This window comes from Pelodiscus sinensis, chromosome 30 (assembly GCF_049634645.1).
Source record: "Pelodiscus sinensis isolate JC-2024 chromosome 30, ASM4963464v1, whole genome shotgun sequence".
NCBI lineage: Eukaryota > Metazoa > Chordata > Testudines > Trionychidae > Pelodiscus > Pelodiscus sinensis.
The window spans coordinates 12,684,523-12,959,375 of record NC_134740.1 but is presented as its reverse complement, the minus strand read 5'-3'; the positions used below and the strand labels follow the sequence as shown (position 1 = coordinate 12,959,375).

General features: G+C 46.6%; 25 protein-coding genes across 25 annotated transcripts; 14 read left to right on the top strand and 11 right to left on the bottom strand.

Moving 5' to 3' along the window:
• Positions 1-10,584: 10,584 nt before the first annotated feature.
• On the bottom strand, positions 10,585-11,511 carry LOC102449802 (olfactory receptor 6F1-like). The gene has a single exon (XM_006135727.3). The coding sequence runs from the start codon at positions 11,509-11,511 to the stop codon at positions 10,585-10,587; it is 927 nt and encodes a 308-aa protein (XP_006135789.2).
• Positions 11,512-23,117: 11,606 nt separating this feature from the next.
• Positions 23,118-24,059, bottom strand: LOC102449562 (olfactory receptor 5J3-like). Its single transcript, XM_006135726.4, has one exon. It carries the CDS (start codon positions 24,057-24,059, stop codon positions 23,118-23,120), a length of 942 nt encoding a protein of 313 aa, XP_006135788.3.
• A 10,060-nt stretch (positions 24,060-34,119) lies between these two features.
• On the bottom strand, positions 34,120-35,046 carry LOC102462636 (olfactory receptor 5V1-like). Its single transcript, XM_006135696.2, has one exon. The coding sequence runs from the start codon at positions 35,044-35,046 to the stop codon at positions 34,120-34,122; it is 927 nt and encodes a 308-aa protein (XP_006135758.2).
• Positions 35,047-43,536: 8,490 nt separating this feature from the next.
• LOC102449334 (olfactory receptor 14C36-like) lies at positions 43,537-44,472 on the top strand. The gene has a single exon (XM_006135725.2). It carries the CDS (start codon positions 43,537-43,539, stop codon positions 44,470-44,472), a length of 936 nt encoding a protein of 311 aa, XP_006135787.2.
• A 7,105-nt stretch (positions 44,473-51,577) lies between these two features.
• On the bottom strand, positions 51,578-52,558 carry LOC102449090 (olfactory receptor 14I1-like). Its single transcript, XM_006135724.2, has one exon. The coding sequence runs from the start codon at positions 52,532-52,534 to the stop codon at positions 51,578-51,580; it is 957 nt and encodes a 318-aa protein (XP_006135786.2). The 5' UTR covers positions 52,535-52,558.
• A 9,339-nt stretch (positions 52,559-61,897) lies between these two features.
• Positions 61,898-62,845, bottom strand: LOC102448856 (olfactory receptor OR9H1-like). The gene has a single exon (XM_014579834.2). The coding sequence runs from the start codon at positions 62,843-62,845 to the stop codon at positions 61,898-61,900; it is 948 nt and encodes a 315-aa protein (XP_014435320.2).
• A 10,347-nt stretch (positions 62,846-73,192) lies between these two features.
• Positions 73,193-75,368, bottom strand: LOC102448613 (olfactory receptor 6N1-like). Its single transcript, XM_006135723.2, has 2 exons — positions 74,451-75,368; positions 73,193-73,222 (listed from the first exon to the last, which is right to left on the bottom strand). The coding sequence occupies exons 1-2, from the start codon at positions 75,366-75,368 to the stop codon at positions 73,193-73,195; spliced, it is 948 nt and encodes a 315-aa protein (XP_006135785.2).
• Positions 75,369-86,754: 11,386 nt separating this feature from the next.
• LOC102448380 (olfactory receptor 14A16-like) lies at positions 86,755-198,430 on the bottom strand. Its single transcript, XM_025177777.2, has 5 exons — positions 198,272-198,430; positions 107,637-107,674; positions 106,922-107,009; positions 96,545-96,642; positions 86,755-87,734 (listed from the first exon to the last, which is right to left on the bottom strand). The coding sequence occupies exon 5, from the start codon at positions 87,706-87,708 to the stop codon at positions 86,755-86,757; it is 954 nt and encodes a 317-aa protein (XP_025033562.2). The 5' UTR covers positions 87,709-87,734; positions 96,545-96,642; positions 106,922-107,009; positions 107,637-107,674; positions 198,272-198,430.
• LOC102448140 (olfactory receptor 13A1-like) lies at positions 104,711-105,643 on the bottom strand. Its single transcript, XM_006135721.2, has one exon. It carries the CDS (start codon positions 105,641-105,643, stop codon positions 104,711-104,713), a length of 933 nt encoding a protein of 310 aa, XP_006135783.2.
• LOC102447886 (olfactory receptor 6F1-like) lies at positions 117,437-118,189 on the top strand. Its single transcript, XM_006135720.2, has one exon. It carries the CDS (start codon positions 117,437-117,439, stop codon positions 118,187-118,189), a length of 753 nt encoding a protein of 250 aa, XP_006135782.2.
• LOC102447632 (olfactory receptor 6F1-like) lies at positions 129,590-130,342 on the top strand. Its single transcript, XM_006135719.2, has one exon. The coding sequence runs from the start codon at positions 129,590-129,592 to the stop codon at positions 130,340-130,342; it is 753 nt and encodes a 250-aa protein (XP_006135781.2).
• LOC102455641 (olfactory receptor 6F1-like) lies at positions 139,791-140,711 on the top strand. The gene has a single exon (XM_006126453.2). It carries the CDS (start codon positions 139,932-139,934, stop codon positions 140,709-140,711), a length of 780 nt encoding a protein of 259 aa, XP_006126515.2. The 5' UTR covers positions 139,791-139,931.
• LOC102447387 (olfactory receptor 6F1-like) lies at positions 148,356-149,183 on the top strand. The gene has a single exon (XM_006135718.2). The coding sequence runs from the start codon at positions 148,356-148,358 to the stop codon at positions 149,181-149,183; it is 828 nt and encodes a 275-aa protein (XP_006135780.2).
• Positions 161,445-162,365, top strand: LOC102447136 (olfactory receptor 6F1-like). Its single transcript, XM_014579832.2, has one exon. The coding sequence runs from the start codon at positions 161,586-161,588 to the stop codon at positions 162,363-162,365; it is 780 nt and encodes a 259-aa protein (XP_014435318.2). The 5' UTR covers positions 161,445-161,585.
• Positions 173,586-174,512, top strand: LOC102446887 (olfactory receptor 6F1-like). Its single transcript, XM_006135716.2, has one exon. The coding sequence runs from the start codon at positions 173,727-173,729 to the stop codon at positions 174,510-174,512; it is 786 nt and encodes a 261-aa protein (XP_006135778.2). The 5' UTR covers positions 173,586-173,726.
• On the top strand, positions 182,448-183,359 carry LOC102446648 (olfactory receptor 6F1-like). Its single transcript, XM_006135715.2, has one exon. The coding sequence runs from the start codon at positions 182,550-182,552 to the stop codon at positions 183,357-183,359; it is 810 nt and encodes a 269-aa protein (XP_006135777.2). The 5' UTR covers positions 182,448-182,549.
• LOC102446410 (olfactory receptor 6F1-like) lies at positions 190,257-191,186 on the top strand. The gene has a single exon (XM_006135714.2). The coding sequence runs from the start codon at positions 190,332-190,334 to the stop codon at positions 191,184-191,186; it is 855 nt and encodes a 284-aa protein (XP_006135776.2). The 5' UTR covers positions 190,257-190,331.
• Positions 198,431-200,432: 2,002 nt separating the features above from the next.
• LOC102446168 (olfactory receptor 11A1-like) lies at positions 200,433-204,140 on the top strand. The gene is made up of 2 exons (XM_006135713.2): positions 200,433-200,469; positions 203,173-204,140. The coding sequence occupies exons 1-2, from the start codon at positions 200,433-200,435 to the stop codon at positions 204,138-204,140; spliced, it is 1,005 nt and encodes a 334-aa protein (XP_006135775.2).
• A 3,532-nt stretch (positions 204,141-207,672) lies between these two features.
• Positions 207,673-214,469, bottom strand: LOC102445934 (olfactory receptor 6F1-like). Its single transcript, XM_075912202.1, has 3 exons — positions 214,343-214,469; positions 213,339-213,567; positions 207,673-209,790 (listed from the first exon to the last, which is right to left on the bottom strand). The coding sequence occupies exon 3, from the start codon at positions 209,788-209,790 to the stop codon at positions 208,840-208,842; it is 951 nt and encodes a 316-aa protein (XP_075768317.1). The 5' UTR covers positions 213,339-213,567; positions 214,343-214,469; the 3' UTR covers positions 207,673-208,839.
• Positions 214,470-222,528: 8,059 nt separating this feature from the next.
• On the top strand, positions 222,529-223,482 carry LOC102445698 (olfactory receptor 13G1-like). Its single transcript, XM_006135711.2, has one exon. The coding sequence runs from the start codon at positions 222,529-222,531 to the stop codon at positions 223,480-223,482; it is 954 nt and encodes a 317-aa protein (XP_006135773.2).
• An 8,291-nt stretch (positions 223,483-231,773) lies between these two features.
• LOC102445461 (olfactory receptor 13A1-like) lies at positions 231,774-232,706 on the top strand. The gene has a single exon (XM_075912307.1). The coding sequence runs from the start codon at positions 231,774-231,776 to the stop codon at positions 232,704-232,706; it is 933 nt and encodes a 310-aa protein (XP_075768422.1).
• An 8,428-nt stretch (positions 232,707-241,134) lies between these two features.
• Positions 241,135-242,076, top strand: LOC102445200 (olfactory receptor 5BS1-like). Its single transcript, XM_006135710.3, has one exon. The coding sequence runs from the start codon at positions 241,135-241,137 to the stop codon at positions 242,074-242,076; it is 942 nt and encodes a 313-aa protein (XP_006135772.3).
• An 8,564-nt stretch (positions 242,077-250,640) lies between these two features.
• On the bottom strand, positions 250,641-251,567 carry LOC102444957 (olfactory receptor 5AP2-like). Its single transcript, XM_006135709.1, has one exon. It carries the CDS (start codon positions 251,565-251,567, stop codon positions 250,641-250,643), a length of 927 nt encoding a protein of 308 aa, XP_006135771.1.
• Positions 251,568-260,880: 9,313 nt separating this feature from the next.
• Positions 260,881-261,837, top strand: OR11L1 (olfactory receptor family 11 subfamily L member 1). The gene has a single exon (XM_006135708.2). It carries the CDS (start codon positions 260,881-260,883, stop codon positions 261,835-261,837), a length of 957 nt encoding a protein of 318 aa, XP_006135770.2.
• Positions 261,838-268,203: 6,366 nt separating this feature from the next.
• Positions 268,204-269,175, bottom strand: LOC102444503 (olfactory receptor 11H4-like). The gene has a single exon (XM_006135707.2). The coding sequence runs from the start codon at positions 269,173-269,175 to the stop codon at positions 268,204-268,206; it is 972 nt and encodes a 323-aa protein (XP_006135769.2).
• Positions 269,176-274,853: the final 5,678 nt, after the last annotated feature.

Below are 274,853 nucleotides of genomic sequence, written 5' to 3'. Positions count from 1 at the left end.
AGTGGGCAAATTGCTCTTTGCTCGATATCCCGGTGGTGACATTTCCAAGGAAGAAAGTTTGTGCTTCATCCCAATAGGATCCTGCTCCACAAGAGGTCATTTTGGAAAAGAGAAAAGGCTTAGCTCTGTAGAAAGATTCGTTGACAGGGAAACATAAGACTTGAACTTCATATTTGGCATTGATACGCCCATCCTTAAATACACTTCACTGAATAGTTCATCAGAGAACCTTATGTGGTAAATGGTAAGAGGGCATAAAGGCAGGAGCTGTGAGGGAAGACGGAAAGAACTGGGCTTGTTTAGTTTAGAAACGAGAGGACGGAGAGGGGACATGAGAGCGGTTTTTCAGGTATCTGAAAGGAGGGAGAAAAATTGTTCTCCTTGGCCTCTGAGGACAGGACAAGAAGCAAGGGGCTTAGACTGCAGCAAGGGAGGTTGAGGTTGGACATTAGGAAAACTTCCTGCCTGTCCTGGTGGAGAAACACTGGAATAAATTGCCCAGGGAGGTTGTGGAATCTCCATCTCTGGGGATATCAAAGAGCAGGTTGGACAGACAGCTGTCAGGGATGGTCTAGATGGTGCTGGGTGCTGCCTGGTGGATGGCGATTGGACAGGACTGCAAGAGGAAGTGGCATTTACTTGCACACCTCTTTCCTCCCAGATGCCCGCTGCAAACACGTGCCCACCACCAGGCCGACCCCGCGCCTGGCCCCTGGGACATGGAGACGTGGGAGTGACGTGCTGGAACCTCCGGGCGTGAAGCTGGTCCAGGCTCCGGGGCTGCGCATCCCGCCCCGTTCGCAGCACAAGGTGCTGACTCAGCTGGGGCCTTGTGGAGTCGGGCAGCAGAGAACTCAGCTTTCCCCTTCACGCTGGGTGTGCCCCACAGCCACTGCGCCTGGGATGGGCTCCTGGGGGGCGGAGGGCCTGCACCCCACACCGCAGAGAGCAGGGCCTCGCAGCCAGGCTGAGTCACAGCTGGGTCATTAGTCGGCAGGGCTACAGCATAACACAAAGCTCGTTAGCACCTGCAGCCTTTATTCCACTCCATCTCAGGGGCAAGAGGAGAGCCCAGAGACCGGGCCTCCCTCTGCTCCCCCAGTCAGACTGACCCACGTCCAGCTTCCACGCCCTGCCACGCCCCTAGCGTCTCCCATCCCCTCCTGGTCCTGGGTTACTGAGATGCAGCCGTGCAGGCAGCTGGAGCAACCCCCACCTACTCCCACACCCTCATTCCCACCACCTAAGCTCGGGTGTGGTACAGAGGGAAACTGAGGCACGCCCAGTGTTCATGCAGAGCCAGGAGATTCTCACTGGTTCCATTCCAGAGAAGAAGGGAAAATCCGCACTTTGTCGCCGTCTGCAACCCACACCGGCCTGTGCCCGAGCCCCACCACTCTCTGGACCACGCACACTGGCCGGCTCCCTAGACGAGGGTCATCTGGGTCAAGCTGGAGAGCTGAGGGAGGGGGATTAAACATAGCGTAGGCTGAGGGGTTTTCATGCCTGGCTGGTCTGAGGGGGATGGGAGCCAGCTGGCCCCAAGGGACTGGGTCAGGCCAGGACGACAGGCACCCCACCGGATCCACCATCCAGTCTGACCCTTTGCGTTCTCTGTCTCTGCTCCCGACGCTCCCAGAATCCTGCAGGGCCGGCCGTGCTCACAGTCACTTCGATGCTGCTTCGCTTCATGACAAGATGTGACACAATTGACATTCCGTGGAAGGCGTAAAACCCTTCAAACGTCACTCTCACAACAGCCGCGACTGCACAGGAAAAAGCACCAGCTGCCTCGTCAGATAATGCCGGGGTGGAGCTCCACAGAAAAACCCTTTTCTGTGTCCTCCAGTGGGGAAATGTGGGGACAGGTTTCTGCTACAGATTAAAGCCCAGATAACAACGTCAATGGTGAGAAGCAAGTCCCCTGTCTCGTTCCACGGCAGTGCAAAGACGAGAGGGAATTCCTGAGGATGGTTTCCTCATTGCAAAAACCTGCCAAACGCACGGCTCTTACAGTGGGCAAATCGCTCTTTGCTCGATTTCCCGGTGGTGACATTTCCAAGGAAGAATTTTTGTGCTTCATCCCAATAGGATCCTGCTCCACAAGAGGTCATTTTGGAAAAGAGAAAAGGCTTTTTTGGGGAAAAAACAGTTTAGCTCTGTAGAAAGAACTGATGACAGGGAAACATAAGACTTGAACTTCATATTTGGCATTGATACGCCCGTCCTTAATACACTTCACTGAATAATTCAACAGAGAACCTTATGTGGTAAATGGTAAGAGGGCATAAAGGCAGGAGCTGTGAGGGAAGACGGAAAGAACCGGGCTTGTTTAGTTTAGAAACAAGAAGACGGAGAGGGGATATGAGAGCGGTTTTTCAGGTATCTGAAAGAAGGAGGGAGAAAACTTGCTCCCCTTGGCCTCTGAGGACAGGACAAGAAGCAATGGGCTTAGACTGCAGCAAGAGAGGTTGAGGTTGGACATTAGGAAAACTTCCTGGCTGTCAGGGTGGTTAAACACTGGAATAAATTGCCCAGGGAGGTTGTGGAATCTCCATCCCTGGAGATATTGAAGAGCAGGTTGGACAGACACCGGTCAGGGATGGTCTAGACGGTGCTGGGTCCTGCCTGGTGGATGGCCATGGGACAGGACTGCAAGAGCAAGTGGCATTTACTTGCACACCTCTTTGCTCCCAGATGCCCGCGCCTGGCCCCTGGGACATGGAGACGTGGGGGTGACGTGCTGGAACCTCCGGGCGTGAGGCTGGTCCAGGCTCCGGGGCTGCGCGTCCCACCCCGTTCGCAGCACAAGGTGCTGACTCAGCTGAGGCCCTTCAGAGCCGGGCAGCACAGAACTCAGCTTTCTCCTTCACACCGAGTGTGCCCCACAGCCACTGCACCTGGGCAGGGCTCCTGGGGGCAGAGGGCCTGCACCCCACACCGCAGAGAGCAGGGCCTCGCAGCCAGGCTGACACAGGAGGGTCATTAGTCCAGCGTAGGACAAAGCTCGTTAGCACCAGCAGCCTTCAGTGCAGGCCATCTCGGGGGTAAAGGGGAGCCCAGAGCCCGGGTCTCCCCCTGCACTCCTAGTCAGACTGGCCCACGTCCAGCTGCCACGTCCCTGGCTTCTCCCATCCCCTCCTGGTCCCGGGTTACCGAGATGCCACCAGAGCAGCCATGCAGGCAGCCAGAGCAACCCCCACCTAGTGCTACACCCTCATTCCCACCGCCTAAGCACAGGTGTGGAACAGAGGGAAACTGAGGCACGCCCAGTGTTCCTGCAGAGCTGTGAGAATCCTGTTTGCTCCCTGCCAGATCCGAAGGGGGAAATACCCACAGTCTGCAACCAGGCCTGCCTGTGTCCGAGCCCCACCAGCCTCTGGACCACACACACTGGCCAGCTCCCCAGCCGAGGGGGGATCTCGGCCATGCTGGACAGCTGGGGAAGGGGGATTAAAGGGATCCCGGGCTGAGGGGTTTCCAGGCCTGTCCAGTCTGAGGGGATGGGAGCCAGCTGGCCCCACGGGGATTGGGTCAGCCCAGGATGGCCAGGGACCATAGGGATCCACCGTCTAGTCTGACCCCCTGCATTCTCTGTCTCTGTCCCCCAAGCCCCAGCTAATGACAGGCAGGGCTGGATCCAGCCCCTCTGCCCCAGTCTAACTGGGTCTGGAGGCTGCCGGGCCGGCTCCTGTCCCATTCGCCCTGCAGGGCTCGCCATGCTCACAGGCTCCGGGTCTCACACTCTGTGGGCCTGGGGCAGGCCCGGATCAGGCGCTAACCGAGCTGCCCACAGCCTGGGCCCGTCCTGTCGCACCCCAGGCAGGGAGCGAGGCCTGGGGGGGAGGGGGCTTCCTGCCTGTGGGCTGGGGCCGGCTGCTCTTCCCAGAGCAGAAGGGGACCTTGTGCAAGGAGGGGAAGTGTCGCAAGCCGCGCTGGGGCCAGGCGCGATCAGTTGCTGACGCCGCGGACTGGAGATACGTGCCAGTGGTCACAGAGCCCTGCTCCTCCATGGGCGTCAGAGTGTGGGGGAGGGCAGGGCAGGGTCTGGCCTCAGGGGACCCACGTGATGCAGGGGCTGAGGAAGCCGGGAGCAGCCTGGGGTGGGGTAATTAGAACGTCACATCCAGGACACGGGAGGGAGTCGTCCTGCTCCAACGGGCACTGGGGAGGCCCCGCGTGGGTCCCTGGGCCCTGTGCTGGGTGCCGCGCTCTGGGGAGAGGTGGGTAACTGCGGAGGTGAGAGGAGCGACGCAAATGAACCAAGGTTGAGCAACGCTGAGCTGTGCGCACCGGCCCAACAACCCGAGCCCGGATATTCCAGATCCCGGATATTCCAGAGCTGCGGTGTCCCCCACGCTAGCGACCTGCCCCGGGGGGTGATGAGGCTGGCTGGGTGGGGCTACTTGGCTTGAACAAGGAAAAGTCAATAGAAAAACAATCCTTACATTAAAAAAATATATCCAGACGATCTTGCCGCGTTCTAAAGCTGCTGTCCGTCCATTGGACCCGTCTGCGGGAGGGCGACTCCCCTCGTTCGTGGAATAGCTTCGATATGCTGCCTCAGCTGGAAATCATCAGGCACCGTCATACGCCACGGCTGGTATGTCCAGGGACTAGATTCCCACGGGTATTCCTCGTTGGAGCCCTTTCAGAAAGCAGGTCTGAGCTCTCTGTGGGAAATGATTTGTTTGTGTCCCAAGGGGCCCGGTCTTCAAGTTGGCCACTGTCTTAGCATCCATTTCACCCTTCAGTTGACATGCAGCTTCCCTGCAGGTTCCAACGTTGGCTGTTCAGCATCCCAACGTTTTGTTCAATAACGGTGCATGAAAACTTTTCTTCTCAAACGCTTCCACTTCTTTCTCTGTGGCAGGGTTACGGCCTTTCTATACAACAACATCCAGCACACCCGTGCAGAAACCGGTGTGAATCGTAAAATCCTAGAACCATAGAGCTGGAAGAGACCTCAGAAGGTCATCAAGTCCAGCCCCCTGCTCTAGGCAGGACCAATCCCAACTAAATCAACCCGGCCAGGGCTTTGTCAAACCGAGACTTAAACACCTCTAGGGATGGAGACTCCACTACTTCCCTAGGGAACCCATCCCAGTGCTTCCCCACCCTCCTAGTGAAATAGTTTTTCCTAATATCCAACCTGGACCTCTCCCACCACAACTTGAGACCATTGCTCCTTGTTCTGCCATCTGTCACTACTGAGAACAGCCTCTCTCCATCCTCTTTGGAACCTCCCTTCAGGAAGTTGAAGGCTGCTCTCAAATCCCCCCTCACTCTTCGCTTCTGCAGACTAAACAGCCCCTAATCCCTCAGCCTCTCCTCATAGGTCATGTGCTCCAGCCCCCGAATCATTGTGATGAATGTTATTGCTGATTTTGAATCGGGAACTTGGGAGGACACCAACTGCAAATTTCAAGGGAAGCAGGAATTGGAACGCACTGAGGTGGCTGAAAAGCCGACGTGTTTGCTGTGTCGTACAACGGCTCCGGGCACTAAGACTGGCAGCGTGCGGCGGCATTTCCAAGGGCAGCACAGTGATTTCCATCCAGTGTCTCTTACTGCAAGCGAAAACCAACTGCGTCGCTCCTCTCCACCCTCCTCCCCTAGTTACCCAGCTTCCCCGGAGCATGGCACCCAGCACGGGGCCCCACTCGAGGCCTCCCCAGTGCCCGTTGGAGCAGGACAATTCCCTCCTGTGTCCTGGATGTGACGCTCTAATTACCCCACCCCAGGCTGCTCCCGGCTTCCTCAGCCCCTGCATCACGTGGGTCTCCTGAGGCCAGACCTTGCCCTGCCCCCTCCTCCCATGCTCCAACACCCACGGAGGCACAGGGCTCTGGAGGGGGCCATGGGTGACCCCTGGCACATGGCTGCAGCCTGCGGCATCAACAGCTCCTAGCGCCTGGCCCCAGCGCAGCTTGCAACACTTCCCCTCCTCTTGCAAGGTCCCCTTTCGCTCTGGGAAGAGCAGCCGGCCCCACGCACAGGAAGGAAGCCGCCCCTAGGCCTCACTCCCTGCCTGGGGTGCGACAGGATGGGCCCAGGCTGTGGGCAGCTCAGTTAGCGCCTGATCTGAGCCTGTCCCCAGCCCATAGAGTGTGAGACCCGGAGCCTGTGAGCACAGCGGGCCCCATAAGGTAAATGGGACAGGAGCCTGCCCAGAGGGGCCCGGGTGGACTCCAGACCCAGTTAGACTGGGGAGAAGGGGCTGGATCCATCCCTGCCTGCCATTACCTGGGGCTCGGGGCACGTCGGGGGGCAGAGACAGAGAACGGGGAGGGTCAGACTGGATGGTGGATCCGGTGGGGTGCCCGCCGTATTGGCCTGACCCAATCCCCTTGGGGCCAGCTGGCTCCCATCCCCCTCAGACCGGCCACGCCTGGAACCCCCTCAGCCTGGGCTGCCTCTAATCCCCCTCCCCCAGCTGCCCAGTTTGGTCCAGATCCCCCTTTGGCTGGGGAGCCGGCCAGTGTGTGTGGTGCAGAGGCTGGTGGGGCTCGGGCGCAGGCAGGCCTGGGTTGCAGACTGTGACAAATTGAGGATTTCCCCTTGTTATCTGGTATGGAGCCAATGGGAATCTTACTGTTCTGCATGAACACTGGGCATGCCTCAGTTTCCCTATGTACTGTGGCAATTCCAAAACATCACCCCCATGTCTCCAAGACATAGAGCCTCATGGCTGCCTATGAATCTCTTTCCTGGAGAGGATGGCAGCATGGAAGCAGAGCTGGCATCCCCTACCTCTACCCTTCTGCTCCCAATCTGGTAGAATACCAGAATGGGAAGCAACCTCAAGAGGTCATTGAGTCCAGTCCCCTGCCCTCCTGGCAGGACCAAGCACCGTTGAGATCATCCCTGACCGGTGTCTGTCCAACCTGCTCTTCGATCTCTCCAGAGATGGAGATTCCACAACCCCCCCAGGCAATTTATTCCAGTGTTTCACCACCCTGACAAGTAGGAAGTTTTTCCTAATGTCCAACCTCAACCTCCCTTGCTGCAGTTCAAGCCCATTGCTTCTTGTCCTGTCCTCAGAGGCCAAGGAAAACAGTTTTTCCCCTCCTCCTTGGGACACCCTGTTAGGGGTTTGCCCCCTTTTTGGGGTTGACCCCCTTCGCAGTCATTGCAACCCCCTCTTCACTCCAATGTCCTTTAGTCTGGTGATAACACTCCTTACTGCCCGAGGAGCCCTCGTGTCCGACGGGAGGGACGGGGGACCTGGACCCTCCCTCTCTCCGGGTCCCAGCCCAGGACCCTAAGAACAGATGTGACTTACGTCCTGTTTGGCCGGGGGGGGAGCAATGCCGCAACTCACCCCCCAACTCACCGTCCTGGGCTCCTTCCTTCCCTCTTGGCCACGCCGGTCCCCTGGTGCCTCTCTGGCCTTGACTTCTTGGGGTCTCGCTGCTCCTTGGGACTTCCCCACTGCTTGCCCGCCTTGCGGGCTCTTGCAGCCTCCACAACTCCTGTCCTCCATCCCCACCAAGGGTGGGCGCTCTCCTTTTTAAAGCCGGCTCCCTCTTCCCGGGGCACCGGTGCATGCACTCCTCGGCCCTCTGGTGCGTTTGCCGGGGGAATTCCAGCGCCTGTGCAAGCGGCTGCAGCTGAACAGAATCTGCAGAGCCGCTTGGTGCTGCGACGCCGGGGCCAAGCGCCACTCTGGGGTGGGGAACGGGGCTTACTCCTTCAGCCCGTCACCCCCTCAACACACCCTTTTAGATACTTGAGAGCCCCTCTAAGTCGTCTCCTTTCCAAGCTAAACAAGCCCAGTTCTTTCAGTCTGCCCTCCTAGCTCATGTTCTCTAGACCTCTCATCATGTTTGTTGCTCTTCTCTGGACCTTCACCAATTTCTGCACCTCTTTCCTGAAATGTCCCTTATCACGTAAGTCTGGCTTGTGGTTGGTCCCACACAGACTGGAATCTATCGTCAGTATTGTTCTTTTCCACTCGGGTGGGGGGATTGAACAAATTTTCCCCAGGCTGAGGAAATTCTTTACAAGGAATGGGAAGCAAACTGGCAACAGCAGCCAATAGTAGTGGAGAGACGTCGCTCAGACTCTGCAAGGAAACAAATAGCCTGGCACGTCGGCGGTTTGCCCTGCTGGGCCGGGAATTGAAGTTTGACGACCTCTTCCCCCAGTGGGAAAAAACGTGAAGCGCCGTGACCCAATCCTAACCGACCCCCGCTCTTCACAGCTTGATTTTTTTACCCACAAAATTCAACTTCTGCTCAAGTATATACAGCACTGAGGGGTTTTTTTTTTTTGCTGTTGCTTGTGACCACCTGAATCCTATTCTTTATACATCATAAAATCACTTTTTTTATTACAAAATCTCTTGTAAATAATTGCCATGGGGGAAGAAGAGCTGGGCATCTCTCTCTTTCATCGAGAAAAGGGGTGAACTGCTTAGGCGGTTGCTCTGTAAAAAAACGTTATGCCGAGGAAGACACATTTATCTGGGGTTTTGGTCCCATTGAAGCAGGGTGCTTGGGTGCAAGGAGGAGTCCTTGTGACTGAGCCTTCTCACAGCTGAGCTGCTCTCAGTGTCTGTGTTGCTTTGTTGGGGGCTGTGACCCCAGCTCTGCTTTTTCTAGGGAAGAGCAGAGGTCCTGGCTCAGCAGAACAGGGCGGTGGGATGGCCCCAATAGCAGATGAGTGGGCTTATTGGTACCATCAGGTGACAGTCTCAAGGGGATTTCTGTGGCCCAACCCATCCCAAGGCAGAGTAAATAGCAAGTGGAATTTCAACAATTCCTAGGCCTTTGAATGAGGAAATGTAGGATTCCTTGGTTTCTGGGTGTAGGGGAGAGGGCTTCAAGCGGCTGACCAGACCAGTCAGGATAAGCATTGGAGGACTCCTCCTAGGAGCCATTTACAGAAACAAAACCAACTGTAGCGTCAGCGCCGGCCGCTTGTTGATATGACGTAGCTATAAAAAAAGCTCTCTGCCTTTTGTCGAGGGGGCTGTATTTTGTCGGCAAAATCAGAGCTTTTTCTTAGCAAAGTTTGTGCTGTTGTGTGCACACCTTCGCTGTTTTGTAGACAAAGGCTCCACCGTTTTGTCGACAAAGGCTGACTTTCATTGACAAAACTCTGAAGTCTAGGAAAGGCCTAGCTGATAAAAAATCTATTCTTTCCAACTTTGTGTACACGTAACAGTAAACGTTACTCCCCCTCAGTTCTTCTGGTGTAGTTTAACCAACTCCTGGATCTGTATTTATACTTTGGTATTCTTTAGGTTTTAATATTTTAAGGAGTCTAAAAATGTCAAAATTGAGTCATCACATTTTAATGAAAGTTTGGTGTCTCATTCCCTTAGGCTCCTTTGAAACCACCACCTTGATGTTAAGGCCTTAATACCTTTGAGGGTTTAGGCCAGAAAACTCTGCTAAAAGGGCACAAGGCAGTGGTGTAATCATGTAAGAAAAGTTTATTAAAACATGACACCGAGCGCTGACAGATGTGATATAGTCACTGTTTTATGGTGGCACCGAAGTCGTTGCCAGCGCATCTTAAGAACCTGTTCTGGAACACAAACGACGTTCTGTCAGTGCACGTGGAGGTTAGTCAAAAGCGTCAAGTGTCACTAGCAACTGCCTGGGTGAAATGGAGAAATACCTCACAACGGACATGACCACACACACAGACAACGTGGGTCTGGTCCACCTTTAAAACAAAGCCCCTTTTCCATCTTTTCAGCAGGACAGTGGTTTGCAGAGCCAGTGTCTCCTCAGACATAAGGGGAGAAGTCACTCCTATCCTCGGCATCTCATCGGGGAGGGTCAGGGGTTCCAACCCCAATGTCTCCGCTGGGAGAGGGAGCTGGGCCCTGGGTCCCAGAATCTCCTCAGGTGAGGGCCAGGCAGCAGTTCCTGGCCCCAGAATCTCTTGAGGACAGTGGGGCTGAATTGTACTGACTGGTCCTGGTGGTGGTCCCATTGAAGCTGTGGCTCCCCCTTACTCCTTCCGGCATCGTTTGGGATAGGAAGGACTCTTGTCTGGTGACAGGCAGTGTGGAAAGCCCCATCCCCAGATGGCCACTCTTCCTCGTGTGGTACCCCCAACTATGGTCACTCTGCAGTAGAACTATCCCATCCTATCAGTTCCTGCCCTTTCCATATTCTGGAAAACAATCCCATTCCTGGCACATCCCATTTTCTTGAAACGAGCAAACCCAGACCTTGTTTCAAGTTACAAGAAGAGGAGTCGGCACACCAAATTGGATGGCCCTAGCTCTTACCATTTCTTGAGTTCGTCAAAAAATGGACGCACAGACGGACGGATGGACCTCCCCATGGACAAACACATAAACTCTCTAAAAGAAAGAAAGAAAGAAAGAAAGAAAGAAAGAAAGAAAGAAAGAAAAAAAGAAAGAAAGAAAGAAAGAAAGAAAGAAAGAAAGAAAGAAAGAAAGAAAGAAAGAAAGAAAGAAAGAAAGAAAGAAAGAAAGAAAGAAAGAAGCATAGTGCTACCAGAGAAATATGGTTAACATTGCTTTGTTTTAGTGGATCACTTGATTTACCCACTCTGCCCATTTATATCAACAATATCCGGGCCAAGAGACAAGAACGGTCATGTCGAACTGAAAGCCTTTTTCAAGATATCCTTGATCTCTTTGTTCCTGAGTGTGTAAATGAAAGGGTTGAGTAATGGCGTCATGACCGTGTTCAAGAGGGTGACAACTTTGTTCATATTCAGTGAGTTCTGCTTCGAAGGCTGGACGTAGAGGAAGATGGAGCAGCTGTACCATATCACCACAACGGTGAGATGGGCAGAGCATGTGGAAAAGGCCTTTTGCCAGCGTTGGGGAGATGGAATTCGAAGGACAGTTGAGATGATGTAAATGTAGGAGACCAGGGTGACCACAAAGGAACCCAGAACGACAATAAATGAGAGAGTAATATAGACCCTCTCAATGAGGTGTGTGTCTGTGCAAGAGAGAGCTATCCAAGAGTCTATGTCACAGAAGAAATGGTTGATTATTGTAGGGCCGCAGAAGGCCAACCTGCTGATCAGAAACGTTGGCCCAGAAACCGTCAAGAAGCCACCTACCCATGAGCCAAAGGCCAGCTGAGCCGAGAAGGTGCTGTTCATGGTGGAGCTATAGTGCAATGGATGACAGATGGCCAAAAAGCGGTCATAGGCCATGACGGCCAGGAGGAGATATTCAATGCAGCCCAGGGAGAAGACAAAGTACATCTGGAGGAGGCAGCTGAGGAAGGAGATGGTTTTGCTTGGTGACACCAGGTTGACAAGCGTCTGGGGAATGTACGCCGTGGTGAACAAGAGGTCCAGGAAGGAGAGGTTGCAGAGGAAGTAGTACATCGGAGTGTGGAAGAGACGGTGGGTCCCCACCACGCAGATGATGGTGATGTTTCCTGTGAGTGTCAGGAGATACATGAACAAGAACAGCATGAAGAGCGAGATCTGCAGATACCAAGAGCCAGGGAACCCAAGCAGAACAAATTCCTTCGCATAGGTTTGGTTTCCCGTCACCATTGGGTGCGCTGCATGCCACAATGGAAAGAAAAACAGAAGCAATCTTGTTAGACATGAGGGACAAGTGACTACTCTCTGAGTAACTACCTACTGGCACAAAAGTAAAGCCCGTTGCACACCAGAAGGAATTCTGTCATCTGATCTCCTGCATGACGCAGACTTGACAATTTCACCCAAAAAGCCCAATAACTAAGGCTATGTCTAGACTACATGCTTCTTTCGAAAAAAGCTTTTTCAAAAGATCTTTTTTTGAAAAAGGTGTTATTCCTCGTAAAATGAGGCTTACCGCTGATGAAAAAAGCCTCTGCGTTCTTTCGATTTAATTTCGAAATAATGTGGCGGCAGTCTAGACACAGGTGACTTTTTTTAAAAAAACCTATGTAGTCTAGACACACCCTAATGGTTCAGCTAGTGGTAGAACCTATCGCTAAGGCAAAACACACATTGACCAGATGTCCCTTGTCACACTAGACTGTTGTACCCTGCCGGGCACACAACACAACATGAATGGAGGGGTACATATTTGAGCTCCTATTGGGAGCTATGAGTATGTTGTCTCTCAGAGTTAGATTCTTTATGGCAGGCTGGCAACTAACTCACTTAGGTTCCTTTCCAAATCCCAGACTTTGTTTCCTCTCCCTGCCCCTGGGCGCGTCCACACAGCAGCGTTATTTCAGAATCACGGCCATGATTCCAAAACAATGCGAGCATCTACACAGCAATTCCGTTATTTCGAAATATATTAAAAATAACAGATGGCTCATTCCAACTTCTGTAAACCTCATTCCACAAGGAATAACACCTCTTCCGAAATAGCTCTTTCAGAATAGCGGTAGTGTGGATGCTCCACTACTGCTCTTTCAAAATAGCTCCTCCCCTAGGGCCATTCAAAGTAATTACTCCCCAGTGCCTCCCAGGACTCTAAATTGAGGTAGCATATCCACATTAAGGGATCCTGCCTCAGACTAATTTTGAGGATTCCCTGGAGTATAGATGTGCTATTTCGAAATAAGCTATTTTGGAATATGTCTTTCGGAATAGCTTATTCCAAAATAAGCATGCAGCAGTGTAGACATACCGTCAGAGAACTGGGAAAGCTGTCCGGCCTCACCTCCCAAAACTACAAGAAGAGCCCGGACTGACTCGTCTCCATACCACCAAGCTAACTGAAATCCACTTCCCTCCTAGAGCTGGAAAGGGAACCAAGGAGTCCCGACTCCTAGCCCGACAACTTTAACCCTTCATTCCACTCTGAATCCAAGCCCCATCTGGGTCCATGGAACAGACTCCTCATCCGGTGCCTGAAACAACCCCTTGACTTAAATGTTCCAAAGAGACAGCTGATTTGGGATGTCTCTGTACTTTGATGTCGACCTCAAGATATTTTACAGACATTGACCTGGTCTCCTTGGTCTAGCATTAAATGAAAGTCTCCTCTTGTTGCTGTTGTTGAAGATGACTGTTGATGTTGATGACCAAGTTACAGTGGGGGAGTCTAGGTTGGATATTAGGAGAAACTATTTCCTGAGGAGGGTGGGGAAACACTGGGATGGGTTCCCTAGGAAGGGGGTGAAATCTCCATCCCTAGAGGTGTTTAAGTCCCAGCTTGACCAAGCTCTGGCTGGGATGATTGAGTTGGGATTGGTCCTGCTTTGGGCAGGGGGTTGGACTCGATGACTCCTGAGGTCTCTGCCATCCCTGGGATTCTGTGATATTTCCATATTTGACGTATCCCTCCTCTGAACCACTGGTAACTGTGATGGCCCTACAAATTTCCAGACAACATTCACCTCTCCTTCAAGGCATTCTTTCTCTTACGATGCCATTAATAAACAATTCAATAAGCCAAGCCTTAATAAATGCTTCACCGATCTGAATCAAGTCCAACCATGGCAGACATGTTGTTTGTGAATCTAACTTAGGTTCTCACACATCAACAGCAAGTTTAAAAATGATTTTATGTTGCTTATGTCTTCAACATGCTTGTAACATACTAAATAGGCCAGGCAGAATTTGATTATTTGTGATCATTTAATTGACAGCATCAATGTTTACATTTCAGCCTTGCTTTTTAGTTTAAATTTATTTTAAAAATTCATAGTTGCGACTTGATGCGTGTGTTTCTATTTTCACAGATTATTTTTTTTTCATGCTTCTCCTTAATTAAAGGAAGAGGGCAGGCAATAATTCACCACAATAGATGCTGAAATTCCAAGTAAACCACCACCTCTCATTAACACACATCAGAATGTACAAACAAAATGGCCTTCAGTGAAACTCATGTCCTTACGCACAACAAGAATGATGAAAGGTCTAGAGAACATGACCTATGAAGGAAGACTGAAAGAATTAGGTTTGTTTAGTTTGGAAAAGAGAAGATAGAGAGGGAACAGGATAGCAGTTTTCAGATATCGAAAAGGGTGTCACAAGGAGGAGGGAGAAAACTTGTTCATCTTGGTCCCTGAGGATAGAACAAGAAGCAATGGGCTTAAACTGGAGCAAGGGAGGTTTAGGTTGGACATTAGGAAAAAGTTCCTAACTATCAAGGGTGGTCAAACACTGGAATAAATTGCTTAGGGGAGCTGTAGAGTCTCCATCTCTGGAGATATCTAAGAGTAGGTTAGATAAATGTCTATCAGGGATGGTCTAGACAGTATTTGGTCCTGCCATGAGGGCAGGGGACTGGACTCGATGACCTCTCAAGGTCCCTTCCAGTCCTAGTATTCTCTGATTCTATGATTTTCCTTTCTGTGACTTCCTATGAATTTGGGGTATCAATGTACAAATGTTTATGTTAGTTGATTTGTGGATGACGAAATCATTATTTAAGTAATTTGCCGTTCCTTCAGAGCCTCTTTATCAAGGGTTTATAAAGTAAATATAAAGAGGAGGGGGCATTGTCTTCAGTGTAATGAACCACTTGGAAAACTACACGGTCTTCAGGATATTTCAAAAGCATAGCTTTTGAACTTAGGGTATATCTACAGTGCTTGGCTATTTTGGGATACCGGAGGTATCCCAAAATAGCTATCCCATGTCTACATAAGCTGCCCGTTATTTTGAAATATTTTTCAAAATAACAGGTGCGCTATTTTTCCACACAGTATCCTTAATTGCACGAGGGATAAGGGATGTCTCAAAATAGCATATTATTTTGAAATTTAGCACTGTGTAGACACACCAAATTTCAAAATAAGATATTTTGAAATAGATTCAATATAAGTTGGAATTTGCATAGCGCAACTTGCGTATCTTGTTTTGAATTTAGGGTGCTGTGTCAATACACCCTTGGCCTACATCTAGACTGGCATGATTTTCCGCAAATGCTTTTAACTGAAAAGCTTTTCCGTTAAAAGCATTTGCGGAAAAGAGCGTCTAGTTTGGCATGGACGCTTTGCGCAAAAGCACTTTTTGCAGAAAAGCATCCGTGCCAATCTAGATGCGGTTTTGAGCAAGAAAGCCCCGATTGTCATTTTCGTCATCAGGGCTTTTTTGCGCAAAACACTTTTTAGCTGTCTACACTGGCCCTTTTGCACAAAATCATTTTCAGAAAAGGGCTTTTGCCCGAACGGGAACGTCAAAGCATTTGTGCAAGAAGCACTGATTTCAGACAGTAGAACGTCAGTGCTTTTGCGCAAAATCAAGTGGCCAGTGTAGATAGCTGGCAATTTTATCCACAAAAGCAGCTGCACAATTTCACAATTCCGTGGTGAAATACACAAGTTGGAATGAAATCCATGATCCTTAGTGAGCTTAGATAATTGCAGGACTATGTCTTCCCCTTCCCTCCGACGTTACCGTCTGTGACCCAGAATAAAAATAGGGGACAGTTATTTTATTTTGGAAAGTATCTGGCTGCAGTGTTTGCAAAATGACAATTTTTGCAAGACAAGAAGAAGGAGGCCAGAAACCAGAAATGCAAGGGGAATTGTTCAAGATATTTTTATACTGCAGAGTGAGCACAGAGCAGTATCTCCTGGGAATTACATACTCAAATCTATCGAATTTCAGTGGGATTTCTGAAGCAAAGTCCTTTAGAACCTGATGAAAATCTAAGCATAAAAAATAAATAAAACAACAGAAACAATAAAAGAAAATCAGACTGCAAAAATTGTTCCATTTCGGGAATCCACACTGACGTTCATATGAGTGCTAGGAATTACCATAGTAAAAAGATAAAAGATTAGGTTCTGATTTTAGCTGCGCTGATGTGAAATCCTAAATATGGTGGGAAGACAGACAAAAAACTTTCAAAAAACACTCACTGCGGGGAATGGGGAATCCGTGGTCACTTCGTGAATGGGAATTGATGTTGGATGTCACGTCAAACGTAGGAGAAAGTGATTTGTCAGCATGGAGAGAAAACCAGTTCAGGTATCATTTTTTTTTTTAAAAAAAGGACAATAATTTGCTTCTCAAACACAGAGACTTTGAAATTTGTCCAAAAGTTCTAACACTCAGCCTGCCCTAATGGAGACACAAATCAGTTCTCATTAACAGGATATGCATTTCTAATTGAAAATGACCAATGTATATCTTATATGCTTGTGTTTTCCTAACCCTAACTTACTAACGTTCTTTCTTGCTTTCTTGCTTTCTATCCCCTAACCCACATCTATCTACCTATCTATCCTCAGACACACTTCCTTCCTTCCTTGGTGTGTCTGTCCCTCTCTGTCTCACCTCATACGCGCCTGTCTTTTTATGTGCTCTCTTCAGGCAAAATAAAAGTGTTCAGCTCACAGCGACTTATTTCATCAGCTCAGGTGTCACCTTGGGACACGGGCTTCGGAGAAATCCCCGCTTTCTCGGGAGGACGGGGTAATTTGCTTGGGGAGACATGAAATAAATAACTCAAGTCAGTTCTCGGAGGAGCTGGCTGAAAATCCCACACGTGTTGTGAGTTTTGTGAACTCATACTTTATTTACATAGAATTTCCTGCACTAAACTAATATTTTACAGGTTCTTGTATCATGACAAACCTTCATCCATGGGTATTGTTCCCAAAAGTGTGGGCAGACTAACAAAACATAGGGAGAAGATGCTTTTGCCAGCCAGGGAATCAGAATGGGTAAGTCTACACTATGGTATAAGGTTGAATTACCATATGCAACATCAGCTACATTAATTGCTGAAATCGAAGTTCCTTAACTCAACTTTTGGCACTGTTCACACTGCAGGAAGTTGGAGGGAGAACACTTCCTTCGACTTCCCTTACTCCTTGTGGAAGCAGGACGACCGGCATCAACTGGAGTGTCCCCTCTCAGTTTGAAATAGCGTGTCTTCACTAGACCTGCTCATTCGAACCCTGGAAGATCAACAGCATCAGCTTCAATCTTCTCTGTAGTGTAGATATACCAAATAATACTTAACTCTTCTCATGTGCTTCTCAAAGCACTTTATGAAGGAGATCAGGATTAATACGCCCATTTTACAGATGTGGAAGCTGAGGCACGGAATGCTGATGATTTACACTGGAATGAGAGAGGGGGAAAGAGCCCCAATGAGTTAATTCTGATTTACACTGGAGTGAAAGAAAGGCAGAATCAGACCCATTCACTCCATGGGCCAAAAACCGCCAGAGTCACTCAGTGTAGTCATCCACACACTTATCCTGGGTTTACACAGGTAAAACTACATTGCCGTCTGGGGGCTACTCCAGATTCGCACTGACATGGGGAAAGAAGCTCACCCCATGTTTACACCCACGTACTGGCTCCCCAGGGACCTGAGGGAATCACAGCCCTATTCAAACCATGTGGATCAGGCACTCAGTGTAATTTTGACTGAGCAATGCTAGTTACACCAGCTCAGAATCTGGCCTGGTTTGACCCCGGGAATCATGGATATTTCATCAGTTTGTTGTGTTGGGCTGAAGATGGCGGGGGTCTAAAATTCTTCGGTGGGGTTTAAAATGCTTAAGGTCACATGATTAAAGGTGGTTAGATCTCTACCTGGATTTTCTAAGGCACCTAGAAATCAAATTCCCATTGATTGCACTGGATGTTTGGAAACTAGGTGGCTGTGTCTACATTGGCACCCCTTTCCGGAAAAGGGATGCTAATGTAGACTTGAAAGTAGGAATAAGAAATCCTCCGGAAAAGGCTTTATTTTCCGGAGAATAACGTCTAGACTGGCACTTTTCTCCGGCTTTTCCCCAAGCCGGAAAAAAGCGGCAGCCATGTTAATGCAAATGCCGCGGGGGATATTTAAATCCCCAGCGGATTTGCCTATTCCAAAGTCTACATTAGCATCCCTTTTCCGGAAAGGGGTGCCAATGTAGACACAGCCGGTGTGTTTCCAAATCCTATTGTTGTCATCTATAAGGGTACATCTAGACTACAGGCTTTTGTCGACAGAACTTTTGTTGACAGATACTGTCAACAAAGCTTCTGTTGACAAAGAGCGTCTAGACGACAGACAGTTCTGTTGACAAAGCAAGCCGCTTTGTCGACATGACAGTGTAGATGCAAAGGACAGTGTAGATGCAATAACACCTTAAGTTGACAGAACTCTGTCGACAAAAGGCGTTATTCCTCGTAGAATGAGGTTTACTGATGTCGACAAAACTGCTGAGTTCTGTCGACGTTATGTCGACAGAACTCAGCAGCAGTGTAGACGCAGGTATAGTTTTGTCGACAAAAATCCCTGTCTAGACACTCCCTAAGGGTGTATCTCAACTACATGGCTCCATCGATGGAACCATGTAGATTAGGCTGATCGGCAAAGGGAAACGAAGCCGTGATATAAATAATCATGGCTTCATTTAAATTTAAATGGCTGCCGCGCTGAGCCGACAAACAGCTGATCAGCTGTTTGTTGGCTCAGTGCGCTAGTCTGGACGCTCCCACGCCGACCTGAAAGCCCTTTATCGACCTCCCCGTTATGCCTCATAGGATGAGGTTTACTGGAGAGGTCGATAAAGGGCTTTCATGTCGGCAGAGGAGCATCCAGACTAGTGTGCTGAGCTGACAAACAGCTGATCAGCTGTTTGTCAGCTCAGCGCGGAAGCCATTTAAATTTAAATGAAGCCGTGATTATTTAAATCACGGCTTCGTTTCCCTTTGCCGAACAAACACTACATGGCTCCATCGACGGAGCCATGTAGTTTATACCTTGAAAAACCCATCCCTTCTACTCTCAACTCCTCTATTGACTTTGAATGAGATTTGGGCATCCAGCTGTCTTAGGTTCATCTGAAAAATCCCGCCAACCATGCTGATCGACTTGTTAAGCCGGACCAACCCCCAACTAAATCACTCCATCCCGCTAGACTCTCTCTGGTGTGGACACATCCTTTCTTTAACGGGGACCCCAGAATTAGATTCAATACTCTAGATGTGGCTTCGAGTGTCTGGATTTTGGCTAATAGACATAATCAGATTTGGGAGTTTTTTAAAGAACATTGCCTGGTGGGAGAGAGAAAGCTTGTATCCTCCCAGATCTGTCATAGACTCATAGAACTGGAAGGATCTCTAGAGGTCATTGAGTCCAGTCCCCCGCCCTCATGGCAGGACCAAGCACCATCTAGATCATCCCTGACAGGTGTCTGTCCAACCTGCTCTTCCATATCTCCATGGATGGAGATTCCACAACCTCCCTGGGCAATTTATTCCAGTGTTTAACCACCCGGACAGTTAGGAACTTTTTCCTAATGTTCAAGCTAAACCTCCCTTGCTGCAGTTTAAGCCCATTGCTTCTTGTCCTGTCCTCAGATGCCAAGGAGAACAAGTTTTCTCCCTCCTGCTTATGACACCCTTTTAGAGTATGTCTACACTACAGCATTATTTCGAAATATCTAATTTCAAAACAGTTCATTCGAAATAGCTTATTTCAAAATAACGCATCTACACACAAAATGCATTTCAAAATAGCGTTTTTCTATTTCGAAATAGCGTATCAACACTGAGAGGACGTTGAATCGCATTTAAGGCTCATTGGAATCAGTTCCTGCAGGGTATCAGGTCAGAAGTTACCTTGTGGCCAGAGCGGCCAGCAGGGCACCCTGGGAAGGACTGGAGGCCCCCTATTTTGAAATAAGCGTCTACACAGCGCTTATTTCGAAATAGCAGTTTCGAAATCGGCATTATTCCTTGTAGAATGAGGTTTACCAATTTCAAAATAAATCCTCCGCTATTTTGAATTAGTTTCCAAATAATGGAATGGCTGTGTAGACGCTAGGAAAGTTATTTCGAAATAACTTTGTTGTGTAGACATACCCTTAGATTGAAAACCGCTCTCATGTCCCCTCTCAGTCTTCTCTTTTCCAAACTAAAGAAGCCCAATTCTATCAGTCTTGCCTCATAGCTCATGTTCTCTAGACCTTTCATCACTTTTGTTGCTCTTCTCTGGACCTTCTTCTCTCCAAATTCTCCACATCTTTCCTGAAATGTGGTGTCCGGAACTGGACACAAGACTCCAACTGCAGCCTAATCAGTGCAGAGTAGAGCGGAAGAACGACTTCTCGTGTCTTGCTCACAACACTCCTTCTAATGCAGCCCAGAATCACATTTGCTTTTTTTGCAACAGAGTCACACTGCTGACTCATTTAGCTTGTGGTCCATTCTGACCCTTAGATCCCTTTCTGCAGGACTCCCTCCTAAACAGTCACTTCCCATTCTGTGTGTGTGACACAGATTTTTCCTTCCTCAGTGGAGCACTTTGCATTTGTCCTTATTAAACTTCATCCTATTTCCCTCCGACCATTTCTCCAGTTTGTCCAGATTCATTTGAGTTATGACCCATCCTCCAAAGCACTTGCAACCTCTTCCAGCGTGGTATCATCTGCAGACTTCATACGCATCCTCTCTACGCCAATCGATCTATTCCTCTCTTTATCTAGTTATCCATCCATCTCACTAATTGTCTGTCCATCCATTCAATTGTCTTGTCCATTGCGATTTCCATCCATTTTTAACTTCATCTGTTCTTCGTTCCACCAGTTACCTCCCCATTTGGTTCGCTCACTGCCCATGTACACTTGTGTGAATCTGACTTGCAAGAGCTCTCCATCTATCCCACCATAGAATCCTAGAGCTGGAAGAGACCTCAGGAGTCATCAAGTCCAGCCCCCTGGCCAAGGCAGGACCAACCCCAACTAAATCAACCCAGCTATGGCTTTGTCAAGCTGAGACTTAAAAACATCTAGGGATAGAGATTCCACCCCCTCCATAGGGAACCCATCCCAGCGCTTCCCCACCCTCCTAGGGAAATAGCTTTTCCTAGTGTCCAACCTAGACCTCTTCCCCTGCAACTTGAGACCATCGCTCCTCATTCTGTCACCTGCCCCCACTGAGAACAGCCTCTCTCCATCCTTTTCGGAACCCCTCTGCAGGAAGTTGCAGGCTGCTCTCAAATCCCCCCTCGCTCTTCTCTTCTGCAGACTAAACAAGCCCAAATCCCTCAGCCTCTACTCATAGGTCATGCGCTCCAGCCCCCTGATCCTGGTGTGGTCTAGCTGGTTAAATGTGTCGACACTGCCATTTTCTGTTGGCCTTGGTGGACCCATCTCTAAGGGAGGGGGACTTCCGTGGGCAGGGGCTGCTGAGAGGAACTATGTCATGCTTACAGGGACTCCGTTCAATTTAAAGTTATATCTTGATTGATTGATTTTATTTTTTTTTTGGTTACCAAGGAATATTCCTTCTTGCTCAGTGTGCAACTAGTTTTGCAGGCAGAGCAGATGGGAATTGGACCTGACACGAAGCTGTAACACGTTAATAAGGGCAGCAACAGCAAGGGAATAGAGTGAAGTGAATGTTATTCAAGTCCCTGGTGACTGATCCAATTAGTGGCCATGAACAGTCTGTCCATGGTGCTTGACCATAAAGATGCGGCTGTTTCTATCAGTCTGATCACGGCACCTGGAGCAACCAGTCCCCAGAATGAAGGAACGCTGAGACGATTAATTGGGAACATGTTCCTTTCATTAGTGTTTTGCGTTGGAGCGCATCATTCACAACACGGAATGAAAACCCGGCTTCATTATGTGCTTGTGAAAACCATCTCATTAGCAACCCACAAAGAAAAAGCTCCAATTAACCCAGTGGCCCCCTAGAGACTTACAATAGCGCATACAGGTCGTTAGAACATCGCATGCCTTAACGGGACTGTGCGAATTGTCAAAGCCAGCCGAGGCCTGGAAGATGGGTCAGACGTCTCAAGGAATGACATGACCAATGTTACTTGCTATTTTAACAGGTCCCAGAAGGACCACGAGAAGAGAAATATCTGGAAATGTCCGTCTCCGTGGCAGCTTCTGTGATTAGAAAGGAAAGTCGGAGGCGTGGATTAAAAATGGATGTAGGAAGAAATGGGTTTGTCCCTGACAAAGGCCAGTCCTTCCTCTGTAAAATCCACCCTAGTGAGGCAAGGCCGGGGGAGAAGAGGTGGCTGTGAAACTGACATTTAAACAAACCGGGGCATCCCACGAGGTTACCATGACCTTGGGCAAGAGGCAACACTGGGTGTCCGAGACCAGCCCATGTACCTGGGCTGTGATACACTTTGCTGTCCTGCCCATGATGCCCCTTTGTGTTTTCATGATTATCAACAGGGCCCTACCAAATTCATAGCCCTTGGACCATGAGATGTGGTGGCCTTCCGTGAAATCTGGCCTTTGACTCTACACTATACAGATGTCACGGGGGAGACCAACGTTTCTCAACTTGGGTGTCCTGACCCTAAAGAGAATGGCAGGAGGGTCATGAGGTTATTTTAGGAGGGTCACCGTATGGCCACCCCGATGTCTGTGCTGCCTTCAGACCTGGGCGATGGCAGAGGGGTGTTTGCAATGCTGTACTTCCTTCAAAACCCAAATAAACCATTTTCTCTTGGCAAGATTAAACCTAGACTTTTTTTTTCTATTTTTTCCATTAAAATACCACTTTCTGTGAAGAAAATTTAGAACACTAATACAGGCTGAACCTCTCCAGTCCAGAACTCTCTGATCCAGAAACATCCATGGTCCAGCATGATTTGAGTTAGCAGGATGTCCACTTTTCATGGGTGTGGCAAAGTTTCCCACGGCCCCATAAAGTTTGTTTATAGCTCTCAGTGTCCTGGCTCTCAGTGTTTCATGCTGTTCTTTAGCTCTGATTTACCCCTGAATGTCCTCTAACAGCCCAATAAGCAGTGAAAATGTGAGTTTGCTGCTAGACAGTATTGACTTTCCATTGTCCAGAAAACTCTCTCATTCAGAATCGGTCGGGTTCCGAGGGTGCCGGACTAGAGAGGTTCTATCTGTATGTGATAAAAATGCTTGTTAAAAACTTTTGGCCAACTGTAGGAGTTGCTTCTAGTTTATACTGGGGTGAGAGAGAGGACAATCAGTCTCACGGACTTGACAAAAGTTACTCCACAGGTATCGCAGGATGAGAGAAGGGAGAGTAAAGTACAAACTGTGTGATTTTTTTGGAAAGCTAAGTTGCTCAAATTCACCTGTAGAGGAAGTGGATCCCAAATCCCATTGGTATCTGTGAGGTTTCAACCTAAAGAATTTCTGGACACAAATGCATAGGTACAGATACTTTGTCCTTTACACGAGCTTGGGTTTTTTGATCTTTTACCACCCATTCAATGTAGCTTTCTTCTAGACTTAACCACATTAAGATTCCTTGGGAAACTTGAATTTTGCAAATAGCTTCCAGAGAGCCATTTTCACATCCTTGTTCTTCAGGCTATAGATGATGGGGTTGACCATGGGGGTTAAGATGCTGTACTGGATGGAAATTATTCTATCAAAGCCAGACACTTCAGAAGTAGGCTTCATGTACCGGAAACAACCTGTGCCATAGAATAACACAACCACAATGAGGTGGGAACTACAGGTAGAGAAGGCTTTCCGCCTGCCTTTTGCAGTGTGTATCCTCAGGATGGCAGAGATGATGTAAGTGTAGGACACGAAGGTGAGAAGGAAAGAGCTTGATCCAAAAATTATAATAGATGTAAGAAGCACCAATTTAGGCATCAGTGTCTCTGAACAGGACAAGATCAAGAGCAGAGGGGGCTCGCAGCTGAAATGGTTGATTTCGTTAGGACCACAGAAATGCAAGCTTAATATGGACAAAGTGTTGGCCAACGCGTACAAGAACCCAGATAGACAAGAGCCACCAAGCAAGTGACCACAGACTTGTTTATTCATGGTCCCTACATAATGCAAGGGGTTACAGATGGCAGCGTATCGATCATAGGCCATCGCCGAGAGGATGAAAACCTCAGTGCCTCCTGAGAAAAGAAAGAAGAAGTTCTGTACAATGCAGCCGTTGACTGATATTGTCTTTCTCTCAGCTAGGAAGTTCTGCAGCATCTTCGGGACTGTGACGGAGGAGTAGCAGATGTCAACCAAGGATAAATGGAACAGGAAAAAGTACATGGGGGTATGGAGTTGAGGATTGAGCCTTATCAGCAGGATAATCATCATGTTCCCGAGAAGGGTTATAACGTAAATAACCAGAAACACCAGAAAGAGGAAAATCTGCAGCTGTGGGTTACTGGAAAGTCCTAGGAGAACAAATTCTGTCACCACAGTTTGGTTTTCCATGTTCATAATTGTGAGCTGTAAAACATAAAATGAAAGATGCGTGTAATGAATAGGTCCCTGCCAATTCTTAGCCCTTCCCCATGAACTCATAGAGTCGTAGCATCCTAGGGTTGAAAGAGACCTCAAGAGGCATCAAGTCCAGCCCCCCTGCCCGAAGCAGGAACAACCCCAACTTGATCATCCCAGCCAGGGCTTTGTCAAGCCGAGACTTAAACACCTCTAGGGATGGAGATTCCACCCCCTTCTGAGGGAACCCATCCCAGTGCTCCCCCATCCTCCTATGGAAAACTTTTTTCCTAATATCCAACCTAGACCTCCCCCACTGCAACTTGAGACTGTTGCTCCTTGTTCTGCCATCTGCCCCCACTGAGAACAGCCATCAACCCTGGTTCCTGGGAGCATCCCTCAAAGAGGATGTCTAGCTCTGGCAGGAGACCTCTGAAGGCAGCACAGACGTGAGGGTGACAATCCCATGATCCCCTATAACAGGTTTATGACCTGCCTTTTGGATCAGGAACCCCACGACCACAGCACCAAACAACAGAGCAAAGGAATTTCACAAGCCAACTACAAAGAGCCAGACAGATGTAAAATTGACACTGTTTCCCTGGGCCTGAACAAAGACATGACCAGTCTCCCCCACATTTAACATCTCATTGACAGAAAAAGCTAAGCATAAGACACTTCTAGCCCATTCAATTTCCCTCATTAGCACCGGGACTACAACTGACAGATACTTAATTCTCCTCTTCCTACTTTTTCTGTTATAAATTCTGGGAATCCCCCTTTTTTCTCCACTTAAGATCATCTAATGAAGTGGGTTTTGCCCACAAAAACTCATGATACTATCCATGTATTTTTGTTCGTCTCTAAGATGCCACAGGGCTACTCATTGTTTTAAGGAAAAACAAGTTATGAAATTGACTAGGGAGGTTGTGGAATTTCCATCACTGGAGATATTTAAGAGCAGGTTAGACAAGCACCTGTCAGGGACAGTGCTTGGTCCTGCCATGAGGGCAGGGGACTGGACTTGATGACCTCTTGAGTTCCTTTCCAGTTCTAGTGTTCTATGATTCTATGAAAACCATTTACAGGTTGCTAACTTGATCACTAAGCCACTAAGCGTACATCTACACAGCAACATTATTTTGAAATAACTTAGTCCGCGCCTAAGCAGCCGGCAGTTATTTCGAAATTATGTCAAAATACTGGCAAGCGGGAGGACTTCTTACTCCGACTCCTGTAACCCTCATTTTACGAGGAGTAAGGGAAGTCAGAGGAAGAGCGCACTATTTTGAAATAAGTGCATTATAGATGCTCCCAATTTCAAAATTAGCCACTTTGAAATAAGCGAGGCAATTGAAATAGTTCAATTTGTGTAGCTTATTTTGAGTTAAGTCCTGCTGTGTAGATGCACCCTAAGTCTAATAAAAGCCATTAGTGAGACAATCTGCACTTTTAAAACAAATTTCCACTTAATATTTCGAACTTCACATACAAGAAAAATACATGCACAAACATAGGCTATGCGGAATCAGGGGATTCCAACTTTAAAAAATGATGTTACTTTGGACACTTTGCTTGAAGTATCTAATATTCATAAATCAGTTTTCATAAAGCAACACTTCAACTGCTTAGTGGGTTGTTAGAGAAAATTTAGGGGTCAATTAGAGCGAAAGAATGGCACAAAACACTAAGAGCCAGGACAGGGAGTTGTAAACAAACTTTATGGAACTGCGAGAAACTTGGCCACACCCATGAAATGTGGACATTCAGCTCACTAAAATCATGCTGGATTATGGATGTTTCTGGACTAGAGAGGCTCATCCTATAGTAAGAATTAAGTTCTGGTTACCTCCCTCCCCCCATTTCCCTTCTGTTCTGAAATTTGATGTGTCCTTTTCATATGTGTTCATTTTTTTAATTGTATCCTTTGGTGTATATGGTTGTGACAATTTTCTTCCACTATTTGATCTGAGGAAGTGGGTCTGGCCCACGAAAGCTATTAAACCAACTTGTTAGTCTTTAAAGGGCTACTTTAAAGTGGTTTTTGTTTCAAAATCTGGTGGATTAGCTTCATGCTGCCTCAGTCCCACATTCGTAATAATGAGGAATAATCGCATTTTCCTACTTCATAGGTGTGTATGAGGATTAGACTATTAACAACTGTGAGATACTATAGAAATAGAAATCCTATCAGTGAGGAAAAATTTGTATCTGTAGGCCTCAAAGCATTTTACCCTGGGGTAGGTGTCCTTATCACCATTTTAGAAATGGGCAAAACGAAGAAGAAAGACTTTCCCATGTTCCATGGCAGGACTGGGAATAAAGCTAAGGACTCATAGATGCATTGTCGCTATTTCATTTATTTTAGAAGATGAAACGGGACTTCACCAACATTAAATGGAAGGAAACTCACCGAGAATCCAAACGCCGCTCATAGAGAGTATGGGATGTTGGTGCTGTCCAGAAATATGGAGCCATGTTCAAGCACACATCTAAGTCCTCTGTGGAACGTCCCTCAAAAACTGCCCCTTTGGTGGAATATGATTTCACGGGGAGAGGACCTGTAGAACCTTGAACAATCACTGAAAAGTTAAGACATCTGGGAGAGAGATTAACATTTTATACCTGTAGAACCTATGAAAAAAATAGTTTTTCCCCAAAGACCTAATCCCTGATGTTTCTCCCGGTCAACAATCTTCCCTTATTATGGGCCAGTAATTAATTACCCTTTACCTCCAATCACGTTGATAGCACTAATTGGAAATGATACCAGTTGACTCAAGCATGTTGTGGATCATGCAAGCAACAAATCTTTTTGGTTAGACTTTAGAAGCCAAAATGTGCTCTTTCCCTCCATTTAGGTTCTGCTATAGAATTTATTAATTCACCATTTCTTTAGTGGAGAGACTAGACCAGTGGGGCTCAAACTATTTGGCCCATGTCCCACCCTGCTCAATGCAGACCTTTCTGTGGACCACCAGCCAACCACCGATGATGATGATATGGGTGTAGGAGAGGGTGGAAGGGTGTGTCTGGGTGCAGGAGCAGGGTGGGAATGTGTGAAGGGGGTTGGGATGTAGGAGCTGGGCATGAGGAGGATGGGGGATGCTTACCTGGCTCCATGACTCCCACCACTAGCAACCACTGCCCCCCATTGGCTGTCATTCCAGGTGAGCAGTTTCCTGGGGTGTTGTTCCTCTGGCCAGGATGGGGGTGAAGTGGCAGTATGCAGAGCCACGTCCTTCCCCCACTAGCTGATCTGGCCCATGAGGCTCCCTGCTCATCACAGTGGGATGAGCACAAACTCACGGGGGTGGGGATGGCACGGGGCTGGAGTGCCAGTGCAGGCTCCCCCTGCAGCGTGGGAGCGTGAGCCTGGAGCCCATAGTTCACCGGCAAGATGGTCATGGACCACGAGTGGTCTGCAGACCACACCACCGGTTGAGACTTGTGGGCCATACGCACAGGGTCAAATGTCTTGCCACCAAATTCACTGTATAAAAAAAGCATTTCCACGCCATTTAAACCATGTGGTTGCCTTTTAAAAAAAATAACACTCTCTCGGGATGGCTAGGTAGGAGCTCTGTGCTTCTTCCCGATGACTCATCCAAATTTACCACGGCCACGTGGCCACAGGCACATGACAGCATAGTTACGGCAGGAAGGAATTATGAGCCAATGCCCTAGAACCACAGTACAGCTAGAACAGAGGGTGAAAGGAAGGAAATTTAGAATAATAGAATCCTAGGGCTGGAAGAGACCTCAGGAGGTCACTGAGTCCAACCCCCAACACAAAATGATGAGGGGGCTGAAGCGCATGACCTATGAGGAGAGGCTGAGGGATTTGGGTCTGCAGAAGAGCAGAGTGAGGGGGGATTTGAGAGCAGCCTTCAACTTCCTGAAGGGGGGTTCCAAAGAGGATGGAGAGAGGCTGTTCTCAGTGGTGACAGATGACAGGGAGCAATGGTCTCAAGTTACAGTGGGAGAGGTCTAGGTTGGATATTAGTAAAAACTATTTCCCTAGGAGGGTGGGGAAGCACTGGGATGGGGTACCTAGGACGGGGTGGAATCTCCATCCTTAGAGGTTTTAAAATCTCGGCTTGGCAAAGACCTGGTTGGGTTGGTTTAGTTGGGATTGGTCCTGGACTTGATGACCTCCTGAAGTCTCTTCCAGCTCCATGATTCTATGATTCTAACAAGACCAAATTCAAGTAGTAAGAGCAGGGCATTCAAGCTGTCTGATTTGTTTTCCAGAATACATAAGGGAAGTGACTGTGAGTTATATGAATGAAGAACACCAGATCATAGAGGGAGCATTGTCTACTGATAAGAGCTAGAAACAGCAAAAGAAGAATCCTACGTTCCAATTTAAGTGCTCAGAGGAAGTGATGCATAGGTGTTACAACTCTTGTTCCTGGCTCTCTGCAAACTCCAGCAAGTGCCACCATGTCAGTTACGTTTGGCTCATGCTTTCAAGGTTTTTTTTTCAACTCAACCATAGAACTTACTTTTGGAAAGGAAAGCTCAGATTCTGGTACCCACCCAATTCCAGACACCCGGCATCTGAGTGAAGCCCGGCACGTGATGAAGTCCACAGGTGTGGCAGAGTGAGGGATTCTGGCATCTACTGCTCCTCTCGGTGCCTAACACCACCATGGCTTGCCTTTCGGCTTCAACAATGTTCCGGCCAATGGGAGGCTGGCAGTCCAGATGCAGCTCATGCTAAAACCCCAGACCTTGTTGAATGCTTACAATACATGCTGGGAGTCATGGAATCATAGAACACTAGCACTGGAAGGGACCTCGAGAGGTCATTGAGTCTAGTCCCCTGCCCTCACAGCAGGACCAACCAGCATCTAGATTACCCCTGACTGGTGTCTGTCTAGCCTACTCCAATGACGGAGATTCCACAACCTCCCAAGGAAATTTATTCAGACCAGTTGAACTGTTCATGAGTATGGATCAAAGTCATGAAGAGTGCATTTGGTGCTTAAAAGTCTTGAAAATAATTGGCATGTTGTATGCATTGTTTCCCCATATCTGTATCCATATCTGTTTCCCCTTATCTAAATCCTGTTATAATGTAGTAGCAGACACTTGATTTGGGTGTAGCCCTGTCACTTGATAACCCATCGCCTGAGAAAGAAGTGTTGTGGAATACAAATAATAGAATCACAGAACACTAGAATGGGAAGGGACCTCGAGAGGTCATTGAGTTCAGTCCCCTGCCCTCGCAGCAGGACCAAGCACCATCGAGACCATCCCTGACAGGTGTCTGTCCCACCTGCTCTTAAAGATCTCCAGAGATGGAGATTCCACAACCTCCCTGGGCAATTTATTCCCGTGTTTAACCACCCTGACAGGTAGGAAGTTTTTCCTAATGTCCAACCTAAACCTCCCTTGCTGCAGTTTAAGCCCATTGTTTCTTGGCCCAACGACTGAAGAATCTTAAGTGAAAAGTGCTAATTTCAAAGCATAGAATCATAGATTCATAGAACACTAGAACTGGAAGGGACCTTGAGAGGTCATCGAGTCCAGTCCCCTGCCCTCACGGCAGGACCAAGCACCATATAGATTATCCCTGATAGATGTCTATGTAACCTGCTCTTAAGTATCTCCAGAGATGGAGATTCCACAACCTCCCTGGGCAATTTATTCCAGTGCTTCAGCACTCTGACAGGTAGGAAGTTTTGTGTGTGACGATTGGAGGTAAAAAACTTAAAACACATTGCTCACTCTCCATGCTCAATGCCAGAGCCCATGTGGCATGTGACACTCTCATCTTGTTTTCTGCGAAGAAGCAACAAGTAGGGAGTCAAGGAAAGGTCCCTCGTTTCTGGACTCTTTGGGTTTTCACAGGGTGAAATGACTGAATGAAGAGATGGAGATCCCCAGAGATATTTTGGGTAGCCCTGAGAGACTTTTGAGGAACTAGCAGGTTACTACATCTCTGCTACCATTTGGAATGATAGACTGTGACTCACCAGTACATATATTTTACCTGCTTTAACTTTTCAATAAGTCTCATTCCTTTTCCTTAGCTAATAAACCCTCAGTTAGTTGACTGCAAAATTGGCTAATACCGTGAACTTTGGTGTCGTATCTAGGGCATCAGTTGAACGACGGCAATTTGATTGGTTTCTGGGGACTGTGAGCAACCTGGAATATTTGTGATTTTGGAGTGAGTGACTGTTTTGTTACAAAGTCCAATTTGGCTGGGTGGCGCAATAAACTGGAGAGTCTAAAGGGACTGTCTGTAATTCTATCATGAGAACAGCAGAATGTCATGACAGTTAATCGCTCGGTGAAATCTAATTATGATCCACACCAGGAATTCGTTGTGCCTTCCCATTTTCTGACAGTTTGCCCTGGGATGGTCACTCCTAGTTATGAGCACACCAGAGTATATGACACCCATGATTTTAATCAATCATCATCACCTATATTCTTATTGATAAACTAGGCAAATATAACTTAGATGGGGCCACGATAAGGTGGGTGCATAATTGGCTGGATAACCGTAGTGAGAGAGTTGTTGTTAACGGTTCTAAATCCTGCTGGAAAGGGATAGCAAGTGGAGTTCCACAAGGGTCTGTTTTGGGACCCGTACTGTTCAATATCTTCATCAATGATGTAGATATTGGGATAGAGAGTACGCTTATTAAGTTTGCAGATGATACCAAACTGGGTGGGGTTGCAACTTCTTTGGAGGGTAGGGACATAATTCAAAATGACCTTAGCAAGTTAGAGAAATGGTCAGAGGTAAACAGGATGAGGTTTAATAAAGAGAAATGCAAAGTGCTCCACTTAGGAAGGAACAATCAGTTCCATACATACAAGATGGGAAGCGACTGTCTAGGAAGGAGCATGGCGGAAAGGGATCTAGGGGTCAGAGTGGACCACAAGTTGAATATGAGTCAACAGTGTGATGCTGTTGCAAAAAAAGCAAATATGATTCTAGGTTGTATCAACAGGTGTGTTGTAAGCAAAACTCGTGAAGTCATTCTGCCGCTCTACTCTGCACTAGTTAGGCCTCAGCTGGAGTACTGTGTCCAGTTCTGGGCGCCACATTTCAAGAAAGATGTGGAGAAATTGGAAAGGGTACAGAGAAGAGCGACAAGAATGATTAAAGGTTTAGAGAACATGACCTATGAAGCCAGGCTTCATGAACTGGGCTTGTTTAGTTTGGAAAAAAGAAGATTAAGGGGGGACATGATAGCGGTTTTCAAATATCTAAAAGGGTGTCACAAGGAGGAAGGAGAAAATTTGTTCCTCTTGGTTACTGAGGACAGGCCAAGGAGTAATGGGCTTAAAGTGCAGCAGGGGAGGTTTAGATTGGACATTAGGAAAAAATTCCTAACTGTCAGGGTGGTCAAATATTGGAATAAATTGCCAAGGGAGGTGGTAGAATCTCCCTCTCTGGAGATATTTAAGAACAGGTTAGATAGACATCTGTCAGGGATGGTGCAGACGGAGCTTGGTCCTGCCTTGAGGGTGGGGGGCTGGACTCGATGACCTCTCGAGGTCCCTTCCAGTCCTATTATTCTATGATTCTATGATTCTATATACATATTTTAAAGCAGTTTTTCTTAAACTTTTTAAGACTGAAGAACACCAATTTTTTTTTATGAAGAACACCAAGGATTTTTTGTTGAGAGAAAAAAATGGGGGGGGGGGGGAAGGAGGGGCCAGGGAAAAGTTATTGACCCAAAAAAAAAAAAAAAGGTCAGGGGGAAAGTTATTGAGGGGGGAAAAAAGGTCGCCTTCCCCATTTTGAACTTTGTTGTTCTCCGCAGCACACCTCCGACTGCCTCGCGGCTCACTGTTGTGCCACGGAACACAGTTTAAGAAACATTGTTTTAGAGTGTGTCTCTCTGTGAGTCTGTATGTTCAGGACCTTCTCCTAAACAGTAAGCACTAGGGCCACTACATTTGTCACGCTTCTTCCTCTTACCCCTAAAGCAAGGCCGGGGTTTGATTGTGCCTGGAAAATGGAAAGTGCCAGGAACGGGACTGGTTTCCAGAACATGGAAAGGGAGGGGACAGAGGGAGGAGGGATGCAATACTCACCGTCACCACTGGGGGAGCAAGTACAAGGCCAGTGATACTGCAGAGTGACCACTGGGGGCAGCAATACCAGTAATACACTGGCCCATAAGAGATCGTGATCAGCAATGGAGTAAGTAAGAGGATCCTCCTGCTTCAAAATAGTGTGGGGGGCAAATCGTCTGCTCCTCCCACCCACACACGCCAACCCCAGCTCCCCCAGTCCCAATCCCCTTGGGCACAGACCCCCTCTCTGGAATGGGTGGAGGACAGCCCCCTCAGACCAGCTGCAGACCCTGGTCCCCTGGGTGGAACCACCACTGGAGAAGTGACACATTTGTTGCCATGGGTGGCACTCGTAAACTTTCCCCCCCACGCCCAACCCCCTGCCCTAAATCCTGCACCCCTCCCCTTGTCCTAAGTTCCCCACATACCCAACCTCCTTCTCTGAGCCCCCCCCCCCCACACTGCTCAGCCCTCTGCCCCTCCAGCCCTTGCCCTGGCCCCCCACCCACACACCCTGCCCCCAATCGCCTGCCCTGAGCTCCATCACTGAAATAAAGCATGCCCAATTTTCTTTTAATTAAAAAACCCCCATTACTACAGTTAAGAACCCAAGCAATGCTGGGTACATCTGCCAATCTAGCTAGAGTTGTAAACAATTTGGAATCATGGGTATCAATTTAAAGTTTTACAGTGGCAGGAAACTGACTTGAGTTGGACCACAGAGCAATCACAATTAGTTACTGGCCGTGGAAATTGATTCCAAAAACGTATCACAGTTAAAACACAAATTTTCAGCTGCACTTATCAAAACAAAGTAAAGCTCGTTAACCAAGCTCTAAGAAGTTCTCAGGCAAAAACAAAATAATTGTTTTTGCATTGGCTCTCTGTAAATTCAATTATGGAAGAAAGCGTGTGTATATTCAGGGCAACTGGCATTTATCAACATTTACCAATAAAAATCAAAGTCTTAAACTATGTTGTCTTTGTGATCTCTGTGCAACACACACTACATGCCATGGGATTTGCATGCTTCTGTGCAGAAAAGAGCTATTAAAGAAAGTAAGAAGAAATTATACAAAAGCAGGTATAGTATCACATTCTAAAATGAATGAGAATTTATGCACTGCAATGTATTGGTTAATACCAGAAGCTGTTTTCAAATATTTGGAGGAGGAGGAGGAGGCGAAGAAGAAGGTTGGATTCAATGACACCCTGAGGTCTCTTCCAGTCTTCTAAGGCTACATCCACACTTCACTGTTCTTCTGGAAATGGTTATGCAAATTGTGAACCACAATTTGCGTAGCTTTTTCCACTTCTTTTTTCGGAAGAGGCTTTTTCGGAACATCTGTTCTTCCTCGTAAAATGAGGTTTACAGGGATGCCGAAAAAGCACATCTGCTCTTGCGGAAAAAAATTTGGAAGAGCAGATGCGTTCCGATGAGACGCAGAAGAGTTTTTCCAGGATATATCCCGGAAAAACTCTGTAGTGTAGATGTAGCCTAAGTCAAGAAGAAGAAGAAGAAGAAGAGTGGTAGGAAGAGAAGAAAATGACGATGGAAAAAGAAGATAATGAAAAATGTTTGTGGAGAATAAGTCCATTTGTGGCTATTAGCCAACGTGGACAGGGACAACTCCATGTTCTGGGTGCCCCTATTCATTGTCTCTCATTTGTTGTGATATGACAATGGAGGATGTATCACTAGACAACTACTGGTTCTGTTCATTCCCTTTGAAGCATCTGGCATTGGCCACTATTGGAAGATTGGATACTGGGCATGATGGTCCATTGATCTGACCCATCAGGGCCAGTTTTATGGGAATTTTTAGGTTCTAATAGCTAAGAAGAGGATTATGATATTGACAAAAAAAACCACATCAGTAGAAGAAAAACTGAGAAAGCAGACAAAGGGATGACAACAAAATTAAGATAAAAGAAGAGAGAGAAAAAAAGAAGAAAGGGAAACATCAGCCGAGCGGAAGAGGATGAGGAAGTTGAAGATAATATCCAGTCATGTCCTAAGCAGAACATTTTTCAAAGCCTCTTTCACGTCCTTGTTCCGCAGGGTATAAATGACTGGGTTTAGCATCGGCGTTAAGATGCTGTACATCAATGAGATCAGTCTGGTGCTATCTGGTGAGTAACTGGAACTGGGTCTCAGGTAAGTGAAGATACAACTGCCATAGTAGAGAATCACCACCGTCAGGTGGGATGAGCAGGTGGAATATGCCTTCTTCTTTCCCTTGGAAGAAGGCATCTTCAGTATGGTTGAGAGGATGTAAGTGTAGGAGAGAAGGATGCAGGCGAAGGGGGCCCAAGCTATGAAGAGGCCGATGAAGATGATGAGGAGTTTGTTGAGGGAGGTGTCCCCGCATGACAGCTCAAGAAGCGGCGGGATATCACAGAAGAAGTAGTCGATACGGTTGTCCCCACAGAAGGGCAACTGGAAGGCGAAGATCGTATGGACTGTCGAGTTGAGGAAGCCGCTTACCCAGGAAGCAGTGGACAGCCAGAGGCAGATGGTTTTGTTGACGATCAGCGTGTAACGCAGTGGGTTGCAAATGGCCACGTAGCGGTCAAAGGCCATCACTGCCAGCAGGAGGCACTCGGTGCCCACAAAGGAGAAGAAGAAGAAAAGTTGCAGCCCGCAGCCCATGTAGGAGATGGTGCTCCTCTCGGAGAGGAGATGAACCAACATCTGGGGGACAGTGGTGGTGGTATAACAGATGTCCAGAAAGGATAGGTTGGCCAGAAAGAAATACATGGGCGTGTGGAGTCGCTGGTCCAGCCAGGCGAGGACAATGATGAAGGTGTTCCCGAGCAGGGTGAAGACGTAAGTGGTCAAAAAGCCCGTGAAGAGTAAAAGCCGCACCTCCCGGAGGCTGGAAAACCCCAGAATGATGAACTCCTTCAGTGCTGTTTGATTTCTCCTCTCCATGCTTCCGGCTTGATTTGGGTCCCTGCCACTGGAAAAAGAGAGCGTCACGAGACTGCAGTATGGACACACTGAGAGCAATTCTGCAATCGAGAAAAAAAACGATGTGTGAATGTTCTATTTGGAAATATGCATTGACTATAGAGGAATGCGAGAAGCCCCTGGAGATGAAAGTTGTATATTAATAGCAAGACCCTGTAAAGGTCTTTCCATCCACCCTGGCAAAGTAAATTACAAACAAGGTAAAGAAGGGTACCCCCCGTTACATCAAGGGGGAACACAGGCACACGGAGGGGCCGTGACATAGACAAGGGTCCATGGGCCCTTCCATTACAGCACACGACTCATTGTACAATTCGGTAGGAATCTTTGCATAGGCTCCTGGGGGCTTCATACAAGGCTACTAGAAACTATGTAGAAACAGAAAGGGAAAAGAGCAATATACTAGATAGATAGATAGATAGATAGATAGATAGATAGATAGATAGATAGATAGATAGATAGATAGATAGATAGATAGATAGATAGATAGATAGATAGATAGATAGATAGATAGATGGGGTGGGTGGGGATAGATAGATAGATAGATAGATAGATAGATAGATAGATAGATAGATAGATAGATAGATAGATAGATAGATAGATAGATAGATAGATAGATAGATAGATAGGGTGTGTGGAGATAGATAGAGGAGGTGAATGGGGGTAGATAGATAGATGGTGTGTGTGGAGATAGATAGATAGAGGAGGTGAATGGGGGTAGATAGATAGATACAGGGGTTTTGGGAGATAGACAGACAGTCAAGACAGACTGATTACTGAGTGAAAAGTTTTCAGCCCATCCAACCAGCTCTGCCTATAACGTGCCGAGGTGTCTGTCTATCTATCTATCTATCCCCATACACCCCTCTATCTATCTATCTATCCTTCCTACCTACCTTACGATACTGTAAAATTTGGTTTTACAAAATAATGAAAATGTTCACCGGAAGTCTCTCTTTTCCTCTCTTTTTTTGACTTGTCATTGAAGGTGGTGGGGGTGGGGGAGGAGATAAAAATTTCCATCATCTCACTTAGGAAAGAAAAAGTTCTTCATCGGTTTTGAGCTGGAAATAGATCATTTTGGCAGCTTTCAACATCAGTATAGTTATTTTGGGGGGAAGGAGGCAGGTGGATATTCTCCCCTTCCAACTAGCAGGCCTCAGAAAAGCCTGGATTTCCCCCTCTTCCTAAGCATTGGGCTGTCCCCCCAAATAGAGCTGTCAAACTACATCTAGCTTTTCAGTGGGGTGCCCGTGTTAGTCTGTAACATAAAAACCAAAAACAAGTGGTCCTGTGGCCACGTAGAGAGTGACAAAGCTGTTACTACTCGTTGTTTTGCACCCCGGGGTTTCACTCGAAAAGTATCAGAGGGGGAGCTGAGTTAGTCTGTGAAAGGATAAACTGAAAAAACTACAAATGCTCTGGTAGCACTTTAAAGACTCACAACACGTGTAGATGGGATCATGAGCTTTTGAGGGCGCAGCCCATTTCTTCAGATGACCGCAGTGTTCTGCACATCCAACACTCCCTCTGTCTAAGCTGAGAAGTTATAGACACTTCTCCGCTGATTTTTTTAAGGATTTAGCTACAAATGTCACACTTCAAGGTTTCATTTTTCAATCAAATGCTGAAAGTAGCTACAGAAAACCAAAATGCCACCTTTCCCCACTTACCATCGAGTGAAGACTGCAGTGGTCTGAGCTCAGCAAGACTCGTAAAGGGCTGGTGGCTTATTAGTGCCTTAAATATTTGTCTTGTGCGATATGCTCAAGTCCCCCGGGAAATTTGCTACTAGAGAGAGATTTTCTTCCTGGCTGCTGAACACACGGGCGGGGGAGTTGAAAGCACCCGAGTAACAAGTCCAACATCCAGGGTATGTCTAGACTTTGGAGCTTTTCTGGGATAACGGAACATCTCTGCTTTTCTGAAAAAAAATTCGGACAAGCAGACGTGTTTTTCGGCATCCCTGTAAATCTCATTTTACGAGGAAGAAGGGATGTTCTAAAAGAGGGGTTTTCCCCCAACATGTGGCCCCATGTAGATAGGCTAAATGTCTGAAAACCCTCTTTCAGAAGTAAAGTGGAAAAAAGATTCACAAGTTCGCAATTTGCGTATCTTTGTCCAACTTTTCTTTGTAGTGCAGGCATCGTTGCACTGCAAGTGGCAAGGTTTAACAAAGATGACCATCAGTTGCAGTTTAAAACCTTAGACCTTACACACTGGCTACGTCTAGACTGGCATGATTTTCCAGAAATGCTTTTAACGGAAAAGTTTTCCGTTAAAAGCATTTTCGGAACAGAGTGTCTAGATTGGCACGGACGCTTTTCCGCAAAAACACTTTTCGCGGAAAAGCATCTGTAGTCAATCTAGACGCACTTTTCCGCAAAAAAGCCCCGATCGCCATTTTCGTGATCGGGGCTTTTTTGCGGAAAACAAATCTCAGCTGTCTACACTGGCCCTTTTGCTCAAAAGGGACTTTTGCCTGAACAGGAGCAGCACAGTATTTCTGAAAAAAGCACTGATTTCTTACAGTAGGAAGTCAGTGCTTTTGCGGAAATTCAAGCGGCCGCTGTAGACAGCTGGCAAGTTTTTCCGGAAAAGCGGCTGATTTTCTGGAAAAACTGGCCAGTCTAGACACAGCCTCTGTGTATTTTCAGAAAATGCATGTGTAAAACCAAGTAAGCTCACGCGGAGGCTTTTTATTATGCAACAGGCATAGTCTCTGTTGATTTAATTTACTAGAAAATGGTGGGGCGTTTGGGGGGCCTCTTGGTCAAACGTGGAATATCGTTTTGGACAATGAAGGAGCCAATTTCTTTTTTGGAGAGGGAGTCATTAGACTAGTCATTGTGATCTTCAACTCGCTGAAGGGTGGTTCGAAAGAGGCTGGAGAGAGGCTGTTCTCAGTGGGGGCAGATGGAAGAATGAGGAGCAAAGGTCTCACGTTGCAGTGGGGGAGGTCTAGGTTGGAACGAGGAGCCATGGTCTCACGTTGCAGTGGGGGAGGTCTAGGTTGGAACGAGGAGCAAAGGTCTCACGTTGCAGTGGGGGAGGTCTAGGTTGGAACGAGGAGCCGTGGTCTCACGTTGCAGTGGGGGAGGTCTAGGTTGGAACGAGGAGCCGTGGTCTCACGTTGCAGTGGGGGAGGTCTAGGTTGGAATGAGGAGCAAAGGTCTCATGTTGCACTGGGGGAGGTCTAGGTTGGAACGAGGAGCAAAGGTCTCACGTTGCAGTGGGGGAGGTCTAGGTTGGAACGAGGAGCCGTGGTCTCACGTTGCAATGGGGGAGGTCTAGGTTGGAACGAGGAGCCGTGGTCTCACGTTGCAGTGGGGGAGGTCTAGGTTGGAACGAGGAGCCGTGGTCTCACGTTGCAGTGGGGGAGGTCTAGGTTGGAACGAGGAGCCGTGGTCTCACGTTGCAGTGGGGGAGGTCTAGGTTGGAACGAGGAGCCGTGGTCTCACGTTGCAGTGGGGGAGGTCTAGGTTGGAACGAGGAGCAAAGGTCTCACGTTGCACTGGGGGAGGTCTAGGTTGGAACGAGAAGCAAAGGTCTCACGTTGCACTGGGGGAGGTCTAGGTTGGAACGAGGAGCCGTGGTCTCACGTTGCAGTGGGGGAGGTCTAGGTTGGAACGAGGAGCCGTGGTCTCACGTTGCAATGGGGGAGGTCTAGGTTGGAACGAGGAGCCGTGGTCTCCAGGAGAATGGTGATGGACCACAAACTGGATTCAATTCAGCATCGTGTCGCAGATGCGAAAAAGGCTACTCTCCTTTTCTGTGGTATGACCGGGGAGGGTCATGTGTGTGATGTGGAAGAATGCTGCCAAATTCTCCTTGGCCGTGGTGAAACCTCAGCCGGGTCCCTCTGTCCCTGTGACTTCCTGCCCCATCACAGGCCTGGGCCGGCTCCTCTTTGGAAACGGCGTACTCAGAGCACGGCCTCGGCGTGCCAGAGAAAAATGGGCCCACGGCCAGGAGGAAACTTGCATATCTTTTTTTGATTGAATTTCGAAAGAGGCTATTTCGGAATTTGGCGCATCCGCAAAGTGCCAAATTTTGGAAGCAAGTGCTCTTTCCAGCCATCCCGTCCTCCTCGCAGCACAAGGCTCACAGGGATGGCGAAAGAGCACGTCCGTTATTTCGATTTTGTTTTTCGAAATAGCGGACGTGTGCCTTGGATGCAGCGTTGCTGTTTCGCGATCCTTCCGGTACCCCGAAATAGCAATGCCGTCTAGACGTACCCAAAGCGAACAGAGTGAGTACAACCCCTCACTTCCTCACAGAGGTATAGAGCTGAAGGCCTGAAAGCACCTGTGTGTTGATCAAGACTAGGCCAGAAAACTGCCCCCCTCCATATAATTCCTACCCCCTTTGCCCAGGAAACAGGAGAAAGGACGCAGGCGGCGCTTGGCTGAGGGGCTGGGAGTGGGTCAGACTCGGATGGCTGAGGGCCACATGTGACTGAGGATGGGGGTGCAGGACCCGGTGACTCCCCCATGCCCCGCCGTGACAGCACCGTCTTCATAACACCCTGAAAGACCATTCTCTGGTCTCTCTCCTGTCTGCTTTCCTCAAGACGATACGTGCTCCATTTCTCTTACCTTCCTCGCATGCCAGCAGCCTGCCGATTATGGGGGATTATGGAGGCAGGGATGAGGTAGTGCAGGGCTTGGGGGATGGGTACAGTGGGGGGAGGAGCAGGACCTGAAATGGGGAGTTGCCCCAGGCCCTGTGTGGGTCGCTCCAGGCCCTGCAACCCCCTCAGGTGAGCTCTGGTTGACTCCCCCATCTGCCTCAGTGGCCTATCTCACTCTTTGCCCCTGAGCAGGGGTTCCCGACAACCCACCTCCCTGCACCCCCAGGTCCATGGGTTGACTAGCTCCCAAAACTCCGCATGGGCAGCCCCGTCTGAGGAACCCTGGACCCCAGTCTCCTAGGATCTCCTGCTGTTCTCACAGGGCTCCCCTTTCCACCCTCCTTGGCTGGCTGGAACCCAGTGCTTCCCGCTCTCTGCCCGGCCTTTCTGGGTTCCTGGGTTGCTTAGCTCCTAGAAACACCCATCCCTCAGCTAGCTTGTCCCCTTGCTGGGTGGTCCAACTCTTATCTTCCCAGCTGGCCCACTCCCTGGTGCCATGGGCACCCATCTCAGCTCCCCTACCCAGGTCTCTCGCGGCCGGGGAGTCCGGCATGCTGGAAAATTCCAGCAGGGTGTGACTGGATTTGCCCTGCAAGCCGAATTCTCTTCTCTGTACTGCGGCGTGATCCACCAAGGAACCAGAACCATCCGGCATGTGGGTTTTTTATCGGTCAGGCCTGAGTGGTGAATTTGCTGCCTCGTGTTTGCCCGAGTCTCTTCCCTTCGACAAGCTCCAAGAGACACGAGATTTTCACCTCAACAAAGGAAATTCCCCAAAGACCACAGAGACTATATCTGACTCAGTCTGCTTTGGAAAGCACCAATGCTGACGCTGAACCCTGAGCTGACATCTCTCGCTTATTGGGCAAGGCTTTCCTGCCGGCTGAGGTAGGTTTGGAGTATCTTTGTTTTGTGTCAGTCCATGGGTTGTAGTCTTGTCCCATCAGCCAAGTGTAAATCAAGAGTAACTCCACCGGCATGAGATCAGAACAACTTTACACTTTATGGGACTGGTTTCCCAATAGGTGCAATGGCTGTATAGACATTGATCGTGGCAGGGGATGTGTTTATGGCAAATTGCCCCAGCTGGATTATTGCTGCTGCTTCATGTAAGGTCTTCTGTTGCATTTTTTGAAGCAGCTTAGATGAAGAGCTACCTACAAGAACTAGGGGGCTCAGTAAACGAAATTAATAGGTGAATGTTTTAAAACAAAGAAAGAAAGTTTTTCTTCATGCAACACACAGTTAACCTGTGGAACTCCTTGCCAAAGGATGTTGTGCAGACCAGGACTTTAACAGGGTTCAAAAAATTCTAGATAGTTTCATGGAGGATAGGTTCATCGGTACTTATGAGCCAGGATGGGTAGGGCAGATGTCTCTAGATTCTGTGTGTCAGAGGCAGTTAATGGGTGGCAGTAGAGAGATCACTTGATGATTCCCTGTTTTGTTCATTCCTGCTGGGGGACCTGGTATTGGCCACCATCAGAGGACAAGTACTGGGCTAGATGGACCTTAAGAATGACCATTCTGAGTCAGACCTATGTTCTTAAGCTTAAAACTGAGAATAAATGTGAGAAATTGTTATGCAGGGAGACCAATTCTGGGCAGGGATCACATTTTCAAAAGCACCCAGATGGCTTGATTGCTTATGACCCATTTTCAAAATTGACAGGGGAGCTCAAAAGCAGGCTCAAAGGCAGACCAGAATATTGACCCTAATGTGATCCCTTTGATATTGAGTGAGTTTAGATCCAAATGGAAGATTTCAGTTGGAAAAAAAATCTCTTCTGAAGCATAGGGAATACTTATTGAAAAATCTTTTTTATAGACTCTGATGGAGGTTCAGTTCTTTGATGATACACTTTCCCCAAAAGAAAGGAATTTTCAACAACTCTGCTATACATTTGAGAGAGTTTTTTTCCATGTGTCTGTCCATGTGTCTGTCTTGTTCAAGATCTCTTCCTAAATGGTAAGAGCCGGGACAACCAAATTCAGTAGGCAGCTTCCTCTTATCCAACTTTAAAGTGAGGTCAGGGTGTCTTCGTGTCAGAAAAATGGGATGTGCCCATAATGGAATTGCTTCCCATAAAATCAAACAGAAAAGAGACAGAATGACTTGCTAGATCATTGAAAAACATCATTAGTTTTACAGGATCTAATTTCCATTAATCCATTTTGATTTATTTATATTACATTATCCTCCTCAAGTTCTTTATCAATTGGTACCTTACCATCTCCTGGAAAGAAGTTCATAATTAGCAGTTACTATTTTTTAAAATTGACACATTAGATTTCTTCTAATCTGATGGTATTTTCCCAGTGCTCCAAGATTCAGTAAAATCAACATTAACGGTCAGGCAGTCTCCTTAGCCAGCTCCTTTAAAACGCTTGGCTGCAAGATATTTGGTGCTGCTTATTTTAATATGTCTGTCATTAATACACATCTATTTTTCCATGGATGTTAGTGGAATAGTGTGTCAACACCAGACTATAAGACCATGTTATATTGTCTCCAGATCGTGAACAGAAATAATCATTGAACACTTCTGTCATTTCAGAATTAAGATGGAGAATTCTACCATTTTCATTTAGTAATGGACCAAAGCCATTATCAAATTATTTGTTTCTAATATATTTTTAAAAACAACCTCCCATCTTATTGTCCAAAACTGTGCAGGCTATAAACTTTTCCTTGTGTCCTTTGGCTTCTCTTATCCATTTTCTACAAATCGTAATTTCTCATTGATATTCACTACTGCCAACTTTCCTATCTCCATACGTTCCTCTTATCTATATATCTATCTGGATAGCTGCCTTAATTTCCTCTATAAAACAGATTTATGTTATCCTGAATATCTTTCCTCCTTGACTGTGAGACTGTGGTATTGGGGACATCTGATAAGGTGCTGGTAAAATGACTCCTATTTGGCATCCACACTTTTGTAGTTAAAGTCTTTCTGCCAGCTGATCTGGCTCAGAATTTTTTTTCAGTTTTGTGAAACTAGCCCTCTTAAGACCAAATATGCATATGAATGGTCTGGAGTTCATTGTGCTTGCATATTATACATAATAAGGTGAAGTCATTATTTTTGTGTCTAAGATGACACTAGGTTTTGTGATACATTTCTCTTTATGGTTATGTCTACACGGCGTGGCTATTTCAGGGTACTGGAAGTATCCTGAAATAACTACCCCATGTCGTAACAAGCTGCTCGTTATTTCAAATATTTTTCGAAATAACGGACACACTATTTTGGTATCCTTGAAACCCAAGGGTTAACGGATGTCTCAAAATAGTGCATTATTTCAAAATTGGGTGCTGTATAGACACGCCAAATTCTGAAATAACCTATTTCAAAAATAGAATCAAAATAGGATACGCAATTTGAGTAGCACAAATTGCATATTTTATTTCGAGTTTTGGTTGCTGTGTAGATGCACCCTATCTGAGGTCTAATCTAGAGTTAACATGTGTGGGATGCAACACTTTTTTGTTATGTTAGCACTCTCCACAGAAGACCTCCAGCAAATGTCAATCAGGTAGACTTTCCTCATAAGTGTGTGAAATATCACGTTAGGAACTGATGTTAACCCCTAGATCCTTTTCATGGTCACTGCTTTCCAGCACCAACGTCTTCTAGGTAACTTCTAATCTTTCCATCATGAGTAGTAAAACCTCCACCAACATTTTCATGAAAAAACAATGCAAAACTGTAACTCGATTTTAACTGAAACTGGCCATTTTGTGCCTTAATTTTTAGAATCTTTCATTTCTTTCTTTTATTCCTTTGCAGGCAGCACAAAGTACATGGAAGGAGATGGCCAACAAAACTACCGTGAGTGAGTTCATTCTTCTGGGCTTCGCTGACCTCCAAGAGCGGCAGATGTTCTACTCCACGGTCTTCCTGCTTATTTATCTAGCCACGGTCATAGGGAATCTTCTGATTGTTGCAGCCGTAGTCCTCGATTTCCGCCTCCATACCCCCATGTACTTCTTCCTGTTCAACCTCTCCTCCTTAGATCTCTGCTACATCTCCATTACCATCCCCAAGATGCTAGCCAACTCCCTAACCAACACCAGGTCCATTTCCTTCATTGGCTGTGCCACCCAAGTCTTCCTGGTTATTTCACTCGCGGCCACCGAGTGTGCCCTTCTCTCCGTGATGGCATATGACCGTCGTACTGCCATCTGTTTTCCTTTGCATTACAAGATGATCATGAGTCGTGGCACCTGTGCCCGGATGGCAGTTGGTTCCTGGGTCAGTGGAGTCCTCTATTCGCTGCTTCACACGGGCAACACCTTCCGGTTGCCCTTCTGTCACGCCAACGTTATCAGCCAGTTCTTCTGTGACATCCCTCAGCTGCTCAAGCTGGCCTGCTCTGACACATACCCCAACAAAGTGGTGGTGGTCCTCTTTGGGGTGTGCCTCGCTCTGGGCTGTTTTGTGTTCATCATCACGTCCTACATTCAGATCTTTTCCACCGTGCTGAGGATCCCATCCATGTCGGGAAAGCATAAAGCCTTCTCCACCTGCCTACCCCACCTCGTGGTCATCGGGTTGTTCTTTGGCATGGGCAGCTTTGTGTATATGAGGCAAACCTCCGTGACATCTTCCTCTTGGGACCTGCTGGCATCTGTGCTCTACGCCGTGCTGCCACCGTTATCGAATCCAATCGTTTATAGCTTGAGAAACAAGGAGATAAGGGAGGCTCTGGGGAGGGTGATAGCAAGGATGTCTTTCCAAAGAGTTTAACATCCATTTTTCAATTGACTTGACCTGAGCGACAGAAAGCCCTTTTTGGTGTGAGTAATGCCATTGACTTGAGAGGAGTTGATTGTACTCCACTCAGGTGTGGGCAGAAGGAATGTCTGCCCTATGGAGGGCCTAGGAAGAGATTTTCACAATCACCTAATGGTGTTAGCTATTTATTGACATTCCAATGTTGAACCTAACTTCTTAGATGTAGACTTAGGTCTACAATAAAAGGGAATGCTCACTCAAGATACGCAACTCCAGTGAGTCTGAACTAGACGTGCTAAACCAAACTCCGCATGATCCATCATCAGTCTTCCGTTTAATGAAGACGTGGACTTAGACTCCAACTTTTGCTAAACTTGGGTGGTGCATGGTTGTAGGGGAGAGCGGTGGGTGCTTGGGACCAATCTATCAATGGTTAGGAATTAGGATAATTTTAAAGGACTGGTGAACCGTGGGGAGTTTTTTCTAGGAGCCTTTGCTTTACAGCTTGAAGTGAGCCTTCCAACCCACCCGGACAGACTTAGGGTGGCTGTACATAAGCGTGCATGCTAAAGCAGTGTGGTGGACATTGCAGGAGAAGCAGCAGCTATGGCTCCCAAGCATTGTAATCCTCAGGTTGCAAGTTTGAGTCTTCTCAATGCAAGTTTGAGTCTTCCCATCATTACCATGTTAGCTCCAGTGAAGCTAATGTGAGTCTGTCTACACAGGTTGGGTGGGCTCCTTTCAGATAAAATGTAGACATACTCAAGACACTTCAGCTACAGGTTGAACCTCTCTAGACCAGCACCCTTGGGACCTGACCAGCGCCAAACCAGAGAATTTGGTCCATATTGTCTAGCAGCATTATTGACACTTCCACTGCTTCCTGGGCTAGAATGTAGAGATAAATAACAGCACAGAACACTGAGGGTACGTCTCGACTGTAGGGCAAAAGTCAAATTAAGCTACACAACTTCAGTTACTTCAACTGCATAGCTGAAGTTGAAATAGCTTAACTCAGCTGTTGGCGCTGGCTACATAGCAGGAAGTAAAAAGAAGAACACTCTTCCTTTGACTTCCCTTACTCCTCATGAAACGAGGGTTACAGAAGTGGGAGTAAGAAGTCCACGATCTCGAAATTATTTCGAAATAACAGCTTGTTGTGTAGACATACCCTTAGGGTACGTCTAGACTACAGGCTTTTGTCGACCGAAGTTTTGTTGACAGATACTGTCGACAAAGCTTCTGTCAACAAAGAGCATCTAGACTACATTCAGTTCTGTTGACAAAGCAAGTTGCTTTGTCGACATGGCAGTGTAGACACAAAGGACAGTTTAGATGCAATAACGCCTTCTGTCGACAGAACTCTGTTGACAAAAGGCGTTATTCCTCGTAAAATGAGGTTTACCAGCGTTGACAAAACTGCTGAGTTCTGTCGACGTTATGTCAACAGAACTCAGCAGTAGTGTAGACGCAGGTTTAGTTTTGTTGACAAAAGTCCACTTTTGTCGACAAAACCCTGTAGTCTAGACACACCCTTAGAGTCAGGACTGGTGGATCTAAGCAAACTTCATCGGACTGTGGGAAACTTGGCCACACCCATAATAAGTGGACATCCAGCTAAGTAAAATCATGCCAGACCACGGATGTTACCAGACCAGAGAATGCCAGACTAGAGAGGTTCAAAACTAGGAGTTTGCCCTGATAGGTGATGATTGGTCATTGGTGTTTCTATTTTTAAGATAGAAATATTGTGTACAGAACATTTATTTAAGTCTCAAAGAATCCCAAATGGGTGCCTACCTCATTTGAAGAACTGAAAGAATACAGAAAAAACAAAAACAAAACAGATTTCTGTTAATGTTCATTTTAGTTTTGTATTACATTTCAATCAGCTGAATGCACGTCCCATTTGTGTTTACACTCCCTGAAGAGTCCATCAAAGCCATCCTTCATGGTTCTGGAAATAGTAAATTAGAAACAACTGGGAGGGGTCCAAGGGAGTTGCTGAAAACCTCTGAAAATTCATAGCCGTTGGATGACTAATTATCACAGGCCTAGATGAAAATCTAATTCATGCACCCTAATCCTTGCAAACAGAACCCCACTCATTTCCGGATGTTTTACTTCAGCCTTCCAAGGAACAACTCAGCAGGCCCTTGGCTCTGGGCCCCGTCTCCTGAAGATGGATGGTACTGGCTGTGTCTGGTCCCTGTGCTGACAAGTCCGGGCCATGCTGTGTCCCCATGAACCAATCACCCTTCTGTTCTCTCTGCCACTGTGGGCAGCCAGGACACAGGGCTAGATGGATCTTTGGTCTGACCCAGTCTGGCCGTTCTGATGTCCTTACATTCACGGGCCCTGTCAGCCCCTGTTCTTCGAGTTTCCCCCTCCCGTGGCCAGGAGCCAAGTAATCACCTGGAGTTCAGAAATCCCCAGTCAACCTCTTTGCTCAGCCATCCCCTCCCCTGGCATATCCTCATACCCACATAACATCCTCGCTCCCCTGCTCTCTTCTCCCACCCTGTCCGTTCGATCTTCCTTCTCCCCACGAGCATTGCAGAATCCCAGGGCTGGCAGAGACCTCCGAAGTCATCGAGTCCAGCCCGCTGCCCAAAGCAGGACCAACCCCAACTCAACCATCCCAGCCAGGACTTGGTCAAGCTGGGACTTCAGCACCACTAGGGATAGAGATTCCAACCCCTCCCTAGGGAACCCATCCCGCCTAGAGAAACAGTTTTTCCTACTATCCAACCCAGTCCTTCCGCAGAGGGAATGAAGAGCAATCAAGCGATCCAGTGCAACTCTCCCAGTTTATATTTTTATTCCGGAATGAAATGTCTTTTTCCAGTTTCAGGTATGTTTAAACGAACCCCAAAGAGCCACTTTTTCCCCCATACGAATGTTCACAAGGCCCCGGTCTACATTAGGACTTTATTTTGAAATAACCCCCCACCGCAAGGTCGAATTTATAAGCCGAGCGTCCACACTACCAAGACCATTATTTTGAAATCACGGGCCGTGGAATTGGAACTCTGCACTCCTGCCTTTCCTTGGGAGTAACGCTCCTTCTGAAACTTTTATCTCGAAATAACAACAGTGTGGTGGTGCCGGTGCCGCTATTTCGAAATAACGCCTCCCCAGAGTCATTCGAACCCATCACTTCCCATGGCTTCCTGGGGCGCTATGTCCGAGGTAGCGTGCCCGCATGAGCGGAGCTTGCCTCAGACTCCTTTTGAGGCTTCCCCATAATATGGACACATTAGTTTGATTTTATTAAATTCACCATCAGGTTCCCACACCCACCCCTCTTGTAGGACATACCGCATGATGCTCCTCCTCTAACACCTGTCCAAGGCAACACCTTCTGGTTCATCAACCCAGCAGACCGGACCTGCTTTGGGTCCTGTGATCTGCAGTCTAGGGAGCAACCAGACTGCCTTCTGCAAACCAGCTCGCGTCCATTAACCACCCCAGAAACAGAGCAGAACCTCAGAGAGAAGGTGGGACGTAGCGGGGGCTGTGTTGGCTCCTGTAGTCTCTGTATTAATTCTGATTTGTATTGTGAGTGATTCTACTGTCCTGGGCTGTTCTGTCGTAACTCGGTATGTGTGTGTGCCTCAGTTTCCCCGGGCACTGCAGCACTAGCTGCATGAGGAGGGAGAGGCCTGGCATGACTCGCTGGGGAAGTATGTTCAGTCCTGAGGACCAGGTGATGGCAGATAACTCCTTGGGACAGGAAGCAGGAAAAAGCAGGAGGCGGGGCTGCCTGCAGGGCTGTGAGCAGTCAGGGTGTGTCTAGACTACCTAGTTTTGTCGAGAAAAGTGGACTTTTGTCGACAAAACTATACCAGCGTCTACACTACCGCTGAGTTCTGTCGACATAACATCGACAGAACTCAGCAGTTTTGTTGACGCTGGTATACCTCATTTTACGAGGCATAACGCCTTCTGTCGAAAGAACTCTGTCGACAGAAGGTGTTATTGCCTGTAACGTTGCGTCCAGACTACGGAGTTCTGTCGACAAAGCAGGTTGCTTTGTCGACAGAACTCAATGTGTCTGGACGCTCTTTGTCTACAGAAGTTTTGTCGACAGTATCTGTCGACAAAACTTCCGTCGACAAAACGCGGTAGTCTAGACGTACCCTCAGTGTGAGTTAGTTTTCTCCTGGATGGGGGAGAAGGGAGCCCAGCTGGCTTGGGGGCCAAGGCAGCAGCCCAGAGCTGGGGCTGTGGTCTCCCCATCCCCAAGAAGGATTGTGCTGAATTCCTGTAACTACAAGTCTGTGCTACACTGTGTCCCTGAGAACCAATATATCTTCCATTCTACCTGCTGGCTGACAGTCACGTCTGGCGGCGCAGGGCCTGATGACTCCCCCATGCTCTGTGATAGAAGGTTACATAGAGCCTCCACCAAACATCCCGATGGGATACGACATTGTCCTGGTCATGCTAATGTCTTTATCAAACATGGCAAGCGCTGTCTGTTCCAATAAGTGTTTCACTCCTATCAAAAATGTTCTTCCTTCCCATAAAAACAGTAAAACGACGTTTATCCATGGTTGAAAAGAAACTCATAAAAGAGTAAAATCTTGCAAACATTAAAATAATCATTTCAACAGGAACTCAGCCATCCACATGCTTCCAGAATTTCTTTTCCATCCCCCTTAATTGCTGATAAAAAAAATCACCCTTGACAGAGAACCCGTTAAAGAGGTGTCGTAAAAGATGCCACCAAAGGATCAAGGATACCCCTTTCTCTATAATACCCCCCAAAATCAACAACAAAGAAAGAAATCAAACAGCCAATTTTTAAAAAATATACAAATTAAAACACAGAGTCAGAAAGAGAATCAAAGAAAAAAAAATACTCTCACACCTCAAAGTATATGTTCTATCCCCAAATCAGAGAAACGACAACAGGGACTCCATAAAGTCCAATATCAACTTACTTACGGCTACTGATTTTATGGGTAATGTACTTAGATAATATGTCAGTGATGGCCATATGAGTCAACAGTCACTGCTGCAAAAAAAAAGCAAACATGATTCTGGGCGGCATGAACAGGAGTGTGGTGAGCAAGACACGGGAAGTCATTGTTCCGCTCTACTCTGCGCTGATTAGGCCTCAGTTGGACTACTGGGTCTAATTTTGGGTGCCCCAGTTCAGGAAAGATGTGGAGAAATTGGAGAAGGTCTGGAGAAGAGAAACAAAAATAATTAAAAATCTAGAGAACATTGGGGAACATGGGGGAAGACTGAAGGAATTGGGTTTGTTTAGTTATAAAAGGAGAAGACAGAGGGGGCTGGACTCAATGACCTTCTGAGGTCTCTTCAAGCCCTATGTCTCTATGAAATAGGACATGAGAGCGGTTTCCAAGTACCTAAAAGGGTGTCACAAGGAAGAAGGAGAAAAATTATTCTCCTTGGACTCTGAGAATAGAACAAGAAACAATGGGCTTAAACTTCAGCAAATGAGGTTTAGCTTGGATTTTAGGTTTAGGTTGGACTTCCTACCTTTCAGGGTGGTTAAGCACTAGAATAAATTGCTGAGGGAGGTTTTGGAATCTCTGTCATCTACTATATATTGGAGATGTTGGAGATCTTTAAGAGATCTTTGAGATACTGGAGATATTGGAAGTGTTTAAGAGCAGGTTAGAGAGAGAGAATCAGGGATGTCTATCTAACCTTGGTCCTGTCGTCCTTGTGTACCCTTGGGTGGGCTAGACTTCACTGCCCTTCTCCAGTGTCTAAAAAACACCCACGACCATAGAAAGTAACTGGAGACCCAGAGTTAGTCTGAAAGGCATTTCAGAGGAGATGGCCCCGTGGTCTCCTCCCTGCATTCAAGTTCCAAAGACACTAAAGAAATGAATGTAATGAAATAACTTTAGAATATCGTATGCAGAATCAAACAATAATCTAGTTCTCACAACACAACACAGCTGTTGGATAACCCACGGAGATATTGTCCACGGTTACAGTAAACGTAAGTAAAATTGGAACAGTTCTGTCCACACAAACACAAGAAGAAGAGACGGAGAGATCCCAACCACTTAGCTTTAGTCTACCAAAGTCTCAGTCTGTGCTTCTGATCATCAAATCTGCCCCACATGCTGAGTTGCTCCTTCCACCCCCATAGGGGTCTCTTGAAGAGATAGCTCCCTCTTAGGGGTAATGGTTACACTTGGTCCTGTCGTGAGGGCAGGGGACAGGACTTGACCTCTCAAGGTCCCTTCCAGCCCTGGTGTTCTATGACTCTATAATGTAGACCAGGGCTACTCAACTTTGGAAGCCCTGGGGGCCAGAATCATACTCAGAGCACATGCCGAGGGCTGCAGCTTAAGTGTGGTTGTATTTACATGCAAATATATGCAAATAGCTTCTTTCACACCAAGAATACAAAGCACTTCCAACATGCCCCAGCACTCCCAGCTCCTCCTCCCTGGGGCCTAGAAACGCCGACATCCTGTATCCCTCAGTTCCAGCCAGCCCGTCCGCCTGCGTCTTTCAATGCTCTCCCCACCTGGGAGATGCCTCGCTGTTGTGGAGAGTGTTCCCAGTGGAGGCCATGTTCAAAGGATCCCACCCACAGGCCGCGTGTTGAACCCCGCGTAAACCCAAACCACACTGCAGGCCACAAAAAAATGGTCCATGCGCTGAATGCGGCCCACGGGCCACGTGTCGAGTAGCCCTGTTGTAGAGCTGTAAGTTGGAAAGATAGATTGTGAACTTACTTCTGCAGGGGTAAACCCTTGAAACAAAGACATAAAGCAACCAACCAGTCAATAAAACAAAGCAAGAAAGACCGATGACGCAACAACCAAAAACTCTCAGATTCCAAGCAGAATTTTTATCCCGAAACGGGAGAGTCACAAACTCCCATGAAGTCCACCAGGAGCATCCCCATGGCTTCCATTTTATATGCAAAATGCAATCTAAATCCCTCAGATAGATACATTCCAATCTTTTTTAGGCTTGTATAATTCAGCAGGACCGCCAGTGACCACAGTGGAGTAGGGATCGCTTTGAACCCCTGCATCAAGCAACTGACCGCAATGGGGACATGGGTGCAATCCATGGATTATATTTACAAAGAAATACAGAATAAGAAATGCAGTCAAGGGAGACAGACGGTCCTTTTCTTCTTGGTGAAGAGCCTCCATCCCGTCAGCTTCCTCAAAGCGTCTTTAATCTCTTTATTCCTCATGCTGTAGATGACCGGGTTCATGACTGGCGGCACCACAGAATAGAGAACAGCGGACACAAGATCCAGAATGGAGGTTGACTTGGAGGACGGTTTCAGGTAGGCAAAGGACGCAGTGCAAAGGAACAAGGAGACCACGGCGAGGTGGGGGAGGCAGGTGGAGAAGGCTTTGTGCCGGCCCTGCTCCGAGGGCATTCTCAGCACCGCTTTGAAGATCTGAACGTACGACACGATGATGAAAACAAAGCAACCGAAGGCTACACAGGCACCAAATGCAATAACCCCCACTTCATTGACGTAGGAGCCGGAGCAGATGAGCTTCAGGAGCTGGGGGATTTCACAGAAGAACTGATCCACCACATTGTTGTCACAAAAGGTTAATGTGAACGTGTTCCCAGTATGCAGGGCTGAGTAGACAACACAGCTCATCCAGGCGCCAGCAGCCATGTGGACGCAGGCTCTCCGGTTCATCACGCGCTCGTAGTGTAGAGGGTGGCAGATGGCCACATACCGGTCATAGGCCATGACGGTGAGTAAGGCAAGATCGGCTGGGAGTAGGAACATGAAGAGGAAGACTTGGACGATGCATCCAGAGTAGGAAATCGACCTGGTGCCCAGGAGGGAGTTGGCCATGGATTTGGGGACGGTGACAGAGATGGAGCCGAGGTCGAGGATGGACAGATTTGCCAGGAAGAAGTACATGGGGGTGTGAAGACGGTGGTCAAGTGCCACCGTGGTGATGATGAGAAGGTTCCCCACCAGAGCTGCCAGGTAAACCACCAGAAACACCACAAAGTGCAGAATCTGCAACTCCCGAACATAAGAGAATTCAAGCAGAAGGAACTCTGTCACAGTGGTTCGGTTGGACATTTTCTTCCTCAGTTCATGGTGTGAAGGCTGGGGAAGGAAAGAGAAGAGCAATGGTCAGGATTAGAGACAGAAGAATGACCCCGACTTCCCTCTTCATAATATCTCATGCCATGAATGTCCAAGGAGCAAAGGATTTGACTGCATCATTTTACAGCATTAGAAGATCTGGCCCAGTATGTAACTTGAGAGCACCAAAGAATGGAACAGCTTACAACCCAAGCACAAGAGACCTACCAAAGACGGTCTCTCCGTTGTGTCAAACAGTAGACAAAAAACTTGAGGGTGACAATCAAATCCTGACACCTCATCATAGCCTGTTTACTATTTCCTGGGAAATACAAAAATAACTCACCAAGGAGTACATCTAGACTACTGGCTTTTGTAGACAGAAGTTTCGTCGACAGATACTGTCAACAAAGCTTCTGTCAACAAAGAACATCTAAACTACAGCTAGTTCTGTTGACAAAGCAAGCTTGTTTGTCGACATGAGACTGTAGACGCAAAGGACAGTATAGATGCAATAACGCCTTCTATCAACAGAACTCTGTCGCCAAAAGGCGTTATTCCTCATAGAATGAGGTTTACAGCCGTCGACAAAACGTTATGTCGACAGAACTCAGTGGCAGTATAGACACAGGTATAGTTTGGTCGACAAAAGTCCACTTTTGTTGACAAAACCCTATGGTCTAGATACACCCCCAGGCTGTGTCTACATTGGCACCCTTTTCCGGAAAAGGGATGCTAATGAGACACATCCGAATTGCAAATGCCCCGGGGTTTTAAATTTTCCCCACGGCATTTGCATGAACATGGCTGCTGCTTTTTTCCGGCTCGGGGCTTTGCTGGAGAAAAGCGCCAGTCTAGACGGGGATCTTTCAGAAAATAAAGCCTTTTCCGGAAGATCCCTTATTCCTGATTTTAAGTAGGCCACTGACCCACAGAAAAATCGGTTGGAGGGGTGTACAAAAGTGAGAAGCAAAACAAACAAAGAAATAAAAAACCTTGCAAAAACAAAACCCAAGCGCTCACTGCCATGGCCCCCGACTAAGAAGGAGAAACACCCTTCCCACCTCCCAAGTCTTAGGAGGCCCAGGCTAGTAGATTTTGTGAGCTCCAGCCACACAGGAGGATGGCGAGGAGGATGAAGTGCCAGCACAGCCTCCTCAATGCTAGTGCTCCCAGATTCAGCTCCCGGGCCACAGGTTCCCCACCCCGGTCTAAAGCAAGTGTTTATCTGTAACAATTTCTCCCCAGACTCTCTATATAAATTGCATCTGCATCACATCTCTACGCAGTGATGGGCCTGTAGCATTAAGAACATAACAGCCAGACTGGGTCAGACCAAAGGTCCATCTAGCGCAGTGTCCTGTCTGCCAACAGTGTCCAATCCCCAGTGCCCCAGAGGGAGTGAACAGAAAAGGCAATCATCCAGTGATCCCTCCCCTGTCATCCATTTCCAGCCTCTGACAAAGAGAGGCTGGAGACACCATCCCTGCCTACAATGAACCTGTCCTCCATTAATTCATCTAGCTCATTTTTGAACCCTGTTAAAGTCCTGGTCTTCACAACATCCTCTGGAAAGGAGTTCCACAGGTTAACTGTGTGCTGTGTGAAGAAACAACTTCCTTTGGTTTGTTTTAAATCTGCTACCTATTGATTTCATTTGGTAATCCCCTCAGTTTTTGTGATACGGGAGCATGTAAACAATTTTTCGTTCTCTACATTCTCCATACCGGTCATGATTTTATAGACCTCTCTCATATCCCCCCTTAGTCTCCTCTTTTCTAAGCTAAAAACTCCCACTCTTATTAATCTGTCCTCATATGGCATCCCTTCTAAACCCCTAATAATTCTTGTTGCCCTTTTCTGAACTTTTTCCAATGTTCGGTTAATATCCAATTTACTTCCCTGATTTTGTCTCACTCTTCTTTTCTGTAGACTAAATAAGCTGTAATTCCCTCAGCTTCCAATTTTAAATTAAACAGATTTTTTTCCCCTCATCATCATCGCATTTATGTACGGAGGAAAACAGAGATCCTATTCGCGGGAATAGAACGAGGCTGAATATTTTCTGTCGTCGTCCAATTTTACCTGAATAGGGTTATTTCACAGTAGCCAAAACACACCAAAAAATACAGGATTTGGTCTTTTTTTCTTTTCACGATAAAAATGTTGGTAAAAGGCGCTAGAGATGTAACGTAACAGACAGCCAAAGTCTTAAACAAGTCCATACCTCGTTCATTGTATGGTCTTCACGTTGGACTGTCTTTTAATATGCAAATATATGCAGTTGAAAGAGCAAGCTTACTGTGTTGGGATCTGTGGAATTTTGCCCCACTCGCGATGCGTTTGATCCTCTTGCAGTAGCGATCGCTGGCTGGTCCCGATCAATCCGTCATGGCCTCATCTCTGCATTATCCACCGGCTGCTTCCCTGGACTTGTTGGGTCTTTGCAGTTCCCAGCAGAGAGAGTTCCACTCCACGAATGCACCTTCCCTAATTCCCTCCTTGGGTGGGGGGCTGGACTTGATGACCTCCTGAGGGCCCTTCCAGCTCTAGGATTCTATGAGTACTGAAGGACAAAACGGGAGCAGGGAAGGATGCTCCTCCAACCTGTAACGAACATCCCGGCTCGTGCAGGCTTCCAATGTCCTAGCTCCAGGGTTAAATAAGAAACTCTGGTCTCCGAGACTCGGACTCCAGCTCAGATCCCACCTCTGGAGCAAACCGTCCCATCACCCTGCCCTCCCCGACATGACGTGCCCTGGGTCTCACGCTGCATCCTCGCAAGGACCATCGGCTGAATAGGGGAGGCTGGTGCAGAAGTGGTTTCCCAGGGTGTTCAGAGGATAAAATATATAGTTAGAGCATGAACATGTGATCCGCGATGGGGAAAATCTGAGTGGCGCCAAACCCTCAGCTGGCCTGGACGAGCCTGGTCCTTCATTAACTCCACGTGATTACCTCTGGGGGAGTAGAGATCTTTTTTTTTCTCTTGTGTTGTATCCACAGCTCTTGGGATGCCGCCACCAGAGAAACTCACAGATCAGGATGCTCCGGGTGTGAAGTTGATTGCTAAGAAATATAGAAGCATACAACACTAGAATGGGAAGGGACCATGAGAGATCATCTAGTCCAGCCCCCTCCCCTCATGGCAGGACCAAGCATCAAGTATCTTCAACAATATAGATGATGGCACAGAGAGAGGACGCTTATTAAGTGTGCAGATGATACCGAGCTGGGAGGAGTTGACACTGCTTTGGAGGACAGGGTCATAAGTGCTTTGGAGGGTAAAGTCATAATTCAAAATGATCTGGACAAATTGGAGAAATGGTCAAAGGTAAATAGGATGAAGTTGAATCAGGACAAATGCAAAGTGCAAATTAGGGAGGAACAATCTGTTTCACACACACAGAATGGGAAGTGACTGTCTAGGAAGGAGTCCTGCAGAAAGAGATCTAGGGGTCAGAGTTGACCACAAGCTAAATATGAGTCAACAGTGTGACGCTGTTGCAAAAAAAAGCAAATATGATTCTGGGCTGCTTGAAGAGGAGTGTTGTGAGCAAGACACGAGAACTCATTCTTCCGCTCTACTCTGCACTGATTAGGTCTCAGTTGGAGTATTGTGTCCAGATCTGGGCACCGCATTTCAAGAAAGATGTGGAGAAATAGGAGACAGTCCAGAGAAGAGCAACAAGAATGATGAAAGGTCTAGAGAACATGAGCTGTGAGGGAAGACTGAAAAAAATTGAGCTTGCTTAGTTTAGAAAAGAGAAGACTGAGAGGGGACATGAGAGCCGTTTTCAGTTCTCTAAAAGGGTGTCATAAGAAGAAGGGAGAAAAATTGTTCTCCTTGTCCAATGAGGATAGAATAAGAAGCAATGGGCTTAAACTGCAGCAAGGGAGGTTTAGGTTGGATATTAGGAAATTTCCCTGGCAGGGTGGTTAAACACGGGAATAAATTTCCCAGGGAGGTTGTGGAATCTCCATCACTGAAGATATTTAAGAGCAGGTTGGACAGACACCTGTCAGGGATGATCTAGATGGTGCTTGGTCCTGCCATGAGGGCAAGAGACTGGACTCCATGATCCCTTGAGGTCCCTTCCAGTTCTAGCGTTCTGTGATTCTATGAACTTGATCCCAGAAAATGGGCAATAGGAAGTCACTGCTGGCTTGGCGTACATGGCGTTTATGGATAAAGACACGAGGCCCCAGTTACAAAGGTATTTAGAAACCTAGTGAGATTTTCAGCGGCAGTCGGGACCCTAAGATACATTGCTTTCAAGGGGTGGTGGATACCTTTGTAAATCTCGCCAGGCTCCCAAATACCTTTAAATAGCTCCTCTCCAGAGGAGCATCAAGTCCTAGTAGCCAAGGCAAAGAAAGAGAGGAAGGGAAAACCGAGGCAGGGGAAGGCCTGATTTAAAGTCGCATAGTAGGTCAGTGGCAGAGAAGAGTAGAGTCCGTGTATTCCGATTGCCACAGCGCAGAGCGAACATTACAAGACACCGCAGTAACAGAGGAAGGGAACTAGCTCATCGTTACACACAGCCAGGCTACCGTCAACTTGCTTTCCAATAACATTGACTTCTAGTTTTCAAACCTTAAGCATCGATTTAGTGGTGCCAGAACAGAGCACTGCTCCAAATTGCCCCATTTTGTTTCTTTCCTGGAAGGTATGCTGAGACGCAATCCAATTCCAGGCTTATCCTAGTTTTCTGGCTCATCTTGGTTCCGCCTCTTTCGGCATTCCCTCAGCTATGTCCATTTTGAGGGCTGTGCTTGATTTGGTGAGTGTGTCTCCTTTCTGTTTGGTTTTAGGGGGTGCCATCCCCTGCCAGGCTCATCCAGTTTTCTTGACAGACCCCAACCCTTGTGTTGCTTTCAGTTATGATAATAGGAAACTTCCTGCTGAATTTGGTTGTCCCAGCTCTTAGCATTTAGGAAATGTTCTTGATCAAACCGAGAAACAGAAAAACTCTCTAAAATGTAGAGTCGATTATCTCATATAAAATGGAACAACTTCAATGGGAGAGGCAGTCATAGAATCATAGAATCATAGAGCTGGAAGAGACCTCAGGAGATCATCAAGTTCAGCCTCCCCTGCCCAAGGAAGGACCAATCCCAACTAAGTCAATCCAGCCAGGGCTTTGCCAAGCCGAGGCTTAAACACCTCTAGGGATGGAGATTCCACCACCTCCCTAGGTAACCCATCCCAGTGCTTCACTACCCTCCTAGTGAAATAGTTTTTCCTAATATCCAACCTAGATCTCTTCCACTGCAACTTGAGACCATTGCTCCTTGTTCTGCCATCTGCCTCCACTGTGAACAGCCTCTCTCCATCCTCTTTGGATCCTCCCTTCAGGAAGTTGAAGGCTGCTCTCAAATCTCCCCTCACTCTTCTCTTCTGCAGACTAAACAAACCCAAATCCTTCAGTCTCTCCTCATAGGTCATGCGCTCCAGCCCCTAATCATTTTGGTTGCCCTCTGCTGGACCCTCTCTAATGCGTCCACATCCTTTCTGTAGTGGGGGGCCCAGAACTGGACACAATACTCCAGATGTGGCCTCACCAGAGCCAAATAAAGGGGAATAATGACATCTCTGGATCTGCTGGCAATGCTCCTCCTAATGCACCCTAATATGCCATTAACCTACAATATCTCATAGTCCTATGGTTAGGATACCCACCTATGCGGTTGGAAACCCAACCCACCTAATATTCCCTCCACCCACCCTCATCATGCAGGGAGGGGTATTGAACTCAAGTTTTGACATCACACCTCAGTGCTCTAACCATAGGGATTAAAAACGAGGCCTCCCCTGGTCTGCACCCTGAAGTGTCATTATAGGGTGATGTCTATACTGCAGTGTTATTTCAGGATACCGGAGGCTATCCCGTGTCTTCACAGCAAGCCCGTTATTTCGGGCTCGCAGTTCTGACTTCCCTGTAAGCCTTATTCAATGAGGAGCAAGGGATGCTTCGGAAGAGTGAGTTATTTCAAAGTTTGGCACTGTGTAGGCAGCACCACATTACAAAATAAACTCTTTTGAAACTGACCCGAAATAAACAACTTAATTTGCATATTTCAAGCTATGAGTGCAGTGTAGATGCACCCTAGGGCTATGTATACACTGGCGTTCTTGCGCAAGAACCCGCAGAGCGTCCACACTGCCCGCCTGCTCTTGCTTAAGATTTCCAGTACGGCATCGGAAGACAGGGCTCCTTGCGCAAGAGCTACGCTCTTTTCTAACAAGTGTAAACCCTCTTGTGCAAGAGGGCAGTGTGGACGTGCGGCAGGGGTTTCTTGCGCAAGAAAGCCCTATGACTAAAATGGCCATCAGAGCTTTCTTGAGCAATAAGCGCTCACACTGCCATGGATACTTTTGTGCAAAAAGACGTGTTCTTGCACAAGAGTTCTTGCACAAGGGTACTTGTGCAAGATGTTCTTAGGCAAGAACCCTCCAGTGTAGACATAGCCTAGAGGTGCTCTTAGCCCTACTACTAGATCAAGCCCCACAGGCCAATCTTAGGACCTCACCATGCCGTGCCTGAAAGAAACACCTAGACCAAGGTGGTTGTGCACTTCCAGATGGACAGAAACTAAATGCCATAGGGACTTGGATGCTGTGAAGTCCAGAGTCTAGGGATTTTCAAGACTCTTCTGGGTTGAGCTGCATCTGTTGGGGTCTCAGAAAGTTGGGTTTGTTTGGGTCTACCCACAGCTAAAGGCCCCTTCCCTCGCCTTAGGGGAGAAGTTATTCAGCCTACAGTCAAGAGGACAACTAAGGAGAAAACAGGGGCAGGAGTGAGGGTTACAGGTTCCAAATCAGTGGTCAAGAGTGGAACACTGAGCCAAGACAGCGCCCACTGCTCCTTGAAGGTGCCGAAGGAGCCAATGGATTCAGCCCAGAGGAACTTTGCCCCTGTCCATTATCTCAGAGAGCAACTAAAACAAGACTCTCAGCCACAGGGCACATTCCTGTCCAAGATCCTCCTACCCCTGTGGTAGATAGCCCACCTTTGCCAGTGTTAGGAGGAGGTGGACAAGAAGGTTTTGTGACTTCACCAGGCCCCGGATGACATGTGCATACATCAAGAGGTATGGGGAATCGGGGAAAGAGAAGGTTCCAGAAGAGAAGGTTTGGGAGGAGACAGAAAAAGGGTTTCAAAGTGAGGTCCTCAATGCAGATATGCACCAGAGACTCCCTTGTGCAGCAGTAATAGGCAAGTGTGGAGGGTGTGTGCAGGGGAAGGAGCTATACCTCTATGCCCACGGCTCTGCAAAAGAGTCACCAACTAATATCCTTGATAGACCAAGAGTGGCCTTTGAGAATTGCTTGCCCTCCACAGGTTGACAAGATCCCACCACAATGTGTTGGAACAGGACACGAGAATAAGGAAGTGAAAATTGTGGCATGTGAGCCCTTTATAACATATTTCCCAGGTGTAGTCTGCAAGCCAGGCAGCCTGCTTGGGTTATGGAGCAATCGGTGACTCATGGGGCAGGAGCCAGATAACAAGGCCCTGGGACAGCACTCTACCACTCAAGGAACATCCAGGAGGTAGGCAGTAAGACTTCCCAGGCCTCCTGGAGGGCATGCTGGGTAGGGATCTCGATTTTGTTGGGGTTGGCCCTGTTTTGAGCAGGGGGGTGGACTTTGTGACTTCCTGAGGACTCTTCCAACCCTGTGATCTATGATTCTATGAACTCTGCTCATCAGCAGAACACCCGGGAAGCTGCCCTGTTCCTTCAGTTGTAGTCCAGGAGGTCATTGATAGCAGTTCAGCTGTAGCTGAGAATGACATTTAGGCTACGTCTATACTGGCAGTATCCCAAAATAGCTATTCTGTGTCTTTTGAGCATGCCCGTTATTTCAAAATATAACGGACTCATTATTCCAACATCCCTGTAAACCTCAGGGGAGGGATTATATGAGGATTCCCTGTTGTGTTCCCTCCCTCTGGGGCATCTGGCATTGGCCACTGTCAGCAGACATGACACTGGGCTAGATGGACCTTTGGTCTGACCCAGTACGGCCATTCTTATGTTCTCATTCCACGAGGAGTAAGGGACGTTTCGGAAGAGCGATTTATTTTGAAACAATTGCTGTGTAGCCAGAGCCAAATTTCGAAATAAGCTATTCTGAAAATGACTCGAAATAAGCTACGCAACTTGCGTAGCTTGAATTGCATAGCTTATTTCAAGCTGAGGGTGCTGTGTCGACGCACCCTTATGGACCACAGGGGCACTAAACTGTTGGACATGGCCATGGAACAGTCTGATAGATTCCTAGTGCCATGTCTCCATTTGCCATGCCAGAGATCGATCTTCTGGTGTTTGATTTAGCAGGTCTAGTGAAGACCCACTAACTTGAACACTGAGGGCAGCTCAGGCTGGCACTAGGACTTCTGGCAGTTGTGAGGAGTAATAAAAGCGAGCAAGAGGGTTTGCTCCCATCAGCCTCCCACTGAGAAGACAGCGCCAAACTCGATGTAAGGTAAACCAACTCCAGCTATGTATTTTATGTAGCTGGAGTTGTGTATCTTAACCCGACCTTCTGGGTCTCGTGTAGACCTGGGCTAAGTTGTTTGGTTGTGAGGGCTAATTTCGGATCCATGACAATTTGGATATGGCTCAGACCTACATTATGGAGAGAGGAACATAAAAGTGTGCACAAGGTCTGAAGTCCATTGAATTTCCTCCTTGCATCATTACCTGTCATAGAAATATATACAGAGTCAGCCCTACCTCATGGTGGCAAGTAACAGCTGCTTCAGAGAAAGCACAATTAGAGGGTAATTTGTGAGGAATATTGTGTTTTACCCCAGGTGGTCAGTGCTTCTCTTGTGGCTACAAGCTGTTCTACTACATATCCTCCCGCATATCTCAAAAACTTGTCTCAATGGCCTGATAGGGATCTATAAAATCATGGGTGGCGTAGAAAAAAAAAGAGGAAAAGTTATTTATTTGCTACCAAAACACAAGAACTAGGGGTGATCAAACAAAATGAATAGGTAGCAGATTTTAAACAAACAGAAGTATTTCTTCATGCAGCGCACAGTCGATGTTGCCAGAGGTTAGGAATGGGCGATAGGGGGTGGATCACTTGATGATTCCCTGTAGTGGTCATTCCTTCCAGGGTACCTGGCATTGGCCACTGTGGGCAGACAGGACACTGGGGTGGATGGTCCTTTGGTCTGACCCAGTCTGGCCGTGCTGCTGTTCTTATGGACAGAAAATAAGGAAGAAAAAACAAACAATTTGTCATAATATGATTTTATTTCTGGTCACACCAGATGTTTTGGTGGGAAGGTAAAAGACCCCTGCCATGCTGTGTTTGTCCATGGTCAATGGGAAGACTCATTGTGTTAAGAATTTGTTACCCATGGCCCGTTGCAAAACATCTTTCACGTCCTTGTTCCTTAGGCTGTAGATGAAAGGGTTCAGCATGGGGATGACAAAGGTGTAGAACACCGACACAGCTTTCCTGGGGTAGAGAGAAGATATCCAAGTGGGCTGGATGTACATGAATGCTGTAGTCCCATAAAATAAAGTCACAACTATCAGGTGGGAGGAGCAGGTGGAGAAGACTTTGCGGCGGCCGTCCGCGGAGCGAATTCTGAGGACGGCAGAGATGATATACACATAGGAGATGAGCACCGTCAAGGCAGTGCTGGCTATGACGAGGCCACACAAGGCAAACATCACAAGGTTATTGATGTAGGTGTCGCTGCAGGAGAGACTAATCACTGGAGGGCCATCGCAGAAGAAATGATCAATCTCTTTCGACCCGCAGAAGTCCAGCGTGAAGGTGAAGCCGGTTTGCACCATGGCATTCACACAGCCGCAGGCGTACGACCCCGCCACCAGCTGGATGCAAACCCACTTGGACATGGTGATGGGATACAGCAGCGGGTTGCAGATGGCGGTGAACCGATCGTACGCCATCGCCGCCAAGAGGAACGCTTCGGTTGTGATGAAGAGGCCAAAGAAGAAGAACTGGGTGGCACATCCATTATAGGAAATAGCTTTGCTTCCAGCCAGAAAGCTCACCATGGCTCTGGGGGCAATAACGGTGGAATAGCAGAGGTCTACGAGCGACAGGTTCATGAGGAAGAAGTACATGGGAGAGTGGAGGGAAGAGTTGGCACCGATAAGGAGGACCAGGAAGCTGTTTCCCAGCATGGTTACCATGTAAATCATCAGGAGTATCAGGAAGGGGACCAGCTGGAGCTCGAGTCCCTTTTCCAACCCCAGCAGGATGAACTCTGGGACGGCTGTTCTGTTCCCCTCTCTCACCGGCGCCATGGTGGCACAATCCTTGGGGAAAGGAATGAGAGAAGGATTAAGGAAGGAGAAATGAAGAAAATACAATGAATGGCTCAGTGAAAAGAGAGAAGATGGTGATGAGGGCAAGAGCCGAACCAACCTTACTTCCTTGTTTGGCCAGGCTGCTGGCCCAGTGGATAGAGGGAAAGCTGTAGATGTGATATAATTAGATTTTAGTAAGACTTTTGATACAATTGACATGGCACCTCCATAACAAAACTAGGAGAAGGTGGTATAGATTAGATCGATCTCAGAGGGGATAACACTTTGTTCGAAACACTGACAGTTATATTTACCAGAAGATCGATGCTCCAAAGGTTGACCTTCTGGCCTTTGATTTAGCGGGTCTAGTATAGACCCGCTAAATTGAATGCAGAAGGCTGCTCCCACCAGCATCTGGTGCTCCTCCTTTCACAAGGAGTAAAGGAAGCTGATAGGAAACACTCCCATTGGCCTCCCACAGTGTTGATGCCTCCAAGACTCAGATGACTGAGTTGGGGCTGGTTCTGTTTTGGGCGAGGAGGTTGGACTTGTTGACCCCTGAGGTCTCTTCCCACCGTGTGCTTCTATGATTCTCTGAATTGAGGACTAAGCCGGGGAGAATACCTGATAACTGTTTAGAAACGTGAGAAGAAATGTTGTAAGGAAGCCAGAAATCAATGCTTCTCCATGTCTACTGGAGACAGGAGAAGGAGGAGATGGGCTAATGTGTGGAAGAAAGGATAGGTAAGGAATGGTTAATCAATTTGAAGGGAAGATGTGGAATATTGGTCACTGGAGGGCTTTTTAAGAACAAGCTATTAAAACGTATGCCTGCAATTGTCAAGAGGTACTTGGTCCTCTCCCTCTGTTCACAGGAGTGAACAAGTTGACCTCTGAAACACATTCACAATCATGCAACCTCTGTCCCAGGATTTTGCTGTTAAAAAAGTCTATTTCATGTGAGTGTGCATCCTCGCAGGTAAAACTGGAATACAGCTTGAGCCTCTCTTGGGACCTGACCAGTGCTGAACAGTGGATGAGAAGCTGGATATGATTCAACAGTGTGCCATTGTAGCCAAGAAGGCTAATGGCATATTAGGGTGCATTAGGAGGAGATTGCCAGCAGATCCAGAGATGTCATTATTCCCCTTTATTCGGCTTTGGTGAGGCCACATCTGGAGTGTTGTCTCCAGTTCTGGGCCCCCCACTACAAAAAGGATGTGGACGCATTGGAAAGGGTCCAGCGGAAGGCAGCCAAAATGATTAGGGGGCTGGAGCATATGACTTATGAGGAGAGGCTGAGGGACTTGGGTCTGTTTAGTCTGCAGAAGCGAAGAGTGAGGGGGGATTTGATAGCAGCCTTCAACTTCCTGAAGGGAGGTTCCAAAGAGGCTGGAGAGAGGCTGTTCTCAGTAGTGACGGATGGCAGAACAAGGAGCAATGGTCTCAAGTTGTGGTGGGAGAGGTCTACGTTGGAGATTAGGAAAAACTATTTCACTAGGAGGGTGGTGAAGCACTGGAATGGGTTACCTAGGGAAGTAGTGGAGTCTCCATCCCTAGAGGTGTTTAAGTCTCGGCTTGACAAAGCCCTGGCCGGGTTGATTTAGTTGGGATTGGTCCTGCCTAGAGCCAGGGGCTGGACTTGATGACCTTCTGAGGTCTCTTCCAGTTCTATGGTTCTATGATTCTATGAACCAGAGAATGGCCAGACCATGGGAGGTCAATATTGGCTAGAAGCATCACTGCTCACTGGGCTCTAAGAGTATGTCTACACTGCAACACTATTTCAAAATAACAAGCACTATTCCAAAATAACTTAGTCCGCATCGACACAGCAGGCGGTTATTTCAAAATAGTGTTGAAATACTGTCAAGCTGGAGGACTTCTTCCTCCGACTCCTGTAACCCTAAGAGGAGTAAGGGATGTCAGAGGAAGAGTGCTTTTTTTCAAAATAAGTTCTGTGCAGACGCTCCCAATTTCGAAATAAGCTATTTCAAAATAAGTGAGGCAGTTGACATAGCTCAATTTGCATAGCTTATTTCGAGTTAAGCCCTGCAGTGTAGACTCATCCTAAGAAGACATTGAGAGGTCATATAGAGCTAAATAACAGCACAGAACATGAAGAGCCAAGAATGGTGGCAGTAAACAAACGTTATGGGACCTCGGTAAAATTGACCACAACCATGAAAAGTGACATCCAGCTAACTCACATCATGCCGGACCATGGAGGTTGCCAGACCAGAGAGTGCCAGACTAGAGAGATTCAACATGTACTCACAGGATAAATGTTACATGTTGAAGAAAGCCTCCGAACTCCGTGAATCTGAAGCCATTTCTTGAATATTGTTTGTTGTTGATGCCGATTGGCTCTGCTCTGCTGCTCCTGGGCCCGCCTGTGAAAATGCTCTGAAGCTATTGAAATTGTCCATTGGTGGACAGCCACGAGGGATGCAGAGATGCCTTTTCTCCTGGTCCTGTGGCTTCTGGAGGGAAACACACAAAAACAGACGTGAATGACTCATCTCAGACATGGATCCTTAATATTTCATGGTTTTATTTTCCACTCCCCTGTGAATCCCTGGAGAAGCGCCAAGGCAAATCAGAACAAATCACTTCCCCTAGAATTTCTGGAGCATTCAAGCAATAGGGAGAGATTCAGGGATTGTTACCCAAAGCAGGATGGTAGGGAGAGGTCCCTCATTGTGGAGAACACATCTGAAGACACGTCAGCCTCCGCACCCACAAGCAGATGTTGAGGGCCTATATTTTCAAACATGGGGATCTATGTTTGAAATAGCTTTTATTTTCCATGAGCAATTACGCTTTTCATCTGTGTCTCTCCAGACCAATTCTCCGAACAGGCTTGAAATTTGACGTTCAGTTGACAAAACGTGTTCAGGCTTCTGGGGCAAAGGGTGTTTTCTCTCCACTCACTGGAACATTAAATTTCTCTCTAATAATCAGGTTCTGGGTCTCACTATCTGCATTTCCAGCTTTAGCAGTTCCCTGTGGGTACGTCTACTTTGCAGAAGAAGATCAAAGCTGCCATTCTCGATCTTCCAGAGTTTGAACGAGCGGGTCTAGTGAAGACAAACTAATTTGAAGTCAGAGGGGTGTTCCAGTAGATGCTGGTAGTCCTGCTTCCACAAGGAGTAAAGGAAATTGAAGGAAGAGTGTTCCCCCTTCAACTTCCTGTAGTGTGGCCAGTGCCAAAAGTCAAGTTAAGCTACTTTGACTTCAGCTACGCAGTTAACGGGGCTGAAGTTCCGTATCTTGATTTGATTTTGTCCTGTAGTGTATGAAGATATCCCATAGTCCTGTCTTTTGTTTCGTGAAATGTTCAATGAATAACAAAGAAGTGTTCCTGCTCTTGCTCATCCAAAGTATCAATAACAAAAATAACTCTTTGCCGAGGGTATTCCAGACATCGGAATGTGTAAGTGTGACTGGAAAGGAGTTTCATACGGATTGATGTGCCCGACAAACCTGACTTGTTCATTAATTATAATGCCTGGCTTTTCCCCAATGCTTTTCAGTGGTAGCTCTCCACGCTTTTTTAAAAAGAGAATCAGAACTGTCAGGGTGGTAAAACCCTGCAATAAATCGCCCAGGGAGCTTGTGGAATCTCCATCTCTGCAGATATACAAGAGCAGGTTGGACAGACATCTGTTAGGGATGGCCGAGATGGTGCTTGGTCCTGCCGTGAAGGCAGGGGACAGTCCAAGATGCCCTCTCGAGGTCCATTCCAGTTCTAGGGATTCTTTCATCATCCCTGCTTTACGAGCCAAGGAATGATAAACCAGAGCTAATGCCCCTGGTTTTGCAGTGGTGGGTGATGCCCTCTCTCAGCGCAGATGGGGAAATAAGATTTTACCCGGACAGAGAAATGTTTCATTGTCCCTTTGGAGTGGGATTTTCAATGGAGGCTGGAGCCGATAAAAACTCAGCTGCCGGTGTCATTCTTTGTTTGGTTGATGCTTGATTCTCATCGACTCGTTTGAAAATCCCACCCGGACATTTCTCCTCCTTATTCCAACTGAGACTAGTCTGGCAAAGCTCATAAGGCCTTTCACTTGGTCACTTCTTTCCATCTCCCAGTTGCTGTCCACTCCTGGGCTATTTCATTCTCCGATGGGTTGGAAAGTTCTCCCTGGTAGCCAGGACTTCAGTGCCGCTTGGAAGGGCCCAGCACCCTGCTGCAGTAAATAATTAGCCATTATCAGTCATCTGCTAAATGAGGAGAAATTAGGGGGAAAGGATCTGGCCAGGGGATGCATCAGAAGTCCAGTGCAGAGACGAGACGCTCCTGCCTTCTAATGCCCTAAAATCCGTGTTAACAGAGGGCCTGACCAAAAGACGGGAAGTCCACGATGGTCTCTTCGTTCCTTCTGGCAGGCTTGGGAGAACCAAACAGAGCTCTCTCACCTGCAGATCCCCAGCAACGTGCCCAAGGCGGGTGAGCAGCGTTAGCTCATGTATTGACAGACAGGGAAACTGAGGCACAGAGGGGTTGTGTGACTTTCACACAGCAAGTCAGTGACAGAGGTAGGACAATCACCAACTCCTTATTTCCCATCTACCAGAGCAGGCCACAGCTGAAAAAGCCAACGCTATCAGATGAGCAGGATCCTTATAAGCATTCAGGTGCTCAGAGAGATGTTTCACAGCAGCTACGAGGATTGGGAGTGATGATTTGTAGGCACCTACATGCTTCTAAACCTCTCAGTGGAGACGCAATTCATTGGACACTCTAATTCTGAGACAAACTAATTCCCAGGAAATTGAGCGAGGGGTGGACATAGCCAGAGAGAGGGAAGAAATGGAAATATGTGACCCATACACCAGTGACTCACTGTAGGAAACGCTTTCCAACCACCGGTTGGGATCACAGCCGAACGTGGAGACCATGTTTTTTAACACACAGATCTACCCGGTCTCCCTTGAGTCCTTCACTCTGTTAATTTTTAATTGTTTGGAAACTTGAATGAAAATGTCCATGGGATGTTTTGGGCCATGAAAACAGCCCATGTCTGAGTGAAGTGAGTCATCCACTTTTCCTTTTCTATCTCATTGACTCAACAGCCTGCAGCTTCAGCGAGCACCACATCCCTGTGCCATTGGTGGTTGTGGCCTCTTACGCACACAGGAGTTAAAAAAGACGAGATAAAGACAGAATACGCAGATGCTGCGTCTAGATTGGCATGATTTTCCGGAAATGCTTTTAACGGAAAAGTTTTCCGTTAAAAGCATTTTCAGAACAGAACGTATAGATTGGCATGGACGCTTTTCCGCAAAAGCACTTTTTGCAGAAAAGCATCCGTGCCAATCTAGACACGCTTTTCCGCAAAAAAGCCCCGACCACCATTTTTGTGATCGGGGCTTTCTTGCGGAAAACAAATCTGAGCTGTCTACACTGGCCCTTTTGCGCAAAAGCTTTGTGCAAAAGGGACTTTTGCCTGAACAGGAGCAGCATAGTATTTCCACAAAAAGCACTGATTTCTTACAGTAGGAAGTCAGTGCTTTTGCGGAAATTCAAGCAGCCAGTGTAGACAGCTGGCAAGTTTTTCCGGAAAAGTGGCTGATTTTCCGGAAAAACTGGCCAGTCTAGACACAGCCAGAGAGAGGGAAGACATGGAAATATGTGACCCATACACCAGTGACTCACTGTAGGAAACGCTTTCCGACCACCGGCTGGGATCACAGCAGAACATGGAGACCATGTTTTTTAACACACAGATTTACCCGGTCTCCCTTGAGTCCTTCACTCTGTTAATTTTTAATTGTTTGGAAACTTGAATGAAAATGTCCATGGTTCTTTGAATCCTTGCCCTGGGGCAGGGCTAGGGAGAAGGGTGCAATATGCAGACAACCCCAGCTCTCTCTCACTGCAACAGCTTAGGGCCAGGTGAGAAGGATCTCACAGCTGGGGGAGTGGTGCATGTCCCCTGGCTGGGGCAGGTCCAGGTTTATCTGCCCCCTGCACTCCCCAGTCAGAGAGGAATGCAGCAAACTGGACACTCCCCTCGCTCCCTGTCAAAGGGGAACAGCCAGTAACATTTCCGTACAAATTGGAGGGGGGGAGCTTCAGTCCCCCAGAGCACCCTATAGGGCACCTGGCAGGGGGGAGACAGCTTGGGGCCAGCGCAGCCCCAGACAGGAGTGGGGAAGGCTCACAACCAGCTCCATCCAGCTGCCTGGGGATTCTCTCTCTGTTCTGTTTGGTTTTCTGAGACGCAATCCCATTCTGAGCACAACCCGTTTTCCTGGCACAACCCAACTCTTACGGCACTCTACATTATGATCACAGGGAGATGCGTACTGAATGTGGCGATCCTAGCTCTTCCCATGTAGGAGGAGTTCTTGAACGAACGCACAGACAGGCAGACACACGCACTGTTGTGCAGCCACACAATCTCAAATATATAGGGCAGATGCAGGAGGTTTAAATTATATTTCGGCGGCAGTCTCTCTGTCTCTATCTGTCTCTCACTACACACTTTGGAGGACCAAGCTTTTTAGCTTCTGTTGAGAGAACTAGCCACATCCCTCCTTCCTACCGTGTGTTCTCTCGTTAGAATGTAGCACCTCTAGATTCTGAGAAAAAAACGGTTCTGGAAAGAACGGTGCCTTTACTTATTAATCGAACAGATAAAGGTTTCATAAACAGCCTCTTACTAATTGCCCAGAGATTATACTGATTCGAATCTCCTCCACATCTCATTTCATCCTTACCCATTTCGCCTTACCTGCTTTGTTTACATGCGGCAACTCAGCAGGTCTTACAAATAAGCCTAGTTTATACTCCGCAGAACCGCTCTTGGGATGTGGTCTCCAGTGAATTTCACCATCTTCTCTACAATGGGCCAGCCCCTTGGCTTGGTAAGGGTCATCTCTGAGGTTAAAGACCAGCCGTGGGAATTAGAAAGCTTCATTCTGTGTTTTCACAGGCATGGCTGATCTCTGTGTGGTTGTTTCAGGTCTTTGTGTCTCAAATGGAAAAAGCTAACAGGCCAGATTCAGAAAGGTGGTTAAATGCTATTGGAATTTTAGGGACTTGGGATGCACCTATCAGGGGAGGGGGTTGGGCATGGGGGGGTTGAGGGCAGGAGATGAGAGGAGCATGCATCAGGGTAGGGGGTGGGAGGTGCAGGACTCGGGGCAGGGGACTGGGAGACGGGGGAACTTACCAGAGCTGCCTGAGGCATTGATAGAGGTGCTGCCCCAGTGACAGCTTCTCCCAGGGGGTCGGAACTGTGCTCCCCAGCTGGTGACTCACCCCATGGGGCTGGGGCTGTGTAGGCCTGCCCTGCCTGGCAGCTTGTTCAGAAAAGAGAAGATTGAGGGGGGACATGATAGCAGTTTTCAGGTATCTAAAAGGGTGTCGTAAGGAGGAGGGAGAAAACTTGTTCATCTTGGCCTCTGAGGATAGAGCAAGAAGCAATGGGCTTGAACTGCAGCAAGGGAAGTTAAAGTTGGACATTAGGAGAAACTTCCTACCTGTCCGGGTGGTGAAACACTGGAATAAATTGCCCAGAGAGGATGTGGAATCCCCATCACTGGAGACATTGAAGAGCAGGTTGGACAAACACCTGTCAGGGATGATCTAGATGGTGCTTAGTCCTGCCTGGAGGACAGGGGACTGGACTTGATGACCTCTCGAGGTCGTAAGTTCTAAGATTCTGTGACAAAGGCTGGACAAAGGCACCATTACACACTCAGGGTATGTCTACACTATCCCCCTTGTTCGAACTAGGGGGGGTAATGTAGTCATACGGAGTTGCAAATAAAGCCCGGGATTTGAATTTCCCGGGCTTCATTTGCATAAAGCCGGCCGGCGCCATTTTTAAATGCCGGCTAGTTCGGACCCCGTGCCGCGCGGCTACACGCGGCATGGACTAGCTAGTTCAGATTAGGCTTCCGTGTAGCCACGCGGCATGGGGTCCGAACTAGCCGGCATTTAAAAATGGCGCCGGCCGGCTTTATGCAAATGAAGCCCGGGAAATTCAAATCCCGGGCTTCATTTGCAACTCCATATGACTACATTACCCCCACTAGTTCGAACTAGGGGGGTAGTGTAGACATACCCTCATACAGGGAGTGGATTAAATCTTCTTCACTCATCGGAGGAGTCTTAAGGTTTTCCATGAACCAGGGGATGCAAGTGGGTATGAGAATTTTATGCTATATGGAGAAAGCCCACAGTCAAATCTCATGAATCATTATTATATGGGGAAACGTAATAAAGCTGTGCTTTACTGCAGACAGGTCAAAGTGAGCGCAGACTTTGTTAAGGTTCTTAAATATAAGATGAGCACAGACTTTGTTAAGGTTGTTAAATATATATTTAATTAGTTTTCCAAGGGTTCTGCCCACTTTCATCAAAACCAATAAGAGCCTCGTGTTTTACTTCCATGGGATCAAACCAAACAGACTCCTAGTCTGTGTTACCCAGGGTTTTCTGAACCCACAGCAGTGGTAAGTTATATGTTATCCTCCAGGCAGTCAGGAATAAATCAATAGGAACACAGCAATCCTATCTGATAATTTGAGTAAATATGCTTAATCTAAAACTGCAGGTCGATAGGCCAGGTCCTCAGTATGAGGGGAGGTCAGATGAAGATACGTAATTCCAGATACATAAGAAACATATCTGGAGTTGACATACCTTAAACCAAGCTTCAACACCATCCTCCCTGCAGCACGCCAAGGGGAGAAACACTACCATTGACTTCCCTTACTCCTCGTGAAGAGTAGGAGTATCAGTGTCAAAGGGGGAGCACTGAGCATTTTATTTAGTTGATCTTCCCTCCTGCAGTGGCACCCCTGGTGGCTCTGGTGTACGCCTGATGCAGCTCTTTGACTTTCAGGCGCACCTGCTCCTGGGGATCCCTATGTTCCTTTTGGGCCATGGTGACTGCTATGCTGCCGTAGACGGCCGTGTTCCTCCACCTAGTGTGGAGATCATGGATGTTGGGGGCCTGCCCCCAAACCTCAATGAGGTCCATGACCTCCGCACTAGTCCAAGAGGGCACACGCTGTCTATGGCCCCTGGCTGGCCCCTGGGTGCTGTGGGACTGGGCGGGGGACAGCTGGCTGTCACTGGCTGCCTGGCTCATTTTGGGGCCACTGGGTGAGTGGCAGAGATTCCTGGAAGGACTGGTTCTGGCAAGTGCCATCTGGCCAGAGTCTACCCCTTTAAGGGCCTCGGGGCTGGGGGAGAGCAGAGGAGTTTTCCTGGTTTGGCCCCGAGTGGCTGGAGGCCCCCTAATTCGAAATAAGTGTCTACACAGCACTTATTTTGAATTAGGCGTTATTCCTTGTAGAATGAGGTGTACCAAGTTCGAATTAAGCACTCCACTATTTTGAATTAAAGTAGAAATAGCGGTTTGTATGTATAGACGCTATTAAAGTTAATTCAAACTAACGGCTGTTAGTTCGAATTAACTTTGTAGTGTAGACATACCCTTAGGCTACGTCTACACTGGCACCGCGTCATTTTCACAATCGGGACTTTTTTGCAGAAAAGACTACTGTGCTGTCTACACTAGCCCTTTTCCGGAACAGTTTTTCCGGAAAAGGACTTTTGCCCGAATGGGAGCAGCATAGTTTTTCCGGAAAAACACTGACAATTTTACAGTAGATCGTCATTGCTTTTCTGGAAAAGTAAGCAGCCAGTGTAGACAGCTGGCAAGTTATTCCGGAAAAGTGACTGCTTTTCCGGAATAAGTGGCCCAGTGTAGACACAGCCTTAGAGACTAACAAAGAATGTAGATGGTATCATGAGCTTTTGTGGGCACAAAGTCCCTTCTTCAGATGACTGGAGTATTCAAAGTCCCTTCTGAAAAAATTTATGGTTGTTGATCATGATAGGAAATTAGCTAGTGCTATAATAACAATAACAACAACAACAGGTTGAACCCCTCTAGTCCAGCACCTTTTGGACCTGCCCGGTACTGAACCAGAGAAATTGCTGGACCACAGGTGGTCAATATTGTCTAGCACCACTTTCAACACTTCCACTGGTTGTTGGGCTGTTAGAAGACATTTAGGGGTAAATTAGAGCTAAATAACAGTGCAGTACACTGATAATCAGGACTGGTGGCTGTAAACAAACTTTATGGGACTACAGAAAACTTGACCACACCCATGGTGAGTGGACATCCGGCTAGCTAAAATCATGGAGGACCACAAAGGTTGCTGGACCAGAGGGTGCCGGACTAGAGAGGTTCAACCTATAACAAACAAACAAACAACAATAATAATAATAATATTGTGATGGAACAATAAAGGCCTATGCAACATTTCAATCATATGTCGGCCACTAAGGAACGCCTTCCGGTTATATTAGAATCGGACCGTCTGTTTAGACAATGACTTCAGTTTTCAAAATTGCTCTCGTCTCCTAATGAGAATCCTTTTGAGTTACGTGTCTTCACTAAAAATCCCAACCTGGATGAATTGCACCTAATGTATTATCAATTACTTGCATCTGACAGATGAATCAATAGAGGAAGTTATAATTTTCTTTGAAACACCTTTCTTTTTTTTTATTCTTAGATGTGGGTTTGGCACCAAGAATAAGCTACATTTTGGCTGAGAATGTTTAGAATAGCATTCGTAAATGTAAATTTCACTACATACACACCCATGGAGGAAAACAATTTCTATTGATAAACATCAATATGCACAGATATGCAAAGGAAGAAAAAACGTTGCTTACGAACATACTAGAGTTTGATTTACGGATGCTTGCTTTGTATACCTTTGATGCTGACAGTTTGTGTTTTAAATTGCTGGGAAGATGTATATATAGTCAATAAACAATTATAGTCTAATCTCCCTACTATCTGACCCTGCATAATTTCCTGCAATTATGAAAATTTAAATCAATCACCATTGAAAAGGAATAAATTCCATCACTTTGTACAACTGCCTATTGATGAATAGTTAAAATAGAAAGAAAAGAAACACTCCAACTATTGAACAGAAATATACGTTCTGTGATGCTGAAACGAAAACACCTATCACACAAATTGGGAGACCAATACAATTGTCCCCAACAGAAATTTGCACAAGGAGCCTTCCCACCAAGGTGAGCAGCAAAATATTTTCACAAGCCACAGGAATCTGAGGCCAGTGCTACACGTTTCAGAGGGGGCGCCGGCGGAGTCTGCATCTGCAAAACCAGCCCCATGGCATCTTAGATGTTTTCCAAAATATGGAGTTCTCCCAGCCCAACCAGAGGAGAGAAGGAGATGCAATAGGCAACTAACATCTGAAATGCCATGGCATGGAATGCAGAGCAGAGGACAATTCTGTTTCCAGGGTGGGTGGTACAATCTTTCAAATGGGAACGTAACCCTCCCAAAGTTTAGCCCATCCACACATGGCTGCAAGACGGCTTGCACTATCATGAGTTGAGGGCAGCCTAGCTTTTATGCCTATTGCTCCTTCCAGCAGGCCGATTCATTCCCACATCTACATAAGAACATAAGAACGGCTGTAGTGGGTCAGACCAAAGGTCCATCTAGCCCAGTAGCCTGTCTGCTGACATCTGTGGGTCCACATGAGTTCACATGGGCACCATACATTTATGGGCGACTTTTCTCAAGGCCCCCTTGACCTCCTTGTTTCTCAAGCTGTAGATGAGAGGGTTGATCAGGGGTGTCAGGACTGTGTAGAAGACAGAGAACGTTTTGCTCAGGTTTCTTAGCCTACTGGTGTCTGGGAACATGTACACAATGAGAATGGTGCCATAGAAAATGATAACCACTAGAAGGTGGGAAGCGCAGGTGGAGAAGGCCTTTTGCCTCCCAATGGTGGACGGGATTCTCAGGATGGTGCCGATGATATAAACGTAGGACATCAAGGTGAACAGGAACGGGAAAAGGGCAGTTACGGCCGTGGTGAGCAGACTAAGCCAGGTGATGAGTGTGATGTCATTGCAAGAGAGTTTGAGCACAGGGAGAAAATCGCAAAAGAAATGGTCAATTTCATTGGGGCCACAGAAGGTGAATCGGGACACAAAACAGATGATTAACGTACAGTTCAGAAAGCCGCTTAGCCAAGACCCGGCCGCAAGCTGGAGGAGAAGCCGGTCATTCATCAGGGTGGCATAATGCAGGGGTTTGCAGATGGCTAAATACCGGTCGTAAGACATGGCGGCGAGAAGAGAGCATTCTGTCGGTACCAGGGAGCCAAAGAAATACAATTGCACAATACAGCCCCTCACAGAGATGGTTCTGTCCCCCGTCAGGAGCCCGGCCAGCATCCGGGGCAGGATGGTGGAACTGTAACAGACCTCCAAACAGGACAGGTTCCCCAGGAAGAAGTACATGGGAGTGTGAAGGTGCGGATCGGCCACCACCAACACCACGATGAGGAGGTTCCCAGCCATGGTCAAAATGTAGATCACTAGGAACAGCAGGAAGAGAAAAATGTGCAGATGAGGGAGGTTCCTGAATCCCAAGAGGATGAACTGAGTGATGACTGTTTGATTGTCTTCTTCTGTATTCTCCATTAAGGACAACTGGGTAAAGAGACAAACACAGGTGGAACCTCTCTAGTCTGGCACCTTCAGGACCCGAACCAGAGAAGTTGCCGAACCACCGGAGGTCAATATTGGAGTGAGTTCTTTTTATTTCACCAGAGCAAATAAACTGACCAATGCATGTAATGCTGTTCAATAATGTTTAATCATCCTTGTATACCCAGCCTACACATACCCATGGCCAATCAGGTCTCTTCATAACAGTGTCAGCATTGTCACACTATTTTACTGCATTGGAGCAAGGAAAGAAATACATAAAGCATAAAAAGCATTCTTAACGCTTAACAGCACTACCAACCCTTCCTCTGCTTGTTTGGCTCTTTAGGGGGTAATTTAGGGCTAAATAACAGTACAAAACACAGAGCCAGGACTGGGGACTGTAAACAAACTTCCTAGGAGTACAGAAACATGGCCACATCCATGACACGTGGAGATCCAGCTAACTCAAATCGTGCCGGACCATGGATGTTGCCAGATTAGAGAGTGCCGGACCAGAGAGTGCCGGATTAGAGAGGTTCAGCTTGTGCTAATTTGCAGAGATATAGCCTCAAAGATACAGTGATGAACTCCCATTGGTATAGGGTCAAATTATAAACATATTTAGGTACCAGAGGGATTTTCAAAAGCATTTAGATAGTTATACTCATGGTATAGCCAACTAGATGTCTAAATACCGCTGGAAATCTGATCTTTGATGAAGGCTTCAGGAAGCTGGCTCATGGAATATTTGAAGACCATTCACTGATTTTAAAATCTCACTAGATACCTACCTACATTTTAGGCACCTAAACACCATTAAAGTGTTGCTTGCTTTTACTGAATCAGCACCGTAAACGAGCTGTGTAAATCAACAACCCATCTGTGGTTCTGCAAGGACCAAATCCAGCCAAATTCAGCTTCTCTGAGAAGCAACAAGAGATCTCTCGTGAATAATTCCACCAGGTCTAATTCTGAGCATGCAGGAATGATTTTTAATTGGTATACCAACTGAATGGGTGTCACTTGTCTAGGAAGCATTCCCAATTTCCAGCTGTCTGGGTGATGTTGTAATCAGGACCTTTGAAGGTGGAGTACATGTTTGGCATACATTCCTATGTATTATGTTTTCCTTGCTTCACTCAATACATGTATGGTAACTGGGGAAGGTATCAGATATCACTTTTTACTTTAGGAGTGATTGGAAACTCATATTTTGTTTGTTTCACAGAAAAAAATTGTTGATTTTTTTTGTCAAAAAATTGAAAGCCATGTTTTGTGGGGGACTCAAAATGACGTTTTTCCACCAAAAGGTCAAAATTTGCCTTTTGACAATTTTTCGAGTTCAATTTTTTTTAGTTTGTGTCTGGGTGTGGTTGTGGGTTTTTTGTTTTGTTTTATTTTGTTTTGTAACATTTCCCATGGAAAGCCAAAACTACTCATAGAAAAACTAGTTGAAAATCCCAATTTTCCATAAAAAATTCAGTAACAATTTCATGGCTCGCCTTTAACCAGTTGTATTGAACACATAATCAAACATTAAATAACATAACCCAAACAAGCTTTATAAAACCCTCCTATCTATCTATCTATCTATCTATCTATCTATCTATCTATCTATCTATCTATCTATCTATCTATCTATCTATCTAACTTTTCCTCAAAGAAACGGATAAATAAGTAGCGAATCTGGATGAAGAATGTCACTGTTATTAGCTGCACTTAACTGCCATTGATACATCCGATAAATTGTTGTGTGAACAAATCATCATTCAGTTTAGAAAAGCTATAATCGGGCTACAGAGAAGGTCTCGCCAACATGCAGGCACCTGTCCACAGGTCATATCTTCCCAAACCGGCTATTATTTTTCTTTATTTTTTCAAAAGAGCTGATTCGGCTTGGCCCAGTAAAAATATGGTCACATGGGAAAAACAGTAAGATGGATTGAAAGCTGCCTCAATCATTGGCTCAGTGTGTAGTGATCCATGACTCAATGTCTAGTTGGCAACCAGTTTCAAGCGGGGTGTCCCAAGGGTTGGTCCTGGGGCCAGTGTTATTGAACATCTTTATGAATTACCTGGCTGAGACGATGGATTGCAGCCTCAGCAACTTTGCGGATGTCACGAAGCCAGGGGGAGAGGTAAATACATTGGAGGGCGGGAATAGGGTCCAGAGTGACCTAGACAAATTGGAAGATTGGGTCAAAGGAAATCTGATGAGGTTCAATAAAGACAAGTGCAGCGTCCTGCCCTTGGGATGGAAGAATCATAGGCCCTGCTACAAGCTGGGGTCCGACTGACTAAGCAGCAGTTTGGCAGAAAAGAACCTGGGGATTGCAGTGGATGAGAAGCTGGAGAAGAGTCAACAGGGCGTCTTTGTAGCCAAGAAGGCTAATGGCATATTAGGCTGCATTAGGAGATGCATTGCCATCAGATCCAGAGAAGTGATTATTCCCCTTTATTCAGCACTGGTGAGGCCACATCTGGAGTACCGTGTCAGAAAAGATGAGGACACATTAGAGGGTCCAGCGGAGGGCAACAAAAATGAGTGAGGGGCTGGAGCACATGACAGGAGAGGATGAGGGATTTGGGCTTCTTTATTCTGCAGTAGAGAAGAGTGAGGGGGGATTTGAGAGCAGCCTTAAAGAGGGATTCCAAAGAGGATGGAGAGAGGCTGTTCTCAGTGGTGGCAGATGCAGAACAAGGAGCAATGGTCTCAAGTTGCAGTGGGGGAGGTCTAGGTTGGATATTAGGAAAAAAACTACTTCATTAGTAGGAGGTGGTGAAACACTGGGAAGGGTAACCTAGGGTGGTGGTGGACTCTCCCTAAAAGTTTTTAAGTCACAGCTTGACAAAGCCCTGGCTTGGATGATTGAGTTGGGGTTGACCCTGCTCTGGGAGGGAGGTTGGAATTGATGACCTCCTGAGGTCTCTTCCAACCCTAATCTTTTATAATTCTGATTCTATGAAATAGTGATCAAAACCCAAAACAAAAGAGTGCTGTTTCTCATTCTTACACTAAACTTAGAAAACTGAAACATTGTTGGGCTTAAAAATTAGTGTGAAATATCAAAGAGCAGAACCCAATACAAGCAATCAAATAAACTGTGAAACTCAAGGGAAGGCTCAAAAGCTAAGAGCAAGAGACAGACAAATAGGTCCTTTATCCTCCAACGGGCTTATAAAACCACAAACAAAACAAAAAAACAAAGCACATAACATTTTTGATGGAAAAATTTTGACCATACCTAAAATTTACCTTTGGTTGCGAGTACGAAGTGGTTAGCTATGGGAAGAATCGCAGTTTTCCACTATCAGTCTCTTATCGTCTTCTTTGTACACGCTCACTATTAATGTTCTTTTCTATTGTTTCCTTGATGAGATGTCCTGCTATCCTAGGTCCTCCGTTTGGCTTTCTGCATTACCCCAAAGCCCCTCATACGTTTTCTCTTGGTTATTATAGGCTTTGTAAAAGAAAGCAGCCCCTCCGGGGCAGTTGGTGATAGAAAAATCACAGCAGAAACCGATTGCATGTCGTCATATTTAAATTAGCCTAACGCTTGACTATATGCTATTTTGCATTTCCAAAGAGAGCAATTGATTAGACTGGAGGCAACATTGCTACAAATATCCCTGAGAAATAATTGCATCAAGGCCACATTTTCAGGTGGGACTAGTGTACAGGACTGACAAAATTATGTGAGACATCGGTTGGGATTTTCAGTGGTCTTGATGAGTATTAACCATTCAACTCCTTTGTGGAGGTGTGGGGGTGTCAGGCACCTACTTTTCATGGCCTCTTGGAACATCCCAGCCTGCGCTGATAGATGCATGGAGGGTTTCAAGAAAAGGACAAGACTTAAACATTTACAGGACAGTCGAGTTTTTGATGGTTAAAAGGGTTCTATTGAAAGGACTCCCAGCCTATGTCTACGCTATCAGAGTTTTTCTGGGATACTGGAGGTATCCCAGAAAAACTCTGCCACGTCCAGGGAACGCATCCACTTTTTCAGAAGTTTCCAGAAAGTGGGTGCGTTCTTTCGGAAGCCTTGTATTCCTCATTTTATGAGGAATAAGAGATGTTCCAAAAGAGAGGTTGGCCCCATGTAGATGGGTCAAATGTTGTAAACACCTCTTCCGAAAAAAAAACCCCTCGAAAAAGAACGCTGTCTAGATGTAGCCTGAGGGTACATCTACACTGTATTGTAAAGGACGGATCAGACTCAGATGGAAGACCAAACTTCCCGACAATCCACATGCAAACCTTTCAGAGTCAGTGTGGGCTTTTGGCTCTAATGACATTGAGTCTGTCTGGTAAATTGCGGGTGGAAATGTACACAGAAAACCCCAAATCCACAAGGCAACAGGAGTTCATTGATAGACAGTAATTGCCCCCTGTATTCTGAGGTTAAGGAGAATAATTGTTCTCCCTTCTCCTTGTAACATCCTTTTAGGTACTCGAAAGCCCTTCCCACTGCCATGTTAGAGAAATTGAAATAATATTGGGAATACCAAATAATCATGTGTTCATTTGGCCCTCGGGCCCTTGAACCGTGTTTTACACTTTCACAAAGATGGCTGGGGACCTGGATGGGATTTCTTAAAAAACATATCCAGTTCAAATTGCAGCTCTCCATTGAGATTTTCACACCCATGACTATTTACATTGGATTAGGATCTGTTTTTACCTAAAATACCTACAACTGAATGGGAGATACAAGTCTAAAATATCCTCAGTGTCTTTTTCCTATCACCCAGGGTGCATTGATTGATAAGAACTTGGAGCATTTAGATGGTTCCTCTCTGACTCTTGATTTGATTTATTCCCGTTTCAATCACTTCCTCTGAAAATGTTCGGAAACCCGACATATCTCCAAAGCCCTCCTTAGGGCCTCCTTTACCTCTGTTTCTCAGGCTGTAGATGAGAGGATTAATGAGAGGTGACAAGACGATACAGAAGACAGAAAACACTTTATTTGGGGCTCTCAGTGCACCCGTTAGCAGCAAGTGTAAAATCAATCATTTCTTTTCCCCCATGATTAAGCTGTCCTGCAGTGACACATTTCTGATGACCTTTGTATTGGCCTCTGTAGACATTGTTCTCCCATTTCTGTTGACCCTGATATCCTATGTGTGTATCATCTCCACCATCCAGAGGATCCCGTTTACCACTGGAAAACAAAAAGCCTTTTCCACCTGCTCCTCCCACATCATTGTGGTGAAAGTTTTCTGGATTTCCATCAGACAATCAGCCAGCAGATCAACCACTAGGATTCAAGGAGAAGGAATTTTCCATTAGAGGAATGAAAGCAAATTAGCCACCAGGTCAACTCCATTGGATCCATTTGATCGATTGGGTGTACCTGGTGTCCCAAAAGCAAATCAGACATCAGGTCAACCCTACCTCATACCATGGGTTTTTGTGCTAACTTGAAAGTCACCAGGTCAACCCAATGAATCAAGACAGCAGTCTCGCTATGGCCATGTGGCCACCCCAGCCCTCAGGGGCTTCCAAGCCCACAGACAATGCCCTGGTTGGTAATTGACACTTCCTGGTCACAAAGCTCTTGCTCTTGTTCTACAGGAGGCTGAAGGAAACCCCTCAGCAAGGACGGCTCCTTCCGTGAGGGACAGAGAAGAGACCCAGCCTCTACCCCTCATCTTGAATCCTAGAGACTGACCCAAGGATCGCAAAAGGTTGACCTGGTGCTCCGCTTGCTTTCAGGACACCAGGTCAACCCTTTGGGATCCTTGGGTCAGTCTCTAGGATTAAAAGTTGGGGGTAGAAATTGAGTTGGTGTCCTGGAATAAAGCTGGACACCAGGTCAACCCCATTTAACACTATTGGTTTACTGGAGGACCTGAAATCAAGGGGGCCACCAGGTTAACCCATATGAATTCCATAGGTGTACTGATCGTCCCTATTGGTAACTGGCCATCAGGTCAACTTCATAGGATTCTATAGGTTTACCTGGTGGCTTCAAATGAAGCTGGCCAGCAGGTCAACCCCTTAACTTCTATGGGGATTCCTTGGTCTCCTGAAAGGAAGCTGACAAGCAGGTCAGCCCCTTTGCATCCTCTGGGACTTACTGGGGGCTGAGAAGCAAGGGGGTCAGCAGGTCAACCCCATTGATGTCTTTTGGTTTACCAGGTGTCCTAAAACAAACTGGCCACCAGGTGAACCACATTGGATCCCTTTGGTTAACTAGGTGACCTTAAGGCAAACCAGGTCCCTGGACAAACCTATGGCATACCCTGGGTTTCCATTGCTGCCCTCAAAGCCACCAGGTCAACCCAACAGGGATAGGCAGCAGTCTCACTCCGGCCATACGGCCACCCCAGCCTAGGAGCGAGGGGCAGGCACCCTCAGGACTTCCAAACCCACAGACAAAGCCCTCGGGAACCTCTCCCATTGACACTTGCTGGTCACAACGCTCTTGCTCTTGTTCTACAGGAGGCTGAAGGAAACCCCCCTGTTATGTTAACGCCCTCCCCCATCACACTAACTCACAGTGTAGACAAAGCCTATGGATTAACCTGCTGTGCTGAAATAAACTGGCCATGAGGTCAACCGCTTTGGAATCCACGATGCACCTACTGTCCTAATAGGAAGCTAGCCATCAGGTCAACCCCTGTAGACACTATGTGTTTACCTGGTGTCCTGAAAAGAAGCTGGCCATCAGGTCAACCCCTTTAGACTCTAAGGGTTGACCTGGTGGCCTGGAAGGAAGCCAATCACCAGGTCAACCCTTTCGGATCCTTGGGTCACTCTTTAGGTTTCGGGGTAGGAGTGGAGGAGTTTCATTTTGTGTCCTGAATGAAAGATAGAAACCAGGCTAGCGCCAGTCAACACTATTGGTTTATCAGATGGCCTGAAATGCAGTTAGTCACAAGGTAAATCCCTTACCTTCTATGGGGTTTACCTGGTCTCCTGAAAGGAAGCTGACAAGCAGGTCAGCCCCTTTGCATCCTCTGGGTTTTACTGGAGTCTGGAAGCAAACGGGTCAGCAGGTCAACCCCATTGATGTCTATCGGTTTACCAGGTGTCCTAAAAGCAAACTGGCCACCAGGTGAACCACACTGGATCCATTTGGTTTATCAGGTGACCTTAAAGTAAACCAGGTCTCAGGCCAAACTTATGGCATATTATGGATTTTTCTGACCTCAAAGCCACCAGGTCAACCCAGCAGGGTGAGCCAGCAGTCTCACTCCGGCCATACGGCCACCCCAGCCTAGGAGCGAGGGGCAGGCGCCCTCAGGACTTCCAAACCCACAGACAAAGCCCTCGGTAACCTCTCCCATTTATACTTGCTGGTCACAAGGCTCTTGCTCTTGTTCTACAGGAGGCTGAAGGAAACCCCCCTGTTATACACTCAGCAATGAGGACTCCCTCCGTGTGGGCAGAGGAGAGACCCAGCGCTCCAGGGACGAGGTGTCTGTGGACGTTCCCGCCGGAGCAAAGAACGTCGGCAGTCGCGACTCTGCCATAGACGGAGTCATCACCACTTGAGGAAGCTGGATTCTCCGCAACCTCAGACACCCCTTAACGCCAGTGGACGTGACCCTGACTCTGAGAGAGACCCCAGACAGAGAGAGACAGATGGGGTGTCCCTCTACTGGGCCCCCCGGGGCGAGATTCAGCCCAGCCGCAGCAGATTACACAAGGTACTTAGGTGAAGAGGGGACTGGGGGACAGAGCAAGGCTGAAGGGCTTCTGGGCTCTGATCCCCCCTTTGCACCAGCCTGAGTCCCCCAACTCAGGACTTTTCCCAGCATGTAACCTGCCGAATAAACCATGTGACACAGCTCCGGGCCAAGCCGTCAGAATGAGGGGAGGGAAAAGGGCAGCCCTGCCTCCGCCCAGGCTGGGCACAGAATCCCCCCAGCCTTCTGGAACTCTCCTGTGGGGAGAGAGCTGGAATTCCAGCCCTTTGGGACTTCCAGAGCCGGGTTCCATGGCAGTTACACTGAGAGGTGGACAGAGCGGGGAGACCCCGAAACCCCTCTCCTCTGATTAGGGGCAGAGATCAAACGGTTTCTCTCCCCACAGATTTCAGAATAAAACACTTGGTCTCTCTGCTTTCTTCTCTCAATTTTTTTAAAAGTCTGTTTTAACATATTTCAATTTTGTACCTTTTCATTTATGTAATTCCACTTAGATGCCTTCCTTTATTTTATTGTTGTATATGCATTTTTCGTCAGTGCAACTTTCTATAATTTTATTTTTCCTGTCATTTTTTTATATTTGACATATTATCATCATTGCTGTTATTATGTGTGTTGATTTATTTTTAATTTTTAATACTTGTTTGCAATTTGTTTGTTACTATTGTTAATTGACCAACTATTTTTAAGTTTATTTTATTGTATTTTTAGACTCTTGGCCAGCTTTCATTTTGGGAAGTTTTCCCCTAATAGTTTTGAGACCAAGAAACTAGGCCTGAGGCTATCCTCTGAACTGTAGGGAGGTGTGGTTGTAGATGCAGCCTTTGAATTTAAAGTATTTAATTAGTGTTCCTGAAATGAAGCTGGCCTTCAGCTCAACCCTTTTAGAATCTACGGGTTTGCTTGCTGTCCTGGAAGTAACTTGGCCATTAGGTCAACCCATGAGATTCTATGGGTTTACCTGGTCTCCTGAAAGCAAGCAGGTCAACCCTGTTGGATTCTTAATGTCTACCTGGTCTCCTGAAGGAAAGCTGACCACCAGGTCAACCTTTTGGGAACTTTGTCAATCTTTAGGATTCAAGGATGTGGGTAGAGGTTTAGTTGGTGTCCTGAAATAAAGGTGGACACTACGTCAACTCTTTTGCATTCCAAGGGTTTACTGTTTGTCGTTAAAGGGAGCTGACCATCTGGTCAACCCAGTAGGATCCTATGGGTTTCCCTGGTGGCTTCAAATGAAGCAGGTCATCAAGTCAACCCCTTAGTTTATATGGGGTTTATCTGGTCTCCTGAAAGGAAACTGACAATCGGGTCAGCCCCTTTACATTCTGTGGGTTTTTCTGGTGTCTGGAAGCAAGAAAATGTGCAAAGAGATCACGACTCATACAAATGAGTCCCTTATTAGTGTATTTTTTGCCAAGAAAACTCATAGTGTAAACGTAGCCTATGGGTTTACCTGCTGTCCTGAAATGAAGTTGGCCATTAGGTTAAACCATGAGATTATATGGGTTTACCTGGTCTCCTGAAAGAAAGCTGACCACCAGGTCAACCATTTGGGACCCATGTGTCAATCACTAGGATTCAAGGATGGGGGTAGAGGTTGAATTGGTGCCCTGAAATCAAGGTGGTCACCATGTCAACTCCTTTGCATTCCAAGATTTTACTGGTTATCCTTAAAAGGAAGCTGGCCATCTGGTCAACCCAGTAGGATCCTATGGGTTTACCTGGTGGCTTCAAACAAAGCTGGCCCTCAGGTCAACCCTTTAGATTCTAGGGGGTTTACCTGGTCTCCTGAAAGGAAGTTGACAATCAGGTCAGCCCCTTTGCATTCTCTGGGTTTTCCTGGTGTCTTGAAGCAAACAGGTCAGCAGGTCAGCCCCATTGAAGTCTATGGGTTTATCAGGTTCCTAAAAGCAGACTGGCCACCAGGTAAACTACTGTGGAGCCTTTTGGTTGACCAGGTGACCTTAAAGCAAACCAGGTCCTTGGACACACCTATGGCATACCATGGGTTTAACTGCTGCCCTTAAAGCCAACAGGTCAACCTGGCAGGGCGAGACAGCAGTCTCACTCCGGCCATGTGGCCACCCCTCAGGGTGACCTATGGGCACCCGCAGGTCTTCCAAACCCACAGACAAAGCCCTGGGGAACCTCTCCCATTGACACTTGCTGGTCACAAGGCTCTTACTCTCATGCTACAGGAGGCTGAAAGAAACCCCCCTGTTATACACACAGCAATGGGGACTCCCTCCGTGTGGGCAGAGGCGAGACCCAGCGCTCCTGGGACGAGGTGTCTGTGGACATTCCCACTGGAGCAAAGAACATCGACAGGCACGACTCTGCCATAGACGGAGTCATCTCCACTTGAGCAAGCTGGATTCTCCACAACCCAACCCAGCCGGGATACTCAAGGTGCTCAGATGGAGAGGAGACCGGGTCTAGAACCAGGCTTCTGGACTTTTGGGCTCTGAGCTCCTCTCTACACCAGCCTGAGCCCCCCAACTCAGGACTTTTCCCAGCATACACCCAGCTCCCATATCCACGTGACACAGCTCCACTCAAGTGCACCTGAAGAAGTGGGTTGTGCCCACGAAAACTCATGATTCTAAGGTGCCACAGGACCACTAGTTGTTTTTAAAGCTACAGACTCACACGGTGACTCCTCTGAGACTTTTTTACAGACACAGTTTGAGATTTTCACTCAAAAATGTGGCCTTGTAGCCAAGAAAGCACATTGGGGTGCATCAGGAGGAGCATTGCTAGCAGATCTAGGGAAGTGATGATTCCACTTTATTCGGCTCTGGGGAGGCCACATCTGCAGTATTGTGTCCAGTTCTGGGCCCCCCACTACAGAAAGGATGTGGACGCATTGGAGACAGTCCAGTGAACCGCAACCAAGAGGATGAGGGGGTTGAAGCACAGGCCCTACAAGGCAAAGCTGAGGGATTTGGGCTTGTTTCATCTGCAGAAGAGAAGAGTGAGGGGGGATTTGAGAGCAGCCTTCAACTCCCTGAAGGGGGGCTTAAAGGAGAATGGAGAGAGGCTGTTCTTAGTGGTGACAGATGGCAGAACAAGGAGCAATCGTGTCAAGTTGCAGTGGGGGAGATCTAGGTTGGATATTAGGACAAACTATTTCCCCAGGGGAAGCACTGGGAAGGGTTCCCTAGGGAAGGAGGTGGAATCTCCATTCCTAGAGGTGTGTAAGTCCCAGCTTGACCAAGCCCTGGCTGGGATGATTGAGTTGGGGTTGGTCCTGCTTTGGGCAGGGGGCTGGACTCGGTGCCTCCTGCAGTCTCTGACAGCCCTGGGATTCTCTGATTCCATGATTCTATCATTTTGTAGAATCACATCCCACCCAGGTACACAAGCAAACAATCACCTGACACCCGCCATACCCCTAGCAGACTTTTTTCCCCTTAAAGACCCAGACAGCTCGTCAAGTCCACTCTGGATGTCAATGGGGCTTTTATGCGGAAGTTGCTCAGATAGCATGAGGATGGGCAGCAGGAGAAAACCTAAGGCAGAGACATACATGGACAGATTCCAATCGTATTTACAGGAGTGTAAACCTACAGTCACTCCTCTGAATTGAGTTTGTCTGCATTTCAGACAGCGTAAACACCCCTTTCCTGCTGAGAGATGGCCAAGCATGTTCTCACAGAGCCAGGAATGTCACCTATTGATTATGTCGATATACAAACACAAAGTGAAATCACCGTCAGAGAGACATCGACTTTTTATTCTTAGGGAACAACCTCCACCTAGTCAGTTTTCTCAGGGAAGCTTTGAGCTCCTTGTTCCTCATGCTGTAGATGACTGGGTTCAGCATGGGCGGTACCACGGAATAGGCAACAGCCGAAATGAGGTCCAGACGCGAGATTGAGCTGGAAATCGGTTTCAGGTAGGAGAAGGACCCAGTGCCAATTAGAACAGACATCACGATGAGGTGGGGGAGGCAGGTGGAGAAGGCTTTACGCCGACCCTGCTCCGAGGGGATTCTCAGCACCGCTTTGAAGATCTGAACGTAGGACACAAAGGTGAACACAAGACAGATGAGCAACAGGCAGATACTAAGGACAATGAGTCCATTTTCAGTGCGGTAGGAATCAGAGCAGGCCAGCTTGAGGAGTCGGGGGATTTCACAGAAGAACTGGTCCACCACATGACCGTGGCAGAAGGACATGGTGTAAATGTTCCCGGTGTGCAGTGTGGAGTTGAGAACGCCACCAACCCACACGCTGGTGGCCATTTGGACACAAGCTCTCCAGTTCATCACTCTCTCGTAGTGCAGTGGCCGGCAGATGGCCACATATCGGTCGTAGGCCATGATGGTGAGAAGGAAAACATCTGCTCCCACCGAGAAGAGGAGGAAAAACACCTGCGTGACGCAGCCCGAGTAAGAAATCAGGGTGGTGTTGCTGAGGGAATTGGCCATGGATTTGGGGACAACAGACGAGATGCAGCCAATGTCGAGAACAGCCAGGTTCGCCAGGAAGAAGTACATGGGGGTGTGAAGACGATGGTCGAGGACGATGGCTGTGACAGTGAGAAGATTCCCCATCAGGGCAGCCAGGTAAAGCACCAGAAACACCACAAAGTGCAGAATCTGCAGCTCCCGGATGTTAGAGAATCCCAGGAGAAGGAACTCGGTCACGGTGGTGTGGTTGGACATTTTCTTCTCAGCACAACGTGTCCGACCTGTGGAGGGAAGAAGGGCAGTGGCAGAGGGAACGGCCTCAATTCCCACTGTGACGTAGTGGGGGTACCTTGCTGGTTGCTATGCTGGGCAGTGGGTTGTGAGTGACCTCCACTGGCTGCTGTCTGCAGTACGGCCCAGCAGGGCAGGGGATGAGTCATTATGCAAGGGGGCTTCGAACCTGTCTGACGAGTTATCTCCCAGGGAGCGGAACAATGGGAAGAAGGCAGGGTCAGGGCTGGAAGTGAGTGAGGTAGTTTCTGTCTGGGAGCATGGAGGAGACAGCCTAGGGAAAGGAGCTGGAATTTAGGGGCCCAGCCTCCCCCCAGCTCAAGGGGGGCTGAGGCATCCTAGGCCTGCCCTGTAACCAGATTAAATCTGTGCTGGGCTGTATCCTGGAGAAGCAATAAACACATCTATTCTACTGGCTGGTGGAGTCTGTTTGTGCCATTACGGGGGTGCAGGAGATGGGAAAACCCCAATGCGCCGTCACACCCCTCATGACAATAACCCCCCTGATATGACTATAAAGCAGCATAGTTTTAATTGTATCCATTGATCAGGAGAAACAATCATAGAACACTAGCACTGGAAGGGACCGCACAGTTGTGTCACATCTCTCTGTGAGAGGTGAGCGGGCCCAGGCTCTGCCACTGACATGCTGTGTGACCTTGGTCCAGTCACTGCCCCACTCGGTGCCTCAGTTTCCCCTCCCGCTCGCCCTCCCTGTGCCTTCGCGGCTTGGGCCATGAGCTTCTTGGAAGCTTCTTGGCTTATTATGGGTACGCTCTGAGGGCCTAGTTACAGTGCTTGCGCTTAGCCATATGGCACAAGACAAAGAGAAACGGGTTCCAGTCCCATAGACGTACTCCATATCCATCTATCCTCCATGTAATCAATGCAATCCATCTATCCTCCATCGAATTAAACATTGAATCATAGAACACTACAGTTGGAAGAGACCTCAGGAGCTCACCTAGTCCAATGCCCTGCGCAAGGCAGGACCAATCCCAACTCAATCATCCCATCCAGGGCTTTGTCATGTCAGGCCTAAAAAACCTATAAGGAAAGAGGTGTACATGACTTACGAGGACAGGCTGGCGGATTTGGGCTCATTTAGTTTGCAGAAGGGAAGAGTGAGGGGGATTTGAGAGCAGCTTGCAACTTCCTGAAGGGGGGTTCCTAGGAAGCTGGAGAGAGGCTGTTCTCAGTGGGGGCAGATGGCAGAATGAGGAGCAATGGTCTTACATTGCCATGGTGGAGGTCTAAGTTGGGTATTAGGAAAAATGATTTCCCTAGACGGGTGTGGAAGCACTGGGATGGGTTCCCTAGGAAGAGGGAGGAATCTCCATCCCTAGAGGTTTTGAAGTCCTGGTTTGACCAAGCCCTGGCTGGGATGATTTAGTTGGGATTGGTCCTGCTTTGGGCCGGGGGTTGGACTCCGTGACCTCCTGAGGTCTCTTCCCACCCCATGATTCTGAGTTCAGGAGCCACATAACAAAGCTTCAGAGGGGAATCAAATCAGAATCAGAGATGTCTTTTTACTAATGAGAGATTCATTGGGAATGAGCAGGAACAATACAAAATGTTAGTAAATAAACCCAAGTAGGACATACTTGGCATCACAGAGGCTTGGTGGGAAAATACACATAGAATCATAGAACACTAGAACTGGAAGGGACCTTGAGAGGTCATCGAGTCCCGTCTCCTGCCCTCATGGCAGGACCCAGTACCGTCTAGACCAGTGTTTCTCAACCTTTTTTTATAAAGTACCCCTTTTTCAAAAAAAAATTATAGATACCCCCAGTACCTACAGTTTTCAGACACTCAAGTTTTTTTCTACCATTGCAACACATTTGTTTAAACAACTTAATTGTAGCCGGGCGGGCAATGAAATGTTTGGATGTAAAAACAACAAAAATTAAAAAGCTCTGTAAAACTTAAAACAAAAATTCAGTTTTCTCCAAATTTCAGTTGTGTTGACGTACCCCCTAGACTTCTCCCGAGTACCGCTGAGTGTACTCATACCACTGGTTGAGAAAAACTGGTCTAGACCATCCCTGACGGGTGTCTATCCAACCTGCTCTTAAATATCTCTAGAGATGGCGAATCCACAACCTCCCTGGGCAATTTATTTCAGTGTTTAACCACCCTGACAGGCAGGAAGTTTTTCCAAATGTCCAACCTAAACCTCCCTTGCTGCAGTTTAAGCCCATTGCTTCTTGTCCTATATCAGAAGCCAAGGAGAACAATTTTTCCCCTCCTCCTTGTGACACACTTTGTGACACATGACTGGAATATTTCTACAGAAATGAACAGCTTGCTGAGGAAGGACAGTCAGGGGGAAAAGGGAGGAGATGTTACCTTTTTATTGAAAATATATACACTAGTCCTGATGTTGAGATAGGCATAGAAAACAGACTTGTCAAACGTCTCTGGGGAAGTGTTAAAGAGGAAAACCAAACAAACAAACCTACAATGTCATGGTAAGGGTCTACTGCAGACCATGTTACCAGGAAGGTGAATATGGCTTTTTTTAAACAACTACAAAAATTATCCAAAGCACAGGACATGGGGTTGACGGGGGCCTTCAACTACCCAGACATTGGTTGGGAAAATCACACAGCAAGTCACAAACTATTCGAGAAGTTTTTGGAAGGCATTGGAGACTATTGTCCTTCAGAAAGTGGAGGAGGCGACTGGGGGGGAAGCTGTTCTAGATTTGATTTTCACAAATAAGGACAAACTGGTTGAGAATTTGAAAGAGGAAGGCCTGAGGGCAAAAGGGATCGTGAAATAGTAGAGTTCTTAATTCTAAGGAACAGTAGAAGGGAGAAGAGCAATATAAAAGACAAGGGATTTCAAGAGGGCAAACTTTAGCAAACTCCGAAAGTAGGTAGATATGACCCATGGAAAAGCAACTTGAAAAGGAAAAAACTATTGAAGACAGTTTGCAAAGCTTTTTTTTTCTTTTAAGAGATGTTATTAAGGGTGCAAGGGCAAAGTATTCCAATGCATAGAAAAGATATGAAGTCTGGTGAGCAATCATCCTGGCTCAATCGAGTGATCTAAATTTTTTTTAAAAAAGTCCTTCAGAAACTAGAGAAATAGAACCTAGATGGGGCTACTATAAGGTGGGTGCATAATCAGAGGGCTAACCATTCCCAGAGAGTAGTTATCCATGGTCCAGAATCATGTTGGAAGGGTGTAACAAGTGAGTTTCCACAGGATGAAATTCAATAAGGACGAATGCAAAGTACTCCCCTTGGGATGGAACAACCATTTGCACGCGCACGCACACACACACAATGGGAAGTAACATTCCACGGGGTCATAGTGGATCACAAGTTTGCCAAAAAAGCAAATGTCATTCTCGGATATATTTGCAGGCATTTTGTAACTAAAACACAAAAAGTCATTCTTCCACTCCACTCTGCACTGATTAGTCGTCAGCTGGAGTATTTGTGTCTAGTTCTGTGCACCACATTTCAGGAAAGATGTGGAAACATTGGAGAAGGTCCAGAGAAGAGAAACAAAAATGATTAAATAAGAATGGCCAGACTGAGTCATACCAAAGGTCCATCTAGCCCAGTATCCTGTCTGCCGACAGTGGTCAATGGTAGATGCTCCAGAGGGGGCTTAACACAACAGGTAATAATAACATGATCCCTCTCCTTTCACCGATTTCCAGACAAACAGAGGCTAGGGACACCATTCCTACCCATCCTGGCTAATAGCCATTGATGGACCTAACCTCAATGAATCTATCTAGCTCTTTTTTGAACCCTGTTCAAGTCCTAGTATTCACAACATCTTCTGGCAAGGAGTTCCACAGGTTGACTGTCTGCTGAGTGAAGAAAAACTTCCTTTTGTTTGTTTGAAATCTGCTGCCTATTCATTTCATTTAGTGACCCCCTCGTTCTTATGTTGCGGGAATAAATAAATCACTTTTCCTTATTCACTTTTTCCACACCAGTCATGATTTTATAGACCTGTATCCTATCCCCCCTTGTCTCCTCTTTTCTAAACTGAAAACTCCAACTATTTTTAATCTTTCTTCATACGGGACCTGTTCCAAACCCTCTAACTTTTTTGTTGCCCTTTTCTGAACCTTTTCAAATGTCTAGAAAACATGACCTATAAGGGAGACTGAAAGAACTGAGGTTGCTTAGTCTGAAAAGAGAAGACTGAGAGGGGACATGATAGAAGCTTTCAAGTACCTGAAAAGAGGAGGGAGAAAAAATGTTCTCCTTGGCCTCTGAGGATAGAAGAAGCAATGGGCTGAAACTGCAGCTAGGGAGGTTTAGGTTGGACATTAGGAAAAAACTTCCTACTTGTCTGGGTGGTGAAACACTGGAATAAATTGCCCAGGGAGGTTGTGGAATCTCCATCACTGGAGATATTTAAGAGCAGGTTAGACAGACATCTATCGGAGCTGGTATAGATGGTGCTTGGTCCTGCCGCGAGGGCAGGGGACTGGACTTGATGAGATCTCAAGGCTCCTTCTAGTTGTATGATTCTATGCATTTTTAGCTGAACAGTTTTAGTTACCTAAAACTTAAAAAGGGGGCATATGGGTTTGGAGTTTTGAAGAAAAGTTTAAATTTGTCATGGGAAGAATTCTTTTTCTGACCATCTCTAGTTGAAACTTAATAGCAAACTTCTTAGGGTATGTCTACACTAGCCACCCTAGTTCGAACTAGGGTGGCTAATGTAGTCATTCCAACTTGCAAATGAAGCCTGGGATTTAAATATCCCAGGCTTTATTCGCATGTTCCCGGGAGCCGCCATTTTTAGATGTCCCATAGTTCAAACTACCTGCCCGCGGCTACACGTGGCACAGGCTAGGTATTTCTAATTAAAGCTCCTAATTCGAACTACCGTTACTCCTCATTGCAGGAGGAGTAATGGTAGTTCGAATTAGGAGCTTTAATTCGAACTACCTAGCCCGTGCCGCCTGTAGCCGCGGACAGGTAGTTCGAACTACGGGGCATTTAAAAATGGCGGCGCCCAGGAACATGCAAATAAAGCCTGGGATATTTAAATCCTGGGCTTCATTTGCAAGTTCGAATGACTACATTAGCCATCCTAGTCCGAACTGCCAATCCCATTAAGTGCCTGTCAGCTGCGTTAGGAGCCTAAACCCCTTGGGTAATCCTAGTCCTGAGTGTATCTTGTCCTCTTCCAAAGACTGGTGTTCTTGTGAGTTTGAGAACTGTTAGGGCTGGGATCAGCAAAGGAGCTGAACACGTGTACATCTTGGGGGTATAACTCCCCTAGACTGGCTGAGCAGGGAAACCCACCCCCCCACCTCCAGGAACCGCCCGGTGGGGAGAGAGTTGGAATTCCAGCCCTTTGGGGCTTCCAGAGCCGGGTTCCACGGCAGTTACACTGAGAGACAGAGAGAGCCGGGGGGCGGGGACCCCAAAACCCCTCTCATGATTGGGAGCAGAGATCTCACAGACTCAAATACTTGTCTCCATCCGCTTTTTCCAAATAATGTCTGTTTTTAAATACTTCTCTTTTTAACCTAGCTATACACTTCTAGCTCTGCCTCTGTTTCAATGACATCTACACGAAATACATGTGAGCTGGCATCTGTCATTTTATTTCTCCTCTCATTATTTGTATTGCATTTTATATCATGTTATCATTGTCCTGCTAGTTTGTGTGTTATTTTACCTTTGCTCTCGAAGTACTTCCCTGCAATTTGTTCGCATTATTATTTTACTCTACACTTTAAAATATAGGTCTACATTTTATTTTCGTTTTAGACTCTTGGGCAACCTTGATTTCGGGTCCTTCCCTTGTAATAGTTTGGAGGCCCAGAAACCTGTGTCCCCACCTCACAGTCCTGGCTCGCGCCAGGTCTCTGACTCCCGCCATCCCCTACTCACTGAGTCTCATCCCGTGACCTCAGGTGGGGGTTGGTTCATGCACTGGGGACAAAAGACTGAGCAGCATTTTCAGCTCACTCAGCATAACCATCTGCCAGGGCGTGAACCATCTAAGGAGAAAGGGAGGCCTAAAAGGGGGGTTCAGAGCAGCACCAAGCCCCCACAGGACCTCTGGCCTCCAGCCCTACAAGGCTATTCAGAGTCAGTGAAGGACATGTGCTCCTCCGTGGCTTTCCACCTGTCTGGAAGCAGAGATCTGGCACTGAGGAACACTGCGCACAGTGACAGGCAAAGACCAAGCATCCTGTTTCTAATGAACAGTCCTGTAGTCAAGCCTCTGCCAGGCGTCCTGCCTTTAAAATTGGTTAACTGTCCCCTGGTTTTTCTGGTCCCGGATGATCAGTCCCTGGTGTCCTGTATCTACCGTAGGAAAAGTGGTCACCTCTGGGGGTTTTTTTTTGGGGGGGGGGGGAGGGAATCATGGTTGGGGGCAAGGATATGTGTGTGGGAGGTTTGCAAGACACAGGGAAGGGGGAAATGAGTGGGTAGGGCACAGAGGGGTGTCTGGGAGATCATAAGAATGGAAGTGGGGTGAGGAGGAGTTCAGGGTAGAGGGCTAGACATGGGGGGGAGGCAGGGGGAGGGACTACAAGGCTGGTAGCAAGGTGATTTCTGGCCATCAGATCAACTTCAAGGATTCAAGGCTTGGGAGAAGGGGTTGACTTGGTGTCCTCAAAGCAAACTGGCCACCAGGCCAACCTCCTTGGAAGCTACAGGTTTACCTGATGTCCTGAAAGCAGGTTGAACACCAGGTCAACCCCATTCAACCCCATTGGTTTACCTGGTTTCCTGTAAGTAAGGTGGCCACCAGGTCAACCTCTTTGGATTCCAACAGTTTCCTTGGTGCCCTTAAAGGAACCTGCCTTCAGATCAACCCATTTGGACTGTATGGGTTTACCTAGCGTTCTGAAATGCAATTGGCCATCAGATCAACTCTTCAGGTTTTTATGGGTTTACTTGGAGTCCTTGAAGGAAGCTGGACACCAGATCAACCTGTGCAGATCCAGGAATTTGTCTGGAAACAAAACTGGCCACCAGGTCAACCTCATTGAAACCTACTGATTAACCTGGTGTCTTGAAAGCAAACTGGCTAACAGGTCAACCCTATTGCATCCTATGGATTTACCTGGTGACCTGAAAGGAAGCTGGCCATCAGGTCAACCGCATATAAAATATTGTTTTGTTGTATTTTTCTCCTTTTTAAAAAAATGTCTAATTTTTACCTTTTCATATATTTAATTTCACTCATATTCCTTCCTTTATTTTGTTGTTGTATATGTATTTTTCATTTGTGCATCTATAATTTTCATTTTCCTGTAATTATTTTTATGATATTTGATTTCATATTATCATTCCTGTGTTATCGGTGTTATTTTATTTTTAATTTTTAGAACTTGTGTGCAATTTGTTTGTTACTGTTGTTAATTTACCAAATATTTTTAAGTTTAGTTGTACATTTATTTTATTTTTAGACTCTTGGCCAGCTTTCATTCTAGGACCTTTTCCTCTAATAGTTTTGAGATGGAGAAACCAGGCCTGTGTCCATCTTCTGGACTATATGGAGGTGTAGCAGTAGGTGCAGCCTTTGGAGTTCAAAGATTTACTTGGAATTCTGAAATGAAGCTGGCCATCAGGCCAACTCCTTTAGACTCTAAGGGTATGAGTAAACTACCTCCCTTTTTCGATCAAGGGATGTAAATTAGACATATCGAAATTGTAAATAAAGTTGGGATTTGAATTTCCTGGAGTTCATTTACATAATGGTGGCCAAGGTTTTTTTTGTCGAAAAGCTGATTTTCAAAAAAACCCTGCAGTTATGACGGGACATTTTTGATAGAAATGCCCCATTTCTTCAGATCCTGTTTTCCCAGGAAAAGATATGCTAATGAGGGATTCATTTGCATGAGTCGCAGTCTCATTTGCATATTTTCTGCTGATCTATTTTTGCCTTGGGGGTTTTGTGCAAAAACAAGCAGTGGACATTTTCTTTTTGTCTAAAATCACCATTTCCTGCCAGATCCGTATGCCCTAAAACAGGAGGTTTACTGATCTGGCGGGAAAAGAGGTTTATGTGCAAAAACCCCAAGGCAGAAACAGATCAGAAGTAAATATGTAAATTGGATAGCAACTCCTTCATTAGCATATTTTTTCCTGAGAAAGCTCCTAGTGTAGACATAGCTTTTCTGAGGAGTAAAGGATCTGTTAAAATGGGGCATTTCTGTTGAAAATGCCCCCATTAACCGTGTTTTTTTCCCGAAAATCTGCTTTTTGAAAAAAATCCGTGGCCGCCATTATATAAATGAAGTGTGGGAAATTCAAATCCCAGCTTCATTTACAATTTCAATACGTCTAACTTCCATCCCTTTATTGAAAAAGGGATGTTGTTGAGACGTACCCTGAGGCTATATCTACACTACGAGTTTTCTCAGCAAAAAATATGCTAATGAGGGACTCCGTTGCATGAGATGATCTCATTTGCATATTTTCTTCCCATGTGTTTTTGTGCTGGGGTGTTTGCACAAAAACAAACAGTGTGGATGTCTTCTTTTTGTGCAAAACCCCTTTCTCCTGCCAGATCTTTGTGCTCCAAAAAAGGAGGTTTACCAATCTGGTGGGAAAAGGGGGTTTTGTGCAAAAAGAAAATGAACACACTTCTTGTTTTTTCACAAAAACCCTAGCAAAAGAACGGATCCACAGAAAATATGCAAATGAGATTGTGACTCATGCAAATGAGTCCTTCATTAGCATAGGTTTTGACAAGAAAATTCATAGTGTAGACATAGCCTATGAGTTTACCTGCCGTGCTAAGATGAAACTTGCCATCAGGTCAACCCCATTAGACTCTATAGGTTTACCTGGTGTCCTGAAAGCAAGCCGGTCACCAGGTCAACACTTTGAGATCCTTGGGTCAATCTCTAGGATTCCAGGTAGGGGGAAGAATTGAGTTGGTGTCCTGAAATAAAAACGGACACCAGGTCAACTCCATTCAAAACTATTGATTTATCAAAGGGCCTAAAATTAAGGTGGCCACCAGATCAACCCTTTTGGATTCCAAGGGTTTTCTAGTTGACCTTAAAGGAAGCTGGCCATCAGGTCAACCAAGTAGGATTCTTTTGGTTTACCTGGTGGCTTCAAGTGAGGCTGGCCAGCAGGTCAACCACTTAGCCTCTATGGGGTTTACCTGGTCTCCTGAAAGGAAGCTAACTATCAGGCCATCCCCTTTGCATTCTCTGGGTTTTCCTGGGGTCTGGAAGCAAGTGGGTCAGCAGGTCAATCCCACTGAAGTTTACAGGTTTACCAGGTGTCCTAAAAGCAAACTGGCCACCAGGTAAACTATATCTGATCCTTTTGGTTGACCAAGTGAACTGAAAGCAAACCAGGTTCTTGGCCAAACGTATGGCATACCATGGGTTTAGCTGCGGCACTCAAAGCCACCAGGTCAACCCAACAGGGTGAGACAGCAGTCTCACTCCGGCCATACGGCCACCCCAGCCTAGGAGCGAGGGGCAGGCACCCTCAGGACTTCCAAACCCACAGACAAAGCCCTGGGGAACCTCTCCCATTTATACTTGCTGGTCACAAGGCTCTTGCTCTACAGGAGGTTGACGGAAACCCCCGTTATACACACAGCAATGAGGACTCCCTCCGTGTGGGCAGAGGCGAGACCCAGCCTTCCCGGGATGAGGTGTCTGTGGACGTTCCCACCAGAGCAAAGAACGTCAGCAGGCGCAACTCTGCCATAGACGGAGTCATCTCCACTTGAGCAAGCTGGATTCCTCCGCAGCCTCAGACACCCCTTAACGTCAGTGGATGGTGACCTGACTCTGAGACACACCCCGGACAGAGGAGAAAGATGGGGTGTCCCTCGACTGGGCCCCCCGGGGCGAGATTCAGCCCAGCCATGGCGGATTACACAAGGTACTTAGGTGAAGAGGGGACTGGGGGAAGAGCCAGGCTGAAGGGCTTCTGGGCTCTGATTCCCCCCTTTGCACCAGCCTGAGACCCTCAACTCAGGACGTTTCCCAGCATGTAACCTGCCAATATAACCATGTGACACAGCTCCGGGCCAAGCCGTCAGAATGAGGGGAGGGAAAAGGACAGCCCTGCCTCTGCCCAGGCTGGGCAGGGAATCCCCCCAGCCTTCTGGAACTCTCCTGTGGGGAGAGAGCTGGAATTCCAGCCCTTTGGGACTTCCAGAGCCTGGTTCCACGGCAGTTACTCAGAGGGCCAGAGTGAGCGGGGGAACCCCGAAACCCCTCTCGTGTGATTAGGAACAAAGATCCCATGGATTCTCTCCCAGCAAATTTCAGAATAAAACATTTGGTCTGCCTGCTTTATTCTCTCTCCCTCTTTTTTTTAATGTCTGTTTTAAAATATTTATATTTTTTACCTTTTCATTTATCAAATTTCACTCATATGCCTTCCTTGATTTTTTGGTTGTACACATATTTTTCATTTGTGCAAGTATCTATAATTTTATTTTCCTCTTATTATTTTTATTATATTTGATATTTTATTGTCTTTGCTGTTACGATGTGTGTTGTTTTATATTTAATTTTTAGTACTTGTTTGCAATTTGTTTCTTACTATTGTTAATTTACAATATACTTTAAGTTTATTTGTACATTTATTTTATTATTTTATTTTATTTGTAGACTCTTGGCCAGCTTTTATTCTGGAACCTTTTCCTCTAATAGTTTTGAGACTGAGAAACAAGGCCTGTGTGCATCCTCCAAACTGAAGGGAGGTGCAGTTGTAGATGCAACATTTGAATTTAAAGGATTTAATTGAACTTCATGAAATGAAGCTCGCCTTCAGCTCAAACCCTTTAGAATCCATGGTTTTACCTGCTGTCCCGAAAGGAAGTTGGCCATTAGGTCAACCCATGAGATTCTATGGGTTTACCTGGTCTCCTGAAAGCAGATAGGCTACCAGGCCAATCCTTTGGGAACCTTGTGTCAACCTCTAGGAATCAAGGATGGGGTAGAGGTTGAGTTGGTGTCTTGAAATAAAGGTGGACACCAGATCAATCCTATTGAACATCTTGGTTTACTGGAGAGCCTGAAATCAAGGAGCCTCCACGTAAACTCCTTTGGATTCCAAGGGTTTACTGGTTGTGCATAAAGGAAGCTGGCCATCATGTCAACCCAGTAGGATCCTATAGGTTTACCTGGTGGCTTCAAATGAAGCTGGCCAGCAGGTCAACCTCTTAGCTTCTATGGGGTTTACCTGGTCTCCTGAAAGGAAACTGACAATCAGGTCAGCCCCTTTGCATTCTCCGGGTTTTCCTGATGTCTGGAAGCAAGCTGGTCAGCAGGTCAACCCCACTGAAGTCTATTGGTTTAAGAGGTGTCCGAAAAGAAAACTGACCACCAGGTAAACCACATTGGAGCCTTTTGGTTTTCCTGGTGTCTCAAAAGCAAACCAGGTTCCAGGCCAAACGTATGGCACAGCATGGATTTAACTGTTGTACTCAAAGTCACCAGGTCAACCCTGCAGGGTGAGAGAGTATTCTGACTCCGGCCGCGCGGCCACCCCAGCCTAGAAGTGAGGGGCAGGCGCCCTCAGGACTTCCAAACCCACAGACAAAGCCCTGGGGAACCTCTCCCATTGACACTTGCTGGTCACAAGGCTCTTGCTCTTGCTGAAGGAAACCCCCCTGTTATACACACAGCAACGAGGACTCCCTCCATGTGGGCAGAGGCGAGACCCAGCGCTGCAGGGACAAGGTGTCTGTGGACATTCCGGCTGGAGCAAAGAACGTCGGCAGGCGCGACTCTGCCATAGAGGGAGTCATCACCACTTGAGCAAGCTGGATTCTCCGCAACCTCAGATACCCCATAACGCCAGTGGACGTGACCCTGACTCTGTGAGAGACCCCAGACAGAGAGAGATGGGGTGTCTTCCAACTGGGCACCCTGGGGTGAGATTCAGCCTAGCCATGGTGGGATACACAAGGTAGTAGGTGGAGAAGGGATTGGGGGGAGAGCCAGGCTAAAGGGCTTCTGGGCTTTGATCCCCTCTCGGCACCAGCCAATGCCCCCCAACTCAGGGACTTTTCCCAGCATGCAAGCAGCCCCCATCTTTAAGCCCCCTGCCTGAGCCCTCCATCTTTCAGGACACCTGCCATCCCCTGCCCTAGTTCCTGCAACCCCAATCTCTGCCCTATGGTCTCCAGACACACAACCTGCGCTCTGAGTCACCCCCACCTCTATATTCCCCGCCTTGGACAATCATGCCAATGAAGTGCACACATTTTCCATTTAATTAAAAAAAGACCCCAAAACTTTACTCCGGTTAAGGACCTGAGCTACGCCCGGTATATCTGCTAAGACATCTAGTCCCTTTTGCAAAATTTGACCATTGTTTCATGGATTCTTCCTCATGACCAATTTTAAAATCCAGATAGGACTTTTTTTCCCTAGAAAGGTCTTCCCTCAGTCAAGGAAATTTTATTTGGGCAAAGATAAAGGACCTATGGTGTGCAGGAGCTCAGAGAAGAAAGCCTTTTTAGTTGAGCAGAAAGGGATCTAGGAGTTATAGTGGACCAAAAGCTGAATATAAGTCAGCAGTGTGATGCTGTTGCAAAAAAGGCCAACATGATTCTGGGATGCATTAACGGGTGTGTTGTGAGCAAGACACGAGAAGTCCTTCTTCCGCTCTACTCTGCACTGTTTAGGCCTCAGTTGGAGTATTGTGTCCAGTTCTGGGCACCCCATTTCAAGAAGAATGTGGAGAAATTGGAGAGGATCCAGAGAAGAGCCACAAGAATGATTAAAGGTCTAGAGAACATGACCTATGAAGGAAGGCTGAAAGAATTGGGTTTGTTTAGTTTAGAAAAGAGAAGATTTAGGGGGGACATGATAGCCGTTTTCAGGTATCTAAAAGGGTATCATAAGGAGGAGGAAGAAAACTTGTTCATCTTGGCCTCTGAGGATAGAACAAGAAGAAATGGGCTTAAACTGCAGCAAGGGAGGTTTAGGTTGGATATTAGGAAAAAGTTCCTAACTGTCAGGGTGGTTAAACACTGGAATAAATTGCCCAGGGAGGTTGTGGAATCTCCATCTCTGGAGATATTTAAGAGTAGATTAGATAAATGTCTATCAGTGATGGTCTAGACAGTATTTGGTCCTGCCATGAGGGCAGGGGACTGGACTCGATGACCTCTCGAGGTCCCTTCCAGTTCTAATATTCTATGATTCAATGATTCTATGAGTGCCCTAGCACCTGGCGTTGGGGTCCCCCAATGTCTCTTGTTGACACGGTTCCATCATGGATACATATTTTTATGAATTTCACTAGAGCAGAGACAGAGGATTGTAGTTCTGCTGCATTCCATGGGCCGACGCCACCAAATAGTCTGGAGACTCATTCTCACACTTCCTCTTTGTCTCTCCCTCTGGTCTAATGATGCTTGGAGTCTTCATCACAGGAGATGTCAAAGGGCACCCCTCTGCAAACTCTCCTGATGCACGTAACACTCAGCAGAGCAGTCGTAGGTTACAGCTCCCATCCCGTTGAGCAACAGAGTGACATGTATCAAGGTCTCCCCAACCCCAGAGGAGTGTCTGCATCTCAGAGTGATAAATTATGAGGGAAGGCCTTCCCCATGGCTTCACTCAGCAGAGAAGGCCAACAGCTGCGACACCAGAGTTAGGTGTCTTCCTCTAGTCTGGGTTCAGGGGCTGACATCCCAAGAGGGGTGTAGCTTAGTACATAAGCCTCTGGCATCTCCCATTGGTGGATAGGGCACCTGACATAGACTTTGAGCAGCTCAGCGATTTCCTGAAGTCTCTTTGTGACTCTAGTCCATAGTGTAGATAGGAATCAAGGGCATTACCTCAGAATTCTCCACTCATCTGCACCCTGTGTTTCATTTCACCATTTTCTTTGCTTCTCCTTACTGAATTCTCTTCTCTTGTCTTTCCCTTTGAAAACACAGCCAAGCAAGCCATGGACTTGTTTCTCCAACAGCTTCCTTTTTGTGTTGGAGACCACTTCTGGTTGGACGCTACTGCAGACCCCCAGGAGAATCACGTTGGTCTTGTTCAAAGCAAAATGGCTACACCAGGTGTAAGCCAGTGTCAAATCAGGCTCATTCGGGAGTGGATATGTTCCCTTCACATTGTCCACCCAGAAGAATGCAGGCACACAAAACATTGGTAACATCAGCGTGTAACATTTGCTGGCCAACAGCTGTTCTGCAAAGCACCAATGAAGTTGGTGATTTGAACTAGTTGACGATCATCAATGATTTCAATAATGGCATAGAGAGGACTTTTTGAAGTTTGCAGAAGATATCAAGCTGGGAGGGGTTCCAACTGCTTTGGAGAATAGAGTCATAATTCAAAATGATAAGGACAAACTGGAGAAACCGTCTGTGGTAAATAAGATGAAGTTTAATAAGGGCAAATGCAAAATGCTCCGCTTAGGAAGGAACAATCAGTCTCGCACACACAGAATGGGAAGAGACTGTCTATGAAGGAGTCCTGCAGAAAGGGATCTAGGGGTCAGAGTGGACCACAAGCTATATACGACTGTTGTAAAAAAGCAAACATGGTTCTGCGCTGGAATAACAGGAGTGTTGTGAGCAAGAGACGAGAAGTCATTCTTCTGCTCTGCTCTGCGCTGGTTAGGCCTCAGTTGGAGTACTGTGTCCAGTGCTGGGCACCGCATTTCAAGAAAGTTGTGGAGAAATTGGAAAGTGTCCAGAGAGCAGCAACAAGAATGATGAAAGGTCTAGAGAATGAGATATGAGGGAAGACTGAAAGAATTGGGCTTGTTTAGTTTGGAAAGGAGAAGATTGAGGGGGGACATGAGAGTGGTTTCCAGGTATCTAAAAGGGTGTCACAAGGAGGAGGAGAAAAATTGTTCTGCTTGGCCTCTAAGGACAGCTTATACTGCAGCAAGGGCGGTTGAGATTGCACATTAGGAAAACTTCCTGTCTGTCTGGGTGGGGAAACACTGGAATAAATTGCCCAGGGAGGTTGTGGAATCTCCATCCCTGGAGATATGTAAGAGCAGGTTGGACAGACACCTTTCAGGGATGGTCTAGATAGTGCTTGATCCTGTTGTGAGGGCAGGGGACTGGACTCGATGACCTCTCAAGGGCCCTTCCAGTTCTAGTGTTCTGGGATTCTATGTTCATGCTTATCTGGGAGCCATCAGTCTACATATGTTCTGCAGCACTGGATAGATGCTCCTAGGGGGTGTTTGGTGCTCACCAGGATAATTACCCCAGAGTAATTATCACAAACCTTCCCAGTGGAGACTGTACACACTAAGAGGGGACATGTTGTCTTTTGTCCGTAGCCATTGGATCACTGAGCAGACTGTAGCTAGTCCCAAAGAAAGTTGGGATCAAGGGAGGTAGAAGACCAACTTCTCCTTCTCTGTGACTGGCCAGATGCCGGGAGAGGAGTGCAGTTTGCATGCCCATCGCTGCCTGAGAGACTTAACGCTGAAAAGCGTAGGTGCAAAGTGAGTTTGGGGCCCCCACTGCATTTCAGCAGCTGCTGAAGGGGTGTCTCCTTTTTTACAATACCAGTGACACTTTATCCTGGCACTTAGGCATCCGAAGTATCAGGTGCCTAAATCCCTTTCTTAATACACCTTAAGGCTACTCATTTTTGAGGAATACAGGATCTGTCGAAAAATGGTTTATTTTTGACAGATCCACGTCTAGACTGCCAGGGGGGTTTCGAAAAAAAGAGCGGTGGCCATGTTTATGCTAATGAAGCACAGGATATTTAAAACCCTGCTTCATTAGCAATTTCCATGTGCTTGATTTGCATCCCTCTGTTGACAGAGGGATGCAGTTTAGACATAGCCCCCAAGTCTAAGGGCTTCCCTTCTTGTGCAGTTTCACCCTTCTCCTGTCAGCAAAGATAATCAATTTCCGCAAGGGACGGGACTGGGTTCTGTGCTGTTAGTTAGCTCTAATTTACCTCTAAATGTCTTCCAATGGCCAAGCCAACAGTGGAAGTGTTGGTGGAGTTTCTAGATCAGCCTGACCTTTCCTGGTTCATCAAATTCTCTGGTTCGGCACCGGTCAGGTCCCAAGGGTATTGAACTAGAGATGACCAACCTGTATATGCTTATGGTATTAATGTCTCAAAAGATGTTAGACTAGAGAGATCAAATAAACAGATTTTTATCATAATGGCTCATGGAGGATCAACTATAAGGCTACGTCTACACTGGCAGCTTCTTGTGGAAGAACTCTTTTGCAGAAGAGTTCTTGTGCAAAAACTCTTACACAAGAAAGCATCTACATTGCCATGTGCTTTGGCGCAAGAGATGTGCTTTTGCACCAGAGCATCCATTACAGTGTAGACGCTCTCCTCTGCAAGAAAGCTATGATGGCCATTTTAACCATAGAGACTTCTTACGCAAGAAATTCATGTTGCCTGTCTACACTGCCTTCTTCTGAAGAGTTCTTGCGCAAGAGGGCTTATTCCTCATGGGGAGAGGAATAACTCTTCTGAAAGAAGCCCCGTTTTACAATGCTATACTGTAAATTTACTTCTGGAAGAGTGCTCATGCAGTGCAGACAGCCGGCAAGTTTTAGAGGGAGAACGGCTGTTCTTCCAGAGGAAGCTTCCAGTGTAGACATAGCCTAAATGTTCTGACTCACTGAGGTTGCATGCAAGATATTTATTTACACAATAAGCAGATTTTCAGACATATTTAAACACCACATGAGATCTTTTCAGAGGCATCAGGGCAGCTAACGGTCATTGAACCACTGAGTTTTCTGATATATGAAAATCACACTTGTTAGCTAATTCTGGCCCAAAGAACCTGGTCCATCTAGTGTGCTTCAACACAGCTCCAAAGATGTTAATACAGTCCAAAGGACACCTAGTATAAATCAAGGCAACTTGTTTGAAGCTGATGCAAATCATTGGTGTTCCATGAAATGAATGGACCTCAGTAGAAATTAATGTCTACAACTATTTACTCCTCCTATAGGACTTATCCAAGAAACAGCAAGCTATGTAAGAATCTTGGGAAGACTCCTATTTCATGGCAAATGGGAAGATTTTCCTGAAGGCCACTTTGACTTCCTTATTGCGCAAGCTGTAGATTAGAGGGTTCAGGATGGGAGTCACTAGGGTGTACATGATGGCCACCATCTTGTTCTTAGCCAGGAAGTCAATGGAGGTGGGTGAGATGTAGGTGTAGATGACGGTGGAGTAGAACAAGATTACCACGAGCAGGTGAGAGGAGCAAGTGGAGAAGGCTTTCTGCTTCCCTTTGGAGCTCCGGATTTTCGGGATGGCGATGATGATGAAGCTATAGGACACGGTGGTCAGCAGAAAGTTCTCTATGGCTATGAAGATGTCCGCCAGGAACACCATGTCTTGGTTGAGGTAGGTGGAGCTGCAGGACAGCACCAGCAGAGATGGGATCTCGCAGAAGAAATGCTGGATGAGGTTGGGCCCACAGAAATCCAGACACAGCATAAGCAAGGTGTGCATCAATGAATTGCCGATACTGACAGCCCAGACGCCAATGGCTAAAGTGATGCAAACTCTCTTGGTCATGAGGTTGACATAATGCAAGGGGTGGCAGATAGCTACATAGCGGTCGCATGACATGACCGTCAGGAGCATCAGCTCCATTGCCCCAGACATAGAGAAGGCAAAGAGCTGGGCCATGCAGCCCTCGAAGGAGATGGATTTCTTCCCTCGCAGCAGGTTTTCCATCATCTTGGGCAGAACCGAGGAGCTGCACATGATGTCGACCGTGGCCAAGTTAGCGATGAAGAAGTACATAGAGGTGTGGAGAGGCGGGTGGAGGACCACAGCCACAATGATCAGGGAGTTGCCCAAGATGACAGCTGTGTAGAGGCATAGGAACAGGGCAAAGAACAGCCCCCGGTAGTGAGGATGTTCCAAGAGGCCCTGCATGACAAACTCGGTCACCCTGGTGTGGTTACCGGGTTCCATGGCTGGAGAGCTCCTTCTGCAGGAACAGAGAGGAAACCTGGTGTCAGGTATTTTCACCAGAAACTGCAGCAATATGGCCATTGAGCCATCTAGACAGAGCAAAATTGACATAGAGGTAGAGAAAGGGACTTGCAACTTCTACACATTTAATGATAGAATCACAGAATCCTGGATCTGGAAGGGACCTGGAGAGGTCCCTGAGTCTTGTCCCCTGACCTCACGGCAGGACCTAGCACCATCTAGATCATCCCTGATAGATATTTGTCCCACCCACTTTTAAATGTCTCCAGGGATGGAGATTCCACAACCTCCCTCAGCAATTTATTCTGGTGTTTAATAACCCTGACAGGCAGGAAGTTTTTCCTAATGTCCAACCTAAACCTCCCTTGCTGCAGTTTAAGCCCATTGCTTCTTGTCCTGTCCTCAGAGGCCAAGGAGAACAATTTTTCTCCCTCCTACTTGTAACATCCTTTTAGATACTTGAAAACCGCTATCATGTTCCCTCTCAGTCTTCTCCTTTCCAAACTAAACAAGACCAATTTTTTCATTCTTCTCTCATAGGTCATGTTTTCTAGACCTTTCATCATTTTTGCTGCTCTTTTCTGCATCTTCTCCAGTTTTACCACCTCTTTCTTGAAATGTGGTGCCCAGAACTGGACACAATACTCCAGCTGAGGCCTGCAATGCAATACATGAACCAACTGAAGAGGATTAAAATATGTTAGCACAAAAATCTGTCTGAATTACTGAATCTCTGTTCTCCCAGCACAGAGAAGGGAAAAATAACTTTTCAGATGTTCTCTGTCAAAGGTGCATGAAAGCTATATGTTTGGTTTACTGCCTGACAGAGGATTTTACCGTTTGACTGGAAAATCAATCCACACCCATAATCTGATAAATGACCAAGATTCCAAATTGTAGACTCATCTCGCGAAATAGACCATTTGCAAAACAGGACACCGGCAGTGACTGTAACCTACGCAACATGGATGATAGAAAAATAACAATCATTTGTAGGAAGTAACATATTCATATGTTTATAAAGAAGCAAGACGCACAATAAAAGAATTTGGACTCCCTGTAGGAAATCAGTTAAAGCTATGTTGCAGTCAACAGGGTTGAATTCAAGAGCTACGCTGTTATACAAGTTGTGTAAATGGGAGGGGAATCATGTCCTCCAAAAATTAATTTTGAAGATAAGTTACATGGCACTATGTACATTTTGCTTCTTTGGAAATATCATCTACATGATCTGATAAATATGGCTTACTGCGTTACATTTAAGTCTCTCTTCACTGTCTTCTGACTTTCGTCTTCTTTCTTCTCTACCTCTCTCGATTTTCCTCCCACTGCAGGTGCAGAGAACCTGAAATCAGGGGAGTTACTGAACAGTAAATCTGATAAAAATGAGAAAAGATTCACGACGAATAAATGGAACTAGCGGTGAGGTTTTATCAGACTGATTTTCCGTATTTCATAATGTAACAACTTTTTAAGAAAATAAATTGCCACCCTTTGGGTCACATTTGAAATTGGACTGCAAACTTTGAGGGTACAGCGAGTAGGTTGTGAAATTGTTAGTCCTTACATCAGCATTACTGTACCTCATTTCCATTGCTTCTAGGTTCACACATAATAGCATGCAAGTGAACTCCAAAGTTGTATGTGAATCTCCATCAGAATTACACTGGGCAAATTGAGATCAAAATATGGTCCAAGATTCATCAACATACCTATGAAAATGTGTGTGCTTGCAAAGTACATTTAGCCAAATTACAAAACATGAAATGACAGACATTAAATTTGGCTCAATTTCAAAAGCATATAAAAGAATTAATCACTTGATTCTTATTACATTTTACTGCCTGTTGGTGCCACGTACAATTGCAAAGGTTGAAATGTCCACTAGAAGAAATCAGAAGGAATCATTTACAAGCATGTAGTGTGAAAAAGCAAGCCAGAAAGAAAGACACAAGCAAATTAATATTCTCACCTCTCACTCAATCCTGAAGTTGAAGAGTCCAGAGTGACCTAGACAAATTGGAGGGTTGGACAAAAAGAAATCTGATGAGGTTCAACAAGGACAAGAGCAGAGTCCTGCCCTTGGCAGGGAAGAATCCCAAGCACTGTTACAGGCTGGGGACCGACTGGCTAAGCAGCAGTTCGGCAGAAAAGACCCTGGGGATTCCAGTGGATGAGAAGCTGGAGATGAGTCAACAGGGCGCCCTTGTAGCCAAGAAGTGATTATTCCCCTTTATTCGGAACTGGGGAGACTGAATCTGGACTATTGTGTCCAGTTCTGGGCCCCTCACTGTAGAAAGGATGTGGACACATTGGAGAGGGTCCTGCAAAATAAATCAGGGGCTGGAGCACATGACCTACGAGGAGAGGCTGAGGGATTTGGGCTTGCTTCATCTACAGAAGAGAAGAGCGAGGGGGGATTTCAGAGCAGCCTTCAACTCCCCAAAGGGGGGTCCAAAGAGGCTGGAGAGAGGCTGTTTTCAGTGGGGCAAGTGGCAGAAGGAGGAGCAACAGTCTCAAGTTACAGTGGGAGAGGTCTAGGCTGGATATTAGGAAAAACTCTAGGAAGGTGGGGAAGTGCTGGGATGGGTTCTCTAGGGAGGGGGTGGAATCTCTGTCCCTAGGGGTATGTCTACACTACCCCGCTAGTTCGAACTAGGAGGGTAATGTATGCATACCGCACTTGCTAATGAAGCCTGGGATTTGAATTTCCCGGGCTTCATTAGCATAAGCGGGGAGCCGCCATTTTTAAATCCCCGCTGCTTCGAACCCCGTGTAGCGCGGCTACACGGGGCTCGAACTAGGTAGTTCGGACTAGGGTCCTATTCCGAACTACCGGTACACCTCGTGAAACGGGGTTCGAAGCAGTGGGGATTTAAAAATGGCGGCTCCCCGCTTATGCTAATGAAGCCCGGGAAATTCAAATCCCGGGCTTCATTAGCAAGTGCGGTATGCATACATTACCCTCCTAGTTCGAACTAGGAGGGTAGTGTAGACATACCCTAGAGGTTTTAAGCCCTGGCTTGTCAAATTCCTGTTTGGGATGATTGAGTTGGGGCTGGTCCTGCTTTGGGTCTCTTCCAGCGCTAGGATTCTATGATTCTACATGAACTATATGTCGATTTAAACACAGTCTCTGGCAGAGATATGAGTTCTTGAAGATGATCACTCTTTATAGCTAGTAACCTTCTGCAGGGAGATCCTGTACCCCTTGTGATAGTGGAGGAAAGTTCACTTTCAAACAAGGCCTCAAAGGAGAAGAAGGCAACAGGTAAATCGGTACCAAAAAACCCACCAACCTTCTCCATCAGTGACCCTTACTCCATATTGAATCATCTGAACCAGCTCTCCCCACTGGAGTGTCTCCTCTGCCGTCAGCAATGCAATTTATTGGCCTCGTATCTGGGCACCTTGGTGTGAGTTTCCCTGTAGACACGGAACCAGGGTCCTAGAACTGTGTTGTGAGCACAATATATCCTAGAACTGGAAGGGACCTCGAGAGGTCATCGGGTCATCGAGTCCAGTCACCTGCACTCCCGGCAGGACCAAATACTGTCTAGATCATCCCTGACAGGTGTCTGTCCAAACTGCTCTTAAATATCTCCAGAGATGGGGATTCCACAACCTCCCTAGGCAATTTATTCCAGTGTTTGACCAGCCTGACAGGTAGGAAGTTTTTTTCCTAATTTCCCACCCAAACTTTCAGTGCTGTAATTTAAGACCATTGGATATATAACATGATGCAGTGGCTGGGCAAATTCTTACTGAAAATCGGGTGAAAATATTTAACAATGACAGTAGTTACACAGGGTATGTCTACACTACAAAGTTAATTCGAACTAACAGACGTTAGTTCGAATTAACTTTAATAGGCGCTACACATACAAACCGCTAGTTCGAACTTAATTCGAACTAGCGGAGCGCTTAATTCGAACTAGCAGAGCGCTTAATTCGAACTAGGTAAACCTCATTCTACCAGGACTAACGCCTAGTTCGAATTAAGGGCTGTGTAGCCACTTAATTCGAACTAGTGGGAGGCTAGCCCTCCCCAGCTTGCCCTGGTGGCCACTCTGGGCACCACCAGGGAAACTCTTCTGCCCCCCCTCCCGGCCCCGGAGCCCTTAAAGTGGCACGGTCTGACTACGGTGCCCATACCAGGTGCAAGCCTGCCAGCACCCAGCCAGCAGACCCTGCACCTGGCACGGCACGAGCCAGCCACCTGCTGCCACCCAGCCCTCCACCTCTTCCTGGGACCAGGCTGGTGGCTCCCAGGAGCCTGCCCGGGGCCGCAAGAGGTGGGCGCCCGCCTGGTCTAGTGCGGACATCGTGTACCTCATCGAGGTTTGCGGGGAAGCCTCCAACGTTCACGACCTCCGCACTAGGCGCAGGAAAGTGGCCGTCTAGGGCAGGAGAGCTGCCAGTCTTGCCACCCGGGAGCAGGCTTGCATGAAAATCAAGGTGGTCCACTGAGACCCCCGACCCTGAGCTTAGAACATAAGAACATAAGAATGGCCGTCCTGGGTCAGACCAAAGGTCCATCTTGCCCAGTAGCCTGTCTGCCAACAGCGGCCAACACTAGGTACCCTGCAGGGGATGGACTGAAGACAATAACCAAGCCATTTGTCTCGTGCCATCCATCTCCAGCCCTCCACAAACTTTGGGCAGGAACACCATTTCTACCCCCTGGCTAATACCACTCCATGGACCCAACCTCCATGAATTTATCTCACTTCTCTTTAAACTCTGTTCTAGTTCTAGCCTTCACAGCCTCCTGCAGCAAGGAGTTCCACAGGTTGACTATTTGCTTTGAGAAGAACTTTGTTATTAGTTTGAAACCTGCTACCCATTCATTTAATTTGGTGTCCTCTAGTCTTTCTATTATGGGAACTAATGAAGAACTTTTCTTTATGTACCCTCTCCACACCACTCGTGCTTTTATAGACCTCTATCATATCCCCCCTCAGTCTTCTCTTTTCTAAGCTGAAAAGTCCCAGTCTCTTTAGCCTCTCTTCATATGGGACCTGTTCCAAACTCCTGATCATTTTAGTTGCCCTCCCCTCTCCCACCCTCTCTCTTCCCCTCTCCCACCTCCTTTTCCCAGTCTCCCCGAGTTTTGTTCAATAAAGAGAGTTTCTATTTTTGACCACGTGTCTTCTATTTTGTACATGAGGAAGGGGGGCTAGGGAGGGGTCAGTGGAAGGAGGTGAGGGAGGAATGGGGTACGAGCCCCCGATGGGGAGGACTGGGGTGGCTCTGCGGGCTCCTCAGGGCGGAAACTCTCCTGCAGCCCCCCGATTGACACCCCCCCCCCCCCCGGATGGCAGCCTGCGGCAAGTGCAGCCGGGCTGATGGCCGAGTGCTGTGATGTGCCAAGTGAGGGCACTCAGGGCACTCCAAGACAGGACTGCTTTGCAAGCAGAAAACCCCTGAGAACTGTCTGTCCGGGGTGGGGGGTCGGGTCCCTTTAAGTGCAGCCCTCGGCTAGCCTGAGGCAGCAGCTCCACACTCTAAGTCCTAACCTAGTGCTCTGCCGGCACTGCTTCCGGCCAGCCTTAACCTCGGTGCAGGGTCCACTCAATGTGATCATGTTAGTTCGAATTAGCAAAATGCTAATTTGAACTAGTTTTTAGGTCTAGATGCACTAGTTCGAATTAGCTTAGTTCGAATTAACTATTTTGAATTAAGTTAGTTCGAATTAGTGCTGTAGTGTAGACATACCCACACTGATACAACTTACCAAGAACTGTGCTGGAAATGCACCCAGCCAGCAGGCCCTGCCCAATGAAGAGCCCATCCTGCAGGAATGGACCAATTAGATAGATAGATAGATAGATAGATAGATAGATAGATAGATAGATAGATAGATAGATAGATAGATAGATAGATAGAGGGTGTGTGTGGGGATAGATAGATAGATAGATAGATAGATAGATAGATAGATAGATAGACAGAGACAGAGACAGAGACAGAGACAGAGACAGCGGAGGGTATGAGGACAGGGTTGGCATGAGGCAGTGAATGGAGACCTCTTTAATTTTTACTTTGCGGGTCAGGTGTAGGGCAAGTCCTTCTCCGGACAGGATAGGTTCTGACAGAACCTGGCCAGCAGCTCTGATGTTCTTGAAGATCCCAGGCTACGTCTATGTAAAGGCCCTTGGTGGGTAAAGAACAAGTTAGGAACTATTTAGAAAAGCTAAACATACACAAATCAATGGGTCCGGACTTAGTGCATCCGAGGGTACTGAGGGAGTTGGCAAATGTCATTGAGGAGCCTTTGACCATTATCTTTGAAAAGTTGTGGAGATCGGGAGAAATCCTGGATGACTGGAAAAAGGCAAATGTAGCGCCCATCTTCAAAAAAGGGAAGAAGGACGATCCAGGGAACTATAGGCCGGTCAGTCTTACCTCGGTCCCTGGAAAAATCATGGAAGGGATCCTCAAGGAATCCATTTTGAGGCACTTGAACAAGAGGAAAGTGATTAGTCAGCATGGATTCACAAAGGGAAAGTCGTGCCTGACCAATCTGATTAGCTTCTATGATGAGGTAACTGGCTTTGTGGATGTGGGAAAGTCAGTGGATGTTATGTACCTTGACTTTACCAAGGCGTTTGATACGGTCTCCCACAATATTCTTGGCAGCAAGTTAAGGGAATGTGGATTGGATAGACAGACAGTAAGATGGATAGAAAGATGGCTAGAAGGCCGGGCCCAGCGGGTAGTGATCAACAGCTCGATGTCAGGATGGCGGTCGGTTTCTAGCGGAGTGCCCCAAGGTTCAGTTCTAGGACCGGTTTTGTTCAATATCTTTATTAATGACCTGGATGAGGGGACAGATCGCACCCTCAGCAAATTTGCGGATGACACTAAGCTAGGGGGAGAGGTAGATACGCTGGAGGGCAGAGATAGGGTCCAGAGTGACGAAGACAAATTGGAGAATTGGGCCCCCCTCACTCTTCTCTTCTGCAGGGTTAAATTTTGATGCAGTTTCCTAACTCTCAACAGGCACTAAGGGCAAGAATTGGAAAGGTGTTTGGGCACCTAATGGGACTCTCAAATGCACATGGACACCTAACGCTCACTGCACTGGGTGAATGTTGGCTCCCAGGTGCTCTGTGAAAATAGCAACGGGCGTCTCTCAGTCAGACCTTTTGTGATTTCCAAGTAACTTAAACAAGTGCACACTGGTCAATCTGCAGGAGAACGGAGACACGGGATCAAGGCTCCCTAATGGCCCCTGCTTGTCTGTCACAGAGGACAGCACCCGTACCAAGCCAGGGGCTGGCACATTCTAGAAAAGCCCATGAAAGTCTGTGGAGACCCATTCTCCAGGGTCACTTCTGAGGGATATAAATTGGGGTTATTTGTGAGACCTGCCGAGTTGCCGTCTGTAAACAAAGCAGGTAAGGGGAAAGGCACCCTCAGGGTAATTAAATGAGAATGGAACGATATGCTAATCAGCATAGAAATCGGTGTAAGATGCAGGAGGAGGTTTATGGAAACTTTAAATGTTTGATGTGTAAGTGGAGGAGAAAGATGGCTCCCTCTTTTGCGGTGATTTTTTTCCCTCAGAATCCAGGAGTGTTACTTTACTTTCTAACGAGAGACTACAGAGTATGAGGGAGGAGTCTGGCTAGTTCTCTCAACAAAAGCTAAAAAGCAAAGTCCTCCAACGCATGTGTATGTGTGCATGAAAGAGAGAGAGAGAGAGACTACCCAAGAAATATTACCAAAACCTCCTGTATTTACCATACATGTTTGAGAGAGATTGTGGGTCTGTGTATTTGTGTGAGTATCTGTCTTTGTGTGTTTGTCCAAGAACTCTTCCCAAATGATAAGAGCTAGGGCCACACAATTCGGTAGGCAGCTTCCTTTGATCATAACGTAGAGTGGTGTAGGAGGTGGATGGTGCCTGGAAAATGGGACGTACCCGGATCACTTCTCAGAAAACCAAAAATGGAAAAGAGACACAATCACTAGGCAGGTGAATGGGGCTGGTTGTGGGTGAGCCCCACTCCTGTCTGGGACTGCGCCAGCCCCACTTCTCCCCCACCAAGCACTGTTTAGGGACCTGCATGGGGCACTGAAGATCCCTCCTTCCAATTCTTTTAGGAACATTGCCTGCTGCTCCCCTGCTTGAGGGATGAAGGGAAAGTGCCCCGTTTGCTGCATCCTCACTCTGGCTGAGGAATGCAGGGGCAAATAAACCTGGACCTGCCCCAGGTGGGGGACATGCACCCCTCCCTCGGCTGTGTCCGTTGAAGCTGCAGCAGCCATGAAGAGACACGTCTCACCTGGTCCTACGCTGCTACAGTGAGAGAGAGCTGGGGTTGTCTTGTCCCTGGGGGAGCCTGCACCCTCTTAGAATAATAGAATCATAGAATTATAGGACTGGAAGGGACCTCGAGAGGTCATCGAGTCCAGCCCCCCGCCCTCAAGGCAGGACCAAGCTCCATCTACACCATCCCTGACAGATGTCTATCTAACCTGTTCTTAAATATCTCCAGAGAGGGAGATTCCACCACCTCCCTTGGCAATTTATTCCAATATTTGACCACCCTGACAGTTAGGAATTTTTTCCTAATGTCCAATCTAAACCTCCCCTGCTGCACTTTAAGCCCATTACTCCTTGTCCTGTCTTCCCCTGCCCCACCCCAGAACAATGATTGAAATGAACCAAGGACACTTCCATTCTATGTTCCAACCCACCCGCCCCAAACGAGTGGAGTGAAGGACCCGAGGGAGGCCGGGTAAATTTGTGCGTTAACAAACATGGTCACCACGTTCGGGAGTGATCCCAGCTGCGGGAAGGAAAGCATGTCGGTCACATACATCCATGTCTTTCCCCCCTCCTGCGCGTGCTGCCTTTATCTCGTCCCTTCTCAACTCCTGTGTGCGTAAGAGACCCCTACCACAGGGGTGCGGCTCTTGCTGCAGCTGCAAGTTGTTGAGTCAATGAGACAGAAAACTAAAAGTGGGCGGGTCCTTTCCCTCAGACATGGGCTGTTTTCAAAACCCCAAAGACCCCTTGATGCCCACCCCTCGCTCAAATTCAGGAGAATTTGTTCATCTCAGTACTAGAGTGTCCAGTGAATTGCGTCTCCACTGAGAGGTTCAGAAGCATGTAGGCAACTACAAATCCTTTCTCCCAATCCATGTAGCTGCTGTGAAACATCTCTCTGAGCACCTGAATGCCTTTATGTATCCGGCCCATGTGGTAGCGTTGGCTCTCTCAGCTGTGGCCTACTCGGGTAGATGGGAATTAAGAAGTTGCTGATTGTCCTACCTCTGTCACTAACTTGCTGTGTGAAATTCACACAATTCCATGTCTCAGTTTCCCTGTCTGTCAATAAAGGAACTAACGCTGCTCATCTTCCTTAAGCACGTCGCTGGGGTGGTGCAGCTGAGAGAGATCCGTGCGCTTCTCCCAAGCCTGCCAGGAGGAATGAAGAGACCGTCGTGGAATTCCCCTGTCTTTGGGTTAGGCCTTCGGTAAGCATGGAACTTGGGTCATTAGAAGGCCAGAGCGTCTCGTCTCTGTACTGGATTTTGTTCCGGTCTTCTGATATATCCCCTGGCTGGATCCTTTTCCCCTAATTTCTCCTCATTTAACAGACAAGTGATAACGGCTTAGATCATAAGAACCTAAGAACATAAGAACGGCCAAACTGGGTCAGATCAAAAGTCCATCCAGCCCAGTAACTTGTCTACCAACAGTGGCCAATGCCAGGTGTCCCAGAGGGAGTGAAACGAACAGGTAATGATCGAGCAATCTCCCTTTTGCCAGCCCATCTCCTCCCTCTGACAAACAGAGCATGCAGACACCATTCCTTACCCACACTGGCTAATAGCCATTTAAGGAGTCCGAAGGGGTGCTGGGCCCTTCCAAAAAGCACTAAAGTCCTGGCTACCAGGGAGAACTTTCCAACCCATCAGAGAACAAAATAGCGCAGGAGTGGACAGCGACTGGGAGATGGAAAGAGGTGACCAAGTGAAAGGCCTTATGAGCTTTGACACATTGGGCTCCCTTGGAATAAGGAGAAATGTCAGGAGGGGTTTTCAAACGAGTCGATGGCAATCAAACATCTACCAAAGATTGAATGACACTGGCAGTTGGGTTTTATCACCTCCAGACTCCTTTCAAAATCCCAGTTAAAAGGGAGAATGAATCATTTCTCTGCCTGGGTAAACTCTTAGTTTCACAACTTAGCTAAGCGTGTGGCATCACCCATCCCTGCAAAACCAGGGGCATTCGCTCTGGCTTATCATTTCTCAGTTTGTTAAGCAGGGAGAATGAAAGAATCATAGAACACTAGGACTGGAAGCGAACTCGAGCGGGCATCCAGTCCACGGCAGGACCAAGCACCGGCTAGACCGTCCGTGACAGGTGTCTGTGTGTCCAACCTGCCCTTAAATGGTGATGGAGATTCTACAGCCTCTCTAGGCAATTTAATCCAGTGTTTAACCACCAGGACAGCTCTGGGTCTCTTTTTAAAAAGACTTTGAGAGCTGCTGCTGACAAACATTGAGGAAAAGCCTGGCAGTATAATTAATGAACAAGTCAGCTCCTTTGGGCGCATCAATCCGTATGAAACTCCTTTCCAGTCACACTTATACATTCTGAAATCTGCAATAGCCTTCACAGAGATTTATTATTGTTATTGATACTTTGGATGAGCAAGAGCACTAATGTAATACTGACATTCCTTTGTTATTTATTTCATAGGGACACAAAATTTGAGGCTGGGTTAGATTGTCAGACAAATGCTGGTAGATCCTGAAATGCCAAAACCAAAAAGCTCTACAAGGTGTTATTACACCGATCGTAATTTTTGAGAAGAGCCCCACGAATGTGTTAAGGATTAGACTGTCCACCTGGTAGTGACAGATTGAAGGAGCCCAGTCTAGTTAGCTTAATGAAAAGGAGGTGTAGGTGGGAATTAACCACAACATGTAAAGTTGTTCACGGGGAATCAGTCCTGCACAGAAAAGTATAGCACAAAACTGTGAATGGAAGTTTCAGCCAGGCAAAACCAGGCTGGGACATTAAAGAAAAATTGGGAATAATTAACTTTTGTAGCCATTTACTAACCATAATGGTGCATTCTCAAACTGTGAGAATTTTAAAAACAAGATAATGTTTAAAAAACTCTACCTTCTCTAGACATTGTTTGGAGAAGTTCTCTTCCCTGTTCTACAAAGAAGGTGAGATGAGATAACGATATTGGCTCCCCATGCCTCAATACCTTGAAAATCTGGCCGTTGGTGACTTGGGAAGGCCAATATTCAAAAGAGCTTTGATGTTTCAGTGCCAGATTTTCAAAGGTATTTCATGGGCAAAAGGTTTAGAGGGACGATTGCTGGGACTTTCAAAAGTCTCACCCGCTGAAGCATTTTTGTAAATCTCCAACTGCACTACAAAAAACTTTAGAAACTTTAGAAACTCTTCAGAGTCCAGATCAACTAAGCTGATTTTGTATTGGGACTTAGACCTCTAAATCATTTCCACACCTTTGCAAAAGTCCTGTCCAACAACCTATAGAACAAAACTGCCTCTGAATTACGTCTCCTTTCTCTTGGCAGATGGAGCTTGCGTATGGAGTAGAGAAGGGAAACTTCTCCAATGGACAGGAGTTTATCCTCCTGGGATTCCCGGGAAATCAATATGTCCAGATCTCTCTTTCTGTGGTGTTTACCACAACGTATGTCCTGACAATCGCAGGAAACTTTGCCATAATAGCTCTGGTCATGGTCCATCCTCACCTCCAAATGCCCATGTACTTTTTCCTTTCCAACCTCGCCTTCCTGGAGATCTGGTACACCACAGCCTGTATCCCTAAAGCAATTACCATTTTCCTAGGGAACAGCAGAACCATCCCCTATGTTAGCTGCATCCTGCAGATGTACTTCATTTTCTCTCTGGGCTGCACGGAATTTTTCCTCTTGACTGCCATGGCCTATGATCGCTATCTGGCCATTTGCTACCCGTTGCGCTATAGCACCATGATGAGCAGTACCAAGTCTGCTCAGCTGGTCCTGGGCTCATGGGTCGCTGGTTTTGTGATTATATCTTACCCAACTTCACTGATGGCCAAGATGTCCTTCTGTGGCTCTAACGTCATCGACCATTTCTTCTGTAGCCCCAATTCCTTGGTTATTCTCTCCTGCTCAGACACCTCTGAGTATCAATTGGCAACTCTCACCCTAGCGATCATCGTTATCCTGGGGTCGTTTTTGTTAACCATGGTCTCCTACATTTGCATCATCTCCACCATCGTGAGGATCCCGTCAGCGCAAGGCCGGCAAAAGGCCTTTTCCACATGCTCTGCTCATCTCATTGTTGTGATTATGTGGTACGGCTCTGATATTTTCCTATATGTCAGGTATTCCACAGAGAACTCTATGGAGATCAACAAGATTGTCAACACTTTGGGCATTATTGTAACTCCCCTGTTAAACCCTTTCATCTACACTCTGAGAAATAAAGAGGTGAAGAAGGCTTTCTGGAAGGTATTCGGTGGGACATGAAGTTAGCTTTGAATTACTTACATCTTACTGGCTTGATTATCAACTTATTTTCCTGTTTGCACTGGACAGGGACAGGACTAGACAAAATGGCGCCACCAACAGAAGCATCTTTGATGTCCCTTCTCTATTTGTTAAACTTTTGAACAGCTTTTTTTTAAGCCGGCAACCTTTTAATTTCATTTGGTGACCCCTATTTCCTGTATTATGGGAACTTTTCCTAATTCACCTTTTCCACAGTAGTCATGATTTTATAGACTTCTATCATATCCTTCCTTAGCCTCCTCTTTTCTAAGTTTTTTAATTTCTTTTCATATGCAATCTCTTCAAAACCCCTAATCATTTTTCTTGCTCTTCTCTAAACCTTTTCCCATGCCAATATATCTTTTTTTTAATGAGGCAAGCACCACTTACCCAGTATTCAAGATGTGGTTGTACCATGGTTTATATTAACAGTAGAAACCTGCTGGAAGATTATAACTAGGGCATAACAAGTGGGGTTCGACAGGTTTCTGTTTTGGGACTGGTTCAGTTCATCAACGATTTACATATCAGCATAGAAAGGATGCTTATTACGTTTACAGATGATACCAAGCTGGGAGGGGTTGCAAGTGCTTTGGAGAGTAGGATCATAATTCAAATTGATCTGGACAAACTGGAGAAATGATCTGAGATCTATAGGATGAAGTTTAATAAGGGCAAATGCAGAGTGCTCCACTTAGGAGGGAATAGTCCATTTTACACACACACATAGAATGGGAAGCGACTGTCTAGAAAGGAGTCATAGAGAAAAGAATCTAGGGGACATGATTTCGAGCTTCATTGGCAGGAATGTTGTGAGCAAAACGTGAGAAGACATTCTTCCGCCTTGCTCTGCGCTGATTAGGCCTAAATTGCAGTAGTGTATCCAGTTCTCGGCACCACATTTCGGGAAAGATGTGGAGAAATTGGAGAGGATACAGAGAAGTGCAAGAAGAATGAATAAAGCTCTAGAGAACATGACCTATGAGGAAAGACTGAAAGAATTGGGCTTGTTTAGATTCGAAAGAGAAGACCGAGAGTGGACATGATAGCGGTTTTGAGGTATCTAAAAGGGTATCACAAAGAGGAGGGAGAAAAATGGAAGATGAAGAAGATGATGACAAAAGAAGAAGAAATACGATGACAAAAAAAGATGAAGAAAAATATGAAGGAAAAGACAAAGATGAAAGAAGAAAGAAGATGAATATGAATGAAGACAGATGACAAAGACAAAAAAAGAAAGTAGACCATGACAAAAGAAAGAAGAAAGAAGACTATGGCCAACTGTTTTCCAGGGCCACAGTAGGAGGGTCAAGAAGGAATGGGCTATTCTCATTACGGCGGTATGGGGTGGGGAAAGTGAAGTAACACACCAAAGAGCTGGGTTGAACTAATAGCCATTCTTTTCACAACAGCTTCTATTGCTCTAACTTATTCGAAAACACCAGGCTCCCATAAGTTTCTATCACTCATGAGGCATAGATGGGAGTAGTGTCTTGGTGTCTAGACCGTTTTACCCAGAAGATCAGCCTGACTCCACAGAGTCTGTTACATACCCTAGGTCAGACCCAAGGTCCATTTGCAGGGAGAGATTTTGGCAAATCCAGTAATGTGCCTGAACCACTACTGCTTCCTGCTTAAACGTTAGCAACCAAGCTAACTAGCCCAAAATAGGCCTACACAGTTTGACCAAGTCAGGAAGGGGGGAAGAAAGGGAGTTTGGGTGCTACAGAGAGGGCAGCTTGACCCCACATCCTTCCTGAGGCCCAAATCTCTATAGAAATTGCTGAACTATATATATAGAAAAACAGGAAGTTCGTCTAGATGCCCTAAGACGTATATCTATCAGGGCCCTCAAGCATTAGGTCTGAAAAAGAAAAAAACGCATCTGGTGAAAGTAATATCAGAAGAAAACCTCTTGCCTAATCTTTAGAAAGTGCTTGCCTTACAAGTGTTTTAGTGACATGTTATTGTAATACTAATGGATAAATAGGGAAGGAAAGTTTGAGTCGGGGGACAATTTGGGGGAACACTTGGAGGGATTCCTTGAGGACTCTTCATATCTGGACACATCTCCGTCTCCACCAGCAGACGGAAGACTGGCCATTGGAAGCCTGCCCGCTGTTACTCGAGAGCCATACTCAACTTTGATAACTATTGAGGGTGGGGGTGTTTTACTAACCTGCTGAGCACGTGTGTAAGTGCGTGAGACTAAGTAAAGTTTAGCTTTAATTGACAGCACTCTTGTGTTGTCATGTTGTCCTGTTTGTACCATCCGTCTGTCGGTCGGATGACAGTGTCTCCCCTGAATAATTTCCTGACACCATCTCAGAAAGTTACAGAGAAGTTTGGGTTGAAAGAACCCCAGGTAACATAGGGAGGTGTGGAGTTTTCTCAGCTAAAAATATGCTAATGAGGGATTCATTTGCATGAGTCATGATCTCATTTGCATATTTTCTGCCCATCTGGTAGCAAAAGGTGGTTTTGCACAATATCACCGAGCAAAAACAGATTGGCAGAAAATATGCAAATGAGTTACTCATTAGCATATTTTCCTGAGAAAACTCATAGTGTAGATGTTTACCTGATGCGCTGAAATGAAACCGGCCATCTGGTCAAACATTCTGGAATTTACGGGTTTACCTGCTGTCCTGAAAAGGAAATTGGCCATCAGGCCAACCCCTTTAGACTTTATGGCTACGTCTACACTGGCATGATTTTGCTCAAATACTTTTAACGCAAGAGTTTTTGCGTTAAAGCGTTTGCACAAGAGAGTGTCTACACTGGCATGTGCTTTTGAGCAAAAGCATCTGTGCCAGTGTAGATGCTCTCTTGTGCTAGAAACCTCTGATGGCCATGTTAGCCATTGGGCATTCTTGCGCAAGAAACTGATGTTGCCTGTCTACACTGGCCTCTTCCGCAAGACCAGTTACACAAGAGGGCTTATCCCTGAGCGTCTCAGTATTTGTGCAAGAAGCACTGAATTTATACATAAGAACGTCAGTGTTCTTGCGCAAGTACTTGCAGCCAGTGTAGACAGGTGGCAAGATTTTGCGCAAAAGCAAACGCTTTTGCACAAAATCATGCCTACGTAGACATAGAGTATGGGTTTACCTGGTATTCTGAAACCAAGTGGATCACCAGGTCAACCCTTTGGAATTCTTGGGTCAGTCTCTAGGATTCAAGGTGGGGGACAGAGGTTGAGTTGGTGACCTGAAAGAAAAATGGACACCAGGTCAACCCCATTCAACACTACTGATTTCATCGTTTTTGTTGATCCTCTCTGGACCTTCTCCAATTTCTCCCCAACTTCCTTGAAATGTGCTGCCCAGAACTGGACACAATACTCCAACTGAGGCCTAACCAGTGCAGAGTAGAGCGGAAGAAGGACTCCTCGTGTCTTGCTCACAACTCCCCTTTTAATGCCTCCCAGCATCATGTTTGCTTTTTTTGCAACAGTGTCACACTGCTGACTCGTATTCAGCTTGTGGTCCACTCTGACCCCAGGTCCCTTTCTGCAGGATTCTTCCTAGAGAGTCACTTCCCATTTTTGTGTGTGTGACACGGATTGTTCCTTCCTAAGTGGAGCACTTTGCATTTGTCCTTAGTAAACACCGTCCCATTTCCCTCTGACCGTTTCTGCAGTTTGTCCAGATCAATTTGAATTTTAACCCTATCCTCCCACCTTGGGACCATCTGCAAACTTAATAAGTGTCTCCTCTATGCCAATATCTAAACCACTGATAGAGATATGGAACAGAGCCGGCCCCAAACAGACCCCTGCGGAACCCCACTTGTTCTGCCCTTCCAGCAGACCATGAACCATTAATAACTACTCTCGGAGAACAGCAGGGTTGTTGGAAGTGGGGCAGGGTGGAAGGGCAATAGTAGAGTGATATGCATAGGAAGCTAGAAATGGAAGGGTAGTGGGTGACTGTGGGGACTGGTGGTTACTGGCAGGACTGGTGGCCTGTGTGTGCTTGTGTGTTGCTGATCCCAGGACTGAGGAAGCAGGGGGTAGGAGGATGTAGGGTCAGAGGGTGGACAGACACAGCACAGGGGGTCACAAGCAGTCCAGCAAAGCCTGTCACAACCCAGGCAAGTTGGCTGATCTGGCACTGAGGCCTGCATGCCGGGCGCTGCCTCTCTCCCTACAGCTGGGCCAGGTTGCCTGGCGGACCCAGGGGGACCCTCCGGTGTGTTTACAATTCGGTTTCCCACAATCCACCCCCCTTGCTAGGCCGGGCCGTGGGGGATTGAAGGAATCGCCTCCCAAAGGGCCTCTTAGGCCTGACCCCGTCACTGCCCACAGCCCGGGCGACTGGCCACAGAAACCAACCGGCCCCTTCCCCGGCCTAACTCCGCTCAGCGCCTCTGACTCTCCTCTCTGATCAGCCTCCCTAGGCCTGCCCCCCCCGCATCGCCAAGCAACACTAACGGCTAACGACCTCCCACAGGACCCACTTAAACAACCGGTAACTTTGCTTCTGCCGCTGGCCCTTAATTGCGGGCGAGGTTTGTCGGCTCCCTGGCCAGCGCGGCACTGCTCAGCGCTCTGGCTAAGGCAGGAGGAGGTGTAATGAGCCAGGAGTCCCCTGTAAATCCCACTGAGAGACGAGTGCCGTCTGGCTAGCGGGGGAACTTGCTCGTTAGTCGCCGTGTCACTAACGAGGACGGTTTAATGAGCGCAGGACAAAGCAGGGTTTCTAGCTGATGATTATTTGTGTCCTAAGCCAGAGTCAGGGACATCAGCCTGTTCCACACGACGCTGCCCAGGCTGCGTTCCCGCTGGGTCTGCCCTGCCCATCTCTGATCAGACCCCTTGGCCCAGTCACAGCCCCACGGCCAGCACATCACACACCCTGGGCATCTCCCTACGGCCACTCATCGGCCAGTGACAGCTCCTGTGACAGTCAGTCCCCCAGCACCACCCTGAGTGAGCCCCCATCAGCCTCACTCGCCCCACACGGCCTGGGGCACTCGTGGTTCATACAGGCAACGAGTCCAGCAGGGACCAGGAACCAGGATGTCTTTTGAATTCGAGTTTAATGACCATGACTGTGAAATGCACGTGCCCAACAACCCCAGCCCAGAGAAGTGTCCATCCCGTAGGGATGGGCCAAAGAGTGATAGATAGATAGATAGATAGATAGATAGATAGATAGATAGATAGATAGATAGATAGATAGATAGATAGATAGATAGATAGATAGATAGATAGATAGATAGATAGATAGAGTTTAAGGGGAGAGAGAGAGAAGGAGAGAGCTGGCTGAGTTCAGATTGAGATAGATTAGGAGGGTCAGAAGAACACAAGTTTGATTATACACATGGAGAAAGAGAGAATTGGACAGATGATACTCCAGGATGACAAGTGTGGATGGGCAATATCACAGATCTTCTTAAGATTTCCTTTACAGATCAGGTCTAGGGTACGTCTTTCTCTGCACATAATCGGTTCCTACAGAACGTGGTCAGCAGCTCTGGATGGGAACAGGACACAAGGCCTGTGTTCTGCCCCAAACACATCGGCTCTCGACTTGGCTGCTCATTTACATTCAGCAGGTCGGAACGACCCTGAGAAGGGGGTGTACCTGTTGCCATGCCTTGCAATTCGATCATGAGTCTCAGATGAAATTGAGAGGCCGTAATGTCACGTTCTAATTCTCACACTCGTCTGACATCCTTAGAGGATTAGACTCTGCCACAGGGTTACTCCTTACGCCTTTCAAACCAGGCAAATTGGACTGCCAATTTTTGATGTGCCTAAAGGAATTTACTGCCCCAAACATCATTGATTTTAATGGGAGTTGGGCACCTAACTCCCTTGGTGTTATTTAAGATCCCAACCTACATCTATGAAACAGGAAGGAAGACCCACTGCAAAAATTCAGCAATGATTTTGTCTCTCACTCAAATGCTATTTAGTCCTTAGTCTAGCACGTTTCCATTGTGTTTCCAATGATGAGGCCTGATATTCCTCGATTATCTTCACCTCCCTTGGGTTGGCAAATGCTCTAGTCAGCTCCAGATTCACAAGCACAATGACGACGTGGGAGCGCCGGCAAGCTAAGCCCTTGGGCTGAGTTCCACAATGGTACTAAGGGAGCAAGTAGTACCAATTTCACTGGATGTTCAAACTCACCTTTCATGTCAAATTTGCATTGAGTCCACTGGGGGTTCAAAATGTAAGACAGGTCTAACGTCTCTAATCTGGCACTCTCCAGTCTGGCAACATCTGTGGTCCGGCAAGATTTTAGTTATTCAGACGTCCACTTTTCAAGGGTTTGGTCAAGTTTCCCGTGGTCCCGTAAAGTTTCTTTACCGCCCCACTCCAGTCCTGTCTCTCGGTGGTCTCTGTGGTTACTTGGCTCTAATTCACCCCTCAAAGCCGTTTAAGTCCCCAGCAAGCAGTGGCATGGTGGGTAATGCTGCTAGACTACATTGACCTCGCATGGTTTGGCAAATTCTCTGGTTCGGCACCGGATTAGAGAGGTTCAACCTGTACATTAAAACACACTGGGGAACTTCTAGAGCACACCAGCAGGGTCTGTCAGGAACAGTCCTTTATAGTGATGACTGTATCTTTAGACGTCTGAATGACATTAAACATCTGGTACTTTGTGCTCCTGTATCTTACACCACTTATCACACTAATTAATCACAGAGTCCCAGGGCTGGCAGAGATCTCAGGAGGTCATCGAGTCCAGCCCCCTGCCCAAAGCAGCACCAACTCCAAGACAATCATCCCAGCCAGGGCTTTGTCAAGCCGGGACTGAAACACCTCTAGGGATGGAGATTCCATCGCTCCCCCCCACCCTGCCCAGGGAACCCATCCCAGTGCTTCTCCACGCTCCGACGGAAACAGCTTTTCCTCATATCTGTTCTAGACCTCCACCACTTCAGCGTGAGACCATTGCTCCTTGTTCTGCAGCGTGACACCATTGCACCACTGAGAACAGCCTCTCTCCATCCTCTCTGGGACCCCCCTCAGGAAGTTGAAGGCTGCTCTCAGATCCCTCCCTACTCTTCGCTTCCGCACGGTTACATTCTGATGCAGTTTCCTTACTTTCAACAGGGACCAAGGGTCTGAATTGAAAGGCATCTGGGCACCTAATGGGACTCTCAAAGGCACATGGTCACCTGACGCGCACGGCCATAGGTAGCCTTTAGCTTCCCAGGTGCTCTGTGAAAATAGCGACAGGTGTCTCTCCATCTCTCACGGGTCAGTCTTCAAGAGAACAGAGACACAGGATCAAGGCTCCCTGATGCCCCTGCATGTCTGTAGCAGAGACCAGCGTCCGTACCATTCTAGAAAACTTTGCAAAAGTCTGTGGAGACTCAGTCTCCAGGGGCACATCTGATGAATACAAATTGGGGTTATTTGTGAAACCTGCTCAGTTGCCGTCCGTAATCAAAGCAGGTAAGGGGAAAGGCACCAGCAGGGTAATGAAATTAGAATGGAACGAGATGATAATCAGCATAGAAATCTGTGTAATGAGTAGGAGGATGTTTGTGGAACCTTTAAATATTTGATGTGTAACCGAAGGAGAAAGATGGCTCCCTCTTTCTCTCAAGAAAAGCTAATAAGCTAAGCCCTCCAAAGTGTGTGTGTGTGTGTGTGTGGTGTGTATATGTGTGCACGTGCACATGCGAGAGAGAGAAAGAGAGAGAGCGAGACTACCCCAGACATTTTACTTAAAACTCCTGTATCTACCATATATTTTTGAGAGAGGCTGTGGGTCTGTGTATCTCTCTCTCTGTGTGTGTGTGTGTGTGTGTTTGTTTTTGCAAGAACTCTTCCTACACCGTAAGAACTAGGGCCACCCAATTCAGCAGGCAACTTCCTTTGATCATAACATAGAGTGGTGTAGGAGTTGGGTGGGCTGGGAAAATGGGATGTACCCAGAATGAGATTGCTTCTCAGAAAACCAAATGGAAAAGAGACAAGAAACACCAGGCAGAAGAATGGGGCTGGTTGTGGGTGTGCTCCACTCATATCTAGGAATACACCAGCCCCAGTTCTTCCCCACCCAAGGCCTTTTAGGAACCTGCATGGGGCACTGAAGATCCCTCCTTCCAAATCATTTAGGAACATTGCCGGCTGAGGAACGTAGGGGGCAGATAAACCTGGACCTGCCCCAGCTGCGGGACATGCACCCCTCTCCCGGCTCTGCCCGTTGAAGCTGCATCAGCCATGGAGAGACACGTCTCACCTGGTCCTACGCTGCTGATGCAGTGAGAGAGGGCTGGGGTTGTCTTATCCCTGGGGCTCTCTGCACTCTCCTACACCAGCCCCACCCCAGAGAAATGATTGAAATGAACCAAGGGCACTTCCATTCTATGTTCCAACCCCCCTGCCCCAAATGAGTGGAGCGAAGGATCCGAGGGAGACCAGGTAAATCTCGACATTAACAAACACAGTCTTCACGTTTGGGGTGATCCCAGCTGGTGGGAGGAAAGCGTTTTCCATGGCGAGTCACCAGCATGTCGGTCCCGTATGACCACGTCTTTCCTCTCTCCCGCATGTGCTGCCTTTATCTCTCTCCTTTTCAACTCCTGAGGGCATAAGAGACCCCAAACACCCCTGCCACAGGGCGCGGCTCTCTCTGCAGCTGTAGGAGGCTGAGTCAATGAGACAGAAACCTACAAGTCTGTGGGTCGTAGCCTAAAACAACACTTGATCAATTTCAGGGGAATATATTTGTCTCACAGCTAGAGAGTCCAGTGAATTGCATCTCCACTGAGAGGTTTAGAAGCATGTAGGTACCATCAAATCCTCGCTCCCAATCCGCATGAGACACTCTCAGAGCACCTGAATAAACCGGCCCATGTGGTAGCGTTGACTCTCTCAGCTGTGGCCTGCTCCAGTAGATGGGAAATATGGAGTTGATGATTGTCCTACCTCTGTTACTAACTTGCTATGTGAAATTGACATAACCTCTCTGTGCCTCAGTTTCCCTCTCTTTCAGTACAGGAGCTAACACTGCTCACCCTCCTTAGGCACATCGCTGGGGATCTGCAGCTGAGAGAGCTCCGTGCGCTTCTCCCAAGTCTGCCAGAGGGAATGAAGAGACCGTCGTGGACTTCCCCTCTCTTTGGGTCAGAGCCTCGGTAAGCATGAAGCTTGGGTCATTAGAAGGCAGGAGGGGCTTGTCTCTGTACTGGATTTCGCTCCTGTCTCCTGATGCATCCCCTGACCAGATCCTTTCCCCCTAATTTCTCCACATTTATCAGACACCTGATAATGGCTTAGAACATAAAAACCTAAGAACATAAGAACGGCCACACTGGTTCAGACCAAAGTTCCATCCAGCACAGTAACTTGTCTACCAACAGTGGCCAATGCCAGGTATCCCAGAGGGAGTGAAACGAACAGGTAATGATCAAGCGATCTCTCTCCTGCCATCCATCTCCACTCGCTGACAAACAGAGGCTACAGACACCATTCCTTACCCACACTGGCTAATAGCCACTTAAGTCCAAAGGGGAGCTGGGCCCTTCCAAAAAGTCCTTGATACCAGGGAGAACTTTCCAATCCATCAGAGAACAAAATAGCGCAGGAGCAGACAGCAACTGGGAGATGGAAAGAGGTGACCAAGTGAAAGGCCTTATGAGCTCTGACACATTAGGCTTCCTTGGAATAAGGAGAAGTGTCAGGAGTTTTCAAGCGAGTCGATGGCCATCAAACATCTACCAAAGATTGAATGACACTGGCAGTTGGGTTTTTATCACCTCCAGACTCCTTTCAAAATCCCAGTTAAAAGAGAGAATGAATCATTTCTCTGCCTGGGTAAACTCTTAGTTTCACAACTCAGCTAAGCGAGTGGCATCACCCATCCCTGCAAAACCAGGGGTATTCGCTCTGGTTTATCATTTCTCAGTTTGTAAAGCAGGGAGAATGAAAGAATCATAGAACACTAGGACTGGAAGCGAACTCGAGCGGGCAACCAGTCCACGGCAGGACCAAGCACCGGCTAGACCATCCGTGACAGGTGTCTGTGTGTCCAACCTGCCCTTAAATGGTGATGGAGATTCCACAGCCTCTCTAGGCAATTTAATCCAGTGTTTAACCACCAGGACAGCTCTGGATCTCTTTTTAAAAAGACTTTGAGAGCTGCTGCTGACAAACATTGAGGAAAAGCCTGGCAGTATAATTAATGAACAAGTCAGCTCCTTCAGGGGCATCAATCCGTATGAAACTCCTTTCCAGTCACACTTATACATTCTCAAGTCTGCAATAGCCTTCACAGAGATTTATTATTGTTATTGATACTTTGGATGAGCAAGAGCACTAATGTAATACTGACATTCCTTTGTTATTTATTGAACATTTGATAGGGACACAAAATTTGAGGCTGGGTTAGATTGTCAGACAAATGCAGGTAAACCCTGAAATGCCAAAACAAAAAAGCTCTACAAGGCGTTATTACACCAATTGTAATTTTTGAGAAGAGCCCCACGAATGCGTCAAGGATTAGACTGTCCACCTGGTAGTGACAGATTGAAGGAGCCCAGTCTAGTTAGCTTAATGAAAAGGAGGTGGAGGTGGGAATTAACCACAACAGATAAAGTTGTTCACAGGGAGTCAGTCCAGCACAGAAAAGTATAGCACAACACTGTGGATGGAAGTTTCAGCCAGGCAAAACCAGAGTGGGACATTAGAGAAAAATTGGGAATAATTAATTTTGTAGCCATTGACTAACCATCATGGTGGATTCTCCAACGGTGAGAATTTTAAAAACAAGATAATGTTTAAAAAACTCTACCTTCTCTAGACATTGTTTGGAGAAGTTCGCTTCCCTGTGCTTCAAAGAAGGCGAGATAAGATAATGATATTCGCTCCCCATGCCTCAATACCTTGAAAATCTGGCCGTTGGTGAGTTGGGAAGGCCAATATGCAAAAGAGCTTTGAAGTTTCAGTGCCAGATTTTCAACGGTATTTAATGGGCAAATGGTTCAGAGGGACGATTGCTGGGGCTTTCAAAAGTCTCACCTGCTGAAGCATTTTTGTAAACCTGCAATGGCAGTAACACTTTAGAAACTCCTAACCTTCAGAGTCCAGACCAACTAAGCTGATTTTGTTTTGGGACTTAGACCTCTAAATCGTTTCCACACCTTTGCAAAGGTCCTGTCCAATAACCCATAGAACAAAACTGCCCCTCAATTACGTCTCTTTTCTCTTGACAGATGGAGCTCGCGTATGGAATAGAGAAGAGAAACCACTCCAATGGACAGGAGTTTATCCTCCTGGGATTCCCGGGAAATCAATATGTCCAGATCTCTCTTTCTGTGGTGTTTACCACAACGTATGTCCTGACAATTGCAGGAAACATTGCCATAATAGCTCTGGTCATGGTCCATCCTCACCTCCAAATGCCCATGTACTTTTTCCTTTCCAACCTCTCCTTCCTGGAGATCTGGTACACCACAGCCTGTGTCCCTAAAGCAATTACCATTTTCCTGTGGAAAAGCAGAACCATCCCCTATGTTGGCTGCATCCTGCAGATGTACTTCATTTTCTCTCTGGGCTGCACGGAATTTTTCCTCTTGACCGCTATGGCCTATGACCGCTATCTGGCCATTTGCTACCCGTTGCGCTATAGCACCATGATGAGCAGTACCAAGTCTGCTCAGCTGGTCCTGGGCTCATGGGTCGCTGGTTTTGTGATTATATCTTATCCAGCTTCACTGATGATCAAGATGTCTTTCTGTGGCTCTAACGTAATCGACCATTTCTTCTGCAGCCCCGATTCTGTGGTCATTCTCTCCTGCTCAGACACTTCTGAGTTTCAGTTGGCAACTCTCACCCTAGCGATCATTGTCATCCTGGGGTCGTTTTTGTTAACCATGGTCTCCTACATTTGCATCATCTCCACCATCGTGAGGATCCCATCAGCGCAAGGCCGGCAAAAGGCCTTTTCCACATGCTCCGCTCATCTTATTGTTGTGATTATGTGGTACGGCTCTGATATTTTCCTATATGTCCGGTATTCCACAGAGAACTCTTTGGAGATCAACAAGATAGTCAACACTTTGGGCATTATTGTAACTCCCCTGTTAAACCCTTTCATCTACACTCTGAGAAATAAAGAGGTGAAGAAGGCTTTCTGGAAGGTATTCGGTGGGACATGACGTTAGCTTTGAACAACTTTCATTTTACTGGCTTGATTATCAACTTATTTTCCAGTTTGCATTGGACAGAGACAGGCCTAGACAAAATGGTGCTACCAACAAAAGCATCTTTGATGTTCCTCCTCTGTATGTTAAAGTTTTGAACACCTTTCTTTTGAACCTGCAACCTTTTAAGTTCATTTGGTGACCCCTAGTTCCTATGTTATGGGAACTTTTCCTAATTCACCTTTTCCACACTAGTCATGATTTTATAGACCTCTATTATATCCTCCTTTAGCCTCCTCTTTCCTAAGTCTTTTTATTTATGCAAGATGTGGGTGTACCATAGTTTATATTAACTGTTCACAAATCCTGCTGGAAGGTCATAAGTGGGGTTCCACAAGTGTCTGTTTTTGGATTTGTTCTGTTCATCAATGATTTATATATCGCCATAGAGAGGACGCTTATTAAGTTTGTAGACGATGCCAAGCTGGGAGGGATTGCAAGTTCTTTGGAGGATAGGGTCAGAATTCAAAATGATAGGGACAAACTGGAGAAATGGTCTGAGGGAAACAGGATGAAGTTTAATAAAGACAAATGCAGAGCGCTCCACTTAGGAAGGAATAGTCCATTTTACACACACACAGAATGGGAAGCGACTGTCTCGGAAGGAGTCATGGAGAAAAGAATCTAGGGGACATGATTCTGAGCTTCATTAAGAGGAGTGTTGTGAGCAAGACATGAGAAGACATTCTTTCACCTTCCTCTGCACTGATTAGGCCTCAGTTGGAGTATTGTGTCTAGTTCTGGGCACCACATTTCAGGAAAGATGTGGAAAAATTGGAGAGGGTCCACAGCAGAGCAAGAAGAATGATTAAAGGTCTAGAGAACATGATATATGAGGGAAGACTGAAAGAATTGGGCTTGTTTAATTTGGAAAGAGAAGACTGAGAGAGGATATGATAGCATTTTTCAGGTATCTAATAGGGTGTCGCACAGAGGAGGGAGAAAAATGGAAGAGGAAGAAGATGATGAGGAAGATGACAAAAGAAGACAGAAAAAAGAAGATGAAGAAAAAGATGAAGATGAAAAAAGAAAAGAAAGAAAGAAAGAAAGAAAGAAAGAAAGAAAGAAAGAAAGAAAGAAAGAAAGAAAGAAAGAAAGAAAGAAAGAAAGAAAGAAAGACAAGTTTAAAGAGACAAAGATGAAAAAAGAAAGTAGACAAAGACAAAAGAGGAAAAAAGACAAAGTTGAGAAAAGAAAGAGGAAAGAAGACCATGACCAATTGTTTTCCAGGGTAAAGAAGAAGATGACTAAAGAAAAGGAAAGACACAGATGAAAAAAGATTAAAAAAGATGAAGGAAAAGACAACGAAGAACAAAGAAGAAAGAAGATGAAGAGGAAAGTAGACAAAAGAAGACAAAGATGAAAAAAGAAAGAAGACTATGTCCAACTGTTTTCCAGGGCCACTGTAGTAGGGTCAAGAAGGAATGGGACATTTTCATTATGGAAGTATGGGCAGGGGTGGTGGTGAAGTAATACACCAAAGCACTGGTGTGAACTAATAGCCATTCTTTTCACAATAGCTTCTATTGATCTAACTTATTTGAAAATGCCAGGCTCCCGTAAGTTTCAATCACTCATAAGGCAAAGACAGGAATACTATCTTGGGGTGTGTCTAGACTACAGGGTTTTCTCCACAAAAGTGGACTTTTGTTGACAAAACTATACCTGTGTCTACACTACCACAGCGTTATGTTGACAGTAAGTCGACAGAACACCTCAGTTTTGTCAACCACGGTAAACCTCATTCTACGAGCAATAATGCCTGTTGAAAAAAGACACTATTTCATCCCACTATGCTTTTTCAAAAGAGAGCATCTACAGTCTCTTTCAAAAAAGTGGCTTGCTTTTTCAACAGAACTGGTTGTAGTCTAGATGCTCTTTGTCAACAGAGGCTTTGTCAACAGATACTGTCAATAAAGCCTATGTTGACAAAACCCAGAAGTCCAGACGTGCCCTTGGTGTCTAGACTGTTCTACCCAGAAAATCAGTGTGACTCCACAGAGTCTGTTACATACCTTAGGTCAGACCCAAGGTGCATATGTACAGGAAGATTTCGGCAAATCCAGTAATGTGCCTGAACCACTATTGCTTACTGATTAAACTTTAGCAACCAAGCTAAAAGGCCCAAAATAGGCCTAGACAGCATGACCTAGTTAGGGAGGAGGAAGAAGGGGAGTATGGGTGCCACAGAGAGGGAAGCCTGACCCCGCATCCTTCCTGAGACCGAAATCTCTAGTGAAATCCTACATTTAGAAAAGCAGGAAGTTTGTCTAGATGCCCTAAGACAGATTTGTTAGGGCCCCGAAGCATGAAGTCTCTGAAAAAGAAAAAAAACGCATCTGGTAAAAGTGATGATCAAAATAAAACCTCTTGCCTAACCTTTAAAAAGTGCTTGACTTACAAGTGTTTGAGTGACATCTTAATGTAATACTAATGGATAAATAGGGAAGGAAAGTTTGAGTTAGGGGGACAATTTTGGGGAACACTTGGAGGGATGCCTCAAGGACCCCTTGAGGACTCTTCACATCTGGCCACATCTCCATCCTCACTGGCAGATGGAAGACTGGCCATCAGAAGCCTGCCCGGTGTCACTCGAGAGCCATACTCAACTTCTGTAATTATCGAGGGCGGGGGTGTTTTACTAACCTGTTGCAGACATATGTAAGTGCCTGAGACTAATTAAAGTTTAGCTTTAAGTGAAAGCACTCTTGTGTTGTCCTGTTTGTACCATCCATCTATTGGTTGGATGACCGTGTCTACCCTGACTTATTTCCTGACACCACCTAACAGAAAGTAAAAGTTACTCAGAGGTTTGAGTTGAAAGAACCCCAAGTAACACAGGGAAGTGTAGTTGTAGATGCAGCCTTTGGATTTCAAAGATTTATTTGAAGTCCTGAAATGAAGCTGGTCATCACGCCAACTCCTTTAGATTCTAAGGGTATGTGTGAACTACATCCCTTTTTCGATAAAGGGACATGAACAATGAGCCCAGCAGGGACCAAGAACCAGGATGTGTTTTCAATTAGTTTAGTGACCAGGATTGTGAAATGCACCTGCCTGACAATCCCTGTTAGTGACATGCCTGTCCCAATTAGTGATAGATAGATAGATAGATAGATAGATAGATAGATAGATAGATAGATAGATAGATAGATAGATAGATAGATAGATAGATAGATAGATAGATAGATAGATAGATAGAGAAAGGCAAGCGAGAGAGAAGGAGAAAGGTGACTGAGTTCAGATTGAGATAGATGGGAAGGGGCAGGAGAACACAAGTTTGACTAGACGACTGGACAAAGAGAGGATTGGACAGATGATACTCCAGGAAGACAAGTGTGGATGGGCAATATGACAGAGGCCCTCCCGTATCATCTGTAGATTTCTCTCGGGTTAGGACTTTAGTCTTGAGGGCCGCACTGGCCTGAGTCAGTGGATACGAAGTGCATTACTGGAGAGCTTCTTAGGTTATACTAGGCAGATCAGGTGGAGGGTACGACATTCTCTGAACAAAATGGGTTCTGACAGAATCTAGCCAGCAGCTCTGGTTGGGAACAGGTGGCCTGTGTTCTGCCCCCAAACACATTGGCTCTCGTCTGGACTGCTCATATACAGGCAGCAACTCAGACCGACCCGTGAGAAGGGGGAATCTCTGCTGCCACGCCTGGTAGTTTGATCATGAGTCTCAGATGGAATTGAGGGCCCGTAATGCCACGTTCTAATTCCCTCACTCATCTGACATCGTTATGGGATTAGAGTCTGATGCAGGGCCTACTCTTTCCTCCATTCAATCCAATGTCAAATAGGACTGGTAATTTTTGATGTGCCTAAAGGAAATTAGTGCCCCAAACATCATTGATTTTAACAGGAGTCGAGCACCTAATTCCCTTGGTTTTCTGGAAGATCCCAACCTACCTCTCCGGAAAGGGAAGGAAGACCAGCTGCGTAATTTCAGCAATGATTTTGTCCCTCACTCAAATGCTATTTAGTCCTTAGTCTAGCACGTTTCCTTTGTGTTTCCAATGCTGAGGCCTGATATTCCTCGATTATCTTCCCCCCATGGGGATGGCAAATGCTCTAGTCAGCTCCAGATCTCACAAGCACAATGATGACTTGGTAGCGCCGGCTAGCTGAGCACTAGGGCTGAGTTCCACAATGGTACGAAGGGAGCAAGTCGTACCAATTTCTCTGGATGTTCAAACTCACCTTTCAAGTCAAATCTGCATTGAGTCAACTGGGGGTTCTAAATGTGCGACAGGTTGAAGCTCTCTAATCCGGCATTCTCTGGTCTGGAAACATCTGTGGTCCGGCAAGATTTTAGTTATTCAGATGTCCACTTTTCATGGGTGTGGCCAAGTTTCCCGTAAGGTTTGTTTACCCCTCCCCCCCCACTCCCAGTCCAGTCTCTCAGTGCTCTGCGTGGTTACATGACTCTAATTCACTTCTCAAAGTATTCTAAATGCCCAGCAAGCAGTGGCAGGGTTGGTAATGCCGCTAGACAATATCCAATCTGGTTCAGAAATTGATTCGAGAGGTTCAAACTGTACATTAAAACACACTGGGGAACTCTAGGACACACCAGCAGGATATCTCAGGAACAGGCCTTTATAGTGATGACTGTATCTTTAGACATCTGAATGATATTAAACATCTGGTACTCTGTGCTTCTGTATCTTACACCACTTATCACACTAATTAATCACAGAGTCCCAGGCATGGCAGAGACCTGAGGAGGCCAATAAGTCCAGCCCCCTGCCAAAAGCAGGACCAACCCCAACTCCATCATCCCAGCCAGAGCTTGGTTAAGCCGGGACTTATACACCTCTAGGGATGGAGATTCCACCCCCTCCCTAGGGAACCCATCCCAGCGCTTCCCCACCCTCTAGGGAAATTGTTTTTCCTAATCTCCAATCAAGACCTCCCCCACTGCAACTTGAAACCATTCCTCCTCATTCTGCCATCTGCCCTCACTGAGAACAGCCTCTCTCCATTGTCTCTGCAACCCTCTTCAGGAAGTTGAAGGCTGTTCTCAAATCCCCCCTCACTCTTCTCTTCCTCAGGGTTAAATTTTGATGCAGTTTCCTAACTTTCAAGAGGCACTAAGGGTCAGAATTGAAAGGTGTCTGGGCACCTAATGGGACTCTCAAATGCGCATGGACACCTGACGCTCACTGCTATGGGTGGCCTTTAGCTTCCCAGGTGCTCTGTGAAAATCCCAACAGGTGTCTCTCAGTCTGACCTGTTGCGATTTTCAGGTAACCCAAACAATTGCTCATGGTTCAGTCTGCAAGGGAACAGAAACACAGGATCAAGGCTCCCTAATCCCCCAGCATGTCTGTAGCTGAGGATGGCGTCTGTACCGAGCCAGGGGTTGGCTCATTCTAGAAAAGTCTGAGAAAGTCAGTGGAGACCCAATCTCCAGGGGCACATCCGACGAATACAAATTGGGGCTATTTCTGAGACCTGCTCAGTTGCCATCTGTAAACAAAGCAGGTAAGGGGAAAGTCACCCGCAGGGTAATGAAATGAGAATGGAACGAGATACTTGGAGGATGTTTGTGGAATCTTTAAATATTTGATGTGTAAGTGGAGGAGAAAGATGGCTCCCTCTTTTGCGGTGATGTGTTTCCCTCAGAATCCAGGAGAGCTACATTCTAAGGGGAGACTACAGGATAGGAGGGAGGGGTTTGGCTAGTTCTCTCAACAAAAGCTAAAAATTCCTCCAAAGTGTGTGTGTGTGAGAGAGAGAGACGGGGTGGGGGGGGGGAGAGAGAGAGAGAGAGACTACCTCAGAAATATTACTTAAAACTCCTGTAATTACCATACCTCTTTGAGAGAGATTGTGGGTCTGTGTATTCATGTATGTGTCTGTCTGTGTGTGTTAGTCCAAATACTCTTCCCAAACCGTAAGAGCTAGGGTCACCCAAATCGGCAGGCAGCTTCCTTTTATCGTAACTTAGAGCAGTATGTGAGCTGGATGGTGCCTGGAAAATGGGACGTACCCGGAATGAGATTGTTTCTAAGAAAACCGAAATTGGAAAAGAGACACAATCACTAGGCAGGTGAATGGGGCTGGTTGTGGGTGAGCCCCACTCCTGTCTGGGACTGCGCCAGCCCCACTTCTCCCCCACCAAGTGCCTTTTAAGGACCTGCGTGGGGGACTGAAGATCCCGCCTTCCAATTCTTTTAGGAACATTGCCTGCTGCTCCCCTGCTTCAGGGAGCGAAGGGAAAGTGCCCCGTATGCTGCATCCTCATTCTGGCTGAGGAACGCAGGGGGCAGATCAACCTGCACCTGCCCCAGCTGCGGGACATGCACCCCTCCCCCGGCTGTGCCCGTTGAAGCTGCAGCAGCCATGAAGAGACACGTCTCACCTGGTTCCACGCTGCTGCAGTGAGAGAGGGCTGGGGTTGTCCTGTCCCTGAGGCAGCCTGCATCCTCCTCCCCCGCCCCGCCCAAGAGCAATGATTGAAATGAACCAAGGACACTTCCATTCTATGTTCCAACCCCCCCGCTCCAAACGAGTGGAGTGAAGGACCCGAGGGAGGCCGGGTAAATCTCCACGTTAACGAACAGTCTCCAAGTTCGGGATGATCCCAGCTGGCGGGAGGAAAGCGTTTCCCACAGTGAGTCACCAGCACGTCGGTCACAAACATCCACGTCTTTCCTCTCTCCTGCGCATGCTGCCTTTATCTCTCCCTTTCTCAACTCCGGAGGGCATAGGAGAGCACAACGGCCCCTGCCACAGGGGCGCAGCTCTCCCTGCAGCTGCAGGACGCTGAGTCAAGGAGACAGAAACCTACAAGTGGGCAGGTCACATCACTCAGACATGGGCTCTTTTCATAGCCCCAAACACCACTTGATCAATTTCAGGGGAATTTCTGTGTTCCACCACTAGAGTGTCCAGGGAAATGTGTCTCCACTGAGAAGTTAAGAAGCATGTAGGCACCTACAAATCCTCGCTCCCAATCCGCATAGCTGCAGTGAGACATCTCTCTGAGCACCTGAATGTCTGTGAGGATCTGGCCAATGTGGTAGCATTGGCTCTCTCAGCTGTGGCCTGCTCCAGTAGATGGGAAATAAGGAGTTGGTGATTGCCCAGACTCTGTTACTAACTTGCTGTGTGACATTCACACAACCCCTCCATGTCTCAGTTTCCCTGTCTGACAATACAGGAGCTAAAGCTGCTCACCCGTCATAGGCACCTCACTGGGGATGACCAAGGGTCCATCCAGCCCAGTATCCTGTCTGCCCACAGTAGCCAATTCCAGAGGTAATGGTCAAGCGATCTCTCTTCTGCCATGCATCTCCACCCTGAGACAAACAGATGCTAGGGACACCATTCCTTACCCAGACTGGCCAATACCCATTTAAGGACTCCCGAGCACTGCTGGGCCTTTCCCAATGGCACTGAAGTGCTGGCTAACAGGGAGGACTATGTAACCCGTCGGAGAACAAAATAGCCCGGGAGCGGATAGAGATTGGGAGATGGAAAGAAGTGACCAAGTGAAAGGTCTTATCAGACTAGGATCCCTTGGAATAAGAAGGAGAAGTGTCAGGAGGTGTTTTCAAACGAGGCCATGTCAATCAAAAATCTACCAAAGAATGAATGACACTGGGGCCGTGTCCAGACTCAGGGGTTTTTTCGGGAAAAGTAGCCTTTTCCCGAAAAAACTTCCCCTGCGTCCAGACTCAAGCCGCGTTCTTTCGAAATAATTTCGAAAGAACGCGGCTTTTCTTTCGATGGCGGTAAACCTCATTTCACGAGGAAGAACGCCTTCCTTCGAAAGTTCCTCTTTCGAAGGAAGGCGTTCTTCAATGTAAAGAGGCCGTCTTCGAAAGAGAGCATCCAGACTCGCTGGGTGCTCTCTTTCGAAAAAGCGGATTTTTCTTTCGAAAGAAGCCTGCAGTCTAGACATAGCCTGGGCGTTGGGTTTTTATCCCCTCCAGTCTCCTTCTAAAATCCCAATATAAAGGGATAATGAATCATTTCTCTGCCAGGGAAAAATCTTGGTTCCCTATCTCAGCTGAGTGAGCGGCATCACCCACCCCTGCAAAACCAGGGGCATTCGCTCTGGTTTATCATGTCTCAGTCTGAAACATGAATTGAAAGAATCACAGAACACTAGGACTAGAAGCCACCTTGAGAGGACATCCAGTCCACTGCAGGACCAAGCACCGTCTACACCATCCGTGACAGGTGTCTGTCTGTCCAACCTGCTCTTAAATGGTGATGGAGATTCCACAGCCTCCCTTGGCAGCTTATTCCAGTGCCTATCCACCCAGACAGCTCTGGTCCTTATTTCAAAAAGGATTTGAGAGCTATCGCTGAAAAGAATTGCGGGAAAGCCGGGCATTCTAATTAATGAACAAGTCTGCTCTGTTGGGCGCATCAATCCGTATGACTTTCCAGTCGCACTTCTACGTCCTCAGGTCTGGAGAAGCCTTGGCAGAGATTTAACATTGTTATTGATACTTTGGATGAGAAAGAGCAGTAATGTAATATTGACATTTCTTTGCTATTTATTGAACATTTCATAGCAGCACAAAATCTGAGCGTGGGAGATACTGTCAGACAAATGCTGGTGGACCCTGAAATGCCAAAACCAAAAAGCTCTACAAGGCGTTATTACACCGATTGTATTTTTTGAGAAGAGCCCCACAAATGCGTCAAGGATTTGACTGTCCACCTGGTAGTCACAGATGGAAGGAGCCCCGTCTAGTTTGCTTAATGAAAACGTGGTGTAGGTGGGAATTAACCACAACAGATAAGCTGTTCACAGAGAGTCATTTTGGATAGGGAAGAATAGCACAACACTGTGGCTGGAAGTGTCAGCCAGGCAAAACCAGGCTGGGACATTAGAGTAAAAACTAGGAATAATTAACTATTGTAGCCATTTACTAACCATCATGGTAGATTTTCCATCGGTGAGTATTTTGTAAATGAGATAATGTTTAAAAAAAACCTTTCCTCCTTTACACATTGTTTGGAGAAGTTCGCTGCCCTTTGCTAAGTCAAGATGAGATAACGACATTGGCTCCCCATGCCTCAGTACCTTGAAAATCTGGCCGTCGGTGAGTTGGAAAGACCAATATGCAAAAGAGCTTTGACGTTTCAGTGCCAGATTTTCATGGGAAACAGGTTCAGAGGGACGATTGCTCGGACTTTCAATAGTCTCAACCGCTAAAGCATTTTTGTAAACCACAAATGGCACTACAAAAACACTTTAGAATCTCCTCACCTTCACAGTCCTGATCAACTAAGCTGTTTTTGTTTTGGGACTTAAAACTCTAAATCGTTTCCACACCTTTGCAAAGGTCCTGTCCAACAACCCATAGAACAAAACTTCCCCTCAATTACATCTCTTTTCTCTTGGCAGATGGAGCTCGCGTATGGAGTAGAGAAGGGAAACCACTCCAATGGGCAGGAGTTTATCCTCCTGGGATTCCCCGGCAATCAATATTTGCAGATCTCTCTTTCTGTGGTGTTTACCACAACGTACATCCTGACAATCGCGGGAAACGTTGCCATAATAGCTCTAGTCATGGTCTATCCTCACCTCCAAATGCCCATGTACTTTTTCCTTTCCAACCTCTCCTTCCTGGAGATCTGGTACACCACAGCCTGTGTCCCTAAAGCAATTACCATTTTCCTGGGGAAAAGCAGAACCATTCCCTTTGTTAGCTGCATCCTGCAGATGTACTTCATTTTCGCCCTGGGCTGCACAGAATTTTTCCTCTTGACTGTCATGGCGTATGACCGCTATCTGGCCATTTGCTACCCATTGCGCTATAGCACCATTATGAGCACCACCAGGTCCACGCAGCTGGCCCTGGGCTCCTGGGTCTCTGGTTTTCTGATTCTTTCTTTGCCAATTTCACTAATATCTAATATGTCTTTCTGCGGCTCTAATGTCATCAACCATTTCTACTGCAGCACCGATTCCTTGGTCATTCTCTCCTGCTCAGACACCTCTGCATTTCAGTTGGCAGCTTTGACCATAGCAATCATCGTCATCCTGGGATCATTTTTGATAACCGTGGTCTCCTACACTTGCATCATCTCCACCATCGTGAGGATCCCGTCAGCCCAAGGCCGGCAAAAGGCCTTTTCCACATGCTCTGCTCATCTTATTGTTGTGATTATGTGGTACGGCTCCAATATCTTTCTTTATGTCAGGTATTCCACAGAGAACTCTATGGAGATCAACAAGATTGTCAACACTTTGAGCATTATCATAACTCCATTGTTAAACCCTTTCATCTACACTCTGAGAAATAAAGAAGTGAAGAAGGCTTTTTGGAAGGCATTCAGTGGTACATGAAGTTAGATTTGAATGACTTTCATATTACTATCTTGATTATCAACTTATTCTCCTGTTTGCATTGGACAGGGAAAGGCCAAGACAAAATGGTGACACCAACAGAAGCATCTTTGATGTTTCTCCTCTGTTCGTTAAACTTTTGAACACCTTTGTTTTAAGCCTGCAACTCCTAGTTCTTATGTTATGGGAACTTTTCCTTATTCACCTTTTCCAAAGTAGTCATGATGTTATAGAACTCTACCATATCCCCCCTTAGCCTCCTCTTTTCTACGTTGAACTGTCTAAATATTTTTATTTTCTCTTCATATGGAATCTGTTCAAAATCCCTAATCATGTTTGTTGCCCTTCTCTGAATTTTTCCAATGAGAATATATTTTATTTAAAATGAGGGGACGACCTCTGTACAAAGTATGCAAGATGTGGGTGTACCATGGTTTATATTAACAGTTCACAAATCCTGCTGCAAGGCATAACGAGTCAGGTTCCACAGGTTTCTGTTTTGGGACTGGTTCTGTTCATCAATAAGTTACATATTGGCACAGAGAGGACGCTTATTGTGTTTGCAGACGATACCAAGATGTGAGGTGTTGCAAGTGCTTTGGAGGATAGGGTTATAATTCAAACTAATCTGGAGAAATGGTTCAAGGCAAAAACAGATCAGAAGAAAACATGCTAATGAGATCACAACTCATGCAAATGAGTCCTTCATTAGCGTATTTTTTGTTGAGAAAACTCATAGTGTAGATGTAGCTTATGGGTTTACCTGCTGTGCTGAAATAAAACTGGCCATCAGGTCAACCCCTTTGGAATCAATGGGTTTACTGGTGTCCTGTAAGCAAGCGGCTCACCAGGTCAACCCTTTGGAAACTTGAGTCCGTCTCTAGGATTCAAGGTGCAGGGCAGAGACTGAGTTGGTGACCTGAAAGAAAAATGGAAACCAGGTCAACCCCATTCAAAACTATTGGTTTTTTCAGAGGGCCTGAAATTAAGGTGGATGCCAGGTCAACCCCTTAAAGCAAGCTGGCCATCATCTCAACCCCTTAACCTCTATGGGGTTTCCCTGGTGTCCTGAAAGGAAGCTCACATAGTCTCCTTTGCATGCTCTGGGTTTTCCTGGTGTCTGGAAGCAAGTGGGTCAGCGGATCAATCCCATTGAAGTCTGTTGATTTACCTGGTGTCCTAAAAGCAAACTGGCCAACAGGTAAACTACACTGGAGCCTTTTGGTTTGTCTGGTGTCCCAAAAGAAAACCAGGTTGCAGGCCAAAACTATTCCACACCATGGGTTTAACTGCTGCCCAGAAGTCACCACTTCAATCCTGCAGGGATATCTCCAGACCTGTCATCGTTCTTGTTGCTCTTCTCTGAACTCTCTCCAATTTTTCTCCATCTTTCATGAAATCTGGTGCCCAGAACTGGACACAATACTCCAACTGAGGCCTAATCAGTGCAGGGTAAAGCAGAACAATGACTCCTCGTGTCGTGTTCACAACACCTCTGTTAACACCTCCCAGAATCATGTTTGTTATTTTTGCAACAGTGTCACACTGCTGACTCATGTTTAGCAAAGTCTGTCACAACCCACGAATGTTGGCTAATCTGGCACTGAGGCCTGCACACCGGACGCTACCTCTATCCCTGTGGATGAGCCGGGCTTCCTGTCGGACCCAGGGGGACTCTCCGGTGTGTTTACAACTCAGTTTCCCACAATCCATCCCCGTTGCACCCCCCTTGCTAAGCCGGGCCGTGGAGGAGTGAAGGAATCGCCTCCCAAAGGGCTTCACAGGACTGACCCTGTCACTGCCCACAGCCGGGGCGACTGGACACCGAAACCAACCGGCCCCTTCCCCGGCCTAACTACACTCAGCACCTCTGACTCTCCTCTCTCACCAGCCCTGCTGGGCCTGCCCCCCCCACCTTCCAGAAATGCTCCCACAGGACCCGCTTAAACAACTGGTAACTTTAATTCTGCCACTGGCCCTTAATTGCTGGTGAGGTTTGTCGGCTCCCCAGCCGGCGCGACGCCGCTCCGAGCTCTGACTAAGGAAGGAGGAGATCTAATGACCATAAATCTCCATAAATCCCACCGAGAGGCTGGTGTTGGCTAGTGGGGGGGCTTTCTCGTTGGTAGCCGGGTCGCTAACGAGGACGGTTTAATGAGCGCAGGATGAAGCAGAGTTTCAAGCTGATGATTATCTGTGTCCTAAGCCACAGTCAGGGACATCAGCCTGTTCCACTCGATGCTGCCCAAGCTGCATTCCCACTGGGTCTACACCTGCCCATCTCTGATCAGACCCCTTGGCCAAGCCTTTGTCTTCTGGAAGGTCCCAACCTACCTCTCTGGAAAGGGAAGGAAGACCAGCAGCGTAATTATAGCAATGATTTTGTCCCTCACTTAAATGCTATTTAGTCCTTAATCTAGCACATTTCCATTGTATGTCCAATGATGAGGCCTGATATTCCTCGATTATCTTCTCCCCATGGGGATGGCAAATGCTCTAGTCAGCTCCGGATTTCACAAGCACAATGACGACGTGGTAGCACCGGCTAGCTAAGCACTAGGGCTGAGTTCCACAATGGTACTAAGGGAGCAAGTTGTACCAATTTCTCTGGATGTTCAAACTCACCTTTCATGTCAAATCTGCATTGATTCCTCTGGGGTTCTAAATGTGCGACAGGTTGAACCTCTCTAATCCGGCACTTTCTGGTCTGGAAACATCTGTGGTCCACCAAGATTGTAGTTATTCAGATGTCCACTTTTCATGTGTGTGGACAAGTTTCCCACAGTCCAGTAAAGTTTGTTTAGCCCGCCCCCCCCCTCCAGTTCCGTCCAGTCTCTCAGTGCTCTGTGTGGTTATTTCCTCTAATTCACTTCTCAAAGTATTCTAAATGCCGAGCAAGCTGTGGCATGCTTTGTAATGCTGCTAGACTATGTTGACCTCCCATGGTCTGTCAAATTCTCTGGTTCGGCACTGGATTAAAGAGGTTCAAACCGTACATTAAAACACATTGGGGAACTCTAGAGCACACCAGCAGGGTCTGTCAGGAACAATCCTTTATAGTGACTACTGTATATATTTAGACATCTGAATGACATTAAATATCTGGCACTTTGTGCTTCTGTATCTTACACCGCTTATTGCACTGATTAATCACAGAATCCTAGGGCTGGCAGAGACCTGAGGAGTCCATTAAGTCCAGCCCCCTGCCCAAAGCAGGACCATCCCCAACTCAATGATTCCAGCAAGAGTTTGGTCAAGCTGGAACTTATAGACTTCTAGGGATGGAGATTCCACCCCTCTAGGGAACCCATCCCAGTGCTTCTCCACCCTCCTAAGGAATTTTTTTTCCTTATATCTCAACTAGACCTGCCCCACTGCAATGTGAGACCATTCCTCCTCATTCTGCCATCTGCCACCACTGAAAACAGCCTCTCTCGAACCCTCTGCAGGAAGTTGCAGGCTGCTCTCTAATCCCCCCTCACTCTTCTCTTCCTCCGGGTTAAATTTTGATGCAGTTCCCTAACTTTCAAGAGGCACTAAGGGTCAGAAATGAAAGGAGTCTGGGCACCTGATGGGATTCTCAGATGCACATGGACACCTGCCATGGGTGGACTTTAGCTTGCCAGGTGCTCTGTGAAAATTCCAGCAGCTGTCTCTCAGTCTGAGCTGTTGTGATTTTCAGGTAACCCAAACAATTGTTCACGGGTCATTCTGCAAGAGAACGGAGACACAGGATCAAGGCTCCTTAATTCCCCTGCATGTCTGTAGCTGAGGATGGCGTCCGTACCGAGCCAGGGGTTAGCACATTCTAGAAAAGTCTGAGAAAGTCTGTGGAGACCCAATCTCCAGGGGCACATCCGAGGAGTACAAATTGGGGCTATTTCTGAGACTTGCTCAGTTGCCATCTGTAAACAAAGCAGGTAAGTGGAAAGGCACCCGCAGGGTAATGAAATGAGAATGGAACGAGATGCCAGGAGGATGTTTGTGGAATCTTTAAATATTTGATGTGTAAGTGGAGGAGAAAGATGGCTCCCTCTTTTGCGGTGATTTTTTTCCCTCAGAATCCAGGAGAGCTACATTCTAGCGAGAGACCACAGAGTAGGAGGGAGGGTTTTGGCTTGTTCTGTCAACAAAAGCTAAAAAGTCCTCCAAAGTGTGTGTGTGTGAGTGAGTGAGTGAGTGAGTGAGTGAGTGAGTGAGTGAGAGAGAGAGAGAGAGAGAGAGACTACCCCAGAAATATTACTTAAAACTCCTGTAATTACCATACCTATTTGAGAGAGATTGTGGGTCTGTGTATTTGTGTGTGTCCGTCTGTCTGTCTGTGTTTTTGCAAGAACTCTTTCTACACAGTAAGAACTAGGGCCACCTAATTCGGCAGAAACTTCCTTTGATCGTAACAGAGTGGTGTAGGAGTTGGATTGTGCTGGGAAAACGGGATGTACCCAGAATGGTGTTGCTTCTCAGAAAACCAAATGGAAAAGAGACAAAGAAACACGAGGCAGATGAATAGGGCTGGTTGTGGGTGAGCCCCACTCCTGTCTGGGACTTTTCCAGCCCCACTTCTCCGCCACCAAGTGCGTTTTAGGGACCTGCATGGGGCACTGAAGATCCCTCCTTCCAAATCATTTAGGAACATTGCTGGCTGCTCCCCTGCTTCAGGGAGCGAAGGGAAAGTGCCCAGTTTGCTGCATCCTCACTCTGGGTGAGGAACGTAGGGGGCAGATCAACCTGGACCTGCTCCAGCTGAGGGACATGCACCCCTCCCCCGGCTGTGCCCGTTGAAGCTGCAACAGCCATGAAGAGGCATGTCTCACTTGGTCCCACGCTGCTGCAGTGAGAGAGGGCTGGGGTTGTCCTGTCCCTGGGGGAGCCTGCACTCTCGTACCCCAGCTCCACCCCAGAGCAATGATTGAAATGAACCAAGGACACTTCCATTGTATGTTCCAACCCCCCCAAACGAGTGGAGTGAAGGACCCGAGGGAGGCCGGGTAAATCTCCACGTTAACAAACGGTCTCCACGTTTGGGGTGATCCCAGCTGGTGGGAGGAAAGCGTTTCCCACGGCGAGTCACCAGCACGTTGGTCCCATATGACCACGTCTTTCCTCTCTCCCGTGCGTACTGCCTTTATCTCTCCCTATTTCAACTCCTGGGGGCTTAAGAGACCACAACGGCCCCTGCCACAGGGGTGCAGCTCTCCCTGCAGTCGCAGGCTGCTGAGTCAATAAGACAGAAACCTACAAGTCTGCGGGTCACACTACTCAGACATGGGCTCTTTTCGTAGCCCAAAACACTACTTGATCCATTTCAGGGAAATATATTGGTCTTCATGGGAAATGTATTTGTTCCGCAAATAGAGTGTCTGGTGAAATGCCTCTCCACTGAGAGGTTTAGATTAATCTAGGCACCTACAAATCCTTGTTCCCAATCCTCATAGCCGCAGTGAGACATTTCTCTGAGCGCCTGACTGCCTGTGAGGATCCGGCCCATGTGGTAGCGTTGGCTCTCTCAGCTGTTGCCTGCTCCAGTAGATGGGAAATGAGCTAGTGATTGCCCTAACTCTGTTACTAACTTGCTGTGTGAAATTCACACAACCTCTCCATACCTCAGCTTCTCTGTCTGTCAATACAGGAGCTAACGCTGCTCACCCTCCTTAGGCACGTCGCCGGGGTTCTGCAGGTGAGAGAGCTCCACGCGCTTTTCCCAAGTCTGCCAGAGGGAATGAAGAGATTGTCGTGGACCTCCCCTCTCTTTGGGTCAGGCTCTCGGTAAGCAAGGAGAGTGGGACATTAGAAGACTGGAAAAGCTCGTCTCTGTATTGGACTTCGCTCCTATCTTCTGATGCATCTCCTGGCCAGATCCTTTTCCCCTAATTTCTCCTCATTTAACAGACAAGTGATAATGGCTTAGAACATAAGAACCAAAGAACATAAGAACGGCCACACTGGGGCAGACCAAAGGTCCATCCAGTTCAGTGCCCTGTCTGCCCACAGTGGTTAATGCCAGTTGTCCCAGAGGGAGTGAACCGAACAGGTAATGATCAATCAATCTCTCTCCTGCCATCCATCTTCACCCGCTGACAAACAGGGGCTACGGACACCATTCCTTACCCACACTGGTTAATAGCGCAGGAGCGGACAGCAACTGGGAGATGGAAAGAGGTGACCAAGTGAAAGGCCGTATGAGCTTTGCCAGACTAGGTTCCCTTAGAATAAAGAGGATAAGTGTCAGGAGGGGTTTTCAAACAAGTCGATGGCAATGAAATATTGACCAAACAATGAATGGCACTTGCAGTTGGGTTTTTATCACCTTCAGTCTCGTTTCAAAATCCCAGTACAAAGGGACAGTGAATCATTTCTCTGCCACAGTAAAATCTTGGTTCCCCATCTCAGCTGAGTGAGAGGTATCACCCACCCCTGCAAAACCAGGGGCTTTTGCTCCGGTTTATCATTTCTCAGTTTGTAAAGCAGGGAGATTGAAAGAATCTCAGAACACTAGGACTGGAAGTGACCTCGAGAGGTCATCAAGTCAATGGCAGGACCAAGCACCGTTTACACCATCCGTGACAGGTGTCTGTCTGTCCAACCTGCTCTTAAATGGTGATGGAGATTCCACAACCTACCTAGGCAATTTAATCCAGTGTTAAACCACCTGGGTAGCTTTGGTTCTCTTTTAAAAAGGCTTTGAAAGCTACTGCTGAAAAGCATTGGGGAAAAGCTGGGCATTATAATTAAAGAAGAAGTCAGCTCTGTCGGGCTCATCAATCCATATGGATTTTTGAGAAGAGCCCTACGAATGTGCCAAGGATTAGACTGTCCACCAGGTTGTGACAGATTGAAGGAGCCCAGTCTAGTTAGCATAATGAAAGCGAGGTGTAGGTGGGAATTAATCACAACGTATAAACGTGTTCACGCGGAGTCAGTCCAGCACACAGAAATATAGCACAACACAGTGGCTGGAAGTGTCAGCCAGGCAAAACCAGGCTGGGACATTAGAGAAAAATTGGGAATAATTAAATTTTGTAGCCATTTACTAACCATCAAGCTGGATTCTCCATCAGCGAGAATTTTAAAAACAAGATAATGTTTTAAAAAAACCTTTACCTCCACTAGACATTGTTTGGAGAAGTTTGCTACCCTTTGCTACAAAGAAGGCAAGATGAGATAACAACATTGGCTCCCCATGCCTCAATACGTTGAAAATCTGGCCGTTGGTGAGTTGGAAAGGCCAATATGCAAAAGAGCTTTGATCTTTCAGTGCCAGACTTTCAAAGTTATTTAACGGGCAAAAGGTTCAGAGGGATGATTGCTGGGACTTTCAGAAGTCTCACCCGCTGATGTATTTTTGTAAATCTCCAACTGTGCCATCTAAACACTTTAGAAACTTCTCACCTTTAGAGCCCTGATCAACTTAGATTATTTTGTTATGGGACTTAGACCTCTAAATCATTTCCACAGCTTTGCAAAGGTCCTGACCAACAACCCATAGAACAAAACTGCCCCTCAATTACATCTTTTTTCTCTTGACAGATGGAGTTGGCATATGGAGTAGAAACGGGAAACCAGTCCAATGGGCAGGAGTTTATCCTCCTGGGATTCTCCGGCAATCAGTATTTGCAGATCTCTCTTTCTGTGGTGTTTACCACGATGTACGTCCTGACAATCGCAGGAAACGTTGCCATAATAGCTCTAGTCATGGTCCATCCTCACCTCCAAATGCCCATGTACTTTTTCCTTTCCAACCTCGCCTTCCTGGAGATCTGGTACACCACAGCCTGTGTCCCTAAAGCAATTACCATTTTCCTGGGGAAAAGCAGAACCATCCCCTTCGTTAGCTGCATCTTGCAGATGTACTTCATTTTCGCCCTTGGCAGTACGGAATTTTTCCTCTTGACTGTCATGGCGTATGACCGCTATCTGGCCATTTGCTATCCATTGCGCTATAGCGCCATCATGAGCAACACCAAGTCTGCTCAGCTGATCCTGGGCTCCTGGGTCTCTGGTTTTGTGATCATATCTTGCCCAACTTCACTGATGGCCAAGATGTCCTTCTGTGGCTCTAATGTCATCGACCATTTCTTCTGCAGCCCCGATTCCTTGGTCATTCTCTCCTGTTCAGACACCTCGGCATTTCAATTCGCAGTTCTCATCATATCAATCATCGTCATCCTGGGATCGTGCTTGATAACCATGGTCTCCTACATTTGCATCATCTCCACCATCGTGAAGATCCCGTCAGCCCAAGGACGGCAAAAGGCCTTTTCCACATGCTCTGCTCATCTTATTGTAGTGAGTCTGTGGTACGGCTCCGATATCTTCCTATATATCAGGTATTCCACAGAAAACTCTTTGGAGATCAACAAGATTGTCAACATTTTGGGCATTATCGTAACTCCACTGTTAAACCCTTTCATCTACACACTGAGAAATAAAGAGGTGAAGAAGGCTTTCTGGAAGGTATTCGGTGGGAGATGAGGTTAGCTTTGAACGACTTTCATTTTACTGGCTTGATTATCAACTTATTTTCATTTCTTCGCATATGAAATCTGTTCAAAACCCCTAATCCTTTTTGTTGCCCTTCTCTGAACCTTTTCCAATGCCAGTATGTCTTTTGTTTTGAATGAGGACCCCACCTTTGTACACACTATTCAAGATGCGGGTGTACCATGGTTTATATTAACGGTTCACAAATCCTGCTGGAAGGGCATAGCAACTGGGGTTCCACACATGTCTGTTTTGAGACTGGTTCTGTTCATCAACCATTTACATATTGCCATAGAGAGGATGCTTATTAAGTTTGCAGACGATGCCAAGCTGGGAGGGGTTTCAAGTCCTTTGTTGGATAGGGTCAGAATTCAAACTGATCTGGACAAACTGGAGAAATGGTCTGAGGGAAATAGAATGAAGTTTAATAAGGACAAACGCAGAGTGCTCCACTTAGGAAGGAACAGTCCATTTCTCTCTCTCTCTCTCTCTCTCTCTCTCTCACACACACACACACACACACACACACACAGGGAAAGGGATCTAGGGGACATGATTCTGAGCTTTATTAACACTGGCCAGGTGAGTTTGATGGGGGAGGGGCTTCTGCCGACCCGGATCGATGCTCCCATGTTGAGAAGACGAAAACCCGGTGTCCCTCTGCAAGATGCCTCGTATTTATCGCTCTCATGCAGCCTGTTAGTCATCACCTTGCTTTTGTAATGCTTTAAACAGAGTTCTTTCTAGGGCGGGCACTTGCTTGGCTCCCAAGGCTGTCTGTATGTCCACTCTTCTTAATGAGCTCACTTTACAGGTATTGTCTTAGACCTGGCTCCCAGTCCCTCTCCACCCTTGGGACTGTTTCTGGAGGTGCTCACCTTTCATTCTCCATTCACACCTCATTTATTTCAACAGGACAATCAAGGGAAGCGGAGAGCTCAAAAGACATTTTTTCTTTACCTTAAACAAAGTTTCTTACTACAAGAGATTCTATAAGAAGGCTTACAAGATCTATATATATATAAATGAAAGTTTCTTAATACAAGGATTCTATAAGAATAAAAACGTATCTAAAAGGACAAGATTTTAATACAAAGTTGTATGAGAATGATAATGTTACAGGGTTTTTCCCACATTGCGCCCCAAAGAAGGCTTGCCAATCTGTCGGGAAAAGGAGGTTTTAAGCAAAAACCGCAAGGCAAAAACAGATCGGCAGAAAATATGCAAATGAGATCACAACTCATGCAAATGAGTCCCTCATTAGCATATTTTTTGCTGAGAAAACCCATAATGTAGATATAGCCTATGGGTTTACCTGCAGTCCTAAAATGAAATTGACCATCAGGTCAACACCTTCAGACGCTACAGCCATGTCTACACTGCCAGCTTTTTGCGCTGAAAATATGCAGATGAGGCTAAGCTTAGAATATTGCTGAACCTCATTTCCATACCTAATGAGCTGCCATTTTTCAGTAGAGGCTCTTGCACCAGAACGAGCGTCTACACCACTCCTCCTTGCACAAGAAAACCCCTCTTGCGCAATGCTGATTATTTTCAGAAATAACGGCAATGTGCAAGAGGGTTTTTCTTGTGCAAGAAGGGGCAGGGTAGATGCTCCTTCTGGTGCAAGAGCCTCTCCTGCAAAAATGGTGGCTCATTAAGTATGCAAATGAGGCTTGGCGATATTCCACACTTACTCTCATTTGCATATTTCTGGCACAAGAAGCCAACGGTGCAGACATAGACCATGGGTTTACCTGGTGTCCTGAAAGCAAGCGGCTCACCAGGTCAACCCTTTGGAATCCTTGGGGCAGTCCCTAGGATTCAAGGTGGTGGCCGCAGTTGAGTTGGTGACGGGAAAGAAAAATGGACACCAGGTCAACCCCATTCAGCACTATTGGTTTTATCAAAGGGCCTGAAATCAAAGTGGCCTCCAGGTCAACCTCTTAAAGCAAGCTGGCCATCAGCTCAACCCCTTAGCTTCTATGGGGTTTCCCTGGTCTCCTGAAAGGAAGCTGACAATGGGGTCATTGCCTTTGCATTCTCTGGGTTTTCCTGGGGTCTGGAAGCAAGCGGGTCAGCAGGTCAACCCCACTGAATTCTATGGGTTTTCCTGATGTACTAAAAGCAAAATGGCCAACAGATAAATTATATTGGAGCCTTTTGGTTTTCCTGGTGTCCCAAAAGCAAACCAGGTTCCAGGATAAATCTGTGGCATGCCATGGGTTTAACTGCTGCCCAGAAGGTCACCACATCAATCCTGCAGGGACACCTCCAGACCGGTCATCATTTTTCCTGCTCCTCTCTGGACCTTCTCCAACTTTTCCCCATGTTTCTTGAAATGCGGTGCCCAGAACTGGACACAATACTTCAATTGAGGCCTAACTAGTGCAGAGTAGAGCGGAAGAATGACTTCTCATATCTTGCTCACAAAACCCCTGTTAATGCCTCCCAGAACCATGTTTGCTTTTTTTGCAATAGTGTCACACTGCTGACTCATATTTAGCAAAGCCTGTCACAACCCACGAACGCTGGCTTATCTGGCACTGAGGCCTTCACACCGGGCGCTGCCTCTATCCCAGCGGCTGGGCCGGGCTGCCTGGCGGACCCAGGGGGACCCTCCAGTGTGTTTGCAATTCGGTTTCCCGCAATCCAGCTCCCGGTGTACGCCCCTCGCTAGGCCGGACCATGGGGCAGTGAAGGAATCGCTTTCCCAAAGGGCCTCGCAGGCCTGGTCCCGTCACTGCCCACAGCCGGGGCGACTGGCCACCGAAACCAACCGGCCCCTTCCCCGGCCTAACTCCGCTCAGCGCTTCTGACTCTCCTCTCTGATCAGCCCCTCTGGGCCTGCCCCCCGCATCGCCCAGCAACGCTCCCGGCTAACGGCCTCCCGCGGGATCCACTCAAACAACTGGTAACTTTGCTTCTGCCGCCGGCCCTTAATTGCTGGCGAGGTTTGTCGGCTCCCCGGCCGGCGCGGCGCTGCTCAGCGCTCTGGCTAAGGCAGGAGGAGGTGTAATGAGCCAGGAACACCTGGTAAATCCCACCGAGAGGCCAGTGCTGCCGGGCTAGCATGGGGCTCTCTCATTGGTAGCTGTGTTGCTAACGAGGACGGTTTAATGAGCACAGGACGAAGCAGGGTTTCTAGCTGATGATTATCTGTGTCCTAAGCCAGAGTCAGGAACATCAGCCTGTTCCACACGATGCTGCCCAGGCTGCGTTCCTGCTGGTTCTGCCCCTGCCCATCTCTGATCAGACCTCTCGGCCCAGCCGCAGCCCCAGGGCCCAGCACCTCACACACCTGGGCCGCTCTCCACGGCCACTCCCCGGCCAGCTGCCAGTGAGGGCAACAGCTCCTGTGATGGTCGGTCCCCCTGGATCCACCACCCTGAGCTGTGTGAGAGCCCCAGTCGGCCCCTCATCAGCTCCCATCCCCTGGCCTGGCCTGGGACGCTCGTGGCTCACACGGACACAAGCAAGAAGCCCGGCAGGGACCATGAACCAGAACGTGGTTTGAATTTCAATTTAGTGACCATGACTGTGAAATGCACCCGCCTGACAGTCCTGGCCCAGTGATATGTCTGTTCCAATTAGTGAGAGAGAGATTGAGAGAGAGAGAGAGAGAGAGAGAGAGAGAGAGAGAGAAGGGTGACTGAATGCAGATTGAGATAGATAGGAAGGGGGCAGGAGAACACAAGTTTGATTACACAAATGGATGAAGAAAGAATTGGACAGATGATACTCCAGGACGACAAGTATGGATGGGCAATATCACAGAGGCCCTCCCGTATCATCTGTAGATCTCTTTCAGTTTAGGCTTTTGGTCCTGAGGTCCTGGGGACAGTGCTGGTATGAGGCAGTGAATACCCAGTGCATTACTAGAGAGCTTCTTAAGTTTTACTAAGCAGATCAAGTGCAGGGTACGTCTTTCTCCGCACAGGAGGGGTTCTGACAGAACCTGACCAGGAGCTCTAGATGGAAACAGGTGACAAGGCCTGTGTTCTGCCCCCAAACACATCGGCTCCCGTCTGGGCTGCTCATTTACATGCAGCAGCTCTGAGCGACCCCTGAAAAGGGAGTGTACCTGCTGCCACACCTGGTAGTTTGATCATGAGTCTCAGATGGAATCGAGGGGACGTAATGCCACGTTCTAATTCTCTCACTCATCTGACATTCTTACGGGATTCGATTCTGCCGCAGGGTCTACTCCTTCCTCTGGTCAATCCCCTGGCAAATAGGACTGGTAATTTTTGATGTGCCTAAAGGAATTTAGTTGCCCAAACATCATTGATTTTAATGGGAGTCAGGCACCTAATTCCCTATGTCTTCTTGAAGATCCCAACCTACGTCTCTGGAAAGGGAAGGAAGAGCTGCTGCGAAGCTTCGGCAATGATTTAGTGATTTTGTCACTATTTAGTCGTTAGTCTAGCACGTTTCCATTGTGTTTCCAATGATGAGGCCTGATATTCCCCGGTTATCTTCACCCCCATGGGGTTAGCAAATGCTCTAGTCAGCTCCAGATCTCACAAGCACAATGACTTGGTACAGCGGCTAGCTAAGCACTAGGGCTGAGTTCCACAATGGTGCTAAGGGAGCAAGTAGTACCAATATTTCAGGTATTCAAAGGCACTTTTCATGTCCAACCTGCATTGAGTCCACTGGGGGGTTCGAAATGTACGACAGGTTGAACCTCTCTAATCCGGCACTCTCTGATCTGGCAAAATCTGTGGTCCAGCAAGATTTAGTTATTCAGATGTCCACTTTTCATGGGTGTGGCCAACTTTCCCACAGTCCCATGAAGTTTGTTTACAACCCCCAGTCCTGGCTTGCGGTCCTGTGTGGTTATTTGGCTCTGATTTACCCCTAAATGTCTTCTAGGTACCCAGGAAGCAGTGGCAGTGTTGGTCATGCTACTAGACAATATTGACCTCCTGTGGTCCGGCAAATTCTGTTTCGGCACCGGTCAGGCCTTAGGGTGCCGGATTAGAGAGGTTCACCTATACATTAAAGCAGACTAGGAAACTTCTAGTGCACACCAGAAGCATGTGTCAGGAACAGTCTTTCATAGGTAATTAAGTGACTATTGCGTATCTTTAGACATCTGAATGACATTAAACATCTGGTACTTTGTACTTCTGTATCTTACACCACTTATTACACAGAATTCCAGGATGGGTAGAGACCTCAGGAGTCATCAAGTCCAACCCCCTGCCCAAGGCAGGACTAACCCAACTAAATCAACCCAGCCAGGGCTTGGTCATGCCAGGACTGAAACACCTCTCGGGATGGAGATTCCACCCCCTCCCTAGAGACCCCATCCCAGGGCTTCCCCACACCCCTAAGGAAATCGTTTTTCCTTATATCCAACCTTGACCTCCCCCCACTGCAACGTGAGACCATTCCTCCTCATTCTCCCATCTGCCACCACTGAGAACAGCCTCTCTTCATCCTTTTTTAACCCCCCTTCAGGTAGTTGAAGGCTGCTCTCAAATCCCCCCTCACTCTTTTCTTCTGCAGGGTTAAATTTTGATGCAGTTTCCTAACTCTCAACAGGCACTATGGGCAAGAATTGGAAAACGTGTGGGCACCCAACCAGACTCTCAAATGCATATGAACACCTAACCGTCGCTGCTCTGGGTGGATGTTAGCTCCCAGGTGGTATGTGAAAATTACAACGGATTTCCCTCAGTCTAACCTTTTGTGATTTCCAAGTAACTTAAACAATTGCACATGGGTGAGTTCGCAAGAGAACAGACACAGAGGAGCAAGGCTCCCTAATGCCCCCTGCTTATCTATAGCGGAGGACAACGTCTGTACCAAGACAGGGGCTGGCACATTCTAGAAAAGCCCATGAAAGTCTGTGGAGACCCAATCTCCAGAGTCACTTCTGAGGAATATAAATTGGGGTTATTTGCGAGACCTGCCAAGGTGCCGTCCGTAAACAAAGCAGGTAAGGGGAAAGGCACCCGCATGGTAACGAAATGCAAACAGAATGAGACGCTAATCAACATAGAAATCTGTGTAATATGTAGGAGAATGTTTATGAAACCTTTAAATGTTTGATTTATAACTGGAGAAAAATAGGGCACCGTCATTGGCAATGATTTTTTTTTCTTAGAATCCAGGAGTGCTACATTCTAATGAGAGAACACACAGTCGGAAGGAGGCGATTGGCTAGTTCTCTCAACAAAAGCTAAAAAACTAGGTCGTCCAAAGTGTGTGTGTGTGTGTGTGTGTGTGTGTGTGTGTGTGTGTGTGTGTGTGTGTGTGAGAGAGAGAGAGAGAGAGAAAGAGTCTACCCCAGAAATATAATTTAAATCTCCTGTATTTGTTAAATCTCCGTACATATTTGTTGAGAGATTGTGGGTCTGTGTATCTGTATGTGTGTGTCTGTCTGTGAGTGTGTTTGTCCAAGAACTCTTCCCAAACGGTAAGCGCTAGGGCCACCAAATTCGGTAGGCAGCTTCCTTTGATCATAACTTAGAGAGGTGTAGAAGTTGGATTGTGTCAGGAAAACGGGATATGCCCAGAATGGGATCGCTTCTCAGGAAACCAAATGGAAAAGAGACACAGAATCCCAAAGGCAGATGAATGGGGCTGGTTGTGGGTGTGCCCCACTCCTGTCCAGGACTGTGCCGGCCCCAATCCTCACCCACCAACTACCTTTTAGGGACCTGCATGGGGGACTAAATATCCCCTCTTCCAATTCACATAGGAACATTTCTGGCTGTTCCCCTTCTTCATGGAGCAAGGGGAAAGTGCCTAGTTTGCTAGCTGGGGAGCACAGGGGACAAATAAATTGGGACCTGCCCCAGCTGGGGGACGTGCCCTCCCTCCCCCAGCTGTGCCCGTTGGACCTGCAGCGGCCATGGAGAGACGCGTCTCACCTGGCCCCACATTGCTGCGGTGAGAGAGGGCTGGGGTTAGCCCCTCTCCCCAGGCAGCCTGAACCTTGCACCCTCCTCTCCAACCCCTCCCCATAGCAATGATTCAAATGAACCATGGACATTTTCATTCCCCCCAAATAAATGGAGTGAAGGACCCGAGGGACGCCAGATAAATCTGTGAGTTAACAGACACGGTCTCCAGGTTCGGGGGTGATCCCAGCTGGTGCGGGGAAAACGTTTCCCACGGTGAGTCACCGGTGCGTGGGTCACATATGTCCACATCTTTCCTCTTTCTCACATGTTCTGTCTTTATCTCATTCTTCTGCAACTCTTGAGTGCGTAAGAGACCACAATGGCCTCTGCCACAGGGGTGCAGCTCTCACAGCAGCTGCAGGGGGCTGAGTCAATGAGACAAAAAACTAAAAGTGGACAGGTCCCTTCATTCAGATGCAGGCTTTTTTCGTAGCCCAAAACACCACTCCGGCAGATGGGAAATAAGGAGTGGGTGATTGTCAGACTCTGTCACTGAATTGCTGTGTGAACTGCACACAACTCCTGCATGCCTCAGTTTCCCAATCTGACAATACATGAGCTACCACTGCTCATCTGCCTTAGGCACATGGCTGCAGATTTGCAGGTAAGAGAGTTCTGTGCGCTTCTCCCAAGCTTTCCAGAGGGAACAAAGAGACCCTCATGGACTTCCCTGTCTTTGGGTCAGGCCCTCGTTAAGCATCGAGTTTAGGGCATTAGTAGGCAGGAGCATTTCATCTGTGTGCTGGACTTTGCTCCTGTCTGCTGATGCATCCCCGGACAGATCCTTTCCCCCTAATTTCTCCTAATTTTGCAGACAAATAGGTGAGAAGCAGCTGGAGATTGCAGGAGCTGGGAAGATAGCTGTGTTAGTAGGAGCATTTCCAGCCAATCTAGAGAAGTGATTATTCCCCTCTTTTTCGTACTGGTGAGGCCACATCAGCTGTTTGTCGGCAGATCGGGGCAGTCTGGACGCGCCGTGTCGACAAAGAAGCCTTTCTTGATCGGCACAGGTAAACCTGGTTTCACGAGAGGTTTCAAACAGCTGATCGGCAGAGCGGGGCAGCCATTTAAATGTAAATGAAGCCGCGATTATTTTAATCGCGGCTTCATTTCCCTCTGCCGATCTGTCTAATCTACATGCCTCTGCCGACAGAGGCATGTAGTCTAGACACAGCCTTAGAGTATTGTGTCCAGTTCTGGGCCCTCCACTACAGGAAAGGATGTCATAAGGAGGAGGGAGAAAACTTGTTCATCTCAGCCTCTGAGGATAGAACAAGAAGCAATGGACTTAAACTACAGCAAGGGAGGTTTAGGTTGGACATTAGGACAAAATTCCTAACTGTCAGGGTGGTCAAACACTGGAATAAATTGCCCAGGGAGGTTGTGGAATCCCCATCTCTGAAGATATTTAAGAGCAGGTTGGATAAATGTCTATCAGGAATGGTCTAGACAGTATTTGGTCCTGCCATGAGAGCAGGGGACTGGACTCGATGACCTCTTGAGGTCCCTTCCAGTCCTAGTATTCTATGATTCTAAGATTCTATGAAAGGATGTGGATGCATTGGAGAGGGTCCAACGGGGGCGATGGACAAAGAAAATAATTCAGGGGTTAGAGCACATGACCTATGAGGAGAGGCAGAGAGATTTGGACTTCTTTAGTCCTCAGAAGTGAAGAGTGGGGGGGATTTGAGAGCAGCTGTCAAGTCCCTGAAGGGATGTTCCAAAGAGGATGGAGAGAGGCTGTTCTCAGTGATGGCAGTTGGCAGAACGAGGAGCAATGGGCTCAAGTTGCAGTGGGGGAGGTCTTGGTTGGATATTAGGAAAAATGATTTCCCTACGAGGGTGGGGAAGCACTGGGATGGGTTCCCTAGGGAGGGGGTGGAATCTCCATCCCTAGAGGTTTTGAAGTCCCAGCTTGACCAAGCCCTGGCTGGGATGATTGTGTTGGGTCTTGCCTTGCTTTGGGCAAGGGGAGGGACTCGATGATTCCTGAGGTTTTCTCCTACTCTAACCTTCTATGATTCTATGATTCAAGTTAGACATTTGAAAATCAGCAGATCCAGACAATTCACATTCACGAGTGTTAGAAACATTGGCTGGGGAGCTCACTGGGCATTTACTATTGATATTCTTAAATCTTGGAGCATCGGGCAACTTCCAAAGATCTGAACCCATCTAAGGTGCCAATGTTTAAAGAGGGCTGATGGCAGGACCAATGGAGTTATAGACTTCTCAGATCGAGACTGACTTCAGGCAAGATAATGCGACGACTAAAAAGGAACTCAATGAATAAAGTAACATAATTACTGTAATTGAACCTGAGTTGATGGATCCTTTCAAACTAACGGGGTGTCTTTTTGATGACAGTACAACCGTGATTGTTAAAGGTAACAGTGCTGAGGTAACAGCCTTTCGGCCTGGTATTGCACAATATTTTGATTAAACAGCTCAAAGGATACAAATAAGACATGGCACATAATACATGGACTCTGGCTAAGTGTTGGGTTTCAAAAATGTCAGTGAGGAAGGGAATTATCAGGGAACAGGACTTCAACAGGATTCAAAAAAAGGGCTAGATAGATTCATGGAGGTTAGGTCTATCTGTGGTGCTATTAGCCAGGATGGGTAGGAATGGTGTCTCTACCCTCCGTTTGTCTGGAGGTGGGTGACGGGGGAGGGATCACGTGAGGATTTCCTGTTGTGTTCCCTTCTTTTGGGATATCTGGTATTGTCCGCTGTTGGCAGACAGGATACTGGGTTGGATGGACCATTGGTTTGACCCAATATGGCCGTTCTTCTGTGTATATGTTCTTATATTAACAGGTGTGAATCTACAGAGGTCCAGTGGGGTTTTGTGAATATCCTAACACTGTTTTAACATTTTCAGTGATATGGAAAGTAACGTGAACACACCAATGATAACGTTTACCGATGACACAAAACCAAAAGCGTAGTTAATGAAGAGGACAGGTCACTGATACAGAAGGAGCTGATCACTGAGAAAGCTGGGTGTAAGCAAACCTGACGTTTATTATGATGAAATATAAATGTACTTGCTGAGGGCTAAAGAATTTAGGCCATGCCAACAGGATGGTAGCCTGGGAAACAGCTACACTGAAAAAGACAGATCTTGAAAACCTCTCTACTTTTTCAACAAGAGCCTCAAGAATGCTTCAAAGATTAGAGTGCACCACTGGAAACAACAGATTGAAGGAGCCTAGTCTAGTTAGCTTAGTGAAAGGGAGATGTAGGAGTGAATTCACCATGTGTTCATGGGGAGTCAGTCCAGCATAGACAATTATAACACAACACTGTGTCTGGAAGTTTCAGCTAGGCAAAACCAGACTGGGAAATTAGGGAAAAACTGGGAGGAATTAACTTTTGCAGCAATTTACTAACCATCATGGTGGATTCTCCATCAATGAGAATTTTTAAATCAAGATAATGTTTAAAAAAAACCCATCTTCACACGGCTACATTTCTATCATCTTCTTTAGACATTGTTTGGAGAAGTTCCCTGAACTTTGTTACACAGAAGGCAAGATGAGATGGTCCCTTCTGGCTTTTGTATTTTCAAATTGATTCAACCAATGAGTTTATGGGTCCCTACATTTTTCAAAGTCCCACTACATGCCTCAAAACCTTGAAAATCTGACCCTTGGTGACTAGGGAAGGCCAATATGCAAAGGAGCTTTGATCATTCACAGCCAGACTTTCAGAGGTATTTAACGGGCAAAAACTTCAGGGGGACAATAGCTAGGACTTTCAAAAGTCTCACTTGCTGAAAATCTCCAACGGTGCCATCCAAACACTTTAGAAAGGGTTCTAGAAGTGATCCTGGCAATTACAGACCAGTAAGTCTAATGTCGGAACCAGGCAAATTAGTCAAAACAATAGTAAAGGATAAAATTGTCAGGCACGTAGAAGAACATAATTTGTTGGAGAAAAGTCAACATGGTTTCTGTAAAGGGAAATCCTGTCTTACTAATCTATTAGAGTTCTTTGACGGGGTTAACAAACATGCGGACAAGGGGGATCTAGTAGACATAATATACTTGGATTTTCAGAAAGCCTTTGACAAGGTTCCTCACAAAAGGCTCTTGTGTAAATTACATGGCCGTGGGATAAGAGGGAAGGTCCTTTCTTGGACTGAGAACTGGTTAAAAGACACAAAACAAAGGGTAGGAATAAATGATACATTTTCAGAGTGGAGCGAGGTAGCTAGTGGTGTTCCCTAAGGGTCAGTCCTGGGACTAATCCTGTTCAATTTATTCATAAATGATCTGGAGAAAGGGGTAAGCAGCGAGGTGGTAAAGTTTGCGGATGATACCAAAATGTTTAGGATAGTCAAAACAGAAGCAGACTGTGAAGAACTTCAAAAAGATCTCACCAAACTGAGTGATTGGGCAACAAAATGGCAAATGAAATTTAATGTAAAGTAATGCAAATTAGAAAAAAATAACCCCAACCATACGTACAGTATGATAGGGGCTAATTTTGCTACACCGAATCAGGAAAGAGATCTTGGAGTTATAGTGGATAGTTCTCTGAAACTATGTGCAGCGGCGGTCAAAAAGGCAAATAGGATGCTAGGAATTATTAAGAAAGGGATAGAAAATAAGACACAGAATATCTTACTGGCCCTGTATAAAACTATAGTACGCCCACATCTTGAATACTGTGTACAGATGTGGTCTCCTCACCTCAAAAAAGATATTTTGGCCTTGGAAAGGATTCAGAAAAGGGCAACTAAAATGATTAGGGGTTTGGAACGGGTCCCATATGAGGAGAGGTTAAAGAGATGGGGCTTTTCAGTTGAGAAAAGGGGAGATTTAGGGGGGATATGATAGAGATCTACAAAATCATGAGTGGTGTGGAGAGGGTGAATAAAGAAAAGTTATTTATTAGTTCCCATAATACAAGAACTAGAGGACACAAAATGATGTTAATGGGTAGGAGGTTTAAAACTAATAAAAGAAAGTTCTTCTTCACACAGAGAAGCTAGATAATTTCATGGAGATTAGGTCCATAAAAGGCTATTAGCCAGGGGATAGAAAGCTGGAGAAGGATGGCAGGAGACAAATCGCTTGATCATTGTCTTCGGTCCACCCTCTCTGGGGTACCCGGTACGGCCATTCTTATGTTCTTATGTTATATAGAAACTCCTCTCTTTTAGAGCCCTGATCAAGTAAGCTGATTTTGTAATGGGACTTAGACCTCTAAATCATTTCCACACCTTTGGGAATGTCTTGTCCAACAACCCATACAACAAAACTGCCCCACAGTTACATCTCTTTTCTCTTGACAGATGGAGCTGCCATCTGGAGTAGAGAAGAGAAACCACTCCAATAGACAGGAGTTTATCCTCCTGGGATTCTCCGGCAATCAATATTTGCAGATCTCTCTTTCTGTGGTGTTTACCACAACGTACGTCCTGACAGTCGCAGGAAACATTGCCATAATAGCTCTAGTCATGGTCCATCCTCACCTCCAAATGCCCATGTACTTTTTCCTTTCCAACCTCTCCTTCCTGGAGATCTGGTACACCACAGCCTGTGTCCCTAAAGCCATTACCATCTTCCTGTGGAAAAGCAAAACCATCCCCTTTCTTAGCTGCATCCTTCAGATGTACTTCATTTTTGCCCTGGGCTGCACGGAATTCTTCCTCTTGACCGTCATGGCCTATGATCGCTATCTGGCCATTTGCTACCCGTTGCGCTATAGCACCATTATGAGCAGTGCCAGGTCCTCTCAGCTGGCCCTGGGCTCCTGGGTCTCTGGTTTTCTGATTATATCTTACCCAACTTCACTGATGGCCAAGATGTCCTTCTGTGGCTCTAACATCATCAACCATTTCTACTGCAGCCCCGATTCCTTGGTCATTCTCTCCTGCTCAGACATCTCTGAATTTCTATTCACAGTTCTCATCATATCAATCATCATCATCCTGGGATCGTGTTTGATAACCGTGGTCTCCTACATTTGCATCATCTCCACCATCGTGAGAATCCCGTCAGCCCAAGGCCGGCAAAAGGCCTTTTCCACATGCTCCGCTCATCTTATTGTTGTGATTATGTGGTACGGCTCCAATATCTTCCTATATGTCAGGTTTTCCACAGAGAACCCTTTGGAGATCAACAAGATTGTCAACACTTTGAGCATTATCATAACTCCACTGTTAAACCCTTTCATCTACACACTGAGAAATAAAGAAGTGAAGAAGGCTTTCTGGAAGGTATTCAGTGGGACATGAAGTTAGTTTTGAACGACTTTCATTTTACTGGCTTGATTATCAACTTATTTTCATGTTTGCATTGGACAGGGACAGACCTAGACAAAATGGTGCTACCAACAGAAGCATCTTTGATGTTCCTCCTCTGTACGTTAAACTGTTGAACACCTTTGTTTTAAAACTGCAACCTTTTAATTTAATTTGGCGACCCAAACTGCCAGACTTTCTTATGTTATGGGAACTTTTCCTAATTCACCTTTTCCACACTACTCATGATTTCATAGACCTCTATCATGTCCTCCATTAGCCTCCTCTTTTCTAAGTTGAACTGTCTAAATCTTTTTATTTTCTCTTCATATGGAATCTGTTCAAAACCCCTAAACCTTTTGTTGCCCTTCTCTGAACCTTTTCCAATGCCAATATATCTTTTTATTTTGAATGAGGCCACTGCCTCTGTACACAATATGCAAGATGTGGGGTGTACCATGGTTTATATTAACAGTTCACAAATCCTGATGGAAGGACATTACAAGTGAGGTTCCACTGGTTTCTGTTTTGGGACTGGTTGTGTTCATCAATGATGTACATATTGGCATAGAGAGGAAGCTTATTAAGTTTGCAGATGATACCAAGCTGAGAGGGGTTGCAAGTGCTCTGGAGGATAGGGTCATAATTCAAACTGATGTGGACAAACTGGAGAAATGGTTCAAGGCAAAAACAGGTCAGAAGAAAATATGCTAATAAGATCACAACTCATGCAAATGGGTCCTTCATTAGCATATTTTTTGCTGAGAAAACTCATAGTGCAGATGAAGCTTATGGGTTTACCTGTTGTGCTGAAATAAAATTGGCCATAAGGTCAACTCCTTTGCAATCTAAGGGTTTACCTGGTGTCCTGAAAGCAAGCAGCTCAACAGGTCAACCCTTTGGAAACTTGAGTCTGTCTCTAGGATCAAGGTGGGGGGCAGAGGTGGAGTTGGTGACCTGAAAAAAAATGGACACCAGGTCAACTCCTTAGCTTCTATGTGGTTTCCCTTTTCTCCTGAAAGGAAGCTGACAATGGGGTCATCCCCTTTGCATTCTCGGGGTTTTCCTGAGGTCTGGAAGCAAGTGGGTCAGCAGGTGAACCCTATTGAAGTCTGTTGGTTTACCTGATGTCCTAAAAGCAAACTGGCCAACAGATAAACTATATTGGACCCTTTTGGTTTTCCTGGTGTCCCAAAAGCAAACCAGTTTCAGGCCAAACCTATGGCATAGCATGGGTTTAACTGCTGCCCAGAAGGTCACCACGTCAATCCTACAGGGATACCTCCAGACCTTTCATCATTTTTGCTGCTTTTCTCGGGACCCTCTCCAATTTTAACTCATCTTTCTTGAAATGTGCTGCCCAGAACTGGACACAATACTCCAGCTGAGGCCAAACCGACGCAGAGTAGAGCGGAAGAATGACTCCTTGTGCCTTGCTCGCAACACACCTGTTAATAAATCCCAGAATCATGTTTGCTTTTTTTGCAACAGTGTCCAATTGATGACTCATATTTAGCTTGTGTTCCACTCTGACCCCAGGTCCCTTTCTGCAGGATTCCTTCCTAGAGAGTCACTTCCCATTTTGTGTGTGTGACACGGATTGTTCCTTCCTAAGTGGAGCACTTTGTATTTGTTCTTATTAAACTCCATCCTATTTCCCTCAGACTGTTTGAGCAATTTATCCAGATCAGTTTGAATTTTGACTCTGTCCTCCAAAGCACTTTCAATCCCTCCCAGCTTGGGATCATCTGCAAACTTAATAAGCTTCCCCTCTATGCCAATATCTAAACCACTGCTGGAGATATGGAACAGAGCCGGCCCCAAACAGACCCCTGCAGAACCCCACTTGTTCTGCCCTTCCAGCAGGACCATGAATCATTAATAACTACTCTCTGAGAATAGCAGGGTTGTGCGCGATGGAGCAGTTCAGACAGAGCAGAGGCTGTGGGGTAGGGTGGAAGGGCAATAGTAGAGTGGTGTGCATAGGAGAGCCAGAAATGGAAGGGCAGTGGGTGACAGTGAGGACTCGTTGTGACTGGCAGGACTGGTGGCCTGCGTGTGCTTGTGTGTTGCTGATCCCAGGACTGAGGAAGCAGAGGGTAGGAGGATGTAGGGTCAGAGGGAGGACAGAGGCAGCGCAGGGGGTCGTGGGAAGCCCAGCAAAGCCTGTCACAACCCAGCACACTGGCTCATCTGGCATTGAGGCCTGTGCGCCGGGTGCTGCCTCACTCCCTACGTCTGGGCCGGGCTGCCTGGCAGACCCAGGGGGACCCTCCGATGTGTTTACAATTCGGTTTCCTACAGCCCACCCCCCTCGTTAGGCCGGGCCGTGGGGGAGTGAAGGAATCGCCTCCCAAAAGGCCTCGCAGGCCTGACCCCGTCACTGACCACAGCCGGGGCGACTGGCCACCGAAACCAACCGGCCCCTTCCCTGGCCTAACTCCGCTCAGCGCCTCTGACTCTCCTATCTGATCAGCCCCCCTGGGCCTGCCCCCCCCCCCCCCCGCATCGCACAGCAACGCTCCCGGATAACGACCTCCCACGGGACCCACTTAAACAACCGGTAACTTTATTTCTGCCACCTGCCCTTAATTGCAAGCGAGGTTTGTCGGCTCCCTGGCCGGCGCGGCGCTGCTCAGTGCTCTGGCTAAGGCAGGAGGAGGTGTAATGAGCCAGGAGTCTCCCTGTAAATCCCACCGAGAGGCAGGTGCTGTCCAGCTAGCGGAGGAGCTTTCTCGTTAGTAGCCATGTCGCTAAGGAGGACGGTTTAATGAGCACAGGTTGAGGCAGGGTTTGTAGCTAATGATTATTTGTGTCCTAAACCTGAGTCAATGACATAAGCCTGTTTCACATGACGCTGCCCAGGCTGCGTTCCCGCTGGGTCTGCCCCTGCCCATCTTTGATCAGACCCCTCGGCCCAGCCGCAGCCCCAGGGCCCAGCACCTCACACACTCTGGGCCCTCCCCATGGCCACTCCCCGGCCAGCCCCCAGGGACGGCTTCTGTGATAGTTGGTCACCCTGGAACCACCGCCCTGAACTAAGTGACAGCCCCAGCTGGCCCCTCGTCAACTCCAATCCACTTGCCTGGCCTGTGGTGTTCACTGCTCACATGGACTCAAGCAACGAGCCTGGCAGAAACCAGGACGTGTTTTGAATTCAAGTTCAGTCACCATGTCTGTGAAATGCCCCTGCCCAGTGACGTGCCCGTCCCAATTAGTGATAGATAGATAGATAGATAGATAGATAGATAGATAGATAGATAGATAGATAGATAGATAGATAGATAGATAGATAGATAGATATGGTGTAAGGGGAGAGAGAGAAGGAGAAAGGTGACTGAGTTCAGATTCAGATAGATAGGAAGGGGCAGGAGAATGCAAGTTTGAGGAGACGAGTGGACAGAGAGAGCATTGGACAGGTGACATACCAAGCTGAGAGGAATGTGGATGGGCAATATCACAGAAGCCCTCCATTATCATCTATAGATTTCTCTTGGGCTGTGCCTTTGGTCCTGAGGACTGTGCTGGCATGAGGCAGTGAATGCCCCCATGTATTACTGGAGACTTCCTTAAGTTTAACTTTGCGGGTCAGGTGTAGGGTACGTCATTCTCCGCACAGGATGGGTTCTGAAAGAACCTGGTCAGCAGCTCTGGATGGGAACAAGCGACATCGTCTGTCTTCTGCCCCCAAACGCATTGGCTTTCATCTTGGCCACTCAAATGCAGCAGCTCAGTCCGACCTCTGAGAAGGCGGTGTCCCTGTTGCCATGCATGCAATTAGACCATGAGTCTCACATGGAATTCTCCTCTTGCTTGTCTTTATATTATTACGGGACTAGCTTCTGACAGAGGGTCTACTCGGTCCTCCATCAATCCCCTGCAAATTAGACTGGCAATTATTGAAGTGCCTAAAGAAATTTAGTTACCCAAACATCATTGATTTTAATGGGAGTCGGGCACCTAACTCCCTTGGTCTTCTGGAAGATCCCAGCCTACGTCTCTGTGAAGGGAAGGAAGACCAGCTGCGTCATTTCAGCAATGCTGTGGTCCTTCACTCAAACGTTATTTAGTCCTTAGTCTAGCACGTTTCCATTGTGTTTCCAATGATGAGGCCTGATATTCCTGATATTCCATCTGTGGTCCAGCAAGATTTTAGTTATTCAAATGTCCACTTTTCATGGGAGTGGACAAGTTTCCCGCAGACCTGTAAAGTTTGTTTACAGCCCCCAGTCCTGGCTTGCAGTCCTGTGTGGATATTTGGCTTTGATTTACCCCCTCAGTGTCTTCTAAGTACCCAGCAAGCAGTGGCAGTGTTGGTCATGCTGCTAGACAATATTGATCTCCCGTGGTCAGGCAAATTCTCTGGTTCAACATCGGTCAGGCCATAGGGTGCCGGATTAGAGAGGTTCAACCTGTATATTAAAGAACACTAGGGAACTTCTAGTGCACGGTGTGTCAGGAACAGTCTTTCATAGGTAATTAAGTGACTACTGTGTATCTCTAGACATCTGAATGACATTAAACATCTGGTACTTTATACTGCTGTATCATACACCACTTATTACACTTATTAATCACAGAATCCTAGGGTGGGTAGAGACCTCAGGAGTCATGAAGTCCAACCCCCTGTCCAAGGCAGGAACAACCCCAACTCAATCATCCCAGCCAGGGCTTGGTCAAGCTGGGACTTCAAAATCTCTAGGGATGGAGATTCCACCCCCTCCCTAGGTAACCCATTCTAGTGCTTCCCCACCCTCCTAGTGAAATAGCTTTTCCTAATATACAACCTAGACCTACCCCACTGCAATGTGAGACCATTTCTCCTTGTTCTGCCACCTGCCCCCACTGAGAACAGCCTCTCTCCAGCCTCTTTGGAACCCCCCTTCAGGGAGTTGAAGGCTGCTCTCAAATTTCCCCTCACTCTTCGCTTCTGCAGGGTTAAATTTTGATGCAGTTTCCTAACTTTCAACGGGCACAATGGGCAAGAATTGGAAAATGTGTGGGCACCCAACAGGACTCTCTAATGCACATTGACACCTAACCCTCACTGCCTTGGGTGGATGTCTGTTCCGACGTGCTTTGAAAATTCCCATAGGCCTCTCTCAGTCTGACCATTTGTAATGTTCAAGTAACTTAAACAATTGCACATGGGTGAGTTTGCTAGAGAACAGACACAGAGGAGCAAGGCTTCCTAACGTCCCCTGCTTATCTATAGCAGAGGACAACGTCCGTACCAAGCCAGGGGTTGGCACATTCTAGAAAAGCCCATGAAAGTCTATGGAGATGCAATCTCCAGGGTCACTTCCGAGGAATATAAATTGGGGTTATTTGCGAGACCTGCCGAGTTGCCGTCTGTAAAAGCAGGTAAGGGGAAAGGCACCCTCAGGGTAATGAAATGAGAATGGAACGATATGCTAATCAGCACAGAAATCTGTGTAATATGCAGGAGGAGATTTATGGAACCTTTAAATGTTTGATGTGTAAGTGGAGGAGAAAGATGGCTCCCTCTTTTGCAGTGATTTTTTCCCCCTCTGAATCTAGGAGTGCTACACTCTAACAAGAGACTATAAGGTAGAAAGGTGAGGTTTGGTTAGTTCTCTCAAAAAAAGCTAAAAATCTAAGTCCTCTTAAGTGTGTGTGCGTCTGTCTGTCTGTCTGTGTCTGCCTGTGTGTGTGTGTGCGAGTGAGAAAGAGTGAGAGAGGGAGAGTCTATCTCCGAAATATAATTTAAACCCCTTGTATCTACCATACATATTTGTTGAAAGATTGTGGGTCTGTGTATCTGTACGTGTGTGTCTGTCTGTGAACGTGTTTGTCCAAGAACTCTTCCCAAATGGTAAGCGCTAGGGCCACCAAATTCGGTAGGCAGCTTCCTTTGATCATAACGTAGAGTGGTGTAGAAGTTGGGTTGTGTCAGGAAAACGGGATATGCCCAGAATGGGATTGCTTCTCAGAAAACCAAATGGAAAAGAGACACAGAATCCCCAAGGCAGGTGAATGGGGCTGGTTGTGGGTGTGCCCCACTCCTGTCCGGGACTGTGCCGGCCCCAATCCCCCCCCACCAAGTGCCTTTTAGGGACCTGCATGGGAGACTGAATATCCCCCCTTCCAATTCATTTAGGAACATTGCCGGCTGTTCCCGTTTGTTAGGGAGCGAGGGGAAAGTGCTCAGTTTGCTGCATCCTCACACTGGCTGGGGAACACAGGGGACAAATAAATTGGGACCTGCTCCAGCTGGGGGACGTGTCCCCCGTGTTCCAGCTGTGCCCTTTGGACCTGCAGCGGCCATGGAGAGACGCTTCTCACCTGGCCCCACACTGCTGCGGTGAGAGAGGGCTGGAGTTAGCTCCTCTCCCCAGGGCAGCCTGCACCTTGCACCCTCCTTCCCAACCCCTCCATAGAGCAATGATTCAAATGAACCATGGACATTGTCATTCTATGTTCCAACCCCCCCCCCCCCCCCCCCAAAAAAAAATAAATGGAGTGAAGGACCTGAGGGACACCAGGTAAATCTGTGAGTTAACAGACATGGTCTCCAGGTTCGGGGGTGATCCCAGCTGGTGCGGGGAAAACGTTTCCCACGGTGAGTCACCGGTGCATGGGTCACATATGTCTATATCTTTCCTCCCTCTCATGCGTTTTGTCTTTATCTCATTCTTCTGCAACTCTTGAGTGCGTAAGAGACCACAATGGCCTCTGCCACAGGGGTGCAGCTTTCATGGCAGCTACAGGGGGATGAGTCAAGGAGACAAAAAACTGAGGGTATGTCTACACTACCCCCCTAGTTCGAACTAGGGGGGTAATGTATGCATACCGAACTTGCTAATGAAGCCCGGGATTTGAATTTCCCGGGCTTCATTAGCATAAAGCCGGCGCCGCCATTTTTAAAAGCCAGCTAGTGCGAACCCCGTGCCGCGTGGCTACACGCGGCACGGGCTAGATAGTTCGGACTAACAAGGCATACAGATAATTCGGAATAGCTTGCTAGTAGCCGCGCGGCACGGGGTTCGCACTAGCCGGCTTTTAAAAATGGCGGCGCCGGCTTTATGCTAATGAAGCCCGGGAAATTCAAATCCCGGGCTTCATTAGCAAGTTCGGTATGCATACATTACCCCCCTAGTTCGAACTAGGGGGGTAGTGTAGACATACCCTAAAAGTGGACAGGTTCCTTCACTCATATGCAGGCTGTTTTCGTAGCTCAAAACACCACTCCGGCAGATGGGAAATAAGGAGTGGGTGATTGTCCGACTCTGTCACTGACTTGCTGTGTGAACTTCACACAACCCCTCCATGCCTCAGTTTCTCTTTCTGTCAATACATGAGCTACCACTGCTCACCCGCCTTAGGCACATCGCTCCGGATCTGCAGGTGAGAGAGTTCCGTGCGCTTCTCCCAAGCTTTCCAGAGAGAACAAAGAGACCCTCGTGGACTTCCCTGTCTTTGGGCCAGGCCCTCGTTAAGCATGGAGTTTAGGGCATTAGAAGGCAGGAGTATTTTTTCTCTGTACTGGAATTTGCTCCTGTCTTCTGATGTATCTCCTCTTTTTGCAGACAACTGATAACGGCTAATTATTTACTAGAGGGGTGCCAGATCATTCCCGGCAACAAAGGGGGGACTTCTCAACCCGTCGGAGAATGTAATAGCCCGGGAGCAGACAGTGACTGGGAGATGCCAGATTAGTCCCCTGTGGAATAAGGAGAAGTGGTAGTGTGGGATTTTCAAATAAGTTGATGGGAAATATTTTGTCGCTGTGTAGGGCGAGGAAAAAATTCAACAGCCAATCAGGGACAGATTTTTCAAGCTATTGAGGCATCCACCAGTATTCTCAAAGTCCTCAAGATGCCTAAACCACACTCAACTCCACACGTGTCGCAGAAGAATATTAAACAGACACCAATAGGTGAGAAGCAGCTGGAGATTGCAGGAGCTGGGAAGAGAGCTGTGTTAGTAGGAGCATTTCCAGCTGATCTAGAGAAGTGATTATTCCACTTTATACGACACTGGTGAGGCTACCTCTCAAGTGTTGCATCCAGTTCTGCCCTCCCTCCCCCACTACAGAAAGGATGTGGACGCATTGGATAGGGAGAGGGTCCAGCGTTGGGGCAACAAAAATTATTCGGGGGGCTGGAGTAAATGACCTACGAGGAGAGGCTGAGGGATTTGGGCTTGTTCAGTCTGCAGAAGAGAAGAGTGAGGGGGCATTTAAGAGCAGCCATCAACTTCCTTAAGGGAGGTTCCAAAGAGGCTGGAGAGAGGCTGTTGTCAGGGGTGGCAGATGGCAGAACGAGGAACAATGGTCTCAAGTTGCAGGGGAGGAGTTCTAGGTTGGAAATTAGAATAAACTATTTCCCTAGGAGGGGGGTGAAGCACTGGGTTGGGTTCCCTAGGAAAGGGGTGGAATCTCCATCCCTAGAGATTTTGAAGACCTGGCTTGACCAAGCCTTGGCTGGGATGGTTGAGTTGGGAATGGTCCTGCTTTGGGCAGGGGGTTGGACTGAGTGACTCCTGAGGTTTGCTCCAACCTAACCTTGTATGATTTTCTGACTAAAGTTAGACATTTGAAAATCAGCAGATCTAGATAATTCACACTCAAGAGGGTTAATCTTGGCTGGGGAGCACACTGGACAGTTACGGCTAATTTTCTTCAAGCATCAGGTAACAAGGATCTGAAGCAATCCAAGATGCCAATGTTTAAAGAGGGCAGATGGCAGAAGCAATGGAGGTATCGACTTCTCAGGTTGAGATTGACCTTATGCAAGATGGTTAATAAGGAACTCAATGAATAAAGCAATATAATTAATGCAACTGAACCTGAGTTGACGGATCCTTTCAAACTAACGGGGTGTCATTTTTGATGACAGTACAACCACAATTGATAAAGGTAACAGTGCTGAGGTAACAGCCATTTGACTTCATATTGCACAATACTTTGATTAAACAGCTCAAAGGATACAAATAAGACATGGCACATAATACATGGACTCTGGCTAAGTGTTGGGTTTCAAAATGTAAGCGTGGAAGGGAATTATCAGGAGACAGGAGTTTAACAAGGTTCAAAAAAAGGGCTAGATAGATTCATGGAGGTTAGGTCTATCTGTGGTGCTATTAGCCAGGATGGGTAGGAATGGTGTCTCTAGCCTCAGTTTGTCTGGAGGTGGGTGACGGGGGAGGGATCACGTGAGGATTACCTGTTGTGATCACTTCTTTTGGGGCATCTGGTATTGTCTGCTGTTGGCAGACAGGATACTGGGTTGGATGGACCATTGGTTTGACCCAATATGGCCGTTCTTCTGTTCATATGTTCTTATATTAACAGGTGTGAATCTACAGAGGTCCAATGGGGTTTTGTGAATATCCTAACACTGTTTTAACATTTTCAGTGATATGGAAAGTAACGTGAACTCACCATTGATAACGTTTACCAATGACACAAAAACAGAGACGTAGTTAATGAAGAGGACAGGTCACTGATACCGAAGGAGCTGCTCACTGAGAAAGCTGGGTGTAAGCAAACCTGATTTTTATTATGACGAAATATAAATGTACTTGCTGAGGGCTAAAGAATTTTGGCTATGCTAACAGGACAGCCTGGGATACAGTGACATTGAAAAAGAAATAATTAACTTTTGTAGCAATTTACTAACCATCATGGTGGATTCTCCATCAGTGAGAATTTTAAATCAAGATGTTTTAAAAAAAAATCTTCTTTAGACATTGGTTGGAGAAGTTATCTGCACTTTGTTAAACAGAAGGCAAGATGAGATGGTCCCTTCTGCTTTGGCATTTCTAAATCGAATCAACCAATGAGTTCATGGGTCCCTACATTTTTCAAAGTCCCACTACATGCCTCAAAACCTTGAAAATCTGGCCCTTGTTGAGTTGGGAAGGCCAATATGATAAAGAGCTTTGATATTTCACAGCCAGACTTTCAAAGGTATGTAACAGGCAAAAGCTTCAGAGGGACGATTGTGGGGACTTTCAAAAGTCTCGCCTGCTGATGCAGGCAGTGATCAATAGCTCAATGTCAGGATGGCGGTCGGTTTCTAGCCCCAAGGTTCGGTTCTGGGACCAGTTCTGTTCAACATCTTTATGAATGACCTCGATGAGGGGATGGATTGCACCCTCAGCAAGTTTGCGGATGACACTAAGCAAGGGGGAGGGGTAGACATGCTGGAGGGCAGGGATAGAGTCGAGAGTGACTTAGACAAACTGGAGGATTGGGCCACAAGAAATCTGATGAGGTTCAACAAGGACAAGTGTAGAGTCCTGCACTTGGGACAAAAGAATCCCAAGCATTGTTACAGGCTGGGGACCAACTGTCTAAGTAGCAGTTCTATAGAAAAGGATCTGGGGATTACAGTGGATAAGAAGCTGGAGATGAGTCAACACTGTGCCCTTGTAGCCAAGAACACTAATGGCCTATTAGGTTGCATTAAGAAGAGCATTTCCAGTCAATCTAGGGATGTCATTATTCTTCTTTACTTGGCTCTGGTGAGGCCAAATCTGGAATATTGTGTACAGTTCTGGGCCCCCAATTACTGGAAGGATGTGGATGCATTGGAGAGGGTCCAGCAGAGGGCAACCAAATTGATTAGGGGGCTGGAGCAAATGACCTATGAGGAGAGACTGAGGGATTTGGGTTTATTTAGTCTGCAGAAGCGAAGAGTGAGGGGGGATTTGAGAGCAGCCTTCAACTTCTTGAAGAGAGGTTCCAAAGAGGATGGAGAGAGGCTGTTCTCAGTGGTGACAGATGGCAGAACAAGGAGCAATGGTCTCAGGTTGTGCTGGGAGAGGTCCAGGTTTGATATTAGGAAAAACTATTTCACTAGGAGGGTGGGGAAGCACTGGAATGGGTTCCCTAGGGAAGTAGTGGAGTCTCCATCCCTAGAGGTGTTTAAATCTCAGCTTGACAAAGCCCTGGCTGGTTTGATTTAGTTGGGATTGGTCCTGCCTAGAGCAGGGGGCTGGACTTGATGACTCCTGAGGTCTGTTCCAGCTCTATGATTCTATGATTTTTGTAAATCTCCAACGGTGCCATCCAAACGCTTTACAAACTCCTCGCTTTTAGAGCCCTGATAACCTAAGCTGATTTTGTTTTGGGACTTAGACCTCTAAATCATTTTCACACCTTTGTCCAACAACCCATAAAACAAAAATGGCCCCTCAGTTATGTCTCTTTTCTCTTGACAGATGGAGCTCGCATCTGGAGTAGGGAAGGGAAACCAGTCCAATGGACAGGAGTTTATCCTCCTGGGATTCTCCGGCAATCAATATGTGCAGATCTCTCTTTCTGTGGTGTTTACCACAACGTACGTCCTGACAATCGCAGGAAACGTTGCCATAATAGCTCTAGTCATGGTCCATCCTCACCTCCAAATGCCCATGTACTTTTTCCTTTCCAACCTCTCCTTCCTGGAGATCTGGTACACCACAGCTTGTGTCCCTAAAGCAATTACCATTTTCCTGGGGCAAAGCAGAACCATCCCCTTTCTTAGCTGCATCCTGCAGATGTACTTCATTTTTACCCTAGGCTGCACAGAATTTTTCCTCTTGACTGCCATGGCCTATGACCGCTATCTGGCCATTTGCTACCCATTGCACTATAGCACCATCATGAGCAACACCAAGTCTGCTCAGTTGGCCCTGGGCTCCTGGGTCTCTGGTTTCGTGATTGTTTCTTACCCAACTTCACTGATGGCCAAGATGTCCTTTTGCGGATCCAACATCATCAACCATTTCTTCTGCAGCACCGATTCCTTGGTCATTCTCTCCTGCTCAGACACCACCCCATTTCAGTTGGCAGCTTTTACTATGTCGACCATCGTCATCCTGGGCTCATGTCTGATAACCGTGGTCTCCTACATTTGCATCATCTCCACCATCGTGAGGATCCCGTCGGCCGAAGGCCGACAAAAGGCCTTTTCCACATGCTCCGCTCATCTTATTGTAGTACTTATGTGGTACGGTTCCAATATCTTCCTATATGTCAGGTTTTCCACGCAGAACTCTTTAGAGATCAACAAGATTGTCAACACTTTGAGCATTATCATAACTCCGCTGTTAAACCCTTTCATCTACACTCTGAGAAATAAGGAGGTGAAGAAGGCTTTCTGGAAGATATTCAGTGGGACATCAAGTTAGCTTTGAATGGCTTCCATGTTACTGCCTTGATTATCAACCTGTTCTCATGTTTGCATTGGACAGGGACAGGCCTAGACAAAATGCCACCAACAGAAGCATCTTTGATGTTCCTCCTCTGTTTGTTAAACTTTTGAACACCTTGTTTTTTATTGCATTTTTTAGCTCAGTGCTCAATTTTGATGGAAAATCGATGTGCATGATTTATCCATCATGTAAGATGAGATGTTTGCATACTATGATCTGTAAATATTTTTTTTGTATTTATACAAATACGCATATGTTAAGCTCATGTAATCGATCAGTTTTAATGTCACAATCTATTGAATCTGTTTATCTTATTTTGGTGTATGTATCATTCTTGTATGTACGGTTAGAAATAAAGGGTATGAAACGGTTTATAGTTTTAAATGCATGAATAAAAGCTGTCAAGGGTGTTTCCAATGCTCTGGCAACCTTAATGAATGGGTGACCACTGGGTGATCAACTTAATGGCCTTGTCTTCTCTCTGAAGTTTGAGCAGTGTTTGGTCCTGGAAAGACAGACAACTATGGCAATTTGTACTAGAATACCAGTTTAACCAGGAATATCTGAGGAATATAAATTAGGCCAAAAATAAACAAAGCAGGTAAGGGGACAGGCACCAGCATGATAATGAAATAGTAGTGGAACTGGATTCAAATCAATATAGATGTCTTCACAATATACTAGGATGATGTTTATGAAACCATTAAATATTTGATTTATAGCTGGAGAAAATATATGTCACCCTCTTTTATAATGCATTTTCCCCTCTCATAAGGAACATAAGAACAGCCAAACTGGATCACACCAAAGGTCCATCCAGCCCAGTGTCCTGTCTGCCCAAAGTGGCCAATGCCAGATACCCCAGAGGGAGGGATCAAAACAGGGAATCATCAAGTGATCCATCCCCTGTTGCCCATTCCCAGACAAACAGAGGCTAGAGACACCATTCCTACCCATCCTGGCTAAAAGCCAGGGATGGACCTAACCTCCATGAACTTATCTAGCTCTTTTTTTAACCCTGGTAAAGTCTTGCTTTCACAACATCCTCAGGCAAGGAGTTCCACAGGTTGACTGTGCACTGTGTGAAGAAAAAAGCTTCCTTTTGTTTGTTTTAAATCTGCTACATATTAATATCATTTGGTGAATCCTAGTTCTTATATTATGGGAATTTTTCCTTATTCACATTTTCCACACGAGTCATGATTTTATAGACCCCAATCATATCCTCTTTTCTAAGTTGAAAAGTCTAAGGGTATGACTACACTACAAAGTTAATTTGAAATAACAGCTGTTATTTCGAATTAACTTTAATAACATCTACAAATGTAAACTGCTATTTCGAAATTAATTGGAAATATGTGAAGCACTTATTTCAAATTTGGTAGACTTCATTCTACGAGGAGTAACGCCAAATTCAAAATAGCTATTTCAAATTAAGTGCCATGTAGACACTTAATTCGAAATAGGGGGCCTCCGGCCCTTCCCAGGGAGCCCTGGTGGCCACTCTGGACACAACCAGGAAAACTTACTCTCCTCTCCCCCAGCCTCGGAGCCATTCAGGGGGTCGACCTTGACCACAGGGCCTGTGCCAGCTCCAAGCCTGCCAGCCCAGAGTCAGCAGTGGCTGCTGGGGCATCTGACCCAGTGGCCCCACAATAGGAGCCAGCAAGCCACTGGCAGCCAGCCCTCCACGGCTCCCCAGGAGCAGTCTGCCAGCTCCCAGGAGCCTGACAGGGGCTGGAGAAGGCGGCTGCCTTCCTGGTCCAGAGTGGAGATCATGGACCTTATTCAGGTTTGGGGGGGATACCCCCAACGTCCATGATCTCCACACTAGATGGAGGAATGTGGCCGTCTATGGCAGGATAGCTGCCAGCCTGGCCACCAAAGGCCACATGTGAACCCAGGAGTGGGTTTGCATGAAAGTCAAGTTGGTCCGATGAGACCCCCCAATCCTGGGTCCTGAGCTTCCCCTCTCCCTTCTTCCCCTTGCTTCCCCCTTCCAGCTCCCTCCTCCCAGATTTCCTCTTCCCCTCTCCCACCTTCTTTCCCAGTCTCCCCAGAGGTTCATTCCCCCCCAGTTTTGTTCAATAAACTGAGTTTCTATTTTTGAACATACATGTATTTTATTTGACATCAGGAAGGGGGGGCTAGGGAGGGGTAAGTGGAAGGAGGTGAGGGAGGAATGGGGCACGAGCCCCCAGTGGGGAGGACCGGGGTGGCTCTGAGGGCTCCTCAGCGTGGATGCTCTCCCTCAGGGCCTTCTGGATCCTGACAGCCCCCCGATGGACCCCCCTGCTGGCATCCTGCAGCAAGTGCAGCCGGGCTGATTCCAAGAACCCCACGAGATGCACCGATATGCCCAGGAGCAGCTCTGGCTCCATGTGGCCGAGTGCTGTGGTGTCCCGAGTGTGGGCACTCAGGGCACTCCAAGCCAGGACGGCTTTGCTGTCCCTCATCGAGGTAGACAAGCAAGCGGGGAACCCTGAGAACTGTCTGTCCGGGGTGGGGGTAGGGTCCCTTTAAGCACGGTGCTCAGTTAGCCTCAGGCAGCAGCCCCACACACTAAGTCCTACTCTGATGCCCTGCTGGCACTGGTTCCAGCCAGCCTTAACTTCGGTTCAGGGTCCCCTCAATGTGGACGTGCTATTTCGAAATAGCAAATGCTATTTTGAAATATTTTTTGCATGTAGATGTGTTATTTTGAATTAGATTAATTCGAATTAACTATTTCGAATTAAGTTAATTCGAAATAGTGCTGTAGTGTAGACATACCCTAAGTCTTTTTAATATCTCATCGTATGGAATCTGTCCGAAACCCCTAATAATTTTTTTTGCCCTTTTCTGAGCCTTTTCCAAAGCCAATATATCTTTTTTTTTAGATGAGGTGACCACATCTGTACACACTATTCAAGATGTGGGTATACCATGGTTTATATTAATGGTTCACAATCCTGCTGAAAGGGCATAACAAGTGGGGTTCCACAGGGGTCTGTTTTGGGTCCGGTTCTGTTAATCAATGATATTGGCATAGAGAGGATGCTTTTGAAGTTTGCAGACAATGCCAAGCTGGAAAGGGTTGCAAGTGCTTTGGAGGATGGGTTATAATTCACACTGATCTGGACAAATTGGAGAAATGGTCTGAGGTAAATAGGATGACGTTTAATAAGGACAAATGCAAAATGCTCCACTTAGGAAGTAACAATCTGTGTCACACACAGAATGGGAAGTGACTGTCTAGGAAGGAGTCCTGCAGAAAGAGATCTAGGGGTTATTGTGGACCACAAACTAAATAGGAGTCAACAGTGTGACGCTGTTGCAAAAAAAGCAAACATGATTCTGGGATGTATTAACAGGTGTGTTATGAGCAAGACATGAGAAGTCATTCTTCTGTTCTACTCTGTGCTGATTAGGCCTCAGTTGGAGTATCATGTCCAGTTTTGGGCACTGCATTTCAAAAGAGATGTGGAGAAACTGGAGAAGGTCCAGAGAAGAGCAACAAGAATCATGAAAGGTCTAGAGAACATGAGCTATGAAGTAAGACTGAAAGAATTGGGCTTGTTTTGTTTGGAAAAGAAAAGACTGAGAGGGGACATGAGAGCAGTTTACAAGTCTCTAAAAGGGTGTTGCAAGGAGGAGGGAGAAAAAATGAAGATGAAGAAGATGATAAAAATGACAAAAGAAGAAGAAAGAAGACGAATAAAAAAGACGAAGAAAAAAGATGAAGAAAAAGACGAAGATGAAAGAAGACGAAAGAAGATGAAGATGAAAAAAGAAAAGATAAAGAAAGAAAAAAACAGATGAATACAAAAGAAATTGAAGATGAAAGAAGACAAAAGAAGACAGACAAACAAGACAGATGAAAAGAGACAAAGACGAATAAAGGAAGTAGACAAAGACAAAAGAAGAAAAAAGACAAAGTTGAGAAAAGAAAGAAGAAAAAAGACTATGACCAATTGTTTTCCAGGGTCAAGAAGGAATGGGCCATTCTCATTATGGAGGTATGGATGGGATGAAGTAATACACCAAAGTCCTGGGGTGAACTAATAGCCATTCTTTTCACAACAGCTTCTATTGCTCTAACATATTTGAAAACGCCAGGCTCCTGTAAGTTTCGATCACTCATAAGGCACAGACGGGAATAATGTCCTGGTGTCTAGACTGTTTTACTCAGAAGACCAGCCTGACTCCACAGAGTTGGTTACATACCTTAGGGGAGTCCAAAATTGTGTTGAGATCAGATTCCCTCACGGCACTGCAAAGACAGGGGTGGGTACAAAACCAACCTCCTTAGCGTGAGCCGCGGCTCATTAATAAGGTAGACACGGGAAAGGCCGGTAGAGTGACGGTGGAAGGAGATTCATAACAAAGACAACATCTATCAGATGTGTCTGAATCTTTTCTCTCTCCTTTATACCACTCTGGAAGTAGAACTGGGGTTTCAATTGAGAAGGAATTATGCTTAATGTGTATTTATTCAGGCTCTTTATATTGCTAGAATGACGTGAATTGACGTTACTCTCAATGTGAACCAGGTGTGAAATATTCCCATATGTGCTATATATTTAGGTGGGGAACAAGCAAGAGGAACCAACATAAGATGCACTATTCATCGGCAAACTGTCCTGTTCATCATGCGGGGAGAATAAAGATTGAGAGCGAAAGGAGTTTGTATTGACAAGACATGGTAAGTTAGACCCATTCATCAGACACAGGTGATCCTGGAATTAGATTTAAATGTAGCTGCAGTGAGAAACAGGTTTGCTTTTCTCAGTAATATGAGCCACTTCCATACTGTTGTTCAAAATGTATGCCACATTGGGAGTTAAAAAAAATGCCTACTCAAGGAATGAGTCTGTCTTATCACTTTTTAGTAATATAGTATAACATTTAGGATGGACAAAAGGAAATACTATTATTTGTAACTTGTAGAATTCTTAGAGCCAATGGGAAAAGATGTTTTCCCATCCACGTTTTTTCCACAAAGATATATCATATCATTGATATAGTCTTAATATTCTTTTATTCTTTTCTGAGGTTTGTTAAAGCATTCACATATCCCCAAATTTCAATCAGAGCATTTTCTTCGTTAGTCACCAGAAACAACATCCTACTGCTTTGATGAATGTTCCAAAAATATTTTATTGATTCACTTTCCAAAAGTCTGGGTACATCTAGACTGCATTGCTATTCTGGGATATTGGACGTATCCAGAAATAGCAATGCCGTATCCAAGGAACATGTCAACTATTTTGAAAAAAAATTCAAAATAATGGACGTGCTCTTTTGTCATTCCTGTAAAACTCGTTCTACGTGGAGTAAAGGATGGCTCAAAAGAGCACTTTTAAATCTGGCTCCGTGTAGACGTGCCAAATTTCGAAATAGCCTCTTTGAAATGAAATCGGAAAAAGATACACAATTTGCATAGTGCACATTGCATATCTCTTTTTGACTTTAGAGTGCAGTCTAGATGTAGCCTCTGTTGCCTGAGAAAAGCGGTAACCATCAGGAAAAAAAAGATGGTGGAAAATTTCCAAGCAGCTTAACTATACTAACCCGCGCAGTTTACACATATAAAGACATTACTTGGGCATATAAGAGAAAAAGAAAATGTGTGTATAGAGAAATAGATAGTGAGATACACACCTATTTCTACAAAAGCGGCGAGAAGTCCTGTGGCACCTTATAGACTAACTGAAGTGTAGGAGCATAAGCTTTCGTGGGCAAAGACCCCCTTGCATCCGATGAAGTGGGTCTTTGCCCACGAAAGCTGATGCTCCAACACTTCAGTTAGTCTATAAGGTGCCACAGGACCCCTCGCCACTTTTACCGATTCAGACTAACACGGCGACCCCTCTGATACTTGACACCTATTTCTAATCAGTGCACGAGGCATAGAGGAAAGAATTTCATAGAATCGGAGAAGATTAGGTTGGGAAGAAACCTCAGGAGGTCACCTAGTCCAACCCCTTGCTCCAAGCAGGACCACTCCCAAATCAATCATTCCACCCACCATTCCTCTTTTGTCTTCTATCATCAGCTGCTGCTGTGATTTGAACAGATCGTGTTACACGTTTCTTTAATTTCCTTACCTGTAAAATGGGGACAATTCTACTGATCATAATAAGATAAGAACAGCCAGACTAGGTCAGACCCAAGGTCCATCCAGCCCAGCATCCTGTTTGCTGACAGTGGCCAATGCCAGGTGCCCCAGAGGGAGTAAACAGAACAGGGAATCATCAAGTGATTCCTCCCCTGTCACCCATTCCCAGCCCCTGACAAACAAAGGGTAGAGACACCATCACTACCCATCCCAACTAATAAGTATTAATGGACCTAACCTCCATGAATTTATCTAATTCTTTTTTGAACCCTGTTCCAGTCCTGATCTTCACCACATCCTTTAGCAAGGAGTTCCACTGGTTGACTGTGTGTTGTGTGAAAGAAATACTTCCTTGTGTTTGTTTTAAACCTGACACCTTTTCATTTCATTTGGTGTCCCCATGTTCTTATATTATGGGAACAAATAAATAACTGTTCTTTATTCACTTTCTCAGTGCCTGTCATGATTTTATAGACCTCTATCCTATCTCCCCTTAGTCTCCTGTTTTCTAAGCTGAAAAGTCTCAGTCTTTTAAATCTCTCTTCATACGGGACTCGTTCCAAACCCGTCACCATTTCGTCACCCTTTTCTGAATCTTTTCCAGTGCCAATATCTCTTTTTTGAGATGAGGTGACCACGTCTGTACACAATATTCAAGATGTGGGCGTACCACCGATTTATAGAGAGGCAATAAGATGTGCGGATCTGCACATACTGTATGTCACAAGAGGGCGCTGCTGCTGCTCGGGTGATCAACCCGAGCAAACAGAGCTCCTGACCGTGTCTTGTAACCAGCTCACAGAACAGAGACCCACAGTAGACAGATTGTACCTTTGACAAGCTTATTGCAAGCAATTCAGGAGCAAATTTTAAAAGCACTACATATGTGTGTGTGTGTGTGTGTGTGTGTGTGTGTGTGTGTGTGTGTATTTAGTACTTAAACAATTAAAACAGTGAAAGACATTAAAAGGCATTGCAAGCATAAAAAGACATTAAAAGCAATAATTAAACGGAATACGTAACAATCTACATCTAATTCTTAACCCAATTTAGCAGCCTAATTCTTAATTCAATTTAACACACACACTCATGCTCAACACTCACACTCTGGAGCTGGCCAGACCCCAACTAATGTTGGTAAATATGGTTGAGGTGGAAGTCCGATTTGCACATCACCCCAATATGGTGAATCAATGGACTCAAACTCCTAGGACAAAATGGTGTGGTATATATCCCCTCAGTAGGGGCCAGTTGGGTGGGATGCCATCTACTGGTTGCATGCCATCCAAGTGGGGTGATGTCCATTAGTGACACCCCCTTCTTCTTACTGGTGTGACCACAACCAATCCAGAAACACCCGGTTTCTACACCACCCAATTTTGCTTGCCTCATCACGAGTGAGAAACAATGGTCTGTCCTTGGTTAGATTCTTCCCTTCCTTTTTTTTTTTCTTATCTTCAAATGCTGGAAAAGCTGCCTCAGCACGTATACACAGTTCTTTTATTTCACACAGTACTTTTCTTAAAGTTGTAAACAAGTCCATAATTCTCCGGGGCTCTTGCCTGGACCAATCAAGTCCATAATTCTCCGGTGCTCTTGCCTGGACTTTAGCATGGCCTCTCTTCAGCTCACTCACTGTTGATGCACTCATGCTAACCATTCACACTTCCCATGATTCGTGACATGTACTGGCACTTTGTCACGGTCAGGTGCTGGGTTTTGGCCCATCCAAAATCACATTCAGTGTGTTCACATTCTAAACACTTATATATTGACAGATGGACCTTGGGGCTGAGGCAGAAAGAGAAAACCAAACCAGTGTCCAGCAATTCCTGCTCCTTGGCTTTCCCGGCTCTTGGTCGTTTCGGCTCTCCCTCGCGGCAGTGTTTTCAATTCTGTATTTCCTGTCGGTGATGGGGAACACATTTGTGATTGTCTTAGTGCGGACCCACCCACGACTCCACACTCCGATGTACTTCCTCCTCTGTAATCTCTCCTTCCTGGAAATCTGGTACACCACCGCATTTGTCCCCAAGGCCATTGGCGTCATGCTGGGCACCAGCCAAACCATCTCCTTCCCCGGCTGCATCCTGCAGTTGTATTTCATCTTCTCACTGGGCTCATCGGAGTGTCTCCTCCTGGCCGTTATGGCCTATGACCGCTATCTGGCCATATGCCACCCTTTGCGTTATAGCACGCTCATGAACATCACCTTCTCTGCTCAGCTGGCCCTCGGAGCTTGGTTGTGTGGGTTCCTGGAGATCTCCGTTTTGGCAGCTCTAATATCCAGGTTGTCCTTCTGCGGCCCCAATGTCATCAATCACTTCTTTTGTGACATCGATTCCTGGATCGCGCTCTCTTGCGCCGACACAAGTCTCGTTGAGCGGGCAACTTTCATCGTCTCCATTAACATCCTTCTGGGCTCATGCGTGATAATCCTGGTCTCCTACATTTACATCATCTCCACCATCTTGAGAATCCCGTCGGCCCAAGGTCGGCAAAAGGCCTTTTCCACCTGCTCGGCCCACCTCACCGTCGTGACACTATGGTACGGCTCCACCATTTTTCTGTATGTCAAGCCTTCAGCACAGAACTCATTGGATCTTAACAAAATAGTCAACGTCTTTAATACGATTGTGACACCGATGTTAAACCCTTTCATTTATACACTGCGGAACAAAGAGGTGAAGCGAGCCCTGGAAAAGGCCATCAGGCGGATGTGACGAGGTTTACCAATGTTCTGTGGCGAGTAGAAATGCAGTCCAAAGCACCAAGATTAATCCATCCCAAAGGTCGTTTTTAGTGCTAGGGATCATTTATTGGTTTTGCATGTTTCCTCATTCATTATAACAAACTGATGAACATATGAACGGAAGGGGCAGAAATGCAGATTTGGGATGCTGATCAGTCCACACTGCTCTATTTCGTGGTGTTTGCCAGGAACGCTGTGGACACTGCTAACGATAATGCAATGGGGCCTAAGTCTAAGGGATTTAGGCACCTAGCTTTCACAGCATGTCTATACATCCAAGCTGACATTTCAAAGGCACGTATGCTGTCAAATGAGCACTTAAAACCAGCCAATCTTCAACATCACCTTGAAATTGATATTACCCACAGTTTGGTGCAGAATTGACGAAACAGCTCAAAACGTTAAGGAACAACAGACAGAGAGGATGCAGAAAAGTTGCTTCTATTCTTTGCAAATCAATGAATGAACGGCAATTGCAAACCATTCCAACCTGCTGTCAGTCTGTAGCTATGAATACAACAGAGGTGTACAAGAGGGCTTTCTCTTTTGCAAATTTTGCCCATGCGTGCAACTGGTGAGGCTATTGTTGATGTGCTGAGTGATTTCATGAGGGAGTAGGATATTGCCTGGTCAAAATGTGTAGCGATCAGAACGGATGGGTTTCATGTAATGACTGGCACATACGACCAGCGTATTACCTATGAGTTGTGTACATATTCTTCTGTTTGCTTTAGTCAATAAAAAAAATGGCACCTCGGTGTTGTTACATTTAACCGTCACTACTACTATATTTGTTTAGATAATCATTTGAAATGTATTATAGTTCATGTTATCAAATAATGCAATGTTTGTAAACAGCTATATTGTCCGTGAAATTTTAATAGATTGAAAAGCGGTCCGTATACTCAAAAAGGTTGGGAACCACGGGCCTGGGGAAGTTGTAGTATCTCCATCATTGGAGATATTTAAGAGCAGGTTAGACGGACATCTATCAGGGATGGTCCAGATGGTGCTTGGTCCTGCCATGAGGGCAGGGGACTCGACTCAATGCCCTCTCGAGGTCCCTTCCAGTTCTAGTGTTCTGCGATTCTATGGGAATGAATTGCCCAGATCCCATTGAATTTCATTGTAAGTTAGAGGACTAGTTTCCTTGCTTGCATCTAAAATTCCCGTTTTCACATACTATCTCCTTTTCTTAAGTTCACTAGAGGTTGGACCTCCCTGGTCCAGCACTCCTGGGACCAGATCGGTCCTGGATGAGGGATTTTGCTGGACCAGGGGAGGTCATTTCTAGCCCCCTGACATCAGCCTTCACCCCCACCCTGCCACCCCACTGGGACTCCTGGCCTCTGGCTCCCACCCCCCTCTGTCCACAGCCCATCTATGCCATGCACTGGACTGCCAGCTCCCCCCCTCCCTCCGCCCAGCTGAGCCGTGTGCTGAGCTCCCGTGGTGATGAGTCCATAGAATAGTGATTAGGACAACTTTGTGAATTAAACAGTAATAAACCAACAGCACCAAATTATATTCATCCAAGAACGCTGAAGGAACTCGAGTATGATATTGCAGGACTACAAACTGTAGTATGTAACCTACCTCTGATACCATCTTCCTAAGCAGATAAAACCATCCATACTGGGTCAGACCAATGGTCCATCTAGCCCAGTATCCTGTCTGCCAACAGCAGCTAGTACCAGATGCCCCAGAGAAAGGGAACTCAACAGGTCTCTCTCCGGTCACCCATATCAGAGGCTAGGGACACCATTCCTACTCATCCTGGCTAATAGGCATTGATGGGCCTAACCTCCATGGGTCTATCTAGCTCTTTTTTGAACCCTGTTAAAGTCTTGGTCTTCACAACATCCTCTGGCGAGGAGTTCCATAAGTTGATGATTGGACAGCTATAAATGTAACTCTAATTTTGAATAAGGGAACCAGAGGTGATCCTGGAAGATGCAAGCCAGTGACCCTAATATCAGTGGTGGGAAAACTAGGAGAAACTACAGCAAAGAATCAGAATCCTAGAACTAGAAGGGACCTCAAGAGGTCATCAAGTCCTGCTCACTGCCCCTGAGACACAGAGAGATAGACTTTGTTGGGGAGGAGTTAAAAATACTTTATGTAAAGGAAATGAAGCTTCACCCAATCCCTGTCAATTTTTGGAGCCGTCAGCAAACATGTGGATAAGAATGATCCAGTGTAGACAGTCTAAGACTCTGAAGGAAATTACTCAGGGGATAACGGGAAAGGCCCTCTCCTGGCTCAGAAACTGGTTAAAAACAGGAAATAAAATATAAAAATAAATGATGACGTTTCATAGTATAGATAGGTAAAGACGGTGGTCTCCCAAGGATGTGATCGTCATACTCACTGATGGCCTGGAAAAGGGAATGAACATTGAAGTGGCAACCTTTGCAGATGACACTGAATGATTCAAGACGGTGAAGTTCACAGCCGATGGTAGAACATGGTGCTGCTGGACAACATAACGAAAATCACCGTTTGCAAAGGAAAGTGTATCGGAAGAAATAATTCCAAGTTTCCTTAAAACGGGTTATATGGGTGGATTCTAAAGTATCTGTTCCCACTCGAGAAAGATCTTGGAGTACTTGTGGATAGTTCCCTGAAAACATCAGCAGTGACAGAAGACCACAGTTTAATAAGGTATTTAGGCAGCTGGTGGGGATTTCAAAAGCACATGATTTCAAAGGGTGTTAAGTTTCCAGATGCCTTTGAAATACCTTTAACCGTCTTTCCCTAGCTACAGGGGGGAGCCATGTTAGTCCGGAATTGGAAAAACTTAAACCATAATAAATAGTCTTGCAGCACCTGAGAGACGAACAAAACGTGTAGATGGAATTGTGAGCTTTTGTGGGCACAACCCACTTCTTCAGATGACTAGAATTGTTACAGGTCCAGTTTCTAAATAAATAGCAAAAGGGGGTGGGGGGGGGGGGGGAAGAAGAGGCTTTCAAGGCAGATGACTTGTGGGATTCAAAAAACCCTTCAGCAGGTTAGACACCTGACTCGTATTGAGTTCAATGGTGTTTGGGAACCTCAATATCTTTAAAATCTGGCCCTGAGACTTTTTGATTATTTTACCCTGCGTGTCAGAGACGTCCCTCCAAGATCAAATTCCTCCCTTTTACATTTGATGTAGAAGATAAGAACATCAGAACGGACAGGCTGGGTCAGACCAAAGGTCCGTCTAGCCCAGTGTCCTGTCTGCCCACAGCAGCCATCTTGTGTCCCTCTGTCCCGGTCCCCGAGTTGCGAACGGTCAAGTTATGACCATTCGCATTTACGACCAAAGCTCTCATGGAGCGGTCATAAAAGCGGTCCCCGAGTTACGAATGCGACCCACGCTTATGAACAGCAGGGTCGCTATGTAACTCAATGGGGTCCGAGTTACGAACAGATCGAGTTACAGCCAAGTGTTTGGTCACTAACTCGTTCGTAAGTCGGGGAGAGGCTGTACACCGAAATGGGGAATTAATTAGGTGCCCATATATGGGGTCAAAAATATGAGGCATATTCCCTTGGTTTTGCAGACCCGTGGAACTTCACTGATGTGGCGTTCTATGACCAGTTTTTGGTCGGTGCCCTGATTTGGAAGGCATCTCATTTTGGTATTCAGCTGAGGAAACTTAGGGGAGGGAGATTAAATTCCACACTCACCTCTCCATCCCTTCCTGTACCACGGGTTTGGCAAAACTGGGACTAGTAGAACACTCTCCTCAGGACACCATCCCCCAGAGACTCGCCCTCCCGCCCCCAGCACCGAACCCCTCTGTAGTGACCCGAGCAATGCCAGGTAAATTTGCTTTGCAATGGGGAACTGATTCGATGCCAGTAAGTTGTGTCAAGTGCACGACGTGGATTTGCTTGGTGTTGTAGGCCCCAGAAAATTCACCGTTGGGTTTTCTCTGTGCAACAGTGTTGAACAAGCGGAAGGGGTCCAACGTTGACATTTGCCATGGTTTTACTGCTTGCCGCTGTGGTGGTGTTGGAAACTCTTAGGGAACATCACCAAATCTCCATTGTTTGGCAAATGTTCAGCAAAGGTGGGGGGACAGATTGTTGTTTTCCAGACTGCTGGTACAGGACTTCCCCCATAAGACCATCCTGGCTCCGCAGAGTCTGTTACACGTCCTAAGGGAGTCTGTGAATTTCAGTTAAGTGTGCACATCTCCTGGGTGCTGGAGGCATGAGGAGGAAGAAAATACAAATACCCCCATGATGCCTATGTGAGCTCTGTTTCTGTAACACATTAGTCGGAGGAAAAGTGAAGGGCGATCGAAAGAGTTTCCTCCCAATGTCAAAACCTTTTGGTTTTGAAGAGGCAGGTTCTCATTTATGCTCACGAAATTCTGCACCAGTGTCTGGCAGGAGAGGGAGCATAAAAGTGCAGTGAACTGTACTGATTATGAACATTTTAAGTCACCTTTACCATCAGACCATGGTGTCAAATGGCCATGACGTACATGTGAACCAGGTGTGAAACAGTCCGCTATTTGTGATCTGTGTAGATGTAGGGAAAGGAAGATGTACCATCATAGGATGCCCTGGTTTTCAGCTCCCATGCTATTGCCCATCACCTCCACAGAAAAAGAATGGGAATGAAAGGAGTTCATGGTGACAGCGTCTATCAGAAGACATGGTAAGTGAGATACATTAGTCAGCTACAACTTAACCCGGGCTTGTCATTAAAAGTAACTACACTGAAAAAGAAGTATGCCTCTTTGCCATGTGAAATTGCTTTTCCAAAAGTTTGCCTCACTAAGGAGGTCAACACACCCCTCCAGCAAGATGAGTATATCTTCTTTGGATTGTAAATACAGTATAATAAAGTCTAGAATGAACAAAAGTAAATTCTATTTTTGTAAACTGTAGAACTAACAAAGACAGCGGGGGAACTTAATCTTAACATCAAGAATGTTAACAAAAATGAAAAAAACAGATCTGTTTTTGTCAATGTTTTTCTTTTCACTTTGTCAGGTTTTTTTTCCCCAAACCCTCCCAAAAAAACCTGAAACAGATATCTAATGAGTTTTCATTAACCAAAAGTCAGGTTTAAGCTAAAGCCTTCTGTCCTTTATACTTCATGAAAATCCCAGTGTTCATTCTCTCTCTCTCAAACATCTCAGTTTCATCGTAAAGATAGTTTCCATTTTGGAAAAAAAAATGTGTTGATGGAAATCTTTCAGAGCCCTCTAAAGCATTAATATCTGCAATATCCTGGTATACTAACTTAAGAGAGGGAAATAAGAAAACAAGGAAGGAAGGAAGGAAGGAAGGAAGGAAGGAAGGAAGGAAGGAAGGAAGGAAGGAAGGAAGGAAGGAAGGAAGGAAGGAAGGAAGGAAGGAAAGATAGATAGGCATTCTATCTATCTATCTGACAGATGGGGTGTATGAGGACAGACAGACAGACTGGGTGGGTAGGGACAGACAGACAGACAGAGACGGGGTGTGTAGGGATAGACAGAGAGACCGACCGGGTAGGTAGGGATAGACAGAAAGACAGACAGGATGTGTGGGGACAGACAGAGCGACCGGGTACGTAAGGAGAGACAGACAGACAGGGGCTGCGTCTAGACTGGCAGTCTACACTGGCCGCTTGAATTTCTGCAAGAACACGGACGATCTCATGTAAGATTGTCAATGTTCTTGCGGAAATGCTATGCTGCTTCCGTTTGGGCAAAAGCCCTTTTGTGCAAATGCTTTTGCGCAAGAGGGCCAGTGTAGACAACACGGTATTGTTTTTGCAAAAAAGCCCCGATGGCGAACATGACGATCGGGGCTTTCTTGCACAAAACCGCGTCTAGATTGGCACGGACGCTTTTCCACAAAAAGTGCTTTTGCGGAAAAGCATCCATGCCAATCTAGACGCGCTTTTCTGCAAATGCTTTTAACAGAAAAACTTTTCCGTTAAAAGCATTTACGGAAAATCATGCCAGTCTAGACGTAGCCAGGATGTGTGGGGACAGACAGAGAGATAGGCTTAATTTTGATCAGTGCCTAGGGGCAGGGAATTGGCACCAAGATGAATGTTGAATGCATCCACCACATTAACAGTCAAATCTTACAGGGACGATGCTGCTTCTCCTGATGCAGTGGAAGGCTTCCAAGAGTATTTGTGTTCCAGACGAGCTGGTGCTGTTTTGATGTTCAGGTTCGTAAGAGCCTGAGAGTAGTTTAGATGGGGAAGTTAGTGGTCACCAGGGGAGAAGATCTCTTATATCTACAGCCTACACTTGGGCTGCTCTTAAACTGCACCACACGTAGGTTGAGTTTACACAGACACAGAATCCTAGAGCACTAGCACTGGCAGGGACCTCACAAGGCCATCAAGTCCAGTCCCCTGCCCTTACAGCAGGACCAAGCATCATCTAGTTCATCCCTGACAAGTGTCTGTCCAACCTGCTCTTCAATGTCTCCAGAGATGGAGATTCCACAACCTCCCTGGGCAATTTATTCCAGTGTTTCACCACCTTGACAGGCAGGAAGTTTTTCCTAATGTCCAACCTTAACCTCCCTTGCTGCAGTTTAAGCCCATTGCTTCTTGTCCTGTCCTCAGAGGCCAAGAACAGTTTGTCTCCCTCCTCCTTGTAACACCCTTTTAGGTACTTTGAAAGCTGCTATCATGTCCCCTCTGTCTGCTCTATTCCAAACTAAAACTGTGTAGTGGCCCCATCACGCACCAATTGTCCATCTAGCCAAGGCCTTTGACAGGCATGACAGCCAGTTAAAGTATCACAGCCTGGCGCCTGAACACAGAGGTTTGAGCAGCCTCTCACAAGGCGTTCGGCATTTTTCAGTGCCCTTCCTCCCACGTTCTTTTGTCTCTTGGCAGATGGCCCTCGTGGCACGTGGAGAAAGAGAGAACCAAACCGGCGTGCAGGAGTTCATCCTCCTGGGCTTTCCCGGACCTTGGTCTTTCCGGATGTCCCTTGCAGAGCTGTTTTCTGTGCTCTACGGCCTCACGATCCTAGGGAACGTGTCCATCATCGCCTTGGTGGGGACCCACCCACAGCTCCACACCCCCATGTACTTCTTCCTCTGCAATCTCTCCTTCCTGGAGATCTGGTACACCACTGCCTGCATCCCCAAGGCCATCGGCGTCATGCTGGGCACAAGCCAAACCATCTCGTTCACTGCCTGCAAGATACAACTGATTTTTTCCCTTGCCACTGGCTCAACAGAATGTTTCCTCCTGGCCGTCATGGCCTACGACCGCTACCTGGCCATTTGCTACCCCTTGCGTTACAGCACCCTCATGAATAGCACCTTCTCCGTGCAGTTGGTCCTTGTCTCTTGGTTGGGCGGTTTCCTGGCTATCTCCGTGCTGGCAGCTCTAGTATCCAGGTTGTCCTTCTGTGGTCCTAACGTCATCGATCATTTCCTTTGTGACATAGACTCCTGGATCGCCCTCTCCTGCACTGACACGCACCTCGTTGAGCTTGTAACCTTCCTTCTCTCAATCATTGTTGTCTTGGTCTCATGCGCGATAACGCTGGTCTCCTACATTTACATCATCTCTACCATTTTGAGAATCCCCTCAGCCCAAGGCCGGCAAAAGGCCTTTTCCACCTGCTCGGCCCACCTCGCTGTCGTGACGCTCTGGTACGGCTCCCTCATTTTTCTGTTTGTCAAGCCTTCGAAACACAACTCAATGGATTTGAATAAAACCATCAACATCTTCAGCACTGTGGTCACCCCGCTGGTGAACCCTTTCATTTACACGCTAAGGAACAAAGATGTGAAGGATGCCTTGGCGAAGACTTTCAGTAGGATGTGAAGTTATTTTAGATCAAGATGGAGTCAGTAGACAGTTAGTCAAAACAATGAAAACATTTCTGAAGTTCGTGGATTTAGTAGAAACTAGGTCCAAGTGTTTAGGCAGAAAAAAATGTCAATTGAACCAACTCCTGCTGTCTTAAAATGAGAGCCATTCACATAAATCTTATTTCAAGCTGTAATTTACTTTCATTGTCTAGGTCAGTTGTCCCCAACATGGTGCCCGCAGGGGCCATGGTGCCCGCTGAATCATCTGGGATGGCCCCACCCCCCCTGCAAAGTGCACGTGCGGTGCTGGCCCCTGGCGCACAGCACATGGGTGACCCCTACCCCGGGCGCATGGCACATGTGCAGCCCCGCCCCTGGATGCCCGGCACGTGAGCGGCCCCAGACGCCAGGCAGCCCTGAAAGGTTGGGGACCCCGGTCTAGGTGGTCGTGCCTTTATTCCATAGCAGCAATGGACAACCGAGGCTAGAGAATGGGACGCATAAGCGGTCCCTGTTCATCTCAGCAGGCTGCAAGCCTATTATAACCAAAATAATTTCCCGGAATGAGCAGGTTTGCTCACTGAGCTTGCGTAGCGAGAATTTGCGGGGTGTGCCAATTGAACCAGTGCCTGGTTTAGATGCAGAGGAAGTGCACAGCTCTCATAGTCAATGTTGTGTAAAGTCAGCATGACCCTCACTTCACAATTTTTATGAACTTCACATCATATGCTTTGCAGATATTAAACTGCTCGAGATAGTGAAGACCAAAGCAGACTGTAAAGAGTTCCAAAAGGATCTCACCAAACTACATGATTAGGCAACAAAACGGCAAATGAATTTTAATGTTAATTAATGCAAAGTAATGCCCATTGGAAAACAAATCCCAACTACAGGCAGTCCCCGGGTTACGTACAAGATAGGGACTGTAGGTTTGTTCTTAAGTTGAATCTGTATGTAAGTCGGAACTGGCGTCCAGATTCAGACACTGCTGAAACTGACCGCCAGTTCTGACTTACATACAGATTCAACTTAAGAACCCCAGGCGTCCCCAAGTCAGCTGCTGCTGAAACTGATCAGCAGCTGATTCCAGGAAGCCTGGGGCAGAGCAACTCTGCCTCGGGCTTCCTGTAGTCAGCGCTGGTCAGTTTCAGCAGCGGCTGACTTGGGGACGCCTGGGGCAGAGCAGCTGGGGTGCTGCTGGGTTGCTCCAGTAGCACCCCTCGGCGCTACTGGAGCAACCCAGCAGCACCCCAGCTGCTCTGCCCCAGGCGTCCTGATTCAGCCACTGCTGAAACTGACCAGCAGCGGCTGAATCAGGACCTGGGGCAGAGCAGCTGGGGTGCTGCCGGGTTGGTCCAGTAGTGCCCAGAGCGGGCGCTGCAGGACCAATCCGCAGCGCCCCAGCTGCTCTGCTCCAGGGTCCAAAACAAAAGCCTGGTCTGCTGGGGGGGCACACTATCCGCGCCCCCCCCCCCCCAGCAGACCAGGGACACGGGGAGCAGAGCAGCAGCGGCAGCGGGGTGCCGCACCTCTGAGGCTTTGCTCTGGCAAAGTCTCAGAGGCGCGGGACCCCCCTCCCCCCGCGGCTGCGGCTTCAGCTTCAGTCCCGGTGCCTGTGGTCTGCTGGGGACCGTCCCCAGCAGACCACAGGCACCGGGTCTCAAGCGGCAGCAGTGGGCGGTTCCCACGCTTCTGAGGCTTTGCTCTGGCAAAGCCTCAGAAGCGCGGGAACCCACCCGGTGCCCCTGGTCTGCTGGAGACGGTCTCCAGCAGACCAGGGGCACCGGAGCAGCTTACGAACGGGGCTTTCTCGCCCCGGAGCTCGCAGGTAGCAATCCGCTACCTCGACCTCCGGGGCGAGAAAGCCCCGTTCGTAAGTGCGGATCCGACATAAGTCGGATCCGCGTAAGTCGGGGACTGCCTGTATATACACAACTATACATACAAAATGATGGGGACTAAGTTAGCTACAACTACTTAAGAGAGATCTTGGAGTCATTATGGATAGTTCTCTGAAAACATCCATGCAGTGTGCAGCGGCAGTCAAAAAAGCAAACAATGTTAGGAATGATTAAAAAGGGGATAGAGAATAAAACAGAATATCTTATTGCCTTTGTATAAATCCATGGTATGCCCACAGCTTGAATACTGTGCACAGATATGATCGCCTCATCTCAAAAAAGATGTATTAGAATTGGAAAACGTTCAGAAAAGGGCAACAAAAAGGATGAGGGGTTTGGAACGGGTCCCAAATAAAGAGAGATTAAAAAGATGGGGACTTTTCAGCTTAGAAAAGAGGAGACTAAGGAGGGATATGATAGAGGTCTATAAAAGCATGACAGGGATGGAGAAAGTAAATAAGGAAAAGTTATTAACTTGTTCCCATAACATAAGAATTAGGAGTGACCAAATGAAATTAATAGGAAGCAGATATAAAACAAACAAACGGAAGTATTTCTTCACACAATGCACAGTCCACCAATGGAACTCCTTGCCAGGGGATGTTGTGAAGACCAGGATTTTAACAGAATTCAAAAAAGAACTAGATAAATTCATGGAGGATAGGTCCATCAATACTTATTAGCCAGGATGGGTAATGGAAGTTTTTCTTCACAGAGCGTGCAGTCAATCTGTGGAACTCCTTGCCAGAGTTATATTTAACTAACCTCATGTAGTTCCCCTTTCTCAAATTAAATGCCACACTGTTGGGCGGCTGAGGTGTTTTTCCCACCACAGGGATATCAAATTTTATTACATTACGGTCACCATTTCCAAGCGCTCCAGTTGTATTTACCTCTTAGACCTGACCATGCACTCCAATTAGGACTAAATCAAGAATTGCTTCTCCCTTTGTGGGTTCCGGAACCAGCTACTCCAAGAAGCAGTCAATTAAGGTGTCAAGAAACTTTATCTCTGCATCCCGTCCTGAAGTGACCTGTACCCAGTCAATATGGGGAGAGTTGAAATACCCCCACTATTATTGAGTTTGGTATTTTTATATCCTCTCTAATCTCCCTTAGCATTTCATAGTCACTATGGGTATGTCTACACTACCCCGCTAATTCGAACTAGGAGGGTAATGTAGGCATACCGCACTTACAAATGAAGCCCGGGATTTGAATTTCCCGGGCTTCATTTGCATAAGCGGGGCTCCGCCATTTTTAAAAGCCCGCTGGTTCGAACCCCGTGCCGCGCGGCTACACGGGGCACGAACTAGGTAGTTTGAACTAGGCTTCCTAGTTTGAACTACCGTTACTCCTCGTGGTCAGTAATATATCCCTACTGAGATATTCCTACTATTGGCGCATGGAATTACTATCCAGAGAGATTCTATGGAACAGGTTGGTTCATCTAAGACTTTCACTTCATTTGATTCTACATTTTCTTTCACATATAGCGCCTCTCCCCCACCAGCACGACCGGTTCTGCCGATATATTGCACTCACTGGTATGGCTGCGTCCCATTGAAGGTCCTCATTCCACCGAGTTTCTGTGATGCCTATGCAAAGCCACTGTAGTGCCCTCCTGGAGACGTGGGCTCCATCCTAGCCCTAAAGTTTGGCGTGATATTATAGGGGGATCTGGTTTTTTGCAATATGTACCCACATGGTTTTATTTAAGAATCTATCAAGTGTAGAAACTCACCAGCGATATTTTGTGAAATTCTTGAGCATAGAATGCTACAGATGGAAGAGATCTAGGCATCGAGTCCAGCCCCCTGTCTAAAGCAGGACCAACCCCAAACTCAATCAACCCAGCCAGGGCTTTGTCAAGCTGGGACTTAAAAATCTCTAGGGATGGAGATTCCACCCCCTCCCCAAGGAACCCATCCCAGGGCTTCCCCACCCGCCTTGGGAAACAGTTTTTCCTAATCTCCAACCTAGACCTCCCCCACTGCAACTTGAGCCCATTGCTCCTTGTTCTGCCTGTGATGGCGCGTTGGGGGTTCCCCGTCTCCTGCACCCCGAAATGGCACAAACAGACTGCACCAGCCAGTGGAATTGAGGGTGGTTTATTGCTCCTCCAGCACAGCGCAGCACAGATGTAATCTGGTTACAGGAACTGGACTAGGATGCCTCAGGCCCCCTTGAGATGGGGGAGACTGGGCCCCTAAACTCCAGCCCCTTCCCCTAGGCTCTCCTCCATGCCCTCCGACAGCCAGCAACCAACCCACTAACTTCCAGCCCTGCCCCCCAGCCAGGGCAGCATCCACCTTCCTTTGTTCCTCTCCATGGGGGGTGTCTGGCCACTGGTTCAACAAGTTTGGCCTTACCTCTGCCTAGTGAGGTTTTCCCTGCTGGGTCTTGCTCCAGACAGCAGAGGTCACCACAGCCCAGCAAGTACCCCCACTACGTCACACTGCCACCTGCCCCCTCTGAGAACAGCCTCTCTCCATCCTCTTTGGAACCCCCCTTCAGGAAGTTGCAGGCTGCTCTCAAATCCCCCCTCACTCTTCTCTTCTGCAGACTAAACAAGCCCCAATCCCTCAGCCTCTCCTCGTAGGTCATGTGCTCCAGACCCCTAATCATTTTGGTCACCTCCACTGGATTCTCTCCAATGTATCCACATTCAGTTCTGGGCCCCCCATTACAGAAAGGATGCCCCGTGTGGATGGCTGCTGGGTTATTAAAAAGGCATCAGGGCAAATTCTGACTTTCCCTGCTCAACTATTACTCCAGTTGCCTTCCCGACTAGCAGACATGCCCGGCGATGCTTAGCAGACGCGCCCGATGTTGCTTGGGTCTGTAACTCAAGCAGGGTTTTATTTTCAATGCAGGAACAACATACATGCTGTATGTAAATGATGGCGTTTCTCAAAAATGAAGGAAACAAGAAGTTGGCATTGACAGGGATTCAGACATTCGATAGAGCTCATGGGGAGACCACATTTGCGGGGGGGGGGGCGTTCTCGTGCTGGAATAAAATGACTTTTTTGCACTTCTGGAGGGCTCAGGGCAGGGAGTGGAGGGGCAGGAGTCAGGGCAGGGTTTGGGGGGCTCAGGGCTGGGGTGAGGAGCAAGTCCAGGGCAGGTCTGGGAGCTGGGGAGGGGTTTAGTGAAAGAGGTGGGAGTCTGGAGTGCGGGTTGGGAGGGTAATGAGGAGTTCAGGGGGATGCACATGGTGTGCCATGGTGGTGGCTTCTCCTAGGGGGCCAGGGCTGGGGTGTGGGGGAGGATCCAGGCCTGAGGGGTTGTCAGGGGAAGGATGGGCTCTGTGGGCTGACTCCGGACTGTAGCTCTCCCCCAGCCTGCACATGGTCCATGGCGGGAAGGCCTCTGGGAACCAATCCGGGACTCCTGGGGCCTCTCCCTGGACTCTAGCTGGTCTGCGGAGGCCGGAGGGGGAGGCAGGTGGGATGGGTGGGAGGCAAGCCATGGGGGGCTGGTCGTGGCCTGCAGCAGTTCCAGAGGGAGGGGGCAGGTCCCTCCAGGGACACCCCTTCAGCCTGCAGGCTGTCCATGGGGGAGGGGGGAGGTGAGGTTCTGTGGGGCAGGCCTTGGCCTCCAGCAATGCTTCCCCCCACTGCCCTCAAACTTCTCTGTGACCAGGATTTTACACACAAAGTCTCATGGACGCGGAAGGGAGTTCTATTGGATAAAATGTCGCGTAAGACATTAGATGTCGGGGATTTGCCCCCTCCAGAAAAAAATCACCTCATTTCTCTCAGGAAATGTCCAAGCTCTGCTGTTGAATTAGCGAGCGGAGGGGCCGGGTAATGCCGCTTTGGTTTCTTTCCCTTTCTCCAGCCGGGAGAGTGAGTTCTGGTGAGTGATGTGTGACCCCCTCTCTTTCCTCCTGGGGTAACTCGGGAGCAGGCCACACACCCGAGTGCCTGGGCGTATGGTGGTTGCAACATTAAAGTACCCCAGTGGGGGTACGGGATAGTCAGGGATCCCCTCTCCATCCCCTTGCTGCAGTCCCTTGCTCCTAAAACAGGGTGGGGAACCTTTATGGATTGGGGGGCACTGCCCCTCAGAAAAATCAGTCGGAGGCCACACACAAGTGAAAAGCGGAAAAAAAACCAACTGACAAATCAATCGACCAACTCACAACCAATCAACCCACCCACCACAACAAACCAATCAACCCACCCACCACAACAAACCAATCAACCCACCCACCACAACAAACCAACCAACCAACCCACCACAACAAACCAACCAACCAACCCACCACAACAACCAACCAACCCACCAAACCAACAAACCAACCCACCAACCCACCAAACCAACAAACCAATCAACCCACCCACCAAACCAACAAACCAATCAACCCACCCACAACAACCAACCAACCCACCAAACCAACAAACCAATCAACCCACCCACCACAACAAACCAATCAACCAACCCACCACAACCAACCAACCCACCAAACCAACAAACCAACCCACCCACCCACAACAAACCAACCCACCCACAACAAACCAACAACCAACCAACCAATCCACAACCAACCAACCAACGCCCCTCGCAACTGACGTGGCCCCCGTGCATCCCAGCCCACCGTGTGCACCCCTCGTGATCTCAGAGTCCCTGGCACATGCTGGCCAGGGTACGCTTGGAGTGGAGACAGCAGGGGCAGGGGGCATGCATGTGTGTGTGTGTATGATTGTGAGTGTGTGCACATGTACGCCCAGGCACAGCAACAACTGTGTCTGTGTGTGTGAGAGAGAGCGTCCAAGCACAGCAACAACTGCGTTTGTATATGTGTATGTGTGTGAGTGAGTCCAGGCATAACATTTTTTTTAAATGAATGGAGATTGCACATCAACTGCACATGTGTATGTGTGAGAGAGTGAAAGTCCAGGCAAAGCAACAACATTGTGTGTGTGAGAGCAAAAGAGTGTCCAGGCATAGCAACAACTGCATGTGTGTGTGTGTGAGAGAGAGAGTGTGTCCAGGACCTGCAACAACTGTGTGTGTGTGTGTGTGTGTGTGTGTGTGTCCAGGCACAGCAACAACTGCCCAATCCCCCCAAACACCAGCAGCTCTGCTTCCCTGGGCAGCTCACTTGGCCGCTCGTCGGCCCCGGAGGCCATCTGGCTTCTGGGCTCCATGCCAGGCCACACGTCCCCCAACAGCCCCAGTTACTCACCTCACCTTCTCCACAGCCACGGCACCGCCCGGGCCTCTCCTCTCCAGGGACCATCCCCAGCAGCTGGCGAGATCCGATCTCCAGCAGGCTCCGGCTCCCAGCAGCAGCCCCTGGCCAGAAAAAAGCTCCAGCCTGGTCAGCTCCTCTCTCCAAAATGGACCCCCCAGCTCCCTGCCTGCACTGCCTGGGAGACAGGAACAGTTTCCCTCTCTCGCCCCAAGGCATCCTGGGAGTTGTAGTCTCTAGGGCGAGGCTGTGGCCCCAAGGATCTTCCCAAAGTGAGTAATAAAAAGGCAGCTACATATTTATTTGGGGTGTTCAGTTCAGTCCGGGCAAGCCGCGGCATTGTTACCCCCGATGTTCAAGGCACAAAGACCTCCGGACAGCTAAGCACTTTTGCCGTTTGGAACAAGGTGCGTCCTGGTTTGTGGAGGCCTGTGTTGACAGAGTGGGTTGTCGCTAAACACACCGGTGGCACTGTGGTGGCCACACAAATTCTGTGTGAGGAGCACAAATGGTCGAGAAGGCCCCCGTCACCTTTTTGAAAATATCTGAAAAACATGTTGGTGTAACTGCCATTGGGTGGCTTTGAACCTGGGACCTATGAAGCAGAGTATAGGAGCAGCTACCTTGTGAGCTAGAAGCCAGCTAGCCGCCAGCCCCTGCTCTAAAGGGCTCTTGGTCTTAACTCTTACTGTGGTCTAGGTACCACTTGCATTGTTCAGTAACCCCACTAGATGTGTGGATTACATCCTTCCCTAAGGTAAGAAAGTGTCCTGAGCTTCAGAGACCCAGTTGAGATTCTGGCCAAACCCCCACTTGTAACCGCTACAGGGTAGATTTGAACCTGGGACCTATGAAGCAGAATATAAGCGCTTCTACTCGCTGAGCTAAAGGCCAATTGCTTCCTAACCCATGCTGTAGAGGGCTCTTGGTCTTAACTGTTGCTGTGGTCTAGGTCTCACTTGCATTGCTCAGTAACCACACTAGGGCTATGTCTACACTTGTGGCTTCTTGCGCGAGAAATATGTAAATGAGGCTAAGCGTGGAATAGTGCCGAGCCTCATTTGCATACCTATGAGCTGCCATTTTTGCAGAAGAGGCTCTTGCGCCAGAAGGAGCTGTCTACACTGCCCCTTCTTGCGCAAGAAAAACCCTCTTGTGCAATGCCGTTATTCCTGAAAATAATTGGACATAGGAAAGCCACGGGTGTTTTATTGCAGTGGGGACATACCCTATGCCTGGCCACCATACGTTCTAGATCTGTGGAAGATGCTTATCACTGTTATTCCTCACTGCAGGCAACATTCTCTTCCCACCCCCCTTTCTGTTTCCTTGTAATATGTAAATCCATGAGAATTGAGTCATTTCCGCAACTACCCTCTCAGACCCCCATTGTGGACACCAGCAGCTGCTCCTAAGCTTGATTTGGGTATTGTGGTGGTGTTTGGTGAATTGACTTATATAGCGGTGACGTCCAGAGACGAGAATCAACACCAAGTCCCTTGTTTCTTGGTGATGTATACACCACTTCACAAGACACAATCTCTTGTCCAGAAGATGTTACCGTCTAAGAGAGGAATCTGATGAACCGTCAGACCATTGACTTCGTAGCAACAGACCTCACTATCTGCTAGAAATTGAATATGCTCACAGAATAGCAGCAGTAGTTGAACTCAGTCAACATCTCTACTGAAAAATTTCAAATTTCTGTCCATCAAAAGAAAACCTGAAAGCCAAGAAATGGGCAGAGGACAATTAAAGAGCCATGAGAGCAACTGCAGAAAGCACCAAATTTGGGACCCAGCAGAAATGGAAATACATCATACATAAAAAAGTAGTCTGTTTTAAGGGATCAGTTTTCTGATAACCAATAAATTTTTGGGAGGAAAATTGAGACTTGTTGGGTAGTACCAGGAAGCCAAATGACAAATATTCCCTTTGAAATTAGATTCTTAAATGGTTAATGTATGAAATGCACTAAAAAATACCAACATTGTAATTAAGTCCAATGGGGCTTAGCCCAAGAAGAGATGTAATAGGATGTTTGACACCGCTCCTACCACGTGCTTTCAAGAGGAGAAACTGTTTGGGAAGTTGGGGAAGAGAGCATATAGGAAGGGAAGGACAGCAACAGACCTAAGGGAGTCAAAGACTATCAATGAAGAAGGAGAAGGTACAACGAAGGAGAATGAAAGGTAAGCACCACCACAGCCGAGATAGGAAATGTTGCATTTGGGTGTCTAGAGCACGATCATAGTTCAGTCAAAAACTTGTCTGTGAAATGCAATCACGTAAAATGCAGAGGAAAGAGCTCAACATTTAGAAGTTTGTTTTGTTTTGAAGGGGATGAAATGGAATATCTCTCTCTCTCTCTATCATAGCTACATAGATAGACAGATGGCATGTATCGGGAGACAGAGAGAGAGAGATTATAGAATAATAGAACTGGAAGGAACCACGAGAGTTCATCAAGTCCAGTCCTCTGCCCTCCCGGCAGGACCAAGCACCATCTAGACCATCCCTGACAGATGTCTATCAAACCTGCTCTTGAATATCCCCAGTGATGGAGATTCCTCTCTCTCTCTCTCTCTCTCTCTCTCTCTCTCTCTCTCTCTCTCTCTCTCATTTCTGAAATTTTCATTGAAAATTCTCACAGAAGAAAGGCAGACTGTTTTGTTTAACAAAAATTAAAAGCACCAACAATTTACAGATAGCAATTTTGCAATCTTATTTTTTGAAAATAAAAGATCCTTTTTCATACGAATAAACACCAACAGTTTTTATCTGAAAAATTATCACATAGCTCTAGCTTGTGTTTGTTCCGTCTATAACATATATTCTTTCTTTCTTTCTTTCTTTCTTTCTTTCTTTCTTTCTTTCTTTCTTTCTTTCTTTCTTTCTTTCTTTCTTTCTTTCTTTCTTTCTTTCTTAAACTATTTGCCCTGCTTCTGCATTCTCATCTGTTTCATGGGGAGAAAAGTATTTCCCCTATGAAGTAAAGAACCGTAAGAGCACGAAGTGAAGACTGTGTCGGATGGAAGTACTTTTGTAAACAAACCATTACATTTCGACTTGCACTTGTCTCCATGGTTAGGCATGTGATTAACTGTGTAAATGTGCAATTATAGTCTTAATATTGTAGCCTACTAGTCAACTTAGTTTTCTGCACACAACTGGGTTCATTTCCAGACTGGAATATGTCTTGGCCATGTAATTTTGTGTATGTGCTCAAAGATGCAGACTGATACCCAAAGGAGAAAAGAACTCAAGCATGTTAACCTTGATTTCAGTACAAATCCAAGTATGTTCTTATCTCCATCTTTAGGTGCATAAACCCCTTTGTAAATTGGCCCTTCTGATGCATCAGTTCCTCCACTGTAAAAGAGGGACCAATGCATGTTTTCTTCACACTGGGAATGTTGTCCTTCTTTAAATAATATGCATTTTCATAGAATCATACAACTAGAAGGAACCTTGAGAGGTCATCAAGTCCAGTTCCCTGCCCTCATGGCAGGACCAAGCAGCATCTAGATCATCCCTGACAGGTGTCTGTCTGACCTGCTCTTAAATATCTCCAGAGATGGAGATTCCACAACCTCCCTAGGCAATTTATTCCAGTGTTTAACCACCCTGACAAGTAGGACGTTTTTCCTAATGTCCAAACTAAACCTCCCTTGCTGCGATTTAAGCCCGTTGCTTAATTTGTTTTAGAAGAGGGTCTCATTTGTGTACTGCTATTGAAACAAGATGGGTGAGGTGAAAGAGACACGTTTTTTCACTCTATGTATGTAAGCTTTACTTAACACCACTATCTCTTTCTACTGCAGGAAACACACTGGCTACGTCTACACTGGCATGAATTTCTGAAACTGCTTTTAACGGAAAAGTTTTCCGTTAAAAGCATTTTCGGAAAAGCGCGTCTAGATTTGCAGGATGCTTTTCCACAAAAGCACTTTTTGCGTAAAAGCGTCCGTGGCCAATCTAGACGCGGTTTTCCACAAAAAAGCCCTGATTGCCTTTTTCACGATCGGGGCTTTTTTTTGCAGAAAACGGTACTATGCTGTCTACACTGGCCCTTTTGCGCAAAAGTCTTTCGGAAAAAGACTTTTGCCTGAACTGGAGCAGCATAGTATTTCCGGAAAAGCACTGATGATTTTACATGAGATCGTCAGTGCCTTGCCGGAAATTCAAGTGGCCAGTGTAGACAGCTGGCAAGCTTTTCCGGAAAAGCAGATGATTTTCCGGAAAAACTTGCCAGTCTAGACACAGCCACTGTGTCTCTGATGTTGGTTAGATCCAATAAGTGTTACTGTAATATGACTAGGCCATGAGAGATAAAAACTTTTTATCATTAAGTGTCCATAAACTTTGATCATAGAATCACAGGGCTGACAGAGACCTCAGGAGTCATTGAGTTAAGTCCGCTGCCCAAGGCAGGACCAACCCCCACTCAATCATCCCAGCCAGGACTTGGTCAAACCAAGACTTAAAAACCTCTAGGGATGGAGATTTTCCTGTGTACACAGAAAGAAATGCAAACCCCTTTCCAGGATAATATTCATTTACGGATAGGCAAAATAAGGAAAATGCAGCTTGAAAATTATTGGGAGTTTGATTGAATGACATTTACTCTGTTTATTTTGACATGAAATATTGCCACTTCGTGTTTTAATGGTTATCAGGCTTTAACGTTTGGACTCTCAGAATTGGCTGTCATTACACAATTATTTTCTGACCCACCCCTCATAATTTCCCACAACTGTGAAAATGTAAATTCGTTAAAAAGAAAAAGAAAATACTTTTAAATAAATATTAACTGTCAAAATCCTACAATAATAACAATGAAACTCTACCAGGCCTATGCTTTAGTAATTATACTATCATGTTATTTTCCCTAGGAAATGTTCACTTGGCAAAGAAGTGTAAAGAAAATCAAACAGCCATCACTGAATTCATCCTCGTGGGATTTTCAAGTACTGAAAAACTCCAGAGTTTCCTCTTTTGGGTCTTTTTAGCTACCTATCTTGTGACAATAATTGGGAACCTCCTCATTGTAATTTGTGTGTTGAGTGACCACAGTCTCCGCACCCCGATGTATTTCTTTCTAGGAAATTTATCCTTCTTGGAAGTCTGCTACGCGACAAACCTTGCCCCTAGGCTGCTCTTTGGCATGATAACCAAGGACAACACAGTATCGTTTCCAGGCTGCATGGTGCAGTTTTACGTCTTTGGTGCCCTGGCAGTGGCTGAATGTCTCCTCCTCACCATCATGTCCTATGATCGCTATTTAGCTATCTGCCATCCACTGCGTTACATGGTGCTCATGGACAGCAAGGTCTGCACTCAGTTAGCAGCTGGATCCTGGGCTAGTGGCTTTGTAGGAACATCAATAACCATCTGTTTGTTGTCTAATTTAAGTTTCAGTGGCCCCAATGAGATTGACCATTTCTTTTGTGACATCACTTCTCTGATAAAGCTCTCCTGCTCCGACACATACTTGGTTGAGATAATGGTTTTCATCTTCTCTTCAGCTGTGTCACTGATCCCGTTCCTCTTTATCCTGGCGTCCTACGTCTGTATCCTCAGGGCCATCCTGGGCATACCTTCCACCATGGGCAGGCAAAAGGCCTTTTCCACCTGCTCCTCCCACCTCATCATTGTTAGCACCTTCTATGGGACACTGATTGCAATGTACGTGGTGCCTTCGTCAGACCGCTCACTGGTCCTCAGCAAGGTCATCTCGCTGCTCTATACCATGGGGACCCCAATGCTGAACCCCATTGTCTACAGTCTGAGAAACAAGGAAGTTCATGAGGCTCTGAAGAAGCTTCTTAGGGCAGTATCAGCTCCCACAAGAAAACTTTAAAAGTAACTTTGTATCACTTTTAATAATTATTTTAACCAGCAATGGGCTCAGTTATTTTCTTTAGTAATATATTTTCCATTTGCATGCACTGCAAATCATATTAAAAGAAATCTATCTATCTAGCCCCATATACCCCATCTATCTATCTATCTATCTATCTATCTATCTATCTATCTATCTATCTATCTAAACATTCCTAAAGAGCCTTTCTAAGAAATATATGAGGAAAGCTGGCAAATAAATCAATGTAAATAATGCTATGTTATGGACTTTCTGTTATGAAGAAAGAAAGAAAGAAAGAAAGAAAGAAAGAAAGAAAGAAAGAAAGAAAGAAAGAAAGAAAGAAAGAAAGAAAGAAAGAAAGAAAGAAAGAAAGAAAGAAAGAAAGAAAGAAAGAAAGAAAGGAAAAGATCTTTGGGACTTTCAAAATTGTGTAAAAGAACTCAAACCTGTTGGAACTCAATGGAAGTTGGGTACTTAACTCTGAAAGCACCTTTGAATTTTTCAACCTCAATTACAACAGAAATATCTCTGAGTTTCCTTGTGTGTTCTTTGTAAGTACAATTCAGAGTCAACTGCATGTTACAATATTGGTTTGAAACCACTCAGCAGCCAATAATGAGTTTCAATAAAATATCACCTTGTGGTATCCTCTTATATCATGAAAACATCTGAATATTTGACTTGATAAAATAGAATAATAGAATCATAGAGCTGGAAGAGACCTCAGGAGGTCATCAAGTCCAGCCCCCTGCCAAACCCAACTAAATCAACCCAACCAGGGCTTTGTCAAGCCAAAACTTAAAAACCTTTAGATAGAGCATAGTTGAATAATTTCTTAATAATTTCTCCTAAGTAGAGAGATCTCCTGACTCATGCACGCCTGGAAAACTTGGCACTAGCTCCGCAAGGTCACTGCAAACGAGGGAAGATTCCCACAGCCTCCTGCATCTCCAGTCAGAGCTTCTGGGATCTTAACTCTGGGGGTTCGTCGGGACACATCCTGCATCGCAACATTTCCTCTTCATTCACACGAGAGATGATGAGTTTGGCTTCCAACATAGCAATGAAAAGACATTTGCCAAAGGCAAAAAAACCAACATTTTGGGCCTGTTAAAGGCCCAGATTGACCACAGGGCTCAGCACTGCAATGCCTAACTGATTTAGGAGCCTAAATCTCATTTGCAAAAGGGGACACTTAGTAGCCAAGAGTCCATTCAGAGGCTCCTAAAACAGTCAGTGGGCCTGGAAGCCTCAGTCGGTGCTGCCCCTGATTCCCAGGCTGTTTAGCCCCGTCCCAAGGGACAGAGAAAGGGGGGGACAGCAATGCGCCAAACGTGTGATGGTCAAGAAAACCAACCACCAGGTAAACTCCATTGAATTTAGACATCTGTCAGGGATGGTATAGACGGAGCTTGGTCCTGCCTTGAGGGCGGGGGGGCTGGACTCGATGACCTCTTGAGGTCCCTTCCAGTCTTATTATTCTATGATTCTATGAATCCTATTGGTTGACCTGCTGGCCCCAAAGCAAATCAGCCACCAGGTCAACCTTGGAACCCAAAGGTTCTCCTGGTCACCTAAAAATGAACCAGTCACCAGGTCAACCCCATTGGATCCTAAGGGTTGACCTACTGGCCTAAAAGCAAACTGGCCACCAGGGCTGTGTCCAGACTCAGGCCTTTTTTCGAAAAAACCTCACCTGCGTCCAGACTCAAGCCGCGTTCTTTCGAAATTAAATCGAAAGAACGCGGCTTTTCTTTCGATGGCGGTAAACCTCATTTCACGAGGAAGAACGCCTTCTTTCGAAAGTTCCTCTTTTGAAAGAAGGCGTTCTTCAATGTAAATAGGGCTTCTTCGAAAGAGAGCATCCAGACTCACTGGATGCTTTCTTTCGAAAAAGCAAGCCACTTTTTCGAAAGTTCAACGTGCAGTCTAGACGCTCTCTTTCGAAAGAGCCTCTTTCGAAAGAGGCTTGCAGTCTAGACATAGGCCAGGTGAACACATAAGATCCAAGAAAGTTGACCTGGTGGCTATTTTGGTTTTGTGACATCACACCATCTCTATTGGGTCCTATGGGTTGATCTGATGACCTGAAACCAAAATAGCCACCAGGTCAATCCCCTTGGATCTTATGGGTTGACCTCTTGGCCCAAAACCAAGCCACCCACCAGGTCAACCCCAGTGGATCCGACAGGTTGACCTGCTGGCCTAAAAGCAAACTGGCCACCAGGTGAATCCTATTGGATCTTATTGGTTTACCTGCTGTCCCGAAAGTAAACTAGGTCCCAGGCCAAACCTATGGCATGCCATGGGTTTAACTGCTGCCCTCAAAGCCACCAGGTCAACCCCACAGGGCTAGACTGTAGTCTAACTCTGGCCATGTGGCCACCCCAACCTAGGAGCGAGGGGCAGGCGCCCTCAGGACTTCAAAACCCACAGACAAAGCCCTGGAGAACGTCTCCCATTGTCACTTGCAGGTCACAAGGCTCTTGCTCTTGTTCTACAGGAGGCTGAAGGAAACCCCCCTGTTATACACTCAGCAATGAGGACTCCCTCCGTGTGGGCAGAGGCGAGACCCAGCCTTCCCAGGATGAGGTGACTGTGGATGTTCCCATCGGAGCAAAGAACGTCGGCAGGCGCGACTCTGCCATAGACGGAGTCATCTCCACTTGAGCAAGCTGGATTCTCCACAGCCTCAGACACCCCTTTACGCCAGTGGACGTGACCCGGACTCTGTGAGAGACTCCCGGACAGGGAGACAGATGGGGTGTCCCTTGACTGGGCCCCCCCGGGGCGAGATTCAGCCCAGCCGTGGCTGTCAGCACATCCCTGTGGCCCAGGGGAGGTATCTGCAGAGCCAGCCTGTCCATAGGCCTCCTCAGTGAAATGGAATGACCAGGATGGAGTGGTGGAGTGGAGCTTCTCTAATATGCCTGGTACCATGGTACTGTGGTGGGACCTGGCTCATGCTGCCCCCCCTGCGCCAGGCCCCCCATAGTCCTTGAGGCCATATCCCTAAGTGGATGGGGTTTGGGAGAAGGGGAGCAATTGTGGAAGAGGGTGGTGCTGGGGTAGGAAGAGGCAGCATGGGGCTGGAACAAGGATAGAATTTGTGGAAAGGGTGTGGACAACCCCACATACACACACAACCATGCCTGCAAGGACGCCAGGTGTATGCAGCTCCAAAGGTAATGCTCTTCAAGGGTTCATGATCTGGCCCTGCATTGCACGCTACAAAGTTTACTGCCGTGTTGCACACTGACTGACTGGCCTGTGAAGATCCTGCTGGTGTGCTCTAGAAGCTTCCTAGTGTGCTTCAATGTAGTACATTCTGTATCCCAGCCACTTCAATGCAGGTTGGACATACAGGTGCTTTTGAATGTCCCATGAGGCATCTATTGGCCTCTTTAGTACCGTGGTGGAACTCAGCCCTAGTGCTTCTCTAGTCTTACCAGGTTGTCATGGTGCTTGTGAAATCCTGACCTACTTAGAGCATTTGGCGCCTGCATAGGGGTGAAGATTACTCGTCAATGTCAAGCATCCTCTGTGTAATTAGAGTGGAAATTTCCTGGGCCAAAGACTAAATACAATTTGAGTAATGGATAAAATCATTGCTGAAATTATGGTCTTCCATCCCCTTACACAGATATAGGTTGGGACTTTCAAAGGAGACTAAGGGAGTTAGGTGCCCTTCTCCATTTTCCATGAATGAGATTTGGGCACCTAAATTCCTTCAGGCACATTAGAAAATAGAAGTCCGATTTGCAGGGGATTGGACGGAGGTAGGAGTAGACTCTCAGTTGGAAGCTACCTCATAGTGTCAGAGATGCGAGGATGAGAAGGGGTGAGTTTATGGGCCCTCAATTACACAGGAGATTCTCGACAATGTTTCCAGGTGTGACAACAGGCACACCCCATTCTTAGTGGTCGGGCCGAGCTCAAACGTTGTCACATGTTCCTGTCTAGAGCCAGTGGCTGGATTCTGCACTTGCTAGGGTAGAACCCACACTGTGCAGACAAGGACGTACCTTGCACCTAATGCTAAGACTTAAGAAGGTCTTCAGACGTGCCCCTAGAATTCATTTTCTCATGTCAGCACGGGACATGGGACCAAAGACATAGGCCGCCATTCTGCTCTTGGTGTTGGTGATAGTTGCAGGTGCTGAGCGCAGATGTTTGAATTCTGGCTCATTAAAACATCACGGAATAAGAGTGTCCCATTAGAGACAGATGGAAGCGAATGAAGAGACCTTTCCAGCCAAAAGACAAGGGAGAACTTTCTCCCGCACTTGTCTGCTGGAACACGATTGAGAATAAGCTGACTCCGTGTTGGTGGACCTTTCCTTTTCTAGAGGTTAGCACATTTCCGTTGTTCTTTAAATTCAGGAAAGTTTCTTTACTCTGAGAGGAAACAAAATATCTTTATTTGTTTCTATGACATGAACAGATAAACACAGTTTTATGGATCCCAGTGTGAAACCTGTCTTACATGACAGCGATAAATCATGCATGGAAATTGTGTGTCTAAGTTGTGTCGTGAGCTACAAAGGCAATAAAATAAGGAGTTCGAATGTTTAACAAATGAAGGGAGAACATCAAAGATACTCCTTGGTGGAACACCATTTGGTCTAGGGTTGGCCCTGATTAAAAAGAAGATGCACACAGGCTAATAATTCAGGAAGATCAAAGCCATTCAAAGCTAACTCCACATCCTACTGAACGCCTTCGATAAAGCCTCCTTCACCTCTTTATTCCTTAGGGTATAAATGAAAGGGTTTAGCAGTGGCGTTACAATAGTGTTCAGGATGTTGATGAACTTGTTCATGTCCAAGACGTTCTGTTTGGTGTACCGGACATACAGAAAGATGGTGGAGCCATACCACATAATGACAACAATAAGATGGGCCGAGCAGGTGGAAAAGGCCTTTTGCCGGCCTTGGGCAGAAGGGATCCTCACAATGGTGGAGATGATGAGAATGTAGGAGACCAGGGTTATCAAACACGATCCCAAGATGATGAGGACTGACAAGATTAAACTGGACAATTTAACCATGGAGGTGTCTGAGCAAGAAAGGAAGATCAAGGAATCGGTGGTACACGAGAAATGGTTGATGACGTTAGAGTTGCAGAAGGACATTGTGGCTATCAGAGAAGATGGGATTGTAATAACTAGGAAACCAGACACCCAGCACAAAAAAGCCAGATGAGTGCACTTGGTGCTGCTCATGAGGACGCTATAGTGCAATGGGTAGCAAATGGCCAGATAGCGGTCGTAGGCCATAACAGACAAGAGGAAATATTCCGTGCAGCCCAGGGAGAAAACGAAGTACATCTGCAGGATGCAGCTAAGAAAGGGGATGGCTCTGCTTTTCCCCAGGAAAATGGCAATGGCCTTAGGCACACATGCTGTGGTGTACCAGATCTCCAGGAAGGAGAGGTTGCAAAGGAAAAAGTACATGGGCGTTTGGAGGTAAGGATGGGCCATGACTAGAGCTATTATGGCAACATTTCCTGTGAGTATCAGGACGTACGTTGTGGTGAACACCACAGTGAGCGAGATCTGCAATTGCTGATTGCCAGGAAATCCCAGGAGGATAAACTCTTGCGCGGTGGATTGGTTTCTCCTCTCTATGCCAGCCACAGGCTCCATCTGTCAAGCGAGAAGAGACATAATTCAGGGGGCTATTTTGTTACATGGATGGTTGGATGTCACCGGTGACCTTTTCACTAATGCTGAAATGATTTACCGGCTAAATATGAGTTCTTTAACCTCTGAGGATGGGAGAAGCAATGGGATTAAACTGAAGAAGGGGAGGTTTTGGTTCTTCTTAATTATCTGTGTGGTTAAACACTGGAATAAATTGTCCAAGGAGCTTGTGGAATTTCCGTCTCTAGAAATATTTGAGAGCTGGTTAGAAAAACACCAGCCAGGGATGATCTAGATGGTGCTTGGTCCTGCCGTGAGGGCAGGGCAGGGGCCTGGACTTAATGACCATTCGATGTTCCAACCAGCTCTATGGTTCTATGCTGTAGGTGCTTAAATCTCAATGCAAAATCATGTTGGCTGATTAGGGGCTGGAGTTTCAAATTTGTTTATATGCAAATGCTGGAGACTTATCCAAATACTTCAGCAGTGTATGCACCTAAACAGTGAACTGGTTAGATGCTTTGGAAAGTCCCACCTAATAGCTTTGAAAATCTGGCACTGAAAATGGAAAACTGGATTTGGGCTCGCAGGACACCAAGGAAGAGATTATAGAGATATTTAGGCACATAGTAGGATTTCAAAAAGATCAAGGCCACTGAAAGTCACTGATTTAATAGTTTCAGGGGGTAGTGGAGTTAGTCTGTACAGGATAAACTTAAAAAACAACAGTCTGGTAGCACCTTAAAGACTAACAAAACATGAAGATGGTATCATGAGCTTTCATGGACACAGCCCACTTCTTCACAGATGTTCCCCCACCAAAAGGGACTGTTGTTATCATCTCATGTTGCCTTGTGCGTAACCAAGGGCCAGGAACTTCTCTCAAACAATATCTAGAGAAGTGGGGTTTTTTTTAAACAGAATCTTGCTTCAACAATTCATCATGCTGGTTAGTAATGTGCTCCAAAAGTTAATTACACTCACTGTTTCCCTAATTTCTCAGTTGGATTTGTCCTATCTTAAACTTCCAGTCCGTGTCTGGTGTTGTACCTTTCTATGCTGGATTGAAGAGACTATTATTACAGATATATTCCCCCTGAAAGAACCGGTATATTGATTCGCCCCTTAACCTCCTATCACAGAGCTAAATAACACAAGCTCCTTCAGTCCATCACTGAGAGCTTGCCTTCTCAGCTTTTGATCAGCGTCAGCCCTCTGCTTGGAAAACTCTCCCCTCTATCAGCCTCCATCTTCAGTTGTTGACATGGGGAATGAAGAGGGTATTTATGCATCCAAAATTTGCATTAGTTCTTTTGGCTGCCACATCACTCTGGGAGTTCACCCAGCCTAAAAAGGAATCCAGATCATTCTCTGTCAGAGACCTCTCCCTTCCTAAAGGTTGGATTGGATAAATGGACTGTAAGGTGGATAGAAAGCTGGATAGATTGTCAAGCCCAACAAGCAGTGATCAATTACTCGGTGTCTGGTTGTGGTCATTTTCTACAGGAGTTCCTCAAGGATCGATTCTAGGGCTGGTTTAGTTCAACGTCTTTATTAATGACCTGGATGAGGGGATGGGTTACACCCTCAGCAAGTTTGTGGGTGACACTAAGCTAGAGGGAGAGGTAGCTGCTGGAGGGCAGGGATAGGGTCCAGCGTGAACTAGACAAATTGGAGGATTGGGCCAAAAGAAAACTGATGAGGTTTAGCAAGGACAAATGGAGAGTCCCAAGCATTGTTACAGGCTGGGGACCGACTGGTTAAGCAGCAGTTGGGCAGAAAAGGCCCTGGGGGTTACAGTGGTGGAGAAGCTGGAGATGAATCAACAGGGCGCCCTTGTAGCCAAGAAGGCTAATGGCATATTAGGGGGCATTAAGAGGAGCATTGCCAGCAGATCCAGAGATGTCATTATTCCCCTTTATTTGGCTTTGGTGAGGCCACATCCGGAGTATTGTGTCCAGTTCTGGGGCCACCACTGTAGAAAGGATGTGGACGCATTGGAGAGGGTCCAGTGGAGGGCAACCAAAATGATTAGGGAACTGGAGCACATGACCTATGAGGAGAGGCTGAGGGATTTGGGCTTGTTTAGTCTGCAGAAGAGAAGAGTGAGGGGGGATTTGAGAGCAGCCTTCAACTTCCTGAAGGGAGGTTCCAAAGAGGATGGAGAGAGGCTGTTCTCAGTAGTGACAGATGACAGAAAAGGAACAATGGTCTCAAGTTGCAGTGGGGGAGGTCCCCTAGATTTTGGGGATAAAAGATCGACTGCTACCACCCAGGTATTGATACCAAAATCAGGGGAGAGATCACATGGGAAATCTCCCCCCTAAAGTAAGAACCAGGACACAAAAATTAACCAGTACCAGGTTAATAAAAAGAAAAGAGAAAGAACTTTTATTATCACCACAATATTCCTGTTGCAAGCATAATGACTAGATGGAAAAGTCACAAAGTAATATACTCATGGGCTGTGTCTAGACTGGCAAGTTTTTCCACAAAAGCAGCTGCTTTTGTGGAAAAACTTGCCAGCTGTCTACACTGGCCGCTTGAATTTCCGCAAGAACATTGACGATCTCATATAAGAAATCAGTGCTTCGTGCGGAAATGCTATGCTGCTCCCGTTCAGGCAAAAGTCCTTTTGCGCAAAAGGGCCAGTGTAGACAGCTCAAATTTGTTTTGCGCAAAAAAGCCCCAATCGCGAAAATGGCTATCGGGGCTTTTTTGCAGAAAAGTGTCAGTGCCAATCTAGACACTTTTTTCCACAAATGCTTTTAACGGAAAACTTTTCTGTTAAAAGCATTTGTGGAAAATCATGCCAGTCTAGACACAGCCCTGGAGGGGAAACAAACCTTGGGCCAGGAGCTTAGTTACAAAGGAGAGCACAATCCATTTCTGAATGCACAGACATCAGATCCCATTTCCCAAACCATAAACAATAAAACCTAATGGATTTATCAAAACTTTACCCTACTTACTGAGGTCTGACTCCCTCAGTACCTGGAGAGAAACTGCGCAGGACAAAGGAGAGGGAAAAACCAAAAATTCCTTTGTCCCAGTTTGAAATTCCTAGCTACATTCCTATTGGCTGAATCTACCTGGTTAGGTAAAGTTAACTCCTTAGTCCCCAGGCTGCTGGCCATCTTTCATGATCATGACAGATATTCCTAAGGCAGGTGAAAAGCATTAGCTCATTTACTGACAGAGGAGAAACTGAGGCACAGAGCGGTTGTGTGACGTTCACACAGCAAGTAAGTGACAGAGTTGGACAATCTCCAGCTCCTTATTCCCCAGCTACCACGGAGATTTCAAATGCCAGCTAAGAACAAACACTCCCACCTTTTCATTCAGTATCTTCTCCCCTTAGAATGTGGTCTACGTGGTTCCTGAGGGGAAAAAAATTCACTGCAAAAGAGGAAGCCATCTTTCTCCTCCACTGACACATCAAACATTTAAAGGTTTCATAAACATCCTCCCACTTATTACACAGATTTCCATGCTGATTAGCATCTCGTTCCATTCACATTTCATGACCATGCGGGTGCCTTTCCCCTTACCTGCTTTGTTCACGGACGGCAACTCGGCAGGTCTCACAAATAACCCCAATTTATATTCCTCAGAAGTGACCCTGGAGAATGGGTCTCCACAGACTTTTCTAGAATGTGCCAGCCCCTGGCTCGGTATGGACGCTGTCATCCGCTACAGACAAGCAGGGGGCATTAGGGAGCCTTGATCCTGTGTCTCCGTTCTTTTGCAGACTGACCCGTGAGCAATTGTTTGGGTTCCCTGAAAATCACAAAAGGCCAGACTGAGACACGCAAGTTGCAATATTCACAGCGCACCTGGGAGGCAACATCCACCCATGTCAGTGCGTGTTAGGTGTCCAAGTGCATTCAAGCTTCCCGTTAGGTGCCCACATACCTATCCAATTCATGCCCTTAGTGCCTGTTGAACGTTAGGCAACTGCATCACAATTTTGGCAGTGTAACAAGTGGTGTAAGAGACAGAGGCTAGAGGTTCAGTGTCACTCAGATGTCTAAGGGTAGGCAGATAGGTGTCTACTGGCAATTCCAGAAGCACTTCAGCAGATTAAGTAAAGAACTGCAAGTGAATTCAAGAGGATTTCTGGGTCTCGGCCTTTGAAAATTGCACTAGTCGCTGAATCACTTATAAAACACCGGTCCTGGGAGACTCTGCTGGACACCTCTGTGTGTCAGGGGCTGGGAGTGGGCGACAGGGGAGGGATCACTGGATGATTCCCGGATCTGTTCACTCCCTCTGGGGCACCTGGCACTGGGTGCTGTGGGCCGACAGGACACCAGGCTGGACGGGCCTTTGGTCTGACCCAGAGTGTTTTTCACTGTGGTCTGACTGGGGCCTCTGGAAGACCCGGGGCTCAGACAAGAGGCCGTGACCACAGGTAGGCCAGGTACTGACCCAGACGTTGACAAGTTCCCTCTGAGTTTTGCTTGTCTGGGTGATGGACCAGGCACCCCTAAGAAGCAACGTGTATTGCTAGAAGAGTTGCTTGCCCCTAACTATCAGTACTGGGGTCCCTCACCTTAGCCCTTGGCCTGGCCTCGGCCACTGAGGAACATCCGGCTGCTGACGGAGACATTCCCTGCCAGTGGGCACCTCGGTGTGAGTGTCCCTGTAGCCACGGAGTCAGGGCTCTAGAGCTGTAAAACATCCTAGAATGAGAAGGGACCTTGCAAGGTCATCAAGTCCAGTCCGCTGCCCTCATAGCAGGTCCCAGCACTGTCTAGACCATCCCTGGCAGGCGTCTGTCCGACCAGCTCTTCCATATCTCCAGTGATGGAGATTCCACAACCTCCCTAGGCAACTTATTCCAGTGTTTCACCCCCCTGACAGGTAGGAAGTTTTTCCTAATGTCCAACCTCAACCTCCCTTGCTGCAATTTAAGCCCATTGCTGCTTGTCCTGTCCTCAGAGTCCACGGAGAACAATTTTTCTCCCTCCTCCTTGTGACACCCTTTTAGATACTTGAAAACCGCTCTCATGTCCCCTCTCAGTCTTCTCCTTTCCAAACTAAACAAACCCCGTTCTTTCACCCTTCCCTCATAGCTCCTGTTCTCTAGACCTTTCTTCATTTTTTCTGCCCTTCTCTGGACCTTCTCCAATTTCTCCACATATTTCCTGAAATGTGGTGCCCAGAACTGGACATGGGAAACTGAGGCCCAACCAGCACAGAGCGGAACCACACCTGTTATCGCTGCCCAGAATGAATGAAAGACAGTAGCAGCTGTGGGGGGTGGGGCAGGGCTAGGATAGCAGGGGTTGTGGGTGAGGATGGGGCTAGAGACCTGTCCAGTGTCTTTCTCCTACAACTAACAGCAGGCTCAGAAGGCAGGCTCCAGGCGGACAGTCCCGGTGTAGGCACCAACTTCTGAGTTCTGAGCTAGTGAAAGGACCGCCCGAGGTCACATTGCCCGGAGGGACCCTGGGGTGGGTGTGTATCGATCTGAGTTCGCATTCCCTCTTCTCCTGCTAATATTTATCATCTTCTCCATCCATTGTCCATCTGTCCACTTCTCCATTATCCATCTGCATAATCATCTACCCATCCGCCTGATTGGCCACCACGCGGTCTATCTCTACATTAACAAGTCCGACCATTTTCCACCTTTTCCGACACATCCATCCAATCCTCCATCTTTCTCTACTTCCACTTGCCCATCCGCACTGCTGTCCATCTGCCATGTTACCTGTCTACTAATTATCTCTGTCCCCTTGTGTAATGGTGCTTACTTTATCCTGCTTCTTATCTATCTATCTATCTATCTATCTATCTATCTATCTATCTATCTATCTATCTATCTATCTATCTATCTATCCTCATACACCCCCTCTATCTATCTATCTATCTATCTATCTATCTATCTATCTATCTATCTATCTATCTATCTATCTATCTATCTATCTACCCCCATACACCCCCTCTATCTATCTATCTATCTATCTATCTATCTATCTATCCTCATACACCCCATCTATCTATCTATCTATCTATCTATCTATCTATCTATCTATCTATCTATCTATCTATCCCCACACACCCCCTCTATCTATCTATCTATCTATCTATCTATCTATCTATCTATCTATCTATCTATCTATCTATCTATCCCCACACACCCCCTCTATCTATCTATCTATCTATCTATCTATCTATCTATCTATCCCCACACACCCCATCTATCTATCTATCTATCTATCTATCTATCTATCTATCTATCTATCTATCTATCTATCTATCTATCCCCATACACCCCCTCTATCTATCTATCTATCTATCTATCTATCTATCTATCTATCTATCTATCCCCATACACTCCCTCTATCTATCTATCTATCTATCTATCTATCTATCTATCTATCTATCTATCTATCACTAATTGGCCCATCCCTACGGGATGTGCATGTCACTGGGCAGAGGCTGTCGTGCGGGTGCATTTCACAATCATGGTCACTAAACTCAAATTCAAACCACGTCCTAGTTCCTGGTCCCTGTCAGGCTCGTTGCTTGTGTCTGTGTGAGCCACGAGCATCCCAGGCCGGGCAGGGGGATGGGAGCTGACGAGGGGCCGGCTGGGGCTCTCACACGGCTCAGGGTGGTGGTACGCAGGGGACCGACTGTCACAGAAGCTGTCCCTGGGGGCTGGCCAGGGAGTGGCCATGGGGAGAGGTCCAGGGTGTGTGAGGTGCTGGGTCCTGGGGCTGCGGCTGGGCCGAGGGGTCTGATCAGAGATGGGCAGGGGCAGACCCAGCGGGAACGCAGCCTGGACAGCGTCGTGTGGAACAGGCTGATGTCCCTGACTCTGGCTTAGGACATAAATAATCATCAGCTAGAAACCCTGCTTCAACCTGCATTCATTAAACCATCCTCGTTAGTGACACGACGACTAACGAGAAAGCCCCACGCTAGCCGGACAGCACCTGCCTCTCAGTGGGATTTACGGGGGACTCCTGGATCATTACACCTCCTCCTGCCTTAGCCAGAGCACTGAGCAGTGCCGCGCCGGCCAGGGAGCCGACAAACCTCCCCAGCAATTAAGGGCCGGCGGCAGAAGCAAAGTTGCCGGTTGTTTAAGTGGGTCCCATGGGAGGTCGTTAGCCGGGAATGTGGGTCTTTCTCAGCTGGCTTGTAGTGAGGGCGGGGGGGGGGGGGGGGATCAGGGTTCTCTCTGTGGGACCTCCTCTGCCCCAGGATGCCTGCTTTGGCTGACAAGTCTGTTCTACGCTTCATCCCTGTCATCTAGTGACCCTTCTGTTCTCCCCGAGAGTCACGTCTAGGAATGCAAACTCCAAGCGGGGTTCTTTGTAAAGTAACGATAAAGAAAATGCAAAATAACTCTGAACAGAGCTCTTGTTTCCTGCTCCCTCGTACAGATGATACACACCCTTGGCACTCAATGACCTAGGACAACTGCTGTTGTCTCGTTAACGCATATCTACTCCCTCTGCATGCCGTCCCATCTGTTTGGTGAGAAAGACACTGTTTAGGAACAAAATACAGGACTATGTAGCACTTTAAAGACTAACAAGATGGTTTATTAGGTGATGAGCTTTCGTGGGCCAGACCCACTTCCTCAGATCAAATAGTGGAAGAAAATAGTCACAGCCATATATACCAAAGGATACAATTAAAAAAAATGAACACATATGAAAAGGACAAATCACATTTCAGAACAGCGATTTGTCCTTTTCATGTGTTCATTTTTTTAAATTGTATCCTTTGGTATATATGGTTGTGACTATTTTCTTCCACTACTTGATCTGAGGAAGTGGGTCTGGCCCACGAAAGCTCATCATCTAATAAACCATCTTGTTGGTCTTTAAAGTGCTACATAGTCCTGCATTTTGTTTCAGCTACACCAGACTAACACGGCAACATTTCTATCACTGTTTAGGAAGGAGCACTGCAGAAAGAGGTCTAGGGGACAGAGTGGGCCAGAAGCTAAATATGATCCAACAGTGTGAGACTGTTGCAAAAAAAGTAAACATGATTCTGGGCTGCATGAACAGGAGTGGACGCATTGGAGAGGGTCCAGTGGAGGCAACCAAAATGATTAGGGGGCTGTAGCATATGGCTTATGAGGAGAGGCTGAGGGAGTCTGTATAGTCTGCAGAAGCGAAGAGTGAGGGGGGATTTGAGAGCAGCCTTCAACTTCCTGAAGGGAGGTTCCAAAGAGGATGGAGAGAGGCTGTTCTCAGTAGTGACAGATGGCAGAAGAAGGAGCAATGGTCTCAAGTTGTGGTGGGAGAGGTCCAGGTTGGATCTTAGGAAAAACTATTTCCCTAGGAGGGTGGTGAAGCACTGGAATGGGTTACCTAGGGAAGTAGTGGAGTCTCCATCCCTAGAGGTGTTTAAGTCTCGGCTTGACAAAGCCCTGGCCGGGTTGATTTAGTTGGGATTGGTCCTGCCTAGAGCAGGGGGCTGGACTTGATGACCTTCTGAGGTCTCTTCCAGCTCTATGGGTCTAGGATTCTATGAGTGTTGTGAACAAGACACGAGAAGTCATTCTTCTGCTCTACTTGGCATTGATTAGGCCTCAGTTGGAGTACTGTGCCCAGTTCTCGGCACCACATTTCAAGAAAGATGTGAAGAAATTGAAGAAGGTCCAGAAAAGAACAACACAATGATGACAGGTCTAGAAGACATGAGCAATGAGGGAAGACGGAAAGAATTGGGCTTGTTTACTTTGGAAAGGAGAAGACTGAGAGGGGACATGATAGTTGTTTTCAAGTATCTAAAAGGGTGTTACAAGTAGGATGGGGAAAATTTCGTCTCCTTGGCTTCTGAGGACAAGACAAGAAGCAATGGGCTTAAACTGCAACAAGGGAGGTTTAGGTTGGACATTAGGAAAAACTTCCTACCTGTCAGGGTGGTGAAACACTGGAATAAATTGCCCAGAGAGGTTGTGGAATCTCCATCCCTGGAGATATTTAACAGCAGGTTGGACAGACACCTGTCAGGGATGTTCTAGATTGTGCTGGGTCCTGCCGTGAGGGCGGGTACTGGACTAGATGACCTTTCGAGGTCCCTTCCAGTTCTAGGGTTCTAGGCTGTGTTGCTCACACAAATCCATGGCTACTGGGACACTCACACTGGGGTGCCCACTGTCAGGGAATGTCTCTGTCAGCAGCCGGTCCTTCCTCTGTGGCCGAGACCAGACCTTGGTATTGATAACGGGGGACAAGCATCTCTTCTGTGTTTCTCAATATCTATTCTCTTTCCAGTTGTCTGGTGTCAAAGCAGGTGGCCTTTTGCAATGTGTTTTCACACATACCGGGGATATGAAGGTGTAAGTGGTTAACCAGTTAATCGATAAGCCTCACCCTGAATGTGTGGGGCTTAGTGGTTAATTTTAACTGGTGGGGTTGGATCATCTTCGTACCTGCCATGGGCACATCTGGGGGCACCCTACAGAGGGGTACTCCAATACAGGTATCATCGAATCCTAGAATCCCAGGGCTGGAAGAGACCTCAGGAGTCATCGAGTCCAGCCCCCTGCCCAAAGCAGGACCAATCCCAAATCAGTCATCCCAGCCAGAGCTTGGTCAAGCCAGGACTGAAACATCTTTAGAGATGAAGATTCCACCCCCTCCCTAGGGAACCCATCCCAGTGTTCCCCACCCTCCAAGTGATGCCGATCGATGGGTCTGAAACTTTATCCACCCTCTCGCCTTCGCTAATTGATGTGAAAGCCATCGTTCTTGGTAGCCCGGTGTTCAAAAAGTCATACATGGGTGGAAATGAGGTTTAAGAGGAATTTTCTGAACTTGAAGCAGAAGGTTTTTTTTGGGAGAGATAGAGGGGTTCGTACTGATTTAATGTGGATAAATGTAAAGTAATGCACATTGGGAAAAATAACCCCAACTATACATACAATATGATGGGGGCTAATTTAGCTACAACGAATCAGGAAGGAGATCTTGGAGTCATCGTGGAGAGTTCTCAGAAGACGTCCACGCAGTGTGCAGCGGCAGTCAAAAAAGCAAACAGGATATTAGAAATCTTTAAAAAAAGAATAGAAAATAAGACGGAGAATATCTTGGTATGCCCACATCTCGAATACTGCATACAGATTTGGTCTCCTCATCTCAAAAAAGATATACTGGCATTAGAAAAGGTTCAGAGAAGGGCAACTAAAATGCCGAGGGCTTTGCAATGTGTCCCATATGAGGAGAGATTAATGAGACTGGGACTTTTCAGCTTGGCAAAGAGGAGACTAAGGGGGGATAGGATAGAGGTCTATAAAATCTTGAGTGGTGTGGAGAAAACGAATAAGGAAAAGTTATTTACTTGTTCCCATAATATAAGAACTGGGGGTTCCCAAATGAAATTAATGGGCAGCAGATTCAAAACAAATAAAAGGAAGTTCTTCACACAGCGCATCTGTGGAACTCCTTGCCTGAGGAGGCTGCGAAGGCTAGGCCTATAACAGGGTTTAAAAGAGAACTAGATAAATTCATGGCGGTTAAGTCCATCAATGGCTATTAGCCAGGATGGGTAAGGAATGGTGTCCCCGGCCTCTGTTTGTCAGAAGGGGGAGATGGATGACAGGAGAGAGATCGCTTGATCAGTACCTGTTTCATTCACTCCCTCTGGGACACCTGGCATTGGCCACTGTCAGCAGACAGGGTACTGGGCTGGATGGACCTTTGTTCTGATCCAATATGGCCGTTCTTATGTTCTTATGTACCTTTTGCCTTCTCCTTTGGGGCCTTGTTTGAGAGTTATCTGTTCTCCAAACTCACAAGGGATGCAAGATCTCCCCACAGAAGGTTATTAGATATAAAGAATGATCGTCTTCAAGAACTCATAACTCAGTCAGAATCTGAATTTAAATTACGTGTGTTGACTGTACTTGAGGATTGAGTCAAAAGGTGAGAATATTCCAGTTGCTTGCTTGCTTCTTTCTTGCTCGCTGGCTTGTTTGCTTGGTTTCCAAAATTCATGCGTGTAAATGAATCGTTCTGACTTTCTGTGATGGGGATTTCAAAGTTCCTTTATACCTTGGCAACCAACAGCCCGTAAAGTCAAGTGAGAGTTGTGAGAGATTAATTCCTTTAAATGTTTGTTGTTTTGTATTGTTTAATGGTTTGTAGTTGAGCTAAATGTGCTTTGCAGAGGTAAAGGTTGCAACAAAGGTATTTATGAATTTGGACCATGCTACGATCTCATTTTGACCAATGTGAATCTGACGACAATTCGCATACATCTGTGGAGTTCCTTTCAATTTTAATGCCGTTGAATCTAAAAGCTGTGGAGATAGGTAATGGAGTCTAATGGATACGGGAGGTGAATGATTCATAACCTATTGATTGTACGCTCAAGATTTTCCTATCAAATTTGAAACATACTGCAAAGTGTGGCAATTATTGTTTATAAATCATTGTAATACGAAATATTACAAATCAGTCTAATAAAAGATTACAGTCAGTTAAATGTATTGAGCTTGTAGTCCTTCTAGTTTTCATATTGTTTATAGTTCAGTAACTCCACTGATTTCACGGGAGAAATTCCCGTGAAATGAGAGGAAAATGAGAAGTGAAGAAATAAGACTAGAGAAGAAAGAAGACAGAGATAAGAAACTTAGCTGCCATGCAGTAGGAAGCAAGCGTCAAATCATGCGGACGATTGACCTAAAATTGAAGCAAAATTCATATAGTGCCATATAGTCTATCATCAACATGAAATTTCGGAGGGGGCCAATTCCTCTACATTTATACAAATTCTGTACCAATGCAACACTAGAGAATGGAAATTCAGCACCTGTTACTCCAATGTAGCTAGAACTGATTTTTTCTAGGGAGCATGAAAGGCAATACAAAGTATTTTATTGTGCATCTTGATTGAACCTGTTATTTTCTGCATATTATACTATTATTTTCTCTTATATAGTCTATATTGTTTCCTATATTATTTTCTATGATGTTATACAAAACCTCTATAGTCCATCATTCTCTGGTCTGGAAACATCCATTGTCCGGCAAGATTTTAATTAGACGGCTGTCCACTTACACTGGGTGTGACCAAGTTTTCCACAGTCCCATAAAGTTTATTTACAGCCCCCGGTCCTGGCTCTCCATGTTCTGTGCTGTTATTTAGCTCTAATTTACCCCTAAATGTCTTCTAAGAGCTCAGTAAGTAGTGGAAGTGTTGGTGATGCTGCTAGACAATATTGACCTCCCATGGTCCAGCAAATTCTCTGGATCAGGACTGGTCAGGTCCTGAGGGTGCCGGATTAGAGAGGTTCACCCTGTATATATGTTGTGTAGGTTACATGCACTAACAGTGTTCTATATTGCAACAAATCTACCTTGCAAAATTAGTTTAAAAATTGGATTCTTGCTTATTTATAAGATCACTAGAGCTGGATTGAATTTCTGGTCATATCTTAAATCCGCCCTCGTGAAGTTTATGCAAACACTCCACACAGCTTCATGGATCCGTGTCTGAGAACATGAAGAAAGTTATTTCCCCTTTCTCTGTTTGAGTGCCAGGAGGGCAGAGATTATTGTGCTAATATATTTTAGCGTATCTCAGATTTCTCATATGTAGTATGAAATGTCTTCAGTATCGCACGTTCTCTCTCTCTCTCTCTCTCTCTCCATTTCACTGTTGTAGTCTGGATGCGTCAGTTGCCTTATTACTGTATCTTCTGAGGAGGTACATAACAAAAACTTTATTCTCTGTTCCTGCAGAAGGAGCACTCCAGCCATGGAACCCGGTAACCACAGCAGGGTGACCGAGTTCGTCTTGCAGGGGCTCTTGGAACATCCCAACCACCTGGGGCTATTCTTTGCACTGTTCCTGTGCCTTTATTTGGCCGTCATTCTGGGCAACTCCCTGATCATTGCGGCTGTGGTCCTCCACCCGCCTCTCCACACCCCCATGTACTTCTTCATCGCCAACTTGGCCATGCTCGACATCATGTGCAGCTCCTCGGTTCTGCCCAAGATGATGGAAAACTTGCTGCGGGGGAAGAAAACCATCTCCTTTGAGGGCTGCATGGCCCAGCTCTTTGCCTTCACTATGTCCGGGGCCACAGAGCTGATGCTCCTGACGGTTATGTCATGTGACCGGTATGTAGCCATCTGCCATCCCTTGCGTTACGTCAATCTCATGACTAAGAAAATTTGCATCACTTTAGCCACTGGTGTCTGGGCTGTTGGTATCATCAATTCATTGGTGAACACCTTGCTTACGCTGCGTCTGGATTTCTGCGGGCCCAACCTCATCCAGCATTTCTTCTGCGAGTTTCCACCAGTCCTGGCGCTGTCCTGCAGCTCCACCTTCCTCAACCAAGTGATGGTGTTCCTGGCAGACATCTTCCTGGCCATGGGGAACTTCCTGCTAACCGTCATGTCCTACAGCTTCATCATTGTTGCCATCCTGAAAATCCGGAGCTCCAAAGGGATGCAGAAAGCCTTCTCCACCTGTTCCTCTCACCTGCTGGTGGTCACCTTGTTCTACTCTTCCATCATTTACACCTATATCCGGCCAAGCTCTAGTTACTCACCGGATAAGGATAAGTTTGTGGCCCTCATGTACACCCTGGTCACTCCCATCTTGAACCCTTTGATCTACAGTCTGCGGAATAAGGAGGTGAAAGTGGGCTTCAGGAAAATCTTCCCATTGGCCACGAAACAGTTTTCCCAAGAGCAAACTTGATTCTTACATGTCTTGTCCTTTCTAGGGCAGGTCCACAGGCGGAATAAAGATTTGTAGGATTGTGACCTTCAATAAATATGTATTTTAACTACGGTGCATTCACTTCCATAGAACTAGAATCATTTACTCAGCTGGGACCATGTTGCATTGGCTGCAGAGTGGTGATGATTGGCCTTTAGGCCTCGTTAATATCAGTCGAGGTGTTGAATCAGTAGTAATTGGATCCAAAGTCAATGAGTCAGACTTTTCAAGTTATTTAGTGGGATTTTCATAAAGCATAAAACTCAGTGGTCTCCACAGGTCATAGCTTCCCAGATGCTTCTGAAAATCTCATTAGGTATTTAAATAGTCCTAGAAATCTACCCATTCTGTAAAATAAAAATATTATGTATGCAGTCTTATTGAAACAGAACGCTATATTTTATTCTCAGGGTGTGATTGAATTAAAAAATGCCACTTATTTTCTCTCTGTTTTCTAATTTATTTGGAGACATGAAAACCACAAGCATTTCAAACATACATCAGTTAAGATCTGGAGCTGTCCGGGTTATGTGTCATTGTGCTTCGAACAGAGATTGTAAGGCTGTGTCCAGACTCAGGGTTTTTTTCGAAAAAAGTAGCCTTTTTTCGAAAAAACTTCACCTGCGTCTAGACTGCAGCCGCGTTCTTTCGAAATTAAATCGAAAGAATGCGGCTTTTCTTTCGACGGTGGTAAACCTAATTCCACGAGGAAGAACGCCTTCTTTCGAAAGTACTCTTTTGAAAGAAGGCGTTCTTGAAAGCAAACAGGCTTTTTAGAAAGAGAGCATCCAGACTCACTGGGTGCTTTCTTTCGAAAAAGCGCCTTGCTTTTTCGAAAGTTCCGCGTGCAGTCTAGACGCTCTCTTTTGAAAGAGGCTCTTTCGAAAGTATCTCTTGAAAGAGCCTCTTTCGAAAGAGGCTTGCAGTCTAGACATAGCCTAAGAGAAACATTTTTATTAGGGTATATTTTTATACAACTAAAAGAACCATTTTCAGCTTTAGACATTTTCATGTTTCAAAATACCTGTTTTGTTGATAAGGGAATGACTGAATCCAGACCTACAGAGAAGACATTAATGAAGCTGTTTTTACTGTTAGCATAATACATCTTTCGCTGAGGTAAGAGATTTCATGTCCAGTTATTATAGCTGATTTAACTTAGAATGTCTTTACTGAGTAACTCTTTGCCCTTCTCTAGAATAAAACAAAAACATACAATCCCCTCTCCCAATTCTTGTATTTTTAAAATATATAAAGTTCTAGCTCATTTACCTGGCATTGCGCGAGTCTGTAACCCAACTAAGGGTGGGGCTTTTTTGGAAGTAAAAGGAAATTGTACATGCATTATTGAAATGATTGTGTTTTTTTCAGAAATACAGTGTTATTATTATGAAGTTCAGTTTTGTTATGGATTTCTTTAAAAAAAGTCTTGTTCAAATGTTTCCATTTATTTTTTAGTAATTCTTTAAATGCAAGTCCATCAAGTGTATTTTTTTCTTTGTCCCTATAAACTCTTATCATTCACTGTGTTGTAACCAAAAAAGGGCTACTGTCCATTTGGATTCCAATACATTTTTTTCTAGTTGTCAAACCTTAAGCATTGATTTAACAGTGCCAAAACAGAGCACTCCTCCAAATTTCTCTATTTTCTTGAGAAGCAATCTCATTCCATTTTCAGCCTATTTTTCATCTTGGTTCAATCTCTTTCAACATTCACTCAGGGTATGTCTACACTACAAAGTTAGTTCGAACTAACGGACGTTAGTTCGAACTAACTTTCATAGGCGCTACACTAGCGCTCCGTTAGTTCGAACTTAATTCGAACTAACGGAGCGCTTAGTTCGAACTAGGTAAACCTCATTCCACGAGGATTAAGCCTAGATTGAATTTACTAGTTCGAATTAAGGGCTGTATAGCCCCTTAATTCGAACTAGTGGGAGGCTAGCCCTCCCCAGATTTCCCTGGTGGCCACTCTGGCCAACACCAGGGAAACTCTATTGCCCCCCTCCTGGCCCCGGACCCCTTAAAGGGGCACGGGCTGGCTACGGTGCCCGTGCCAGGTGCATGCCTGCCAGCACCCAAGCCATTTGTCTCGTGCCATCCCTCTCCTGCCTTCCACAAACCTTGGGCAGGGACACCACTCCTACCCCCTGGCTAATAGCACTCCATGGACCCAACCTCCATGACTTGATCTCACGTCCCTTTAAACTCTGTTCTAGTTCTAGCCTTCACAGCCTCCTGCAGCAAGGAGTTCTACAGGTTGACTCTTTGCTTTATGAAGAACAACTTTCTGTTACTAGTTTGAAGCCTGCTACCCATTCCATTCCTTTGGTGTCCTCTAGTCCTTCTTTATGGGAACTAATGAAGAACTTTTCTGTATGCACCCTCTCCACCCCACTCCTGCTTTTAGAAACCTCTATCCTGTCCCCCCTCTGTCTCTTCTTTTCTAAGCTGAAAAGTCCCAGTCTCTTTAGCCTCTCTTCATATGGGACCTGTTCCCAACCCCTGATCATTGTAGTTGCCCTCCCCTTTCCCACCATCTCTCTTCCCCTCTCCCACCTCCTTTTCCCAGTCTCCCCCAGTTTTGTTCAATAAAGACAGATTCCATTTTTGAACACAATTGTCCTTTATTTTGTACATCAAGAAAAGGGGCTAGGGAAGGGTAAGTGGAAGGAGGTGAGGGAGGAATGGGGTACGAGCCCCCGATGGGGAGGACTGGGCTGGCTCTGCGGGCTTCTGGGTGTGGAAGCTCTCCTGCAGCCCCCCAATTGCCCTCTCTCCCCAGATGGCAGCCTGCGGCAAGTGCAGCCGGGCTGATGGCCGAGTGCTGTGATGTGCCCAGCGTGGGTACTCCGGGCACTCCAAGCCAGGACGGCTTTGCAAGCGGGGCACCCCAGAGAACTGTCTGTCCGGGGTGGGGGTCGGGACCCTTTAAGCGCAGCCCTCGGCTAGCCTCAGACAGCATCTCCACGCTCTAAGTCCTCCTCTGATGCCCTGCCGGCACGGCTTCCGGCCATCCTTAAGCCCAGTTCAGGGTCCACTTAATGTGGACGTGCTAGTTCGAATTAGCAAAACGCTAATTCGAACTTGTTTTTAGTTCTAGACACGTTAGTTCGAATTAGCTTAGTTCGAATTAATCAATTAGAACTAAGTTAGTTCGAATTAGTGCTGTAGTGTAGACGTACCCTCAGTTATGTCAGTTTTGAGGTCTGTACTTGATTTAGTGAGTCTGTCTCTGGTCTGTTTAGTTTTATGAGAACCAGTCCAATTCTAGGCACATTCTATTTTCCTTGCACAACCAAAATCTTATATTGCTTTAAATTATGATAAGGGGAAGCTGTATACTGAATTTGGTGACGCAAGCTCTTACTGGTTTATGTGGGTTACCATTTGTGATGTCCGATTTGTGTCCATTTATCCTTTATTAAAAAAGGTGGCGGCCATGTTTATGCTAATGAAACACAGGATATTTAAATCCCTGCTTCATTAGCAATTTTGACATGCCTAATCTACATCTCTCTGTCGACAAAGGGGTGTAGTCTAGACACAGCCTTAATTAGCCTCATTAAAATGGGCTCTACAATTGACAGGTACTTCTTCTCCTATAATGTATATCACCTCCTCCTTCCCCTGCCCTGTTTCTTCCCACATCTGCAGCACCTCCACCCCATCCCAATCCACCGCTTCTCCCAAGCCCCAGACCTGCCTCTGCCCCACACCTCCCTCTCCCTCCTGGAACTTCTGAAATGCCACTGAACAGCTGGTTCATGGAGGGCAGGAGGCTCTTGGAAGGAGGAGGAGGCCACCAGTGGGTGAAAAGTGCTGGGGTAAGGGGCAGAAAGGGAGTTGGCTGCCATGGATTTTTGCCCATGGGGCTGTAGCCCCACAGCACCCATGGAATCGGTGCCTGGATCCATCAGTCCCCCTGGCACTGTGTCCATACTCTGAAAGTATGAATCCAGCCAGAGAGGGTGAACCATATTACACCCCACCCACTCCACTAGCTTCCTCTAAATCCAAAACCCAACCAGGAAAATGAAGCCAGGGCGCTGGCTGTCACTCCTTCCTCTATGTGTCACTTTCCTTCCATGCTTTGTTTCTTCCCCTGCTCCCCTCTTTCCGTTTATCTTTTGTCCAGGAAGAGTTGGGGTTCGCTGCCAGGGTGGCACCATCTTTTACTATAACGCTGTAGGCCCGGAGCTGACAGGGCAGCTCACAGCAATGCCTTAAGCAGCCTGACGTATTTGGCTGGTCTTGGAGTGGCTGATCAGACCACAGGCCAGGCCAGTATTTCGCTAGAAGTAGTGATTCCTGTGTAAGGCAGGACAGCACGTTAGCAGCTGCTGTTTGTTTTTTGGCTGCTCTTAGAATCATAGAACAGTAGGACTGGAAGGGACCTCGAGAAGCCAAGGAGTCCAGTCCCCTGCCCTCACGGCAGGACCCAGGAAGGAAGGAAGGAAGGAAGGAAGGAAGGAAGGAAGGAAGAGGGAGAGAGAAAGTAAAAAAGGAGGAAGGAAGGAGGAAAGGAGGATGGAGGGAGGGAGAAAGGAAGAAAGGAAGGAGGGGGGAAGGGAGGAAGAAAGGGGGGAGGGAGAAAGGAAGGAGGGAGGGAGGATGGAGGAAGGCAGGGAGAGAGGAAAGAGGGAGAGAGAAAGGAAGGAAGGAAGGAAGGAAGGAAGGAAGGAAGGAAGGAAGAACCATCCAGATTTATTGACACAAGTCAATAAGCATGATGACAACACATTTGGATCACATTTATGGCTCTGATCCCAGAGTTCCTCTGCTTCTCTTTGAAGCCTACAAGAGGTCCATGGACGTTCATGAGATGGTTCCTATCACCAGAGTCAGGCATGTACTTAAGTGCCTTGCTGTAATGGGATCTATAGAAGCTAAGTTTTCCCCTTGTAATTCCTACTCCTGAAAACATCTCCCTCTTCTCTGACACTCATCATAAATGTTATTTCCTACACAGTGTTACATTGTGTAAATCAAATGTGGCTCTTGACAACCTCTCGACAACTGCATTGCTTCCAACAAGTGAATGCCGTGAGATTCCGAATCCTTAAATGATGTGATACGGAGCAAAGTCAATGTGCTCTCATGATTTCCACTATTGGCTGTGAAGGCATTACAGTGATGCCTACCAGTTGGGAACCTGATCTGCTGACTTGCAGATGTAGTCACCCCTTTCCAAAGAAAAGAGACAATGGAATGGGAGATGGCTCAGTCAAGGGCAACAAAAACATTCAGGAGTATGGAACGGCTTAATAAGTCTGGAACTTTTCAGCTTGGAAAAGAGTTGATTAAGGCGGGATATGATCAAGATCTTTAAAATATGTGGAGAACATGTATATCATAACACAAGAATCAGGGGCTTCCCAAATAAAATTAATAGGCAGCAAGTTTAAACAAATGAAGTATTTCTTCACAAAATGCACAGTCAACCTGCGGAACTCCTTGCCAGGGGATGAAGACAAAGACACTAATAGGGTTCAAAAAAGAACTAGATAAGTTCCTAAAAGATGGGCCCATCTTTGTTTGTCAGAAGCTGGGAATGGGTGACAGGGGATGGATCACTTGATGGCTCCCTTTTCGGTTCACCCTCTCTGGGGCACCTGGCTTTGGCCACTGTCGGCAGACAGGACACTGGGCTAATTGGACTTTCAGTCTAACCCAGTCTGGACATCCTAATGTTCTTATTGAATCTGAGCATGAATTTCGGGCCTCAGTAAAGCCAAGGTCAATGTTCCTATCGACACCCATCAATGGGGCTACCGTTTCACCCTGAGAATTAACCTCTCACACAACACTATGAAGTAGATCTCTATTGGTAAGACTATGCTCAAAAAACAATCCATTGGCGGAAATAATGGACACGTCAGCAGAACATACATATATACCTAACAACAAGAGGAAAGTTCTCAACTTAATAGAGAAAATTGGTTTGAACTGACTTAGGTGATTAGATTTACCTTCTCCTTTGGGGACTTATTTGAGAGCTAACTCTTGTCTGCATTCATAAGGGTGCACGATCTCCCTGCAGAAGGTTGTGAGATATGAAGAATAATCATCTGGAGTCTGTATTTAAATTATGCTGTGGTTGATTCTATTTGCAGATTGAATGAGAGGTGAGAATATTTCTTTCGCTTGCTTTCTTCTTGTTTGTTTAGTTTCTTACTTTCTCACAATATGAGCTTGCAAATGAATCTCGTTGACTTTTTGTGGCAGATATTTCAAAGATCCTATGGGTGTTTAATAGCAACAAACCTGTGAAATTCAATTCGAGTTGAGTGATTAAATTCTTTATTCACTTTTGATACCAATCAAAATTTAATTTCTCTCTCCTTTGTAATTTAGTTAAATTTGCTTTATAGACATACATATTTCCATAGCAATGTTTATAAATCTTGGACCATGCTCTGATCTCGTTTTGACCAATGAGGATCTGATAGAAATTCATGCACATCTTTTGACTTCCTTTGAATATCATGGTAATTGCTTCTAAAATCAATGGAGCGAGATACAGTGTGGTAATTAATACAGATCGGCATTACAGAAGATTCATAGTCTATTGTATGCTCCCTCAGAAGTTTAGGATGAAATTTGAAAGGTGATGCAAAGGGGAACAATTGAATTGTGTAAGTCACTGTAAAGTGAAATATGAAAAATGTCTCATATAAACTCATGGTAAGTTAGATTTGTTGGTCTAAGCACCCTTCCCATTTTCACAATGTTTTACAAGTCAGTGACTTCACTGACTTCTGGGGAGATACTCCTGATTTTCTGCAGCCAGAATGAGAAGAAAATCAGGAGAAATAGTAACTTTGTAATAAAACTAGGGAAGCGGGAAGACAGTGAAAGGGAAACTTATCTGTAATGCGGTATGGAGTATTTTTCATATCATGTGAATGCTACTCCAAAGAATCAAGTAACCTGTACATATTGCTCTGTATCTTTATCGTCAGAATGAAATTTTGGACAGCATGACTCTCCTCTTGTTTACACAAGGGCTGTGTCTAGACTGGCAAGTTTTTCTTGCCAGCTGTCTACACTGGCCGCTTGAATTTGCACAAGACCACAGATGATCTAATGTAAGATTGTCAGTGTTCTTGCGCAAATACTATGCTGCTCCCACTTGGGAAAAAGCCCTCTTGCGCAAATGCTTTTGCTCAAGAGGGCCAGTGTAGACAGCTAAAAACTGTTTGGCTCAAAAAAACCCCGATGGCAAAAATGGCGATCGGGGCTTTCTTGCGCAAAACCGCTTCTAGATTGGCACGGATGCTTTTCTGCAAAAAGCGCTTTTGCGCAAAAGCGTCCATGCCAATCTAGACGCTCTTTTCCGCAAATGCTTTTAACGGAAAAACTTTTCCGTTAAAAGCATTTGAGGACAATCATGCCAGTCTAGACGTAGCCAAGCTGTATGCCAATGCAACTCCAGTAATGGGAGATTCAGTTTACATCTGATTTACATTAGAATGAGTGAAAGAGAATTCAAGTTATTTTATTGTGCATCTTGATTTTACTTAAATATACATGTTATATAATAGGACAAGAAGCACTGGGTTTAAATTGCAGCAAGGGAGGTTTAGGCTGGGCATTAGGAAAAACTTCCTATCTGTCAGGGTTATTAAACACTGGAATTAATTGCCTAGGGAGGTTGTGGAATCTCCATCACTGGAAATATTTAAGAGCAGGTTAGACAGACACCAATCAGGGATGCTCTAGATGGTGCTTGGTCCTGCCGTGAGGGCAGGGGACAGGACTTGATGACCTTTCGAGGTCCCTTCCCATTCTAAGAGTCTCCGATTCTATAATTATTAGGTTATATTTTGTAGCAAATATGCTGTATATATGTCGTATGTTACACTCAACTAAAAGTGTCCTGTATTGCAAGCGATCTATTTTGTGAAAGTAGTTGAGAAAGTGGCATCTTGGTTTTTAATAAGACTATTAGTCCACGATTGATTTTTTAAATCATATTGTGAACTTCTCTCTCAGGTGGGAGATGTAAATATGCTGACTGATTTCATGACCCTCTAGAGTGTTGTGTTTTCCCTTCTCTACCTGAATATCAGGAAAATAAAGATTCAGAAGCACAGGGAGATTATTGTGCTAACATTGTCTTAATGTAGCTCAGTTTGTTCATACATTACATGAAATCACAGGTTTTTTCTCATTGTTGCTCTGTGTTGATCTTTCAACCGCCAATAGTTTGTGGGGAAAAAATCTGACAGCAAATTTAATCTTTGTTCCTACAGGAGGAACAAGCCATGAAACCCGATAATCACACCAGGGTGACCGAGTTCGTCATGCAGGGCCTCTTGGAACATACTCATCACCGGGGGCTGTTCTTTGCACTGTTCCTGTGCCTCTACACAGCTGTGGTCATGGGCAACTCCCTGATCATTGCGGCTATCGTCATACATCCACCTCTCCACACCCCCATGTACTTCTTCATTGCCAACTTAGCTGGGGTCGACCTTTCTTGCACTTCCTCGGTTCTGCCCAAGATGATGGAAAACCTGCTGTGGGAGAAGAAAACCATCTCCTTCGACGGGTGCATGGCTCAGCTCTTTGCCTTCACTTTGGCCGGAGGGACGGAGCTGGTTTTACTCACGGCCATGTCCTATGACCGCTATGTGGCCATCTGCCACCCTTTGCGCTATGCCAACCTCATGACCAAGAGAATTTGCATCGGTTTAGCCGTTGGCGTCTGGGTTGTCAGTATCGGCAATTCTTTGGTGCACACCTTGCTCATGCTGCCTCTGGATTTCTGCGGGCCCAACCTCATCCAGCATTTCTTCTGCGAGATCCCACCTCTGCTGGCACTGTCCTGCAGCTCCATCTACATCAATGAAGTCATGATCTACATTGCAAACATTTTCCTGGCCATGGGGAATTTCCTGCTGACCACCGTGTCCTACAGCTTCATCATCGTCGCCATCCTGAAAATCCAAAGCACCAAAGGGAAGCAGAAAGCCTTCTCCACCTGCTCCTCCCACCTGCTGGTGGTCACCTTGTTCTATTCCTCCATCATCTACACCTACATCCAGCCGAGATCCAGTGACTCGCTAGCGAAGGACAAGATAGCCGCCATCATGTACACCGTGGTGATTCCCACCCTGAACCCTCTGATCTACACTCTGCGTAATCAAGAGGTGAAATTGGCCTTCAGGAAAATCGTTTCCTGCAGGAGAAACTAAGACATCAGTGAAGAATGAACCTGATTTTCCTGGGTCTTATTCATCAGTGGTGTAAATTATTGCAGAACTCTTGACTTCAGTATACATACATTTTACCCAGTGGTTGATTTGATTGTAAGGAATATCAATGATTAACACCGGTGGGGAACCACTGAATGGGTTGTAGGGGGTTAGTTGATTTACAGTGACTTGAAATCTGGCCCCATTCATTTTATTGGAGCTATGTTGAGTCTCATTGTCTGAGTCCCATTGAAACAGATTTTTACAGCTGTTTCGGCAGCTCACTAGCTATGTACCTATGTACCTATGCACCCAACGTTCAATGAGTTCCATTGGTGTTGGGTGCTGAGATGTTTCTAAATGTTCTATTAGATTAGGGGTGGGCACATTCCGGGCTGTAGGCCAGATCCGGTCCACAGGGTTAGTCCCTGGCTGGTCCCCATCTCTATATTCACCTGCGCTTCTGCAGGCATTGGGGAATCACAGCTCTTATTGGCCATGAATCGCCATTTGCGGCCAATGGAAGCAGTGCCAAGCAGTGCATGTCCCACTGCTCCCATTGGCTGAAAACAGCAATCCACAGCCCACAAGAGCGATGATCGCCAATACTCGTGGAGGCGCAGGTAAATATAGCAGCACTGGGCTGCCAGGAGCTAACCCTGGTGGGCCACCATATTAGATGCATACATAAATATAAAGATCTTGCCCATTGTGTATCAAAGTACTGAGCAGTAAGTCTTGTTCAATCCCAGTATTATAAGATACAAACTATGACACAAGTAAAACTTATCTTCTCAGTTTTCCCCATTTTTGTGAGATATTATACCCCCAAAAAAACTTTCAAACACGTATCTGTTGAAATCTGGAGGTTTCATAGCCATGTGTCATGGACTTGAGTTGGAGATTTTCATAGAAAAAAAGTTATCAGGCTACATTCTTTTAGCTGTGTCAGGCTTTTCAATTTGTTAGTCTTTAAGGGGCTATAAGATTCCTCCTTCTTTACATCTTACAGGAAACAGACACTTCTCAGAACTGGAAATTGGGTATTTGGAAAAGATTTGTTTGGTGGATAAGGTAAAGTTTTAAACTCGACAATAGAGACAATATTAACAAAGATGTTGCTTACTATTGCCGCAAGAAATAGTTCTCTGAGGTCAGGGGTTTCATGCCCAGTTATGGCTGCTGAATCATAACCTTCAACATAACACCACTTTTTGAAGTTTTTTCGAAGTTCTAGGAAAACAGAAACAAAGAAAACAATCCGTTCCTGTACTTGTTTAAATAAAGTATTAAGTAATGATTTCACGGCACCAGATTCCATTATTCCCTTTCCTTTGAACCGCGTGAAATGTTTTTTATTTGGAAATCATCTGGTTTGGGGTGGTTGGGAGATGGGCATTGTGCAAGACACAACATTTTCGAGTTAGTTGAGGTCAGTGGGCATACCCTGAATTGATACCATTGAAATGTAGGTAAGGCAAAGACAAAAGTTGTTGGTACTTACCTGATCCCTAAGTTTGTCATCAAAGTAGAATCAAGACGTATACATGTTAATAACTCAATGAACTCTGCCACGTGGGGTATGTGTTGGAATTATGGTATCACCCTGTCCCTAAAACCCTTGTGTCTGGGCTGAGTTCGAATGGGCGCAAAGCTGTTACATGCATAATAAAATAACCCAAGTCATGAACTGGACTGGAATTGAGTTCTGGGATCACAAGCAACCAGTGGAGGTGTTCTCCCAGAACTAGTCAAGATTATTTCGCTTTTTCTTTAAAGTAGGAAGCAGGTTTGAACACAAGAAACTATTTGTTTTCACACAATGCACAGCCAACTTTTGGAACTCCTTGCTAGAAGATGTTGTGAGGCCAAGACTATGAAAGGGTTAAATAAACAACTAGACAATTTCATGGGGGGTAGGTCCAGTGGTGTCTATTAGCTGGGATGGGAAGGGATGGTGTCTCTACCCACTGTTTTCCAGAAGCTGGGAATGGGTGACACTTAGAATCATGGGATCCCAGGACCGGAAGAGAACTTGGGAGTCATTGAGTCCAGCCCCCTGTTAAAGAAAGGACCAATCCCAACTCAATCATCCCAGGCAGGGCTTTGTCAAGCTGGGACTTAACAACTTCTAGGGATGGAAAGTCCAACCCTCCCCCCAGGGAACCCATCCCAGTGCTTCACCAAGGCTTCAGGAAGTTGAAGGCTGCTATCAAATCCCCCCTCACTCTTCTCTTCTGCAGACTAAACAGACCCAAGTCCCTCAGCCTCTCCTCATAGGTCATGTGCTCCAGCCCCTGAATCATTTTGTTTGCCCTCCACTGGACCCTCTCCAATGCATCCACATCCTTTCTGTGGTAGCGGGCCCAGAACTGGACAAAATACTCCAGATGTGGCCCCCCCAAAGCCAAATAAAGGGGAAAAAATCACATCTCTGGATCTGCTGGACATGCAACTTCTAATGCACCCTAATATGCCATTAGCCCTCTTGGCCATGTGGGGACCGTGTTGACCCATCTCCAGATTCACAGTGCAGACGGTGGCCCAGGAGGCTGCAGATGAAAACGGTACTATACAACAGAAAAATTACTGCAATCCCTAGCTGACTTTGACAGCTACCAAAGTGTCTTGGCTCAAGAGTGGGGACTCACGGCTCGTCATACAATGGCTAGTTCCATTAACTTCACAGGACTGAGTCCCGATTCATACACTCATAGAACACGAGAATGGGGGTCATCCAGTCCGCATGACCAAGCACCGTCTAGACCATCCCTGACAGGTGTCTGTCCAACCTGCTCTTAAATATCTCCAGGGATGGAGATTCTACAATCTCCCTGGGCAATTTATTCCAGTGTTTCACCACCCGGACAGGCAGGAAGTTTTTCCTAATATCCAACCTAAACCTCTGTTGCTACAATTTAAGACCATTGCCTCTTGTCCTGTCCTCAGAGGCCAAGGAGAACAATTTTTCTCCCTCTTCTTGGAACACCCTTTAGGTACTTGAAAACTGCTCTCATGTCCCCTCTCAGTCTTCTCTAAACAAAGTCAGATTTTCAGGCTTCCCTCGTAGTTCGTGTTCTCTAGACCTTGAATCATTTTTGTTGCTCTTCTCTGGACCTTCTCTGATTTCTCCCCATCTTACCTGAAATGTGGTACCCAGAACTGGACACGATACTCCAGCTGAGGCCTAATCAGCGGAGAGCAGAGCTGAAGAATGACTCATTGGGTCTTGCTCACAACACTCCTGTGAATGTAGCCCAGAATCACGTTTGCTTTTTTTCGCAACGGTGTCCCACTGTTGACTTGTGTTTAGCTTGTGGTCCAGTCTGACCCCCTAGATCTCTTTCTGCCGTACTCCTTCCTAGACAGTCAACTCCTGTTCTGTGCATGTGAAACGGATTGTTCCTTCCTAAGCGGTGCACTTTGCATTTGGCCTGATTAATCTTCATCCTATTTATCTCAGGCCTTTTCTCCAGTTTGTCCAGATCATTTTGAATTCTGACCCTATCCTCCAAAGAACTTTCAACCCCTCCCAGCTTGGTATTATCTGCAAACTTAATAAGCGTACTTTCTATACCAATATCTAAATCATTGATGAAGATAGGGTAGGTCTACACTACCACCCTAGTTCGAAGTAGGGTGGTTAATGTAGGCAACCGAAGTTGCAAATGAAGTCCGGGATTTGAATTTCCCGGGCTTCATTTGCATCTTGCCGGGTGCCGCCATTTTTAAATCCCCACTAGTTCGGACTCCGTGCCCGCAGCTACACGCAGCACAAACTAGGTAGTTCGGATTAGGCTTCCTATTCCAAACTACCTGTACACCTTGTTCTACGAGGAGTAATGGTAGTTCGGAATAGGAAGCCTAATCCAAACTACCTAGTCCATGCCGCGTGTAGCCGCGGGCACGGAGTCCGAACTAGTGGGGATTTAAAAATGGCGGCGCCCAGCAAGATGCAAATGAAGCCCGGGAAATTCAAATCCCAGGCTTCATTTGCAACTTCGGTTGCCTACATTAACCACCCTAGTTCGAACGAGGGTGGTAGTGTAGACATACCCATATTGAACAGAGCTGGTACCAAAACAGACCCCTGCAGAACCCCACTTGTTATACCTTTCCAGCGGGATTGTGAACTGTTAATAACTACTCTCTGAGTACGGTTATCCAGCCAGTTATGCACCCACCTTATAGTAGCCTCATCTAAGTTGTATTTGCCTAGTTTATTGATAAGAATATCATGCGAGACCATATCAAACCATTAATAACTACTCTCTGGGAACGGTAATCTAGCCACTTATGCACCCGCCTTTTAGTAACCCCATCTAGTTTGAATTTGCCCCTAGTTTACTGATCAGAAGGTCATAGATTCTAAGGTCCAAAGGGCCCTTTTTAAACATTTAATCTGACCACTGGGCCGGAGACTTTCCCCAGAATGATTCCTGGAGGAGATTTTTCAGGAAAGATTTTTTTACTAGCAGGGCTAGACAAACCCTTGTCAAGAGCAGGCAGGAGGATAATTATTCTGGCCATGAGTGCAGGGTGTAGTAGTAGGAGGGGCAGAATCAGAAGCCCTGGTGTCACAGCCTGGGGTGAGGCCTGAGACCTGGGCACGAGGATCAGGACTTTGCCAATGTGCAGCGTCAGGAAGCTGTGAGCCAGAGGCAGGCCCGGCTCACAGAGCATGGCAGGAGCAGGGCTACTGGGTAACACACTGAAGGGGGCTGGCGGGACATCCCAGAAGAGTCGTACCAGAGCACCCCGTGTGGTAACAGCTTTGTACCAACAGCCCTCACACACACACACACATTCACATATATACACACAGACACACATAAATACATACACACACAGACACACAGACAGACACACATGCCCACGGACACACATACACACACCCACATATACACGCACACACCTACACACACACACCAGCCCACATTCAGGACAGGGTGTAGGCTAGCATACAGTGATCCGATCTCTGCGCACAAGGCCAGGCTGGTAGTGAGATGATGCCAGAGGGTGACAGCAGGAGCGGTGTGTGACTTGTTTGGACCCGTGGATGACAATGTGCCCTCCGGGACTCGTCTTTCTCCAGCCTGGAGACCATGTGACCTTCTAAGCTGAGTCCATTGTCGGGTGCAGGCCTGTATTCGGCTCCGAGTAGCCATCAGACCTGGGGAAGCCACAACCAGGCTTCATGGAACCGCATTGTCATGACCGCAGGGTAGTTCAGTCCCTGCACCTGCGCCCACCTGCAGGGCGGCCCCTGCTGCTCCCATTGGCCAGGAGTTGCCGCCAATGGGAGAGGACAGGACGGTGCCTCCACATGCAGGACAGCACGGTACCATTTGTTCCCTCTGCCAAACGGGAATTGTGCCAGAGATGCACCCCAATCCCCTGAACCTTCCTGCACCCTCCCTCCCTTCAAAACCAAGAACCATGACCCCTCCTGAACCCTCCAGTGCACCCCTCACCATCCCCATGACCCAGCTCCCGCAGCCCACCCCCGCCCACCCCTGCATCCTGCTTCCACTCCCCCAGCCTACACTCAACCCTGCAGCCCACCCCCGCCCACCCCCGCTCACCCCTGCATCCTGCTTCCACTCCCCCAGCCTACACTCAACCCTGCAGCCCACTCCCCACACACTGAACCCCACAAAAGCTACTATCCCCGGGCCCCAGAAGAGTGAATCCAGCCCTAATTCATGGTTGTGGCTGATTCCTCCCGAGGGGAAACCACACGGAAAGGTGAACGATTGATTCAGATCCTGGTTAATGACTTAGAAGACTTGAGCTCAAATCACTGCCCTGCTACAGGCTTCCTATGTGACCTTGGGCAAGTCATTTAGTGTCCCTGTGCCTCAGTTTCCCAACTCTACATTGGGCGGGTGGCACTTAGCTAACTCACGGGGGTAGGGGTGGGGATACCTATATTAACAATAGTGAGGAGCTCCAATTCTGTGGCAAGAGGGAGAGGGTAGAGAAGTCTCAATGCTAGGCAGAAAGAAGCCAACTCAAACACATCACTGGCATAATGTGCCCAGTTGGTCAAAATACCAGGTCAGTTATTGAGCTGGTATAATCGGTGCAGTGTCAACTGTTGTAGGGGAACTGCAGGGATTGATTTTATTTGAGGATCCATAGACAAATCGATACATCAAGGAAAAAGCACATTGATCTTTGTAAATCTGCCATATTGTGCACTGTAAAATACCCCTTCCTTCCCAATCCAATGAACAGCTAGACTGTTAAGCAAGAGACAGATGTCCCAGAGGAAAAGCCAGAACATATTTAGACTCCTCAGAAATAATTAACTCTTGTTCTTTGAGTCAGGACATTTTTTTAAAAAAAGTTCTGTTTCCAACAGGAGTGCGGCACAGACCTGAACTATATATCATGATCCAGTTCCATGTAGTAACCGACTTTTCAGGGTAAGGACTACCTGATGTTTTGAGATACTCTGTTTGGGAGACATAGAGGGAAGGCTGAATGAAAGTGAGATATTGCAGAGATAAAGAGAGAGATGGTGATTGATACATGTGAAGACAGACCCACAGAGAGATCCAATTTGTACAACACAAGTCCTAATTTTCAGGAGAATTGCAGAGGCAAGAAGAGAAAGCCTAGAATATCAACAAGTTATTTTTTTGCAATCACATCGCAAAGGAAAGATTATTACACCTGGGTAGCACTGCCCAGAAAGAACACAATAGGTACTCACTCTACTGACTTTGGGAACCTTTCACTCATGCTAAGTTAGGTGGTCAGGCTGAGACAAAATGGAAAAAACACAAAAGACGAGTTGAGTATTATAGCCTTTGTGCTGACTAATCAGTCTAGGCATTGCGGTACAGGACTGTGGTACTACGTCTAGCGATGGTCAAGAGAAAGCACGAAGCCTGGATCCACTCTTTTGGTGAGTAGATAATTTCCAAACCAAGTAATTTGGGAAATAAACCAGGTTGGTTCTTTAATTGATGTAAATTGAAGCAGTTCCCTTGAATCAAGGATCTGAATAATTGGTTTTTCCCTGCCTAGAAACTTTTGTCTGTATATATAATGCAGCATAATTCACTACATGGCTGGTGGAAAATATTAATATTCCAATGTGGTGGTGTCGTAGATATGTAGAGGTGCAGAGTAGTATCTGGCTCATTTTTTGTAGACAAAAAGACAGAAGGATGGTTTGTCTGAACCATGTGAAATCCTTGTTCTATTGAAGACAATGGCATCTGTAGTTGATGTCAATAGCACCATATAGCCCATGCTTCTAGATTGTCTTTCTTGCAGGACAATCAAAAAACACATGTTTAATCCAGCCATCACCAGCATGAGTAGTAATAGTTGGCCAAAAAAATGCCATTTTTTTGCAAAGGAAAGATCGTTTAAAAATGTGAAGAATTGTTTGTTTCCTTTTGTGTTTTGTTTGTATTGTTTCTTTGAGTGGGGAAATCAAATCCAATCTTAGAAAAAAAGTTGGTTTTAGTAATCTGAAAATTAAGTACTCTAATAAAGTCACTTGTTAACTTTAAATGCTGAAAAAGATCATGTTATGGGTTTTGAATCTATCTACCTATCTCTCCCTCCCTCTCTCTCTCTTCCTACACTATCTATCTATCTATCTATCTATCTATCTATCTATCTATCTATCTATCTATCTATCTATCTATCTATCTATCTAATCATTTCTCCTCTCTTTCTCTCTCTCTGGATTGACATTGAACAAATGGAATAACTGGAATTTTAAAAAAAAGTTTCTCCATGAAATCATTACACCATCATTCGAAATGAGGAATCTGTTTATCAGCATTTTGATCAGCATTTTGAACACCAGCATTTTTTATGTTGAATCTGGCGTAGCATCTCTGAAGTTCAAGCCAATTAACCAAGAGTTGCCTACATGTGGCTTCTGTGTCTAACAGTAGCCACCCAAGATAAAAAGTTTTAGCTAACATTTGTTCTGCCCCTGTGTAGAATAAATCTGGTTTCTAGCCACGAGTACCTAATAGGGTGTCACAAAGCGGAGGCAGAAAAATTGTTCACTGTGGCCTCTAAGGATAGGACAAGAACCAATTGGCTTAAACTGCAGCAAGGGAGGTTTAGGTTGGACATTAGGAAAAACGTCCTGCCTGTCCGGGTGGTTAAACATGGGAATAAATTGTCTAGGGGGGTTGTAAAATCTCCATCATTTGAGATATTTAAGAGCAGGTTAGATAGACAACCATCAGAGATGCCTGGTCCTGCTGTGAGGGCAGGAGACTGGACTTTATGACTTCTCAAGGTCCCTTCCAATTCTATCTATCTATCCCCATACACCTATCTAGCTATCCTTACCTGCAAACTAAAATTCTATTTATTTTATTTTCATTTGTTACTTTTTACATATTTTTCTATCGTTACAGGTGAAAACTTTGCTGAATAAGCATCAATGGAGAACAAAACTTCTATCAACTATTTTGTTCTTTCGGGTGTTCCCAAAGATCCACAACTCCGGACTTTCCTCTTTTTTATGTTTTTAATTATTTACTTAATCACACTTCTGGGGAACATGCTGATTATGCTGGTGATAAAGACTGACCCTCACCTTCACACCCCCATGTATTTTTTCCTGTTTCATTTGTCCATCCTGGATATCTGCTATTCCTCCATCACTCTTCCTAACATGCTGAAGATTTTTTTAACGGATGAGAAAACGATTTCTTTCAATGGCTGCCTGGTGCAGATGTACTTCATTCTTCTGACAGGCTGCACTGAAATTTTCATGCTCTCCGCCATGGCTTATGACCGATACGCTGCCATATGCCACCCGCTGCATTACGCCACAACTATGAACCTACACGTTTTCAGTCAGTTGGTGGGTGGTGCCTGGTCTATCAGCTTCATTTATTCACTGGTCAACACCGTTCCTGTGTCATATTTACAGTTCTGTGGGCCAAACCAAGTCAGCGGTTTTAGCTGCGAGCTCCCATCCCTGTTGGACTTGTCCTGCACAGAGACCCTCATCAATGAAATAGTCTTTATCTCTTCAGCGGCTATTTTAGGATTGATTGCATTCCCCCCTACTCTGATCTCCTACGTGCGGATCATCTCTACCATCCTATGGATGTGCTCCGTGGAGAGCCGCCGGAAAGCCTTCTCCACCTGCAGCTCCCACCTCATTGTTGTCACTTTATACTATGGGACTGCTTTATTTAGATACTTGAGACCCAATTCGGCCTCCTCAGTGGTTCTAGACAGGGTATTATCCATCCAGTACGGCATCCTAACCCCCATGTTAAACCCCCTCATCTACAGCCTGAAAAACAAGGAGGTGAAAACAGCTCTGAGGAGCATGTTGGGAGGGAAATCTTTTATTCCTCGTGTAATATAAATCCATTTGCTTACATGTTCCCTTCAATTGCCTATTCCTCTTGTCTCAATGTTTAACGTTAATTGAGAATGTTTGCTCTGGTGCTGATTCGTTGACTTGGTTTCAAACAACCTTTGGCAGGAGCTTATCAAAAGTCTTTTATGGAGATGGGCATTCAGTTTCCAATGGAAAAAAATGGGTTTGGAAACTCATTAGAAACTTGTGAAAGTCTCATACTTCATTTGTTAATATATAATTTGCGTAGCTTTTTAGACAACTAGCTGGAGTGAAACCCTTCAGCCTGCTTCTCTCCCCAGTCTCCTCTCCACCTAAGTATCTTGCATATCCCACCGCGGTTGGGATGAATCTCACCCCGGGGGTCCAGTCGAGGGACACCCCGTCTGTCTCCCTGTCCGGGGGTCTCTCACAGAGTCAGGGTCACGTCCACTGGCGTTAAGGGGTGTCTGAGGTTGCGGAGAATCCAGCTTGCTCAAGTGGAGATGACTCCGTCTATGGCAGAGTTGCGCCTGCCGATGTTCTTTGCTCCAGTGGGAACGTCCACAGACACCTCGTCCCTGCAGTGCTGGGTCTCTCCTCTGCCCACACGGAGGGAGTCCTCATTGCTGTGTGTATAACAGGGGGGTTTCCTTCAGCCTCCTGTAGAGCAAGAGCAAGAGCCTTGTGACCAGCAAGTGTCAATGGGAGAGGTTCCCCAGGTCTTTGTCCGTGTGTTTGGAAGCCCTGAGGGCACCGCCTTTTGCTCCTAGGCTGGGGTGGCCATATGGCCAAAGTGAGACTGCTGTCTAGTCCTGTGAGGTTGACCTGGTGGCTTTCTGGGCAGCAGTTAGACCCATGGCATGCCATAGGTTTGGCCAGAGACCTGGTTTGCTTTCAGGGCAGCAGGTCAACTGATCTAATAGGGTTTACCTGGTGGTCAGTTTGTTTTTAGGACACCAGGTAAACTAATAGAGTTCAGTGGATTTGACCTGATGACCCACTTGCTTCCAGACCCCAGGAAAACCCAGAGAATGCAAAGGGGATGACCTGATTGTCAGCTTCCTTGCAGGAGACCAGGTAAACCCCATAGAAGCTAAGGGGATTACCTGGTGGCTGCTTCATTTGAAGCCACTAGGTAAACCTATAGGATCTTATTGGGTTGACCAGATGGCCACCTTCCTTTAAGGATGTCCAGTAAACCCTTGGAATCCAAACAGGTTGACCTGGCGGCCACCTTGATTTCAGGACCTCTGATAAACCAATATTGTTGAATCGGGTTGAGCTAATGTCCATCCTTCTTTCAGGACACCAAGTCAACCTCTGTCCCCCACCTTGGATCCTAGAGGTTGCTCCAAGGTTCCCAAAGGGTGGACCTGGTGGCTGGCTTGCTTTCAGGAGACCAGGTAAACCCCTAGAAACTCATTGGTTGACCTGATGGCCAGCTTCCTCACAGGACAGCAGGTAAGCCTATTGAATCTAAAGGGGTTGACGTGACGGACAGCTTCATTTCTGGATTTCAAGTTAATCCTTGGAATCCAAAGGCTACATCTACAGCTCCCCATAGTTCAGAGAATGGACACACACCTGTTTTCTAGGTCTGAACACTATTAGAGGTGAACGTCCCAAAATGAAACCTAGCCAAGAGTAAGAAAAGAAAAGAAAAGAAAAGAAAAGAAAAGAAAAGAAAAGAAAAGAAAAGAAAAGAAAAGAAAAGAAAAGAAAAGAAAAGAAAAGAAAAATACAACTAAACTTAAAATATATTGTAAATTAATAATAGTAACAAACAAATTCAAAGAAGTACTAAAGTTAAAATCAAAATAACAACAGATATAATAAATAACACAGCAATGATAATAGGATATAAAATACAACAGGAAAAATTAAATTAAAGACACTTGCACAAATGAAAAATACATATACAGCAGTAAAATGAAGGAAGGCATATAAATGAAATTATATCTATGAAGAGGTAAAAAATAGAAATATTTATAAACAGACTTTTTAAGACTGTTTTAGGGTTTACCTTGTGGCCAGTTTGCTTTTAGGACACCAGGTTAACTCATAGGGTATGTCTACACTACAAAGTTAATACGAACTAACAGCCGTTAGTTCGAATTAACTTTAATAGGCATTACACAGGCAAACCGCAAGTTCGAACTTAATTTGAACTAGCGGAGCGCTTAATTCGAACTAGGTAAACCTCATTCTACGAGGACTAACGCCTAGTTTGAATAAAGTGGTTCGAATTAAGGGCTGTGTAGCCACTTAATTGGAACTAGTGGGAGGCTAGCCTGCCCCAGCTTGCTCTGGTGGCCACTCTAGGCACAACCAGAGAAACTCTTCTGCCCCCCTCCTGGCCCCGGAGCCCTTAAAGGGATATGGTCTGGCTACCGTGCCCGTGCCAGGTGCAAGCCTGCCAACACCCAGCCAGCAGACCCTGCACCTGGCACGGCACGAGCCAGCCACCCACTGCCACCCTGCCCTCTGCCTCTTCCCAGGAGCCTGCCGAAGGCCACAAGAGGCGGGCACCCGCCTGGTCTAGTGCAGAAATCGTGGACCGCATCCAGGTTTGGGGGAAGCCTCCAACGTCCACGACCTCTGCACTAGGCACAGGAAAGTGGCCGTCTAGGGCAGGAGAGCTGCCAGCCTGGCCACCAAAGGCCACATGCGAACCCAGGAACAGGTTTGCATGAAAATCAAGATGGTCAAGTGAAACCCCCGACCCTGAGCCCTGAGCTTAGAACATTAGAACATAAGAACGGCCGTACTGGGTCAGACCAACGGTCCATCTAGCCCAGTAGCCTGTCTGCCGACAGCAGCCAACACTAAGTACCCTGGAGGGGATGGACCAAAGACAATGACCAAGCCATTTTTCTCGTGCCATCCATCTCCAGCCTTCCACAAACAGAGGCCAGGGACACTGTTCCTACCCCCTGGCTAATAGCACTCCATGGACCCAACCTCCATGACTTTATCTAACTTCTCTTTAAACTCTGTTATAGTTCTAGCCTTCACAGCCTCCTGCAGCAAGGAGTTCCACAGATTGATTATTTGCTTTGTGAAGAAGAATTTTATTTTATTAGTTTGAAGCTGCTACCCATTCATTTCCTTTGGTGTTTTCAAAGGCCAAAACATCTTTTTTGAGGTGATGAGACCACGTCTGTACACTGTACTGAAGATATGGCATACCATCGTTTTATACTTCCCCTCCTCCTTCTTCCCCTGGCTTCCCCCTTCCAGCTCTCTCTTCCCAGGTTTCCCCTCCCATCTCCCACCCTCTCTCTTCCCCTCTCCCACCTCCTTTTCCCAATATCCCCAGAGGTTAACCCCCCCTCACAGTTTTGTTAAATAAAGAGAGTTTCTATTTTTGAACACACGTGTCCTTTATTTTTTACATTAGGAAGGGGAGCTAGGGAGGGGTAAGTGGAAGGAGGTGAGGGAAGAATGGGGCACGAGCCCCCAATGCAGAGGACTGGGGTGGCTCTGCGGGCTCCTGAGGGTGGAAGCTCTCCTGCAGCCCCCTGATTGACTCCCTCAGATGGCAGCCTGTGGCAAGTGCAGCCGGGCTGATGGCCGAGTGCTGTGATGTGCCGAGTGTGGGCATTCAGGGCACTCCAAGCCAGGACTGCTTTGCTGTCCCTCATTGAGTTAGACAAGCAAGCGGGGAACCCTGAGAACTGTCTGTCCGGGATGGGGGTCGGGTCCCTTTAAGCACAGCCCTCGCCTAGCCTGAGGCAGCAGCTCCATGCTCTAAGTCCTAACCTGATGCCCTGCCGGCACTGCTTCCGACCAGCCTTAGCCCCGGTTCAGGGTCCACTCAATGTGGACATGCTAGTTCGAATTAGTAAAATCTAATTCAAACTAGTTTTTAGGCCTAGAAGCACTAGTTTGAATTAGCTTAGTTCGAATTAACTAATTCGAATTAAGTTAGTTTGAATTAGTGCTGTAGTGTAGACATACCCATAGACTTCAGTGGAGTTGTCCTGATGATCAACTTACATATAGACACCAGGAAAACCTAGAGAGTGCAAAGGGGAAGACATGATTATCAGCTTCCTTTCAGGAGGCCAGGTAAACCCCATAGAAGCTAAGGGCTTGACCTGCTGGACAGCTTCATTTGAAGCCACCAGGTCAACTTATAGAATCCTACTGGGTTGACCTACTGGTCAGCTTCATTTGTTGCCACCAAGTAAACCCATAGGATCCTGTTGGGTTGACCAGATGGCCAGCTTCCTTTAAGGCCATCCAATAAACCCTTGGAATCCAAACGTATTAACCTGGTGGCCACCTTGATTTCAGGACCTCAAATAAACCAATATTGTTGAATGGGGTTGAGTTGGTGTCCGTCTTTCTTTCAGGACAACCTCTGTCCCCCACTTTGAATCCTAGAGGTTCCCAAAGGGTTGACCTGGTGGCTGGCTTGCTTTCAGGAGCCGAGGTAAACTTTAGAAATTCATTGGTTGAGCTGATGGCCAGCTTCCTTTCAGGACAGCAGGTCAACCCATAGAATCTAAAGGGGTTGACCTGATGGCCAGATTCCTTTCAGGATTTCAAGTCAATCCTTGGAATCCAAAGTCTACATCTACACCCCCCCCCCTCCCCACACACACAGTTCAGAGAATGGCACAGGCCTGTTTTTCTGGTCTCAAATCTATTACAGGAAATGTCCCAAAATGATGTCTGGCTAAGAGTCAAAGAAAAGAAAAGAAAAGAAAAGAAAAGAAAAGAAAAGAAAAGAAAAGAAAAGAAAAGAAAAGAAAAGAAAAGACAACTAAATTTAAAATGTATAGAAAATTAACAATAGTATCAAACTAATTGCACACAAATACTAAAATATAAAAATAAAAATAAAGTAACAACACAAATAACAACACAACAATGATTATATGATATCAAATGAAATAAAAATAACGAAAGGAAAAATAAAACTACAGACGCTTGCAGAAACGTAATATATGTTTACAACAATAAAATAAAGGAAGACATGCATGTGAAAATATATAGGAAAAGGTAAAAATATATAGAAATCTTTAAAATCAGGGCTTTTATTTAAAAAAATAAAAAATAGACAGAGACAAACACGTTAATCTGGAATCTGCGGGGAGAGATTCCGTGGGATCTCAGTTCCCAATCACACGAGAGGGGTTTCGGGGTTCCCCCGCTCTCTCTGTCTCTCAGTGTAACTGTCGTGGAACCCGGCTCTGGAAGTCCCAAAGGGCTGGAATTCCAGCTCTCTCCCCACAGGGCAGTTCCAGGAGGCTGGGCGGGGGGGAGGTTTCCCTGTGCAGCTGGGCAGAGGCAGGGCTGCCCTTTCCCCTCCCCTCATTCTGATCGATCCAAGCGGGTTGACTTGGTAGCAAGTTAGCTTTGAGGAAATCAGGTAAAGCCATAGGCCCAATGGGGTTGACCTGGTGTCTGGTTTGCTTTTGGGCCTGCAGGTGAACCTCTGGAACTCAAGGAGATGTTTGAGCTTGTGTCTGGTTTGCTTTCTGGTCACCAGGTAAACCCCTAGGTTCCAAAGTGGTTGACCTGGTGTCCAGTTCCCTTTCATGACACCAGGAAACGCTTGGGATTCAATTAGGTCAACCCACTGGCCAATTTGCTTTGTGCCACCAAGACCCACCCACACATGCACACCTTGAATACTACTGGTTTCCTGTTGGAAGTCCTCAAGGGGTCACCAGGAATTACCTGTTCCCCTGCCCTTTGTCCCTGCAGTGCAAGTGTATTGTCCTGGTATCCGGTTTAGGATCCAATGGGTTGACCTGGTGGCCAGTTTCCATTCAGGCCACCTACTTAACCCCCTGTTGAATCACAGAGAAACCACCTTGTTCAGGCTCGGGAATCAGGAGGGTGGACACGTTTCCCACTGAGTCCCAGCAACGGGCAGGGAGAAGAGCCCATGAGAGCAGTGGGGCAGCAGAGAGCCCGTATCCGGTGGATATCCCAGGCCTCCGAGTTGAATAGATTATTACATCAGTTTCAGGTTCAACTGATCTCTCCAACTCTTACTTAACTGTTATTGTTCTAGAGCGAATGCATGGTGAGACGTGCCGACCTCCAGGGATGCAAGTATTTTTCAAGCCAAACCCTACCCGGGCTTGCCTGGCCACTCTGGTGAATCTGGATATCCTCAGGACACTCACACGCCCCCACGGCCCCATCAACTATCAACTCCTGATGGTCTACCATGGTGACCGTGGGTAATGGGGAATCAGGGTTCTCCATCAGAGAGAGAGCCTGAGAAAATGCTACAACATCCAAAGACAACAGCAGGGGTATGTCTAAACTACATGGCTCCGTCGACAGAGCCATGTAGATTTGTTTGTTAAGCAAAGGAAAATGAAGCCGCGATTTAAATAATCGCAGCTTCATTTAAATTTAAATGGCTGCCGCACTGAGCCGACAAACAGCTGATCAGCTGTTTGTTGGCTCAGCGTGCTAGTCTGGACACTCCTCTGCCGACATGAAAGCCCTTTATTGACCTCCCCGGTAAACCTCATCCTACGAGGCATAAGGGGGAGGTCGATAAAGGGCTTTCATGTCGACAGGGGAGCGTCCAGATTAGCGCACTGAGCCGACAAACAGCTGATCAGCTGTTTGTCGGCTCAGCGCAGCAGCCATTTAAATGTAAATGAAGCTGTGATTATTTAAATCGCGGCTTCATTTCCCTTTGCCGATCAGCCTAATCTACATGGCTCCATCGATGGAGCCATGTAGTTTAGACACACCCCAGGTGTGCAAATAACCCACATCCAACCTGGGAGAGAAAGTCTTCTTACCGTGTCCTAGGCAGATCCCGAGGGGATCGCTAGCCCTGTCATTACCCCACCTCACTGCACCAAGAGCTCTGCTCCTCCCCCAGTGGCGGAAAACCAGCTGGGGCACCCCCATTCCTAATGGCATGGCCCCTGCTCCTCCTTCCTACAGCATGACAACCTCATGGATCATGTCAGTAGCATATGCTTCTCTCAAAGATTAAGCCAGGCATGACAAAGTACACAAGGATGGTGCATTAAAACTGCCCATAGCTCATGGTTCCTCTGGTGGCTCCAAGCCTTTCTTGGACAACGATGGAAATTCTACAGCTAAAACATGCTGATGAGCTCTGACCTCACACAGCTGGGGTTGGTTCCATTTCCAATTTCTATTTTAACAGTTCTTTTTATTTTAAGATGTACATTTAAAAAAATAAATCTTTTAAAGCATTGTATTATTGTCAGTTACTTTCTTTTTATATATATTCTATTCAGCGTCTCTTGCTTTGACCCTTTCGCCCTCTCACAATAGACATCCCCTCCCAACGTGCTGCTCTCCCCACTCAGTTTAGCCCCTCAAAAAAACCCATCTCCCTACAGCAATAGAATGTCACTGGTGTATTATAATATGTCAATGTCTTTGGCAAGCAGGGATGGCCAAGTAAATGGCCCTAATGGATGGGAATGTCTTTGGCTGGTATTCAGGCAAATGTGTCCATGGTTATAACTTCTTTATTAATGACACGAAAGAGGGAATTGATTGCACATTCAGCATGTTCACAGATGACACTAAGCTAGAGGGTGAGGTAGATACATTGGAGGTCAGGGAGGAGGTCCAGAGAGACCTAGACAAACTGGAGGATTGGACTAAAAGAAATCTGATGAAGTTCAACAAGGACAAGTGCAGAGTCCTGTCTTTGGGACAAAAGAATTCCAAGCATTGGTACAGGCTGGGGACTGCCTGGCTAAGCAGCAGTTCTGCAGAAAAGGACCTGGGGATGACAGTGGGAGAGAAGCTGGATATGAGTCAACAGGGCGCCCTTGTAGCCAAGATGGCTAATGGCATATTAGGGTGCATTAGGAGGAGCATTGCCAGGAGATCTAGAGAAGTGATTATTCCTCTTTATTCGGCTCTGGTGAGGCCACATTTGGAGTATTGCATCCAGTTTTGGCTCCCTCATTACAGGAAGAATGTGGACTGATTGGAGAAACACCAGCAGAGGGCAACAAAAATGATGAGGGGGATGGAGCACATGACTTATGAGGAGAGGCTGAGGGATTTGGGCTTAGTTAGACCTGGTGACCTACAGAAGAAAAGAATCTGGAGCGGGGTGGAATTTGATAAAAGTTTTCAACTCCCTGAAGGGGGTTCCAAATAATATGGAGAGAGGGAGGCTGTTCTCAGTGGTGGCAGATGGCAGAACAAGGAGTAATGGTCTCAAGTTTCAGTGGGAGAGGTCCAGGTTGTATATTAAGAAAAACTATTTTCCTAGGAGGGTGATGAAGCACTGGGATGGGTTCCCTAGTGAGGTGGTAGAGTCTCCATCCCTCTAGGTTTTTAAATCCCAGATTGACCAAGCCCTGGCCGGGATGATTGAGTTGGGTTGGTTCTGCTTTGGGCAGGGGGCTGAACTCGATGTCTTCAGGGGTCTCTGCCAGCCCGGTGAGTCTGTGATAACATACCAAACCTGGGGCTGATGTAACTGCAGAACAATCAATTTCCCTCTACGTCAGATTGGAACCCCTGGTGTTCATTCAGCAGACCAATAATTTAGGGAGCTCTTTTTTCAGTATCATGTTGTTGCATTGAAAACCCAAATGTCTTCATGGCTACTTCCCACTTCTTCCCATGGCTTTCCTGAAGGCAACTTGCACATCCTTGTTTCTGAGGCTATAGATCATTGGGTTCAGCATGGGGGTGACCCCGGTGTAAAACACAGAGACCACTTTGCCAGTGTTCATGGAGTAACTAGTGGAGGGGCGGAGATAGGTGAAGAAACCGGGCCCGTAGAAGAGCAGGACTGTGAGGAGATGGGACGCACAGGTAGAGAAAGTTTTGCGTCTGCCCTGGGCCGAGTGGATTTTCATGATGGTGGCTAGTATGCAAGTGTACGACGTGGAAACGACAAGGAAGCAACTTCCACCTACTGCTCCACTGAGCAGAAAAACCAGCACCTCGTTGAGATAGGTGTCCGTGCAGGCCAACTTGATCAAAGGAGGGATCTCACAGAAGAAGTGGTTGATTTCATTGGGACCACAGAACGGTAGCCTGGCTATGAAGGACGTATGTATCATTGAGTAGACAAAGCCACCAATCCATATAGCAGTGGCAGAGCACAGACAAGTTCTGCGATTCATGATGGTTGCGTAGTGCAAAGGCCGGCAGATCGCCATGTAGCGGTCGTAAGCCATCAGTGCTAGAAGCAAAGATTCAGACCCGGCAAAGGAGATGAGAAAGTACATCTGGGCCATGCAACTGGAGAAAGAAAGTGATTTAATTTTGGCCACCAACTTCACTAGCATATTGGGGAGAGTGACAGAAGAGTAGGAGATGTCTAAGAGAGACAAGTTGACCAAGAAAAAGTACATAGGGGTGTGGAGTGTGGTGTCTGCTCGGATAGCCAAGCAAATAGAGAAGTTGCCAGCTAAGGTCAGCAGATAGATGAGCAAGAAGGTCATGAAGAGTAGAGGCTGTATTTCTGGAAAACTTGAGAGGCCCAGGAGTCGGAATTCTGTCACTGAACTTTGATTGTTCATATCGGTCAGTTTACCTGCAAGCGGGAACAGTAAGGTGAATATACTCAGTTGAAAACAGCATGTAGATAATACAAGAATACTGGAACATAGAGACGGGACGTATATGCAAAACACATACTCCACCATCTCTTCCTTTTCAAATATAGTAGGTCGGGGACCATTGCTATATATCTCGTTTGAAGATAATTAACCCTTAAGCATATTTATTATTATTATTGTTGTTGTTGTTGTTGTTGTTGTTGTATTCCCACCTACATAGTACCTCTTGATGTGCAATATTTAGGTAAAAATAATCACACAAAAGCTTTGTTTAGTGACATGGTGAGTGTTATGGTAATCTTACCCTGGCTGTACAGACCCAATTGACATCAAACCACGTTGAAAAGTCAGCAGATACTCAAAGTGTTTTGAATTTTTCCATCTTAACAAGTGCATCTTTTTTTAAAATAAAGGTGTAAAGCTCCTGTTAAGATACAAACCTCTTAGCTGGGCTGGCTGACATTTTTCTACCCACTAAAGCTCATAAGCACATGATGAAATCTGTCGTAATTCTGAACAGAAGAACCTGTTTAAAGTTAAACCCATGTTTAACCCTTTTCCTCCATATGGATGGATGCGTGCCTTTTTTTCTTACTGTCCTTTGAAAATTGCTCAGATTTTTTGCCTCATTTCCCCATCTGTACAATATGGATTTAACATTTCACACATCACAGGAATAAATCTAAAAATGAGTTGAAATTTTGAAACAAAACTTCCTTTCTTCTTTGACATTTTGTGTTTTTAAAAATAATTTTTCATACACTTTTTTGTATGAAAGTTCAATGGACATTTACGAGGGAAACATTTTCATTCCTTTAGTTTTGCACCAACATTATTTTACTTTTGAGAAAGGGAGGTTTATTTTCTTAGTTCTTTTTTTTTTTTTTTTTTTTTGAAATCCTTTCAAATACACACAGAGGATTTTTTAAAATTAGACTAAACACTTGGGAAACTGGAAAATCACAGCATATTTTTTTTCATTTCCTCCAAATATCCTTTCTAATTTTGAAAAGCTGCAATGGAATCATAAAATATTTGAAAGTTGTTCTGATAAATCAATAGGAAAATCAGACTTTTCACAGTTCATAAAACAAAACACTTGTATGTCTTTGCATGACTGTGGACTTACATATATATTCTCTGTAAAGTTATGGGTGGGTTTTACCTACAGAAATTTATGTCCTAATATATCTGCAAGTCTCTAAATTGACACAGGACTCCTTGTTCTTTCTTCAAATCTATTATTTTTCATTCCTCACTACTTTTCCTCCCAATTATTTGGGATTTGTTCTTTCAACAAAGAAAGAGAGAAGGGATAGACAACATTATGCACCTAGGTGCCTTCTTGAATTCCGTTATTAAAAAAATCAGTTCTTTTTGACAAGGACTTACATATATGCTCCAGTCACCCTGTGATTTCCATGAAGCAGAAGATCTCCAGAAGAAAATAGACTTTGATAAACACAGTTTCTGAAAAACATCTTTGGATTATCCTTTCTTACAAGCCTTGGAGATGTTCCAGTTGTGTGGGTGGATAACTTTTCTGGTGCATCAGATTCCTGCAGGATAGTTGCTCTCCTTAATCTGCAAAGAGTTGTTTCAGAGATCATTTATAAATTATAGACCCGCAAGAAGGATGTGATGGTTAAGACCTCCTCAAGTGTCTTGCCCATCCCCTTGACTCAGTGGAAGGACTACAGTATCTTCCTGGGCTTCCCTCACTCTAATTTTCAATGTCAACAACCTTGATGGTATAACTTTCTCTGGTCTCCCAATGGGCCTCATTAAAAAGTTAATGGTATTCTACTTTCTTCTTGAACTTTTTTCTTGCTGAAATCTAGGACATATCTGCTAGTGCTTCAAACCTGAGAGGGAACATGCCTGGGGGTTGTGGTTAGAGCCACGGAACGGCACTCAGAAGACTTGAATTTACTCTATCCACAGCAGATTCCCTTTGTAATTCTGAATACAATTTTTAAAGGTCGTTTGGCATCTGGTGGAATTTCAAAAGGAAGTACGTGACAAGCACTCAGTGAAAACAGTAATTATCAGGCACTTCGATACTACTGAAAATCCTTCCATGTTTCCAGATATCTTCACAAATCTGGTTTCTAGTGCTTGGGTTTACCATCTGTAAAATGGAGATAGTCGTCTTTCCTTTCTCTGGCCAGGTCTACACTAAAGGGGAAAGTCGACTTAATCATAGAATCATAGAATACTAGGTCTGGAAGGGACCTTGAGAGGTCATCGAGTCCAGTCCCCTGTCCTCACGGCAGGACCCAGCACTGTCTAGATGATCCCTGATAGACATTTATCTAACCTGCTCTTAAATATCTCCAGAGATGGAGATTCCACAACCTCCCTGGGCAATTTATTCCAGTGTTTAACCACCCTGACAGGTAGGAACTTTTTCCTAATGTCCAACCTCAACCTCCCTTGCTGCAGTTTAAGTCCATTGCTTCTTGTCCTATCCTCAGAAGCCAAGGTGAACAAGTTTTCTCCCTCCTCCTTACGACACCCTTTTAAATACCTGAAAACTGCTATCATGACCCCACTCAATCTTCTCTTTTACAAACGAAACAAGCCCAATTCTTTCAGCCTTCCTTCATAGCTCATGTTCTCCAGACCTTTAATCATTCTTGTTCCTCTTCTCTGGACCCTCTCCAATTTTTCCACATCTTTCTTGAAATGCGGTGCCCAGAACTGGACACAATACTGCAACTGAGGCCTAACCAGCGCAGAGATACGCGAGATAAGATACGCAACTCCAGCTCCATTAATTACATAGCTGGGGTTGACTTATCTTATATTGAGTTTCACCCCGTCGACACAGGAGGAAGTAGATGGAAGCAAATGCTCCCATTCACTACCCTTACTCCTCGTGAGGAGCAGGAGTACCAGCGTTGATGGCAGTACCCTCTCAGTTAAAATCTTCTCTAGACCTGCTCATTCGTACCCCAGAAGATCGACTGTGGCAGTTTGATCTTCCATGTAGTGTAGACCAGCCCTCAGTGACTTACTCATTTAGATCAGTAGTTCTCAAACTTTTTGGCCTGTGGCCCACCTGCTAACACAAACCTTTCCATGGACCACCAGCCAATAATCTGTGATGACAAATTCCCATCACTTATCTCTAAATACCTTAAATGCTAAATTATACATATTAGACTCCTGGAGCATAAAAAATAAATACGCAGCTATAACATCAGGGGATGTATAGAACCAGCGAGAAAGGAAATATTATTAATCAAAATCAAAATTGTTACATAGATTCAGCACTTTCACTTTACCATGTGAGTTGACCAAACTTCATTGTCCATAAAGTGAAATATTCATTAATGTCCAAAACAAAAGGTTTCAATATTGTCTTTATTGATGAGAGGGGTGGGGAAACTTTTTTGGTTTGGACGTCACTGACCCCCAGAAATATCACACAAGAGTATGAGGCAAAGCCAAAAAAAAAACCAACCCCCAAACCAACCAACCAAGGAAACAAAAAAAAAACCCCACTCCTCACTGATGTGGCTCCTGCCTGAGACACCTCACTCCCCTCATGCTCCAGGGCAGGGCCAAAAAGAGGGGCTCAGGAGCAGGAGAGTAGTGCCAAGGAGTGGGATAAGGATGGGGTGCAGTGTCTAAGCAGGAGGTTGGCTGTAGGAGAGGGATGAGGGTGGGGGGTTCTGGCCAGGAAGTTGGGTGCAGGAGCAGGGTGGGGGTGCAGGCCTTGGCGGGGGTGTGCATGAGAGTGAAGGGGGTGTAGTCTGGGAATGAGGAGGATGGTGGGGGGACTTACCTGGCTTTATTATAGGTTAACAGTAATGGTTCAGAGATCTCTTCAACCAACTTTTTGGACGCAAGTTATTTGGGCTTTCTGAATGCAAATGATTTACCCTTTGGTTAATGCTATATTAAAGCCCTCCTTAGTTGCCTAAGGACTCTAAGGGTATGTCTACACTACAAAGTTAATTCGAACTAACAGCCGTTAGTTCGAATTAACTTTCATAGGCGCTACACAGGCAAACCGCTAGTTCGAACTTAATTCAAACTAGCGGAGCACTTAATTTGAACTAGGTAAACCTCATTCCACGAGGACTAACGCCTAGTTTGAATTAAGTAGTTCAATTTAAGAGCTGTGTAGCCATTTAATTCGAACTAGTGGGAGGCTAGCCTGCCCCAGCTTTCCCTGGTGGCCACTCTGGGCACCACCAGGGAAACTCTTCTGCCCCCCTCCCGGCCCCGGTGCCCGTGCCAGGTGCAAGCCTGCCAGCACCCAGCCAGCAGACGCTGCACCTGGCACGGCTCGAGCTGGCCACCCGCTACCACCCAGCCCTCTGCCTCTTCCCGGGACCAGCTGGCGGCTCCCAGAAGCCTCCAATGTCCACGACCTCTGCACTAGGCACAGGAAAGTGGCCGTCTAGGGCAGGAGAGCTGCCAGCCTGGCCACCCAGGAGCAGGTGTGCATGAAAATCAAAGTGGTCGAGTAAGACCCCTGACCCTGAGCCCTGAGCTTAGAACATAAGAACGGCCGTACTGGGTCAGACCAAAGGTCCATCTAGCCCAGTAGCCTGTCTGCCAACAGCGGCCAACCCTAGGGACCCTGGAGGGGATGGACCAAAGACAATGACCAAGCCATTTGTCTCGTGCCATCCCTCTCCAGCCTTCCACAAACAGAGGCCAGGGACACCATTTCTACCCCTGGCTAATAGCACTCCATGGACCCAACCTCCAGGAATTTATCTCACTTCTCTTTAAACTCTGTTATAGTTCTAGCCTCCACAGCCTCCTGTGGCAAGGAGTTCCACAGGTTGACTATTTGCTTTGTGAAGAAGAACTTTCTGTTATTAGTTTGAAGCCTGCTACCCATTCATTTCATTTGGTGTCCTCTAGTCCTTCTATTATGGGAACTACTGAAGAACTTTTCTTTATGCACCCTCTCCACACCACTCATGCTTTTATAGACCTCTAGCATATCCTCCCTCAGTCTCCTCTTTTCTAAGCTGAAAAGTCCCAGTCTCTTTAGCCTCTCTTCATATGGGACCTGTTCCAAACCCCTGATCATTTTAGTTGCCCTTTTCTGAACCTTTTCCAAGACCAAAATATCTTTTCTGGGGTGAGGAGATAACATCTGTACACAGTACTGAAGATACGGTGTACCATAGTTTGATACTTCCCCCGATGGGGAGGACTGGGGTGGCTCTGTGGGCTCCTCGGGGTGGAACCTCTCCTGCAGCCCCCCGATTGACCCCCCCCGGATGGCAGCCTGTGGCAAGTGCAGCCGGGCTGATGGCCGAGTTCTGTGATGTGCCGAGTGTGGGCACTCAGGGCACTCCAAGACAGGACTGATTTGCTGTCCCTCATCTAGTTAGACAAGCGAGTGGGGAACCCTGAGAACTGTCTGTCCGGGGTGGGGGTCGGGTCCCTTTAAGCACAGCCCTCGGCTAGCCTGAGGCAGCAGCTCCACGCTCTAAGTCCTAACCTGATGCCCTGCCGGCACTGCTTCCGGCCAGCCTTAACCTCGGTTTAGGGTCCACTCAATGTGGACATGGTAGTTCGAATTAGCAAAATGCTCATTCGAACTAGTTTTTAGGTCTAGATGCACTAGTTCGAATTAGCTTAGTTCGAATTAACTAATTCGAATTAAGTTAGTTCGAATTAGCGCTGTAGTGTAGACAGACCCTAAAGTACTTCAGAAGCCTCATAAGATAGAAAGACGTTTGTCAGCTGTTTTTCAAATAGACAGTGTAAAAACGTATTGAATATTTTTGCCTTTTGCACATCCGCACCAATGTTTCTATCTAACTCTAACCACAGGCCTGCAACACTGTTAGGATTTCTCTCCACTCGATATTTTTGAAAGTTCATTTCCTATTTTCCTTAGCTCTGTCATTGCTGGATTTTGCTGCCATGTCTTTAGCTCCCCTTATCAATTTTTGTCACCACCAATACGTTCTCGGTGCTATCGCCACCTGTTTTTTTTTCGTGATGTAGAATCATAGAATCATAGAATACAAGAAGAGAAAAGAACCTCAGGAGTCATCATATCCAGTCCCCTGCCCTCACGGCAGGACCAAGCACCATCTAGACCATCCCTGACAAGTGTCTGACCAACCTGCTCTTAAATATCTCCAGAGATGGAGATTCCACAACCTCCATAGGCAGGTAGGACGTTTTTCCTAATGTCCAACCTAAACCTCCCTTGCTGTAATTTTAGCCCATTGCTTTTTAACCTTTCCTCAGAGGGCAAGGAGAACAATTTTTCACCCTCCTCCTTGTAACAACCTTTTAGGTACCTAAAAACTGCTATCATGTCCCCTCTCAGCCTTCTTTTTTCCAGTCTAAACAAACCCAATTCCTTCAGCGTTCCCTCATAGCATGTGTTTTCTAGACCTTGGATAATTTTTTGTTTTTCTTTTCTGGACCTTCTCCAAAGTGTCCACGTCCTTCCTGAAAGGCTGTGCCCAGAAATGGGCACAATACTCCAACTGAGGCCTAACCAGCACAGAGTAGAATGGAAGAATGGCTTTTTGCGTCTTGCTTACAATATTTCTCTTAATGCATCAAGAATCATGTTGGCTTTTTTCTGCAACAGTGTCACTCTGTTGACTCATATTTAGCTTGCGGCCTCCTGTGACCCCTTGATCCCTTCCTGCAGGACTCCTTCCTAGACAGTCACTTCCCGTTCTGTATGTGTGAAACAGATTGTTCCTTCCTAAGTGGAGCACTTTGCATTTGTCCTTATTGAATTTCATCTTTATACTTTTGTTTCTATTTTACCTGCTTTTTCACTTCACTCGGATTAGCTTTTGACTAATGTTTTCTTCTTTCAAAATTGTGGCATGGTGACTTTTGGCCATCCAATAAACTATTTTAACAATTAATTTTAATGAACATTTTTCTGTCTGTATTTTTCATCCCAATAACTTTTTCTAAGTCATTTTCAGTGGTTTATTGACAAGTGATAACTTCAAAGCCGCTTATGCAGGAGTTCTGATTGGCTTTGACCCTTGGGCCATAAAAAACTCTGAAATCCCAAGCTGTGATTTGAGGGATGCTGCATGAAAAGGGGACGGGAGTTTGTGTTAGAATCAGTTACCTATTTTCCGATTTTTGTTCCTAAGCATGTTTTCTGTGACGTAGCGAAGAGAGGCGACTTGTGGCAAACAACACCACAGAGTTTTAGAACTACACAGCGTCACTTCCAGAAAGTCCCTTTTCGCAGGAGAACCAGACGTGGAGGAATCATTCACAGAAGTGTCCTGAGCTGTGTGTGGTGTGGTAACTTAAACAGGAGAATGTTGGTTAGATTTCCGGAAGGATTATTTTCAGTGGTGACAAATGATAGAATGAGGAACAATGGTCTCAAGTTGCAATGGGGGAGGTCTAGGTCAGATGTTAGAAAAAACTATTTCACTAGGAGGGTGGGGAAGCGCTGGGATGGGTTCCCTAGGGAGGGGGTGGAATCTCCATCCCTAGAAGTGTTTAAGTATTGACAAATCCCTGCCTGGGTTGATTTAGTTGAGATTGGTCCTGCTTTGAGCAGAGGGCTGGACTTGACGACCTCCAGAGGTCTCTTCCAAACTCACGACTCTATGGTTCACTTCAGAGTAGATTCAGATGTTCCAAAATGCAGGCTGCTTCCAGACATAACCCGGAGTCTCAACAGAAAATAAGGACCACTTCCGCTCACTTCATGAAGGTTTCTTTCCTCCAGCTCTGCCTGTCTGCTCCACGACTTATTGCTAATGGAACATTAAGGCTACAGCTACACTGCCCCACTGTTTGGACTAAAGGAGAGTAAATGGCTAATCTCTCATGTATCTGTTTGGTCTTCATCGGTGTAAAATCTGACCCTAACAGTTCTGGAGTAGAGCCTAGTCCAAAACCAGGTGAAGTTGACATATCTGGGTCTTTGTATCAGGCCCATATAGATTTCCACCCTTTCTCTGATTTTTTTTTTTTTTGGCTTTAGATTATTTTTTGAGGCTTTAAATGACTCATTAAAACAGAACAGCTGTGGTCTTGCTTCGTGTCCCTCTGGCTCAGGAATTCCCATGATGCTACAGAGACCAGATCCCAGAGATGCCAAACAAGGTTTGAAATAAAGGTGCAGTCCAATTAAGAGCCATTCTTCCACTGTCTCAGCCTCCAGAAAGCTGAACTCGGACCAGCAGTGTGGGGGAAAGAAACTAACGACTCTCTGTGTCCTGTTGTATTTGGAACATGGACATTGGTGGTTTGGCTCACACCGGAGATTAAAATATGATTAATCTTTGGGGTGGCAGGGTTGTTGATTCTTGGATCCTTTTCTCATGTGTTGATCAAAGGGAATCAAGTAAGTTACCCAGATAATCTGTTCTTTACTTGGGTCTGAGCTCAGTTTTAATCCATGAGCAGTTTAAAATGGGGTTAGGATTAGGGGAAAATTTTATTCAAAAATGCACTTTGCAATTGAATACATGTCTACATTTAGAATTGTATGAGCTGATTTTGCATACTAATATACTGAGAACTAGCTAGCTAGACAGACAGACAGACAGACAGATAGATAGAGCCAACACAACTATGAGAGGAGATGGAATCTGTTCTGTCTTATGCATCTTCTGTGCAAGTGTAGAACCTTTGTTATTTCAGACTATGCCAAAGCAGAAAAATTCCATCCTAGCTCTGAGATCCTACAATGAATTTTGCAGAGCACTTACGACTGTGTGTCTGTGTGTCACGGTGCAAATTTAGGTGTGTGTGTGTGTGTGTGTGTGTGTGTGTGTGCGCGCGCGTGTGTGTGTGTGTGTGTGTGTGTGTGAATGGTGCTGTGAGGATGAATATGTGCTTTATGAATATGTATGTATGACTGAAATTTTGTGTGAATATGTGCACATGGATGTAAGATGCACGAGGTGTATTTATACGTGCAATTTCCTATACCCGCGTTTGTGTGCATGAAAGACGTAGTGTGTCTGTTAATGCATGTGACACCAACTACTCGTGTGCGTGGAGATTTGTACAGCTATGTGTTCACAGGCTAGAGAGTAATTCATCTGATTTAACGGTGACTTTGCAGCAAAGATGATAAGTTAAATGGATGGAGTGGTGAAAGAAAGAAAGAAAGAAAGAAAGAAAGAAAGAAAGAAAGAAAGAAAGAAAGAAAGAAAGAAAGAAAGAAAGAAAGAAAGACTGTGGAGAAGCTGATATTGTTCTCTTAGGTGGTGGTGGTGGTGCTGGATACCATCCATGGTGATTCTATCATCTGCAGGCAAATTCAAGCTCTCTTACGGAGATGATCAACGGCACCCTAGTGGTGGAGTTCCGGCTGCTGGGATTTCATAGCCTTCCCGGCTGGCAGACACTGCTCTTCCTTGTGCTCCTGCTCATCTACATCCTTTCCCTCATGGGGAATGTTGCCATCATCTCCGTGGTGTGGCAGGAGCCCCGGCTCCACTCACCCATGTACTCCTTCCTCCAGAACCTCTCCTTCCTGGAGATCTGCTACACCAGCACCATCATGCCCAAGATGCTGGCCAACCTGCTGGCAGAGCGGAAGGCCATCTCATTTGCCGGATGCATGGTGCAGCTCTACTGCTTTGTCTTCCTGGGGGCCACTGAGTGCTTCCTTCTGGCGGTGATGGCCTACGACAGGTACCTCGCCGTGTGCGACCCATTGCACTACACCGCGGTCATGAGCGATACCTCTTGCGTCCGTCTGGCTGCAGGCTCCTGGGTGACGGGCATCTTCACCGGGCTCTTGCCCTGCTTGCTCATCTCCCGGCTCCATTTCTGCGCCTCCAACCAGATTCGACACTTCTTCTGTGATATCCCCCCCTTGCTCCAGCTCTCCTGCTCCGACACCACCACGACCGAGCTCCTCATATTCGTCCTCTCCCTCCTGGTCCTCGTCAGTTGCCTGCTGCTGACCCTCGTGTCGTACCTCTTCATCGTTCTCGCCATCCTGAAGATCCCCTCCTCCACGGGGAAGAGGAAGACCTTCTCCACTTGCGGTTCACACCTCGCGGTGGTGGTTATCTACTACGGCACCATGATCTCCATGTATGTCCATCCCTCCTCGGGCCTATCCTCGGAGCTCAACAAGATTATCTCAGTGTTCTACACCATCGTCACACCCCTCCTGAATCCCATCATCTACAGCCTGAGGAACAAGGACTTCAGGAATGCCTTGAAGAAAATAATCCAGAGGCAATGCACAAGAGGTTGGAGGCCTTATTCTGGTTCACACTAAGGTGCCTTTGTACCAAACTGGGGTGTATAAAAGTGAGTATAACTTACAACTACCTCCACTTCCACATTCTTGTGCACAACTGGAATACGGGGGGAACAAAAGTCTTTGGTGATTACCTAGCTAGCTTTCCTCTTACATACCCCTCTATAGATGAAGAATGGAATCCTTATATAAAGTTTACCCAAATGTTGAATGTTTACACATTCCCAAGTTAACACTCTGAATCTTTGCTGGGGTCATTTAACTGACTTGAATGTTGATTTTTTTTTTTTTGTGGGGGTGGGGAGTTGTCTCGTTTTTTGTTTCATTAGGTTGTTTCATTATCATGTGCCCTCAGCATCTTCAAACGTTTCATGAACAAACTATGTTTCTCTTGTTTTTACTGCATATTTTAGAAATGGGCATCTGTCTGTCTGTCCGTTCATCTGTGAGTCCGTTTGTTCAAGAATACCTCCTAAATGGTAAGAGTCAGGACCACCGAATTTGGTATACAGGTTCATCTTCTCCTAACTTAAAGCATGGTCAAGGTTTGGTTGTGCACCCCAAAACAAGGTGTCCCTCCAGCCCTGAATCCTGCACTTCCCACCCCCTCAGCCTCCTTCCCCGAACCTCTCCCCCACACAACAAGTCCTCATCATGACTCCTGCACCCTTCATACCACCAGCCTCTTTCCCTGATGGGCCCGAGCAATACCGGGTAAATCTTCTAGTCTAGTGTATGATATTTTCTCCTAAGCATGAAGAAGAAAGGACGTGACACTGATTCACTGACCATTCTAATTAGAATTTCCCATTTCTTTTGTTGCCATGAAGCAAACAAATAGGAACAATCTCTCATGAAAACCAAATTAGTCTAGTTCAATACCAATATGGATTTTTTCCACCTATGGACACTTCTTCTGAACGAAGATAGAACAATTTCACTTCACATAAGCCTCCAAAGAACTGTGGGCATTCCTCTATTCATGCACCGCTCTTTGCAATAGTATTTCAACACCCCACCACCAGGTGTATTTTTCCTCTCTCCACCCTATACTCGTAAGGATGTGGCATTGTCCCCATTCTGCAGATGGGAAAGTGAATCAACAAGAGAGATGGGACCAGCATTTTAAAAGCTTTGTTGTTGTTTTTACCTAGGACAAGAGGAGCATGGTGTGATTTTCAAAAACACCCAAGCGGGTTGGGTGCTATATCCCATGGAAATCCAATTGGAGTTGCCCCCATATCGCTCACAACCAGATATTTTTAGAGGTATTCCAGGACCTAAAGGGACTTTTCAAACACACCTGGACACCTAATTCTGATTGATTTTAATTTTCTTTATGCACCTAATGGCTTTAAAATCGAGCTCTAGGTGACTGGCCAAGGTCATAAGAGCAAAAGAATGGCCATACTGGGTCAGACCAAAGGTCCATCCAGTCCAGTATCTTCTGACCGTGGCCAGTGCCAGGTGTCCCAGAAGGAGTGAACAGAACTGGGAATCATCAAGTGATCCCTCCCCTGTCACCCATTCCCTGCTTCTGACAAACAAAGACTAGGGACACTTTTCCTGCCCAACTTGTTTGTCTAATAGCCATTGATGGACCTAACCTCCAAGAATTTATCTAGTTCTTGTTTGAACCCTGTTACAGCCTTGGACTTCACAACATCCTCTGGCAAGGAATTCCACAGGTTGACTGTGCACTGCATGAAGAAATATTTCCTTTCTGTTTGTTTTAAACTTGCCACCTATTCATTTCTGTTGGTGACCCCTAATTCTTGTGTTATGGGAAGTAATAAATAACTCTTCTTTATTTACTTTCTCCACAGTGGTTAAAAATGTATAGACCTCTACCATAGCCTCCCTCTTGTTAGTCTCCTCTTTTCTAAGCAGAAAAGTCCCAGTCTTTTCTATACCCCTAATCATTTCTGTTGCCCCTTTTTCTGAACTTTTTATAGTTCCAAGGTCACACAAGGGGTACATCTAGATGACAGGCTTTTGTCGACAGAAGTTTCGTCAACAGATACTGTCGACAAAGCTTCTGTCATCAAAGAGTATCTAGACCACAGCCAGTTCTGTCAACAAAGCAAGCCGCTTTGTCGACATGAGAGTATAGATGCAAAGGACAGTGTAGATGCTATAACGCCTTCTGTCGACAGAACTCTGTCAACAAAAGGCATTATTCCTCATAGAATGAGGTTTATTGCCGTCAACAAAACCACCCAGTTCTGTCAACATTATGTCGACAGAATTCAGCCGCAGTGTAGACGCAGGTATAGCTTTGTTGACAAAAGTCCACTTTTGTTGACAAAACCCTGTAGTCTAGAAATACCCAAGGAGTCTACGACAGAGTAAAGGACTGGACCTAGGCATGATTAATCCTTGGTTAAACCCCTGATCACTAATGTCTATTCTGCACCATGAATTTAACATCAGCGTGGATTTGGGATTAAACAGGTGACATCATTTGACCTAATCATTTCAACTGGTGACTGACACGTGCATTTTAGGAGAAGACGACATACCTGAAATTTGCTGTATTGTGTTATATGGTAGTGGGAGTGGCTGTATGTCCATTTCAAACACAATCCTTATCAATGTGTCTCAACCAAGCTCTCTCTCCACTACATAGGGAAATTCTGATATTTTCATAGAATCATAGAATTCTAGGTTGAGAAGAGACCTCAGGAGGTCATCAGGTCCAACCTCCTGCCCAAAGCAGCACCAACTTCAGCTCAATCATCCCAGCCAGGGCTTTGTCAAGGTAGGACTTAAAAACTTCTAGGGATGCAGATTCTACCATTTTAGATAACACATTCCAGTGCTTCCCCACTCACGTAGGGAAATAGTTTCTCCTAATCTCCAATTTAGACCTCACTGCAACTTGAGACCTCTTTCTGTCACCTGTCACCACTGAGAACAGCCTCTCTCCATCCTCTATGGAACCCTCTTCTGGTAGTTGATAGCAATTTGTTTCATGAGGGAGGGCAGATGGACCAAAAAAAAATCCCACAAATTTTGATTTGCAACTGTTACTGAAATGAATCACTGAGTTTTGATTTGTTGACCTGAAAGGAAATGCTTTGTTTTGCATCAATTCAATACAAATAGCATCTGCTTCTTGATTGTCTTATGGGACTTATACTTTTTATTTAAAAAAGGGTAGGGCTGCAAGGGACCTCAGGAGATCCCACCAAGGTCTAACCCTGGCAGACCGGATCTAGCCCACAGGCCGGTATTTGCCCATCCCTGATCTAGACCATCCTTTATATTGATGGAAATTCCACAGCTAGCCTACGAAATGTATTGCTGCGCAATGTCTCATCCCTTTCTTATTGACCGGCTCCCTTGCCAGACGACTGGAGAGTACCAATGGTGACGTAGTTGGACCAACGATCATGGTATGTAAGGGAGAATAGACACCAGAACTGAACTCTCATTGGCAAGTGGCACAGTAGGGAAATACAATCCATGGCCAGATGGGACTGATGCAAGTATCTCTCCTGCCTTCCTGTATAACCCAAGACATGGAGGGTCCTAAAAATAATTTGAGAAGTGGAGCATATATCTAATAAATAAAATATGTCTGATCTTGACTTCAAGCTGCCAGCAGTAGAAAATCCAGCATAGTCTTTGTTAAATTGGTGGTTAATTATTCTCACTCTTAACAAAGCCTGATTGATTTCCGTTTTGCCATGTTGCGTAGCTTCAGAGGCAGTTCACGTTAAAGCCAAGTCCATTTACGACAGGTGCACACAAAGCATCTTCGCATGCTTCAGCAAATCTTCACATTTGGATTTGCATTTAAACACATATTTTGTTTTCCATTTTTCCAATGGAAAAGAGAAAAATAAAGAAGCATATCTGAAGCTGTTAGCAAAAAAAAAAAATCAATTTTGGGAAAAATGCATATTCCACAGAAACTTTCCCAACTAGCTCTATGAATTCTCTATGGTTCATCCAGTTCTTGACTTTCCCACTCCTGACACTGTGAAAGAAACAATCAGGGTGTGTCTAGACTACAGGGTTTTGTTGACAAAAGTGGACTTTTGTCGACAAAACTATATCTGCGTCTACACTACCACCAAGTTCTGTTGACATAACGTCAACAGAACTCGACAGTTTTGCCCATGGTAGTAAACCTCATTCTACAAGGAATAACACCTTTTGTTGACAGAATTCTGTCGACAGAAGGCGTTATTGCATCTACACTGTCCTTTGCAGCTACACTCTCATGTCGACAAAGCGGCTTGCTTTGTCGACAGAAGTGGCTGTGGTATAGACGCTCTTTGACGACAGAAGCTTTGTCGACGATATCTATTGACAAAGCCTCTGTCGACAAAAGCCTGTAGTCTAGACGTACCCTCAGTGCCAGATGTGAAGAAGAAAATGATATTGTGCTATTGTCATCGAATCCCAATGGACCATTGTGCCAGATCACCCATCGTCAAAGCATTGAAAACCTGGCAAGCAGTTGGTTCTCAAATTTCTGTTTCCAGAACTTTATTATGGACAGTTAATGTCACAATAATTATGGCTTAGCTTTCAAACGAGCTTGTGAGAGCCAGGTGTGTAGGAATTGTCTATGAATGGAATGAGGGTGATTACTTCTCTTACTCTTTTGAAAAATCCAGAGCACCATTATTACCTATCCTTTGGGTCCTTGTTACTGAGAAGTTTAGATAAGTGATCATGTCCCCGAGGGACCAAAGTGGAGCAAACGTATCTTCATAATAATGATGACTGTGCTGAGATACAGAGAAAAGATACAACGAAGGGTAACAAATCTATATAAGGAGACTGGTACTTTTCAATTTATAGAGGAAATGACTGATATGTATCCAAGAAGGGGATTCGCAGAACCAGGCTGAACAGGGAGCCAGTGAATTTGGCCAAAAGGAAATGCTAGGGAAACAGGTCTGCCCCTCAAAGGAAGTTTGGTGTCTAGGTCTGGGTCATACAGAGAGTCTTACATTCACCCATAGTTCAGAGCTGTGACCATTCCAATCATAATGGTACATTCCAACTACCCCATACTGACTGGGTACATGTCACCGCAGGACAGGATGCGGCGACATCTTCAATGACTGCTTCTTGGAGGTGCCAGATATTCACAAGGACAGAGGGATATGTACCCACAAGGGGAGAAGCAATTCTTGGTGTAGTCCTACATGGCTCTCAGGATCTGACTCAAGTAGAGAATGTAGGTGAATTGCTTAATAATAGTGACCATGATATAATTCAATTTAGTATCCTTGAGTGACTATCTATACCATAATATTCACCACTTTTACAAGACTATGATAAATTTTTTATAAAGCATGCCTTGAAAGGTCCAATTTGAAAACTCATAATCTGCTGAGCATTATTGTCATGGTCAAATGTGTGTGTTAATGTGCATAAGGTTGTAGGATTCTCCTATATGACAGTGTTATAACATGTTCCAAGTTTAGAAAAGCAGGCACAAATCAGATTTTCTGAGACAAAGACACGCTGGCACCCTAGCCATGTATCAGCATAATCAAAATAACTATTAACAAAGCCAGGTGTACTGACATTTATTTAAGTGACTGTTGTCTGGCAGGAAGAAGGGATAAGCAAAAACTTTACATAGTAGCAATGGAAAACAGCTGCAGTGCTCATGGACATAGACTGGGTGCTGCATGAAGAACAGCGATCCATGGCCAAGGGGAGCAGTGATCCCAGTATTTGAGGAGACACAGATGAATAGAGCGGTGAGAGGGACATCCAGGAGCTAACCCTGGCAGACTGGATGCAGCCTGTGGGCCAGTATTTGCCCATCACTGAATTAGATCAAAGCGGGACAGCCCTCCGGAGGCTAAATTACTGTGTACCACAGGCTGAGAACAGTAGGGACCGACGGTGAGATACCCCCAGATAATCGTGAGGCATGAGATGCCCCTCACGATGCACACACACTTGGTTTGCTCTCCTACCCTCAGCGGGTTTGCATGAGCGCGCGCACAGTAGGATTCATTTCTTCCAGCAAGGACACAACCAAACCCATGCTCCCCATAGACTTTTCCATCCAGGAGTGGACTTTTTTCTTCCGTGTGTGGAATACATTTTTACTTACACCAATGCATGTGCAAATGTGCACCAGAAGTAGGAAAAGAACTAGCTATGGGCACTCTGCTAATCAGCTGGGTGGCATCAGAATCTCTTCTGAACGGCCACACGAGTGCATGGCTTAGAGGGAACACCCACAACCGGCTCCTCTCTGCAGTTTGGTCGTCTTATAGCCATTCATTATAGTACAAATGCCCCCCAGGCGCTCCTGCTAAATGCTCTGTGTGTTCTCCTTGTGGGCCTGGTGCTATCACCCACAGAAGGAAAAGACCCAGATCCCATTCCCCAGCCTCCTGGCTAGCCAGGCCCTGCAGGCTGATGCCAGAGCAGAATCCCCCGCAGCTTCCCCACTAGAGTCCTCCTCAGAGCCCCCTTCATCTCCTTGTTCCTCAGGCTGTAGATCAGGGGGTTGAGCAGCGGGGTCGCCACCGTGTAGAACAGCGTCACCACCTTCCCGCTGCCCCCCGAGGCCGCCGGGTTGACGTAGTTGACCATGACGGAGCCGTAGAACAAGCCCACAACGGCCAGGTGGGAGGTGCAGGTGGAGAAGGCCTTGTGCCGCCCGGCCCCTGCGGGCAGCCTCAGCACGGCCCTGACGATGAGCCCGTAGGAGGCCAGGGTGAAGAGGAAGGTGGCGAGGATGATGAGGGAACTCACGGTGTAGAAGAACTCTTCAGTCTGGGGTGCGGGGGAGCAGGAGGCCGCCAACAAGGGACCCGGGTCACAGAGAAAATGGTCCAGGGTGTAGGGGCTGCAGAAGGGGAGCCGAGAGATGAGGACGATGGGCACTATGAACCACAGGAAGCCGGCAAGCCAGCAGGAGGCCGCCAGCATCCAGCATCGGCGGGGGGACATGAGGATGGGGTAGCGCAGGGGCTCGCAGATGGCCAGGTACCGGTCCTGGGCCATGGCCGCGAGGAGGAGGCACTCGGTGGACCCCATGGAGAAGAAGAAGTAGAACTGCAGGAAGCAGGCGTGAAAGGAGATGGGGAGGCTGGGGGACAGCAGGTCGCAGAGCATCCGGGGTGCAGTGGCAGTAACGTAGCAGGTCTCCAGCCAGGAGAAGTTCCCCAGCAGGATGTACATGGGCAGGCGCTGGAGCCGAGGGTCATGCAGCACGGCCCACACGATGCACAGGTTGCCGGCCATTGTCCCAGAGTAGATGGAGGAGAGCAGGGCGCAGAGGAGGGTGCGGCTCTGCCAGCCTAGGGAGGAGAAACCCAGCAGGAGGAACTTGGTCACCGGGAAGGTGCCGTTGGCCGGATTCATTGGAGGAGGCCGGAACTGAAAAGAAACAATCCAAGGGACTCCGAGTTCTCCCCAGATCACTGTGGGAGAGGCGTAGTCAGGCAATAGACACACTCTCATGAAGTCACAGGAAGAGACTCTCTCTCAAAACACCTCAGACACCTCTTGGATCAGACACTGACACTGGGCATTTGTACGAAACCTGCCGGGCTGCGTACAAAACCTGCACCAACGCATTCACAGTGTCCTGCCTGGGCAACACACTCGTTCTCCTCCTTCCTCAGCTAGAAAAGTTTCTCTGGACGTGTCTAGGATCAGCCACGGACACTCCAAGAAGCAAGGAGAGCAGATGTCATAGAGCCCGATGGCTGCAAGAGACCTTAGGAGTGATCGTGTCCAGCCCCCTGCCCAAGGCAGGACCAACCCCAACTCAATCAACCCTGCCAGGGCTTGGTCAATCCGGGACATAAACACCTCTAGGGATGGAGATTCCACCCCTGCCTAGAGAATCCATCCCACTGCTTCCCCATCCTCCATAGTTTTTCCTCATACCCAACCTAGACTTCCCCCACGGCAACTTGAGCCCATTGCTCCTTGTTCTTTCATCTGCCCACACTGAGAACAGCCTCTCTCCAGCCTCTTTGGAACCCCCCTGTAGGGAGTTGAAGGCTGCTCTCAAATCCCCCCTCACTCTTCTCTTCTGCAGACTAAACAAATCCAAATCCCTCAGCCTCTCGTCAAAGGTCATGTTCTCCGGCCCCTAATCAGTTCGGTTGCCCTCTGCTGGACCCTCTCCTATGTGTCCACATTCTTTCTGTAACGAGGGGAACCAGAAAACTGGACACAATACTCCAGATGTGGCCTCACCAGAGCCGAATAAAGGGGAATAATCACTTCTCTGGATCTGCTGGCAATGCTCCTCCTAATGCACCCTAACATGCCATTAGCCTCCTGGCTACAAGGGCGCCCTGTTGACTCATATCCAGCTTCTCTTCCACTGTAACCCCAGGTCCTTTTCTGCCGAACTGCTGCTTAGCCAGTCGGCCCCCATGCTGTAACAATGTTTGGGATTCTTCCCTCCCAAGGGTAGGACTCTGAACTTGGCCTTATTGAACCTTATCAGATTTCTTTTCATCCAATCCTCCAATTTGACTAGGTCTCTCTAGATCCTGTCCTTGCCCTCCAGCATCTCTACCTCTCCCCCCAGCTTAGTTTCATCAGAGAATTTGCAAATTCACTCTTTTCTAAACTTCAAGACTAATGTGAAATTCAGTGGGCTAGGACTGCATCTTTAGGTGGCTAAATCCCTTTAAATTCTGGCTCTAAATCCCTTTGCTCAAATAAAAGATACTGCCCTTACCCCATATCTCGTTCAGCACCTTGGGAAAATGTTTGTCCTGCCTAATCAGTGACTCAGAATGGAATCAAGGGGATTTTTTTTAATTCCTTACCTTGAGTCTGGGGAGATCCAAAGACAACATCTATCATGGATTAACTCTCACAGCTCTGCCGAAGAAAAAAAATTATTCGTGTCTCAATATGATTAAAATCTGGAATGATTTTTCTCTGTGAAATGAATGTGAAATATCTGTGAAATTAATGACTAGAGTTAATTGATCATTACACTGTTTATTAACAGAAACCCCAGATAATGAGCAAGGTTTAGAATGACAGATTATAATAAGTTATATATTTCATTTATATGTAATCACCACATATTCTTATTTCTGATTAAAATAAACAACTTATTAAGGTATCAATTTCCAAGAAGGTTAAGGGCATGCTGGGATGCATTAGGAGAAGCATTGCCAGCAGATCCAGAGAAGGGATTATTCCCCTTTATTCAGCTCCGGTGAGGCCACATCTGGAATATTGTGTCCAATTCTGGGCCCCCCACTATAGAAAGGATGTGGACACATTGGAGAGGGTCCAGCAAAAGGCAACCAAAATGATTCGGGGGCTGGAGCACATGACCTATTAGGAGAGACTGAGGGATTTGGGTTTGTTTAGTCTGCAGAAGAGAAGAGTGAGAGGGGATTTGAGAGCAGCTTCCTGAAGGGAGGTTCCAAAGAGGATGGAGAGAGGCTGTTCACACTAGTGATGGATGGCAGAACAAGGAGCAATGGACTCAAGCTACAGTGGGAGAGGTCCAGGTTGGATATTAGGAAAAATTATTTCCCTACGAGGGTGGGGAAGCGCTGGGATGGGTTCCCTAGGGAGGGAGTGGAATCTCCATCCCTAGAGGTGTTTAAGTCTCAGCTTGACAAAGCCCTGGCTGTGATGATTGAATTGGGGTTGGTCCTGCCTTGACTCCTGAGGTCTCTTCCAGCTCTATGATTCTATGAATTCCTATGTTTCACTCGAATACATGAATAGCTGTGTTAGCTGCCGATGTCTATATTCAATTCAGTGAATAAAAAGTCATTCCCACCGTAATTAAAATGATGAAGGGCATTAGTCAAAGGAGGGCAAAAGGCTGTCTAGACAGTCTCATATTGTTTGAACCAGGTTGTTCCAGTTTGTTTTAAATCAGTCAGGAACGGGTTTAAATTAACTTGCAATCAGCATCTTTGAGAGCAAAATAAGAGTGTCCTGATAGTTGGCCCAGGGCGTCCCCGGGATGCGGAGCCTGGTTCCCTCCCAGACAATCTCACTCAGACATAGGTCCACCTCTATTTTCAAAGTCCCTCCTGCTAGGAGGCTGCTGCTAAACCTCCCCTGTTTGCTGTGCTCCTGCCAATTGGCAGCGGACGTTCCTGCCCGGCTGAGGTGGTGCTGGATGCAGGGCGGGGTGGGGGCAGAACAGTGCAGCGGGAGCGGAGAGATGGAAGCGAGAAGGAAGCCGCATGTGGAACTTACCTGGCTGTGAGAACTCCATGCCCTCCCTGCGCCTCTGCTAGGAAGGCATCTGGCGGGAGCCGGGGGTGATATCTGCTGGCTGGGTCCCAGGGATTTGGTCTCTGGAGTGGGGGGGTGAGCAGCCTGCTCAGGGTGTGATCAGGCTAAGCAGCAGTTCGTCAGAAAAGGCCTTGGGGATTGCAGTGGATGAGAGGATGGAGATGAGTCAACAGGGCGCCCTTGTAGCCAAGAATGCTAATGACATATTAGGGTGCATTAGGAGGAGCCTTGCCAGCAGATCTAGAGAAGTGATTAGTCCCCTTTATTTGGCTCTGATGAGGCCACATCAGGAGTATTGCATCCAGTTCTGGGCTCCCCTCACTCAAAGGATGTGGACGCATTGGAAAGGGTCCAGTGGAGGATGATGAAAATGAAGAGGGGGATGGAGCACACGGCTTACGAGGAGAGGCTGAGGGATTTGGGCTTGTTTAATCTGCAGAAGAGAAGAGTGAGGGGAGATTTGATAGTAGCCCCCAACGTCCTCTTGGTCTCAGTGGGGGCAAATGTCAGAACGAGGAGCAATGGTCTCAAGCTGCAGTGGGGGAGGTCTAGGTTGGATATTAGGAAAAACTATTTCCCCACGAGGGTGGTGAAACACTGAGCTGGGTTCCCTAGGGAGGTGGTGGAATCTCCATCCCTAGAGGTGTTGAAGTCTCGGCTTGACCAAGCCCTGGCTGGGATGATTGAGTTGGGTTGGTCCTGCCTTGGGCAGGGGGCTGGACTTGATGTCTCCTGAGATCTCTTCCCGCCCTGGGATTCGATGATGTGTTGTGGCTTCACTAGCAAGGGGCAATGCGTGTGTATTAGGGCATTGTACCCCTCCTCCAGATTTCAAATTCTTTTAGGCCGTGGCTCTGTTTCCCCCCTGCCGCTTCCAACCCTTCTGCCCCCACATTTGGCAGCTGAGCCTGGGTAGGAAGGGAGAAGGCAGAATGGGTCAGCTTCTTAGACCCCCCTCCTCCACCCAGTGCAATGTGATGGTTCACCGAGAGAAATCCCCTTTTCCCCTCTGGCGGCCGAGGAGAAAGACACAGCTCCCTCCCCGCCACGGATAACACTTTGGGGACAAGGGGGCAGGCCCAGGCAGGGCACAGGGCAGGAAGTTGGGGGGGAACAGTCCAGGGGCAGGGACCATAAGCTCAGCTGGCATTGGGGTAGTACCTAGACCCCTTGCCCAGTACATGTGACAGTGAGGACATGGGATCTCTGGGGAGACCCTGGAACTCTGAAGTCCCTAGCCCACAGCCTAGTGCTCCCCACTTCTGTAACCTCAGCCCCATCAGGAGCAGGCAGGATGGGCCGCCCTGGCCCAGGGAGGTGGGGCAGGAAGGTTTCTCCTGCAGATGTCACATAGGATGGTCACCCCCCCCCCTTTGAACTGTGTGCGGACATGAGGCGGAGACTCCGACCGACCGGAGAAGTGATGGGAATTGCAGTTAAGGTTGGAATAACCAGAATAATTGGGAGTTCGCCAGCCACGGCCATGGGATCTGGATTTGGCCAACGAGCTTTCATACACCCAACAGTGCCGCAAGCTGCCCTGGGTGGCAGAATGTGATCATTTATGGTTGTATGAACAGACTTCCACCCCCGCAGGTGGGCATTCAAGTTGTGAGAACGCCCGGTGAAGAGGTTGTAGGTTAAGCTGCCTTCAGTTCCCCACCTCTTTGTCCCACAGGAATCACTCCAGGGAAATCAGGTTTTTTTTTCTAATCTTAAAACCTTGCCATGGTGGAACCCCTGTAGTGCTTCCATGAAGACACTCCCAACATCAATAGAAGGGGCTCTCCAGTTGGCCTAGATGATCCACATCCCTGAAAAGTGGTTGCTCCTGTCCATCTAGCGCTGTCTGCATTGGGAGCTTAGTGGGTTTAGCTGCACCCCTCACACCTGTGGCATTTTCAGCACCCTTAGTAATGTAGAGGTAGCCCCCAACTCCTGTACACCATCGACTCCTGTGCACCATCATAAATGCAGGCCAAGGATGTAAGTCAGAGACACTTACAAAAATGGTCGTAAGAGCAGGATGCGGGGGGGGGGTCACAACACGGGACATCGTAAGGAGGGGGTTTCCTGTAGTTACACTGACCTAATTCTCCAGTGTAGGGTCAACACACTTGCAGAATCCCTGGGCAAGGTGGAGGAAAATTATCAGGGAGAAGAGGAGGGGCCTTAGAATGAAGGGGCGGGGCCTCAACAGGAAGGGGTGGGGCCTCAACAGGAAGGAGTGGGGCATCAGGATGAAAGGGATGGGCCTTAGGAGGAAGCGGTGGGGCCTCAAGAGAAAGAGGCGGAACCTCAGGAGTATGATTATGGACGCATGTGAAAGCCCCTAAGCGCTGCCCTGAGCACACTGCGTGCTTCTCCAGCAGTAATTTAAAAGGTACATGGCTCTGCCCACCTCAGAGCAGCAGCAGCAACTGGAAGTCTTGGGTCAGTCTGAATCAATGGGCCCTGGGGTAGCTGCCCTTTTGCCTCACTCGGTCGGTGGGCCTGGGTGTAGACAAGGCCTAATGTTTCATGTTTATCGACAATTTCATTCCCTCAGAGGAATTCAGTGTCGATACCTCTTCAACTTCTGTTGGAGTGGTGGCCCAAGTTTGTTGTTCTTTAGTTTCTAAACTAAACAAACCCAATTCTTTCAGCCTTCCTTCATAGCTCATGTTCTCTAGATCTTTAATCATTCTTGTTGCTCTTCTTTGGGCCCTCTCCAATTTCTCCACATCTTTGTTGAAATGCGGTGCCCAGAGCTGGACACAATACTCCAACTGAGGCCTAACCAGCACAGAGTAGAGCAGAAG

Bases quoted from the DNA above. Each gene is read 5' to 3' on its own strand.
- LOC102446648 (XM_006135715.2), top strand. From the start codon at position 182,550: ATGGGGAACACATTTGTGATTGTCTTAGTGCGGACCCACCCACGACTC.
- LOC102449334 (XM_006135725.2), top strand. From the start codon at position 43,537: ATGGCCAACAAAACTACCGTGAGTGAGTTCATTCTTCTGGGCTTCGCT.
- LOC102444503 (XM_006135707.2), bottom strand. From the start codon at position 269,175: ATGAATCCGGCCAACGGCACCTTCCCGGTGACCAAGTTCCTCCTGCTG.
- LOC102445461 (XM_075912307.1), top strand. From the start codon at position 231,774: ATGAAACCCGATAATCACACCAGGGTGACCGAGTTCGTCATGCAGGGC.
- LOC102446410 (XM_006135714.2), top strand. From the start codon at position 190,332: ATGTCCCTTGCAGAGCTGTTTTCTGTGCTCTACGGCCTCACGATCCTA.
- LOC102444957 (XM_006135709.1), bottom strand. From the start codon at position 251,567: ATGAACAATCAAAGTTCAGTGACAGAATTCCGACTCCTGGGCCTCTCA.
- LOC102446887 (XM_006135716.2), top strand. From the start codon at position 173,727: ATGGTCCATCCTCACCTCCAAATGCCCATGTACTTTTTCCTTTCCAAC.
- LOC102447632 (XM_006135719.2), top strand. From the start codon at position 129,590: ATGTACTTTTTCCTTTCCAACCTCTCCTTCCTGGAGATCTGGTACACC.
- LOC102448856 (XM_014579834.2), bottom strand. From the start codon at position 62,845: ATGGCGCCGGTGAGAGAGGGGAACAGAACAGCCGTCCCAGAGTTCATC.
- OR11L1 (XM_006135708.2), top strand. From the start codon at position 260,881: ATGATCAACGGCACCCTAGTGGTGGAGTTCCGGCTGCTGGGATTTCAT.
- LOC102447387 (XM_006135718.2), top strand. From the start codon at position 148,356: ATGTACGTCCTGACAATCGCAGGAAACGTTGCCATAATAGCTCTAGTC.
- LOC102448613 (XM_006135723.2), bottom strand. From the start codon at position 75,368: ATGGAGAATACAGAAGAAGACAATCAAACAGTCATCACTCAGTTCATC. The intron at 73,223-74,450 runs GTCGCCCATAAA...TGAAAACTGAAG, and splicing joins TCAAGGGGGCCTTGAGAAAA to TCATTGTCTAAACAGACGGT.
- LOC102449562 (XM_006135726.4), bottom strand. From the start codon at position 24,059: ATGAACATGGAAAACCAAACTGTGGTGACAGAATTTGTTCTCCTAGGA.
- LOC102445934 (XM_075912202.1), bottom strand. From the start codon at position 209,790: ATGGAGCCTGTGGCTGGCATAGAGAGGAGAAACCAATCCACCGCGCAA.
- LOC102455641 (XM_006126453.2), top strand. From the start codon at position 139,932: ATGGTCTATCCTCACCTCCAAATGCCCATGTACTTTTTCCTTTCCAAC.
- LOC102447136 (XM_014579832.2), top strand. From the start codon at position 161,586: ATGGTCCATCCTCACCTCCAAATGCCCATGTACTTTTTCCTTTCCAAC.
- LOC102447886 (XM_006135720.2), top strand. From the start codon at position 117,437: ATGTACTTTTTCCTTTCCAACCTCGCCTTCCTGGAGATCTGGTACACC.
- LOC102448380 (XM_025177777.2), bottom strand. From the start codon at position 87,708: ATGTCCAACCACACCACCGTGACCGAGTTCCTTCTCCTGGGATTCTCT.
- LOC102445200 (XM_006135710.3), top strand. From the start codon at position 241,135: ATGGAGAACAAAACTTCTATCAACTATTTTGTTCTTTCGGGTGTTCCC.
- LOC102448140 (XM_006135721.2), bottom strand. From the start codon at position 105,643: ATGGAACCCGGTAACCACACCAGGGTGACCGAGTTTGTCATGCAGGGC.
- LOC102449090 (XM_006135724.2), bottom strand. From the start codon at position 52,534: ATGTCCAACCGAACCACTGTGACAGAGTTCCTTCTGCTTGAATTCTCT.
- LOC102449802 (XM_006135727.3), bottom strand. From the start codon at position 11,511: ATGGTGACGGGAAACCAAACCTATGCGAAGGAATTTGTTCTGCTTGGG.
- LOC102445698 (XM_006135711.2), top strand. From the start codon at position 222,529: ATGGAACCCGGTAACCACAGCAGGGTGACCGAGTTCGTCTTGCAGGGG.
- LOC102462636 (XM_006135696.2), bottom strand. From the start codon at position 35,046: ATGGAGAGGAGAAATCAAACAGCACTGAAGGAGTTCATCATTCTGGGG.
- LOC102446168 (XM_006135713.2), top strand. From the start codon at position 200,433: ATGAAGAAGGAGAAGGTACAACGAAGGAGAATGAAAG. The intron at 200,470-203,172 runs GTAAGCACCACC...TATTTTCCCTAG, and splicing joins ACAACGAAGGAGAATGAAAG to GAAATGTTCACTTGGCAAAG.